General features: G+C 39.2%; 12 protein-coding genes and 1 long non-coding RNA gene across 19 annotated transcripts; 7 read left to right on the top strand and 6 right to left on the bottom strand.

Moving 5' to 3' along the window:
• Positions 1-2,571: 2,571 nt before the first annotated feature.
• LOC120423784 (uncharacterized) lies at positions 2,572-3,104 on the top strand. Its single transcript, XM_039587702.2, has one exon. The coding sequence runs from the start codon at positions 2,605-2,607 to the stop codon at positions 3,061-3,063; it is 459 nt and encodes a 152-aa protein (XP_039443636.1). The 5' UTR covers positions 2,572-2,604; the 3' UTR covers positions 3,064-3,104.
• Positions 3,105-31,962: 28,858 nt separating this feature from the next.
• On the top strand, positions 31,963-39,465 carry LOC120423763 (ventral anterior homeobox 2b). Its single transcript, XM_039587676.2, has 2 exons — positions 31,963-32,384; positions 38,458-39,465. The coding sequence occupies exons 1-2, from the start codon at positions 32,090-32,092 to the stop codon at positions 39,336-39,338; spliced, it is 1,176 nt and encodes a 391-aa protein (XP_039443610.2). The 5' UTR covers positions 31,963-32,089; the 3' UTR covers positions 39,339-39,465.
• A 4,717-nt stretch (positions 39,466-44,182) lies between these two features.
• LOC120423788 (uncharacterized) lies at positions 44,183-46,510 on the top strand. Of its 2 annotated transcripts, none has more exons than XM_039587706.2 (4): positions 44,183-44,350; positions 44,501-45,659; positions 45,716-45,925; positions 45,987-46,510. In XM_039587706.2, exons 2-4 carry the CDS (start codon positions 44,815-44,817, stop codon positions 46,429-46,431), a joined length of 1,500 nt encoding a protein of 499 aa, XP_039443640.1. In that variant the 5' UTR covers positions 44,183-44,350; positions 44,501-44,814; the 3' UTR covers positions 46,432-46,510. The 2 variants fall into 2 exon arrangements, with proteins under 2 accessions (XP_039443640.1, XP_052565788.1); XM_052709828.1 differs by having other exon boundaries at positions 44,197-44,258.
• A 2,610-nt stretch (positions 46,511-49,120) lies between these two features.
• LOC128093344 (uncharacterized protein K02A2.6-like) lies at positions 49,121-52,277 on the bottom strand. The gene is made up of 2 exons (XM_052709826.1): positions 51,989-52,277; positions 49,121-51,916 (listed from the first exon to the last, which is right to left on the bottom strand). The coding sequence occupies exons 1-2, from the start codon at positions 52,176-52,178 to the stop codon at positions 49,392-49,394; spliced, it is 2,715 nt and encodes a 904-aa protein (XP_052565786.1). The 5' UTR covers positions 52,179-52,277; the 3' UTR covers positions 49,121-49,391.
• Positions 52,278-52,648: 371 nt separating this feature from the next.
• Positions 52,649-54,131, bottom strand: LOC128093345 (uncharacterized). Its single transcript, XM_052709829.1, has one exon. It carries the CDS (start codon positions 53,798-53,800, stop codon positions 52,742-52,744), a length of 1,059 nt encoding a protein of 352 aa, XP_052565789.1. The 5' UTR covers positions 53,801-54,131; the 3' UTR covers positions 52,649-52,741.
• A 6,998-nt stretch (positions 54,132-61,129) lies between these two features.
• On the bottom strand, positions 61,130-63,054 carry LOC120423778 (transcription factor grauzone-like). Its single transcript, XM_039587697.2, has 4 exons — positions 62,789-63,054; positions 61,704-62,728; positions 61,439-61,637; positions 61,130-61,371 (listed from the first exon to the last, which is right to left on the bottom strand). Exons 1-4 carry the CDS (start codon positions 62,933-62,935, stop codon positions 61,183-61,185), a joined length of 1,560 nt encoding a protein of 519 aa, XP_039443631.1. The 5' UTR covers positions 62,936-63,054; the 3' UTR covers positions 61,130-61,182.
• Positions 63,055-67,791: 4,737 nt separating this feature from the next.
• Positions 67,792-74,979, top strand: LOC120423785 (alpha-1,3-mannosyl-glycoprotein 2-beta-N-acetylglucosaminyltransferase). Its single transcript, XM_039587703.2, has 5 exons — positions 67,792-69,014; positions 69,075-69,179; positions 69,242-69,332; positions 74,255-74,425; positions 74,484-74,979. Exons 1-5 carry the CDS (start codon positions 68,098-68,100, stop codon positions 74,595-74,597), a joined length of 1,398 nt encoding a protein of 465 aa, XP_039443637.1. The 5' UTR covers positions 67,792-68,097; the 3' UTR covers positions 74,598-74,979.
• A 2,966-nt stretch (positions 74,980-77,945) lies between these two features.
• LOC120423777 (nuclear pore complex protein Nup160 homolog) lies at positions 77,946-82,545 on the top strand. Its single transcript, XM_039587696.2, has 9 exons — positions 77,946-78,130; positions 78,192-78,789; positions 78,847-79,022; positions 79,079-79,485; positions 79,544-80,171; positions 80,229-80,703; positions 80,759-81,444; positions 81,506-82,353; positions 82,420-82,545. Exons 1-9 carry the CDS (start codon positions 78,037-78,039, stop codon positions 82,462-82,464), a joined length of 3,957 nt encoding a protein of 1,318 aa, XP_039443630.1. The 5' UTR covers positions 77,946-78,036; the 3' UTR covers positions 82,465-82,545.
• A 17,573-nt stretch (positions 82,546-100,118) lies between these two features.
• Positions 100,119-227,689, top strand: LOC120423769 (uncharacterized). 6 transcript variants are annotated; one of them, XM_039587688.2, is made up of 7 exons: positions 100,119-100,281; positions 103,012-103,177; positions 225,340-225,548; positions 225,608-225,765; positions 225,825-226,055; positions 226,120-226,403; positions 226,503-227,689. In XM_039587688.2, the coding sequence occupies exons 2-7, from the start codon at positions 103,105-103,107 to the stop codon at positions 226,820-226,822; spliced, it is 1,275 nt and encodes a 424-aa protein (XP_039443622.1). In that variant the 5' UTR covers positions 100,119-100,281; positions 103,012-103,104; the 3' UTR covers positions 226,823-227,689. The 6 variants fall into 6 exon arrangements, with proteins under 6 accessions (XP_039443622.1, XP_039443617.1, XP_039443620.1 ...); XM_039587683.2 differs by having other exon boundaries at positions 100,119-100,287; XM_039587686.2 differs by having other exon boundaries at positions 100,119-100,287; positions 102,775-103,177.
• LOC120423771 (protein sneaky) lies at positions 153,063-155,238 on the top strand. Its single transcript, XM_052709827.1, has 3 exons — positions 153,063-153,303; positions 153,367-154,087; positions 154,145-155,238. The coding sequence occupies exons 1-3, from the start codon at positions 153,078-153,080 to the stop codon at positions 155,208-155,210; spliced, it is 2,013 nt and encodes a 670-aa protein (XP_052565787.1). The 5' UTR covers positions 153,063-153,077; the 3' UTR covers positions 155,211-155,238.
• LOC128093346 (uncharacterized) lies at positions 169,498-170,423 on the bottom strand. Its single transcript, XR_008212431.1, has 2 exons — positions 169,948-170,423; positions 169,498-169,880 (listed from the first exon to the last, which is right to left on the bottom strand). It is a non-coding gene; the product is annotated as an uncharacterized LOC128093346 (long non-coding RNA).
• Positions 227,690-243,341: 15,652 nt separating the features above from the next.
• On the bottom strand, positions 243,342-252,173 carry LOC120423772 (uncharacterized). The gene is made up of 5 exons (XM_039587691.1): positions 252,013-252,173; positions 250,816-251,936; positions 250,692-250,751; positions 244,455-244,685; positions 243,342-244,390 (listed from the first exon to the last, which is right to left on the bottom strand). Exons 1-5 carry the CDS (start codon positions 252,027-252,029, stop codon positions 243,780-243,782), a joined length of 2,040 nt encoding a protein of 679 aa, XP_039443625.1. The 5' UTR covers positions 252,030-252,173; the 3' UTR covers positions 243,342-243,779.
• LOC120423773 (uncharacterized) lies at positions 244,656-245,513 on the bottom strand. Its single transcript, XM_039587692.2, has one exon. It carries the CDS (start codon positions 245,372-245,374, stop codon positions 244,934-244,936), a length of 441 nt encoding a protein of 146 aa, XP_039443626.1. The 5' UTR covers positions 245,375-245,513; the 3' UTR covers positions 244,656-244,933.
• Positions 252,174-252,500: the final 327 nt, after the last annotated feature.

The following is a 252,500-nucleotide window of genomic DNA, read 5'->3' as shown; positions in this document are numbered from 1 at the left end:
ATTTTTCATAGGGACGTTCACGTGGACTTTTTTTTATAGCACGAAGTTCATTCGCGAACCGCCCCAACGTTCGTTTATTGAACACTCTCCTACAGCGGCAGGGATGCCAGGTTGCCAGATAAATCTGGCATTGCTAGATTTTTTATGTGATTATAATAAGTGAAAATGCACCATTTATGAACACAATGTTGCTCTTTGAGAAAAGTGGCTTGCCAGATTTTTTCCAGATTTTTTGCCAGATTTTTTTTTCTGTTCAGACCTGGTAACCCTGTACAGCGGGCAAGGGAAATGTGATCTTGAAAATCGTTTGAAATTGGAGCATTAGCAAAAAAAGGCGGGGGGGCTTGTAGTGCGATGTAAGGGGCGTCGTCGGCGGTTGTGACTAAAATTATAGTCGAAGGTTTGTCCGCGGTTCGTGTACTGATGGTGACTGTCACCACAACCGAAGCGTTTGTGTTCGACGTGTTCATCAGCCGAGAGCAGTGGTGCGAGGGTGTGGATGTGAGGGATGAGCGGCCATTGACGTCATTAGTAGTGCGTGAATCGAGAAGGATAGTGCCCTTCAAGGGCCACGGAAGTTGAATGGGGCGTAATGTAGTGTTAGGACACGGCGTCTTTTTCAGGGGGGTAGTATTTTTTTAGAAATAGCAAGAAAACTGTCATATATATTTAAAAGTGTGGAACATCCCCGTTCAATTGCAGGGCGAACAAAAATCTTTGGTCGGGCAAAATCAAAGTTATCCTCATTTGAAGTTTTTGACCTTTTTTCCTATGGGGCAAATTTCGTCTATTTCAATTTAGTATTGTTATAAGTCTACATAGACATGATTTATGGTTCAGATCATATCATTTCTTATGGGAAATGATGCAAGGAACATTTTCCTGAAGCACGCAAAGTGATTGAAAATAAGGGAAAAAAGTTATAAAGGTTTTATTGAAAATTTGGGAGATTTTCTGATAAAATTGCACACCCCTTTCCCAAAAACCGCAATGTTTTTGATATTCAGATCATTATTTTGATGAATTCCTTTTTGAGAAATGTTTCTGGGCCAATTGAGTATACAAATCACTACAGAAAGTGTAATTGGTTGGGTTTATGCTCAACTGTAAATCACTTTTATGAATTTTGGATTTCAATCGAATCAACATATTTATGTGTGTTTTTATTATAAAATGTACCGTTTTCATTAGATTTTCACATTTGTATTAGTCTTATTAAAATTCACTTATTTTGAGGTCAGGTGATAATATTGTAAATAAAAAGATCAATTATTTGTGTGTTTTTTAGCAAAACAATTTAATTGTTGTATTGTTCGTTGTTTCAAATTTGGATGTCAGACTTGTTTAGTATGCTTAATTATTTGAGATTAAATTAATAGATTTACATACATTTGAACTTTTTAATGATTTTCACGCAATATTTATGTTATTACTAATAATTGCAAGTTCAACTCTGTAGTTTCAATACAATTAATATAGCCCAAATGGAAATACAAATTAACAAAAGGCATAGAAATAGAAACCCTGTGATTTTATTTAAACTGCATGTCACAATTAGATTAAAAAAAATATCATGTGGACCATGTACTCACCAAAAAAAAGTGAAAATTTAATGTAAACGGAACATTTTATAACCAAAACACACACAAATATGTTGATTCGGTTGAAATCCAAAATTCATAAATGTGACTTAAAGTTGAGCATAAACCCAACCAATTACACTTTTCTGTAGTGATTTATATACTCAATGGGCCTAGAAACATTTCTCAAAAAAGAATTCATCAAAATAATGATCTGAATATCAAATACATTGCGGTTTTTGGGAAAAGGGTGTGCAGTTTTATCAGAAAATCTCCCAAATTTTCAATAAAACCTTTATAACTTTTTTCCCTTATTTTCCATCACTTTGCGTGCTTCAGGAAAAATGTTCCTTGCATAATTTCCCATAAGAAATTATATGATCTGAACCATAAATCATGCCCATGTAGACTTATAACAATACTAAAGAAATAGACGAAATTTCGCCCCATAGGAAAAAAGTTCAAAAACTTCAAATGAGAATAACTTTGATTTTTCCCGACCAAAGATTTTCGTTCGCCCCGCAAATGAACGGGGATGTTCCACACTTTCATATGTATATGACAGTTTTCTTGCTATTTCTCAAAAAATACTACCCCCCTGAAAAAGACGCCGTGAGGAAATAGTAGAGTTATTAGGTGTTGATTTATTGTACTTATTATTTGTTAATGAAATGACTCCTTATTCGAATTCAGCAGCCAAAACTTTAAGGTGAGGTTATCCATAATTTTCAAATAAAGTTGATCACAACTCTGAAATTTACTTCAGTTTGAAATTTGGCACTTTATCCTCAATACAACTCAATTATTTCAAGTTCTGCATCTGCGTCTGCTGAAGTATCTTTGCTTTCCTCGACATTACCGCAAAATAAGAAACCATTTTAACGGAAAGGGTCATAATTTTGTGGAGTGCATCTACAAACCACGTGGGCCTGGTTTTTCTTGGCTTTTCCCAAAACAATTAAAATAATTTCTTCTTGAATCATAGCAGTCATCCAAAACCAATCTCAGCCTCGTTAAACCCAAAATGTCAACGCCGGGAAAAGTCCACCTTTCCAAGCCTCCGATCGACATCCTCGACGAGCAATTCGCCCAGTATCTGCAACTGGCCCAGCAGCTGCTATCTATGCTGCGGTCCCCCCAGGATCGTCAGATCGCGTCCAAGTATATCCGGCGATGCTGTCCGAAAAGTGGCGTCACGCGCTTCGTCCACTACAAGCGCAACCGGAACGAGTTTTTCCGGTACTTCCTGAAGGTGCTCCAAAGCGCGGTGGAAACGCAAGGTCACGTCGTGCAGGTCGACGATGAAGTTCCGGTCGGGGCGGACGGAGAGCGGACCAAGGAGTCGTGCAACTGGTCCGACGACCGCCGGACGTACGTCGCAACCAAGGTGATCCCGAATTATGCGACGCTGGTGTACATGGCCGTTTGCGATGATCCGGAGCTGGGTTGGGATAACGGCGGGTTTGGGGCGTACGAGTTTTGAGAGCCGCTGTTGGCAGATATTTATATATTTTGTATTGTTCAGTAAAAAAAAATATTCAAAATTAAAAAAGGTTTTTTCTCTAGATTATTACAAAGAACAGTTGTTTTGAAAATTTACGTGTAAATTTTTTTTTAATTAATAATTCATGCTTTTAAACAATTACTCTCAATATGTTACGAAATAATTCTGCTACATTTTTATGAAAGTAAAAGCCAACAACCTCTCCATGAGGAAGTTAAAGAAAGCTCACTGTCACATTTATGTCGCTACGGCTACATTTGAATGCCGAAATGTGCATAGTGCTTAAATGTATATGTGTGTGATTTTCAGTACAAACTATAGACTCAAACATGTGTCCAGTCCACGTCAACCAGATGTGTCATAAATCATGGTCACTTTTTTCTTTCTCTCTTTCCGCACGGAATAAACGCGCTCCAAAAGCTGCCTCGAGAGCAGACGGGCATAATAAAGATCGCAACCTTCATCACGTTTTTAGTAAAAAGTGCTTTTCTGAGCATAGTATATGAGAAGAATAAAACTCTTAAGATTTAGCCACTAACGAGCCCTGAAAGTCCTCATCGATCTGTGAAGTTCTGTCCGACCAACTCGATCCTCACATTCTTGAAAGCTTTTGGCGTGCGAAAGAACACTCGCCGCCGCCGCCGCTCGCTCTATTCTCATCTCTTTCGCACGGACACCAAAGTGTTTGCCATATTTGGCGACTCTGAACCCAACTAAGGTCAACCGGCTGAACTCCCCCCCGGGGGCAACTCCGCACAGCTTCAGTCCGCATACCCTTCCACACCAGCCAAAGAGTCACGAAAAGCCATCGAATCTCTTTCAATATGAACAACAACAGAGAACAGCACAGAAAAAAATAAGAATTCTCGTTAAATTCACAACAGAAAATGTTTAAATTTTATTTATTAAGCATAGTTCATTGCATTATTATTTATTTTGAATGTCCATAATATTTTTGGCGAAGTTATTGAATTACATTACAGAATTGATATTTGAAATAAACAAAATGTCCACACAGCAACAAACATTGAACAAATCATACGTACCTTAAAATCATGGTACTTTTTTCATATTGTTATACATGTTTACCTACATCTATTGGGGTTTCAAATGATCATGTTCAAAACTATTGATAGGTTTATCTGATCCTTAACATTAATGATGACAATGAGACAGGTCAGTTATGTGTAAATTTTGAAGGTGTAATTTTGGAAAGTTTAATATTAGGGGAAATATACCCATTTTAAGCCTAATAAGCGGTCTTGTTTGAATGATGCTGGATAATCTGGAGTGTTCCTTGAAATTCAGTAAAACCAAGTACACCAACGAGTAGAGCAACTTTTTGTGAACATTTCTGTTTATTTTCACTTTGATTAAAAGTTATGCTATTCCTTTTACAAGCATTTTAAAAAAATATTTCAAAAACGCATTCTAATCAGTCGCTTAGTTCTTTTTTTCTTCCAACGCTCATTTGGGTCTGCTTCGTGCTGCCAAAATTGATGAAATTTTGAGCGAACACTCACGAAAAGTAGCATTTATAGAGAAAGTTTCCTGGCAACACCACAAGCGCTGCTGGTGGTGGTGGTGGCCACCCTTTGTTCTTTATTTGCCATCGCTTCTCGCTCGGTTTAATTCAGCCTTCGATTGGAATGGATATTCAAAATTGAAACGTCAAACGACTTAGCGCGTTTGTTTTTTTATGGCACTTGCTAATTATTTACATGTTTCGGGATTATTTTTCAAGTGAGTGACTAACTAATGTGCAAAAGAACATGTTGCCGGTAATTGGAAGCAATTTTATATCTTAGGCGCTTTGAAAACGTTAGCGCATGTGAAAAGATATTGATGGCGACTTTCGTTAAGCATTCAACCTCTGATCTTGCGTGTGGATGTGTGTGCCACCAAAATGATGAGAAATGGTCTCGCAAAATAGAAATTATGATCAAAAGTGCATTAAATTTGATCTTTTTGGCCAGTAAATTGCATAAATTTGCGTGCTTACTTGAGGCGGTGCTGTTGCTGGTAAGTTCATAGCCTAAATAGTATTTTTGGAGCTTTAATCGAGCATCAAACTCTTCATATGACGAAGATATGTGTTTGATTTGAAAGGGTATATTTCCCCTACCTCTGTAATGACATTACATCAGAAAAATGGTAAAATTACACATTTTCAGAAGTTAAATTACATATTTTTCTGGGACAATTTTTTTTTTGATAGAATTCGTTTGTTTCTATGAGACAAATGTGAAATCACACAAACTTATGACAAATCGGGCGAGTTTTCCGGTGAAAATATTTTCGGGACTGAATAACCAAGTCTCAAATCGCCAAAAATGGCCAAAATCTCTGATTTTTAATCATTTTTATTTTTAAACCCGCCGTAACTTCATAAGGATTGGACATAGGACAACGGTCAGTAAGGAGACTTGTATGGTAAATTGTCTGGAGAATCGATTTCCACTATCTGGTTTGAAAATTTCAACGTTTCAAAATAATTGTTATGGTAAACGATTTTTGTATTTTTTTAGGAGAGGTTCACCATCCTAAATTTTGCGTGAGTCTTTTTGTAACATCTTAGGCTATTTTCACAAAAAAATTGAACGAAGAAAAATCGTGGGCTCAACTTCAAATTTGACATCTAAATCTTTAAAAAACAAAAAAAATCACATGGAAGTGGCTTGTTTTTTTTTGTTTTAATATATTTTTTTAGAAAGCCCGTCATATTTCCTACAAGTATACCTTTGGCCACTTTTTAATACGATGCACCGGCTTCGAGTTGCAGCAATATTTAAATTACGAAACACAAACATATTTAAGACACTTACGAAGTTACGAAGTTGACTTTTTAGCTGTCGGCCACCTTGCTAGTACCAACCACTAGTGTCTTCCTTTTATCTACAAGGACTTCGCCGCCCTGGGCTCCTAAGTGTATGAAAGTATGGCACGGAGCGACGGCACCGAATACCCATATTTACACAAAGAATTTTAGAGCGCCCGCCGTGGGATTCGAACCGGCGACCTCTGGATTCTTGAGTCCAGTGCGCGGTCCGATTGATCCACACGGGCGGGCAAATTACGCCCTTCTCAAATTACATTATCGATTGCAGCTGGCGCCATATACACTAAAATGCTGGCGCCTTATACACTAAAATGGCATATATAAGCGTAGTATAACATGTCTACATAGTTTCATTGAAATCGGAGAGGATTGGGTACAACCGATTCCCTATTTGACATGGAATTGCTTTGTAGATAAATTGTTGACACCAGCAAGAATGTAACTTTTTTGCAACTTTGTTTTTTCATCTAACAAAAACATATTTTTTGCCATTTTGAGTAAACTAATAATAAAATGATTGATAAATGAATTAACAAAAAGTTTTTAAACTGGCAAAGACTGTTTCTTTTGCAATGAGCATTTTCATGCAAGTTTTCCTTTGAATTGCATTCGTCATCTCACAGCAAAAAATCTGATGGTAAAATCGCATGCAAAAGTATGCACATCCCCTTCGTCAAAATAAACACTTAATATTACACACTGCATGTACAATTTTTGCAAACACAAAAAAAAAGTTGCAACCGACGGGATTCAATCCCAGCACCAATAGTAAGGACTGGCGCCTTAGCCCACTCGGCCATCAGACCGATGAAAAGCTGTAAGGATAAACGCATACATGAGCTTGACATTTCGGTCAAGTAGGTTTCCCATACTGATGGGCTACATATTTCAGGGTGTAAAATCACATAAAATTGCATAAAATAAAGCAATATTTATTTTACACTCAGGCCTTTTACATGCAGCTGGATTACTACTTTTTAGCTGTGTCAACATTCCCATTTTGGATCATTAGCATCAAGTATGGAAAATTATGCCAAAAACGTGTTTCACTTTTCCAGAGAACCGCACACAGTAGGAAAAAAAATCACAGACAATCATGTTTAGAGTGTACGAAAACGGCTTCAACCGCACGGGGCCAGTTGACATTTCAAGATCATTCCTTTTTCCAAGCAGCACCACCACGATCTTAAGCGACTCCCTTCCGCCACCTTCCGCTCCTTTGCTAACTCTCGTTCCGGTTTCGATCAGATCACGTGTTAAGAAGTTTCCGAACACAAAAAAAATCCCAAACAGTCATGCGGATCTAGTCTATTATATATTAATAAAAGTTACCTAACCTTCCAAAATACCCCTCAAGTGTCGAGATTCGATCGAGTTACAGTTCCGAGAACGAGCAACTCTCAAACTCAACGTTGCAAAGTGAGTTGTATACGGAATTATTGGCAGCGGCCCAGGCAAGTGCGTGCTTCCCTGTTGGAGCTGATAATATTTCGGTTCACCTTGGATTCGGAAGTGACCGTCAACAACCCCACAGCACAGGTCCCGTCGATTACGAAGAAGGTGGCATTCGCCGAACGGCAAGCGGCTTTGCCAATTCTGCGAGGCTAGTCACAGTGGGAGATAAGAGAGGAGGAACTCCGATTGAATTCGCAACGCACGACACGGTAGTGTGCGTTCGAATACACTCAAAAGTTATTCTAGGGTATGGTGTCCTGTTTTTGAAAGAAGTAAGAAGTAAGAAGTAAGAAGTAAGAAGTAAAAAGTTAGAAGTAAGAAGTAAGAAGTAAGAAGTAAGAAGTAAGAAGTAAGAAGTAAGAAGTAAGAAGTAAGAAGTAAGAAGTAAGAAGTAAGAAGTAAGAAGTAAGAAGTAAGAAGTAAGAAGTAAGAAGTAAGAAGTAAGAAGTAAGAAGTAAGAAGTAAGAAGTAAGAAGTAAGAAGTAAGAAGTAAGAAGTAAGAAGTAAGAAGTAAGAAGTAAGAAGTAAGAAGTAAGAAGTAAGAAGTAAGAAGTAAGAAGTAAGAAGTAAGAAGTAAGAAGTAAGAAGTAAGAAGTAAGAAGTAAGAAGTAAGAAGTAAGAAGTAAGAAGTAAGAAGTAAGAAGTAAGAAGTAAGAAGTAAGAAGTAAGAAGTAAGAAGTAAGAAGTAAGAAGTAAGAAGTAAGAAGTAAGAAGTAAGAAGTAAGAAGTAAGAAGTAAGAAGTAAGAAGTAAGAAGTAAGAAGTAAGAAGTAAGAAGTAAGAAAGTAAGAAGTAAGAAGTAAGAAGTAAGAAGTAAGAAGCAAGAAGTAAGAAGTAAGAAGTAAGAAGTTAGAAATAAGAAGTAAGAAGTAAGAAGTAAGAAGTAAGAAGTAAGAAGTAAGAAGTAAGAAGTAAGAAGTAAGAAGTAAGAAGTAAGAAGTAAGAAGTAAGAAGTAAGAAGTAAGAAGTAAGAAGTAAGAAGTAAGAAGTAAGAAGTAAGAAGTAAGAAGTAAGAAGTAAGAAGTAAGAAGTAAGAAGTAAGAAGTAAGAAGTAAGAAGTAAGAAGTAAGAAGTAAGAAGTAAGAAGTAAGAAGTAAGAAGTAAGAAGTAAGAAGTAAGAAGTAAGAAGTAAGAAGTAAGAAGTAAGAAGTAAGAAGTAAGAAGTAAGAAGTAAGAAGTAAGAAGTAAGAAGTAAGAAGTAAGAAGTAAGAAGTAAGAAGTAAGAAGTAAGAAGTAAGAAGTAAGAAGTAAGAAGTAAGAAGTAAGAAGTAAGAAGTAAGAAGTAAGAAGTAAGAAGTAAGAAGTAAGAAGTAATAAGTAAGAAGTAAGAAGTAAGAAGTAAGAAGTAATAAATTTAAAATCAATTTAAATTGCACATTACCCAACAGGACAAACATAGCTCCACTGATACTTAAACGCAAAAATTATTCAAACCTGCGCATGTGTTTGCGCGTCTGCGTAAAAAGTACTCATGCGCACCAGACCGAAGGTGACTAAACTTGACTTGGCTTGACTCTTTGCTGGCCCGTTGCTGCTGATCGGCCGACAAACACGTTTTCCGCGGCCCAGCACTTTCCCTTTCGTGCGAACCTCTGCGTCTCTGATCCCGCTCGACTGTGCTCGACAACATTACTTATCTGCTCCATACACGTTTACTGCTTGAGTGCACTCAACTACACACGCAAACGTAAATGAAGAAAGAAACTTTGGAAAACTCAGCAGCGCCTCTAGTTGTTCAATGGAGAACTTCTCGGAAAGCTTTAATATTTTGCAGGGAGCTTCCATTTAAAAAGCTACGAAAATTTGATTGTTTTAGTTTAGTGAAGAAACCTCTTTATTTAACAACAACTGTTCAAAATTCGTTTTCGCTATTCCGAGCCAACATTACATCAACTTTCCAATTGTAGCGTATTGCAAGGATGTGCCAAAAACGTGTAGGTTGCATAACCAGCGGGCGCATTCTAGGCTCAAATGATTTTTTCATATTTTTTTTTCATTATCACACCAACCTACGTTGCCGTTACACGTCACGTTGTCGCTTGAGCGCGAACAAAAAAACTGATTGGTTTGTTAAAAATTTCAAGCCAAACCTTCAAAACTTGTAAGCAAAAAATATCACAAAACGTGTTTTGCAATTATGAAGCTCTGGCCGACAAGCCAACATCTCAAAATTTGAATGAAAAATGTATTTTAAAATGCATCTTACATTAGTTCAGTTGTTTTGCAATCACTTGTTTTCAAAAAATGTAAGTTTTGATGAAAACAAAAATTTTAGCAAAAAAAAACTTTTTGCGGTGCTGTACATCGAAAATATTCAAACATTCAATAGATTTTTGAGCAAACAAAAACTTAAAATAAAATGTGTAGCAGCCTATGGTACTGTCTAAAACTGTTTTTAATGAGGAGGACAAACACTTTAAATAAAATTACAAATGTTCAGAGCTGTTTAAAAATGACTAAACATTGGCGGATAGCGTCTAAATTGATTTATTTTTTACGAGTACAGTGAAATCTCTTTTTACGCAGTGGCGTTACGCTTTTTATTTCGTCGATTTCTCTGAAACGACGCAACATATTTGCAATCTTTTTAATGCAATTTGTAGGTTTTGTTCAGCTCTACTAAATGCTTTTTGAAGCTTGCAAAAATATTGGGTAGTTGAAGAGCAATCTACGAAACAAAAAGCGTAACGCCACTGCGTAAAAAGAGGTTTCTCTGTATAGTATATGGGTAATTCTCTACCAACTCACACGAAATCGGGAAAAGTTGCCCCGACCCCTCTTCGATTTGCGTGAAACTTTGTCCTAAGGGGTAACTTTTGTCCCTGATCACGAATCCGAGGTCCGTTTTTTGATATTTGGTGACGGAGGGGCGGTACGACCCCTTCCATTTTTGAACATGCGAAAAAAGAGGTGTTTTTCAATAATTTGCAGCCTGAAACGGTGATGAGATAGAAATTTGGTGTCAAGGGGACTTTTATGTAAAATTAGACGCCCGATTTGATGGCGTTCTCAGAATTCCGAAAAAAACGTATTTTTCATCGAAAAAAAACACTAAAAAAGTTTTAAAAATTCTCCCATTTTCCGTTACTTGACTGTAAAATTTTTTGGAACATGTCAATTTATGGGAAATTTAATGTACTTTTCGAATCTACATTGACCCAGAAGGGTCATTTTTTCATTAAGAACAAAATTTTTCATTTTAAAATTTCGTGTTTTTTTCTAACTTTGCAGGGTTATTTTTTAGAGTGTAACAATGTTCTACAAAGTTGTAGAACAGACAATTACAAAAATTTTGATATATAGACATAAGGGGTTTGCTTATAAACATCACGAGTTATCGTGATTTTACGGAAAAAAGTTTTGGGAGGGACAAAAATTACCCCTTAGGACAAAGTTTCACGCAAATCGAAGAGGGGTCGGGGCAACTGCTGTGTGAGTTGGTAGAGAATTACCCATATTAATATTAATAACATTTTTAACAGGAAAAATATTTGACGAATATGTAACAAATTGTAACAATAGAATCAAAATTATCTTATTTATTCGAAAAAAAAAATTCCAAACCCTATGTTATACCTAGAGTCTTAACAATTAAAAACATCAAAAAATTTGGTTGTGAATCAGTAGTTTATCCTTAGAAAAATGCTGAAAATTAGCCAACTCTGATTCCACGTCACAAGAATATCTCTCGGGTGAGTTTTCAAAAAGCCGTTAGAGCCACCGTAACCTCCGGCACTAATTTTCGTTTTTCTTCAAATTGAAACAATATTTCATTTGTTTTGAGTTAATGGCATAGCAATCTCAAGCATTTTTGAAATTGTTTTTTCGTAAGTAGGTCGAGTACCGATGCAAAAAGGGCTTTGTTTACCTATGGCTCTTGCGTCCGTTTGAAAACTAATCCGAGATCTCGACTCCATAAACCCTGACAGATGTGGCTGATTCAAATATTGTTTGAAATCTATATCCCTGAACTCTTATCAAGGCCATGCCTTAGTGTGGTGCTAAATAATTAACCCTGTTTGATTGACCCCGCCATTTTTTAACGAATTTTGAACATTCAAAAAGCATTGCAAAACAGAACTCTTAAATTTTCAGCAATTTCCCACGAAAACAGCATGATTCTAAAAAAAGTTGTCCGATCGGGCTCAAAATTTTCCTGGGGGTTCATTGGTCGAAATAATAACACCCGTATTTTTTTGTTTGGCCATTAGGGTGACCTACCCCATGTTATGGTGGTCCGAAAAATTGTCATTTTAGTCGATTTTCGCAAAAATCACATTTTTCATAAAATCATAACTCCGCACCATTTCAACCGATTTTAGCAGTCTTGGACGCAAACGAAAGGAAAAATAGTTAAAAATTTCAAATATCTGGTCTAACATTTGAAAAGGTCGAGTGAACACTTAAAATGCTTTTTTGAAGGCCTCGGGACCAAAAATCCTATGCCTGAAAGTATTTTTATCAGATTCCTCGGAAAATTTTTCATAGCATATTAAAAAACTGGCGAAGTTATGTTTTCAATATTCCAAGATACGATTTTTGAAACTAAAGTGCTCCGTTTGGGCTCAAAATTGGATTGGGGGTTCCTTGTCAAATTAATCAGATCCTTTTTTTTTGTTTGTTTGGCCATTAGAGTAGTACAAAAAATTGCAATTTTTGATAATTTTAACAAAAACAATTTTCACACGACCTTTTTCAAATACCTAATTGTGGAAACTTTTCTGCTTTTCTGACTTTTCTGCTTTTAAAGTAAACAAATATCAATTTACTTTTGTATTCCGTAGAGCTAAATTTGGTTTAAACGGCGTGGAGTTATGATTTTAGGAAATGGTAGTAGCGAAAAATATAACATTTTCTAGAAATTTGCACTTGTTTGACGGACTAGAGGAATGTTTATTTAAAAATGTTAAGATCCAAATGGCTACTTTCGACATCTGGAATTCATGGATTTAGTATAAATAAAACATGCAAAATTACAAATAGCAAAAATCTGCATAAGTATAAATAAACAAAGCTGACAAATCACTTATCAGCAAATTTTAATCTTTCAAGTTAACAGACAATCTAAAAATACCGGCTTAAATTTGCTGATTCTCTCATCAGATTTCCATTAGACTCAAGCACAGTCCTCATTCTCGTTCTGTCTTCCCAGCTAACAACGTCCTGATGAAGTGGGCGTGGTCTTGTCACACCAAGCAGCAGCAACAGTCGGCGGCCTCTTCTTTCTTTGCGCATCCGAGCGCGCGCGCTGAGCCAAAATGTGTTAAATATCATTTGCCCGATTTGATGGGACAATTTTTCACTTTCACACTTTGCGCTCGCCCTCTTGCTTTTTCTCTGCCGTCGCGACGGTTCTCTCGTAGTCCTTTCGATCATCACCCACATGTGTTCCATTCCCAAAGCAGACCTTCGTTTTCCCGAAAAAAAAAGTTTGTTTTGCTCAACTGCCAACGAGAGCGATAAATTCAGCTCAAATTATACTCGCACTAAACTTAGTCGCTATATAACCGTGGCGTGGCGTTTGTGGCGGCAATTAAGCGTACCGGCGGTTGAGCAAGTTAATCCATCCAGACTTAGCCGTAAGGATCCCAATCCTTTTCTGCTCGCGTGCTTCATATGAGTTTTTTTTTTCAAGTTAATTTGATACTTGGGTTGCCCCTAAATGTGACAATATTTTGTAAATATGACGCCTTTTTATAACTGGTGCATTTGGTTCAGCGGTTGGATTTTAATTACTGTGGCAGTGAGATGGTGTTGAATTTACATTCTCTGCACTCATGTTGCAACTAATGAGGACGCATGTGGGAATCATATTTTGAATTTATTAAGACACTCCGAGTTATTTTAGTGTTTTTGACGATTTATTTTAACTCGGAAAATTTCGTGATTGAGTTTGAAAACTGTAGAATTCCTTAGTTCAGTTCAGCTACGATTTTTTTTTAATTTTCACGAAATCTCTGTCCAACTCGTTTTAGTTCGATATTCGTCCCGATTTCTACCTCACAAAAAAAACTTGGACAATTTCTGAATTCATTTTTTTTATTTAATTATTTTTAAGTATCGTTAGCGGAGATTAAAAAGGGGCTCCACGCATTTATTTGCGTCGAACATTCTACGTTCATTTGTTTCCCGAAATATTAAAAAGTACTGTGTTGCTTTTAATCTGAAATTATGCACAATCTTATTCGTTAGATCATTGATTTTTTGCGATTTAATCGGAAATTAGGCACAATCTTATTCGTTAGATAAGGTGACATTAAGCCTAAAAAAACTAAAACTATATGCCAATCAGCGATGAAATAATCTTCATCTAAAGAAAATCATTGGACGTTCATCAAGAGAAAAAATCCGAAGGGAGCGAAGAAAGATCGGTAAAAGGAATCTAAAAAAATCATCATCTTGATTGTTCGGCGGAACATCATATTCACTACTACACTTGCAAGTGTAACGTCACAGACGAAAAACGACCTGTCACCAGGGTTGTTAAAATATCAAAATATCAGCTCTCAGCAACTACAATTATCCCGCCTGAATATTCATGCCTCAAATACAACTGCTCATCTCTCTTCATTGAAACTCTCAGCGCCGAACATAGCCGAACACGTTTTCGTGTTTACCCACTCGCGATTGACATTTTCCTTTTCTCTCTCATTCCCGCTTCCACGATCATGCTACCGCAACAGCGTTTAACCACAAAAGCCGCCACAAAACCAATTTCGCAAACGCAGTTTAACGGGACGTCATGCGTGGTCGGCTCCTAATCGCCATCTCGCGTTTTCTCATTGCAGTTTTCGGAGAGATTGAGAGACTCAGCGGTGAGAGCGCATAGTCGAGGAAAAGGGGAGGAGTGATAGAGAGAGAATGACATCGCTGGGAATCACGAGACACAAGAAGAGATCTCACAAGCTATAGTGACGGCCGCTGTACTCTCGGATATTTTGGTGCAGAGATAATCTATTGATAGCTTTTCTATCACTCATTTGCAACACTGCCTGTCACATTTTGTAGATCAACAATGTGTGTAAATAATGTGTAATAAATATTTTTAAGTGGACTGACAAGGAAATTCACAGCAAAAAATCCGATGGTAAAATCGCATGCAAAAGCATGCACATCACCTTTGTGAGCAAAAGCATGTAATATTGTATGAGAATACGTGTACACAAAAAGCATGTACAAAAGAAAAATAAATAAATTTTGCACACTCCAAAAATAAGAGGTGAGAGTCATATCCAGATTACCAAGTCCACGCCCCAAACGTCTCGGCTATATCACCGTCTTGTAAAAACTGTGTTCAACGCCGATGTAGCAGTAGGTGTCCCGTACGTCGTATACTGAATTAACTGTATACGATGTATGGGAAACGTACAGCTACATCGGTGTTGATCCATCTTATTTCACAGCGGCGAGATAGCCGAGATGGTTGGGGTGCGGACTTGATAATCTGGATATGACTCTCACCAGATTGATGTTATTTTTGGGGTGGTCAAAATTAAATTATTTTTCTTTTGTACATGCTTTTTGTGTACACGTTTTCTCATACAATATTACATGCTTTTGCTCACAAAGGTGATGTGCATGCTTTTGCATGCGATTTTACACAGAAATTTTTTACTGTGTTCACAAAAAATCATCAGCAGATTTATTTTCTTGGAGAATTTCGGGACCAATATTCTGTTGCGTGATTTGCCTTCTCTCTCTCTTTCGCGGGTGAAGAAAATTCGCTAGCGAAATTTATTTTTTTGCGATTATTCCATCCCTGATCCCAATACAAAACTATGATCAAACACATTTACTTAAATTGTAAGGTGGAGTCATGTGACATGCTGTACTAACGTTCTTTTGGTTTATTCCATTGGCCAAATATATTTTTCCTAAATATGAACCAGTTTTATGCAGCATAACTACTGGAAAACTAAAACATGGCCCTTGTGATCATTTTAGCAAGATTGGTACAGATTCAGCGATTATTTATCCAAACAAAAATTATTATTTATTCAAACAAAAATCAAATCAACAAAGAACAAAAATTCTTAATCAATGCCAAAATGATAGAATGGAACTAGCACATTCTGTTGAGAAAAAAATGTAAAAACTTTCATCTCGGATAGGGTTTTCTTTCAATAGAGTTTTGCACTAATATCCTTTTTTCCTCTTATTGCAAAGAATAAGTCTTTTTATTAACGTAGATGTTATTCTAGAGTTCAACTAGTTGATTTAAATGTTGAAAGGGGTAATTTTCTAAAAAAAAAATCCATTTGACTTCGCATCCCGGATAAACGAAAACTATATAAATTCTAGTGAGGACCTTAAAACAACCTTATGAGTTATGGTCACCATTTGTAATAATGTTATTTGGCGGACCTTGATAACTATTTGTCAAATGGTCACCATAAGTAATAGAGTTATTTTAATGTTTGTAATGGTAAACAATTTTCTTGATGACTTTAAAAAACTATTTGCAGATGTTTACTCAAATGGTTACCCTAAATCATAAGGTGATTTTTAAGTTCAAATGGTTCATATTGATTCACGATTACCATATAGAAACATTAAATAGCCATTTGAAAAATAGTTCGAATTTGCAAAAAGCGTTTACCAAATTTGCCTAAATTTTGTTTTCAAATGAAAGAATCAAACTTTTTTTGTCTGTAGCTTCATGAGGGGTTGGGTTTGTGCTGGAGTCGGATTTGGGCAACTTCCGGAACAAGATTTTGTCTGACTAAGTTGCCGGAAAAGTGTACGATCTACTCAACGATGGTGGGGCTGATAAAAGCGAAGAATTACAACTTTGGCGGAGAGTTTGTGAACCATATGGTAAAGGCATTCACTATACGGTGAAGTGTTCGTCGTGCAGCTGCACCAGTAGTTTCAAGTTATGTGGACATCATTTGGCTTACTTGGCCCTGGATTTTACCCACATTTTAGCTGCCAAAGAAAGGCAATCCGAAGTTTACCAATTTTAATTGACAGAATCTAAACCAACAAAAAGAGAAAACAAACTGAGGAGCTCAAGAACAAAAAGGCTCGAAAATGTCGGTTCCTTTTGATGCGCTACAATTCCTTTGAGTTTCGTTGACGATTCAATTTTAAGCATATCATGTTTGTGATAATTGTTACTTTATTTCAATTGTATGAGCGAATCATTTTTCAACAGTTGATAATTTTGGATTTACGGCATATTTGCGAGAGCAGGTAACGAGCGTAGCGAGAGAAGAGAAACGAAAGAGCGCGCCAGGCAGAGTATTATTACTTTGCTTTGCGCGCTCTCTCGTTTCTCTTCTCTCGCTATGCTCGTTACCTGCACTCGTTGGGGTTTGTTCAAATATTACGTCCAGTGATTTTCGGGATTTTAGACCCCCCCCCCTCCCCCCTGTCACGCACTTTTCCTATACCTTTAACATGGGCTGTCACAAACCCCAGACCCCCCCCCCCTCCCCCTATTCATGGACGTAATTTTTGAACGAACCCTTGCAGGCTGGCGCAGGCAAAAACAGTCTGAAGTGAAACGTTTGTGCGGCTGGTTGTTGTCTACGTTTTGTGCGCAGGTATAATTTTCAAACAAATCATTTGATTTACCAGATACTTTGTTTACATTTTTCTTGTTGATCATTTCAGCGCCGTGGAGAACTTGAAACAACGGAACAGCTGGTGCTGGAGGATTTGGCGGCAGCCGACCGACAAAACAAAATCGAAGCGAACGCACGATTGGCATTAATCAAGAAAATCATTTGAATCATCAGATAAGTACACATATTTGAATGTTACATTCTACTCGATACTTTGTGATTTTTTTTTCTTTTTTTTCAGGTTTGGACGACTTTGGCAGTATGATCAACCGAACAGAATCGGCAATCAACTAGAATTAAAGCCAAAAAAGTTTTAATATTATTGTTGTGAACCATCCGTCAAAAAGTGAACAATTCTGTAAAAAATAGGTAGGTAAAAATTGCTAGAAAAACTATTAAATAACCATGTGAAAACTATTTCTAAAATAGTAGCGCTCGGTAAAAACAGCAAGAAAAACCCTAAAAAACCATTTACGAACCATTTGTAAAACAGTAGCAGCAAGGTTGAAAATTGTAAGAAAAACCTTAAAATACCATTTAAAAACCATTTCTGAAACAGTAAAAACCGGAGGAAAAAGGTCGCTTCCACGCGAAAATTAACTTTATTTTTACCATTACACAAATGGTAATCTGACGAAACGTTGTTCGGAGATTTTTAAGGTTACCGTTGCTAACCACCCTCATCTCAGATGGTCGAACTTTATGAAAAAGGGTTGGGTACCATTTCCGATATAGTATTTTTAAGGTTTTCCTACCATTTTCCAAATAGTGGTTACGATCTCTGAAATGGTGAGAAAACCATTTAACAAAAAGTTTTTTTAAGGTTCTCGTTTATGCGGGATACGCATTGAAATCATTCGTTTTGAGAAATGATTTATCAACAAATATATTTTGGGTTGTTTATCAAACGGTATACTCAAATATCATTTATATCCACAGCCCTGTTCGCATAAATGTTCCATATGGGGCGTCCAATTTTCCCGGGTTTTGAATTTCCCGGGAAACGGAAATTTTTTTTTGAAATCCCGGGAAAATTTTGAAAAGCGATAAAATCTATGTTTTCATTATATTTGAGAGGTTTTTCAAGCTTAAAATCATAGAATTAGTTCAATAGAATTAATAAGTGATAATCTACACTTGAATCTAAACAAAAACGACAGTTTTTAGGTAGCTAAAAAGCAATTGAAAATGTTTTTTTATTCTTTGTTGTGCATTGGATTTTCAACAAACCACTGTTTTTTAAGTCAAATGTGATTCCAATTAAAAACTAAATTATAAATATATTTCATGTATTTTTTTAAATATTACCTGACTAGAAAAGCTTGAAAAACTCATTTGAAGATGTCTTAAAAAACAAGAACAAATAAAATGATAAAATTTTAGATTTGTTTTGAAAAACATATTTTACAAATTATCTTGAAGTTACTACCGCCAACTGGGGAATTGGTCTGAACATCGGTCTACAGTCTGAATAGCTACAATAAATTTTAAAATCAGTGTAATAATTGTTTTGTTCTGTTCCTGTTTCATCCGAGGTCAATCAAAATATTATGCAAAAAAATGGCTTGAATAGCTGTCTTAATTCATTACATTTGTTCTGATTTGCCCCAGATGTAAGTGTTTAATGAACAATAATTTAATATTATATTTCCTTTTTTCAAATTTAGAATCACAAATATACGTAAAAATCATACCCAGTCTTTTAAAAATATATAAAATTAAATAGAAAATATTGAAAGCGATAGGCATTTCTAAATTTCCAGACAAAATTTGATATTTGTTTTCAATTTCGGGAATTCCCGGGACAAATTAAAAAAATCCAGGGATTTGGGAATTCACGGTTTTGGAAAAATCCCGGGAATTTTATCCCGGTTTTTCTTGGGATGGACGCACTAGTTCCTTATGAAAGCAAATGCAGTCTAATTCTAAAGTATGTGAACTATCAGAAAGAAAAAAAAAACAAAAAATTAGATTTAAATCATAATTTCCGGTGATAGCCAATTTTACAGCAAAACATGCTTCAAAATGTTGTTCTTATCCATAAACTTGTCCTTAAATATCTCTAAAACATTAAAGCTCAAATAAAATTAGGAATCTCCGTTTGGTCGAGTGACATCTAACATCCTTGGACACAAATCAGATTTACAAGACGAGTGAATTGAAGATTTTTTTGTGTGAAGATGATATGCCCTGCCTATTTTCACAATAAAAAAAAATAGTTCGAATCGTAAAACGCATTCGGATTTGTCTAAGACTATTCGGACACTTAAATGCTTGAAATTTAGAAAAGGATGCGCTATTTTTGTTTTTCTGTGTCTATCTAATCCGAAACTAACATAAAATATCCAAATATTGTGCAGTTACAAGGATAAAACTGTTGTTTCAATTCTTCCCATGAATCCTGTTTCGCCCAGATGACGGCACTAAGAATAGTCAAAAGTCAGTAGAACAAAAAAATAATAATTCTTGCTGCAAAGGAGCGGTCGTGGCTGAATGATTACGATGTTCGCTTTATAAGCGAATGGTCCTGGATTCGATTCCCATCTACTCCCAACGAGAAAGTTGAATTCATTGAATTTGAAATTAATGAAAAACATGAAGCTCATGGCGGGGTTCGACCTTTGGACCTGGCCTTTGAATTTGCAAGCAAAAATGCTCCACACTTGACCGTGGATATTTTAAAAAAGTGGAGCATCAACACTTCCCGTCTTCCAAATCCCTTTCCTTGTCCCTGGTGCGCGGTGGAAATGGGAGCGGCCGCAATGGATGGCTGTCATGGTGGTGAGAATCTGGTTCAGGTGGAATTGGTTCTATTTCCAATAATCGATCCCTAGGCAACTTGGGCTTAGACATCACATCACATGGTGAAATCCAGTCTGCAATCCGCTAAAATCACCATCTCCTAGCGAAGCGAAGCGAAAATTTTGATTCATGCTGAACGTAAGTTTTTGGGAGAGATTTAAAAAAAATGTAAATAAATCTATTACCGTCATCTGGGGCGAATCGGGACACATGAGGCGAATTGGGACAGCTGTTTCGCCTTGTTACTGCATGTTATTTGACTGTTTTAGAATGGTTTCGGATAGAACAGACACAGATCAACAAAAATAGGGAATTGATTTCCAAATTTCAAGCTTTTAAGTGTTCTAAAAATTGCTGTCCCTACCCAGACTGTAGTCCCGATTCGCCCCAGTTGACGATACTAGTTTGGAGCGCGAAATTGTAAATTTTATTTATGACTCTTGAACTCCTTAGCTCAAAAGTGACTTGCATGCTATCATTCAAATTGCTTAATAGATCTGAAAATCTTATGTGTAATTATAGTTAATTAATATTTTATCACCAATGACACGAAAATCGAACGCTGTCCCTCACCACCAAATAACCATCCACAGGGAATGCTGCATTCATCGAATAAATTAACATTTCACTCCCGTCTGACACGATCGGTCTGCGCTGGCAGCTCCAAGTAGGTTAGACATTCGACGAAGTACGTCCATCATCCTCGAATGGCGGTGGATGCAAGCAGTTCACATATTAACGTCCTGAAAACTCGCACGCCCCAGTTCTAATATTATACAGAAATCTTTCAACGCCTCACCATCCGCGCGAGCAATTATTCGAATTAAGTCCCATTTATTCGGAGGTAATTATCTCAATTTTAGTTTAATGAGCTTTTTGCACTGTCAAATGAGGATCTCTGGCATGCTTGGTAGAGGAAAATTTCTACATGAGCTGCTATAAATCAGACGACATAAATCACATGCAACTCATCGTGCGTATTTTCATCTTTTTCTTTGCAGTTACTTTGCAGCTTGGAAAATAAGCAGATTTTTTTATGTTATTTTACAGAAAACAGAAACTTAAGAAACTAGTTTTATACTGGTTAACTTAACCATACTAAAAAAAGCAAACTAAATTCTTCGAAGATTAAAATAAGTTAGTAAAAGTTAATCTCTGCTGAATTTTTCGTATAATTGGCAATAAAGAAACAAATCAGACTTGGCGCTGCAATCCCCTCCTCCCTCTAATAGCGTTAATTGTAGCATAATGAAGCCGTTCTAGCTGCTGATTTATCGCGCGATATAAATTTCTCTAAACCACATAAATTGTCACCCACTTTATCATACTCGAGTATCGTTAAAATATTTTCATAATTACGGTCGCGCAGTGGCAGCCCGCTCGAAAACAGACCTCAACCGTCACGGAGATGAAAAAAGCGTCACATTGCGCCTCAAAAAATATATTAAAAATATTTTAATTAATAAGATTTTTCGTCGCGTTTCTCGGAGAAAACCTCGAAGATACTGCGTTGTTTTGGTTTTTCTTCGGAGACATTTTTTTCTTAGAATCCTGAACGGTTCGTATAGTTTTGAGGAGGAGCAGCGTTGAAGCAAAAAGAGTTGAATTTCACGCGTGTTTGTTATTATATCTCTGCTAGTGCCCCTTAATTCAGGCACGAGGAAACAGATCCGTGAGTAGCATGTGATTTTTTGAAACGTTTTTTCTTATGATTTATAATTTATAATTTATGATTTTTTTTAAGAGATGCGTACAGCGTCGCTTTCCTTTTTTTGTATTTGTGCTTGTTTTGATTTTCATTTAGGATGTTTCAACTTATTTTACAAATTGCGTTTAAGACCTTATGAAAACTAAACCGAGATTTCTAGATTAAATTTTCAAAAGGTCCTATCTGCGTAGGAAACCCATAACTTATAGGTTATTTTAAAAACTTACTCTAGATGTGTTCTTTGTACACTTTGAAGAAAATTACATAATAGGATGTATCAAAAATTACTTTTTGGCGCGCATTCAAGGCATTGTTCCGGTTTGCGTACTGAGTCAAAATCCCCAGTACGTGACGTCGTAACAGGAGCTGGCGCTTTGCATTTAAATTTAAGAAGAACTTTAACCCGTAAAAAGATTTTTTTTTTCAAAAATTACAATTTTTGAGGCACTTTGGCCACCAATTCGTTTACTTTCAACCTCACAGAATGTGTATGCCAGATCTTTGTGCAAGTATTGTTATATAGTTTTGAGCACTCTGGAGTTAGGTACAGGTCTCCAAAGTTTGACATTGTTTCAAAAAATCGGCCAAATTTCAAAAAAATCACTTAAGTAGTCATAACTTGAGCCAGTGGTCCAGATCGCAAAATTAAGTGGAAAATGGATTTTCCGAAAAATGGTGAAGTTTTGGGGCTTTGGTGTCTTGAGAAGAAATGTTGCAAATGGAAAGAGGCAACTTTTGGTTTGGTTGAAAATTAGGGTGGTTCACTATTAGGGTGATTTTGAAAATCTAACTTTACAGAAATATTTTTGGGATTTTGAGTGTTAGAAAATGTGGTATTCGGGACACTCTTAGGGCTCTAAATAACATTTTTTTTTTGACAAGTCCATTTGGACTTAAGGGTCAAACGTTACAGCCATTTTGAGGTAAAAAAGATGAAAATTTAAAACAAATGTGTCTCTCAATAATTAAAAAAAATCAACTTTAAAATTTTGAAGTTTCAAGTCATTTTAGCGCAACATAATAACCTGGTAAAAATTGGTCAAAAATTGCCCAAAATCCACGCAGCAAATAAATTAGTAATCCAGCTACGTGTAAAAGAGTGGGTGTTAAATAAATTTTACATTATTTTATGAAATTCTGTGTAATATAACACCCTGAAATATGTAGCCCATCAGTATGGGAAACCTACTTGACCGAAATGTCAAGCTCACATATACGTTTATCCTTGCCATTTTTCTTCGGTCTGACAGCCGAGCGGGCTAAGGCGCCAGTCCTTACTGTTGGTGCTGGGTTTGAGTCCCGTCGGTTGCAACTTTTTTTTGTGTTTACAAAAATTTTACAGGCAGCGCGTAATATTAAGTGTCTTTTTTGACGAAGGTGATGTGCATGCTTTTCCATGCGATTTTACCATCAGATTTTTTGCTGTGCAGAGGAATTTGATAAATTACTGTAATATGTACCAAAAAATACCAAAATATGGTATCCGATCACCGACAAATGTTGCAATTTTTCAATATCAAAACAATAACCTTAAATTGCTATAGTACCAAATTATTACGCATTTACCCATGCTCGGGTGGGTACTACGTCTACACACATGCCGACACACTTTTTTCCTGTTTTTGATTCTGAGCCGATAAATATACATGAAAGTGGGTCTACAGGATTACAGCCTTACCTCAGTGAGGAAGGCAAACCCCAAAACTGAACTGGCGCCACTTGATTCCCAAAAGTATTCAATGAACCACGGAATATCACACATTCCGCACTGTCTGCAGTGCACTTTTGGCCTCAGAAGGAAACTCAACAGCGTGGCACTCAACACATGTGATAATTTGGCTTCCGAAAACAAAAACGCTAAACGGCCCTTTTTCATAATCCTAAAGGTTCTGAAGTAAACGTGCATTTTGCAGCATGTCAGTTTTTCGTTAATTACCGAATTCCTTCCGAGGCAGCGCCGGCGGTGGCAGACGACCGGATATTTCCCGACGCCAGTCTCTCTGGTTGTGGTGGCGTCGATGTCACAGCAAGAACCAGTTCATGACAGATTGGTTTCAATTATTGATTTAAGGATGTGGCGCCTGCGGGTGATTTAAACATTAAAGGACATTAGGTTGTAGTACAATCGTTGTACGGTTTTTGGGACAAATGTTTTCATTAGTAAGGAATTTGGAAATATGCTTCGGTAGTGTAGCGTAAAAAAGGAAGGAAGCAATAAAACACTTTTCTTTCATTACCCAATTTAGGTTAAACAGTACTGGAAAAGGAACAAAATAACTTTTCAGAACAAATTAATCCGAAAAACTCAACCACAGGTTTGCACTCGTTGACTCTGTCTACCGTTTTCCGGTGTCGTCTTAGAACAAGTTACGCCTTTTCTCGATTTCCCGTTAAAAATACAACCGATTCGGGCCTGCCCCCGTGCAAGGCAATTAATTATACTCTAATTACTCAACAATTATCGCTTCTGTGATGCGACGCTTCCCGTCTTTAATTTATTGCATGCTCCCCATGTGTTACCATCCTCCATTAGAAGAGCCGGTCCGCGATGCACCGTGTCTTGAAGACACGACGCTAAGAGTTGGTAGAATTTTGTTTGGAATTAAAAATAAATCACAGTCTCATTTATTTCTTTTTTGGAGACGTGTCGGCGAAATTGTCTTGAAAAAATAAATAAAAAGAAACCTTATTGAAAGACATTTTTGAACATTGTATTTTTTTCTGATATCGAAAAAACTGTTAATACTAACTAAGTATTAATTCAATACATTTCCAAAATCCACCTGAAACCCATTACACACCATCAATGTAGTCTCCAAGAAATGGAGCCATAAATTTTAAATTAAATACTCACTTAACGCATCTCGAGACCGTCGTCGCGTTCCGAGTCAAATAACTGTCAAAACATAACAAGTTAACTATAACACACAGCACCGACCAAATCGACTTGCAGAACGAAGCAAACGGCTTGTTTTGTGGTTTCTGAAATTGGAAACCTCGAACGCCGCCACGACATCTTCGGCGGCAACGATGTATTGCTTGCTGTAAGCAGAAGTTCGTGCGATCCTTACGTTACACGCGTTTTGGAGAACAGTTTAAGAACGCTGAATGAGAAATTTGAAAATATTAACATTATTAACAACATTATTTTAATAAACTACAAATTACAACTCATTTTCAAAATGATCAAATTGTTAAAAACATAATTTTTGGATAAAACCTTTCTTAGCCAAACAAGCGAGTGTGTACTGTTGCCAGTATCATTCATTACACACAAAAAAACGTCAGCCAAGTAGTTGGATCGCGTAAGTGACGTTCGCGCCTGTTGGAGTTTCTTCCTGCGAGCAGTTGGAAATGCCACACACGCGATACTGTTTGAGTGCAAGCTGCATTGGGTGCACTACACGCTCGCGCCTGGTGGGGACTAATTGATTTATTATTTTAGTTAATCTTGTGGATTTATGTACACGATGTAGCTACAACGACGCTGATGATCGTGACGATGTTGTTAATTTCATTCATTAAACTTTGTCGCACCTTTTGCCTTGCTTGGGATGGTTTTTCAATGAATTGGAAATAGATTATATTTAATTAAAACTTTCTTCATGATATTAAAATATGTTTAAATAATATTACCTAATGTGCAACAAACTTAAGTAAGTCGGAATTTGAGATGAAGATTGAATACAGGTTTTTAAAAATATGTAAGTGTTTAGATTAATTCAAGTTGACTACTAAGCATTCTGATCTGTCAAAAATTCCACAGCGTCTCGATCAATGAACAATAGGGTGCCCAGAAAAAATTACCCCCTGCTCCACAAGCGGAAAACGGTTTATTTGGTTATTTTAAGCATCTGTGCAAATTTTGAGCGATATTGGTTCAGATTAACCCATTGATACCCGAGCCTGAAGTTGATGAAAAAAATGTTTTTCATACAAAAATTATTTTTTTTTAAATCGCTAATAACTTTTCAGGATCAAGTTTTATAGCTGAGGTATGTTCTACAAAGTTGTAGAGCATTAAATTTCCAATGGGAATCTCACTTTTAGAAATATTTTGATGGAAGTAGCGCACCCTGCAGTCCAAACCATAAGAAAGTTGGGTTTTCCATAAATTTTCCGATTTCGATTTTTCCCATACAAACTTCACCTTCGAGTATCAATGGGTAAATGTTGACCGATTTTGCTCATATTTTGCCCAGAGTCCTAAAATAGCTCAAGGAACAATATTCAGCTTGTGGAGCGAGGTTTTGAGAAAAAGTCCCATATTCTGGACACCCTAATGAACAATGAAAAAATATCGTACAAATACAACTCGAAATTTTTGTTGACAGAATTGCATTTTAGTAAATTCCCGGTTATAAGTAAAATTGTAAATTTTTATATAAATGGTATAGAATCACCTTAAGCCATCAAGATTAGTTCTCTACGATTTTGCAAAGTAACTTATCTTTATTTTTTTATTTGGATAAAACTTTGTCCATGCATTCCTTATGTCCAAAGAAGTTATTTTGCATCATTAGTTTTTCCATACCAGGGGCTTTCCATACAAAGTTGGTATGTAAATGTATGAAATTCTGTATCTTAAGAAGGGAATTTCGAATCGATTTAGTTTTCTTGGGCAAAGTTGTAGGTTTTGAAAAAAATTAACGTTTTCAAGTTGAAGCTACTTTAACATTCCAACGCCCAAGGCTCCAAAAAAGTTGGAACGGTAACTTCAACTCAATGATTCTCGGGCATAACTGAACCAATCAAGATGATTCTTCTTTCCAGTGATTTGTTAGGATGCCTAGATGATTCTAGAGTTTTGCTGAACTTAATTTGATCAAATCTGTAATTTTAACGATCAAAAACATCGTTCCAACTTTTTTTTTCGCGTGCAAAAAAAAAATTCCGCGGAGGCAGTTGTTTAAAAAAAGGTGGAACGATGTTTTCAGTCGCAGAAATTACAGATTTGTTCAAATCAAGTTCTGCAAAATTTTAGGATCATCTAGACATTCTTACAAATCACTGGAAACAAGAATCGTCCCGATTAGTTGAGTTATGCCCGAGAACCAGCGAGTTGAAGTTACCGTTCCACCTTTTTTGGGAGGCTTGGGCGTCCGTGTAAGTTGGACATGCGTTGGGCGTTTTAGTGTTAAGGCGTAAATTTTCGATTTTTTAAATTTATTTTTTAGCTTATAAAAAAGTTCTTCTAAGAAATACACCTATCATAAAAATATTTTTTAAAGCTGTGAAAATTTCCTTTAATTTATTGTCTAGTTTTTGAGACCCAGCCTCACAAAGAATGCGAATTTTCAATGTTAAAAACGGATTTGCGAAATTTTCTGATCATTTTAAGGCCATTGCAAATATTTTTCAAAGTTTATGTCGCCCCCCCCCCCCTTCAAAATCGGTCCGAAAAATCAGAGGGCAAAATTTTTTTTTTCAAAAAACTTCAAAATTTCAAGGGAAATAGAAGTCTAACCAACTGAAAACAATTAGAAATGCATTTTCCTGCATTCAAAATCATATTTAGCATGTCTGGGATCGATAAAAATATTTTCAATTTTTATGAAAATCCAATGTACAGCACCGCAAAAAGTTTTTTTTTCGGCGAAAAAAAAATCTCTTCAATACTTTCATATTTTGAACACTAATGATTGCAAAACAACTGGGCAGGTGTAAAATGCATTTTAAAACACTTTTTTCATTCAAATGTTGAGACCATGGCTTGTAATTTCAATTTTTATTTTTTTTTTATTTTGTTGGCCTCGACCCCGACCAGATTCGAAGGACATAAACTTCAAAAAATATTTGCAACGGCCTAATTTTTTTTTTCAAAATAAAGCTTAACTTAAAACAAGTTTTTAAATAGATATTTTTGCTTACTACATTGTTTAGACCAAATTATAAAATTTAAGAAATATTTTTATTGATAGTTCCAATTTTCAATCGGACTAATAGTTTCCGAGACATCGTCAGTTGAAAATAACATGCTAAAAGCTAGGATTTCGGTTCGGGGGGGGGGGGGGGTGGGGGAGAGATCTGGCCGAACGAATTTTCTTCTTTTTCTTGATCTTCTTCCCAATCTACGACTTCCAGCCGGTAGGAGGGGGGAGGGGTGACATCAGCCCGGCAGCCACCCCTCTGGCTAAGGGTTTGAGTGACACTTAGAGAAATTAATTTTCATCGATTCGAATTCTTTGTGATTCTGTATGTCAGAAACTAATTGCCCAATTTTTAAAGTCTTAGAGAGAAAATTGTTGGAAATTTTCTACGATTTCAAAAATATTTTTTCAGATGTGTTTTTCTTTCAAAATATATATTAAAATGCAAAAAAAAAAACAAAAAATCGAAAATAAATTCGATTTCGCTTTAAGAATGATTTTTTGTTGTTTTAATCTCCAAATTTTCGATCTGTTACAAAAAAAAATCTTTTTTTTATTTTCGATCTCCTACAACAGATTTTGTACCATCACGAACTATCGCTTTTAACATTCTGCGGTTCTAGAGAGCGTCAGTCTGGCCACTGCGCAAAGTGCGGCGGTCTGTTCTGAGCTGTAGGTTGGCTGCGACTATAAAGCGCACTTTGATTTGCGCAACGCATTTTACAACCACGTGTCATTTCAGGATACCAAAACCCAGCATGGCATCCCGAGCATGCTCTGCTTATTTCAGATTTTTTGCAACCACGTGACTTATTCAGATATGAAATTAAGCATTAGGGTGGGTACGGATTTTGAAAAGTTCTCAGATCAAGTTCTGGTGTGGTTCCCCTTGTAGGGCATACCCATAGGGACTCTCACGCCAAATTTCAGCTCATTTGGTTGAAAACTGGCTTGTCTCAAACGAGTTCAAGTTTACATGGGATTTACTATGGGAAATTTTGAATTTTCTTTCATTCGCTCCTACAGGCTTGAAAAAAACATGTAGAAACTTCTAGGATGGCCAGAAATGAGCGGAATCGTCTGGAGAACAACTTTTCCTAAGAGACCAGGTCGATTCGTTCAACCCCCATCGAGCTCAACGGCAAAACATCGGGGGTTTTCGGAACAAACGGTTTTCCCCAGAAAAGCATCAAATTTTCCTTAGCATGCTATGAATGGTGGATGAACACCGCGACGCCACATGGCAAACAGCTACCACGTAATTATAAAATTTGCACCATAACAGTTTTTTTTCTTATTTGGAGGTTTAGAATACAGCTAAATAGTATCAAGATCACCATTACTGATAATTGTATAGTTCGAAAAGTAATAAAAAATATTTTTTTATAGGCGATGTTAGTCCACGTGGTAGCTGTTTGACATGTGGCGTCGCGGTGTTCATCAACCATTCATAGCATGCTAAGGAAAATTTGATGCTTTTCTGGGGAAAACCGTTTGTTCCGAAAACCCCCGATGTTTTGCCGTTGAGCTCGATGGGGGTTGAACGAATCGACCTGGTCTCTTAGGGAAAATTGTTCTCCAGATGATTCCGCTCATTTCTGGCCATCCTAGAAGTTTCTACATGTTCTCCCCAGGCCTGTAGGAGCGAATGAACGAAAATTCAAAATTTCCCATAGTAAATCCCATGTAAACTTGAACTCGCTTGAGACAAGCCAGTTTTCAACCAAATGAGCTGAAATTTGGCGTGAGAGTCCCTATGGGTATGCCCTACAAGGGGAACCACACCAGAACTTGATCTGAGAACTTTTCAAAATCCGTACCCACCCTATTAAGCATGTTGATCGAGCCTGCCAACAATTGAGCCTACTAAGGGACCTCTGCGATTTTCGCAACGGCGGGATACTCGGGATAATCGGAATTATTTTCTTTATTTTTCTCATTATACAGAATTTCATAAATTTACAAACTCATTTTGTATGACCAAATTTTGTATGATGCAAATAGACATTTTTTACATGAGAATGCATGGATAAAATTTCATCCAAAAAAATATATAAATTGAAAAAGCAAAAAAATGCGAAATCGAAGAGAACTACTCCCATGAGAATCCACTTTTTTCTGTGTGGTTTGCAAAATAAGGATTTCTTTAAGAGGGTGCGCATAATTTCTAAGGCTTCATCCATAAAGTACGTCACGCTAAAATCAACCAAAATTTACAACACCCTTCCCCCCTTAGTCACGCTCTTCCTATACCTACTTATAACATGCAAGGTCACGCTTGCTCATTTTTGTGCGTTAAAAGTAAAGCAGATTTAAAGGGAAAGGGTAAATTTTTTATGCCAGAAAAAATGTGTAATTTTACCTCTGAAAATGTGTAATTTTACCACTATTCATGTGTAATGTCACTTTTTCCGTCTAAATTGAGGTAAAATTACATCATGAAAGAGGTAATATTCAACCTTCTAAAATTACACCTTCCAAATTTACACAATTTTGTGCTGTGAAATTGGACTTATGAATGAAACTCAACTAAACGGTTATTCTAGAATCAGATCCAAATGACGTCGTTGTTTATTTGGTCGGAGTGTAGGGGAACAGCATCTAACTCCAGCGTGCCTCTAATGTTGCCAAATGAGCACTTTGACTTTCAATTACAGCTCATAAACAGCGTTTTCAACTGAAATCGAGTGATGAATAGCTCAATAGGAAGTGAACAAGCATGTTTCTATCAACAGTTTCGTATTTTGTTGTTAAACAGCGAAAATCAGCAAATTGGACGGAGTTAGGTGCGAGTGTTTAACCTGCAAAAGATACGATAATTTCCCCTACTCAATCATTGGCAGATCTGCTTCAAGTTGTATCTGATGTACGACAAGACTATTGACGGACGTGACAGAACTCCATTCTCTAATTCTCCATACAAACTTTGGTAAAAAACAATTTTTTTTTTTGAAAAATTCACGTGTTTCTGTTATTTTTCACGCAAATATTGATGGGGGAGAGAGAAGTTTATGTCGCAACTTTGTTAATTATTGACATCGTCCTCAATCGTTCCTACTGTGTGTTTTTCAAAGAATATAAAAAAAACATTTATTGAACCTAGTTTCAAAACAAAATTGATAACTTATGAGCGTCTAAAACCTGCTAAACCAGATTATTAAACATCAATTCGGTTACATTGAGCTATATAACCTGCAATCCAATCCATCCTCATTCAATTCACCAAGATTAAAATTTTCTTTGCGATCCCAATTAAAATCACTTGCGCCATTCCCGAGCGAGCCAGGGGCATGAGAAATGAGGTCCTAATTACAGTCACATAAATGACTATTCGTACAACGTGGATAGACTCATTACCGCGCACGGCTCAAGACCCTCCCAAAAGACGTTTAACTCTGCCCCAACTTGGCAGGGTGACATCAGCAACCGACCGTCCGCAGACGACCGTCGCCATCACCGCCGTTCTTCGGTCCAACACACGTCAGCTTTCTTAACGTCTCAATACTTGAAAGTATATATCGCGCCTATAAAGCAAACATATGGGATACTAACGACGAAATGAAGCGATGATAATTTCTTCAAGTAAGCATCCAAACGAGAGATCAAACGGGCAAACCTGGCATGCAAGCGCAGAAGTCAGAGGGACGGAAAATGTTGCGTTTTTGGCACCAACTAGAGGGAGCTAATTTGAAATATCCCCGGTGGGATGGATCCACCTAGCAGATTTCAAGTGGTGTGTTTAGTGGAAAACATAGTGTCAGATGACTTTTAAAATTGTTAAAATAATTATTTTCAAGAAGAATCTTGCCATCCGTAATACAACTCACAACAACACGATTCTGAGGCGAAAGGTATACATGAAGATGGGTCTACGAGCTATTTTTTTGAAAAAAAAAAAAAACAGTTCAATTCTAGGCTTCAGTTAGAAAGGTACCATCATAAGGACCCTTATTAAAATAGTTTTGAAATTATCAAATTATATTTAGCTTGTTTGATGGAATTAGAAATAATTGATTGCACCTCAAAATCTGTGAACCTTCACTTTGAACTTTATCTCTACACTGATCGGAAAAAACACATTTTAAAAGTCTTTTTTTATTTCCTTAAACCCTAAACTCTACTAACACGATGTTTTTAAATACCCATAAATACATCAATTATCGCAAAACAATTATCCCATTCATCAAATGAAACGAATCCTCGAACTGTCCCGACATCTCAATTTAGCAAACCCAAAGTGATGATCAACGGAGAAAATTAGTGCGACAGCAGCGACAGACCGTGGAAAGGCACAAATAACCAGGCAACAAGGAGGGCGCCCTCGCCCATCAACCCAACCAAACCCAAACGACAACGCATTCACAGAAGATCACTGGCATCGTCGGTAATTAGCATGATTTATCGCCTTGCCTCAGCTAAATGATGTGAATGATTTCCAACGGCCACGCCTTCGCGCTACGATCGTCACACCAGAAACGGAGAAAAAGGGGCGTTTTCTGTCGTTCTAACAGAACTAAACTCTGAAAAAAAAACACACGAGGAAAAGAGAAACCGAGAGTGTGAGTGTGTGAAAAACGAGAGATCATTCTGGGAAAACAGATCTGGCTTCAGCATCCGCGATCATGATCTCGGCTGGCAGTAGAGAGAACTGCTTTGCGTTGCGACAGATTTTCCGAGATTTAGATATAACTTACACGTTGGACGAGCAGCACGGAAAATCGGTCGGGAAAACGCGCGTTCCAAGGGTGCATTTTTACGTCATAATGGAAACTATCAACAAGGGAAACCAAACGAACATTAAAGTGAAAAACAACTTCAGTATCGAGCACCTGTTGGCGAAGCCTGATAATCAGAATCACGGTGTGCAAAGTCAACCGAGTTGTGATCCAAGAATCGTAAGATTTGGACACAACAGTGATATCAGTGATGGAGTTAATCAGCATGGGGATAAAGTGGGAAACGATCAGTTCATGGATGGTGCCACTTCACCGGATTCAAGTTGTAACGAAGAATTAACGGATAACTGCAGTGAAGCTGCGTCGGAAGAGAGTGGAACAGGTTAGATAAAGCTTCTCAATTATTTCAATTGCTTATTATATACATAACCCTGATTTCTTGCTCTTTGTTATTTTGAGTAAAGCATGTTTCAATGTTAGCCGAATTTTTTTTATTCATTGAAATTTTCTTTTTTTTCATGTTCAGAGGAACACATTGTTCTAAGTTGTACCATTCTTTTTTAGTTTTTTTACTTGTTTTACACATTTAAGCTAAATAACTTTAATTATGTTGTGAACAAATTCGTCAAAACATAGTTGACTTAAAACAAATTTGGTAAACTCCCATGCAGTTGCAACAAACTCATAATGTTAGTTTTTGAAAAAAATAGTTCTTCTTTTTAATGCTTTAATTTGGATGAAAAATTGATTTAGGGGAGAGTGGGGAGACTTGATCCCCTTTTTTTGTATCGCACATAGCTCGCTCAATTTATCACAAAACTATGATTTTTTTTGCATGAGTTGAAAGCTTAATCGTTCAACTATGTTTGGCTGATAAGGATACTTGATCAGATGAATTCTTCGAATAATGCCATGCGTTTTAAAAAAATATTTTAAACCGGCATTTTAAAAATGTTAGGGGCAACTTGATCCCCCTTTCAACATTTTGAAGAAATCTTAAGCTAAATGTTTCTTATTTAAACCTGTACGTTGATGTTCAAAATATAGCAAGTTTAGTATGTAAAATATTTAAAAACTTAAAATATTATTTTTTAGACCAAAATTTAGCATGTTTACAAAACATTTGAAAAATGGTTCAAACTGCAGTAAGTCGTCTACAACTATACTAAAGGAAACCATATACGAAAAACCAAACCAATTAATTTATCTTGAGGCTGGTTCCAGTGACTTAAAAATGCAGGGATCAATTCTCCCTAATTGCACTTTTTTAAACAATTGTTTGTAAAAATAGTATGACGATAAATTTAACGTCAAATGCATGAGGGATTTGCAGTTGATAAATTTATCAAACAATTCATGTATAAAACATATTTTTTGACTAAATTTTAAGTGTTTTATATACATATCAAAACAAAGAAAAAAGCTCCCTTGGAGGTTTTTACAGCACTTTTTAGAAAAATGTGTGTAACTCATTCCGAATATTTTTTTAAATTTATTCTTTGTTTTCCACAATCAGTTTGAGTAAATTTCGCACAACTTTCTAGATCAAAGCTATTTTTTACCCACACGCTAACGAGATACATACTAAGGATCAAGTGTTCCCGGGGATCAAGTCTCCCCACTCTCCTCTACGGAGATGAGCAGGATCCAGATCAAATGTGGTTTGGCTCATATTTGGCAAAAGAATTCTTAGGCCAAAATAATAAAACCCGTATTCTTTGTTTAGTGATTTGGGTGGTAATATCTGAATCAGGGGATTTTCGTTTTCGTTTTATGGAGCAAGGTGGGGGACGCGGCGTCAAGTCAATCCAAGTCCGGTTTCTTGTGGAAAGAAGGGTAGTGACCGAACTAGTATTGCATACAAAATGAACACCACCGGAAGATATAGGGGTTCGGGTGGCGGAAGGTTAAAGAAAATTAGTGTAGGTGTGAGTAGTAAGAACTTGGATGACTTGAGCAGATAAGTTAATCTAATTTTGAAACTGAATAAAGGAAATTTGAAATTATGACCCGTGGTGTAGGGGAAGCATGGTTGCCTCTAACCCAGTCGGCCTGGGTTCGATCCCAGAAGGTCCTGGTGGCATTTTTCGAGACGAGATTTGTCTGATCACGCCTTCCGTCGGATGGGGAAGTAAATGTTGGCCCCGGTCTTTCCTAGAGGTTAGGTCGATAGCTCAGTCCAGGTGTAAGAGTCGTCTCCCTGGGTCCTGTCTCGGTGGAGTCGCTGATAGGCAGTTGGACGAACAATCCAAAGGTCTTCAGTTCGAATCCCGGGGTGGATGGAAGCTAAGGTAAAAAAAGAGGTTTGCAATTGCCTCAACAATCAAGCCTTCGGACACCTAGTTTTCGAATAGGAATCTCGCAATTGAGAACGCCAAGGCAATGCTGTAGAGCGAATATTTTGATTTGATTTTTGAAATTATGATTCAAAGTAAAACGGCCCGAAAGAAATTTTATAAGTGGTTAATAACATTAGAAAATCGAACTTATCGGAGATTTATACAAAGGAAACTTATGATGTATTTCAAATTTAACCAAAATTTAAAAAAAAACGTTAAAAAAAACAAACTTGTCTAGGGAATATAAATCTTGAGGCCTTTTTTGTGGGCCCGTCCTGTCGCGTCCGTCAGTAATCTTGTCGTAGATTATAACTAGAAGCAGATCTGCCAATGAAATAGTAGGGGAAGGTGGGGCAAGACGACCATATGGGGCAAGAGGAACAATCGCTCGTACGGCCGTAATTTTTACAATTTTTATTATTTCCAGTATGAGGAATTGTTGCTAGCAATGCAATTAGCTGATTCTACTACCACATAACCGCCAAAACGACGTAAACGCCACGAGGCGTGAGATTTAATGAAGTTTTTTTCAAAACCTTTGTTTTCTTATAATATTTGGATAGTACAAAATAAGGCATAGGGTTCGTTTTAAGGCTCATTTTATCAAAATGCTATTTTTCCTAGATCAGTAGTGTCCTTACCAATGACTTGCACCTATTATAAAGTATGATTTAACTTTTGGTTATTTTTGTTGAGAGCGTTTAAAAAATCTTGTTCAGGAGGGGCAAGTGTACCATATCGATTTTTAGTATGGAAAAAAAAATACGAATTGCTGCAACAACATATTTTTTTGGGAAATAAATACATAAAAGTACTTACAAATTGATAAACAATTGTTAAAAAAAATTGTCCATGCAAAATATAATGATATTATGAAAATTTCCTTTTTTTCATTTAAGTAATATTTTTTTTTCGTAAAAACGATCAAATTTTTAGTAAAATATTATGATTGAATCTAAAAATTAAAGAAACGTTTCAAATACATTCTAATCTGATGTATCTAAGTGATAATAGTTCAATTGTTAGCAAATTAACATGTTGTTTCATGCATTGTTCCTCTTGCCCCAACGGGTTGTTCGTCTTGCCCCACTAGTTGAGAAGAACGTACGGAAAATGAAATTTTTTAAAATCAACTTTTTACATTGAAAAACAAGATTTTTTAAAAACTTGTTCTATCAAAGTCTTAGTTAAGACCTGGAATAACATGATTATAAAAAAATCCGACAGATTTTTTAACGTTTTTGATGGGTTATAACGAGCATTTCCTTAGCTTGTTACACTTGCCCCACTTTCCCCTACACTTCTCGGGTGAGTTTTCAAAAAGCAGTAAGTGCCACCGTGACCTCCGACACTAATTTTCATTTTTCTCCAAATTGAAAGAAATTTTCATTTATCTTTTATTTAGAGCACTTGAAGGACGTGTAGATGAACAATCTCAAGCATTTTAGAAATAGTTTTTTCGTAAGTAGGTCGAGTACCGTTGCAAAAAGGTCTTTGTTTACCAATGGCTCTTACGTCTTTTTGAAAACTAATCCGAGACTTAGACCAATTCAAGTTCATTTAAGTTAAATTATTCATTTACGGAAAACTAACTAACATGAATCAAAAACCTAACTAAACTGTCTGAAAGTAACTTGAATCTCATATCCAAGAAATTTTAATTACAAAGCAAAACATTCCTTTACCTTGTTTTAAACCTGTCTTGCCGCTTCCAAAACCAATAATCATAAATGAACCGTTCATATTATACAAGTTGAACAATCGTCGTTAAAACGACTATTTCGTGCCTTCCATTTCATTAGGGCACACACGCTTTGCAAACAAGAGTGTGTCCCTATTATACCTTATGTAAACTGTCATTTGAGTGAAAGAGACACACTCCTGTTCAGTGTTGCTTTGCTTTATGAATTTCTACTTAGGCTAACGATGTCCCATTATCAAAAAAAATTAAACCTTTTCCCACCAGATTTTACAAACAAGATTTTTGAGATGGAAATAAAAAATTCCAATATCTTGCAATTTTACATAACATAAAAGCTGTGATTTATATCAACATAGGAAACCATCTTGGAAAGGAGCCCTGAAACGACGGTAACGTGTGGCTCCATCCCCAGGGCATATCTGAATCAGGAGATTTTCGCTAAAAAAACATTATTCAAAAAATCATCATCATCATGATTAGAAATTTATCGAAATCCTGTACATTAATTGAACATAAAGCACCACGCGTCTCCAGCAAAAAAAAATCATATCTCAGAATCCTGTTAAAAGATATTAACCATTTGTAGATATTTTACGTAAAACATCCTGAAAAATCATTTAACAATATTATCAGCAAACAAAGTTTTCATTTTATCTGTAAGTGTATTAAGCTATGTATTTTTTTAATAAAAGCTCAACATATCACCTGTCTTTTGAAAAGTAGGCTTTATTTTTTCAAAATTATTTTTTGGCGAAAACCGTTGAACACTTTATTTTGGATAGAACCACCGTATCGCTAAACAAAAAAAAATGTGAGTCTAATTATTTTGGCCAAGGAACTCATGTCATGTTAAATATGAGCAAAATCGTAAGACTTTTTAAAGGCGGTATTTTTTAATGCTCCTTTTTTCTGATGTTAAAGAATTTAACGAATCGATCGAATTTTAAATTTTATTGAGCTTGATTAACGTTTATTTAATTTATATAAATTTTGTCAACGAAAATAATCGTTTTTTTGCCTTTGTGTTTTTCTCATATAAAATAAATTACCGTAATCTGGGGCGAATCGGGACTTCAGTCTGAATAGGGACAGCAGTTTTTAGATCACTTAAAGCTTTTAAATTTGGAAATGGATGTACACATTTTGTTGGCCTGAGTCTGTTCTAACCGAAACCAACCAGAAAAATCAAAATATTGTGCTCCAACATGGTTAAAACTGCTGTCCCAATTCGCCCCATGTGTCCCGATTGACCCCAGTTTACGGTAATTTCAAAGTATTACAAGAAAAGAAGTAATGATTTGGGATTTAAAACCTCGTAAAAAAATGCAAATTATTTTCTTCGATTTTCCTGATGGTACATTGAGTCACTTGGGCACTCTAATTGGCGTTATGTAAGAAATAACGCAAAAAAATACATTTCAAAAAACCATCGCTGACAAACGGCAACCACAAAAAACGTTGTTTGCTCTAATTTAGCACGACCCCACCCTCGTCCGACCCAGCGAGCATGTCAACTCACACTTGAGACGCTTTGGGTTGTCGTTTAGAAGTAATTAGAAAACGATTAAATGCCTCTTAAAAATGATGGATGACTTTTCGACAGGAAAACCGATGATGCGCGGATGAGCACAAATAAACGTGTTTGGAAAAATAGATTTTTTTTCATTTTTTTTTTTTTTGTTTCTTTTGGGCGCACCTAATTTGCTTCACGTCAACGACTAAAATAGTCTTTTCGAATGGTTCTTTTAGTTCAGTAGGTTAATTATTTATGGAAACGCTTACGAAACTTGATTAATAATAGAAATACTACCGTCACCTATGATGGATCGAGATTACAGCCTGAATATGGACATAGAGCAGTTAAAAGCTTCAAATTTAGGAAATGATGTACACATTTAGTAGCTTCGAATCTGGTCTAACAGAAATCAATCAAAAATATCAAAATTTTATCCCTATTCACATCAGATGACGGTATGAATACTTTGCAAATTTTACAACCGGTTTGACTACTTTTTTACGTTTGAGTGCTTTTAATTTCGACTGAGTTAAATTAAAAAAAAACGGATTTTAGAAATTCATCACGTAGAAACATATTTTGTACGATCAGCCTGTACGAAGTTTGATTCAACAAAACAATTTGTGGAATAAAATCAACAAAATTTATTTTAAGCATGACCTTTCTGAAGATTTAAGATTTCATTTGGTTTGCTATTTTTTGCAAAGGATAAAAAATCAATCACTTACAAAGCACAATGCTTCTCCATCAGTATCATTTTTTACAAATTTTAGTAAAAGTCTATAGTTTGGTTTTCAAATAAAAATAAGTCACAGCTTTAATTTTTTATTGTAACTGTTAACTGCAAACGTAACTTGCAAGCAAGACTCATAAATAAAGTTTATTCTTATATTTGCAGGAGCCAACGACGATCGCAAGAAACGCCCAAGGACAGCATTTTCCGCGGCCCAAATCAAAGCCCTCGAAACGGAATTCGAACGGGGCAAGTATCTGTCCGTAGCGAAGCGCACTGCCCTGGCCAAATCACTACACCTCACGGAAACCCAAATCAAGATCTGGTTCCAAAACCGACGGACCAAGTGGAAACGCAAGTACACATCGGACGTTGAGCAACTTGCCTCCCATTACTACTCCCAGCTTGGCATTGGAAACTTTGCTCGGCCCATGGTCGTCGGAGATCGGCTGTGGCTCTTTAGCCAAACTCCCGGCGGACCCGCGCCGGTTCAATCGCTCCTGTTGAACGCCCCTCCTCACATGACCCCAACCCATCCGAGTCTGCGGCAATTCCAGCCAATTTCACCAAACCAACCAACGCCGTCGGCATCCCAACCACAGCCGCCATTTGTCACCAGACCCAGCAATGGCTACTCCGTCAGCTACCTCCACAAACCGATGGGCCCGACCACGTTCCCAAATAGACTTCCGACCAGCTTCAAACCCATTTCCCTCGAAGATCCATCAGGCAGCTTCTACAAAGGACCACCAGAGCTCATGGACGGATATTATGGAACCATGAGGAAATTTGGCCCTACAGAACTCGTCAGCGGAGATCTTTCCCCAGTTAGCACTGGATCGGGAATTGCCGATTTGGAGCGGGCATTTGGGAATCCAAGCAGTTTGCTCAACGATCACCAGATGGGAAAGAGTCCCGAAGGCCATGCGGGACAAAATTTGGATGGCGATTCCGTCGCCATCGGACAACAAGCCGGGACACTGGTTGAGACGTATACCGATTCGTCCAGTGAGATAGACTGCGAAGAAGTGGACGATAAGGACTGAAGTAGCTAGGTTTAGGCTATTTCGATTGTTGCATGTTAAATACAAATAAAGACTTGTTAGATATTACTCTGGATTAAATAGTTGATAAATGGAATTCAATAAGTTGAGCAATAAACATTGAACCAAGGTTTTTTTTCTATTTTCTCGTAACTCGAAAGCCATGGAATGCTTATTATTTCAGGAACAAACAAAACATCAAAGCTGGGTGTGCTCTACCAACTCACACGAAATCGGGAAAAGTTGCCCCGACTCCTCTTCGATTTGCGTGAAACTTTGTCCTTAGGGGTAACTTTTTTCCCTGATCACGAATCCGAGGTCTGTTTTTTGATATCTCGTGACGGAGGGGCGGTACGACCCCTTCCATTTTTGAACATGCGAAAAAGAGGTGTTTTTCAATAATTTGCAGCCTGAAACGGTGATGAGATAGAAATTTGGTGTCAAAGGGACTTTTATGTAAAATTAGACGCCCGATTTGATGGCGTACTCAGAATTCCGAAAAAACGTATTTTTCATCGAAAAACACTAAAAAAGATTTAAAAATTCTCTCATTTTCCGTTAGGCCGTTGCCATTTTCAAAGTTTATGTCGCTCCCCCTTCTTCAAAGTCGGCCTGAAAAAAATATTTTTTCCGAAAACTTCAAAATTTTAATGAAAATGAAAGTTTAATCAACTGAAAACTAGTTAAAATACATTTTCTTGCGTTTATAATCATATTTAGCATATTTGAACTCCTTTGAAAACATTTTAAATTTTCATCATATACCAATGTACCAGAAAGATATTTTTTCGCGAAAAAAAAATCCGTCAATGCATCGATATTTTGAAAACTAATGATTTGAAAGCAATTGGACGCGTGTAAAATGCATTTTGAAACACTTTTTTCATCCAAATGTTGAAACCTAGGCTTGTTATTTCATTTTTTATATTTTTTTAATTTTTTTGCCCCCCCCTCCTCGACTTTGATCAGAGCCGTTTTTGACCCATTTTTCATTTAGAACAAAAAGTTTCATTTTAAAATTTCGTGTTTTTTCTAACTTTGCAGGGTTATTTTTTAGAGTGTAACAATGTTCTACAAAGTTGTAGAGCAGACATTTACAAACATTTTGATATATAGACATAAGGGGTTTGTTTGTAAACATCACGAGTTATCGCGATTTTACGAAAAAAAGTTTTGAAAAAGTAACTTTTTGCGTAAAGTACAATAAATTTCCCTTAAAATGACATGTTCCAATTTTTTTACAATCAAGTAACGGAAAATGGGAGAATTTTCAAAACTTTTTTAGTGTTTTTTTTCGATGAAAAATACGTTTTTTCGGAATTCTGAGTACGCCATCAAATCGGGCGTCTAATTTTACATAAAAGTCCCTTTGACACCAAATTTCTATCTCATCACCGTTTCAGGCTGCAAATTATTGAAAACACCTTTTTTCGCATGTTCAAAAATGAAGGGTCGTACCGCCCCTCCGTCACGAGATATCAAAAAACAGACCTCGGATTCGTGATCAGGGACAAAAGTTACCCCTAAGGACAAAGTTTCACGCAAATCGAAGAGGGGTCGGGGCAACTGCTGTGTGAGTTGGCGGAGAATTACCCAGCTAAGAAATAGTTAGACCGTTGTTGTTCACTAAGGCCATAACGCATGACACTTTTAATTTACGGATTACAGAAAGATTGTCCCCGCCTAAGGCCATATCGTGAAGCAAGGTTATTTTTTCTGGGCACCCTAGTATATATACACGATAATAAAAGTTATTCATATTTTAATCAGATTCTGTTCCAGCAATTAGAAACAGAGTATTTGATTTGATTTTTATTTGATAAAAATACCATAAATAGAGTGCTTTTTAATATATAAACCAAAAATATATGCAAAAATGTGAAAAAGCGTTGAAACTGTTGGCATTTTTTTTTTAAATTCCAACGCCCAAGGCTCCAAAAAAGTTGGAACGGTAACTTCAACTCAATGGTTCTACGGCATAACTCCACCAATCAAGATGATTCTTCTTTCCAGTGATTTGTTAGGATGTCTAGATGATTCTAGAACTTTGCAGAACTTAATTTGATCAAATCTGTAATTTTTGCGATCAAAACATCGTTCCAACTTTTTTTTTCCCGTGTAAAAAAAAATCGCCAAAAATTCCGCGGAGGCAGTCGTTTTAAAAAAGGTGGAACGATGTTTTCGGTCGCAGAAATTACAGATTTGTTCAAATCAAGTTCTGCAAAATTTTAAGATCATCTAGACATTCTTACAAATCACTGGAAACAAGAATCATCCCGATTGGTTGAGTTATGCCGAAGAACCAGCGAGTTAAAGTTACCGTTCCACCTTTTTTGGGAGGCTTGGGCGTCTGTGTAAGTTGGACATGCGTTGGGCGTTGCAGTGTTAAACAAATGGTAACGAAGCCACAGTGGAGCTTTCCAATCATTCAATTCATGAAAAATCAAAGGGGAAATAAAAAAAACGATTATTGGAATAGAAATCAATCACTTTTTCTTTAAAAAAAATAAAAGTTACCTAAATTCAGTAGGGGAGAGTGGGGAGACTTGATCCCCTTTTTTTGTATCGCACATAACTCTGTCAATTTCTCACAAAACTATGAACATTTTGCATAAATTGAAAGCTAAAACATTCAACTATGCTTGGCTGATAAGGGTATTTCATCAGATAAACTCTTCGAATCATGCCAAGCGTTTTAAAAAAAATATTTTAAACCGGCATTTTCGAAATGTTGGGGGTAATTTGATCCCCCTTTCAACATTTTGAAGAAATCTTAAGCAAAATGTTTCTTATTCATCCAAACTTTAATTTTTCTATAAGTTACAGCAATTTCACATTAAACCTAAACGTTTGTGTTCAAAATATAACAAGTTTAGCATGCAAAATATTGAAAAACTTAAAATTTTCTTTTTCAGGTCAAAATTGAGCATGTTTACAAAAGCTGGTAATTTTTGTTTTCAAAACTTTTGACAAATGGTTCAAACTGCAGTAAGTTATGTACAACTATACTAAAGGAAACTATGTATGAAAACCCAGCCCAATTAATTAATCTTGAGGCTGATTCCAGTGACTGTAAAAATGCAGGGATCAAGTCTCCCTAAACGCACTTTTTTAAACAATTAATTGTAAAAATAGTATGACGATAAATTTAACGTCAAATGCGTAAGGGTTTCGTAGTTTATAAGTTAATCAAACAATTCATGTATAAAACATATTTTTTTGAATAATTTTTGAGTGTTTTCTATACTTATCAAAACAAAGAAAAAAGATCTCTTGGAAGTTTTTTGCAGCACTTTTTAGAAAAATGTGTGTAACTCAATCTAAACATTTTTTAATTTTTTTCTTTGTTTTCTACAATGAGTTTTAGTTAATTTCGCACAACTTTCTAGAACAAAGCTAATTGTTTTACCCACATGCTGACGAGATACAGGCTTGGGATCAAGTGTCCCCGGGGATCAAGTCTCCCCACTCTCCCCTAATGGTAAAATGTTTTAAATCCCACAAAAAGTACTATTTTATGATGATTTATGTCAATTTAGGAAAAACATTTAACTTTTTTTTGTCATTTTGCTGACATGCTGCTGACATTTAACATATTTTTTTTATTATTTTGCTGAATTGCTGAAAAATCACTATTTTCATTTTTGTACATTTTTAAACAAAATAATGGCGTTCCAATGATGGGATTGAAAAACGCATTTTCTACAAAGGTAATTCATGAAATCATTTTTTTTTCATAGTCGAATTTACAAAACCTTTAACTTTTTTACGAATTGATCGATCAGATATACACTCAACCCCCGGTGGTTGGTCACTTTTTCGTTTGACACTTTTTTAGTTTGTACCTCGTTGGTTGGTCAAAGTCAAACTAAAAAGTGACGAACTATCATTTTTACACGGTGCTCACGCACACTATCAAAACAAACGTTTGGTAGTGTGTGTGAACGCCGTGTAAAAGGGTTGTCAAACTAAAAAGTGACCCCGTTAGTTTGGCAACAGTTAGTGTCTATCCATCGGGGATTTAGTGTATTAATTTTCAATTTTCCTTTTCGAATTTTAAAAACATAACGCTGTATTGAAAATTGAAAAAGTCAATTCTCGGTTAATGTGCAAATGAGAACCATCTGACATGCATTTTACCAAGTTTGGGGTCGTTATAAAATATTTTGATTTCTTTTTATAAAATTCAATGTACAGCACCGCAAAGGTTTTTTCTTGCATTTTTTTTCCGTCAATATTTCAAAATTTTAGAAACTGAACACGTGTATAATGCATTTTTTTGTTGAAGTTTATTGCAAATTCAATGCAATTCATTTTATTTATCGAATTAACAATTTTACAACGTGTGTGAATAACTGGTTCATAGAGATTTGGTGATCTTGCAACTATTTCCTTTTCAATAACTGCTTGGTAACTGAAGGTTCTTCAAATTCAATAAAACAAAAACTAGGGAAAATTTGGCCAAAAAACCTAGTGAATAATGCATTTTGATACACTTTTTCATTCAAATGGTGAGCATTTTAAGTCTATAAATATGCAAACCAAATTAAAACAATATTATTCTAACTAGCTCGAGGTTAAGTCATATCACTCGGAGCACTGATCTTAAAACCTGGGAATCGTGTAAGTACTCATTTTTTTCGGCTGAAAAAGAGTACGTATGGTAACACTAAACTGGCAAATTCCTTCCTTTCATTTTCACACAACACGTGTCTCACCAAATTTTTAAATCTTAATCAGCTCCTGCAAGTATACTACACCCGGCCACAACTTCGATGCAACTTGCATGCAAAGCCCGATCGCGTTGGTCCTCACGCTTTCGATCGTGAATCACTATAGCCAGTCAGCCAGCCACAGTCCATCTGGAACCATTCACGAGAACGCAACTGCAGTTTGCAGTTGTCCGCAGTTAGTTTGGAATTGGTAAGTTTGTTTATTTGTGAATTTACTTCCGGGCCTTCTCGGTGCAGTGTACAGGATTGCGGTTTGAAATAAGTGCATGGTTAATAGTTTTGGTGAGTTTTGGGGATCGTATTTTAATGGTGACGGTTTAATTTTTTTTTTTTTTAAATATTTAATTCTTGAATATTTTTTTAGCTCGAATGTTGCGTGAACCATTCTTGAAATGAACAAACTAATTAGGATTTTGAAATATTTGTTTCCAGCACAGATCAAAATATAACGAATATCCAAGCCACGAGCAGTTTTGAGTTGGTCTTCGAGAAAATCTTTGCTGTCGCAGCAGTTTTCTGTAACCCAAACAAAGCTGTTCCTTCTTTTGATTGGCTATTGCTGATAAAGTCGTAAACGCTCTTTTGCAAAATATGGTCAGTTCAGCTGGAGCGTTTAGTTGAGACGTGATATTGTCGCCGGATGCATATAGGGAGTGACTAATTGTTTGAAGAATCAGCAAAAGTGAAAGAGACCGCAAAAAAACGATAACAAACTAAAGAATCCCGGGTTTGTTCTAGATAGTGAAATGGCAAAACGAAAAAGTAACATGTCGGCGTTGTACTTTCCGGTGGAACTATCCCTGGCGGACACGGATTGTGTCGTTTGCCAGGATGACGCCAAAAATCCGGTTTTTTGTACGACCTGCAAGAAAATGCTATGCTTTGCGTGCATCATGCGCTGTGAAAGTTCGGCAGGATGTCCCACGTGTCGCGGTCAGATTCAGCGGAACGTGCTTAGGGACCAGTGCAAGTTGTATTCCTGTGAGGACCATGATCAACTACTGACCATGCTGTGTACGGACTGTGAGGTTTGCGTGTGCAAGCAGTGCCTGGCGAAAGATGCTGACCACGCGAAGCATTCCTTCGTCAGCATTGATAGTATTCGAGCAGATTTGGCACAGGCGATGGACAAACTGTACGAGTACATGGACTTGGTCGACGGATTCAACGGGCTTGGAACCGTGAAGAACATCAGCGGAGAGCTGGCGGAGAAATATTTTACCTTCAGTAATGTCCTGCAAGCCAACATCGATAAGATCAAATCAACTGTAGCGGAGATTGAGGGTCATAATTTGAAAAATCTGATCAAAAATCGAAAGGATATCAAAGCCTTGCTTCAAGCAACCGTCGACGAGTTGGACCAGATGAATGAACCTGAACCGCGCGAAATTTATGAACTGGAAGTCTTTCCAATGGAGGTGAATCCTAAACCTTCTGGAAACTTCCGTTATGTCTACACAAACAAGATTTTCGACAACTTTGGTAATCGGTGGAAGATCAACTTCTTCCCAAAATATCACAAGTTTCGTGGAGCCAGTAATCCTAACTTTTGTGCATTCAGTCTATCTCTGAAATCGGGAATCCCTGGAAGGTAATCTGAATATAAGCTACACAAATTACAACCAATTAACAAATCATGTTTTATAGATACGAGGTGAAAATTGACGCTGAAAAACCACACATCAAATTTCGAAAAGTCTTGGAAATTTTCAGCGTAGCTTCGACTTCTGCAACGCACATGCTAACGCTACATTCAGAAGTGGATCCGTTTCAAGCTCTGACTGTGAGCATCAGACCAACCAACTTCAAATATCACCTGCAGTGTTCAAAGTTGTATCAGGAGCTGATCAGCAAACCGTAATATTCTTTAATCTCACAATAACACAATAATTTTACCAACAAAATCAAATCTCTTCAGATCCGACAACACATTCGACGCGGTCTTTTTCCAAATCGAGCGTTTTTCCGAAGCCACGGAAGAATTCCCAAAGCAAAATGCTCCAACAAACCAAGTGGAGAAATTCTTCAAAGATAAAACCGGAACGCAGTGGCGCATCGGAATCGAACTCAAACGGCCCAACTCGATCCAGCTTCGCTTGGAGCACTTTGACGGTGCTGCCGGCAGATTCGAATTCTTCGCCGAGCTGATCAACCCCAACGACGAATCGCTGAACGTTAAATACACCGCGTGTCACCAGTTTGCCTTCGGGGCAACGTATTGCATTAGGAAGCTTAGCGCTCCCTTTTCCGGCGCTGTCCAGAGTATAAAAGTGGGAATAAGACCGGCGCCACAGCTTACCGGAACTAAGAGGATTCGAGCGGAGGTGCAAAGGATGCTGCGCAAGCTGGCTGGCAATGGATAACAATCAAAATCTTTATTAAATACATTTCTCAAAGAAATAAATGTTATATTAACCATTTTTATCCCGAATAATTTAGTTTGCGTCATGTCTATTCTTTTATTATTTAGTATCATTCGTCTCAATCCATGTAACAAATTTCTAGGGTTGATGACAATATATTGACAAAACTCCTCCTGCAAGTTGTTCAGAACAGTACCCTAGACACGTGTAGATACTTGTTAGTAACGATTTTCCTATTCCTTGAAATAGTTATGAAAACCATCATTAACCAGTCAGTCAGTCATTGTCAACCAGCTAGTCAATGACTGCATCACAAAATTGTAAAAATGTTGAGCTACAATCGATTTCGAACAAAAATTTCTTCAGCAGCTTCAAGAAGGATACAACCGGCATGTGCTGATTCATTCTGGGGATAAAATTCGTTAAATTGAATTCAATATAGAGCAATTTAGAGTGATGATCAATTTTATCAATTTTTTTTTGCGTTGTAATTTCGAGAAGAAAGCATTTTTTCCTTATTAATCCTTATTGGCTTGGCTACCAGCAGCAGAAGAATCAGTTCAATTTGTACGTGAGCAAATACGAGCTACGAAATCGGCCGATTTCTACCATTTTATTTTTTTGAATTTTTTGTTTTGGCTCAAATTTTGTGGGGGCCTTCCATATGACCAAAGAAGCTATTTTGTGTCATTGGTTCACCCGTACAAGTCTCCATACAATTTTGGCAGCTGTCCATACAAAAATGGTACGTAAATATTTAAACAGCTGTAACTTTTGAGTGAATTTTCTGATCAATTTTGTGTCTTCGGCAATGTTGTAGGACTATTGAGAAAAAATAGGTACAAGGAAAAAAAATCCGATTTTTTAATTAACTTATTTTTACAAAAACTCAGTTTCCCAAAATACGTATTTTTTTTATTTTCGAGATTTTTTTTATATGTTTTAGGAGACAAAAACCCGCAACTATTGTTTTTGTTTTTTTTTACTTTACAGTTTTTTTGATAAAGGGCTCCGTTTTCAAGATATAGCCACTGAAAGTTTGATTTTAGCGAAATATTTGTAGTTTTTCGTTTTTAAAAAATAGTGACCATAAGTGACCATTTCCAAAAATATTTTTTTTATTCAGAAAATTTTCTATAAAATTGTCTAAAAGACAACAAGAATAACATTTTAAAAGGGCCAAACATTCAATATTACGCCCTTTTGAAATGTTAGTCTTGATTTATTTTTTTTTTGAAAATATTGTTTTCAAAAAGATCGGAAAATTTCACGAATGTTTCATATTTTAACATTGAAAATCGGACCATTGGTTGCTGAGATATCGGAGATATCTATATTAGAAAATGGTGGGTTGTTTGGGTGAGGCTTAGAAACTTCAATTCTGGAGCAACATTTGAAAAGGGCGCATAAGCAATTGAACAGCGAGAACTATTTTGCAAATTCCGAGCCAACAAATAACTATTTAACAAAACCCGCAGTGTTAAAATGTAGCTGGGTAGGCCAGCTATTGATTTACATTCCGAGTTTTGTGAAAAAGTTACCTGTTGGCTCGGAATTTGCAAAATTGTTCCAGCTGTCAAAATGCTTTTCCGCCCTTTTCTCGTGTTGCTCCAGAATTTTCCTGTTTCTTTTTCTTTAAGTCGCTGTATCTCAACAACCAGAGGTCCAATCTTCAATGTCTCTCAGTCTCTTTTATAGAAAATTTTCTGAATTAACATTTTTTTTAGAAATGTCACTCCCCTAAAACATATAAAAAAATCTCCAAAATAAAAAAAAAACGTATTTTAGGAAATTAGTTTTTGTGGAAAAAAAGATAATTAAAAAATCGGTAATTTTGTTTCCGTCCGGCTATTTTTTCTTAACAGTCCTCATCCTCAACAATACCTACAACTTTGCCGAAACTCCAAATTGATCGGAAAATTAATTCAAAAGTTACAGCTGTTAAAATATTTACGTACCATTTTTGTATGAACAGCTGCCAAAATTGTATGGAGACTTGTATGGGTGAACCAATGACACAAAATAGCTTCTTTGGTCATAGGGAAGGCCCCCCCCCCCAAATTTGAGCCAAATAAAAAAAAAATCAAATAAAATCCATTTCCGGTTTTGGTAGAGAGTTGCTCACGTGAATTTGATCGTGTGCAGCGCAGCCACGAGGTTGCTTTGTATTTTAATTGTGATTTCAGGTATCCATCTTCAATTTAATTCGGTTTTGTAAAAGGTGGAGCGGCAGTAGAAATAAAAACCGCGTGTACGTTTGTCAAAGTTTAATTCGAGAGTGTTAACAGCAGAGTGAAATATCTGACAGGAGTTGAGCTACACGCTAAAGGGCGTTTACTCATTTCTTCTTGTTTACTAATCTACCACAGACAAGTGGACAGCTTAAATCTCCAACACACCTCCTTAAGCTGATCCGCTGATCCCCATCGCTGATCGGTTGCGCTCCAGCTTGATCCGTTCCAGAGACTTTGTCAGGCCGTCCGCCGTCTGTTCGTCCGTGCTGACGTAGGTCAGCTGCACGATCTTCTTGTCGAGGGCGTCACGGATATAATGGTGACTGTGCTTCCGGCTCGAGACGAGAAGCTCCCAGCGCGTGTGCTTACCTCGCGAGCACCGTCGTACGAAAGAGGCCGATTGCTTGCTCGCCCGACACACGTCGCGGTTGAGTGAGAGCCACCGTTTGCTGAGAGCCAAAGACTGGCTCTCACAGTGAGTGTCACTCAGTTGTGACATTAGGCAGTAGAGCTCGCTCCTGGCACACGACAGTAGAGCCCTCACAGTGATTGCTCAATATTATGCCCCACATCCCCCTTCGTCATTTAAAAATAAACTCACGGCTTGCTATTTATGTATTTATTAAAAAAAAATGAAGGAATTCTGTCGGTCAACCAGAGAAATGTAAGAAAAGTTCAATCAAAGTATAGTTTAATTCAAAGAGGATAGAAATTGGTGCGAAATAATTACTTCCCGTATTCCATTTCGATCAGGCGGACGTAATCCTGGAGATAAGCTGGAACTTTTGTGGCTCGTTTTGAGCGCGTCTGGACATCCGCCTGTTCTTCTAGCGTTTCAGAAGGCTGCAACTGTACGGTCGGTTCCTGTGGCATCGGTCCTGGCAACCTAGAACCAGACTTCGGATCCCGCCAGACCTTCACCTTCCGAGTGAGCGATACATGTCGCTTAAGGAGCTTACCTTTCTCGTCCGACAACACGAGGTTCCCGTTTGACTGCTTGTGGACAGTGTATCTGGTCGGATCGAACCGACTGTCGCCTTTGACACGGTTTTGCCTTTCGACGACCACGGTATCACCAGGCATTACGCGGCACTCCCTGGCACCCCTACGGTTGTCCTCACGGTGTTTCGCCATCTGCTTCGCTCTTTGATCGCGCTCCTCGATGAGCTCATCGTTGCGCGCAACGGTGCTGTCCAGCAATGGTAGTCCCCGGCGTATCTTGCGTCCATTCATAACCTCCTCTGGAGGAACCTTTGTCACGGCGTGCTGAGCGGAGTTGTGAGCTTTAATCGCGGCCTGCAACTCAACCATGTAGTTCGTTTGGTTCGCTACAGCGGAGGCCATGGCCTTATTCACGAGTTTCATATAGCATTCCACCATACCATTTTGCTGAGGGAACAGCGGTGTTGAGAAGATGGCATTGATTCCGTGGTCCGTGCAGTAACGTTTATAATCTTCGCCATTGAAGGGGGGGCCGTTGTCCGATTTGATGTTCTTTGGAAACCCCTCTCTGTCAAAAATCTCGTCGAGGACCTTTTTGGTGCAGTCGAAGCTGGTCGATTTAACACCTCGAGCGATCAAGTACCGCGATCTGTAATCGACTAGCAGAAGTATGTAGATACCTCCAAATTTCAGATACGGTCCATTGAAGTCGAGGGCAACTGTGTCCCACACGGCAGATGGAATAGCGATTCTCTCCATCGGTGTAGGTTTTTCTGGTCGTCCGTTGGTCACGCACGTTGCACATGACTCGGCCCAATCCTCAGCCTCCTTTGCCATCCCTGGCCACCAGACGCGAGCTCGCAAAATGCTTTTCAGCTTTGCTGATGATGGATGACCCTCGTGCGCCACTTCCAGAGTTTGATTCCGCAGTGACTCCGGCATGACGACGCATCCTGTCTTGATTAGCAAACCATTCTTCACGTGAAGGTCATCACCGACTGCTTGAAATCTGCGCAACTGTTTAGGCCAATCTCCGGTCTCGAGAGCACGCATCACCTTGGTCAACGTAGGATCCTGTGCGGTTGCGATCTTAATCGCATCTTCTGTCAGGAATCCGGCGTTGCTGGATTCGATTGCTGCGATTTCCCAGGGATTGGCGGACTCGTCAAAGGGATCGTCTAGGCCTTCGTATAGTCGAGATGACGGATCAGCGATGTTAAACTTACCCTCGACGTACTCGACCGTGATTCTGTATGGGCTGAGACGCAACGCCCAGCCGTCCGCACGCGTTAGTGCTCGCTTCGAGTCTTCCCTTGACCTGTTCAGTATGAAAGCGACACCTTTTGCGTCTGTACGCAAGGTGAAACTTCTTCCCAGCAGATAATACGAGAAGTATTCAACCGCCCAGACCGCGCCCAATGCTTCTCGTTGATTCTGGGCGTATCGTCTTTCTGCTGGCGTCAACGCTTTCGATGCAAAACTGATGATCCGTGGGGTTCGTTCCGAATTCTCCTGCACTAAAACCGCCCCAAGCGCTACCGGGGATGCGTCCGTGTAGAGAACGGTTCTGTCCGATTCGCAAAAGTAGCCCAGCGCTAGCGTACAGTCGGCGATGCGCGATTTCGTTGCCTCAAAAGCCGCAGATTGCTCCGCTTCCCACTTCCAGGTCTTCGTTGTCGCGACCTTCCACAGCGAGCTTGTCAATTCAGCGAAGTTTTGAATGTAAGGGCTAACAAACGAGGCTAGACCAAGGAAGCTTCGGAGCTCAGATGAGGTTTTTGGCTGACGGAACTGGTTGATGTGCTTGATCTTGGCCTCATCAATGTGAAAGCCATTCTCGTCCAACTCATGACCCAAGAACTTCACACGCACCTTATCAAATTCGCATTTGGCCTCGTTGAGAGTCAAGTTGTTCGCCCTTAGCACTCGAAGCACCTCCGAAACCGTCTTGTGCAGCTCCTCCAGACTCTCGCCGTAAATCAAAATATCGTCGATATAGATAATTACGTTGCAAATCTCTTTGAAAATCCGCATCATTTCACGCTGGAAAACCTCCGGGGCGCAGTTGACGCCAAACATCAAACGAGTGAATCTGTACATCCCACATTCCGACAGAAAAGTGGTTAGGTCCCTGGACTCCTTGGCCAACTCGAGATGATAAAAGGCGCTGGTCAGATCAAGCTTCGTGAAGACTTTAGCTCCGCTTAGTTTGGACTTCATTTCCTGGATCAGGGGAAGTCGGAAATACTCCCGCTTGATGGCCTTATTGGGGCCCTTCATGTTGACCACAAGACGGAAGTCATCCTTCCCTTTAAATAAAAGAAAAAAAGAAGAACGGTGTTGAAGGACGGGCCGCCCAATCCAAGAACTAGCTGTGTTACCTTTAGCAACGGCGGACATGCCGCTTATCCAGTTCGGCGCGGTGGTGACCTTTTCGATGATCCCACGGTTTTCCATCTCCTGCAGCCTTAATCTTGCCGCGTCGCGAAACGCTGCCGGAACGTTGTAGTATGCGTTCCTTTCCGGCGGTACCGACTCGTCCAAACTGAATCTGACTTTCACACCTGGCATTTTCGGGAAGATACCTTCCGAGTAAGCAGATTCACAAGCGTTCACAGTTGGCGCGATTCTTAACAAGGATAGGTCAGCTGCGGTGCTTCGCCCCACGAGCGAACGCTGTCCTCTTGGCACCACGACAAATTCGGCTTCCGCCTGGGTGTTATTATCACGGTCACAGGTAGAAATGGTCGCGCGGAACCGACATTCGACCTTCAGGGGGTTCTCTGCGGCGTACGCTCGCAAGCTTGTCCAGCCCGTCGTCTTCAACCCGTTGAACACAACCAGTCCCTTTTCCGAATCGCTCTGTAACTCAAGCCAGTCTTTGCCACCGATGATGTTTGCGTCGGCTCCCGTGTCTATTAGGAACTGGATTGGTCTGGATGAGCCGATCTGGCAATCAACCAACACATCTTCCATGGTCAGGGTGTTGACCATCTGTCAGAAAGGAAGGAAAACAAAATGCAATTCCAGAGTTCAACAAAACCAAAGGATAACTTTATCCATTTTATTAGAAATTAAGACAAAACAATAGTATGATAACAGTTCAACCGAATAAGAATGAATATTTTAAGAATTCATACCTCTTCTTTCTGTTCTTTGTTGGCGTCGACATCGTCATCGACGTTGCTGATTTCCTTCTCCCGGCAGACGACCGCGAAGTGATCCGGCTGTCCACATTTGATGCACTTGCGTCCAATTGCCGGGCACCCCAGACCGTTGTGATTACGACGGCCGCACCGGGAGCACTTCGGAATTGCTTCGAACTTCATGTTGCGATATCGCTTGGCCGGGGGCGGCCGACCTCGATCGTTCCCTCCACCGCGTTCGTACTTTCCACCACGATCGCCCTTTCCACCTCGATCGCCCTTTCCACTGCTAGATCTGTCCGAGCTTCGGTGTCCTGGACGCTTACTTCCTTTGACCTCCATAACAGCGTTAGATGGCCCAGCCGTCGGCGTGGCTGCGAAGGCTTCGCTCCTGGTAGCCGCTTGCAGTACAAGCTCTGTTGCGTAACCCAGCGTCCTGGCTTGACCAGCGAGTTCCTGGTTGGTCATTCCTTTAAGCAGCTGCACTCGAACGTAACGCTTCTCCTCGTCGGCAGAGTGACCACAAAGCCGGGCACGAGCCGTCACTCTTGAGAAAAACTGTATTGTAGACTCGCCTGGTCTTTGCTTCAGGGAACTGAATTCCAGCAGTTCAGCGGTAGGGTCAGTCATAGACTTAAAGTAAGCCTCGATTTCAGTCACGAACGTGTTGTAGCAATTCGGATCATCATAATTACTCGGGCGGAGACCCGCCGCCCTGATCACTTCTTGGGTTTGTGATCCCAGCGCCAGGTACAGCAGCTCAGTCTTCTTCCTTGGCTCCTCTACATTGTTCAGCGACAGCGCCATGTTGAACTGGTCGAGGTATGTGAAGAGTTCAGCCCACATTTTGCTGGCTGGCACGTTGTCCGGAAACTTTGGAATGTGTTCCAGACTGATAGGCGCTCCCTGCGGGGCCCTCGAAAGGCCTGCGTCAGCTGGCACGACTGGACTTGCCGGCGGTTGCAGTGGTGCGCCTGGGAGGACGCATTGCTCTGTTGGACGAGGGCTGTCTAACGCGGCTGCGATGGTCGCCAGCGTCTTTTCCATCTGGGTGATCCTGGACTCCAGGTCCGTTGGTGGATTGCGATGATTGCCTTGGTCATGTTCGGTGTCGCCAACCGCCTTCAAAGTTTCTCCTCCATTAGCATCAGAGTTGACCCCGGGCGAGTTTTGGTCACTTCCGCTTGCGCTTGCCACTCCTGGTGGCGCAATGATCTCCTCTTCGGCCCCACTTCTGTCACTCTCGGACGTTTCCTGATAGTCCTCGTCATCATCGAATTGGGAGAAGTAATCGTCAGTATCCGAGTCTGACGATCGGGACGAGACGGAAGCGTCGTCTTCATCGTCCACGGGGCGGACACGTACGTACCGGCCAGACATTTTCTGTGGCAAAGTAAGAAAGATTTGTTAAGACCCTTGAACAAACTCTTCCGTGGTAGATGTGCCTGCCCAGAGAATCATTGAAAATCAACGCACTTGTGCTTAAGGACATCCTTTCATATTCGCCTGGAAATTTCAGGATTCCACCAGTTTTCTACTTGTTGGCGTTCCTCCGAGGAACGCCACACAAGTAGGATCTGCCTCAAGCGTATCACTTGGGGTTTACGGGATTCCACCCGTTTTCTACTTGTTGGCGTTCCTCCGAGGAACGCCACACAAGCAGGATCTGCCCCAAGCGTCTCACTTGGGGTTAACGGGATTCCACCCGTTTTCTACTTGTTGGCGTTCCTCCGAGGAACGCCACACAAGCAGGATCTGCCCCAAGCGTCTCACTTGGGGTTAACGGTATTCCACCCGTTTTCTACTTGTTGGCGTTCCTCCGAGGAACGCCACACAAGCAGGATCTGCCCCAAGCGTCTCACTTGGGGTTTGCGGGATTCCACCCGTTTTCTACTTGTTGGCGTTCCTCCGAGGAACGCCACACAAGCAGGATCTGCCCCAAGCGTCTCACTTGGGGTTAACGGGATTCCACCCGTTTTCTACTTGTTGGCGTTCCTCCGAGGAACGCCACACAAGCAGGATCTGCCCCAAGCGTCTCACTTGGGGTTAACGGGATTCCACCCGTTTTCTACTTGTTGGCGTTCCTCCGAGGAACGCCACACAAGCAGGATCTGCCCCAAGCGTCTCACTTGGGGTTAACGGTATTCCACCCGTTTTCTACTTGTTGGCGTTCCTCCGAGGACCGCCACACAAGCAGGATCTGCCCCAAGCGTCTCACTTGGGGTTTGCGGGATTCCACCCGTTTTCTACTTGTTGGCGTTCCTCCGAGGAACGCCACACAAGCAGGATCTGCCCCAAGCGTCTCACTTGGGGTTTGCGGGATTCCACCCGTTTTCTACTTGTTGGCGTTCCTCCGAGGAACGCCACACAAGCAGGATCTGCCCCAAGCGTCTCACTTGGGGTTTGCGGGATTCCACCCGTTTTCTGCTTGTTGCACAAGCTAAACGTGCCCCAAGCGTTGGAGTTTGCGGAATTTTGCTCATCGTTTTGGTCAAGCTTGCGCAACACACTCGCGCCCACACACACTCTCTCATACACACACATGTTAAAAGTTGCAGAAATTGAATTTGTACTCGGCCGCAGCGTCCCTTGATCTCCTAACACGCACACACACACACACCCTCATACACACTCACACACACACATATTAAAAGTTACAAATTGAATTTGTACTCGGCCGCAGCGTCCCTAACACGCACACATACGCACGCACACACCCTTATACACACTCACACACACACATGTTTAAAATTGCAGAAATTGAATTTGTACTCGGCCGCAGCATCCTTTGATTTCCTGACACGCACACAGGCGCACACAAACCCTCGGAAGAGGTTGAAGAAAACGAATTAGCTGTCCCCCTTTTTCCAGGCACTTAATTTTCACTGCTCTCTCTGGGCACAACACTAAATCAACACGATTTTCTTTTAGGTGGGAGCTTCTCGTAAAGATACAATCTTTTACGCTGAATGGTCAACGAAAAAGAAAACACTGTCACGGTCGCCATTTGTGCTTCCGGCTCGAGACGAGAAGCTCCCAGCGCGTGTGCTTACCTCGCGAGCACCGTCGTACGAAAGAGGCCGATTGCTTGCTCGCCCGACACACGTCGCGGTTGAGTGAGAGCCACCGTTTGCTGAGAGCCAAAGACTGGCTCTCACAGTGAGTGTCACTCAGTTGTGACATTAGGCAGTAGAGCTCGCTCCTGGCACACGACAGTAGAGCCCTCACAGTGATTGCTCAATATTATGCCCCACAGTGACGAATGTCGATATGCTTGGTACGCGGCGTGTAACCTCCATTCTTGGCGATGCAGATGGCGCTTTGGTTATCGCAGCGTAGCTCGATCGGTTGCTTTCGTCCCAGTTGAGTCAACAATCCGTGCCACCACGAAGCTTCCTGAACAGTGGCAGCCAGAGCCATATACTCGGCTTCACAGGTTGACAGCGCGACAGTCGGGTGTCGTTTGCAGCTCCAAGCAACTGCACCTCCTTGCAGCATGAAGATGTAGCCACTTGTTGACTTCCGGTCGTCCAAATCCGATGCCCAGCTTGCGTCGGCGTACCCGACTAGCTTTGTGTTGCCGTGCTTCCTGTAACGCAGCTTCAACCCGCACGTGCCTCGTAGGTACCAGAACAGGTGTTTGACTGCTTCCCAGTGCTTCGGCCCAGGATTTGCGTTGAAACGACTCAGTTGGTTCACTGCGTGCATGATGTCCGGCCGGGTACAGGTGGCCAGGTACATCAGACTTCCTACGGCTTCGGGGTAGGGAACTCGTTTCATCTTCTCCGCCTCATCCGCCGGTCCCAAGTCCTTCATCCGGAATGTGCTGCTCAGCTTGGCCTTGATCTCGTTCTTTATCCCTTCGTCATTGGAAACGATCACGACGTCGTCAACGTAGATTGCGACGAACAGTATCTTTCCGTCGGCGATCCGGGTCGTACTTCGAGGAATGCAGACCAAAACGTTTCAGTGCGGCATCCAACTTTCCGTTCCACACTCGACTTGACTGCTTCAATCCGTAGAGCGCTTTGTTCAAGCGGCAGACCAGGTTGCGTCTGGTCGGGTCCTCGAAACAGGGTGGCTGCTCCATGAAAATTTCCTCTTCCAACTCGCTCTGCAGGAAGGCGGTTGTGGCGTCCATCTGGTCCATCGACAAGTCATATCTGGCGGAGAGCGCGAACAGATATCGCAGGGAACTGTGACGTACGACTGGCGAGTAAGTTTCGTCATAGTCTTCCCCCTTTCGCTGCGAAAATGCCTTTCTGCCCTTCGGTAGTTCCGTCAGCGTCCAGGTATCGTTCGCCATCAGCGCCTCGTACTCGTCGAACATGGCCTTCTTCCAGCTTGCAGAGTCCTCTCGAGACAGCGCATCCTTGTGGGACAAGGGATCGCCGTCGACTGCCAGACTCCTGGCTGTGGCCACCACGCAGCTCGTGTCGCGACTCGGCGGGACCGGGTCATCGGATTCCTCCGACGAGTTGTCCTCGCTGGCGTCGTCGTCGCTGGTATCGGTTGGTTCGACCTCCTGTAAGGGATTGGGACGCGGCAAACCTCTGAGCGAAACATGGAAATCATCGTACTTGCCTGGAAGTTTGTGCTCCCGACCGCTGCGCCTCAACTCCGGTGACAACGGAGGATTTGAAGATGATTGCGGTGGGAGCACGGAGGTCACGTCGGTCACTGAGCCAGCTGTTTCCTCGAACCCGAGAAACTCGTCCTCGCTGTTGTCGACATCCGGGACACGGTCCGTGTCGGGATTCTCCAGCTCGTTCTCGGCGGCGTCGTCGATTTCCACGAAGCGATTCGGCGAACCACTTGCTGTCGGCGGCACGTACGGTTCGATGTCCAGCCGCACCACTAGCTCTTGACGTCGATCCTCCTGCTTCTCCAGTAAGCCTTCATTGATGAAGCGGACCTCGCGGCTGCTGAAGACTTTCCGTGACTGCGGGTCGTAGAACCGATACCCTTTCACGTGTTCGTCGTAGCCGACAAAAATGCACTCGTGCGACTTCGGGTCCAGCTTCCGTCGCTTCTGTTTGGGGATTTGGACCATCGCTTTGGTGCCGAAGATTCTCAGGTGCGACAAATCCGGCTTCTTGCGTGTCCAAACCTCTTCCGGCGTCGATTCGTGACCTTGCGTGGGAGACCGGTTGAGAAGGTAAACAGCTGTGCCCACGGCCTCCGCCCAGAACTTCTTCTCCAGTCCAGCTCCGAACAGTAGACATCGAGCGCGCTCAACAATTGTGCGGTTTCCGCGCTCGAACATGCCGTTTTGTTCTGGGGTGTAGGTGTTCGTCGTCTGGTGCACGATGCCGTGCTGTTTCAGGTAGCTTCTCATACCGTTGTTCACGTACTCCTTCCCGTTGTCACTTCGCAGCACCTTCAGCTTGCGCTCGGATTGGCGTTCGACCATCAGGTGGAACTCCTTGAAGTTTCTCAAGACTTCCTCCTCCGACTTCGTCTTCAGGAAGAAAACCCACATCTTCCGCGAACGGTCGTCCACGAACAGGATGTAGTATCTGCTTCCAGCCATAGATGGTACTTCGAACGGTCCGCAGATGTCGGTGTGAACCACATCGAGCATGCCGTTAGCGCGCGAACCCTTCTTGTTGAACGGCTGTCGTGTGTGCTTCCCCATCGGGCACACCTTGCAGTCCTCCTTGTCGGCTCCGACGATCTTGATCCCGTTGGCGAGTCCACTGGCTAGCTTTCGAACGCTCGGCAAATTCAGGTGTCCCAGGCGCTGGTGCCAGACCTCGAGACCAACCGCAGACGAGCAAGCGAGTGCGCTCTTCGTTTCCTGCGATCGCAGATCGAGCTTGAACAGTTCCCGGTAACGAGTTCCAGTTGCCATGACGTCACCGTCCGAGTTCAGCACCTTCACTCCAGCGGAGTTGAAGATTACCGTGCAGCCTCGCTTCACGATCTGGTTGACTGACAGCAGGTTCGATGACAGCTCCGGGATGACTTGCACGTCATTTACGACGATCGGGGAATTCGGGCAACTTTTCGGGGTGAGCTGCATCCGTCCCTTCGCCACGACCTTCATCGCCCCTCTGTTGGCTGCAACCACGGTGCCTCCATACTGCTGAAGATCCTCCAGCATCGCGTCCGACTTCGAAAAATGGTTCGATGCGCCGGAGTCAAAGTACCAGTTGTCATCCTCCTCGTTGAGTGCCGACAACACGGTGCACCTAGCACTTCCGTCCTTCTTCGGCTCCTTCATCTTGCAATCACGAGCGATGTGACCGTAGTTGTGGCAGCGCCGACATTTCGGTCCTTTGGATGTGCTCGGGTGACTGCTGGGTGGATTGCTCTGGTGGCTTTTCGTCGACTTCTTGTGCGCCTTGTTGCTTGCGAACGACACCTCCTGCAGCAGCTTCGTCTTGATTAGATCCCCTGTGATTGCTTGGCCGCAATTTTCCAAGGCCATAATCATTGGACGATACGATGCTGGCAATCCGTTGAGCAGGAACGATCCGACCCACTCGTCCGTCACGTCAAAGCCGATTCCGCGCAACTGGTGTGCGGCATCCAGGATGTCGGACACAAACGCTTGCATCGACTCGCTGTTGTCCAGCCTCGTCGACGTCAGTTTGTTGATTAGCGCCATCCGTCGAGTCAATCCGGAATCCTCGAAGACATTTTCGAGCTTCGTCCAAGCTTCCTTCGCCGTTTGCACCCCCCTGAGGTGGTGGAAGTTCGATTTGTGGACCATGAGGATGATCCGCCCCTTGGCCAACTTGTCCATCACCGGGTCGACCACGGCGCCTTCTGCCGGTTCAACTGCGTCCCAAAGACCTTCAACCTCCAACATCGTCTGCACGGCGAACTTCCAATCCGGCCAGTTTTCACGGCCCATGAGAAGCTCCATCGGCGGCAGATTCGACAGGGTTTGCTTTGTGGCAGCGCGCCCGGAAGCATCAGCTCCGTTCCCGCCCGTGGACATTTCGATCGCGAAACTTCCGAAAACTCGCGGCGAAAACTTTTTTTAACTCGAACAAACGCGTTCGAACAGGCCCATAACCTGTAAAAGGTGGAGCGGCAGTAGAAATAAAAACCGCGTGTACGTTTGTCAAAGTTTAATTCGAGAGTGTTAACAGCAGAGTGAAAATATCTGACAGGAGTTGAGCTACACGCTAAAGGGCGTTTACTCATTTCTTCTTGTTTACTAATCTACCACAGACAAGTGGACAGCTTAAATCTCCAACAGGTTTTATTAGAGTATAATCATGTTACAATAAGTTCATTTGCAGTACTAACCTCTTTTTTCTAATTTGTCGATTTCTCTGGAACGACGCAACATTTTTGCAATGCTTTAAAAGCAATTTGTAGGTTTTGTTCAATCTACAAAACGGTTTTTGAAGCTTGCAAAAATATTGTATGGTACAAGAGAAATCTACGATCAAAAAGCGTAACGCCACCGCGTAAAAAGAGGTTTCTCTGTACATAAAAGAGTTTTGGAGTTCCTTTCAGCTGTGTTTCAAATCTGAATCCATTTTGGATCGATTATTGCCAAGACTTCGAAAAATTAGGAAAACTTACTAAATTTGCAAAGGAAAGGGGATAGAAATAGAAAAAGCCTAAACTAGATCATAGTTTTTTTTATCTATTGTATGTAGATGTGCTTAATCATTAGCTTTCCGAGGGCCAGAAATTGCTCCACCTTGTTACGGCAAGTCCGAAACCGCTTCATTATATCCCCCGCGAAAGCAAAAAAACTCCGGCAAGGTGAAGAGATCTTTCCCGGTGACTTCTTGCTGGACCGCATTACCGCTACCGGCAGCGTCCACGCTGGCACCACTTTTATCTCCCTTGGCGTTATTCCGGCACCCGAGTGGTGTCCCTTCAGGTCGGCGATTGGGCGGTCTTTGCAGCCCTGTAGAACTATCTTAACAGCGGTCTTCTCAACTGGATCAAATGTATAGAAGTTGAAGTTGTTACGCTTCAGTTCTTTCACCACCAGGTCGAAATTCTTACTGTTGAAAGTTGAAAGTAATCACTCGTACCTTCAATTTGTCAATTTTCAGACTTTGTTGGAGGTCTTCCAGCAACTCGTCAACATCGTCCGCCAACGTATCCAAAACAAAACAGTTTTACTCAAACTCGAGTTTTTTTAAGCAACTTTAGAAAATACCGGAATTAACAAAAAATCGATTTTTTCGCAAAACATATTTATGTTGCAGTCGAGAGATAGGACGAAAGCAATCAATCAGTAGAGTTCAATAATGGGTTTTAGTTGACAGGAAGTTCGGTAAGAACGAAAAAAAAAAGACATTTTCAGGACCTAACTTGAAATGTGACATATCGCCTTCCATCGGATGGGGAAGTAGAACGTCTGTCTCGGCCTCAGTTGATGTTATGGTCGTTAAGTTATTCCGGGTGTAGGAGTTGGTTTTTATTTCGCCACACAATTCATCCACCATCAATCAACTATCGCTCGCTTCCTGCAGTTCCACCTTTCCGAATAATGCAAGTTCGCTTCTCCGTTTGCTTTCTTGCCACTGGCGGTGATGATGTTTCTTCTTGTGCGCGTGCATGTTTGCCGACGAGTTGAACGTTTTCACGCAGTACGGGCAATGATAGAGCACTTCTCCGGTATGGGTGGCCATGTGTTCCTGTTTGTTTTAAGGACAATAATATGAGAATATCTATTTGCGAGGACTGAAGAATAATGCTACTAACCGCAAGCGTAAACTGTCGCTTGAACGCCTTCGGACAATGCTCGCACTGGAACAGCTTCTCCTTTTTGTGCACAAACGTGATGTGACTTTGCAGGGCGAGCATGTTGGGCGCCTTTTTGCCACAAATTCCACACTCGTGCGATTGGCCTTCGCCGTCGTGACGCTGCAGGTGCTTGCGCAGGCTGCTCGCGTTCTTTAACCTGTTGAAAATTTAAATTCGAATTCAAATATAGTGATCTTGTTAAATAATTTTAAGTTTAACTTACCATTTAGAGCAAATTTTACACTGCAGCCGTACCTTTTGGTAAGACTCGTCGTGTTCCTTGCAGTGTCGATCGAACTGGACCTTGCTTTTGAAGCTTTTGGCACATACATCGCACACGTGGATTTTCTGAGGTTGGTGGCGTAACTTTATATGTACGTTTAGCTTTGCCGCCGTTGCAAACGCCTTGTCGCACTGTGGACAGACACAGTTCCTGTCTTCTTCTGGAACGTGCTGCACTTGATGGGCATTTAGCTGGAATTTCTTCGCAAACGACTTGTCGCACTGTTCACACTTGAACAGCAGTTTTTCCGGTGCGGCATGAAGTGTCGTCATGTGGAGACTCAACCCGGTGCTGTTGCTGTAGGATTTGTTACAAATTGTGCAGTGGAACGCATCCGGATCGTTTACCTTCCTGACGTGTTCAACGAGTCTCAGGCGCTTCCGGAACGTCCGGTTGCAACATACGAGGTGGCCTTTAGTGTTGTGTACCTGCCGAAAGTGCCTTTTAAGTTCCACAAACGTGCCGAACGTCGTGTCACAGCTCTCGCAAGCCAGTTTACAGTGTCTGCTAATAGCGTCATCTTCTTCCTCGATTTCAGCAATCGGTTTGTGGTAAATTTTCTCCAGTTTCTCGGCTTCAGTTAGGCTCTCCTGTTTGACCGTCATTTCATTTTGTATATCCATCGTCAAGCCTTCCTCGGGTTCATCGTCCGAACTTGTTTCTTCGCATTCGGTCAGTGCAGAGTTCTGCTCCCAGTGCTCAACCTCAACGGCAATGGTTTCTTCGTCATCCTCCAGCTCCAAAAGTTCTTGCTGCTGCTGATCCTGTTCGTCAAACTCCTGATTGCATGGCTCCGATTGTTGCTCTTCAACGAATGCCTCCGATTTAATGGCCAGTTGTTCCCCTTCTACCGCAACACCCGCCACATCGGCGTGTGTCCTTTCGACGGAAACATAAAACTCGTGAAACTGTCGGACAACGGTCCAGCAATCGCGGCAAACGTACTTGAAGTGGAGGTCTTCTTCCTGTAAGTTTGTGGGTTGTAAAAATAATTGTTTTAAAAATTATAACTTAAATAATCTTACCCGAAACCATAAATGCTTTGCCAGGACTGGACCGTTCGGCAGCAAATCGGGCGCCGTTTCGGTGAATTCTACGGCGGTCATGTCGGGCTTTTCCTCCAGACAAACGATGCAGATGTTTAGATCCAGATATTCCACCTCGATTTCCATTATGATAATTCCTTCTAGCTTATAGGTTGAGCGGAACACTATTTTAAAACATTTTTATATCAATATGAATAAAAAACAAACTGACTAAACTGAATGTGGCTGAACTTAATTCAAACTGCGAATGTAAATAAATACAATTTTGTGTAAACAAGAAATATATGTCAAAAAATACTCTATTTTAGGGGTGTCCAAAATTATTTAACACTGAATGTTATGAATATTTGCTGCAAAGTCTGCAGACTTAATCCAAATCGAATCAAATTATAAATATTCGCTCTTCAGGCTCTACAGCATTGCCACTGAGGCGATTGCAAACCTTTTATTACACCTTAGCTTCCATCCACCCCGAGATTTGAACTGACGACTTTTGGATTGTTAATCCAACTGCCTACCAGCGACTTCCCCGAGACAGGACCCAGGTAGACGACTCATACACCTGGACTGAGCTAACGACCTAACCTCTAGGTTAGACCGGGGCCAACATTTACTTCCCCGTCCAACGGAAGGCGTGATCAGACAACAAATCTTGTCTCGAAAAATGCCACCGAGACCTTCTGGGATCGAACCCAGGCCGACTGGGTGAGAGGCAACCACACTTACCCCTACACCACGGGTCCCGGTCACTAAAAAAGTCGCCTTGAGTCAAGGGTTTCTAAAAAAACACCTAAGAAGCAAAAACTAAAAATTTTGTTTATTGGACCTTTTCAAAAAAAACTTCAGAAATGTTCTTAGAATTTCCATAGTCGAACTTTCAGTGTTGTTTGACGTTTGCTGAAGGAGCCGAATTGGGTCCTAAAATGAAGCTTAGATTGCTGACATTATTGTTTACAGCGATAAAGCTTATTTTTCTGAGTACAATGACCCTTTGAACGACCGCAAAGGATTTAAAACGGATTTTTAATTCAATTTTTAAAAAATAACTACACTGTCCTTCTTGACAGAAAAGGTCCTACTTGACAGCTCGTTCCAAGGGGACCATAGTTGATCCATCGAAAAAATGTTGTCTAGTCAAAAAAAAAAATTGCATTAAAATGAAAAAAAGTGATCAGAAATGGTTTTCAATCGTGTTTTTTACCGTTATACATAAAAATTTACATAGGACTTTAGTACCCAATTGAGCCGAATAGTTTGCAAGTGAAAATATTGTTTTGCCTTCCTCACTGAGGTAAGGCTATAATCCTGCTCTAAAATTGAACTTTTTATTAAAAGCTCGAAAACCCACCTTGATGTATACATATCGACTCAGAATCGAAAACTGAACAAATGTCTGTGTGTATGTGTGTGTGTATGTGTGTGTGTATGTGTGTGTGTATGTGTGTGGGTATGTGTGTGTGTATGTGTGTGTGTATGTGACCAATAATGTCACGCAGTTTTCTCAGCACTGGCTGAACCGATTTTGACCAAACCAGTCGCATTCGACTTGGTTTAGGGTCCCATACGGTGCTATTGAATTGTTTGAAGTTTCGATAAGTAGTTCAAAAGTTATGTATAAAAATGTGTTTTCGCATATTTTCGGAAGATGAATAAATGGCAGTAAACTGAACCAAACATCATCATGTTATACATCGTTATTTAGGTAATTGAAAGACCTTTCCAACGAGTCCACAACTTTGAAGATCTGGCAACCCTGTCTCGGGTTATAACCACTTAAGTGATATTTATGTACTTTTTTGAAGCCGGATCTCACTTAAATGTATGTAAACGATGTCCGGATCCATCATCCGACCCATCGTTGGTTAGGTAATTGAAAGACCTTTCCAACGAATTTACAACATTGAAGATCTGGCAACCCTGTCTCGAGTTATAACCACTTAAGTGATATTTATGTACTTTTTTTGTAGCCGGATCTCATTTAAATGTATGTAAACAATGTCCGGATCCATCATCCGACACATCGTTGGTTAGGTAATTGAAAGACCTTTCCAACGAATCTACAACATTGAAGATCTGGCAACCCTGTCTCGAGTTATAACCACTTAAGTGATATTTATGTACTTTTTTGTAGCCGTATCTCATTAAAATGTATGTAAACAATGTCCTGATCCATCATCCGACCCATCGTTGGTTAGGTAATTGAAAGACCTTTCCAACGAATCTACAACATTGAAGATCTGGCAACCCTGTCTCGAGTTATAACCACTTAAGTGATATTTATGTACTTTTTTTGTAGCCGGATCTCATTTAAATGTATGTAAACAATGTCCGGATCCATCATCCGACACATCGTTGGTTAGGTAATTGAAAGACCTTTCCAACGAATCTACAACATTGAAGATCTGGCAACCCTGTCTCGAGTTATAACCACTTAAGTGATATTTATGTACTTTTTTTGTAGCCGTATCTCATTAAAATGTATGTAAACAATGTCCGGATCCATCATCCGACACATCGTTGGTTAGGTAATTGAAAGACCTTTCCAACGAATCTACAACATTGAAGATCTGGCAACCCTGTCTCGAGTTATAACCACTTAAGTGATATTTATGTACTTTTTTGTAGCCGTATCTCATTAAAATGTATGTAAACAATGTCCTGATCCATCATCCGACCCATCGTTGGTTAGGTAATTGAAAGACCTTTCCAACGAATCTACAACATTGAAGATCTGGCAACCCTGTCTCGAGTTATAACCACTTAAGTGATATTTATGTACTTTTTTTGTAGCCGGATCTCATTTAAATGTATGTAAACAATGTCCGGATCCATCATCCGACACATCGTTGGTTAGGTAATTGAAAGACCTTTCCAACGAATCTACAACATTGAAGATCTGGCAACCCTGTCTCGAGTTATAACCACTTAAGTGATATTTATGTACTTTTTTGAAGCCGGATCTCACTTAAATGTATGTAAACGATGTCCGGATCCATCATCCGACCCATCGTTGGTTAGGTAATTGAAAGACCTTTCCAACGAATTTACAACATTGAAGATCTGGCAACCCTGTCTCGAGTTATAACCACTTAAGTGATATTTATGTACTTTTTTTGTAGCCGGATCTCATTTAAATGTATGTAAACAATGTCCGGATCCATCATCCGACACATCGTTGGTTAGGTAATTGAAAGACCTTTCCAACGAATCTACAACATTGAAGATCTGGCAACCCTGTCTCGAGTTATAACCACTTAAGTGATATTTATGTACTTTTTTTGTAGCCGTATCTCATTAAAATGTATGTAAACAATGTCCGGATCCATCATCCGACCCATCGTTGATTAGGTAATTGAAAGACCTTTCCAACGAATCTACAACATTGAAGATCTGGCAACCCTGTCTCGAGTTATAACCACTTAAGTGATATTTATGTACTTTTTTTGTAGCCGTATCTCATTAAAATGTATGTAAACAATGTCCGGATCCATCATCCGACACATCGTTGGTTAGGTAATTGAAAGACCTTTCCAACGAATCTACAACATTGAAGATCTGGCAACCCTGTCTCGAGTTATAACCACTTAAGTGATATTTATGTACTTTTTTGAAGCCGGATCTCACTTAAATGTATGTAAACGATGTCCGGATCCATCATCCGACCCATCGTTGGTTAGGTAATTGAAAGACCTTTCCAACGAATCTACAACATTGAAGATCTGGCAACCCTGTCTCGAGTTATAACCACTTAAGTGATATTTATGTACTTTTTTTGTAGCCGGATCTCATTTAAATGTATGTAAACAATGTCCGGATCCATCATCCGACACATCGTTGGTTAGGTAATTGAAAGACCTTTCCAACGAATCTACAACATTGAAGATCTGGCAACCCTGTCTCGAGTTATAACCACTTAAGTGATATTTATGTACTTTTTTTGTAGCCGGATCTCATTTAAATGTATGTAAACAATGTCCGGATCCATCATCCGACACATCGTTGGTTAGGTAATTGAAAGACCTTTCCAACGAATCTACAACATTGAAGATCTGGCAACCCTGTCTCGAGTTATAACCACTTAAGTGATATTTATGTACTTTTTTTGTAGCCGTATCTCATTAAAATGTATGTAAACAATGTCCGGATCCATCATCCGACCCATCGTTGGTTAGGTAATTGAAAGACCTTTCCAACGAATCTACAACATTGAAGATCTGGCAACCCTGTCTCGAGTTATAACCACTTAAGTGATATTTATGTACTTTTTTTGTAGCCGTATCTCATTAAAATGTATGTAAACAATGTCCGGATCCATCATCCGACACATCGTTGGTTAGGTAATTGAAAGACCTTTCCAACGAATCTACAACATTGAAGATCTGGCAACCCTGTCTCGAGTTATAACCACTTAAGTGATATTTATGTACTTTTTTGAAGCCGGATCTCACTTAAATGTATGTAAACAATGTCCGGATCCATTATCCGACCCATCGTTGGTTAGGTAATTGAAAGACCTTTCCAACGAGTCCAAAACATTAAGGATCTGGCAACCCTGTCTCGAGTTCTGACCACTTATAATGCCACTTATGAGCCCTTGAGTGATATGTGTGTTTTTTTGGATCAATTTTGTGTCCAAACCCATCATATTACATATCACCTATTGTTGGAAAAGAGTGAGGAAGGCACCAACCACATAGGTGGATTAAGTTAGTTTTTTATCATTTCTTGACTTTTTTTTGATAAGGTCCTATAAACAAATGTAAACATTGAGTGTATCCCTTTCACACCTTATGTCAAAGTCCATCGGAGTAAGCGGGATACACTCAATGTTTACATCTGTTTATAGGACCTTATCAAAAAAAAGTCAAGATTTAATTTTGTGGCAGACTTTGAAAATATTCAACGAATCTGCCGAAACTGGCAGCACTGGCTCACGCGCCATAAACTTTGACGTTTGCGCTGTCAGAACTGTTTTGCCATAAAACACGCAACCGCACAGACGAATCTTCTTCACTCTGCGTTGATAAACAAAACGCGATTTATTCCACGTAATCCGTAATTTTCGGGTCTGATTCTTGCTCAAATTTGGCCACTTTTCGGCGTAAAGTGATGTAAACGCGCGCGTTCGTTAAAATGGTGCGCTTCTGGTTCCGGTCGTAGCAAGTCTAGTGCGCTTTGTGGGTCCTAGACGAGAGGTTTGCACCAGTTAATTAGGGGGGAACATTGTCTACTTCGCACATTAGATTAGAGGAAATTTAGCCCCACGTTAGAATCTCGGGCGTTGAACGATGCGTCCGCGGAAAACGTTCCTCATTGCGGCAGTCCTGGTCGGATGGATTTTCACGACGTACTTAATTTTCCTGAAAAACTTCAAGGATTCCGACCCGAAGAAGGACCACGAAATGATGCAGAAGATTCGATTTTTGGAAAAGACCATCCAGTTGGAGGAGAACAGTCGGGACAAACTGTACCGTGAGATAATCAACATTCTGCAAAAGGAGGACAAGACGACCAGCACGGAGGCGGTGCCGTTGAAGGGCAACGGGGACGCGGAAGAGCAGCCGCCACAGATTCCGGTGGCGGAGTTTCCGCCGCGACCCGAGGCTGAGGTGATTCTCAGCAAGTTTGAGCATAAGTTCATCGACGGCGACGTGAACAACCCGGTCATTCCGGTGCTGGTGTTCGCCTGCAATCGGCTGTCGGTGAACAAGTGTCTGGACGATCTGATCCGGTACCGACCTCGGGCGGACCAGTTCCCGATCATCGTATCGCAGGACTGCGATGACGAGGCCACCCGCAGCATGATTCTTTCCTACAAGGAAAACGTGACGCTGATTCGCCAGCCGGACCAATCGGACGTGACGGTTCTACCGAAGGAGAAGAAGTATAAAGGCTACTACAAAATCTCCCGCCACTACGGGTGGGCGCTCAAAACGGTCTTCAAGCAGGGCTTCGAATCGATCATCATCGTCGAGGACGATCTGAGCATTGCGCCGGACTTTTACGAGTACTTCCTCGGCACGTATCCGATCCTGAAGAAGGACAGATCGTTGTGGTGCACATCGGCGTGGAACGACAACGGCAAGGAGGGCCTGATCGACAGCGCGGCCAGTGAGCTGCTGTACCGGTCGGACTTTTTCCCCGGGCTCGGCTGGATGATGACCAAGGAGCTGTGGAACGAGCTGGCGCCCAAGTGGCCGAGGGCGTAAGTTTGAGGATTGCGGAATCATGTTTATTTAATACATACAACTATGCTTTTCATTAGCTTCTGGGACGACTGGATTAGACAACCGGAACAGCGCAAAGAACGCGCCTGCATTCGCCCGGAGCTGCCGAGGACGCGAACTTTTGGCAAAGTTGGAGTTTCAAAGTTTGTTTTATGCCATTATAAATTAATGAATATTTGTTCAAATGCTCTTATTTTATTTTCAGCGGCCTGTTCTTCGATAAGCATTTAAAGTTCATCAAGCTGAGTGAAGATTTTGTCACTTTTACAAAGATGAACCTGACGTATTTACAAAAAGTATGTTCTCCAGTGTTTTGACAAAGAACTTTGTCCTAAGGGCTCTATTTCTGATGCGGTGTCAATCCATAAAAACGAAGAGTGTTGCACGTTACGTGACGATTCCCATTTAGATACTTGAGCCTTACTTGAAGTTCTCGTCCGTGTTATGAAATTTGTATGACCCAATCTCACCCCCCAGACCCAAAATGAGTTGTACGTCGAGAAGTAAACATCAACCTGAAACTGGGAGGTTCTTAAAAAACCTTAATAACCAATACCTTCTTTAAAAGATGGTTATAATATTCTATTAACTAATAGGGTGAAAGCTCAAAAACTTGCTCAGCAGTTTGGGAGTGCTCATAATTTCAATTCGCAATTTTCAATGTAAGAACGGGCCTTGACCGATCTTATGCACCAGGTTCCCGATGAACACGCAATGCCCTTACACCTACATCTCACCCTTGCTCTGAGTCAGTACGAGCAGCATGCTAAAACACGCTTTGAGTGTTCGTACCAGGCATTCGCATCTGTTCCGGTTACGCATTTGAACTCGTTCCGGAGGTGGTACGTTGCATAGGGTTTGATGTAAGTACAGGTTTGTTACGGACGGCGCGGATCGCTCGGATGGCGCGTTTCACGTGGATTTGGCGCGGATTTGCTGACTAATTTTCAGGCGCGGATTTCAAGCGGATGGCAATGTTTTTTTTTAACCTTATTTATTTTAAATTTTATAGTGGATGTATTCATCCCACTCGGAAAATAATCTGGTAAATTTGAGTGTCTGGCGCAGGCGGACGTTTGTCGTGCAGTTCAGACACACTTGGCACACTTATTCTAGCCAAGTTTTGCGTAACGCCAGACGAATCTGGCGAAAATCGGGCAAAATTTCAGCCAGCTGTCTGGCAGCAAAACCAACCGGTTCAATCGGTTGAACCGTGCACGACCGGTTTGTGTCATATTCGCCAGAAATCATGGCAGAAATCTGGGGCAAATCTGGGAGAATTTCTGCCAGATGGCTGGCGCAAGCCCCCAGACGAACGCCAGAAATGCGTCCGCCATTTCCGACCGGGATCAATATAGAAATTTTTTTCTAAATTTAAACATTTTTGGCGAAAAATAAAAAGATTAGAACATTCAAAAATTAATGCACCATCATTCAAAATTCAAATTTCAAAAATTCGAAACTTTTTTTATATTTTAATAGTTTTTTTTTTATCAAAATTTCTAAAATTCAGATTAATTTTTTTTCGAATTTCTAAAATCCTAATTTAAAAAATACATAATTTCTAAATTCAGAATTTCAAAAATCTTAAATTTAAAACTCCAAAAAACGAAAAAATCAAAAATTCAAATTTAAAGAAAAATTTCTAAATTAAAAAAAATCAATATTTGAAAACTAAAATATATTCTAATTAAAACATCACAAACAAAAAACGGAAATCACAAAAATCTCAAATAAAATTTTAATTCTTAGATTCTTAAATTCCTAAATTCCTAAATTCCTAATTTCCTAAATTCTTAAATTCTTAAACTCTTAAATTCTTAAATCCTTTAATTGTTAAATTCTTAAATTCTTGAATTCTTAAATTCTTAAATTCTTAAATTCTTATATTTTTAAATTCTTTATACTTTAATTCTTTAATTCTTTAATTCTTTAATTCTTTAATTCTTTAATTCTTTAATTCTTTAATTCTTTAATTCTTTAATTCTTTAATTCTTTAATTCTTTAATTCTTTAATTCTTTAATTCTTTAATTCTTTAATTCTTCAATTCTTTAATTCTTAAATTCTTAAATTCTTAAATTCTTAAATTCTTAAATTCTTAAATTCTTAAATTCTTAAATTCTTACAGTATGTAAAAAAAGTATTTACACCCCTTGGGCACTATGCACATTTTGTGATGAAACATGTAAACAATTTAATGTTGACATAAACCTAGTACTACGTTTTGTTCAGAAACTCATGCCGAACATTTTGCTGCAAAAAGCTCATGAAAAGATGTTTTCTATAAAAAGTTATATAACAAATACTATTACAAAAATAAAAAAGGTGCAAAAAAAGTTTGTACACCTTTCGAAAAATTAACATAAATAAAGTTATTTGTTGACAAATCACCATAAATCCAGTCTCCCAACTCCAAATAGGCATCCTTGACTGATTAAAAAAATAATTTGGATTGAATATAAAGTTTACTAATTACTTAGTGGGTGGGTCTCGTGGCGCAGGGGTAGCGGCTTCGGCTGCCGATCCCGATGATGCTATGAGACGCGGGTTCGATTCCCGCCTTATCCACTGAGCTTCTATCGGATGGTGAAGTAAAACGTCGGTCCCGGTTTCTCCTGTCTCGTCAGAGGCGCTGGAGCAGAAATCCCACGTTAGAGGAAGGCCATGCCCCGGGGGGCGTAGTGCCAATAGTTTCGTTTTTTAATTACTTAGTATAAAAGTTTATATAACTCTGGAAATTCTATATAAAACTTATCTAAACTTAATTTTGCAAACTTTCAATTTAACTAAATGTCAATATATTACCATAGAATTGCTAAATAAACATTTTGGAGTGGGTATAACACCGTTTTGGGGGTCTTTGTATCGCTAGAATAGATTTTTCGTTGGAATTTCGTACCAACCCGGAATTACGTCGTCGAAAAATCCGCCGGCATCCGAACCGGTCCACAATTCACAAGTTAACCTATGTGGCATCGGAAAGGGCATAAAATTTCCGATCTTTTGATACCCAGACATCTAGGTTTTCTATAAAACCCACGTTTTTAAATACCTGGGCAAAAAGTAAGTTTGATCCACGAGAACAAAAATTAGGAAATTCCATACATTTTTGGCAGATTGCTCAAACGAAACCATAACAACGTTTTTGCCTAGGTATTTAAAAACGTGGGTTTTATAGAAAACCTAGATGTCTGGGTATCAAAAGATCGGAAATTTTATGCCCTTTCCGATGCCACATAGGTTGACTTGTTAATTGTGGACCGGTTCGAATGCCGGTGGATTTTCCGACGACGTAATTCCGGGTTGGTACGAAATTCCAACGAAAAATCTATTCTAGCGATACAAAGACCCCCAAAACGGTGTTATACCCACTCCAAAATGTTTATTTAGCAATTCTATGGTAATATATTGACATTTAGTTAAATTGAAAGTTTGCAAAATTAAGTTTAGATAAGTTTTATATAGAATTTCCAGAGTTATATAAACTTTTATACTAAGTAATTAGCAAACTTTATATTCAATCCAAATTATTTTTTTAATCAGTCAAGGATGCCTATTTGGAGTTGGGAGACTGGATTTATGGTGATTTGTCAACAAATAACTTTATTTATGTTAATTTTTCGAAAGGTGTACAAACTTTTTTTGCACCTTTTTTATTTTTGTAATAGTATTTGTTATATAACTTTTTATAGAAAACATCTTTTCATGAGCTTTTTGCAGCAAAATGTTCGGCATGAGTTTCTGAACAAAACGTAGTACTAGGTTTATGTCAACATTAAATTGTTTACATGTTTCATCACAAAATGTGCATAGTGCCCAAGGGGTGTAAATACTTTTTTTACATACTGTATATTCTTATATTCTTATTTTCTTAAATTCTTAAATTCTTTAATTCTTTAATTCTTTAATTCTTAAATTCTTAAATTCTTAAATTCTTAAATACTTAAATACTTAAATACTTAAATTCTTAAATTCTTAAATTCTTAAATTCTTAAATTCTTAAATTCTTAAATTCTTAAATTCTTAAATTCTTATATTCTTATATTCTTATTTTCTTAAATTCTTAAATTCTTAAATTCTTAAATTCTTAAATTCTTATATTCTTATATTCTTATTTTCTTAAATTCTTAAATTCTTAAATTCTTAAATTCTTAAATTCTTAAATTCTTAAATTCTTAAATTCTTAAATTCTTAAATTCTTAAATTCTTAAATTCTTAAATTCTTAAATTCTTAAATTCTTAAATTCTTAAATTCTTAAATTCTTAAATTCTTAAATTCTTAAATTCTTAAATTCTTAAATTCTTAAATACTTAAATTCTTAAATTTTTAGAAGAAAATATTTCAAATATTGCAAATGCAATTTGTTAAATTCTTAAATTCTAGAGTTTTATTTGAAAAGGTCCTATAAACTATTGTCTTTCATATGTTTATAGGACCTATTGAAAAAAACTCTAGAATTCTTAAATTTTTAGAAGAAAATACTTGAGAAAATATTTCAAATATTGGAAATGCAATTTGTTTCAGAATGAAATTTTAGTGACAATCTGTATTAATATTCATAGATTTTGAATTTTTAGATTTCTAAATCTAAAATTTAATCATATTAAAATTTTAAATTTTGGTTTTTAGAGCTTATATTTTTAAAGTTAAATTTCATTTATAAGATTTTTAAATTTTGTTTATATTGGTTTATAATTTTCTATTTATAAATTATTGTTAAGTCCCTCTGATTAGCAAAAAGATTTTTTTTTGTGACACTTTTCTTGACGTCTCTTGAGGTATTTTTTAAAAGTATTTTTTGCTTTCATTCCTTCAAACATAAAACGAGTTTCATTTTTTTTTATCAAGTACTTTCTGTATTAGTTTTTTTCTTTGGAAATAACATTTCTTGAATGTTGGTCGCCATTTTTTTAATATAGTTGGCGCGGATTTCGCGTGGATTGGGGTTTCGGTCGGCGCGGATTTGGCGCGGATTTGGCGCGGATTTTTTTTTTCGACTTTCCCGTAACAACCCTGTAAGTGTAAGCGCCTAACAATGTATAGTGTGCCTATCAACTTTAATTCAATCAAAAAATATTTAGAGTTTGAATACAAAATATAATTTATCAGCATTTCAACAAGCTTCCTGCAAAGTTCTTTGTCATACTGGTCATTTGTAACAAAGCCACTCGCGACCTTTTAACCATCCGAATTAAACTTATCGGGTACCTTTCCAGTCCGTTTACGACGAAACGTTCCTTAACACGGTCTACCAGAGCGACGTGGTCACGCTGGACGAGCTGAAGCGGGGCCTGGTGAAGACGAAGAACCCCGTTCGGATTACGTACCTCACCAAAGAGCAGTACAAACGCGCCACCAAGAGTCTGGGCTTGATGGATGATTTTAAGGTAATTTCTCCAAAGACTTTAAACATCGAAAAACGACCAAAACTTCCCCCTTTTGCAGAGTGGAGTCCCCCGCACGGCGTACCTCGGCGTCGTTTCGTTCTTCTACAACGGGCAGCGGGTCTACCTGGCGCCAAACACCAACTGGAAGGGCTACGATCTCACCTGGAGTTAACAGCTTCGGCTGATGGCTCCCCCGCAGCAGCAGCGTGCAAGTTTTAGCGTACTTTTAAGCTATCTTTTGAAGCTACACTAAGTTACTGTGAGCCAGTTTGCACCTTCTGTGGCTACAACTCGAGAGACTGCCGATTGTGTTTGCTCCTGCTCTGTTTTTCTACTGGCTTCCAACAGGGGATTTCGAACGCAGACTTGGTTCGAACCACTCTCACCACCAAACTAATAGCATCACGATTGTTTTCCATTCCTTGATAGAATCTGTTAAATAGTTCACAATATATAAGTTTACACACGCACTGTCTAAACGAATTGAATGTGTGCGCTTTCTTTGTTAGTTATAATCTTGGTTGGGTACAACAAACACTACTTTTAAGTTTTCAGCTATGATGATATGATTTTATTAGTTTCCGCGGGCAGTAACACAAAACTGGCCAGTCGAAGGATCGCAGAGGCGTTTAATGCGATATTTTTATCTTTAATTTAATACTTTAATTTGATACTAGTCAAATACGTCGTAGACACAGGAACATTCTGTTTAACGTTGAACAGTCGTAATTCAAAAGGATAATTTGGATAATAATTGGCAGCACCATGATTGGTAAATCATGCAAAGAAGCAATACACAACCATTGATAAATGCTATTTTACAACGTCTAAGCCAATATTCAATGACAGTATAAACCTACAACTACCTTAAACATCATGAAGGACACGAGTGCTAAACTACGCTCATAATATAAATGTTCAACATAGAGGAAGAAAAAAAAACAAGTTTGTAAATAGAGCTCATTCAAACCGTGCAAAACATAACATACCTAGAGGGACTAAATAAAACAGTAGAAAAAAAACACACTTTGATGTCACGTTTTGTATTAGTGGGAAAAAAGATATTGGGCACGAATTTGTCGCAACACCTTTTTTTAATTTTAAAAATAATCTACCAGATAAGAATTTCAAGCAAAACAACAAACAAAAATGTACTGATGTAATTTCACCAAAAACAAAGCAAAAACAAAAACACGATTGTGTAAGGTTTTTTTGATACCGTAATTTTATTATGTTCCAAAAAGTTCCTTGAATGTTTAGCGTGCGTAATGTTACATGAAGAAAAGAAATACGAAAAAAATCTTAGAAAAAGCAAACACGGCACAGGTTCTGAACAGATAGCGGCAAGGTGAGTGGAACAGTAGATTCGACAACCGAAAAGAACACTTTACATTCAAAAATATATATATTAGATGGCCAGTTACTGGCTGTGATATAACAATTTGTTTTTTTTTTGTAATTGAAAGAATTCAAAATAAAATCACATTGATTAAATCTAAATATGCCGAGGAATGCAATATTTTTCACCCTAGTTCTTGTGTAAGATAAGTATTTACGGATCTTGGAAAAAACGCGGCATTTTTTCGAGAAACAAAACAAAAATTTAACCATTTAAAAAATTTAAAATGCTGAAATTAAAAAAATCAAATCAAAAATATTTAAATTTGGAAATAGAAAACTAAATAATCATAAATTAAAATATTTAAAAAAAATCTCAACCATTTAAAAAATGTATGATTCCTAAATTTGAAAATACTAACATTCTTTATTTTAAATTCACTGAATTTCAAAATTTAGATGTTTTAATATTCTTAAATTAAATTTTATAAAATTCAAAAAAATATGAATTCCAAAATTTCAAAATTCTAAACATAAACCTCATTACCTTTGAAAAATATTTGCAAAAACTCTATCGAGCTGTCAAATCTGCAACATGGAGTTAAACTTTCTGTGAAGTTTTCCATGGCACTTCGAAAAGTTTAACTCCATGTTGCACGAACACTCTCACTTTTAATTTCTCGATTACTTTTTTCCGTGGAACAGAAGTTTGAAATTTAAAATTTGTGATTTCAAAAAAAATATTAATCTCAAAGTTTAAATATTGAAGAATCCGAGAATTACAATTTAGACATTCAAGAAATCAAACATTTAATAAATGATAAAAAATCAAAAATTCTCAAATGAAAAATTTAAAATTTTAAAATTAAAAACAAATGTAGGAATCCAAAAATTCAAACATCTAGGGATTGCTTGAGGGATTATAAAAAAATCAAATACAGTTCGATTTCGTCCCGCCCGTGTGGATCAATCGGACTGCGCACTGGACTCACGGATAAACCACGCGGAAATATTTATTGAAATCTCAGATTCCTTGTGAATAATTGACCATAACAAATTTAATATTTTTGTATGAAGCGGGAACTGCCGCCAAATACTAGGTCAAATATTTTTTGTATTCTAGAATTTTAAAATTAAAAAAATTATTAACAATTGTATTCAAAAATACAAATACAAAATTCCAAAATTAACAAAACCTGATAATTTGAAAATTTTAAAATTCGTAAAGGGAAACCACGTGGACTCTTTCTTGGAAATCTCAAGTCAGTAAAAAATGGCAAAGCAAAACGTATAGGGGCGGGGCAGAATGGACCACCCTTGGTTTTGGGCTTTAGAATGGATTTAGACCAACTGTAAGGCAAGGGCCTTATAAAGGACGTCAAATAACGTCACCATACCGAAAACGAGGTTTGAATTCATTGTATTTTTCGAATTATGAACAAAAATCTAAATTTATTGACAAAAACAACGCAAATGTTGTTTATTTCGAGGTTAAGCTTTCTGAAAAGTTGGATTGTTTGAAAAAGTTTGCTCAATGCTTATAACGTTACTAGATGCTACTACCAAGGTATACAAACAACAACGGAACCTTAAAATCATTTGGAGGCTTGGTGGTGGTTTACTGTTTTTATAAAAGTGGTCAAACTTCATGGAAACTATGTTGGAAAAGTCCCTCAAGTCATTTCTTATCACCCTTCAACGTTGTATTAGAAAAAATGGCTTGTTTTCTAAGGTGGCCCATTCTGCCCCGCACCCTGGAAAGTTAGTCGAAAAACTTTTTTTTAAAGTGACTCAAAAATAGTTTGAATTAATAAAATTTCATCAACCGAGTATAATTCCAAAGCATAAGCCTACTACACTGGATTCATAAATTTGTATGTTTTTGTATTATTTTCGGTACTTTTTACTTAGGTGGACCATTTTGCCCCCTGCCCCTATGTAATATATCTCGATTTGGCTCTGATCGATTGAGTGCATGTCGACCGCTACAACCAGGATATGTCGGAACTGGTGTTGGACTCGGTGTTGGATCAACTTTCACACTGGGATATTTATAGCAAAAATCTTTTCTAATTTCTGGCAACACTGCCGTATAAACAGTTCTGCACCACACCTTCACAGCATCCTTCACAGTAAACACACCCAGCTGTCAAACCGTCGTCGTCCCGGCATCGAAAACCGCGCGTGTTTTCAACAGATCTCCGCTAGAAATTTTGCAATTTCTACGATTTCCAGCATTAAATAGTGACAAACGCTAGGAATTTCTGTTCGCAATGGCCAACTACGTGCCGGTGCAGTACCGGGAGGTGCCCATGCGGCAGCTTTCGTCCTCGGCCCGGGGCTGGCGCGAGATCAACGTGAGCACCGGTATGTTTAGGAATGTTTGGGTTTGGTTTTCGGATTTAACTGATGGGGTTGGCCCTTTCAGGTGGGATCCACAACATGCTGCAGGACGTCAAGACGTCGGAGCAGTGCGGTGGGTACTGCTTCGCGGAGCGGGAGGACTACCGTTCGAATCGGTTTTTGTACTGGCGAACCTGCCGGGATTCGATCTATCTTTGTGAGCTGAGCATGAACTTGAATCTGGGCAATAATCAGCTGCGGATAAGCTTCGACGAGAGTCCGATCCTGTCGGTTGAGGTCACCGGGAACCGGCTGCAGGTGTTTGTGCTGATTGCGACCGTCACGAGCATTCACCGGATCGTGCTGCGCCATCCGAAGGTGAACAGCGTCAATCCGGATGGAGGGCAGGAGTCGGTGCTGGGGTCCGTTACGAAGGAGCAGATTTGCGATCCGGGCTCGTTTTACGTGATCAGCAACGATATTGGGCAGTCACTGCCGGCGATTGCTGCGGCGTACCGGGTTGAGAACGAGGAGGGTGGCGACTCGGATGCGTATTATGCCGTTTCGACGGTGTCCAATTTGTACCTGTTCCAGCTGGGAAGTCACGGAGGGGTGAAGATTACCGAGCTGAAGCATAATCAGCTGATTTCGAGGTTCTTCTCTGGGCTGACGGACGGTTGGAGGTATGAAATTTTATGGTTAGAAAGATTAGTCGAGTTCAAATTTTGAATATCTTTCAGAAAGCGAAATGCAAACGCCCCGGACCAGATCGTATCGCTGCTGTTTGGGGAGCTGGAAGGCCAGTCCGTGTTGTATGCGTTCTACCGGAACAACATTACGCGCATTTGGGCCACCAACGGTTCCTGCGTCGGAGCGGAATGCTTTGTCAAGCACGCCGATCAGCGGGTGGAAGGATGTAAGTTGAAGGACTCAAAAGAATCAGTGCAAGTCTAATGTTTTCTGTATTTGCAGCTCAAACCATCATGGTGCGCAAGTCGCAGTCGCTGCTTGGCGTCTTTCTGGCCTACTCGGACTGCTCGGAGTTTATCATCCTGCGGCTGGAGCCGGACGAGTCGGGCAACGTGGCACTCGTCAGGGAGTCGATCATTTTGGCGCCCAACTACGACCTGATCGACTTCAAGCTGTCCGATCGCGGCATTTGGGCGCTGTGGTGCAACGCCGAAGGTGAAATGCAGGTCCTAACGTACGCGCTGAACAGCGAGTCGTCGCACAACTTCTGGCTGCCGATCCCGCTGGAGAGCATGGACGACAAGTACACGGCCAAGCTGGAGAAGGGCACCGACCTGAAGCACATCTACTGCAACCGCATCTTCCACTCGGGCAAATTCGACAACGACGTGATCGCGAAGACGCTTTCGGTGAGTCTAGTTGAGTCGTGTAATCTTGAATTCAGTAAGAAATATGATTCTTTTGCAGATGTTCAACCGCAGCTTCAGCTACTCGAGTACGAACATCTCGACGGCGGTGCTGAAGCGGCACGTGTGCGCCTACATCGACGGAGAGCTGCAGAACGAGCGCAAGCTGCAGAACATCACCGACGAGGAGTTTATCGAGCTGTCGTCGAACCTGTGGGAGAAGTTCTACCTGTGCTGTTCGCAGTACAACTTCGAGGCGTGTCAACCGATCGGAATGTTGATCCTGGAGCGGATGGACGTGTTTTGTTTGGTGCGCAAGAAGTTGATTTCGCTGTTTAGACCGTGCGACGAGCTGGAGTTGGCGTTCCTGTCGGAGAACTACCCGGGAAATGTGGCGCTCGGTGCGGGAGGTGACGGGAAGAGCCTCCAGCAGGACGTTTCGGTGCTGGTTCGAATGCTAAAGCAGATCGACAAGTACGTGCCCGAGGACGAAAAGGTCGAGATCGAGTCGTGTCTGTTTCAGTTGCGCTCGACCAAGGACGTGATGGAGACGGTGGCCGGCTCGCAGTGCTTCGTCAATCAGTGCAACCTCACGTCGGTCATCCAGTCGATCGAGGATCTGCCGAAGGCGATGGCGGTTCTGCTGCAGAAGCTGAAGCTGGACTACGAACCGTCCGTTGAGGCGAGCTGTAAGTATTTCTTAAGAGTCCCTTTCAACTTTATGCTCTAACAGTCCTTCTCTCCAGTCTACGCCAACCCAAAGAGCCTACCCTTCGGAGGTCTGCTCGGCATCCAACTACTAACAGAAACGGTCCGGCAGCAGATCCAACTGCGTTACATGGTCGTGCGCAACCTGATCATCCTGCAGCACCTGCTGCTGAACAACTTTGCGCTGAACTGCAACGCGATGGAAATCATCCGCTCCAAGTGCATCCCGGACAGCGAGGTGTTCCTGCAGTCGTACTACGTGATGAACTGGATCGCCGAGACGACGGTGGACTACGCGGCCGTCCGGAGCAAGTCGCTCGAAGGCGGCGAAGCGTCGCTGGTCATTGGCCACGAGGAGGCGTACGGGTTCGAGTACCTGTCGCTACTGCATCTGTTTGTGGCGACGCGCGGGCTGCGGACGTGCATGTCCACCGAGGAAGCGCACGGCATCGCCGAGTGCGAGCGCGTTTTCCCCGTCCTGCTGGACGTTTGCAACGGGTTGCTCCGGTTGATGTGAGTTGAAGTTGCACGACTGTTTTTAAGCACGAATGACGATTGTTTCTTTCAGCTGGCCCGTGGCCGGAGACTTCACCTTCGGCCAGTGGCTGATGCAGGGTGAGATGCACATCTTTATCGAGCAGTACGTACGCCTGCTCAACTCGTGGTGCGAGTGGAACAACTGCTCGCGTAACTTTATCCTCGCCAAGTCGTACCTCATGAATGGGGAAAACTCGAAGGCGCTCGACCTGTTCCCGCAGTCGGCCAAGGGCATCTTCAAGGAACCGTACCTCATCAACTACACCAAGCCGTCGGACGGGTCGTCGGTTCCACCGGACGAAATGTTGAGCATTTTCTACCTGAAAGTGATCCGGATGTTTGAGCACTACGGCGCGTACGACTGCATCAACGCGCTGGCCCAGATCGCCATCGGGACGTCCGTCCAGAGCAAGCAGCAGGCCATGTTCCAGAGCATCGACTTCAGCAGCCACATGGAGCTCGGCCATTACGAGGAGGCGTACCATTCGTTGGTTTACAACTGCGAGCAGACGCGCAAGAAGGATTGTCTTCGGCAGCTGGTGTGGCGTTTGTTCCAGTCGAAAAAGTTCAACATTCTGATCGATTTGCCGTACTACGGGCTGGAGATGGACTTCCAGAACATCATGGAGATGCACGCCCGGTCAGTGGAAATTTCCGAAAACAGTCACTACGATTTCCTCTACTCGTACTACGTTCTCAAGGGAAATATGCGCAAAGGTTTGTAATTCCATCAGAATCAATCGATTTCACTCACCTCACCTCCCCCTACTCATTCCAGCCGCCCTCATCTCTTACGAAAAGGCCATGCGCTGCCACCTGGAGTGCAACTCGCTAATCTACCTTAAAATGCGCTGCGAATCCCTCCTCAAATGCGTCAACGCCCTAAACCTCGTCGCCCCCGACTACGCCTGGATCGCCAAACCCACCATCTTCAAAGAAACCGCCCAAACCGCCGAAGACCAGCGCACCCAGATCGTCGTCATCTCGCTCGCGGACGTCCGCAAGGAGCTCATGATCACCGAAGCCGTGCTCGAAATCTCCAAACAGCTCGAAGACTACAAAGCCGTCCTCGACGTCGACCCCGACGAACTCATCTCGATCCTCGCCAACGGCAAACTGTACGCGACCGCCCTCAAACTCGCGCACGCCCTCGGCCGCAGCGTCACCCCCGTTTACGAAAGCCTCGCCACCGCCTGCGTCATGTGCAGCCTGCAGGACGCCGCCGACACCTGGGACTGGCTGCACAAAAACAGCCTGCCCGAGTCGGTCCTCGGCGCGGACAGCACCGACACGGCCTGGAAGTTCCTCAAGCACTGCCTGGCCGGCGAAACGAAGGACGTTGACGCGTGCCACGTGGCCGTCATAGGGCAGATCATCGCCAAGAACGCATTCCCGCCGCAGTGGCTCACCGATTGGTGCATGAACAAAACGCCCACGAAGCTGCTCCAGCTGTACATCAACTACGGCCGGCTGGAGGAAGCGTACGACATTGCGGTCAAGCTGATCCAGGCCCAGCTTATCGGCAAAAGTTCCATCACGGCGATGCACCTGAATCGGTTTCTGCTGCCGGTGTCGTTGATCGATCGGCTGCAGTACGAGCTGCGCAAGGAGGTTAAATTTCAAGAGGTAAGAGTTGCGCAAGTCTAGTGAATAGGTTGAACATTAACCAAAGTTTTGATTTCTCTCTTGCAGCAAACCAATCTACTGGGACAACTAATCGATTGCATAGCTAAGTAAAAAAAAATCGTTTCAAGTGATTACTTAATTCATACTGTATTTGTAGCTTGTTTGGAAATAAAATGATTCCTTAAAACTGAATTGCATATTTACAAAGCTAAGTTTTTCCGTGATGACACAGCTGAGCAACTCTCTACGTTTTCGTGCGGCTTTTCATTTTAGAGCACATTCCAGAGCATCCGAATATGAGTCCGGTTTTGATATGGCATGAAACGTGGATTTAATAAATATCATAATGCAAAAAAAAACATGTTTTTCCCAATCGCTTTGCGCAAAGTGAGGACTAAACCAATCGGTCCCAAACTTTGGGGAATTGTTTAGGGTCCCAAAATGAACTGAAAAAGTGCTGTGCTGGAAAATCGATTTTGATATTATGTACAACCTAATGCTACAATGTTTGAAGTAGAAATTTTCAAAAATTTGGGTACTATTCGAGCAATTTCAACGAAAATATTAAAATGTAGTTTTTTCGAGAGGTCATTTTTGACCAAAAACGTACTTTAGACAGCTGCTAAAATGACAGGGTTTGTTGTAGGGACGAGATTCTTTCAGCCAAGTCATCTTAAGATGTCCCCTACACAACCCTTATAAAATCCGTAAAAAATCACTTTGACCCAATCTCCTAATTTTAAAGATGGCCATGACTCTGTTTCATTTTGTCTGATTGATTGAATATTAAATATTAATATAATATTAAATTTTGAAAAAAGATTCCAACTTGAGTTTAGCATTGTTTTATTTTTGGTATATATTTTTGATTAAGCCGTTGCAAATATTTTCCAAAGTTTACGTCGCAATAAAATTCAATTGTTGCTCGTTCAGAATAAAAAAAAATTAGAAACTTTTTTAGTTTTGAAAGCATGAAAAAAATATTGAAATTGTTAAAAATAAATCTAATAAATTTTGAGTTATTGCAAAATTGTTTATTTCCATGGAAAAACATGGAATTGCAAATTGAATTTTTCATTGAAAAAAATATAAAACGTAAGATAAATATAAAAAAATATACGTTTGTCAATTTAAAAAAATAAACATGAGAATTTCAAGTATTGTTGAGATTTTGATCAATTTTCAAAGACTAATTGTTTATTTTTCTATTCTGAACCAAAATAATGAGCTTTCACTTTTGAAGTATATTTTTTAGGTTTCTGAATTCAAAAAAAATGGCAATGGTTCGATTTTTTTAATTCATTTAGATTTTTTCCCGATGGTTGATTATATCTTTTTTTAAGAGTTTTTAGTTTGAAATCATTCTTTAAGTAAGAATCATTTAAAATTATTCGCTCTACAGTATTGCCTAGGCGTTCTCGAATGCGAAATTCTTACTCGAAACTACCTAGGTGTTCAAAGGCTTGATTGTTGAGGCAATTGTAAACCTCTTTTTACACCTTAGCTTCCGTCTACCCCGGGATTCGAACTGACGACCTTTGGATTGTAAGTCCAACTGCCTACCAGCGACTCCACCGAGACAGGACCCAGGGAGACGACTCCTACACCTGGACTGAGCTAACGACCTTACCCTTTTTTTAGGTTAGTCCGGGACCAACATTTACCTCCCTATCCGACGGCAGGCGTGGTCAGACAAATCTCGTCTCGAAAAATGCCACCGTGACTGTCTGGGATTGAACCCAAGCCGACTGGGTGAGAGGCAATCACGCTTACCCTTACACCACGAGTCCCGGCCTTGAGGTGAGAAATGCCTATTATTTGAGCTTTCTGGAAAAGTCAGGAATTTTAAAATGGGATTTGATTGGTCACCCTGAATGTCTAGTTACGTTAGGGTGATCCCAAACACATTTCCCTTTAAAAACAAAAATTTGACGTCTCCGACAATTGCTACAAAAATCCCAAAGACATTCCTAAAATGTGGGTTTCCTGACACACCCTAATCGTGTTCCTAGTTGTCTTTACTTTTCTTCTGAAATTAGCCGAGCTTAAAAACATCACTATTTTCGGAAAATCAATTTTTCTGTTATTTTGCGATCTAGACCACTGTTCGATATGTACCTACAATAAAGGTTGGACATATAGAATCTAAAATATCTACAAATTTTAACTAAAATAAGTACAATTTATTCAAAAATTCAAACAAAAAATTAACTGATTGTGTATCCTAATCCATAATAAGCTAAAATATTTTTTTAAATTTTTGAATGAGAACCGCAATCCGTTATTATAACTATCATTTACTTTTTAAAACATTTGCACACACAAAGTATATTCACCTTCGTCATTATGCAAATAAGACTTTATTTAAATATCATCGCCGCACTTAATTTGTGATGCTTCGGTAGTCCCCATTAGCCTGATCGTTCTGGTGTAGCCTTCACATTCGCGCGTATGTAGCTATATCGCGTCATCTTCTTGCATCAACAGCAGGTTACCACTGCGGTTAAATGTTTGCAGAAAACACACACTTCACCCACTCACAACAGGAACAACGGGAACCCATACCCAAAGTTGTCTCCCAAGTCAAGTCCCGGCCGCGTCAGGTTCCCCGCAAGGAAATAAATTAATTCACACTCGTCGCCCCTCCCCCTCAGAACGTTGCGTTCCTTCCAGTTGCTCCACCAAGTCAACACAGGTCCACCAGCGGAAAAGAAGCAGGTCAATGTCTTGCAGCTGACTTATTGCCAAAAGTTAAGCCCCTTCGTTTGGAACCTGATTTTGCGAAAAAAAAATGTTCGCGGTATCAAGCCAGCCACCAACTAGAAACCATCCTGGCAGAAGTGTTAAGGTGGCATTTGAACAGTTTTTTTTCAACCAAAATGTTTTCATCGTGTTGCCAATTTAATTTTTGAATAACAAGCGTTATTTAATCCACCTTCAGGTGGTTGGTGCCTTCCTCACATTTATGAAGTATAGTCCATATATCCTCACTTTGCGCAAAGCGATTCAATTTTCAATATAAATTTGTATAAAGAAAACATTTTTTTTTTTGGATTTCGATATTTATCAAATCCACATTTCATGCTATATCAAAACTCATATTCATATGCTCTGGAATATACTCTACAACTTTCCTGAAGAAAGTATAGTGCTAAAGCCTGCCCCTAAAAAAATATCCAGCGTGTTCAAAACTCGTCTAAAACGTGTTTTTTGGTCGAAAATCACGTTTTAGACGAGTTTTGAGGACGCTATATCTTCTTTTAGGAGCAAGTTAGCACCATAATCTCTTCGGCAAAGTTGTAGAGCACGTTCCAGAGCATCCGAATATGAGTTTGATAAAGCATGAAACGTGGATTTGATAAATATCAAAATAAAAAAAATGTTTTCCACATACAAATTTATATCGGTCCCAATCTTTAGGGGGTTGTTTAGGGCCCCAAAAGGAACTGAAAAAGTTCTGTGCTGGAAAATCGATTTAAATGTTATACCTTAGTACTCCATATCTTTTCATAGGGTAATCAGATCTTCAAGATAAGTTAATTTTATGGGACCCTGAGACGGATCGAATAAGAACCAGGGTTGCGAATGAGCGAGCGAGCCAGAATCCGTGCTCGCTCATTCATGAGCATGAGGACTTAACAGGCAGCTCATGCTCAACGCATGCGCTCGCGCTCAATGAGCGCTCATGAACAAATCAGGTAGATTTTTAGTATTGTTTATGAATCTGGCACAGGCCAATTGGATTGCCACTTTTGAAGATAATTTCATCGCGAAAAAGGGACATGAACTCATCAAAGTTGCATTTTGGTTAACCGCGGTGAATTCATCAAATTATTCGTTGGCGGCGAACTGTCAAAAATTGATCGCGGTGGATTGCGGGGGATACTTTTCTACCCCAGTTTTTTGTGTGATCAATGTGGTAATGGTATTGCGCCTTGCAGCAATTCCTAGAGTTTTGTGTCAATCGTGCTAGGCCTAGATTTTTTCATCACACTGCTTTGCAGGACTGAGAACTGTCAACTTTGCGCACTTTGCACCTCTCTAGAGTGCTGCGGGATAATTTTCATCACAGTTGGCAAACTGATTTTCCATCACACCATCAACACTAAACAAGTGTAATGCATCGACTTTTGACCAAAATCTAGTCACCAAGCTGTGGTAGCCGAGGCAGTAAGTCAGTGAGGTGGTCTGTTAAAGGTTCCTGGCTCGATTCTCGAAGTTGGAACTTTTGAGTTTTTTTGACGGATTTTTTTTCTGATGAGCTCGAGGGCATAATTATATCGGCCACTTCGAGCTGTGTTCGCTGAATCCATAAACGGTACCATTATTCCCACGGTTTGAGACCATGATTTTGTCGGACGATTGCTGGTCAATTTCGGATAAAGATTTTGTAGATAAAATAAAATTGGCTTTAATTTCAACAATATTCTGGATAAAAAAAAACAATACATTGTGGACGAAACAAATCTATATATTTTTCAGTATGATCAGTCTTATTCTAAGTATCATCTGGTGCTAAAACCTAAAAGAACATTTTTTAAGAGATTTTAATAAAAAATATTACATGCCCTAAATGGCATTGGAAGACAAGCTGCAGGGTAGCGAAGGGTAACTCTTCAATGGCGAAACTCCGAGCACCCGTCCATCTCAGATTGATCTGCATGGGTAGTGTGAATCCGGTTCGTGATTCCCGTGCTTTCCGCCATGAGAGGACCACTCTCGGAAGCGCCGGATCCTTGGCCGGACCAGTGGATGTTGGGGATGCGCAACGCCCGATGGTTTTCAATCATCCCTCCAGCAAGAAGACGAAGAACCGCCGTATGCCAAGATCCCGGTACGAACAAAGCTTCATCCTGGCACCGAAGACCAGATTTCCACAACCGGAACAAGCAATCGTAATCGTCTTCTTTGAATCTTCCCAGTTCCGGGAATACCCGGACCGAATCACTTTCTTTGCACTGGAGGAGCCATTAGTTTAGAAACTTTCGCAAAATAAATAAAAACATAAACAGCCTGCCTTGGCAACGGGTATTTTCGTCATCAATGTGATGAAACGGCACTGTGATGAAAAAATACTGTGATGAAAATAATTGCGCAAGACTCTAGTAAAGTGCAAAATGCGCAATATATTTATGAAACTTTAATGTTGTCAGCCTATATGTTTTTTTTTTCAGAGTTTGATAATTTAGAAAACTAGTTTTGATTAATTTCCCGATAAATGAAAAATGACAGACACGCAAGTAAAGTGTCTTAATTTGCTAAGAATCCCTGAATTTTTAGGTCTTAAATAAGCTGTAAATAGGATGGTAATCGATTTTTTTTATATTAAAACGTGTTTTTACTTGTGAGCACGCTCATTTCTCATTTATTTATTTGGATCGACTCCAGCATATAAATAAGATAATTGATGTGAAAATTATCTAAGACACAGATTTGACATTTATTATGCAAAATAATTCACAAATAATTGACTAAACAAGATAAGGTGCCCAGGAATTAAAACATGACTAAACGTATTACCAAGATAACACATTTGTATTCCTTAAAAGATACTTTTCAGCTTTATTAAATAGTTCACTTTCACGTGTCACTCTATTACACTACTCGACAAAACAAAACTTGTGTCAACGGATTCACGATATCTCATCCGTTCCTGAGAGAAAAGGCATCCCCGAATCCGATGCAATCGACAGAATTTGATTTTATGTCCACGCGGACTGATGAAAAGTTGGTACATTTTTTAACATAAAAAATCGAACAATTTAAAAAAAACCATGCGTCTCCTCCCAATTATATGAGCCATCTACAAGAATATGGAAGCGCCTGGTGCATAGCCATTTCCTTTAAGCACAACGGAAACAACCAATACAAATGTATAAAAAAGTTGTCAAGTTCTCGGGGGGTCCACAGCTAGCATTTTTTGTACGATTATAAAAAATAAATATTAAAAGTTTAAAATTAATTTATTTAAAAAACATATTTTTTGATTTATTTGTTTACTAAAATTTTATGTATCTCAAAGATCTATGGGTACTTCGGGATGTCCATGGTCATCCAAGGACTGCCTGGAGTTAATATCTACGAGTCTACCGCCGTAACAAGCAAGAGGTCGTCGGTTTTTGACCCCGGATCATGTGCGTATAGCATCAGTGCATATGGTAGACTACTGTATGAATGTGTTGGGATGTTCATGGTCATCCAAGGACTCCCTGGAGTTAAGATCTACGAGTCTACCGCCGTAACAAGCAAGAGGTCGTTGGATTTTGACCTCGGATCATGTGCGTATAGCATCAGTGCATATAGTAGACTACTATATGAATGTGTTGGGATGTTCATGGGCATCCGAGGACTCCCTGGAGTTAAGATCTACGAGTCTACCGCCGTAACAAGCAAGAGGTCGTCGGATTTTGACCCCAGATCATGTGCGTATAGCTTCAGTGGATATGGTAGACTACTATATGAATGTAATGGGATGTCCATGGTCATCCGAGGACTCCCTGGAGTTAAGATCTACGAGTCTACCGCTGTAACAAGCAAGAGGTTGTCGGATTTTGACCCCGAATCATGTGCGTATAGCATTAGTGCATATGGTAGACTACTATATGAATGTGTTGGGATGTTCATGGGCATCCGAGGACTCCCTGGAGTTAAGATCTACGAGTCTACCGCCGTAACAAGCAAGAGGTCGTTGGAATTTGACCACGGATCATGTGCGTATAGCATCAGTGCATATGGTAGACTACTGTATGAATGTGTTGGGATGTTCATGGTCATCCAAGGACTCCCTGGAGTTAAGATCTACGAGTCTACCGCCGTAACAAGCAAGAGGTCGTCGGATTTTGACCCCAGATCATGTGCGTATAGCATCAGTGCATATGGTAGACTACTGTATGAATGTGTTGGGATGTTCATGGTCATCCAAGGACTCCCTGGAGTTAAGATCTACGAGTCTACCGCCGTAACAAGCAAGAGGTCGTTGGATTTTGACCACGGATCATGTGCGTATAGCATCAGTGCATATGGTAGACTACTGTATGAATGTGTTGGGATGTTCATGGTCATCCAAGGACTCCCTGGAGTTAAGATCTACGAGTCTACCGCCGTAACAAGCAAGAGGTCGTCGGATTTTGACCCCGAATCATGTGCGTATAGCATCAGTGCATATGGTATACTACTATATGAATGTGTTGGGATGTTCATGGTCATCCAAGGACTCCCTGGAGTTAAGATCTACGAGTCTACCGCCGTAACAAGCAAGAGGTCGTTGGATTTTGACCACGGATCATGTGCGTATAGCATCAGTGCATATGGTAGACTACTGTATGAATGTGTTGGGATGTTCATGGTCATCCAAGGACTCCCTGGAGTTAAGATCTACGAGTCTACCGCCGTAACAAGCAAGAGGTCGTCGGATTTTGACCCCAGATCATGTGCGTATAGCATCAGTGCATATGGTAGACTACTATATGAATGTGTTGGGATGTCCATGGTCATCCAAGGACTCCCTGGAGTTAAGATCTACGAGTCTACCGCCGTAACAAGCAAGAGGTCGTCGGATTTTGACCCCGAATCTTGTGTGTTTAGCATCAGTGCATATGGTAGACTACTATATGAATGTGTTGGGATGTCCATGGTCATCCAAGGACTCCCTGGAGTTAAGTTCTACGAGTCTACCGCCGTAACAAGCAAGAGGTCGTCGGATTTTGACCCCGGATCATGTGCGTATAGCATCAGTGCATATGGTAGACTACTATATGAATGTGTTGGGATGTCCATGGTCATCCAAGGACTCCCTGGAGTTAAGATCTACGAGTCTACCGCCGTAACAAGCAAGAGGTCGTCGGATTTTGACCCCGAATCTTGTGTGTTTAGCATCAGTGCATATGGTAGACTACTATATGAATGTGTTGGGATGTTCATGGTCATCCAAGGACTCCCTGGAGTTAAGATCTACGAGTCTACCGCCGTAACAAGCAAGAGGTCGTCGGATTTTGACCCCGAATCATGTGCGTATAGCATCAGTGCATATGGTAGACTACTATATGAATGTGTTGGGATGTTCATGGTCATCCGAGGACTCCCTGGAGTTAAGATCTACGAGTCTACCGCCGTAACAAGCAAGAGGTCGTCGGATTTTGACCCCGGATCATGTGCGTATAGCATCAGTGCATATGGTAGACTACTATATGAATGTGTTGGGATGTTCATGGTCATCCAAGGACTCCCTGGAGTTAAGATCTACGAGTCTACCGCCGTAACAAGCAAGAGGTCGTCGGATTTTGACCCCGAATCATGTGCGTATAGCATCAGTGCATATGGTAGACTACTGTATGAATGTGTTGGGATGTTCATGGTCATCCGAGGACTCCCTGGAGTTAAGATCTACGAGTCTACCGCCGTAACAAGCAAGAGGTCGTCGGATTTTGACCCCGGATCATGTGCGTATAGCATCAGTGCATATGGTAGACTACTATATGAATGTGTTGGGATGTTCATGGTCATCCAAGGACTCCCTGGAGTTAAGATCTACGAGTCTACCGCCGTAACAAGCAAGAGGTCGTCGGATTTTGACCCCGAATCTTGTGTGTATAGCATCAGTGCATATGGTAGACTACTATATGAATGTGTTGGGATGTCCATGGTCATCCAAGGAGTCCCTGGAGTCTACGAGTCTACCGCCGTAACAAACAATAGGTCGCCGTTTGGCTTAAGTGGTAAGCAAGGATTTTTGTTCATCGTTCACAATTGAATATTTCGATTACTTAACATCGATTGATTGATTGATCTCGTCAAGCCTTTCGTTTGTATTCAATACCACTATTTTTTAACACATTTACTCCAGACATAATCCGCCATCATATTTGCATCGTAATGCCCTTGATATTTTTTTTCAAAATCTTTCATGTCTTGATGAAAGCGTTCTCCTTGCTCTTCTGAATATTTACCCATATTGTCCTTGCTTGTTACGGCGGTAGACTCGTAGATCTTAACTCCAGGGAGTCCTTGGATGACCATGAACATCCCAACACATTCATATAGTAGTCTACCATATGCACTGATGCTATACGCACATGATCCGGGGTCAAAATGCGACGACCTCTTGCTTGTTACGGCGGTAGACTCGTAGATCTTAACTCCAGGGAGTCCTCGGATGACCATGAACATCCCAACACATTCATACAGTAGTCTACCATTTGCACTGATGCTATACACACAAGATTCGGGGTCAAAATCCGACAACCTCTTGCTTGTTACGGCGGTAGACTCGTAGATCTTAACTCCAGGGAGTCCTCGGATGACCATGAACATCCCATTACATTCATATAGTAGTCTACCATATCCACTGAAGCTATACGCACAAGATTCGGGGTCAAAATCCGACGACCTCTTGCTTGTTACGGCGGTAGACTCGTAGATCTTAACTCCAGGGAGTCCTTGGATGACCATGAACATCCCAACACATTCATACAGTAGTCTACCATATGCACTGATGCTATACGCACATGATCCGTGGTCAAAATCCAACGACCTCTTGCTTGTTACGGCGGTAGACTCGTAGATCTTAACTCCAGGGAGTCCTCGGATGCCCATGAACATCCCAACACATTCATATAGTAGTCTACCATATGCACTGATGCTAAACACACAAGATTCGGGGTCAAAATCCGACGACCTCTTGCTTGTTACGGCGGTAGACTCGTAGATCTTAACTCCAGGGAGTCCTTGGATGACCATGGACATCCCAACACATTCATATAGTAGTCTACCATATGCACTGATGCTATACGCACATGATCCGGGGTCAAAATCCAACGACCTCTTGCTTGTTACGGCGGTAGACTCGTAGATCTTAACTCCAGGGAGTCCTTGGATGACCATGAACATCCCAACACATTCATACAGTAGTCTACCATATGCACTGATGCTATACGCACATGATCCGTGGTCAAAATCCAACGACCTCTTGCTTGTTACGGCGGTAGACTCGTAGATCTTAACTCCAGGGAGTCCTTGGATGCCCATGAACATCCCAACACATTCATATAGTAGTCTACCATATGCACTGATGCTAAACACACAAGATTCGGGGTCAAAATCCGACGACCTCTTGCTTGTTACGGCGGTAGACTCGTAGATCTTAACTCCAGGGAGTCCTTGGATGACCATGGACATCCCAACACATTCATATAGTAGTCTACCATATGCACTGATGCTATACGCACATGATCCGGGGTCAACTCGTAGATCTTAACTCCAGGGAGTCCTCGGATGCCCATGAACATCCCATTACATTCATATAGTAGTCTACCATATTCACTGATGCTAAACACACAAGATTCGGGGTCAAAATCCGACGACCTCTTGCTTGTTACGGCGGTAGACTCGTAGATCTTAACTCCAGGGAGTCCTTGGATGACCATGGACATCCCAACACATTCATACAGTAGTCTACCATATGCACTGATGCTATACGCACATGATCCGGGGTCAAAAACCGACGACCTCTTGCTTGTTACGGCGGTAGACTCGTAGATATTAACTCCAGGCAGTCCTTGGATGACCATGGACATCCCGAAGTACCCATAGATCTTTGAGATACATAAAATTTTAGTAAACAAATAAATCAAAAAATATGTTTTTTAAATAAATTAATTTTAAACTTTTAATATTTATTTTTTATAATCGTACAAAAAATGCTAGCTGTGGACCCCCCGAGAACTTGACAACTTTTTTATACATTTGTATTGGTTGTTTCCGTTGTGCTTAAAGGAAATGGCTATGCACCAGGCGCTTCCATATTCTTGTAGATGGCTCATATAATTGGGAGGAGACGCATGGTTTTTTTTAAATTGTTCGATTTTTTATGTTAAAAAATGTACCAACTTTTCATCAGTCCGCGTGGACATAAAATCAAATTCTGTCGATTGCATCGGATTCGGGGATGCCTTTTCTCTCAGGAACGGATGAGATATCGTGAATCCGTTGACACAAGTTTTGTTTTGTCGAGTAGTGTTATCAACTTTTTTTATTAATCGAATTATTTCTACACAGTAAAAGTGTACATTTGGAAGTTGTAATTTTTTAAGGTTGAATATTATCTCTTGAATGTTATAATTTTACCTCGATTTAGACTGAAAAAGTTGCATTACACCAGAAAAGTGGCAAAATTACACATTTTCAGAAGTAAAATTAGGCATTTTTCTAACATAAAAGACGTACTTCCCAGATGTAATATTTCTATGTTTTTTTACTGTGTACAGATCTTAATGTAACACCTTAACCCCTTAACTCTGACTCCAAAACAAGTTTTAAAACAAAAAAAAAAGACAAATAACTTCATCCAATAGTATTAAGATTGGCCCATTCAAGCCTCCATTAAAAAAAAACAACCTCGAAGCTCTGCTGAAAAAAAGCTATTATCGTTTACCCGTTACAGGTAAAAAAATACCGCTCATTGTGCTCAATGAGCAAAAATGAGCGCGAGCGCGAGCAATGAGCATTTTCGCTCATAAAATAAATGAGCAAACACGAGCACGAGCAAACGTGAGCTAGCTCGCGTCGCGCTCCTCCTCACGAATGAGCGAAAAATGCTCGCTCATGAGCGGATGAGCGCTCAAAATCGCAACACTGATTAAGAACATAAGAAATCTATTTTTAAGAACGGTCAAATCTATTTTTTTTCTCTTCGGAATATTCTTTCGGTGAGGAATTCAATTATGGAGCACATAAAGGATCCCGGTTTTCTACGTTATGATAATTAACCTTCGGGAAGTCGCGTGTTTTGAAATTTCTTACAAGTAAGTAAATCTTTCCCAGTTCCTGAGGGGAACACCCTTGAAGAGTATCGGGGCCGGCATTTACAAAGCGGATTCAGTGGCAGTTTCATTCTCAACTTAATGTTAACATGTTAGGGTTAATGTTAACATTCCATAGGTCGCCTCCCTAAGGTGTCGTGATAAGGTCCAGTTTGTGACGATGCACTACCTTCACAGAAAAAAATAATGTAAATTTGGAAGCTTTAATTTTGGAAGGTTGAATATTACCTCTTTTATGATATAATTTTACCTCAATTTAGACTGAAAAAATGACATTACAACAGAAAAGTGGTAAAATTACACATTTCCAGATGTAAAATTACACCTTTTTTCTGACATAAAAGATGTACCCCTTCCCAGATGTAATATTACCATGATTTTTTTTCTGTGTTCCCTTTACTAAGCAATCGATTCCAGAAGGGAAAAGATCACCAGTTGTGTTGGTCCGAGCCGGGATTTGAACCCCGAACCCCGATCTAATTTCTTACAAGTGTCGTTACAAAGTGTGTACAAAATACACGTACGCGACTGCCGGTGGGTTAAGCTGGATTTCAAAATAATTCTAAACTGATTTTCATTGAAATTATGGACAGATTTGTTTATTGTTTTTGGCCAAGTTTTTCTTACTTTCAAAGCCGTATCTTGATTTGGATTTTTATCGGCATCGGTAAAGTAGTGACCATAGTTGAATTTAAACATTCAAATACGCTCGGCCTAATTCCGTACCTAAATTATGCAAGTTGACTGACCAGTTTTTCATCCTTTTTTCAGTCAATTCTTTTCCATAATTTTACGCAACGATACGTGACGTTGCTATGACGCACGCGCATGCAAAATTTGAAAGTCATTTGAAATGTAGAACAGATTCTGATAAGATCCAAAACACAAAAGTATTCTGTTTTAGATCAGATATTAAACAAAGAAAACTATCACGAATTTCCACAGCATATCACAGTGTTTTTTTGTGTCACTGGTAAAGTTTTTGGCTGGTGAACAGTTTTCGAAATGATCAACTTCCGGTGGTCCAGTCCAAACAAGTGTTTTCATCAAAATTCCCAACTCTGAAAGGTGCCGCGGTTCATAATTGTTCCTAATGATCAAAGGCCAGAAAGTGTTTTCCACTCAACTGTTGATGGAAACAAAACATTAACGCTTCTGGAAAATACGTGTCCACTTTGGAGAAACACGTGACGTTTTTGTGTTGTAGCCAGATGACTGCCTAAGTTTAAGGGAACAGATGGCAGTCCAAAATTTGATTGAGCCGTATTTAATGACAACATTCAACGATTTTTTAGTAGATTGGAAAATAATAGAAATGTAAGTTCAGTTCTGTGAACCATTGCTTAAAGCAAAATCAGCTGATGGGGAAACATTGTTTGGTTAAGCATATACCGTAAACCAGGGTCAATCGGGACACATGGGGCGAACTGGGACAGCAGTTTTAACCATGTTGGAGCACAATATTTTGATTTTTCTGGTTGGTTTCGGTTAGAACAGACTCAGGCCAACCGAATGTGTACATCCATTTCCAAATTTAAAAGCTTTAAGTGCTCTAAAAACAGCTGTCCCTATTCAGACTGTAGTCCCGATTCACCCCAGATTACGGTATTTGCATTGCATTTGCAATAAAATGTGAATGATTTATTCAAACAAATTTCTTTCTAAAGAAATATTTCTAAGTCGAATGGAATACATTTTTTTATGTGATCAATTTAGATTTTGAAATATCAAAGATCGATATAAATGTCAGTCCTGTATGATTCATACCAAAAACTACCAACTACCAATTTTTATTTTTAGCTGTTTCCTCAAATTCACATCGTCATTAAAACCTCCAAATTACTGGGCATCATCAAGATGCGACTGATAACCCATTCTAAAAGTCTTTCTTAAACGATCAACCCGGAGAGGTTCTCGTCGGCTTCTCTCTCAAAATTCCACACCCACCTTGGGCTGCACCTCATCAACGCCGGCCACCTCACACGTGACTCTCTGGTCGTCGTCATCGCCAACTCTCGCAAGATACCTACAACATCTCAATAGCTCTTGAGATTTCGTTGGCTTAATGCTCTGTTGCCATTGCTGGCATGAATGGTGTATTGCATTAAGTTTTTTTTAAATTTAATCAAAATATTTTTATCAAAAACATTTTTTAAACTCAATCGAAATAAAAACAATGTCACATTTCGACGTCGTCGTACTAAGTTGTCGTACCCGCCATTTCGACGTTCCGAGAAAAACGCGGTTTTAATGTTTGACCTTGAATAAACAAAAACTTAAGCACGCAATGTAAACAATAACAAACACGTTTTGTTTGGCTGACCATTCTGTGCATTGTTCCGAAGTTTGGTTGAAGTTGGTTGCTGGAGTCCCGAGTTTTAATTACAAATGTTTACGGTGCGTCAAACGCGTTCTGACCTGAAATCCCTTTGGGCAGTTGTCGCACTTACATCAATTATGAGGGAGTGACAAGATGGCACGACAAGATTGAAACTACTTTCATATAAAAAGTGACAAACAATTTCGGAGCTTTTTTGGTTTTCATTGAATATCTCAGGATTGATATCGAATTTTGTGGATCTGTGAAGGTCAAAAGATGAGGCATTGTGAGTTGCACAAAATGGCGTTCTTAACTTAATTTGGCCCAAAATGCACGTACGACAAGTTAGCACGACGGCGACGATTTTAGATTCAGTGCTTCACGGCACGTTCCAGTTGATAATTTTTTATTACTGAAATAATTGAAAAAAATAAAACATGAGGTGGATTGAAAATTTCCAGGTCAGGAAAGATTTTGTGTCTGATGCAATGTTTAATTTTACATCAGAAACTTTGGTAAGTGTAATCATTTTCTATGTTTTTTTTTTACTTTTTTACACTTTAGTTCAGGCAAAATTACAAAAGAAGTAAATTAACATCTAACATCTTTCAACTCGTCATTTTTTCAACTTCCTCATAAAAAATCCGTTGGAATCGATTAAAAAATATAATAGTTCTCTGCGCTGAAAAGCTGGACACATTTCCTCTCATTTTTGCTCGGGAACTTTGAAAATCGGGCAATAAGTTTCTAAGCTACAGGCTCACAAAGAATTCGCATCGATCGAATCAATTTCACTAAGTGTCACTAAGGTCAGCCTATAACTTTCAACCGACAAAATCTCGGAAACTATTGGTCTAAATTTCAATGTTGAAAATTGAAATTTTTGCGTAATTTTCTGATCATTCACTAACAGTATTTCAAAATTAATATAATTTGGTCTTAAATATGAAATTAAGAAAATTATCTATTTTCAGTTATGCTTTTGGAACTGTTTTAATTAAAAGATCAGAAAATTGCGTAAAAGTTTTAATTTTTAACATTGATAATCGGATCAATAGTTTCCGAGATATGGTCAGTTCAAAATTACAGGCTTGTTTGGTGAAATTTTTCATCGATTCGAATTATTTGTGAGGTTGTACCTCAGAAACTAATTGCACGATTTTCAATGTTCCAAAATTATAGGAAAGGTGTTTCTTTTTCAAGAAGTTAACCTCAAAAAAACTTCGAACAAAAAATTATGCATAAAAGTTGTAACTTGAAAACGGAAATTTTATCAAAAAAGTGTAAACTACTTTTTGATTGCAAATTTAATTTAGCTTTAAAAAAAAAGAGCATCACGTACTATGGCTCAAAAGATGTCTTTTTAACCATGGGATTTTTTTTCTTTATACCTATTGTTTCTGAAAAGTCATATTCATAGCCTATTTATAACCTATCATACCCATTTTGTATGACAAGCCCCCAAAAAAACATAGTTGACTTTATAGATGTCGGCCACCATTACTAGTACCAACCACTAGTGTCTTCCTTTTATCTACAAGGACTTCGCCGCCCTGGGCTCCTAAGTGTATGAAAGTATGGCACGGAGCGACGGCGCCGAATACCCATATTTACACAAAGAATTTTAGAGCGCCCGCCGCGGGATTCGAACCGGCAACCTCTGGATTGTGAGTCCAGTGCGCGGTCCGATTGATCCACACGGGCGGGACAGCCCAGCCCCCAAAATGGTATGGAAACTTGTTTGGAAAAACTAATGATGCAAAATTACTTCTTTTGACATAGGGAATGCGTGGACAAAGTTTCAACAAAATAAAATTAAACCCGAGCAGACGGAAATAACGTGGGAATAACATTTTTTGTTATTTGAAAATACTAGGCCAATAACATTTTATGCTATTTATAACAAGATTTGTTATTCGCCGTTATGATTTTTTTGTTATTGGATTGTTATTGTAATTACAGACTAATAACATTTTGCGTTATTCTTCGAACAAATCTTTGTTATTCTTTTTTGTTATTTTAACAACTAATCCGATCATCCCAATAACAGTTGGAGTTATTCTTCCATAACAAAAAATGTTATTCCAAAGTTGTTTTGACCATCAACCAATATCAAACCCATAACAAATTTGGTTATGATAACATAAACTGTTATTAGGCTCTTATGCAAAAATGGATTTTGCAAGAATATTCCATAACATTTTTTGTTATTTTAACAGTATTTGTTATTGAAATGACATGAATTTTGTTATTACCGTCTGCCCGGGAAATACAAAGAAAAGTCTATTTGCGAAGTCGTAGAGAACCACTCTATTTTGTTGTCTTGTCTTGTAACAGGCAATCCATAGTTCAAATTTGGTTAATTTGGGATCGCAGAACTTTGATCTTCAGACTAAAAAAAAAGTCTGAAGAAATAAAATTTGTGTATTTCAGAATATTTCGGGTTTAATTCCTTGCAATTTTTTTTAAACAAACTTTTGTTTGTACTATGCAGAGATATATTTTTTAAGGGTAATTCCATCTGAAGCGGAACAGCGTTTGAAAATTACCCTCTCTGATCCTGCTCAAATTTTGTAGGGCTGTTGATACTATTAAAACCTGAATTTCATCCAAATCGGACCAGCCCCTCCATTTTTGTACCACCCCAAAAAATCGACTTTTTGGCGATTTTTGAGCGAAACCCCTATTTTCAAACTGCGATAGCTCAGGAACCATAAATCTTAGAGGGTCGCTCTTCGACTCAATTTTGAAGAAAATTGGACGTAGAATCCATTTCCGAGATCAAAATTTTCATTAATGTATGTTTTCTACCTGCATTGCGCAATTGAAAACTTTAAATGGCCGTATCTCAAAACACCCCAACAATTTTTTTTGATTTGACCTCACCATCGAACTCCCCGGCCAATTTTACATAAGAATCATTTATTCATAGAAATAAATATGTTTCGTTTCAGAGATATCAAATTTTTATGTTTTGAGTATTTGAGATTACCTACATTAGCTTCATTCGCCGTATCTGCTAGAAGCACTCAGGCGCGCTGATCAATAATTAGGTACTACTTGGTGTTCTGGGAGACGATTATTGATCTATCTATTTTTCTTCAAGGGCCAATATGCACCTCTCAAGAACAGGGGTCAAGAAATGGCTTTGCGAACAGCAGAACAAAGGAGAGGGAACGATTTCTTGGGGCGAGTTTTTTTTTGGAGGTACAAACATGGAGGGGGTGGTCCGATTTGGATGAAATTTGGGATTCTTGCATGTTTTGAAAGTATCAACAGCCCTGCAAAATTTGAGAAAGATCGTGCACAGTTGAGATTTGATGACCCTTAATTGATCCCAATTTTTCGAAAAGTTATAAAAATTTTTACCGTGTTTTTAAAAGAAATAGTAAAGCTTTCGAATATATTGGAATTTTCCCGCTTTCATCAACAAAAAAAAGTAGTTTACCTTTTTTCAAAAAATCCAATTTCATCAAGTGAGCACAACCTCACCAAGATATGACGCATAACGATTGTGTCTTCAAGACACAGCCATTTTTAAGAGAAAGAGAAGCGAGTCGAATGCGATTCACTCTATAGGAGAGCCTCTTTCAGACTCTGCTGCTGCTGCTGCTGCTCTCCGCACGGCAGTCTGTTCTGAGTCGTTAACGCAGAAGGAGGTGCGCGCTCACCAACCCGTTTCGTTGTTTGTTGTTCAAGTCGTTCGCGCGCGTTCAAGTCACTCTCTCGCGTGACTTCCAAGTCGGAATCGTCGTCGAGGCGTACAATATCAGCTTGTGTGCGCGTGTTCGTGTGTGTGTGGGTTCTTCTCTTATTATCTGTGATTTTTTCGCTCTTTTTCCCAGTGTTGCCCGTAATTAGAAAGTTTAATTTAAAAACTATTTTTTCCTCACTTCTCCCGGTTTTGTGTTGTATGGATCTTGTTTTTTTTTTCATCCAGTACTTACCACTTGGCTGTATTTCACTTTTTTCGCGTTCAACTAGTTTGGTGTGATGTTTTGTTGTTGCTGCTGCTGCTTTTTTCTGTACTATTTCTTCGTTTGATTGCTGGAATCATTCGCGTGTAATAAATCTGTGCGGCGGGAGAAGGCTTTGGCTTAAATCAAAGTGCGTGCGTTATTATTATATCGCGCTCTGCGCTGCTTAGCCTCTTTCTGGCTCTTGGCCGCGGGGTTCCGTCCCCGGCGATGGTCCCCAAGACTCCCGCGATCGATCGATGTCGTGACTTGTAAAGAAGCTGGACTGTGCTTTTTTTTGCTCAATAAGTAGGGTATTGAGCCAGTAGTTGGAGGGTGGTTTTAATAACAATTACAAAAAAAAATCAAATACATGTCAATTAAATAATTATTGTTTTTATTCGAACTGTCTTGATTGGATGACTTTTGTATCGATGAAAGTAGTTATCTTTCAGTTAAGACATTATTCATAAATCTTTAGCTTACAGTTTCATTTTTAAAATGTAGTGCAAAAATTACTCAACTTAATTTACATTTCAACCAGTTAAGATTAATATCATATCTTTCACATTTTTTTTTTCAAAAGGTTCTATCCACCGAGAAAACCAATAGCACTTAGCTTTTAAAAAGATTGCACTTAATGATAAAGAAAAGAGAATGGACTTATTGAATGAAATAATATCAATATTGTACTACATTTTTGGTTTTAAATAAAATTAATTATCACAAATTATGGAGAACGTTAGTTGTAATCGAATGAACAAAAAAGGAAGCGTTATTTTATTACGTAACGCATTTAGGGGGGGAGGGGGTGTCGGTGTCTGTTACGAAATGCTACGTAACCCAAAATTTTCATACAAGAATTCATAAAAAATGCAAAAAGACCTTGAGTTACGCGTTACAGGGGGGGGGGATCGCCTATCTGTTACGAATGGGGGAAGGGGGGGGGGTCAAAAATCCCAAATTTTGCGTTACGTAATAAAAGAACGCTCCCTAAAACATAAATATGCTTTCGTTAAGTCCAATAATTCCATTAAGATTTTTTGTTGTAATGCATTCACAAGGTAAAAAATTATTCCGATGTAAATTTGAATGCCATACTTTAAAAGATGTTAAAGATTTTGCCAAAAGAATCCGCATCATAACATCACTCGTGATGAACTTCCTAATTAGGCTTCATATACATGGATAAAAATCTTTTAAGCAAATCCGGTAACGCTATGTTTTTGTTACCGGATTTGCTTACAAGTTTTCCAAATCGGCCACATTTTTATACGATTTTGACGATTATTCGACAACATTGTTTCCAAAATCGTAAAAAAATGATGATTGAAAACATTTCAATGTTTTGTTTTGTTCAACGTTACCAGACTTGCTTGCAGGATTTCTATCCGTGTGCACATTTTCCTTTATACATGGGTTCATAGTGTAATTTGATAAGAATTGCGGTCTATTAAGTCCTTTTTTGAAAATGATGAAGTCCTATTGACAATTTGGATTTGTTAACAAAAATTGTATTGCTCCAGAGTTAATGACCTTGCAATGCTGGAATTAGAATTTTTACAACTTTTCATTGATATGAAAATTTTGATAAAAATTATTTCTGCAAACTACAGTTCTTTACATCTGTACAAATTAATATGTTTATATCCTTTCTGTTAGATAATTAGTTTCATTATTTGGCAGCACTGGCCAGTGATATTGTTACTAAAGTAGAATTAATAGCACTTTTTAAAGATGGCTTTCAGCCACTGTTTTGAATATTTATTATTCAACAATCGGGTCCTAAAGTTAAGCTTAAATTTGTGACATTATGGTTCACGACGCATATTTTTCTGAGTACGATGATCTTTTGTACGACCAAAAAGGATTTAAAATAGATTTTTAATCCAATTCTTAAAAATAAACTTCGCAGCCCTTCTTGCGTAAAGCATCCGACTTGACAGTTTGTCCCAAGGGGATCATAGTTGATCCATCGTTAAATGTTGCCTTGTCAATTTATTTTTCTGCATTAAAATTTAAAAAAATGTGAGTGATTTGGCAACATTTTAAAATTTTAATATGTATGCCATTGTAAACGGCAAAATTTACTTACAGTTGGATAGTTATCCCGATACGATTCGATTAGTAACATTGTGAGTGTATTTAAAAGTAACTCTTTTTTGAAACTGTAAAAAAAACATCAGTTAAATCAATTGTTAATTCGAATACTTGCAGAACAGTGCGTAAAATTCAACAGCTTAAGAAGTAATGTGTCCTCAAATTGCTCAACCGACCAACTACCAACACAATACCCTAAAATAGCGTTTACTTCGATATCGACTGTTAGTCAGTGTGTGCCGCGCAGCAAGTTATGAAAAATTAGTGACCGTTCGAAGCACGACGGTGTGTGGACCCGCGGGAATCGTACCGAAATTGGCCCGCGCGCGAGGAAAAAGAAGCCTTTAACTGCAGTTACATAACCTTAAAAAACGGATAGAAGCAGCAAGCAAGCAATTACAGCAATTGGTGAAGTTGTTTCTAAAAGAAGTTTTTCGTGTGTGTGTTTTTTGTCTGCCTCATTCAGCACCTCATACTTTGTATTGTGGTCAAGAGAAGTGGCCACTTCTGGAAGCAACAAACATCCAACTTAGGCCGTTGAAGGAGAACCGCTCGAGAGATGGCGCTGATTCACGTCAGCCTGACCATACTGGTCGGCCTCTGCAGCGTTGTGCTGGTCTGCGATGCAAAAGGTAAGTGAGCTGAAGGTCATAGCTGGAAGGGGGACTGGATCGCCCACGCGCGCACACGGCTTATTTGGAGCTGGAGATCCGTAAGATCCGGATACGAGTGTGTTCGTCCACTGTTCGCGCGATACATTGACAATCGACAACACGACAGACGACAAGAACCGACCCGTTAGTTTATTGATTTAACAAAGAAATGAATGGATTTCAACACTGAGTGTGTCTTTTTTTCGTCACCGTTGTGCTATCTTGAGGGAAGTATGATTCTGACAAAAAGTTAGACATGTGGAAATTTAGATCAAATTATTATCTCAAACATGGAAAGAAATTTTGTGGGTCTCAAAAGGTCACCACAGTACAAACCAAAGTACGACAAAATATCACAAAGACGACGAACTTTGCTCGCGCAAACAGTGCAGACTGTCCGCGCGATTGCGGACTGAATGGCGGCGTTGCGTCCATTTATGGATAGTGGTTTAGTGGATTTTATTCATCTGTGTGTTGTAGTGGTGCTAGTGCTAGTGGCTACGACTACGGTCTCACTCTTCGACTGTTGCAATTTACTCCTCAGGCGTAAAACTAGTTTTTGTCTGCTTGACTATTTTTTTTTTTGTTCAAACTTCTACCTCTCGGGACGACTTGCAAGACAGTTGATTCGTGTGTGCGTTTATAATTCTGAAATGAAACGAGCTGTCGATGAATACATTTACGACTGCGATTCGTACTGGCAATTTTGAATGCTGTCCGCCGCCGCTGCGCACGTCAAATTCAGCCGGCAGTGGTAATAACCATTTCCTTTCTAAGGATGATGTCATGCTTGCAGGCGCGAGAAAGCGGTGCGACGTCTTTCTTTTTTTTATTTGAATCATTTTGCATGAATTATTCAAGTATGATGCAATGACTATGACGAATATTCAAAAATTTACTGTGAATTTAAAATTGACGGAATGGTGTCAATTCCAAAATGTGTACAAGAATCGCATGATTTGTTCAACTTATACTTAACAAAATCGTTTTGTTGATCCTATCAAAACAATCAAAGATCACAATTTTAATCAAAAACTATCCGATCCGATAATTGTGATTTTTTCTAAACCTGTGTGTGTGTGGTCCAATCCAATACCCACTAACCGGTAGCGAAATTATGGGAAAGTATAATTTGTATCAGACTGTGTACATGCCGAATGCTGATACAGCTTATCTCAGTCCCGGGTATTAGGTGGTGATAGCCCTCGCGCTGCTTCCAACGACCCGTTTCAGAATGACAGAGCTCCTTGCGGTCCAATTCCGAGGTCGCTGGGCATTGTTTGGCCCCGCCTAAACATAGAAGCAAGCATCTGAAGGAAACTCGATCTATATTTAGACTTCCAATCCCCTCAGGCAAATCAGGGATCAGCGCGTATTTAATAATATAAGAAAAAGAGATAACATGTTTCAACACTACGGATCAATTCACTGCAAGTTTGTAAACCTTCTGATGGCCGACTGCTTAGCGTCCCAGACCACCACCAATCCAAAGGTGTGAGTTCGAATCCCACCTGATTCATTTTAGTTTTTATTCATAGTCAGATTCCTGATTCAAATTTCAAAGGTACCGCCCGACCGGGATTTGATCCCTGAACCTTCTGCTTGGGAGACAGAAGCCGTAACCATTAAGCCACGGAGCCGGTTGAATGGGACGTGGTTCTCTGTATGGCTTTTTGCGAGATGAGAGCAGAGGACAACAATCATCTCAACGTTTCCACTTTACCCGGGCTAACGACCGGCAGTTCCAGTTCACGATGATTTCCCTTCATATGTTAAAAACCACTTATGATTTTGGCACATATTCCGTTTGTCAACGTTTCCTGTCATTACTGGCGGGAAAAATCTACGTGGAATCAGCTGTGCAGACCTCATGAGTGACAGGAATGCAGGTTGAGCGACTCCCACGGGCAATTGTGAATTTTTCTAAACCTGCATTTTTAAACTGTGATATCTCACAGTCACAAGTCTTTGATAGTCAGTCATTTGTAAACGGACGTAGAACAAGTTCAAAATAAAACTAAAATATTTTTAGGTAATTATTGAACTTTTAACCAATTTTCGATCATAGATCAGACTTCTGATTATGACTTAAGTCACAATTAGCCATCAATTCGACGCTGTCGTGCTATCTTGTCGAACGTAGCTTTTTGACGTTTCGAGAAAAATGCGTTTCAATGTTTGACCTTGAACAAACAAAAACGAGAACACGCAATGTAAACAATAACAAACACGTTTTGTTTGGTTGACCATTCTGTGCGCTGTCCTGATATTTGGTTGAACGTATGTACGTGTGTCAAACGCGTTCTTAGCTGAAATTCCTTTGGCCAGTTGTCACACTTATCGTTATGAACTATACTATCTCAAATTAAGAGTTTAATTTTAGGACCGAATTTGGCCCAAAATGCGTTCGACGTTCGACAGATTTTATATGCCATAGACATTGTTGCCAACGATTTTCTGTATTTTGGGTGCAATATAAAACATACCTGGTAATAATTCCAGGCGATTCGAAGAAGAAGATCAACAAAACGCGCAGTATGGGATTTGACAGCACGCATTTGCCGAAAGTGCGGCGCGTCGATTCGAAGCTGGTTTGCCGCGTGTCTTTCTGGGGAATACGCGCAATATTTACATTCTGTTTTCGGTAAAATTACACAAAATAATATTCAACCTTCAAATTTACAACCTTTCAAACTTTTTTTTACTATGTAGTTTGAAAATTAAGCTTCTTAAGACCAGTCAATTTCAAAATTTAAAAATCAGTTTTTTGATCATTTCTTGATAATTCTCGTCTTAACCCTCTACAACCAAATCCCGCCTCTAGACGGGCCTCGATGTAAAAATTCACAAAAAAAACATTTTTCAACCAATTTTCGATCTTAAAAAGCATTGAAAAAAGAGAGATTTAAAAAAATTTAGGGTTGGAAGTTTGACTTGTTTTACTTGACTTTGCCAATGCTTTTAAAAATGTCATTTTTTATGGGTCAACTTTAGTTGTGTTTTTACTAACATTTCCTATATTGTAGGTAAAAAGAAGTATTTTTTACAATTTAAATGATAATGGTGCCATTCTATAGCAAAAATTGTGAAAAACAAGCAAAAATGTCACGAAAAACATAAAACAAGAGAAGTAGTTTTAGAAGAAGTTTTTCGTTGAACAAAAGTTGCTCAAAATTACCTTCTGAACACGCGAAAAAAAAAATTCGAAAAAAATTGGCCTGTAGAGGGTCACAAGATTTTGTTTCAGCATAAACACGCAGATATTGTATACGCTACTCTGCTAGATATCATTTAAAATACCTCCGAGAGTTCCCACCTTAATTCCGCAAACTACCTCTAAAATTCCAACCGCAAAAAGCAGCAGCTCCACCTTGCCGGTAGGTGGCCAAGGTGAGCCGTAAAGTCACCATCACCACCTCCATTCGCAAACTGAACCTATTACTCAACCAAATTTTCTGAGCTTTTTAAGTCGCGTATCGCTTTTTTAGTTCGGTTCACGTTGAAGTTCTAAAAATACGTCTGGGTCTCCGATTTAAGTCAACGCGTGTATTTGGATCAAACCACCTCCGATTCGCCAAAAACCGGTTCACCGGCAGCGAAGCCAATTGTCATGCAGGCGGAAATCTGCCTCCAGCCGTTTGATCGAGTGCGCATTTCAGCAGCGCCCAAAGGAAGCTTCCCACCGAGGGTAGCCCCTCGATCGCGTCATTTTTATATTTAGCACCCTGCCGCGAGTTTGCTGGTCTGCAACAGAGCAGTTCTTTGGAGAGTCAGACATGAAGGTTGGGCAAATTAGGGGTCTTTCAATACATACATACAATTTACTTTTTATTTTTTTTAACTTTTCTTTAACTTTTCCAACAATCAAGAACATAAAATAATTATTGAGATTTTTGTTTGTATTAACAATACAATCAATAGTAAACTGTCAAGAAAATATTTTGTAAAGTTACATTTTACGTTTTCAAACAAATCGCACACTCTAAGCCATTAAAAAAATTTGATCCACAGAGCGGAAAAAGATGTTATATATTTCCATAAAACCATAATTTTTCTGCAAACTTATGGAAGAGCGTAACTGTAATCATGCCTTTATCACTTTGTGATAATTTTTCATGTATCAGAAAATCAGGATTGAAAATTTGAAGTTTGTTGTTGATCCTTCCAGGGTCGATGGACAAAAACTTTAAATACAAATTTAATTTTTTCCTACTCGGAAAATAAAATGTTAAGTGGCCCAATAATGCAAATATAAATATTTTCCAAAAATATAAGTTAAGTAAAATGATTCTTAATTTCGGCTCAAGCCTTAGTTTTGAAATTGAAAATGTCAGTTCTGGTTTTTACGGGAAGAAAATTAATAAACGTCTACTAAATTTTTCTCTTAAAATAAATATGTGTTTTGCATATTTCCATAGAACTTCTCAGCAGGCAGAGTGCGGGGGTTCATCGTCTGCCAGCGTGGCCAAGTCTTTCGCTGTGTTCAGGCGGGAGACTTCAACGCTCCAGCTGCGGTCGAGGTCAAGAACTTTTCCGAAAATTAAACGTTACCTCGGTGCCGCCGACGGAGCGTGGTTCGAAAGATACGGATAGATATCATTAGCTGGTATGCTTCGCGGGGAGGAAGCCTCGCAGGGTGCAAGGCAATTTTGAGATCTCCGAAGATTAGGGTTCTCCCCAACCAGCTTCCTGTAACCATACATGTAATTAGGTCTCACGTGGTGGATGGAAGTTGGAGTCTCTGTCGACACCTTAAGCCAGCTTCCTGAGCCAAGAAACCTCATATCTGGGCTGTGGAGATTACTCGGAAAAATTCCCAACATGTCGAGATTTCTCACCCATCGCGTGTGACGATGGTGGTCACACAACAGCAAGGTGAAATCATATGATCACCTCTCCTTCCATTTCGGAGAAAACTCTCGACTTCAGAAGCAATCACATACTTGTTCATCAACACGCGAGAAACCCGGTTGTTTGGAGATTTTATCGCGACGACGACGACGGAGGAAACAAAGCAGATTCATGTCATACCGCGGCTTTATGAGATAATTGCGCACTTCCAACTGAACTTTCCGGCATCCCGCGGCGGAACCAAGCCAAGGTTGGATGACCTTCACCGGTCCGAGGCGTTCCCACTTGGCGACTGAGTCGAGAACAACCCGCCCGAGATACTAGGAAATTTCGAGGAGGATCGAGAAGACGCAGCAGGTTGCATGTTAGTGCGAACTGTTCTTAAGCGAGCAAAAACACATTTTGTTTTGCACACATTCGCAGTGGGAGAGCTATGGAGTGCACTTGTTTTGTTATTTATTTGTTGTTGTTTTGCTAACATCTTATCATACTTGACTGCATTTTGCAAAGGCTATGTCGTCGATGCGATGATCTTAGAACACGGAACCTAACACAGCTTTGTTTTTCACATAACTCGCTGATATTCTATGGTGGTTCTCAAGTGTGGTAATTTTAAGTTGAATTATTTTTGAATGCCCCATGCTCCCCACGATAATTTAAGCAACTTCACTTTTATTGTTTTATTGTGTTCTTCTTTTATTTTAAAGTACCGTCAACTGGAGTGAATCGGGACTACAGTCTGCATTGGAACAGTATGTTTAAGAGCACTTAAAAGCTTCAAATTTGGAAATAAATGCACAAATTTTGTTGCTTTGAATCTGGTCTAATCGAAATCACTCAAAAATACCAAAAAATTAGGCTGGAACATTGCTAAAACTGATGTCCTAATTCGCCTTAAGTGTCCCGATTCGGCTCAGATGACGGTATTTCACATGCTTAAATTTTTTTCTGATTCTTGAGTCTATTTTGCTACAACTTTTTTGAGTTTAAATTTGTCTCTGTCATTTTTTTTTCTTTTGACGTCTTTTTCAATCGCTAATAACCGTTTTGCACTCTTCGACAAAGTTGTATAAGAGCAGTTCTCCCAGATTTCGGTCATTCATTTTTTTTTGTATTTTTTAATCCGACTGAAACTTTTCTGGTGCCTTTGGTATGCCCAAAGAAGCCATTTGGCATCATTAGTTTGTCCATATATTTTTCCATGCAAATTTGGCAGCTGTCCATGCAAAAATGTTGTATGAAAATTCAAAAATCTGTATCTTTGAAGGAATTTTTTGATCGATTTGGTGTCTTCGGCAAAGTTGTAGGTATGGATATGGAGTACACTGAAAAAAATGATACATGGTAAAAAAATTTTTGGTGATTTTTTATTTCACTTTTTGTCACTGAAACTTGATTGCAAAAAACACTTTTTTTTATTTTTTTTTATTTTTTGATATATTTTAGAGGACATCAAATGCCAACTTTTCAGATATTTCCAGGTTGAGCAAAATATCTTTGACCGAGTTATGAATTTTTTAATCAATACTGATTTTTAAAAAAAAATCGAAATATTGGTCGCAAAAATTTTTCATCTTCATTTTTCGATGTAAAATCAAATTTTCAATCAAAAAGTACTGCAGTGAAATTTTGAAAAAGTGCACCGTTTGAAAGTTAAATCCATTTATAGGTGACTTTTTTGAAAATAGTCGCAGTTCTTCATTTTTTTAAATTAGTGCACATGTTTGCCCACTTCTGAAAAAATATTTTTGAAAAGCTTAGAAAATTCTCTATATTTCGCTTTTTCGGACTTTGTTGATACGACCCTTAGTTGCTAAGATATTGCCAAGCAAAGGTTTAAAAACAGGAAAATTGATGTTTTCAACACACCATTTTCTAATGTATCTAATGTATGTAATATCTCAGCAACTATAGGTTTGATTTTCAATGTTTAAATATAAGACATTGTGAAATTTTCCGATCTTTTCGAAAAAAATATTTTCAATTTTTTAAACCAAGAATAACATTTCAAAAGGGCGTAATATTGAATTTTTGGCCCTTTTTAAATGTTAAAAAAAAACCTAACCATCCCCCGGGTCTTTTGTGGTCTCTGTTGCAAGTTTCTGCAAGGCTTGAATGGAGAGAGCACCCAAACCTCTTTCTACTCCAAGGAACCTTCCATCCCAGTGTTTGAACTGACGACCTTCGGATTGCGAGTCCAACCGCCGCCAGCGATTCCACCGGAGTAGGTTTGGTTTGGTGTGTTATTTGTACTTATGGCATGGAGACGACTCCTACACCTGGAATGACTTAACGACCTAACAACCAAGGCCGGGACCGACATTTTACTTCCTCATCCGATGGAAGGTTGCAGCAGATGAGAATCGAACCCAGAATCATCCGCTTACAAAGTGGACAGCGTAACCATTCGGCCACGCACTGCCATTGAAATGTTAGTCTTGGTTTAAAAAATTTGAAAATATTTTTTTTTCGAAAAGATCGGAAAATTTGATTTTACATCGAAAAATGAAATTGAAAAATTTTTGCGACCAATTTTTCGATTTTTTGAAAAAAATCAGTATTGATTCAAAAATTCATAACTCGCTCAAAGATTTTTTGCACAACCTGGAAATATCTGAAAAGTTAACATTTGATGTACTCTAAAACATATCAAAAAATAAAAAATAAAATAAAATAGTGTTTTTTGCCAATCAAGTTTTAGTGACAAAAAGTTAAATTAAAAATCGCTGCTGCAAGAAAAAATTTTCTTCTTCTTAACTTCTTCTTCCCTCTCCCCCATATGTCTTCAAATTTCGGGGAGGGGGGGGGGGCTTCAGCCCGAAGCCCACCCCCTTGGCTACGGGCCTGGCCCAAGTTGACGTTTGATAAATCCCATTTTTCAAAACTTATTTTTTTACAAATACATAATTTTAAAAAGGTTCCTACCACTGCTCAACAGAATATCAAAAACTAACTCAATCCACCTATGTGGTTGGAGCCTTCCTCACAACAATAGCTGTACACAAGTTTCATCTATTTTTTAAATCCGGCTTCAAAAAAGTATATCAATTTCACTTAAGTGGCCATAACTCGAGACAGGGTTGCCAGATCTTCAATGTTTTGGACTCGTTGGAAAGGTCTTTTGATAACCTAACCAACAATGGGTCGGATGGTGGATCCGGACATAGTTTACATACATTTAAGTGAGATCCGGCTTCAAAAAAGTACATCAATATCACTTAAGAGGCCATATCTCGAGACAGGGTTGCCAGATCTTCATTGTTGTGGACTCGTTGGAAAGGTCTTTTGATAACCTAACCAACAATGGGTCGGATGGTGGATCCGGACATAGTTTACATACATTTAAGTGAGTTCCGGCTTCAAAAAAGTATATCAATATCACTTAAGTGGCCATATCTCGAGACAGGTTTGCCAGATCTTCAATGTTTTGGACTCGTTAAAAAGGACTTTTGATAACCTAACCAGCGATAGGTCGGATGATGGACCCGGACATAGTTTACATACAGTTAAGTGAGATCCAAATATATGTGAAAACACATTTTTATACATAACTTTTGAACTACTTATCGAAACTTCAATCTGTATAAAACTCGATCTATGGGACCCTAAACCAAGTCGAATGCAACAAGTTCGGGTCAAATCGGTTCAGCCAGTGCCGAGAAACATGAGCTAGTTTGTTGGTCACATACATACATACACACACACATACACACACACATACACACACATACACACACACATACACACAGACATTTGTTCAGTTTTCGATTCTGAGTCGATATGTATACATGAAGGTGGGTCTACGACGTTTTTATACGAAGTTCATTTTTAGAGCAGGATTATAGCCTTACCTCAGTGAGGAAGGCAAAATTATTAAAACTTTGATATTTGGTGATTTCTTAGAATGAAACAGCCAGATTCTGGCCCAGCTATGTTGAATCAGAGGAGCAACAAACATAGAACTTTAGCTCTAATAGGATCATCATCATTTTTTATTTTTTTGCATTTTTGCTCCTTTTGGTTCTCGACAAGAATTGGGACTTAACGTCACAAATATTTTTAGAAAATTATGGTTACGTCTACATACAAATACTGTCAACTGAAAAATTGTAGTTCTGTACATTGAAATTTTCAGCAGCAGTCAAAATCTGTTTAAGCTAGTCCAACCATGCTTAAAAATGGTTTTCAATGTAGGTAAATATGCAATTGATTGAATTTCTATATATTTCTATATTAGAAAAAATATATGCTTTTTGGATTGACTTTGAATGGGGCGGTTGAGGGTGGAAAATATGTACAATCGCTTTATGATTTTTTAGTATAAATCAGTAGCCCATGTTTTTAAATGTAAAATTCAAATATTTGTCTTTAAAACTTCTGTACATTTCAAACCTAAAAATTAACCATTTATAAAAGAGGAACCCCTTCCCATTACATAACACATGGCAGATCGCCTAACGACGCGCTCGGAAGTTCTTGTTCTCGTGAGCTGCTGACACATCATTCGTCAAAAGGGCTCACACGACAACAACAGCTACAAAAACAACTTCAACAAACATAGTGTGTAATGTTCCGTCTAATGATATCTGATTGTGATTGTGGGATGAATAAGAAGATCTTTGTCCCGCTCGGAAACATCAATCCAGAATGTCGTTGAAAAGGGTTGCTTCACTTCAGGGTTGAAGTTAACAATTTCTAAAAGAGCGGACTTTTCAGCAGTTCGGTGGATAATTCCATGGAGGGACCCATTTGACCAAACGATAATGGGGTGGTGGATCCGGGGCAAAGAGTTTGATTGCGGTTCAACCCGTTGACGCCATATCAGTCGGGTGCTCGTCATTGTGCAGCAGAACACCAGCAGACACAGGAAGATCCTCAACAAGGTGCTCAAGACAGAGTTGGATTCGCTGCAAAGTGGAGAGCAATGTACACTCGAAACGCTTCAACCGTTTCCACATTATTATTTGTGTTCCTTCCGTTTGCCATTAGAAGTTTGTTGGCTGGCTGGCTGGTTTGGGCTTGGCCTGATGGGTGTTGTATAAATCTCAGCACTACATTCAGTGGCGAAGAAAAGATTTTCTAACAACTTGTTTCTAACTTCTGAAACATAAAGTGACATTTTAATCAAGGTGCTTAACGATTGAAATTTAGTCAGAGACAAAGTTACCTTAACGCAGATCGTCCTTAAAGACAAGTACGCAGCTCCAAAGGAACGGGGTCAAGAAACAGCTTAACGAAAAGCAGGACAAAGGAGAAGGAGTGATTACTTGAGACTTTTCTTCACCCTCCCTGGCTTGTTTTCGCTGCCGCTGGTGCCCATTTGAAATTTTCCTTCACCGATTCTTTACCAAGTGCGTACACTGCTTAAGGCTCTGAAAGGTATCACTCCCGGTCGGCCATTTGGCGGCCATGTTTGTTCTAGAAAAACGTTCAAATCTTGATTTAGAATGTATCAATCAAAATATTGTTTTCTTTGTGTTGTTTGTAGAAGCATTTTAAATATCGTGATTAATGTTTGATTTCAATTAACTGTTTTGGACCCTGAATTCAGAACCATCATTGACAGTCATTGCCCCAAGAGTGATGACACCATGCAACTACGACCCAAAGTGGGACTATGATCAATTTTATATTAAATATTTATTAAAATCGGTGATCTAAATAAAGCGATAGAAATCGTAACTGATAACGATTCACTCTTTCGTACGCTTTTTCATACGTGTGTCAAGATAGAACAACAGCGACGAAAAGCTTTAAATTTTAAACCTTTAGTGTTCTCAGAAGTAATTTTTATCTAAACATCGAGTATCAAAAATGCTTATGTTATGTTTTCTAATGTTCTCATCTGAAAATCAAAGAATCATGAATAAAATTATTGATTTTTCAAAAAAAAGGTAAATAATTGGTAACTGAGTGTACACTACACCATTTACGGAATCGCACACATAGTTGCACGTGGTTGTGCTGCTCAGATCGAAAGAATAATTCCCTGGAAATACATGGTTGTGTATAATTTCAGCAAACCACAACGATATGATGGGCAACTCCCGAGGTGGGCTGGGGCTGGGTGATGGAGAACGCAAACGCTTGCATTTTATATTTTGTATACGCAGAACCTGGGCGGGCCGCCCAGCCGGGAGAATAAAAAGCAATAAACATAACCGCCAAGGTGCGCATATTTAAGCATATGCTACAAAGTGATGGACCTCACCAGCACGACGACTGGGAAGGAAAAATTGTGTTGGAGCGGTCAGACAAAAATAATGTTCTGGAAGAGCTGATTGGAATTTATAAAATTGCTTGATGATCATAATTGATAAATTAGGAATGCTTTTGCTGTCTGGCTGGCTGGCGAGATTGAAGAACAAAGCAAAGAACAGTTTCGACGCATTTCAATATTCGCTATACAGGTTGGAAAGGTGCTTTTGGTGAGTCATTAGTAGGTAAATAATTTGAAGGAAATTATATAAACTATGCTGGATGGATTTTATTGTATTGGTCATTCCACCTGAAGTGTGCAAGAAAAAAGGCAAATTTAAAAAATACCTTCTTCTTACCTGCTAAAATATGGGTGAAGGATCCGGACAAAGTTTACATATAAATAAGTAAGGTCCGACTTCAAAAAAGTACATAAATATCACTGAAGTGGTCATAGCTTGAGACAGGGTTGCCAGATTTTCAATGTTTTGGACTCATTGGAAAGGTCTTTCAATTACCCATCCAACGATATATGTAATGGTGATACAATTTCAGGTCATTTATTCAACATCCGGATAACGAATTTTTGACGCTTCGAAAGCCGGACATCTCATCTTGTTTTATCAATTAATTATTTGAATATAAGTTCGCATTATGAATGTCAAAACTGTGTTATTTGATGAAATCTAACATCAACTTTCATTTAAAGTTTGTTTGAACGCTGTAGTTAATGCCAAAACAATTAAATAAAATAAAATTATAAGTTTACCAAAAATGTGAAACATTCCACTGAAATATTTCATTATGGTTTTGATTTCCTTAAATTTTAACATTTTTTCTATGAAAAATTGATTGTTTTGATGTTAACAGCTTATTTGAGACCTAAATCCAAAATCGAGTGTCCGGAATTCGAAGCAAAAGTGTCCGGGTTTCGAATCAGCTTTTATCAGTGTCCGGGATTCGAAGCACAACAAGTCATTTTAATTTTAAAATTCTGATGAAAAATTGTTAGAAAAGACATTAGAAAAGACATTAGAAAAGACATATTTTGCATGCATTCTCTTAAAACTGATTGTTTATGATATGCTACTAAGTGTTCGGATTTCGAATCATGACGTTATATGCGAAAACACATTTGTGTACATAACTTTTGAACAACTTTTCAAAACTTAATTTTTGTTGAAACTCAATCCAAGGGACCCTAAACTGAGTCAAATTCAACTGGTTTGGAATAAATCGGTGCAGCCAGCGCTGAGAAAACTGAGTGACAATTTTGGTAACGCACTGAAAGACAGACATTTGTTCAGTTTTCGATTCTGAGTCGATAGGTTTACATGAAGGTGGGTCTACGAGGTTTATGTGAAAAGTTCATTTTTAGAGCAGTATTATAGCCTTACCTCAGTAAGGTAGGCAAATATTCAGCAATTTGTTTTTTTTCTGTTTAAATAAAAGAACAAAAATTTTGAAAAATTGGCAATAGCCGTTTCTTTAATGATAAGTATTATTTGTGCGTTTAAACTAAAAGAACACAAAAACATTGAAATTAAAATCTTTATTAAGAAAACTTACCAACCTAGAGTCTTTTTTGTCTAAAAAGGATCATTGAAAAACAATTTAGAGATTTTCGAATACCTTAAAATAATTTTATATTATTTCCGTATACTGCTAAACACAAAAATTTCCAACATCGGTGACTTCACGGTAATTTTCAGCATTAGCTAGTTTATTACTTGCAAATAGCTTCATCTTAAAACCCAAGTAAAAACCCTACCCAAAACCGGCCACGCGCATCTCAAAGAAACCGCCCACCAAGATGTACCCGGACAATCAACGCGACTTGAAACAACAACGTCGGCGGCAACGCAACGCCGATTGTCAAGGTAATTAAACGGAAAGCCCCCCGCGCAGGATTCTGCAACTGCAGGCCGTTATAAAGACAACACACGATCCATTTCCCTCCGGTCGTGGGCATTTGAACGGGGTTCGTCGCCGCGGCAATCAAGTCTTTCGTCGTCGTCGTTTTCCTCGTGGGCAAAAAATTGCGCAATAAAATCTGAATATTTGCCACAACATCAATATCAACCCCGCCACACTTAGCAGCGGCGGCGGCAGTCGGTATCGGGCTGAAGGCTTGTTTGATTTAATTAGGTACTAGTTGAATAATTTATATTTATGCCTCATCCGTCTGGGAGAGCAATGCAATGCGCACAGAAGAGACACACGGGGCCGACAAATCCGACAATCCGGTGGTGGCGAATGTTTGCTGCTTCTTGCAATCAGCGTTGCCCACTGGAATAGGTTTGATTGCCTTGAAATCTGGACGTGATATCATTTTACTGATATTCTCATTTTTCCTTGTTTTTTCTACTTTTTTGTAAATCCATCAATTTTCCAATCAATATAGTAACTGAATGCGATGGCCGATGAGTTATGAGTGTTTGAAAAATAAATATTCTTATCAATTTCGTATCTCCTCCAAACCTATATTGTCCATATTCGCATAAATTTCCTATATGATTTTCATCATTTTTAAGTTAACGATGCTGTTTGACTTTAAATCGTTTGTTCTCTAACTAAATTTGAAAGCTCAGACAATTATTTCTCGACTTTTTTTACATCTTTGTCCAATGTCCAGCATTTCCACCGTCCAGACACTAATCCACAAACAGCCGGTCCGGAGGCGCGCCGTCCTCGTCCCAAAGGTCCCGGATTACTTGTTTTTTTTTAGCTGGCTCCCTCAGACGCAATTTATATGCCAGATGTGGCTTTTTACGCTCTTCTACCCCACATCCCCCGCCACTCCATCGTGTTCCGGTGATTGCAAAGCATGGGACCTGCTGCTGGCAATTGGCACTATATCTCTCCAACGACGACCACTCGTCCGCCAGAAGGCACTTCTCCAAAGGCAAGGGAGACATACGACAATGTCGTATCATGTCACACGCGACAGGGCCACGACTGTCGCCGACTGGTCTGAAACGGTGGAGGTGTGGGTTAAGTTGAGTGTGTCCTGAGAAGCGGCTTAGCTATATCAGGCAGTCTCGTTGGACCGGCGGACGTACATTAATATATATGTGTCTGCCATTGTGGACAAATATAAATAAGAATTAACTTAATCGCGCGACATTCTTGGTGATGGTCACTGCGAAGGGTGTTGGGTTTTCTGGGTGAGATTGCAAAAAACGGGACAGGGTAGTCTGGGGTGATCAAAGCATTTCTTTAACCTTGTAAAAACCCATGGTGTTTTGTTGAAAAAAAAAAAACATTAGTAAAATCTAAGGTGTTTGGTTAAGGAGTTACATACATGTAAATCGTCAAAAATGTCCGAGGTTGATGTGAGCACACATTTAAACTATTTTATACACTTTTAGCAGGGCATTTAAATGTACATTTTCGTCTATTAACAAATAAATATGAAGACATTTGGATTGGACCATTGCCGAGCTATAGCTATTTTAATTTAGCAGTTCCAAAAAAACTGGTGCCACGATATCTCAACACGTATCGTTTATATAAATTATTCTAAATTAATCAGTGACATGAAATACAGAATTAATCTCAACAATTTTCGAATGATGAGTTTATTAGAAAAAGTTTGGTTCATAAACACTTTTGTGTTATCAAAGATATGGTATTTATCACCAATCTTTCCACCAAAAAATCAGCACATTGTTACGATCAGGAAAATTATTGGAATGTTTTTATGGAAAAATAATATTTTTCGTGTTGATAAAAGACTACTTTATCTAGATGTGGATCAAGGAGGGTTGGGTTTAATCGACCCAGCATCAAAATGTAAAGCATTATTTATAAAAAAATATTTTAAAGGAGCACAATATATCTGCGACTGATGCTAGCGAAAAATATTTATTAGGTTTAAATTTTACATCAAAATTAACAAGAAATGGGAAGGAGTGGATTATGGTAGCTGCTGATTTAAACTGTAGTAGTCCGACTATAAATACAGCAAAACAAATTTATCGGAATTTCATTCATGAATATTCGTTTAAACCACGTGTTCAAGTTGAGCTTCCTCAAGTCAACTGGGGAGCTTTGGGGAAAATCATGGGCCAAACTTTTATTCTGGCCAAGGATAAAGCTAATTTGTACTTATTAATTAATGATTTAATGCCAAATAAACGGAAACTGAAGCAGTACAACATTGGAAGAATTGATAGTGAAATTTGTGATGAATGTAGACGAATAGATACAAACTCTCATCGGTTACGAACATGTACAGCAGGTTCTGAATTGCGTGAGTGGATGATAAAAGTTTTAAGAAAAAGATTCGGAATCCAACTTGGACAGATTGATGATATTTTGTTTTGGCAAATTGACGAAAATAATCACCTCCAAAAAGCAGCAATGTGGTTAGTAGTACATTATGTCGCCTTTTGCGTGGACAAAGTTCCCGGCCTTAGCTTATTTGTATTTCAGAAGAGTATCAGGGAATTTAGATGGAACTCGCGGACCTTTGTAAAACGATATTTTGATACTAACTTAAACATTTGTTAGTTATATAAAGGATGGATCTTGTAGGGCTTAGTAGGTCAAACTTGATTGATATGATTGATACTATGTACATCAGGGAATTTTAAGAATCCTCAAAAAGTTGCTTGCTGTTGGAATTGTAATCGAAATGGTAAACAGTTGCTAAATAAAGAAAAGTTTTTAGAAAAAAAACACTGCTTTGACCAAATCAGCTCAATATCTTGGTGGAGAAATTCCAGCTCAATTCAGGATTTTTCCTGGTACTTTTGTACCCGACCCTCTCCGATTTCAATGAAACTTTTTAGACATGTTATCCTAGGCATATATAAGCCATTTTTGTGTATATGGAGCCAGTTGCACTCGATTGTGACATTTGAGAAGGGCGTAAGTTATTTAAATATTTTTGTATTTCGTAATTTAAATATTGCTGTATCTCGAAGCCGTTGCATCGTATCAAAAAGTGGTCAAAGACAAACTTGGAAATTGGACGGGCTTTCTGTTAAAAATACACTGAAAGAAAACAACACGCCACTTCTATGAGAATTTTTTTTTTTGTTTTAATTTTTGAGGAAATAGCCAAAGATGTAACAAGAATGTAAAAGACTCACGAAAAATGCAGGATGGTATGTTTCTCCTAAAAAAATACAAAAACCATTTACTAAAAGGGTAATTCTCCGCCAACTCACACAGCAGTTGCCCCGACCCTCTTCGATTTGCGTGAAACTTTGTCCTAAAGGGTAACTTTTGTCCCTGATCACGAATCCGAGGTCCGTTTTTTGATATCTCGTGACGGAGGGGCGGTACGACCCCTTCCATTTTTGAACATGCGAAAAAAGAGGTGTTTTTCAATCATTTGCAGCCTGAAACGGTGATGAGATAGAAATTTGGTGTCAGAGGGACTTTTATGTAAAATTAGACGCCCGATTTGATGGCGTACTCAGAATTCCGAAAAAACGTATTTTTCATCGAAAAAAACACCAAAAAAGTTTTAAAAACTCTCCCATTTTCCGTTACTCGACAATAAAAAAATTTGGAACATGTCATTTTATGGGAAATTTAATGTACTTTTCGTATCTGCATTGACCCAGAAGGGTCATTTTTTCATTTAGAACAAAATTTTTCTTTTTAAAATTTCGTGTTTTTTCTAACTTTGCAGGGTTATTTTTTAGAGTGTAACAATGTTCTACAAAGTTGTAGAACAGACAATTACAAAAATTTTGATATATAGACACAAGGGGTTTGATTCTAAACATCACGAGTTATCGCGATTTTACGAAAAAAAAGTTTTGAACAAGTTGGTCGTCATCGATCATGGCCGTTCATGGTCACCCGCGACAGACACGGACGACGAAACAAAGAGAAACGCAAAAAGTAACTTTTTCAAAACTTTTTTTCGTAAAATCGCGATAACTCGTGATGTTTATAAGCAAACCCCTTATGTGTATATATCAAAATTTTTGTTATTGTCTGCTCTATAACTTTGTAGAACATTGTTACACTCTAAAAAATAACCCTGCAAAGTTAGAAAAAACACGAAATTTTAAAATGAAAAATTTTGTTCTAAATGAAAAAATGACCCTTCTGGGTCAATATAGATTCGAAAAGTATATTAAATTTCCCATAAAATGACATGTTCCAAAAATTTTTACAGTCAAGTAAGGGAAAATGGCAGAGTTTTTAAAACTTTTTTAGTGTTTTTTTCGATGAAAAATACGTTTTTTCGGAATTCTGAGTACGCCATCAAATCGGGCGTCTAATTTTACATAAAAGTCCCTTTGACACCAAATTTCTATCTCATCACCGTTTCAGGCTGCAAATTATTGAAAAACACCTCTTTTTTCGCATGTTCAAAAATGGAAGGGGTCGTACCGCCCCTCCGTCACGAGATATCAAAAAACGGACCTCGGATTCGTGATCAGGGACAAAAGTTACCCCTTAGGACAAAGTTTCACGCAAATCGAAGAGGGGTCGGAGCAACTTTTCCCGATTTCGTGTGAGTTGGTAGAGAATTACCCAAAACAGTTTTTTTTTTTTTTTGAAAGTGTTCTAAACGTCAACATTTTCAAAAACCGATAGTGGAATTCGGTTCCCCAGACAATTTTACATAAAAGCCTCCATATTGACAATTTTCCTATGTCCAATCCTTGTGAAGATACAGCGGTTTTAACCCGTATAGGCCTGGGTGAAATTGGAATCACTAAAATGGCCATAACTCAGCGAAAACTCATCCAATTTGCATACTTCTTTATTAGTTGGACTCGTTAGAATGTCTATTTTCCGAAAATGACCCGCAGAACCCGGAAATGTTCCGGTGGCCGGAGATATTCCGGTGGGTCACTGGGTCAAAAAGGGCCAAAAATGGCATTTTTTGGGTCCCGCACAATTTTGTTGCCAGAAACCTTGGAAAAAATACAATTTTTCATGTTATGATCATTGTTCTAGCCACAGACAGTGCTGGCCATAAATTTTGAACCACCAGGGATTTTCCGGATTGGGCGGGCAGGTCCCCTACCCCGGGGGAACCGGCCAAGGGACGGTCAGAAATAAAACTATTTCTACCATGGCAATATGGGTGTCAAAGTTCATCATTTTCAAATCAAGACCATCCATGATCCCCAAAACCACTTTTGGACCAATCTGGCCACTTTGGGACCGGTTCCCGGTACTCCGGTAAAACCCGAAATATGGCAAATTACGGGATTATTTGTGAATTATTTTTGACAGGGCAATATGGGTGTCAAAGTTCATCATTTTCAAAATCAAGATCATCCATGATCCCCAAAACCACTTTTGGACCGATCTGGCCACTTTGGGACCGGTTCCCGGTACTCCGGTGGAACCCGAAATATGGCAAATTACGGGATTATTTCTGAATAATTTTTGACAGGGCAATATGGATGTCAAAGTTCATCATTTTCAAAATCAAGCTCATCTATGATCCCCAAAACCACTTTTGGACCGATCTGGCCACTTTGGGACCGGTTCCCGGTACTCCGGTGGAACTCGGAATATAGCAAATTACGGGATTATTCCTGAATAATTTTTGACAGGGCAATATGGATGTCAAAGTTCATCATTTTCAAAATCAAGCTCATCCATGATCCCCAAAACCACTTTTGGACCGATCTGGCCACTTTGGGACCGGTTCCCGGTACTCCGGTGGAACCCGAAATATGGCAAATTACGGGATTATTTCTGAATAATTTTTGACAGGGCAATATGGATGTCAAAGTTCATCATTTTCAAAATCAAGCCCATCTATGATCCCCAAAACCACTTTTGGACCGATCTGGCCACTTTGGGACCGGTTCCCGGTACTCCGGTGGAACTCGGAATATGGCAAATTACGGGATTATTTGTGAATTATTTTTGACAGGGCAATATGGATGTCAAAGTTCATCATTTTCAAAATCAAGATCATCCATGATCCCCAAAACCACTTTTGGACCGATCTGGCCACTTTGGGACCGGTTCCCGGTACTCCGGTGGAACTCGGAATATGGCAAATTACGGGATTATTTGTGAATTATTTTTGACAGGGCAATATGGATGTCAAAGTTCATCATTTTCAAAATCAAGATCATCCATGATCCCCAAAACCACTTTTGGACCGATCTGGCCACTTTGGGACCGGTTCCCGGTACTCCGGTGGAACCCGAAATATGGCAAATTACGGGATTATTTCTGAATAATTTTTGACAGGGCAATATGGATGTCAAAGTTCATCATTTTCAAAATCAAGCTCATCTATGATCCCCAAAACCACTTTTGGACCGATCTGGCCACTTTGGGACCGGTTCCCGGTACTCCGGTGGAACTCGGAATATAGCAAATTACGGGATTATTCCTGAATAATTTTTGACAGGGCAATATGGATGTCAAAGTTCATCATTTTCAAAATCAAGCTCATCCATGATCCCCAAAACCACTTTTGGACCGATCTGGCCACTTTGGGACCGGTTCCCGGTACTCCGGTGGAACCCGAAATATGGCAAATTACGGGATTATTTCTGAATAATTTTTGACAGGGCAATATGGATGTCAAAGTTCATCATTTTCAAAATCAAGCCCATCTATGATCCCCAAAACCACTTTTGGACCGATCTGGCCACTTTGGGACCGGTTCCCGGTACTCCGGTGGAACTCGGAATATGGCAAATTACGGGATTATTTGTGAATTATTTTTGACAGGGCAATATGGATGTCAAAGTTCATCATTTTCAAAATCAAGATCATCCATGATCCCCAAAACCACTTTTGGACCGATCTGGCCACTTTGGGACCGGTTCCCGGTACTCCGGTGGAACCCGGAATATGGCAAATTACGGGATTATTTGTGAATTATTTTTGACAGGGCAATATGGGTGTCAAAGTTCATCATTTTCAAAATCAAGATCATCCATGATCCTCAAAACCACTTTTGGACCGATCTGGCCACTTTGGGACCGGTTCCCGGTATTCCGGTGGAACCCGAAATATGGCAAATTACGGGATTATTTCTGAATAATTTTTGACAGGGCAATATGGATGTCAATGTTCATCATTTTCGTAATTTAGTTCATCTATGATCCCCAAAACCACTTTTGGATCGATCTGGCCACTTTGGGACCGGTTCCCGGTACTCCGGTGGAACCCGAAATATGGCAATTTACGGGATTATTCCTGAATAATTTTTGTCAGGGCAATATGGATGTCAAAGTTCATCATTTTCAAAAACAAGCTCATCCATGATCCCCAAAACCACTTTTGGACCGATCTGGCCACATTGGGACCGGTTCCCGGTACTCAGGTAGAGCCCGGAATATGGCAAATTACGGGATTATTTCTGAATAATTGCCATATTCGAGTTCCACCGGAGTACCGGGAACCGGTCCCAAAGTGGCCAGATCGATCCAAAAGTGGTTTTGGGGATCATAGATGAACTAAATTATGAAAATGATGAACATTGACATCCATATTGCCCTGTCAAAAATTATTCAGGGATAATCCCGTAATTTTCCATATTTCGGGTTCCACCGGAGTACCGGGAACCGGTCCCAAAGTGGCCAGATCGGTCCAAAAGTGGTTTTCAGGATCATAGATGAGCTTCATTTTGAAAATGATGAACTTTGACATCCATATTGCCCTGACAAAAATTATTCAGAAATAATCCCGTAATTTGCCATATTCCGAGTTCCACCGGAGTAACGGGAAACGGGCCCAAAGTGGCCAGATCGGTCCAAAAGTGGTTTTGGGGATCATAGATGGGCTTGATTTTGAAAATGATGAACTTTGACATCCATATTGCCCTGACAAAAATTATTCAGAAATAATCCCGTAAATTGCCATATTCCGAGTTCCACCGGAGTACCGGGAACCGGTCCCAAAGTGGCCAGATCGGTCCAAAAGTGGTTTTGGGGATCATAGATGGGCTTGATTTTGAAAATGATGAACTTTGACATCCATATTGCCCTGTCAAAAATTATTCAGAAATAATCCCGTAATTTGCCATATTTCGGGTTCCACCGGAGTACCGGGAACCGGTCCCAAAGTGGCCAGATCGGTCCAAAAGTGGTTTTGGGGATCATGGATGATCTTGATTTTGAAAATGATGAACTTTGACACCCATATTGCCCTGTCAAAAATAATTCACAAATAATCCCGTAATTTGCCATATTCCGGGTTTTACCGGAGTACCGGGAACCGGTCCCAAAGTGGCCAGATTGGTCCAAAAGTAGTTTTGGGGATCATGGATGGTCTTGATTTTGAAAATGATGAACTTTGACACCCATATTGCCATGGTAGAAATAGTTTTATTTCTGACCGTCCCTTGGCCGGTTCCCCCGGGGTAGGGGACCTGCCCGCCCAATCCGGAACATCCCTGGTGGTTCAAAATTTATGGCCAGCACTGTCTGTGGCTAGAACAATGATCATAACATGAAAAATTGTATTTTTTCCAAGGTTTCTGGCAACAAAATTGTGCGGGACCCAAAAAATGCCATTTTTGGCCCTTTTTGACCCAGTGACCCACCGGAATATCTCCGGCCACCGGAACATTTCCGGGTTCTGCGGGTCATTTTCGGAAAATAGACATTCTAACGAGTCCAACCAATAAAGAAGTATGCAAATTGATTGAGTTTTCGCTGAGTTATGGCCATTTTAGTGATTTCAGTTTCACCCAGGCCTATACGGGTTAAAAAGAAAAATGATGAACAAATAGGTTTTTTGGTGGTTTTTGGCAATTTTTATATGACAGACTTATTTTTTCAGTCTCGAAAATATTTTTACCGGAAAGCTCGTCCAATTTCTCTTAAGTTTGCCTTTGACAGCATTTGAATTGGATGTATGGGCTTACAGATATAAGCTTAATTATTTTGCTCATAACTGAAAATAGTATATTTTTTTCAGTGAAGAGAAACATACAATCCTGCATTTTTCGTGAGTCTTTTTGTTACATCTTAGGCTATTTCCTCAAAAATTTTGAACGAAAAAAAAATCGTGACATCACCTTTAAATTTCACTTTTAAACAAAAAAAATCTCATAGAAGTAGCGTGTTGTTTTCTTTCAGTGTATTTTTAACAGAAAGCCCGTCCAATTTCCTTCAAGTTTGTCTTTGACCACTTTTTGATACGATGCAACGGCTTCTAGATACAGCAATATTTAAATTACGAAATACAAAAATATTTAAATAACTCACGCCCTTCTCAAATGTCATAATCGAGTGCAACTGGCTTCATATACACAAAAATGGCTTGTATATGCCTAGGATAACATGTCTAAAAAGTTTCATTGAAATCGGAGAGGGTCTACCCGACCCAAAAGTACCAGAAAATTTCCTGATTTGAGCTGGAATTGCTCGGCGAAAACTCGTTAAACCGGTCCTGTGTGCATGACGAAGGCCGATTTTCAAGAACTCAATTTAAAAAAAAGTTAAAAATATTTTTATGTTTTTCATATAAAAATTCGTCAGTTTTTGATTTTTTTTAAAGAAAAAAATCAAAATCGGGCTTCGTCGTGCACACGGGTATGTCTTGGGAGTCTTCACCCCAAATTTCAGCCAATTTGGTCCATCCCATCTCGAGATATCGTGGCACCCATAAATTAACTCGGTGTTTCGAGAAAAACGTTCACAAAGTTTGACAGTTCGCTTTGCGCATGGCAAAATTGTGAACTTAAATCGTCTCTAACTCAGTTCAGCATGAAATATCTTCGTGAAACTTTCAGGAGTGATTGAAAATCATCTTTTTAGTATTTTGTGAATTTTCTGTAATATGAAATTTTGTGATTTTCTACATGTATGTAACCCCTTAAGCATGCCTAAGGGAAGGGCAAAATTAATCAGGGGATGTCCATAAAAAACGGAATTTTGAAACGACTCACATTATTGCCCCACCATCTTCGGGGGTCTGTGAAAGCAAGTTCGTGTATTCGTGTATTGAAAAAAGGCCAGGACAACCTTTTCCAGTTTTGTGTGAGTTGACAGAGTTTGACTTGTTTTCAAATAAAATGATTGATTTGGTATCCACAGTGAATCAGAAAAATTGTTTTAACCAATGTTCATTGTGTAACATTTTTTTTTTTTTTTCAATTTATGACATTCGCTAACCGCCTGATTACACGTTACCTAACCTGAGTCCTCGGGATCTCGCGATATTGATTGCACTATCGTGAATAATTGCCACCCAGTGTAATACCTGCAAGTGCAAGCCACTTCCAGAAAGTGGTTGCCCTGCAGTGCAGAATAACTTTTCCTGGCAATGTTGAACTATCATTATCATCACCATTATTCTCGGCTGATCATAAAAAATCTTCCTGGCTGCTGAAAAAAGGTTTCCTCGACCGAATCACAACCACGCGCGATCACGATTTGTTTTTCGCTGCCGGGCTAAATTCGGACGTTGAACCGCGTAATCTGTTCTGGATTACATAAATTAAGCACCCAGGCAGTTCGGAGGAGGATCGTTGCCTGATCGCGTCAACGCCATTTTGTTTTTCGTTTGACGTGTCCACGCTTAGAATGGAATTCCGAGAAGTAGCCGGTCATAGAAGGAAAGTTGTACTTTACGGGATCGAAGCCGTGGCCAGCTGGCCTACGCAAAAATGGCACTGCAAACAACACCCGAGGAGTGGCACTGTCCACAGAAAGGTAAAACGGTCATCAGAGTAAAAAAACAGACCCACAAGCCGCCGCGCCAGACAATAATCAGCCTACGGCGACAATTTTGCACAAAGATATACCCGCAGCTGATGAGTAGTACCTCTAACTATACGGCTCAATCTTGTCTGCGGCAAAGAAGTGGGGATTACGGTCGCGGAGTCAACGCCGCGGAGGAATCGGACATAAATACTTGAAAGCATCAGCGTCCGTTGTCTCCCTTGGACGGTGATGCTGACCACAAATGGACCCTGACAGGCGAGAAAAAGAAAGATTAGTGTCGCCGGCGAAGGAAATCAACTGCCACTATTGTTTCGTTTGTTCGCGACGAGAGACCACGGTCAGTGCTGTTTGTAGAGTTTGTACCGGCCAGGCTTTGTGGCACAGCCGATAGGCATTTGAATATCTATTGACATTGACACTGGGTGCTTGACCAAATGGGTTAGTGAAATGGGGAAATAAGCGCGAAATTTACTTTTTCATTATTCGTCGACGTATGAAACTGAGTTTTCAAAAACTATGGAAACATAAATCTAGGACTAGGGCTAAATGCAAAAGATAGCTTGTATGTTAAAATTAAAATTTGCATTCAAATTCTATTGCCGAAACGTAATCCAGGTTTTTAAAATCATCAAAAATTGGCTAAGAAAAAAGCGTTAGAATATTAGAATATTTTTGCTAAACAATATTAAAATATCAGCTTGAAAAATATCTTTAAATTTTTAATAAAAGAGAAAATACAAAACAAAGAAAAATAGTCGTAATAGCCTATACGTTAGTTTAAATTTAACTAATGCGTTTTAAATTAAAATTAAAATAAGGCATAAGAGTGGTTCTGCATTCCTTTTTTTGGAAAATATCAAAAACCTGGACAAAAAAATACCAAATCATTTTTGCTTTTCTCACCTTACTTAGGAAAGGATATAAAATCACTCGAAAAATGAACTTTTAATTAGACCTCCTAGACCTGCCTTCATTTGTACATATCGACTCAGAATCAAATTCTGAACAAAAGTCTGTGTATTTGGCTGTATGTAGACATGTGTACCGAATCAATGTCACTGGAATATCTGGTCACTGGCTGAACCGATTTGGACCGTATTGGCCTCATTCGATTCGTCTTGGGGTCCCATGAGTCCCTATTGAAATTTATAAGATTTAGTAAAGCACATCAGAAGTTATGCTTAAAAAACTGCTGAATATAAATTTCACTATTTGCAAAAAAAGGTGGTTTTGCATGAAAATCTGCCATATTATATATTTTTAGAAAGGTTCTGAAATTACCTTTCTTGTGAATTGAGAATTTTCAAGGCAGTTAGTATCTAAAATTACAGGCAGTTTTAAAAATGGTCTGAATTTACATAACCTTAAATGGTCGGGTCTGATCGCCACGAAAAAAGCCGTGTAGAGTGATGCCATTTTCCTGAAAGGCGGTGCCTGTATAATCTTGACAAAAAGTCTATAGATAGTCTGTTTTTTAACTCATCACTTATTTTTATTAGGACCTCTTCGGTGCTGCGATCACGTTAGGGTAGATCCATAAACCATATGGACACTTTAGGGGGTTGGAATCCAGGGATCTGACACGCATGCAGTTTCCTGAAGTCCCCCCCAGAGGCGCTGTCAATATTGTTTACATATGGTTTTTGAAAAGGTCTTATGGAAGAAATAATTTTTTTTTTTCAAATTATTTTTTTGTTAGTTTTTACCTCGGTTTTAACTTTTTTTTGCATGTATATGCGAGATAATTAGATTAGATTGTGAGATAATTACAAGTGCTGCGTAAATTTTTCTACATTTAACATTTATTAGATCAATGAAACAAAGTTCTACTTGGTCATTCAAACAAAACAACACAACACACTGAACTGAACTAAAAAACTGACTAGCTTCACTTTACTTGAAACAAAATAAAATTTGTTTGATCCTTCCTGTCCGTTGTATTAAAATGAATTACGCTTTCAGAATGCTAACTCAATTTCTGTCGAAAATGCTTAAAGCCATAGCTGTAACTGAACAAAACTGAACAGTGCTGATATGCCTACATTAGGTTCTCGATGGAATTATATGCTAGGGGAACTAGTTCAAATTTGAGATTAAACATAAATCTTTCTAAAGAAAAAAAAACTGAAATAAGTTTTTATTTATTTAATTTATGTCAGATGCGCATACGACCTTTCCAAATGCTACGCGCTAAAAACTTGGTTCGATCTTGGTTCGATTTTGACTTCACTCGCTTTGTATGTGGATGACAGTCGTGTCGTAACCGTGTTGGAATCACTCTATAAATGAGAGGAAGGCACTAACCACCTAAAGGTGGATTAAGTAACGTTTTTTTATAGCAAAATGGAATTTGCAATCAAAAAGTACTTCACAATTTTTTTTTTGTTAAACTTTACCTTTTTCAAGTTATAGATACTTTTAGGTATACATTTCATCTTCGATTTGTTTTCGTTTTTTTGCATTATTTTAATAATTCTTGAAAAAACTCCACAAAAAAATATAAGACTGCTACATTTCTCAAATGTTTTATTTTTTAACATTAAAAATTAGACCAATAGTTTCCGAGATATCATCAGTTGAAAAATACAGGCCAATTAGATGAAACTCAAATCATTTTCATCGAGTTGATTTCTTTGTGAGGCTATATCTCAGAAGCTAATTGCCCGATTTTCAAAGTTCAAGTGAAAAAAAGTTGAAGAAATTTTATCAGCATTCAAAAATATTTTTCCTTGGGTGCTTTTTATTCAAGAAGTATTTTTAGAATGCAAAAAAAAATATAAGTCGAAATTGTTTACGTAAAGGTAGCTATAACTTGAAAACAGTAAATTTTATCACAATAAAAAAAACGTACTTTTAGTTTGCAAATTCGGTTCTGCTTCAAAAAATGATTTTAAATATATATTTTTCGACATTTTCCAAAAAGTCATAACTCTTAAACCATTTTGCGCACAATCCTGCACTATGGCTCAGAAGATGTATTTTTTAGTCTCTATAAAGTTGAATGAAAGAAACTCCATTTGAAACCATCGCGTTTCTAGCAAATCTCAAACCATTCAAAAGATCCATTTCAGCTCGACTAACAATGCAAACTGCAGTGTCATAAGACAGGCAGACTTCTTTTTTAGTCGAATGATATGTGCTAAAAACAACTCAAAGTCTAGCCTTATTGTCTTCCAGATGAGACGATACAGATAACATTTGAAAAACTCGAAAAAAAATACTCAGACACACAAAAAACGGAAAGTCATCACATCCAGAACACCATGTAGCATTTAATTGCGACGTTGGTTGCAATTTTAATTAGATGTTTATGCCGCTAATGCTCTCTTCCTCTGCTGGGGAAGTTGGGACGATGTGCTGTGTAAATTGAAAAACGAAAGCTTTTTTCCCGCTCAACTCTAAGAAGGCATAATCAATGGAGTGTCGGCCGCCATCGACGACGTCGTAAGGCATTTAAGAGCGGCAGGAACCTTAAGACAACAGTCAGTAGCGTGCTGATTACGATCAATAATAATCTCGAGCCACTCTTCGACCATCTGCCGACAGCATCGACAGGCAGCAGCGTCTTCTTCCATTACGGGGAGGTCGGGAAATTCTTCGAGTACCGCCGAGTACTTCCATTTCATGGGAAAAAAACAATGACCTGCACAGGCTGGATAGAATTTTGATTAAGTCTGGATCTACTGCCTCGCCGGAATGAAGCAATTCTGCACGTACCTTCTCTTTGAGCGGGAATGATTACTCGATGAATTCTGAGTTATCACTCTATAAAAGGTTCGTGCCCGTTGATAAACGTGAAGCGACTTTGACCGTAATCTTTTATCTGGCTTTTATTTTGATCAGATTTATATGCCAATAATCTCGACACTGCCATCTCACCAAACACAACAATGTAAACAACGTTGGACAAATTTTACGACCAATTCTGCCGGTAGCATCACGGATGAAGCTCATTAGCTAATCGCGCGCCCCCCCTCGTAGTCGCTTGTTCTTGCCAGATAATCTCTGTACCAGCTCGACTCTGCCTCGTGGCAAAGGCCTTTGAACTCGAACTCACGCCGGCGACTCTACAGCATCCACCACTAGCGTTGAACGAACAACGTGATGCGGCGCGCGGGGATCGAACTCGTGAAATCGATTTCGATCAGCTTTGTTTAATGAGCGATTATACCGGGCAGGTTTCGGGATGCCCACCGCAGAGACCGGTGTGGAAACCGAGAGGGAGAGACTGCTCAATTAGGCGGCCGATCTGTGCTGTGATTAGAAAGTTTGGCCGAGACGTTGACGCCCAGAATCGGGAACTTGGGGTTCTTGGAACTGTGCAGAACTGTTGTACCCGTATGGTTTGCCAACCGATGTGTTGGTGGTCGCGGAAATTTGCCAAAAGGGAACCGTTGTCAATTATCATTAAACTTGATATATGGCTGGTAAGCGCTCCACTCGGGTTTAATGTGCTTGGCTATTAGCTGTAGCTTATTTGTCTTATGTTGTGCAAAACCGTTATAATTAGGATCTTAAGATCATTATTGACATCGATAAGCTAGGCTGCCAAAAACAGTGGAACAAATTTTAGTTTTTGTGTGTTTTAAATTTAAAAAAATGGGGACACTTCGGTTGCTTAATTCTACAGCTCAGGGATGCACAATAGAATGTATTGTGTAATATGATAATTTAGAACCATTGTTCAATTGAAAAAAAAAATCAAATTGTTCGCTCAACTGCCGCAAACCTTGGCGTGGACTTGGTATCTCAAAAAACTTCGTAACTAACTTCGTATGGACTTAGAGCGTTCAATTTCCCGTCTTGGGAAAACAAATCCCGGGAATTGAGCATGAGCATGAGCATGAGAGACCACCCATGGTTGTCCTTCTCCGTTGCTGAACAGAACCGTGATATCCTTTCAGCACTACTGATCATAGGCTTCGACTATCAAGTGGTATTTCCCTTATCAACAGCATGTATGAATGCGCTGAAAAGATAAAACACCATGATTGCCAAAACAAGATCAGTTGCGAATAGGTAACAGTCATTGGTCACCAACGGCGCCCGCCATGTCAGTTTGTAGATCTCGATTTTAAGGGACGGGAATGTTAGTTAGCGCAGGTTGCTACTAGGCAGAGGCGACTCGTGCCCGAATGAAGCACCTGTTCAATGTTGAAAAATGTTTTTAAAGTTTGTTTATTCCTATGGCTTTTATTTTCACGTTTTAATATTTTTATATTATTATAATTTTCTGTATATGCAAATAATATTTTAAAATTATGATTAAGACTTTTTTGCTCTTTAAAATGTATTTATAAGACATAATCATTAGCGTGGGGAATGTGGAATAATTGGGCAATTGCTTCGCCTTCCTTATCGAAATTCAAGGGAATTTATTGAATATTGTACTGAATTTTAAAATATTCATCAGGATGTTCAGAAAAAAATACCACATACTTCAGAAAAGAAATGTGTTTGTTGGGCTTTTTTGAGCCCAACTAATTTTGAGTTAACTTGGTTACTTGAGGGCAAAGATATTTAAAAATTAAATTTGCATTCGGAAATGATTTGTTAATCTCATTTTACTTTTTACTTTCTAGAACCAGGTCGTATCGCTTTTGGTCCTATGTCAATTTATTAGAGAATTGAATTTACTCACTATCCTGCCAAAGAGAATTTCAACTGCCTGTAATGTCCTCATGTTTTCGGAATTCAATTTCCGAATAAAAAGAAGGGCTTTTGACGTAATATTGATCTGAATTCGAGATAATGAAAATATTTGTTTTTAGCATCAGTGAAAAAAAAAAAAGATTTCAGAGCAAATTCATGCTACAATATATATTCAACTAGAGTGAACCGGGACTACAGTCTGGATAAACACAGTCGTTTTTGAAGCATTTAATAGCATCAAATCATAAACGAATTTACACATTTTTCAGGACTGCATCCACTTTAAATAATAAAACCATAAAAAAGAACGATCAAAATCATGGTTGAATCTACAGCCATAATTCTTCACATGTGTCCCGATTCTCCCCAGATGACAGTGATGTTGGAAAAAGCATCCAACTTTTTTGTTTCAATTGTTTCAATTCAATCTATCAATCACACTATCTAAACTTAACATTACATCACTTTCCAGTAGAGCAGGAATCTACTAGTAACCAAGAAGAACGAAGACGTGCAACGCGCGCAGTTGAACATTCCAGTTTTAAAACGAGCCATCGCCAGTCTGCGCAAAACAGCCTGATGCCTAAAAGTGCGCCAAATATAGAGCAATATCTGTCGTGCTCTCGCGCTCTCTCATTTATTCACGCTCTCAACGTGCTGTCACCGCGCTGGCTTGTTTACCTTTTGCATGCAACTCCCTGCTGAGCTGAGTCAGCTGAGTCGGCAGGGGCCTGGGGGTGGCATTTCGCTCTCTCCCAAAAAATGCTGTCAGTTCACGCTCTCACGTTGAACCAGATTTACCAACACATCGATACCGCCGCTGCGTATGAATAGGAAGCTCTTTACATGTGTTGAAGTTTTTCTGTATGGAGATTTTATCCCCGACGTTCAGAGGGTCGGTGTTGAACGCGACGAGCATTTGCGCGTGGCCCGCAGGGCTGCTCGAATTTTTGGCTTTAGTATTGGTGGGTTGAAAAGAGTAAAGGGTGGCGGGCCAAAGCTTTTTCGGTGCATGTAGTGCTGCTGAACATAGGGCGTTGATTTTGTTAACGTGAGCTTATATTCAAACAAAAAGCTCCGCGATAATTAAATAAAAAATATCCGCTTGAATTCGGCTACCTGTTCAATGAACAGGTTGAACAGGTGGACGAATTGCCTCTGCTACTAGGGCAGCTGATTTACTCTGTGCTTACACCCCACGAGCGCCAGGAACCTGAAAACTGGTTAGAAGGATAGAGTGTTTGGTCAGGATTCATCATAGAAGATGATGATGCGACCCAAAATCATAGTGTTTGTTGAAAGGTAATATATTTTATTCTCAAGGTACACCCAAAGGAAAAATATATCTCAAAATCTGCAACAGTGGTTTTGCTGCAAAAAATGTCACATTTTATAACATTTTTTGCAGCAAGCCCGTAGATCATTTTTGCCCGCGTGTAAACATTTCTGCGATCTGCAGTTCTCACCAACACATATAATGCTGGCCCGTCCCTGAGCAACACTTCAGAGAGAAGATTATGTTGGTGCTCTTTCAATTTCATTTCATCAAGCGTCCATGGCACGGTGGTAGCGTGTCGGATCAATAACCAAGAAGTTGGTGGTTCAATCCTCGTTCTGTTAAGGTTTTTTTTGTGAAATACAATCAAAAAGCTGTCGGTAATGTCGATAATTGTCGGTAACGGGCAAAAATGTCATACCCCTATATCGCAAAAAATGCATGAGGACAGTTTTCATGCAGATTCTGATATACTTTCATGCCGCCATGTATCACAATCATGCGACCGCCGGTTGGGTGTAAACAATCCGATGCTGCGGATGAGACATTTCCCGTTTAACTGTTGTTAAATTTTAAATGAAATGGTTTAATCTTACACCCAAAGGAAAAATATATCTCAAAATCTGCAACAGTGGTTTTGCTGCAAAAAATGTCACATTTTATAACATTTTTTGCAGCAAGCCCGTAGATCATTTTTGCCCGCGTGTAAACATTTCTGCGATCTGCAGTTCTCACCAACACATATAATGCTGGCCCGTCCCTGAGCAACACTTCAGAGAGAAGATTATGTTGGTGCTCTTTCAATTTCATTTCATCAAGCGTCCATGGCACGGTGGTAGCGTGTCGGATCAATAACCAAGAAGTTGGTGGTTCAATCCTCGTTCTGTTAAGGTTTTTTTTGTGAAATACAATCAAAAAGCTGTCGGTAATGTCGATAATTGTCGGTAACGGGCAAAAATGTCATACCCCTATATCGCAAAAAATGCATGAGGACAGTTTTCATGCAGATTCTGATATACTTTCATGCCGCCATGTATCACAATCATGCGACCGCCGGTTGGGTGTAGACAGCCGGCTGTGGAAAGATAGAACCAAATAATATTTATTTATAAAATGAGGTGTTAAACGCAATGCTGCAATGATAGCGTAGTCTGATTTTCAATTATATAATCATTTGGTTCATGAATTTGTTACGGAATAGACGCGACGAACTCAACCATCAAGTGCTTTCCGATCTTCTTTCTGTTAACTAGATAAGGTATTGATTTTCGTTGCCTCTCGAGCTACGATGCTATGGAGAGGGCTTAACACACAAACAACCGACGTCGAGCCCTCCGAGCTATAGCTCCGGTCTTTTCAACACAAAAAAGACTCTCGCACCACACAACGTTCTTGATGAATCAAAATAATTTTGTTACGCGATAAACCTAACGAACTCAATCGTCAACTTGCCATCCAATCAGCGATGATGAAGAAAGGGCTTGAAGCACACAATAACTCACCGATTAATATCAATAATTTTCAAGATAAAAAAAAAACAAATCCCGGGAATTCCCGGGAAAATAATATTTCCCGTTTCCCGGGAAATTTGTAAATTTCCGGGAATTCCCGAAATTCATGCGGAAGTATACTTTATCCTTACATTTTAGAAAATTTACAAAAAAATAAAGAGAGAACCTTATTTGATTTTATTCATTTCAATCTACTATTCATATTGAACTTATCAGAAAAAAAATCAGATAATATTTATGTCTGAATCAATCACCATTGGGAATAGATCTTGCTTATTTGTTGGGCAACAAAAAGTTCTAAATTATGGAATGAAAATAAACTTTTTGCCTTCCTCACCTAACTGAGGAAAGGCTATAAAATCACTCGAAAAATGAACTTCTTAGTTCGACCTGCAAGACCTACCTTCACGAATACCTATCGACTCAGAATCAAATTCTGAGAAAATTAATGTGCGTATGTATTTCTGTCAGTCCGTGCAAAGAAAAATGTGTACCGTAAACTGGGGTGACTTTGATAGCCCGGGGTGACATTGATAGAAATTTGATTTGGCTACTAATTTTGATGCAACCAATGTAACGGTCGCATTTTTGCATATATGTTCGATAATAAGCTATCCCTTAATGCTTACATGCTCAAAATTCTCAAAAAAATTAGATATTAGTTTGACGGGCATTTGAAAAACCTATCAAAGTCTCCCCGGGCTATCAAAGTCACCCCAGATTACGGTACTCGATTATCTCCGGATTGGTAGAACCGATTTTGACCGTTTTGGGCTCATTCGGTCCCACAATATTATGAAGTTTAGAAAAGCTCTTCAAAAGCGACCTATCGTTGGATGCGTAATCGAAAGACCTATCGAATGAGTCCAAAAGATTAAAGATCTGACAACCATATCGAGTTATGAGCATATAAAGTTTTTTTTAGAAAGCATTTATAGGCTAGACTTTTTTATTTTACAAAACAAAACTATAATAATGTGAGGAAGGCATCAACCACCTTACGGTGGATTAAGTTTTTTTTAGCGAAAACTTTTGTTATATCATTTGAAGTTAAGTTATTAACACCCTCCGGCCAAGATCAAAATAAAAAAAATACAATTTAAATTGTTTTCAGCTGATTGCACTTAATTTCCCCCCTTTTTTTTTTTTGACTGTTTTTGAAAGGTGGAAGGACACAAACTTTGAAAAATATTTGCAGCAGCTCAAAAAATCTTTAAAAACAACTCCGTATCATAGGTGCCCAAAGAATGCAAACATATTTCAAAAATTCGCCTCAAATATTTGAAAACTTTGAGTTGTTTTTTCAAGTTAGATTTTTAAGATGAATTAAATGATTTTATTCATAAGCTGTAAGACTTGTTCTAGACATATTATTTGCCATTTCTAAATGTCCATTTTGGTATAAGACAAAGTATTCCGAATAAAAATACAAAAAACATACCTCATTTAGTTAACATGTTAATAAGTAATTCGTTTGACAAAATTGAGAACATTTTCATCCTATGAGCAAATAGTGTAGATATGGTGTTCCTTGTCTTTTATGACTTGAAATATGATCATTGCTACGGATACAGACATCTACACTTGCAATTCCATAATAAAAGAAAACGTATCGATAATGAGACCCTCTGATAGACACTAATGAAAACATAAAATTTACACTGCTGCTAGTTTGTGATAGCTGCCGCAGCCGTTGGGAAGCTTCTCCCGGTGTGGGAATGAAGCAAGTTCAATATAAATGCTGGGTTATCTCATTTCACCTTTCCAGTGTGCGTGTGTATACGGTCAAACTGGTTTACCTCTCTCATTCCGAGTGCTCGGCTCATCAATATCGCTTGTCAGTTCGGATCGCTGGGTGCAATAAAATATGCGGTTTAAATTGCATACCGATGCCACTTTCCGAAAACAGGATCCTTCGGGTGGCTCTGTGGAGCAGATGCATTCTGCTGGGAATCCGAGGGGTCGCTCAACTGTTTTGTGGAGCATGACAGTTCAATTTTTTAGTCAGACATCAATTATTGTCTGAACTCAACCTAATTACAATACAACAAATATATTTTTTTAAATTTTGGGTCCTGTATGTAATACCCCTCGAAATACTTTCGAAATTCGCTGCAGATGCTCCACCCAATGACCCAGAGGGTCCCTTGTCGATCGAAACGCAATTCACTTCCTGTTTTTGCTCGCACCTTTATCGCACGCACAGACAGAAAATCATTAACAGTAGGAATAAATTAATCCTAATATGGGTGGACGCATTACATAAAGTCCCCCAAGTGGCCTAACCGGCTTCTCATTTCCAGATTTGTGGTGCACCGTCAGAGCATCATCATGTTGCAAAGTTGGATAATGTTGTTACCTGGTTACTACTGCTACTACTATGTGGAGATTCTCCCGGGGGAGTTGCCCCCCTCGGAAGACTTGGTGTACGGGATTTGGAAGGAAAACGGGATTCCTCGGGACAGGTTCGTCGTGAGAAACTCTTGAAATGTTTGTTCGAGTATGTTAAAATGTAGGACACATCTAATCAGCTGTACTATTATAGTGTGCTTGCTGAATTTAATTTATATTTTATTTTATAAAGGACAAAAGTTATGTCAAGAGGAGCTGCAAAATTTGGTTTGGCATGGTTTTGTAAGAATGACTTAACATTACATACCAAAGCAGTTTCAGGTCAGTGAAACATCGGTCTAACAAAAGCATCTGATTTGAACAAACTATGATTTGGATGTCAGTGCCAGATGGAGATTTATCAACTTACAGAATATGGTAGTTGAATTTAAACAGGTGTGAACAATAAGTGGGAAATAGTAGGAACTACATGCCCACAAGGTGTATTCAAATATTTGAAAGGCCCATCGTAGTGCAAATCTTGCGCAGTCATTCTTTTTGAAAAGCTGTTCGTCATAAGCTGAATTCACCGTTCCAAAAAGCATGGGATCTGCTTTAAACCAAATTACAATTCGTTTAGGGTCACTGCATTACAAACCATTTGTTCTTCTTCAAACAGTTACTGCTCAAATGGGACGAACGGACTCAATATGTTTAAGTTTTTCATAATATCCTAAAGATAATTCCTCAACGTGATAAAAAGTTTGAACTAACAGGCTCTCGTTACAACAATTAGGCATCACCAACTGCTGCATGTATCTTTTGATTCTGAGTCAATATGTATGCTTGAAGATGGGTCTAGGAAGCATAATTAAAAGATCATTTTTCGAGTGGAAGAAATCTCAGAAATTTGGATTAAAGACAAAAAACTGATACAATTTAAAACTCTTAACATTTTTTAAATTTGTGATTTATTGTTTCTCGCTAATGACCTTCATAAGCATTGCTGCCCTCGTTACTAACCCGTCTTCTTCAATTATCTCGTTAATTTGCTACCTGTGCTCTCTTCCAGTGAGCATTTTCTTCCCCTCTTCGGTCACACCTCAACGACTAGTACTGACTAACCAGAAAAACGATGCATCAGCAAGCTCGTAAGATGATACCCCCAGCACGGAAGCCCGCCACGCCAGCATCTTCATCAGCCGCGATAAAAAGATTTTCCCAAGACCTTGACGACCCGCGCCACGCGGTAGGATCGAGGAAGCACCGAGATACCTTATCAAATTCTCGTGAACCTGAACCTCACCGCCGACCGCCGCCACCGTCGCATCCACGACAAGGTCCAGAATGTTAATTGAGCATGATGGGCCTCCGGCGAAGAGAAAAGGCCGTCGCGTCAAAAACTTCGAAATGACTTTTGCGCCAGCATCACACAGTCTCACTCTTTCGGCGTCAGTCAGTAGATTTATGCCCAGAGTTGAGAAACTGGGTAAAGGTGACTTGCTTCGTCGCGGGGCTGGACGACCTCGGACAAAATCTGAGTCGAGAGAAGTGAACGGCTATATTGGAGTCGTGCCCTCTATAAAAGTTGAGCACGATTAAGTCGCTCGAAAATGCTAGCTCAGTTAGTCAATGCTTGACTTTTTGCAAGCTCAATTGTAGACTTTTTCTCAATACTTTGAGATTTTCAAAAGGTCGTTTCACAAAGCATTTGGCGCCAGATTCCTGATCTAGCTAGACAAAAGAAACTTCTGAATAGGTCACACGCCCTGACTGTTCTCGAGGTTCAGTGAACGTTACACTTTTGTTGAGTGATTAATCTTTTTCAGATCGATAGTGGTGCGAGCTAGACAGGGTTACTTTACCAAGAAAGGAGAATGGGCGGATTTGGTCCAAGGATGTACACGAACGGGAGAAACTTTATTCGAAGATTTTGAAAATGGATCCTACCCAGACTGCTTCAGTTAGTATGGAAGGCATTGTTGTAACAACTCATTGAGATGTTCTGGGTCGTCCAAGAACTCCTTGGAGTTATGACCGGTGGATCTATCGCCATAACAAGCAAGAGGTTAGTGATTTTTGACCACTGATCATAACCGCATAGCTTCAGTGAGTATGGTAGACTACTTTGTTAATGTTTTGAAATGTCCAGGATCATCCTAGGACTCCCTGTAGTTAAGATCTGTGGGTTTACTACCGTAACTCGCAAGATGTCGACCGGTATTGCCCACTGATCATACCCGCATAGCTTCAGAGTAGGTTAGACTACTTTGAAAATGACTTGGGCTGTCTTGGATCACCTAACGACTCCCTGGAGTTATGATCTGTGGCTGTTAACTCCAGTGAGTCCTGTGATGACCCAAGGCTTCCCAACACATTAAAAAAAGCAGTCTACCATACTGACTGAAGCTATGCGGGTATGATAAAAAGTGAATAGAAATAGGATACTTATCTTGACATGACGTTCCTAAAACTTCGAACTGATTTCATATGCTAAACACTTCTTAATTGCCAGTTTACAAAAACAATCATTCATGTAAAATGCAACATTATAAAACCCTTAATGTCGTCAGTAGCTGCGAGCTTAAATGGCATAATTTTCCTAAAACGAATATAAAACTCCACTTATGCCCAATTTGTTTGCTTCTGAAGAAGCAATCAATATTATGGCCGGTCAGCTTTATGGGGCTCTGTCCCACCTATAGGATTTTGCGGAGGCATATTCATCTTACAGAAATGCCCGCGGGCTCCACACCGTCCGTTGCTGGTGGGAATCTTCGGCACAACCAGACCTCCCCGTAACCCAATCGGGCAAATGGGCACTCGCGGTTGACCATATTCAACCGGCATGAAAACAATAAAATAAATCATATGCGAGCAAACATACATATTTATTATCGTCGAGCTATTTTCATGGCCCCAATCCCGGACGGCGACGACGGCGATCTTGGAACCACCTCTGGTCGTCGTTTGCGATTTTCCCGACTGGGCCGCGCGATCGTGATGTTATCATTTCCCGCTCGCAGTTTGCAACGAATATGGCTCACTAGGGTGTAATATGGTTGTATGAAAAAAAAAAAAAAAATTGTCCAAATCTAATGAGCACAGCAACTTTTTAGTTCCTTTTGGGGTCCTAAACAACTCCCCAAAGTTTGGGACCGATTGGTCTAGTCCTCACTTTGCGCAAAGCGATTCAATTTTCTATGGGAATTTGTATGGGGAAAACCATTTTTTTGGATTTTGATATTTACAAATTCACGCATCACGCTGTACTTAAACCGGATTCATATTCGAATACTCTAAAAGATGCTCTACAACTTTCCCGAGGAGAGTATGGTGCTAACTTGCTCCTATAAAAAGATACAGCGTGTTCAATACTCGTCTAAAACGTGTTTTTTTTTCTCGAAAATCACGTTTTAGACGAGTTTTGAGGACGCTGTATCTTCTTTCAGGGGCAAGTTAGCACCATACTCTCTTCGAGAAAGTTGTAGAGCACCTTCCAAAGCATCCGAATATGAATCCGGTTTTGGTTCAGCGTGACACTTGGATTTTTTAAATATTCAAATTCAAAAAAATGATTTTTCTCATACAAATTTATATGGAAAATTGAATCGCTTTGCGCAAAGTGCGGACTAAACCAATCATTCCCAACTTTGGGGAGTTGTTTAGGACCCCAAAAGGAACTGAAAAAATGCTGGGCTGGAAAATCGATTTTGATATTACACCCTAATGGCTCACGGTTGTTTGATATACCACAAGGCGCTTCCCCACCGGGACAACTGGGACAGGGGCGGTGGTCAGGCAGACGCATGTGACCAATTAAGGGAAAAGGGCCACCGCCTTTGGTCAGTACGGAGGACCAAGGCTTCTATTGTGGGGCGCAGAATCGAACGTCACGAATTCATTAGCATTCAATTACTGGGGGAAATAAAGTTTGGAGAGCCGCGGAAGGGCTCGATCGTCCCCGTCTGCTAAACTCTATGAAGTTTTCTAAACGCAGATTTTACGATGCGTTACGTTGACCGGCATAAGTTAAGACATAAAATGTGGTACAGTGTACCAAAGCCCAGTACTATTTTAATCCTATTAGAAGAGTCGACAGTGTACAATAGTTTGTTGTAAGGATAATCAAATTTATTTTCATGAAAATGTCATGAATTAAAATTTGATTTTATGATTTAACCCAAATTTAACCCATATTGCAGAGCAGATCAAAGTATTGCGCACGGATCAAATGTGTCTGCGAACGAGGAAATCAAAACTTTTAAAATATAGTGCCAACAAATTGCTATAATGTATTGCCGGGACCAGTGGTGTAGGGGTAAGCGTGGTTGCCTCTCACCCAGTCGGCCTGGGTTCGATCCCAGAAGGTCCCGGTGGCATTTTTCGAGACGAGATTTGGCTGATCACGCCTTCCGTCGGACGGGGAAGTAAATATTGGCCCCGGTCTAACCTAGAGGTTAGGTCGTTAGCTCAGTCCAGGTGTAGGAGTCGTATCCCTGAGTCCTGCCTCGGTAGAGTCGCTGGGTAGGCAGTTGGACTCACAATCCAAAGATCGTCAGTTCGAATCCCGGGGTGGATGAAAGCTAAGGCGTAAAAAGAGGTTTGCAATTAAAAAAACGAAGTTGACTTTATAGCTGTCGGCCATCATTGCTAGTAGCAACCACTGGTGTCTTCCTTTTTATCTACAAGGCCGCCCTGGGCTCCTAAGTGTATGAAAGTAGGGCACGGAGCGACGGCGCCGAATACCCATATTTACACAAAGAATTTTAGAGCGCCCGCCGCGGGATTGCAATTGCCTCAACAATTAAGCCTTCGAACACCACAGTAGGAATCTCGCAATCGAGAATGCCAAGGCATTGCTGTAGAGCGAATAATTTGTTTTTGATTTATTCTAGATTTCGACGGGGGTCCAATTTTGTGATCTAAAAAAATTCCATTCGACTAATAGAAGTAAATAATTTTTTGTTACTTAAACATTAGTTTTCAGGCAATTTATACCGTAGACAAAACGATCTGACTGTAAGGATCCCATTCAAAGTTTCTTCAACCGCCTGTAACAGACTATCACATCTGCGCTCATGATTTATGTTGATTGCACATAAATAATGATTAATGCATTGGACTGAATATCTGGACAGCATCGGTATCGTATACTGAATTTTTACGATTGTCAATCGGGCAACCGCCCCCTCTCCCAAATTGGATGCTTCAATAGCAGCATTGGGAAGGAAGTGGGTCCAACTGGATTCACTCCACTTTGTTGCATAATTTCTGTAATTAGTTGACCTACAAAACGGTCAGCCCCAACGTCAATGAACGGCGAAGCAAAGAGCAAAAATGTAATGCACCATAAATAGCGCAAAATGCAGCAACTAAAAAAAAGAGAGGCAAAAAAAACCTAGTGCCTTAAATTTTATTCCGGTTATTACGATTAATGCACCACTCGAGTATTTAAGGCGCGCTCGCCAAGCCCAAGCCCGCGTGGTTTCCCTCCCCACGTTTCATCGCCGCCAAAGTGGAGTCATGGCCAAGGCACAAACGGCGGAGTGGATTGCGCACGCGATTTATGCTCGATGAGAAGCGGCACTTTTGCAAAGGCATAATTTTTATGGTTTGCGACTTTGCCGCTGCTGCTGCCGTCATTCGTGGAGACCTCCCACGCAGCGTCGGTGGTCAACGCCCGGCTCGGAGAGGTCCAGATTACGGCATAGCACGGAACATACTTGAAACTTAAACTTTGTGAAACTATCGTATCTTTAAAAAATGATTTTAAGGTTTATTTTTTATTTACTGTCAATCCGGTGACATTTGGTCTGGGATGAGATTAGGTCAAAGTGATTTTTTAAGGATTCTGAAATTTGTCAGGTTTTTCTCAATTAAACTTAATTCTGTTTATAGAATTTGCTGAAAAAATCTCGTTCCTAGAAACAAATCTCGTGACTTTGGTAGATGCCTTAAGTTAGACATCTACGGTAGAGTTCATCAAATTCGACCATATTTTGAGAAAATGTTGGTAAACAATCAAAGAACAATCGATTCGATATAATTTTAATTGTTTTTGTTATTTAGAAATTACGAGAAGTGCACAATTTTTTAACCCATAGACACCCCCACTGAGGGTAGGTGGATATAAAATTTCGAATCATATTTAATATCAATATTAATATAATTATTTCATCACACAAATCCAATTGAATTAAATATATCAATCAAAAAAATCAAATCAAATTGATCAAAAGTGCAGTGCTTCTTGGGACGCGCAGTCCTGTTTTTTCGTGATAATTTTCGTCTCTTTTGTGTCCCTCTTTGTGTGCATGGGGTGATTGGGCATAATAATTGAATAATGCCATCAAAAGTGCAGTGCTTCTGGGGACGCGCAGTCCTGTTTTTTCGTGATAATTTTCGTCTCTTTTGTGTCGCTCTTTGTGTGCATGGGGTGATTGGGCATAATAATTGAATAATGCCATCAAAAGTGCAGTGCTTCTGGGGACGCGCAGTCCTGTTTTTTCGTGATAATTTTCGTCTCTTTTGTGTCGCTCTTTGTGTGCATGGGGTGATTGGGCATAATAATTGAATAATGCCATCAAAAGTGCAGTGCTTCTTGGGACGCGCAGTCCTGTTTTTTCGTGATAATTTTCGTCTCTTTTGTGTCGCTATTTGTTTACATGGAGTGACTGATTTTATGTGATTAGGTTTTAGGTGATTGGGTTTTATTTTTTAATGTTATCTTCTTTCTCTTCATTTCCTCAGTTTGAATTGCGATGCCTTTCCGTCGGGTCGTGTTTTTTTTTCGCGTTCGTCGTCGGTGTGTTTTTCGTTTTTTTTTTTCGCGTGCGTGTTTGTGTGTAAAGATGCGGCTGGCTCTGGTTGTCATCGATGACAATTGAGCCAGTCTAATTTGCGATGCCTTTCGGTCGGGTCGCAGGGTTTTTTCGCGTTCGTCGTCGGCGTGCAATAACAACAAAACCTTATCATACCATTTCAGCTCGATAAACATCATAACTCGTCGTTCGCTTCGTTAATCAGTACCCCACTAAACATGAATCATGTAAAACTCGTAAAAACATTTCAATTAAAAAGTCAGACTGTTAAATCCTTCATCATGTAATTACCAACAACTTTGGTTCTATCTTTCCACAGCCGGCTGTCTAAGATTAAACCTTTTCAATTAAAAGTTAACAGCCGATAAACGGGAAATGTCTCATCCGCAGAATCCGATTGTTTGCCTTGAGAATAAAATATAATACCTTTCAACAAACACTATGATTTTGGGTCGCATCATCATCTTCTATGATGAATCCTGACCAAACACCCTATCCTACTAACAAATTTTCAGGTTCCTGGCGCTTGTGGGGTGTAAGCACAGAGTAAATCAGCTGCCCTAGTAGCAACCTGCGCTAACTAACATTCCCGTCCCTTAAAATCGAGGTCTACAAACTGACATGGCGGGCGCCGTTGGTGGCCAATGACTGTTACCTATTCGCAACTGATCTAGCTTTAGCAATCATGGTGTTTTATCTTTTCAGCGCATTCATACATGCTGTTGATAAGGGAAACACCACTAGATCGTCGAAGCATATAATCAGTAGTGCTGAAAGGATATTACGGTTCTGTTCAGCAACGGAGGGGCAACCATGGGTGATCTCTCATGCTCATGCTCATGCTCATGCTCAATCAAAAAAATCAAATCCAATTATTCGCTCTACAGCATTGCCTTGGCGTTCTCGATTACGAGATTCCTACTCGAAACTAGGTGTTCGAAGGCTTGATTGTTGAGGCAATTGCAAACCTCTTTTTACACCTTAGCTTCCATCCATCCCGGGATTCGAACTGACGACCTTTGGATTGTTAGTCCAACTGCACAGCAAAAAATCCGATGGTAAAATCGCATGCAAAAGCATGCACATCACCTTCGTCAAAAAAGACACTTAATATTACACGCTGCATGTACAATTTTGTAAAAACAAAAAAAAATTGCAACCGACGGGACTCAAACCCAGCACCTACAGTAAGGACTGGCGCCTTAGCCCGCTCGGCCATCAGACCGATGAAGAATTCAAAGGATAAACGCATATATAAGCTTGATATTTCGGTCAAGTAGGTTTCCCATACTGATGGGCTACATATTTCAGGGTGTAATATTACAAAGAATTTCATAAAATAATGCAAAATTTATTTTACACCCAGGCCTTTTACATGCAGCTGAATTACTACTTTATTTGCTGTGTGCCTACCAGCGACTCCACCGATACAGGACCCAGGAAGACGACTCCTACACCTGGACTGAGCTATCGACCTAACCTCTAAGTTAGACCGGGACCAACATTTACTTCCCTGTCCGACGGAAGGCGTGATCAGACAAATCTCGTCTCAAAATTTGCCACCGGGACCTTCTGGGATCGAACCCAGGCTTATAAAAAAAAACTAACTTAATCCACCTATGTGGTTGATGCCTTCCTCACTTTTTACCCACAATGGGTAATATGAGTGGTTTGGACACATACTTCAGCTATTTTTTTAGATCCAGAAAAATAAGTACACAGATATAACTTAAGTGGTCATAACTCGAGACAGGGTTGCCAGATCTTCAATGTTGTGGACTCGTTGGAAAGGTCTTTCAAATACCTAACCAACGATGGGTCGGATGATGGTTCCGGACATCGTTTACATACAATTAAGTGAGATCCGGCTTCAAAAAAGTACATAAATATCCCTTAAGTGGTCATAACTCGAGACAGGGTTGCCAGATTTTCAATGTTTTGGACTCGTTGGAAAGGTCTCTCGATTACCTAACCAACGATGGATCGAATGATGAGTTGAAAAATGCATTTCACACCAGTCCAGTTGTTTCGCTATCATCAGTTTCCAAAAAACTTTCAGTTTTGACGGAACATATTTTTCGCGACTTTTTTTTGCGGTGCTGTGCATCGGAATTTAATAAAAAATCAAAATATTTTTTAAAAACTCCAAAATATGCAAAAAAAAGGCAAAAATGCATTTCAGATTGTTTTTAGTTGATTAGACTACTTTCAATAAAATTTTGAAGTTTTTTGAAAATTTTTGGTTTTGCCCCCTTATTTTTCGGACCAATTTTAAAGGCGACATACACTTTGCAAAATATTTGCAACGGCCTTAATATAGAAACGTCAACTAACCGTAGATTTTGAATCATTCCGATTTTTACGTCAAGTTAGTAATTTACTTACTTTTCCATTGTAGAAGATCAGATTCCGTTGATTCAAATCCCTACGCTAAGTACAATTTTGTAAGATATGTGATTGTAGATAGGCAATTAGGGGGGTTGGGTTCAAATTCTAGAAAACAATTCTCACATGCTGATATATGGAGTACCTAATTTTATATATTTTTTATGATAAAACTGATGAACTGATGAACAGCTGTAATTCAGAAACCGACTTCGTAGACTTCCTAGTCGCATTGAATGTCAAAAATATCGTTTACATTTCATTTAAGGTGTCACTCCTTTCACAATATAAAGCGAACAGTTTCACGGAGAAGTTCACTTCAGTAGCTTTTCGTGCCGAGAAAGGAATTCAAATCCGTTGTTGCTTTGTATACAGTAGCACCTGTGAGCATCGATCATCCGCGATGGATCAATTTGGGCAAACATTATTCATCTCCAAACAAAAACCTTCCAGATCTTACAGTTAGTAACCGTGTATAGCAAATTAGGCCCGGAATATTTCCGCAAACAATCGGCTTGGACTAGATTTTGGGGGTCTCTCCGGGTCAGTTGGTCAAAGTCGGTCAGTGGCAAAGTTCGGAAGGGATCCCAAGGGGGGCTCTTTCACCTGTCCGATCGTCTTCCTCCGCCAGAAATGGGCATCATTATTGTCAATTAATTCACCCAGTTAGATGGGCCTACTTGCTGCATGAATCATGATGTTTTATGATGCGTTGCGTGAGTGAGCAAATGATTGAGAATGAATACGAGAAAAAAAGAATTGTTTCGAGCACTAGCAGAGCTACGAGCAGCATGAAAACATAAATCCAAGAAGAGAGGGGCTCCTGGAAGGGGCTCATTTGCGTCGATTATATAAGTTCAAACAGCACCCGTTGATGAAAGATGATGATGGTTAGCCGGTTAGTGTGTTTGAATAAGCACAAAATATAGGTGAACACGTGAGAAACGCCATGACTCCAGCAGCGTGGGTAAAAGAAGCGGTCCGCGGCGGTAGTTTAGCGTGAGTCGATTTTGATTGGCCTCTCAAGAAAACACTTCACGTACGAGAGGTACGTACACGGTGAATCGCGCAATATGGCCAAATCACTACTGGATCAAGTTGAACCCTGTGTGTGAAAAGAGGCTAAACCAAAGCGAACCGTTATTCGCAAAAGTACTGCCACACATGTGTTGGACCCAAGCCCGCAGGAACCTTCGGCCGGCCGTCATCGATTCCGAGATCCGTCCTCGTCGTGACTTGTTGTTTTGCCAAAGTATCAAGAATCTGACAGAATTTATTTACTGCGAGGACAAACTCGTAAAACCGAATGAATGCTGCTAGTGTAGAGGAGTTGTTTGTTTGGAGTCATCAGCGATAGCCGTGCATGACTTGAATTATAAATTTGTTCTTGTGGCCGGATTGGATTGCAGCCAGCAGCGTGCGACTACAGCTCGTTGTGGGAAGTTCAGGTTGGGAACTGTGTGCTTGTGATGTAATAAAGTCTATTTCATTGAACACATTGAATGTTATAGGGTTTTCTAGTAGGCTTTGCTTATTGTTTTGCTGGTTTTTTTTATATAAATGTGTTTAATTCAAATAAAATATAATCAATTCTTTGCAAATAACACAAATCAACAAATAGTCTTGTCCCAATACGCAGTAGATAGTAGATAGTGGATATTTTCTGGTGATTCGAATTCAGCGAAACACTTTTGAAACATTTTGTATTTGAAATTTTAGCTTACTCAATTTTCTTCTCCAATTTTTCTTTCTCACCTACTAGTTTTGTCCTGTCCACCTACTGCCTGGAACCTGCATCCGATCTATCGATGGATAGTGATTAAAATACCTTCAAATTGAGCCTAGAAACTTGAAGATCTAGCAACCCTGCCTCTAGTTATGACCACTTAAATGATATGTATTAATGTACTTCTGGGACATCAAATTTCCGCGAATACCCTGGACACTGTTTGCCATGATTATAGCGCCACAACTCGCTTCTACTTAATATTTAAAAAAACTTTCTGTATTCCAATCCAATGGAAATACCGGCAATTATCTTGCTGAACTTTTGATGATAAATATAATGTTCGCAAGATTTGTTGAAAAACTTCTTCAAAACATAAAAAAAAATTGATGTATCAATTTCAAGCAAACGAATCCCATGCTATATTTCTTTATAGAGGATGAATTTTATACAAGTGTTCATTACCTACAGCAAATAAAACATCTTCACACTCTCTTTAACTGGGCGGTGACTTAGTTCCTCTTTAACTCCCTATGTCGTGTTATCAACTACAGTAGGGGAGAGTGGGGAGACTTGATCCCCTTTTTTTGTATCGCACATAACTCTGTCAATTTATCACAAAACTATAAACTTTTTGCATGAATTGAAAGCTTAAACATTCATCTATGTTTGGCTTATAAGGGTATTTCATCAGATGATCTCTTCGAATCATGCCAAGCGTTTAAAAAAAATATTTTAAACCGGCATTTTAAAAATGTTAGGGGTAACTTGATCCCCCTTTCAACATTTTGAAGAAATCTTAAGCGAAATGTTTCTTATTCATCCAAACTTTTAATTTTCTGTAAGTTACAGCAATTTAACATAAAACCTGTACGTTTGTGTTCAAAATATATCAAGTTTAGTATGTAAAATATTTGAAAACTTAAAATATTACTTTTTAGACCAAAATTAAGCATGTTTACAAAAGCTGGAAATTTTTGTTTACAAAACTTATGAAAAAAGGTTCAAACTGCAGTTAGTTATGTACAACTATACTAAAGGAAACTATGTATGAAAACCCAGCCCAATTAATTAATCTTGAGGCTGATTCCAGTGACTGTAAAAATGCAGGGATCAAGTCTCCCTAAACGCACTTTTTTAAACAATTGATTGTAAAAATAGTATGACGATAAATTTAACATCAAATGCGTAAGGGTTTTGGAGTTGATAAGTTTATCAAACAATTCATGTATAAAAAATATTTTTTTGAATAATTTTTGAGTGTTTTCTATACATACTAAAACAAAGAAAAAAGATCTCTTGGAAGTTTTTGGCAGCTCGTTTTAGAAAAATGTGTGTAACTTAATCTAAACATTTTTTCAATTTTTTTCTTTGTTTTCTACAATGAGTTTTAGTTAATTTTGCACAACTCACTAGAACAAAGCTAATTGTTTTACCCACATGCTGATGAGATACAGGCTTGGGATCAAGTGTCCCCGGGGATCAAGTCTCCCCACTCTCCCCTACATGTTCGGTAACTGGATTGAGGACTTCAGCCAAGTTGTCTGTAGCTGATCGAAAATAACGGCTAGGGTGTATTTTTAAAGAATCTTGCAACAGCCCAGTCAAACCTCGCCCCTGTTAACGAGTATGTACTGTAAAAGTGCACACGGTGTCAGCCGACACCGTGAATGGTTTCCATTTTTCGCACTCCAATGCTTTTCGTTTTCATTATTTACAGTCGATAAAATCTAGTAATTAGAACCTCGCCTAGACACATTCTTCCAGCGACGACCGATCCTCAGACCAGACTCAAGTTCAGCACGCAGCATTGCCAATGGGTTGTTTCGCGGTTTTGCGCATAAAAGTCAGATTCCCCGCATGGTTGCTCGGCGAATCGCTACGATGCGTTCTGTGTCCCATGCGTCGATGTGCGTTTCCACGTAATTGTGCGGAGAAATCTCTGCAATTCGCTCTGGCTCCAGAGCATTGCTCGGTGCAGTCGAACGAGAAGCCATAATTGCCAGAGATGTTCTTGAACTTGTTATTATAAGTTTCTAATTACCATGCTCATATTTTCTTTTCGTTTTATTTCTCTGTTGTTTCAGGTAAGCGGACAACTTACGGTTGGATTGGACGACAAAATCTGGAGCAACACGAGAAAAGGGCGGATAAGCATATTGAAAGCTAGAACTATTTTGAAAATTCCGAGCCAACAGATAACTTTTCCACAAAACTCGATGTGTTAAATAATAGCTGGCCTTCCCAGCAACCTTCTAACGGTGCGGGTTTTGTTAAAAAGTTACCTGTTGGCTCGGAATTTGCAAAATAGTTCTAGCTGTCAAAATGCTTATGCGCCCTTTTCAAATGTTGCACCAGAAATTATGTGGAATGCTATTGATAGACCAACAAAATGAAAGGTTAGATGGACTTAAGTGTTTCTGGTTAAGTTATAATTTTTATTATTAAATGGTTAAGATTTTTCGAAGAATTGTAGTTTTATCATTAACATATTAAAAGAAATGACAAAAACAATAAGACAGCTGAGTGTTTCAAAATGCAGCTTAGCTTTTTTTTAAATAAAAATCAAGAGTTTTTTTTAATGTCCTATGAGCTATGGGATAGCGCTTTATACACCCACAGTCAAAAACCGAGTGGATAGTCCTTTGGAATTGAAACGAGAGGAAAGTATTATTTTGCTAGACCTCTCGAGCTTACAACAACAACAAGTTGTAATGGCCTATCTACAATCACTTAGCTTAGAAAATTTCACTTAGCTTAGGAATTTGAATCAATGGAAATGAAGCCGAGCTTCTACAATGGAAAAGTAATCAAATTAGAAACTGTCGTATGGTTTGAAAAATTTCAAAATCTACGGTAAGTTGACGTTTCAATATCAAAGGTAAACAAACAACTGCATAGCAACGTATATCAGCCCAGCAAAATTTCTAAGTTGATTGTGGATGACGGCCGTAAGTTGCGTACTTTCCTAAGTAACTACTTTACTTAGATGTTCTAAGCTAAGTGATTGTAGATAGCCCATAATGATCGTCACTAATTTAATTTAAGAGCGAGTCCACGAGCAAAGCATACCCATCTCGCATCGACCTCACCAATCTGCCTGAAATTTTCAGGGGTTGCTTGTACATATAAAACTAGCATCTGGCCAAAATATGAGCACTCTAGGTCAACGGGAAGTGGGGCAAATCGGGACACAAAGTTTGAAGGTTCAAAAACGTCAAAAATCTTTAAAATGCTTTAACTTAGGCAAAATTCAATTTAATTTCAAAACTCAAAATGCATCTGAAAGGGCTTAAAAAATGCTACAAAATGCAGGGAGAAGCATCCCAATTGGTTAAATCTGAAGGGAGTTATTGGCATTTTAGTGAAAAAATAGTATAATTTTCAAACTCAAATAAAAAAGTGTTCCATCCAGATATCAACTCGGTTCGACCTACAGCTTGTAGGGGACATCTGGGACTACCATCTGAGACTGAGAACGCTTTGGGTAAGGCAGTTTAACATACTAAATAGACACTTTTACTTTTAGTGAATATTTTGGTTGTCAATTTTTGCTCGGGAAACCCCTTAGATCCCATTTTCTGGTGATAATTTTATCATATTCGTGTTCCTGAGACAATTTCACAATAGAAACATGCATAAAAATGTAACCCTTTAAAAATGAAAGTTAAAAAAAATTAAGAAGCTGCTTTTTTTCTGGTGTCATCTAGTATCCTTGGAAACGAACCTGATTTTCAATAAATGAGAATCGAAGATTTTTTTTTAACTTTCATTTTTTAAAGGGTTAAAATGGATGAAAATAAACATTTTTATGCATGTTTCTATTGTGAAATTGTCTCAGGAACACGAATATGATAAAATTATCACCAGAAAATGGGATCTAAGGGGTTTCCCGAGCAAAAATTGACAACCAAAAAATTCACTAAAAGTAAAAGTGTCTATTTAATATGTTAAACTGCCTTACCCAAAGCGTTCTCAGTCTCAGATGGTAGTCCCAGATGTCCCCTACAAGCTGTAGGTCGAACCGAGTTGATATCTGGATGGAACACTTTTTTATTTGAGTTTGAAAATTATGCACTTTTTTCACTAAAATGCCAATAACTCCCTTCAGATTTAACCAATTGGGATGCTTCTCCCTGCATTTTGTAGCATTTTTTAAGCCCTTTCAGATGCATTTTGAGTTTTGAAATTAAATTGAATTTTGCCTAAGTTAAAGCATTTTAAAGATTTTTGACGTTTTTGAACCTTCAAACTTTGTGTCCCGATTTGCCCCACTTCCCGTTGACCTAGAGTGCTCATATTTTGGCCAGGTGCTAGTTTTATATGTACAAGCAACCCCTGAAAATTTCAGGCAGATTGGTGAGGTCCAAACGACGTCCCATACAAAGGGGTATGCCCTGTTCGTGGACTCGATCTTAATGTTCAAGATGTAAAACAATCCAGCAAGCTTTGAAAAGTTCCACAAATATGTTTGAAATTGTTGTGCAAATGTGTCAATGCGACTTTTCAAAGATCACTTAACAAAACTTGCAACTTGGTTTCGCACTAATTTCCCAAGCTGTTGCAACGATAACCAAGGCACAAATCCAGTAATTCAAGGAGTGCTGTTCTATTTAGTTGGATTACTGCTAGGCGCGCTTTTCTGGAAATATGTCCTGGACAACATTGGCCTGCCGCTCAGTATTCATTTCGTTCTTGGACTTGGCATATCATTACTTTTAGGTAATTGTTGTGATATTAAATCCGCTTGATTTTAAATTAACCCAAAAATCGCTCTTATCAAAGGCTTTGGATGTGCCCTATCGACGCAATTCCGCTGCTTCAGTTTGCTGTGTCTGGTAGCATTCCTGGGAAAAGCCGGCCGAGGTCTGTTGAAGGCTGTCGTGTTCAGCTGCGTGTTGACGGGACCAATCAACAATATTTGCCTGAACGCCGGTGAGGTCGTTCGACTGTTTACCTGTTCGGCCGTTTTGATATACAATTTGAATCTGGCGAGAGTCGATCTGATGACAAAACCGTTCCAAGTTGCGTTGAATATTAGTAAGGACCACTTTATTCGGGAAGAGTTTGAGGTTCTGACGAACATTACCGAACCGATCAAGCTTGAAGTGGAAGGTGTTGTCGATGGTCGAATGAAACGCGAGACAGCGGCCGATTACCGGGAAAGCTACAAACGAAAGCTGAATGCTCGTTGCAGAGCTCAGCTGGACCATGTTCTTAAACGGTGCAAAGAAGCACTGAAAGAGGTCTACGATGAATGTCATCGAGTACTACCGATATTGGTGAGGTCCATGCTATGCTGGCCGTTAAAGATTGACAATATTTGCAGTACAGAACAGCTGTTTGGAAAAAGGGAAAATGTATGCTCCTCGGATCGTGTTGTCTATTCGAGGTTTGGCGAAGACTACATGAATCTGAAACGATCTGAGCGGAGTTTCGTTGAAGATCTTATGCAGATACAGATCACTTTTGAGATCTTTGACAAAGAACATCACGAAGGATACCTGTGGGTAATTTTGGTGATCTGCTTGTTATTTGGAATGTTAACGTTTTCGCTTTCCAGACAAGCTCAAGAAACCAGCAGGGAGGTTGTCCTGCAGTTCGAGCAGGAAAAGGAGAAAATTGATCTCACCGTTTATGTTCTGGAGAAGATGTTGGCGTTCGTGTTTATAAGGGTCATTGTGAGAGCCATGGTGTACCACCAGAACTACCTGAAAAAGATTGACTTCCAGAATCATTACATTGGCAAACACTTTTTGCGGATTGATTCACGCAGGAAACAAGCAGGAAAATTGGGAGTACTTCCTCTGCGTTACCTGGAGAGTCCTCACTACGTGGATTTGGACCTGGTGGAATGTTCTCGTACAGAGTTGAAAAGTATTCTGAGCTACTCGATATCTTTGATATTCATGATTATTGCCGTTACATTTTTCTTGTTGGTGGATAACGTATTTTACAAAACCTTGAACATTGTAGCGAAGAACGCCCAAGTGGAGTTCGAACAGCAGGGCTATCACGACGTCAACATTACCGTTATCGGATCGGGATTGATTGCCAAGATGTTGCGCCTATCGCTGGAAGGTTTTGAAACTCAGGCAAGGTTAAACACAACATCATCCATTGATCAGTGCCTTCCAAATCCTTCCAAACTATCATCGTGGATTATCGTGAAAATCTACCTACTCTTTCTGGCTATAGTGATACTAACCTGTTACGAAGCGATCATCAACCGATTGCGCAGGTTCATCTGTGCCAGGTTCTACCCAAAGCGTGAGAAACAACGAGTGCTGTATCTGTACAATCAACTCCTGAGAAGAAGGAAAGGATACTTCAAGTTTTTGCTGGACCGAATGCTGCAGACCCTTCGTCGGCGGAAGTACAGTGCGAGGCTGGACTTTTTGAACCGTTTGGTCTTCTACTACCCCACGTGCTTCCTTTGGATCAAATTGCTCCACCGGAAGTCCTGCAGTATATGTGAAGTCAAAAAGCCAAAACGGTTCCACGATTGTATCAGCTACAAGTGCTTCCTGACCTATTGTGATGAGTGCTGGCATGATTTGGACGAAACGTGCCCGATCTGCGCCGAAGATTCCAACCTTGCCCATGAAAACTGTGCTGCAGATCATTAGCTGTAAAAAAAATCAATCCAACATCCAACTCGAGCATCCGCATAAATTTCCCGACTCTACAATATCCACACGAGAGTTACCTCACTTCAATCAGCGCGCCGGAGAGCGCCACAAGATCCGACACTCCACTTAGCGCCTTCACTTTACTAGCCCATTAGAACAATTATGCTTAAAGCGATCCATCATATCTGGCGGACGGCCGCGACGCGGACTGCTCCGCTGAAGACGAGGTACCTAGTACACCTCTCCAAACCTCTTCCACAACCCCTTTTTCTAGCCCGATGAAGAGCTGCATCAGCGCCGCGGCAGTCGTCTGGTGGTCAATTTGCTTTTCCTTTTCGTGGGGGGCTTTTGTGTGAGGCCGCTGCGGAACCTGCAGGATGATGACCCTACAATCTCGCGTTGAAGGTCTCGGACAAGTATTGTGCGCCAACAGCAGGCAAGATTCTCTTCTCGCCGAGTTCCGCCGCGCATGGACGAGCGTACGTGAAGTGTAAATATATTTATGAGACTGTTTGTGTAAATTTCCGTTTTTTTTTTTCTTGTACGCGAACCTGCTGGGTTGTGGGGATCTTCTTGGCCGTTCAACGGGTTGTTAGTGAGATGTGGAGTTTTGTAAAGCTGACCAGACATTTTCACGGGTCCCCCACAGACCGTTATTATAAATAAAAAATTTCCACCCAAACCAATGATTGGACATGGTTCCTGGGACCATTCTGCACCTCTGGGCCGAGTTTCAAAATATTTGCCGGCAGAAATTTCGAATACGGTCAGTTTTAGTGTTTCGAGTAGAAATTAAGGGGAAATCACATGTAAAATGCGTAGGAAAAGATCAAAGTTTCAATGTTTTAACTCCAAAACATTACTGGTCATGGTTTTATATTGTATTAACATGTAGCAGAATGATATAAAAACGATTTACAGCACTGACTTGGCCGGATTAAGCCTAAGTTAAGTGACTTAAGTATATTTTTTTAACAAGTTTACACCTTAATATTTAAAAAAACTCCTACATCAAGGAATTTAAAGTCAAGGAAAACTAGATAGCACAAAAATACATTAAAATGGGGTGACTTTGAGCCAAGGGGTGACATTGTACCAATAAACGCATAAAGATTGCTTTGATAAGCTTGAATTTTATGTTAATTTATTTATTTGTAGACGGATTAATTTGGTCTATTTATGTTCCCACAAAGCAATTTGTTGATATTGCTACGCAAATCTGCTTATTCTGTTTGAATAAAGCCTGTTGATTTAAAATTTAATTAATTAAAATAAATTTAAAATCTCCTGGAATCCTCCAAATTTGAAAATTATGCTCACGTTTTTCAGTTCTGAATCAATTCCTTCTGAAATCAAATAAAACAATCAAAATATTAGGGAATCAAATTTTGTGACGTGGCAAGTTTGTGACATAGCAATTAGAATAAAATTGTTCTTTTTTGTTTTAAATCGTTTACAAATTTCAAACTTACGAATGAAATCCGGAGGTACTCTCCAGCTATCATTTAGCTCATATATTTTTGTTGTCCTGAGTAATGATTATACTTAGCAAAAGTTTAATGGCACAACTTCCCACAGGATTAATATTTCAAACCTGCCAATTATTTTTCAACATTGCAGTTATCATCATAAAATAAAAAAAGAATTACTTTTCATAATTGGATAACATAATGTTGATACACTCATAGTTAGGATTCAATAAAACATATTATTGATCATCAAGCACGTTCACTAATGATGTATTCATCAAAACAAATCCTACTTCTGCCCAATGTGAAAACACAATCAATCTTTTAACAAGCTTGGCATATCTTATGAAAACATGAAAACAGTACAGTTAAATATAAAATCAAATCAAATTGTTCGCTCTACAACATTACCAACCAAACTGGGGTGAGAGGCAACCACGTTTAACACTCTAACACTGAACCCGATATAGTCAAGTATGTACAGGCGATGTAAGTTTTCAATGTGACTTGTGTCCTAAAACTCTTGTCGGGGTCAAACGGTAAGACTTATGAAACTAAAGCTTTATCTATTTTATCTATTTTTTAAGTGTTTCGTACTTATTGAACTTTTTATGGCAGAGGACATAATCTAAGAACAATATTTGCAACGATTATTCTTTGCAATTCAAGCTTATCGAGCATGGTGTTAAGCTATCTGGCTATTATAAAATCGTAAAATTTGGCACAATGTCACCCCTTGGCTCAAAGTCACCCCATTTTAATGTATATTTGTGCTATCTAGTTTTCCTTGACTTTAAATTCCTTGATGTAGGAGTTTTTTTTTTAATATTAAGGTGTAAACTTGTAAAAAAATATACTTAAGTCACTTAACTTAGGCTTAATCCGGCCAAGTCAGTGCTGTAAATCGTTTTTATATCATTCTGCTACATGTTAATACAATATAAAACCATGACCAGTAATGTTTTGGAGTTAAAACATTGAAACTTTGACCTTTTCCTACGCATTTTACATGTGATTTCCCCTTAATTTCTACTCGAAACACTAAAACTGACCGTATTCGAAATTTCTGCCGGCAAATATTTTGAAACTCGGCCCAGAGGTGCAGAATGGTCCCAGGAACCATGTCCAATCATTGGTTTGGGTGGAAATTTTTTATTTATAATAACGGTCTGTGGGGGACCCGTGATTTTGGCATACTTAAGGTTGATAAAAATTAGCTAAACTGTTAGAACATTTGCTGTATATTTTTCCAACTTTTTGGACAACCCCACAATATCGTTTACAACAATCGGTTATGACTTTTAACCATCCTGGGGGAAAATGCCGGGACAAGAGAACAGTACAGCATGTTGTACAAATTAGCGTGACATTGACGAAATCTCTGGAGTACGCGTCTCTGGCCAAGGTGGATCCACACTCGCGGTAATGAAGTGCTTTATTGTTGTGTGAAAGAGCACGCTTTCCCTTGCCGGCTAAGTACTCGATTGGCTTCGGGCAGGCAGCGTTCCCACGCAATTTAGAGGTTGGCTAGGTTAGGTTTATTGTTGTTCATGTGTTAGCCCATGTTGGCCGAGGCATTTAAAAGCCGACAGGTGAGATTTTGGTAGAGTTTTCACCTGTTGGGAACATAAAAAAGTGAGTTTCTCCTCAAGATCATTCGATTGTCAAAATACAGATTAGAATCCAATTACGTATGTTTTGGTATTGGCCATAAACCCTAGTAAAGAAAATCGCTTGAGTGACCCCTTACATCTTGAACACAGGGTCATCAACCGCGGAGGCAGACATGCGGTCTTGTTATAGTGCAAATCAGGACGCCAAGAAGATATGCTCTTGTGGCTTCCGGTCCAACTTGAGGTACGCATCGCCGTACCGCTGATTACTTACGGTTCTCTCCAGAAGTGGTACCACCACCGCGCAGCAGAGGGTAAAGTTCCGACCTGCTCGCCCATTCATATCTGGGTGGTGTGATCAGTATCTGTTTTTAAATGTAAATTAAGATACAGGCGTTACTGTTCTCCGTACGGAAACAAATGGCCAGAGTGGAAGAAGACGCATCAACCACTACTTGTTTTCCATTGCCCGGTCCCGGATTGTTCCAGGGAAGTACCACACAGTGGTCCGGTGGTTTGTCTTTGACTGCTTCACAAGTACACGCTCGCGCACGAGAATCAACCGCTGAAGCACATAACACTTCCTAGAACGAGCCGAACACACGATGGACATAAATATGGAAGCCTCGGTAGAAGAGCCAGACATAAATCAGTCTGTGCGAGCTGGGACCCGAGCAGATGGAAATACTGGAAATGTTCAAATTGTATTTTTGTCAGAAGAAGTTTTGTTATTGGAGAACTCTTTTTAGATATTATAACAACAATATAAGTTGCAAGAAATTCCAATTGCAGAGAAAAACTAAATTAATTAAGGGTTGTGCAAAATGTATTGGCAACACAGAAAAAAATTAATCTTGTTATGCTGAGATCTGTTTCGCTGTAGGTATTAAATAATTGTGTTATTATATAATATTGACATATAATCATTTCACCTGATTTGTGAATCATCTGAATGTTTGAATAAACATGTATGCAACAAACTTGATAAAATAAGTCAGGATTCTACAAGCAATTAACAATTAAAAATTACTTTCAAATAATTTTTTTTTGCTTGTTTTAAGTCTCAGTTTTATACTAAAACAACAAAAAAAAACTCTACATTTTTAAAGTTGATGTCAGTAAACGATTCAGTTTCGTCAACGTATGATAGATTTGGGCTCTCTGAACACGCTTCAATCGACAGAATGTTAGTGAATAATAAATAAAAACTAACTTAATCCACCTATGTGGTTGATACCATCCTCACTTTTTACCAAAAATGGGTAATATGAGTGGTTTCAGCTTTTTTTTAGATCCAGAAAAAAAGAACACAATATATAACTTATGTGGTAATAACTCGATACAGGGTTGTCAGTTCTTCAATGTGGACTCATTGGTCAGTTGGTCAGTTCTTCTTTGGACTCATTGGAAAGTCCTTTCAATTACCTAACCAACGATTGGTCGGATGATGGATCCGGACATAGTTTACATACATTTAAGTGAGATCCGGGTATTTGTGAAATCACATTTTTATACATAACTTTTGAACTACTTATCGAAACTTCAAACAATTCAATAGCGATGTATGGGACCCTAAACCAAGTCGAATGCAACTGGTTCGATCAAAATCGGTTCAGCCAGTGCTGAGAAAACTCAGTGAGAATTTTGGTCACATACATACATACACACACACATACACACACATACACACACATACACACACATACACACACATACACACACACATACACACACACATACACACACACACATACATTTGGACGGCGCTGGGGACGAAGCGAAATCGAGCGCTGCTCGACAGAACGCAGAGACTGATGGCCATGCGGGTTGCAAGCGCGTACAGGACCATTTCGTCGGAAGCGGTTGGCGTTATAGCCGGAATGATCCCCATCGGCATCACACTGGAGGAGGACACCGTGCGCTACACCCGGAGAGGCACGAGAGGTATCCGGGAAGCTGCGAAAGCCGAATCGCTGGCAAGGTGGCAACGTGAGTGGGACACCACGGAGAAAGGCAGATGGACGCATCGGCTTATCCCGTCCGTATCCACGTGGGTGAGCAGAAGGCATGGAGAGGTCACCTTCCACCTCACACAGTTCCTGTCGGGCCATGGCTGCTTCAGGAAGTACCTGCACAGGTTCGGACATGCAGAGTCTCCGCTCTGTCCGGACTGCGTCGATTGCGAGGAAACACCGGAGCACGTGGTGTTCAGCTGCCCTCGCTTCGAGGCAGCGCGAAGCGAAATGCTGGCCATTATCGGAGCAGACACCAGCCCGGATAATGTGGTGCGAAGAATGTGCAGCGACATCGCCAAGTGGAATGCGGTCGTCGGAGCGGTGACGCAGATCACTTCGGCTCTCCAACGGAAATGGAGAGACGACCAGAGGAGGAACGACTAGAAGCCTAGTCGAAAACCCACGAGTGTGGCTGTGAAGGAGAGCACGTTATGACGGTTGGCTCTACCAAATCGGTACACGTCTCGATGGTCCAAGGAGAGGGCTGCATATGACTAACCGATCAAAAGCAACGCGATTCTTGGGCGCGGTTAAACCCTCGCATGGACTCATATGTATGTAGAACAGGAAATGGTTCTAGCACCCGGCATGGATCCTGTAAGTAGACTAGTGCAGAAAATGCAACGCCTCCCCCCGAAGTTATACCGAAAGGTGGTCCCGGGGGGAAAAGGGCACGGCGTTCAAGGACTGGTTTAGTGGGTCGGGAAAACTCTTTTGGTTTTCCCAACCCCACACTACCTGAGAAATGAATTCTCAGGTGTCTGATAGCAGATTCCGACCTTGTAAAAAAAAAAAAAAAAAAAAAAAAAAAAAAAAAAAAAAAAAAAAAAAAAAAAAAAAAACACACACACATACATTTGTTCAGTTTTCGATTCTGAGTCGATATGTATACATGAAGGTGGGTCTAGGACAGGGGTGCTCAAAGTTTTTGGAGGCCGGGCCAAATTTGAAGCTCAAATGAGCTTGCGGGCCAAATTTACAAAAAAAAGTTTATTAAAAAAATTAAATTACGTTATTTTAATTTAAAAGATTTAATTTCTGTTATTTAAAAAAAAATCAATTAAAAATGATACAAACTACAAAATAACGGTTTTCTATCGGTATTGTTGATTTTATTGCTTCAGGTATTTGAAAAAAAAGTTTTTAGATGAATGTACTTGTGTTTTCCAAAAAAAAAATAAAGTTTTGTTTTTATATTTCGAAAATGGTGACATTACATGTTGAACAATTCATCTAAAGGCGTAATTTTATCTATAAGTTAAGTGTGGCTAATGAAAAATCGTTGAGAGCCAGAATTTCAACATTTCAATGAAAAAAAATGTAAGAAAATGTTTTAATCTTCCGTATAGTTAAACTGCAATCATTATTTCTACAAAAAAAAAGATTCGACAGAAAAAAAACATTTTAGCGAGAAAAAAACTATTTATTTCAACGAAAATTCACTAAAATTCAAATTATTTTTAATAAACCCAAACATGCTCAAATGATTCTAAATGCAAAGGGATGCATATTTAATTTATTTCAGCTGATTGCACTTATATTTCATTTTTTCTTTGTAGTTTCTTGAAAATATATTTTTGCTCCTTGTTTTTCGAGCCATTTTTTTTATAATGGTGGAGGGGTGGGTTGATCAACGAAAGCTTTGTAAAATATTTTCAACAAACTTGATCTTCCGATCAGGGTTGCCAGATAAATCTGGGAATGCCAGATTTTTCAAGTGTCACCCTGACTGAAAAGTCCGTCAGACGTCCGTCGTTTGTCGTCCGTGCAATCGTACGACGTCGCACGACAATGTCGTGAGCAATTCTCTACCAAAACCGGAAATGGATTTTATTTGTATTTTTTTATTTGGCTCAAACTTTGTGGGGGCCTTCCCTATGACCAAAGAAGCCATTTTGCATCATTAGTTTGTCCATATCAATTTCCATACAAATTTGGCAGCTGTTCATACAAAAATGGTACGTAAATATTCGAAAATCTGTAACTTTTGAAGGAATTTTTTGATCAATTTGGTGTCTTCGGCAAAGTTGTAGGTATTGTTAAGGACTATTTAGAAAAAAATAGGTACACGGAAAAAAAAATTTCCCGATTTTTTTATTAACTTTTTTTTCACAAAAACTCAAATTCCCAAAATACGTATTTTTTGATTTTCGAGATTTTTTTATATGTTTTAGGGGACAAAAATCCGCAACTTTTGAGCTATAGAGAAACATGGTCAAAAAATCTGCCGCCGAGTTATGATTTTTTGAAAAACTGGTGATTTTTGGAAAAAATTGAAATTTCATACATAAAATTTTTTTGACCTCATTTTTTTATGCAAAATTGAATTTGCCATCGAAAATTACTTTACAGATTTTTTGATAAAGGGCCCCGTTTTCAAGATATAGCCACCGAAAGTTTGATTTCAGCGAAATATTTGCAGTTTTTCGATTTTTAAAAATAGTGACCATGAGTGACCATTTCTAAAAATATTTTTTTTGAAAAGTTCAGAAAATTTGCTATAAAATTGTCTAAGTGACATCGAAGATTGGACCTCTGGTTGTTGAGATACAGCGGCTTAAAGAAAAAGAAACACGAAAATTGAAGTTTTCTACGTCTCACCCAAACAGCCCACGATTTTCTAATGACGATATCTCAGCAATTAATGGTTCAATTTTCAATGTTAATACATGAAACATTCGTGAAATTTTCCGATCTTTTCGAAAAAAATATTTTGAAAATTTTTAAATCAAGACTAACATTTCAAATGGGCATAATATTCAATGTTTGGCCCTTTTAAAATGTTAGTCTTGATTTAATTTTTTTCAAAATATTTTTTTCGAAAAGATCGGAAATTTTCACGAATGTTTCATGTATTAACACTGAAAATTGAACCATTAGTTGCTGAGATATCGTCATTAGAAAATCGTGGGCTGTTTGGGTGAGACTTAGAAAACTTCAATTTTCGTGTTTCTTTTTCTTTAAGCCGCTGTATCTCAACAACCAGAGGTCCAATCTTCGATGTCTCTTAGACAATTTTATAGCAAATTTTCTGAACTTTTCAAAAAAAATATTTTTAGAAATGGTCACTCATGGTCACTATTTTTAAAAATCGAAAAACTGCAAATATTTCGCTGAAATGAAACTTTCGGTGGCTATATCTTGAAAACGGGGCCCTTTATCAAAAAATCTGTAAAGTAATTTTCGATTGCAAATTCAATTTTGCATAAAAAAATGAGGTCAAAAAAATTTTATGTATGAAATTTCGATTTTTTCCAAAAATCACCAGTTTTTCAAAAAATCATAACTCGGCGGCAGATTTTTTGACCATGTTTCTCTATAGCTCAAAAGTTGCGGATTTTTGTCCCCTAAAACATATCAAAAAATCTCGAAAATCAAAAAATACGTATTTTGGGAATTTGAGTTTTTGTAAAAAAAAAGTTAATAAAAAAATCGGGAAATTTTTTTTTCCGTGTACCTATTTTTTTCTAAATAGTCCTTAACAATACCTACAACTTTGCCGAAGACACCAAATTGATCAAAAAATTTCTTCAAAAGTTACAGATTTTCGAATATTTACGTACCATTTTTGTATGAACAGCTGCCAAATTTGTATGGAAATTTATAAGGACAAACTAATGATGCAAAATGGCTTCTTTGGTCATAGGGAAGGCCCCCACAAAGTTTGAGCCAAATCAAAAAATACAAAAAATAAAAATGGTCGAAATCGGCCGGTTTTGTAGAGAATTGCTCTCGTGCGACTTTCACGCGAATGTCATACGTTTTTGCACCAAAATGTCGTAATTGTAGCCAGAATAAAAATTCACTCTTCTTTGTGCCAGTTATTGACAGATTTTGCCAGATTTTTCACTTTGTACCCATTTCGCCCATTTTTTGATTAAAATGAACAAATTTAACTGAAAATCAAAAAAAGTTAGAATATCATTTTCTTAAATAAATGGTAAATCCAACATTTTTGAAAAAATATAATCAGTTAAATCATCTAAATTCTACAAACTTTTGAATGAATCCATATCCTCCCGCCCCTGCACTATCTAGAATTGCTAGATTTTCGTCTGCCAGATTTTTCAAATTTTAACCTGGTAACCCTGCCTCCGATTTCCACAATTTGTCTGCCTGAATCAGTTGGTAGTCAATCAGATTCATTATCTAACTGTAATGAGTTCGAATCCCAAAGGAAGTGCACTGTAAGGATCATTATGACTTGCAAATTAATAGAGAAAACTTATATTTTTGCAACTATTACAGAATTCAACCTGAGTCAAACATGAACGTTTTTTTTAATATTTCTAAAAATGTTTGATGAAAGTTTTGACGATATTTACTAGTTTCACTCACATTGAAACGTGTGAAATTGTTTTAATTATAAAATATTTTGAACAAATTATTTGTATCCTAAAGTGGGGATCAAAATATTGATAAATCATAAGTTTTTTTTAATAACAAAAACTTAAAAAGATTAGCATATAAAAGTTTAAAATAAACCTTAATTTTGAAAAAGTAAAAAATCACTTTACAAGTGGTCAACGGGCCATTTTACATGATCATTCAAAATGGGTCCGCGGGCCACAAAATATCACCTCGCGGGCCACGTTTGGCCCGCGGGCCATACTTTGGTCACCCCTGGTCTAGGAGCTTTTAATATAAAGTTCTTTTTCAGAGCAGGATTATAGCCTTACCTCAGTGAGGAAGGCAAAATGCAGTGACAGTATATTACTTAACTAGTATTAATATGTTATCACCTAACGTTCCGCAACTAAAAACTGCAAATTTGGTTAATTTAAAAAAAACTTCAAAATAGCTATTTTGTATACTTGCGACAATTTCGTACTGCTCGGGCAGCTGTTGCTCATACCACATAAATTATTAGGCGGCTATTGCGTTCAACTTGGGTAAACACACACTATACTTCTTCGTAACGATGGTAAAATCATTCATAACAGCACATTTACGAGCTGGTAGCCCAGCACAGCTTAACAAACCGACAATGAAGAACGCATTCGCACCTAGCTCATAGCTAATACGCGCCCGGACACATGGCTAACTCGAGAATTCTGACTACATTCGCAGAACCACCACAATACGCAGTTTCCCAACATTTTCCCAGAACTCACATCGCTCTTCCTGGAGGCAATCTGATCATCCCACGTCAGGCAGGGAGGAAGGGGGAGGTTCTTCCTCCAGCGGCGGTTATTAAGCCATTAGACGACAACAATGGTCGTATCATTCCGTAAGACCTTGACGCGCGCGATGTACTCACATTTGCAATGGGTTTGAACCATTAATCACTAGTCTCTGCTGAAGTTCTTCCCGTCCTAGGGTCGTTTGGGAAAGATCATTCTGTAGACTGGCAGTCCCCGGTTGTCATTTCTCATTTTCATCGCGCAAAAGATCAGCAAAATGGCAACCGCCCCGTGCGCGTGCAGATAATGATTTAATTATGCCGAGACTTCAAACGACATGACGGATGAAGTGAGGGTTCGCGGCTTGGAGCGTAAAAGATCTGGCGCTCTGTCGGAAGAAACGAAAATGGAAAGTGTGTGTGTGTTTGTGTGTTTTCTCTGTTCAGCCTAGAATTCCAGGCTGGCACAGAAGAAACCGTGACTACCAGCCAAGGGGCTAGTGAAGATCATGAGTTTTTTTGCTACTGGATTGAGATGTCAAGAATTTGAAGAGCTGCCTGAGGTTGTATTTAAACCATCTACACCAGATGGGTTCTCAGGTAAAGTGAGTTTGGCTTAATTATTGACATGTCGATGATGAACCACTATAACTGGAGGCATTCCGCACATCAAACATTTTTATTAGCTCTACAGCTCAATGGGTTCACTTTTTGTACGTTAAATCAAGTTGCATTCGATCCGGTTTGGTGCCCCATACTGCGCTATTGAATTGTTTGAAGATCCGATAAATAGTTCAAAAGTTACGTATAAAAAAGTGGCAGAGTTGCGAATCGGGTGCTGGAATTTTGATGCCGGTTCTCACTTAAATGTATGTAAACTATTTCCGGATCCATCATCCAACCCATCGTTGGTTAGGTAATGAGTAGGGCTAGTGATTTTTCGCGATTTCACGGAAGCTTTGCCCCAGGCCGTGAAATTTGGTAAATACCGCGGAATGCTGCGAAATTTGAAATACTAAATTTTTAAAATTCAGTGCATATCAGTTTTGATTTATTCCATTCAGACATTTCACATTTTTTTCAACAAGCATTCTGGAAGCAGTTTCCAAATAAAAAGAGTTGCGTGCCAAATTTGAAACTATTTTTTGAATATATTGTTCATTACAATATTTTATGAAATGCCTTACGAATGCAGTTAATTGATTGTACATTTCCAGCAAAATTTCTTTAGTCCAAAAAATCCAAAAGGAATGTAAAAGAATGTTATTCAAAACATCAACAAGGGAAAGCGCAAAGCAGATTTTTATTTAAAAATCCTCCCAAAAAAATCAGATTTATTAAGCATTTTGCAATCTATTCTAATTTTCTGGAAAATTTATCAATAAAAGTAAAAAAAAACAGCTTTTAATGAATTTTCGCGAAACCTTTTTGAAATGGGTAATTCTCCGCCAACTCACACAGCAGTTGCCCCGACCCCTCATCGATTTGCGTGAAACTTTGTCCTAAGGGGTAACTTTTGTCCCTGATCACGAATCCGAGGTCCGTTTTTTGATATCTCGTAACGGAGGGGCGGTACGACCCCTTCCATTTTTGAACATGCGAAAAAAGAGGTGTTTTTCAATAATTTGCAGCCTGAAACGGTGATGAGATAGAAATTTGGTGTCAAAGGGACTTTTATGTAAAATTAGACGCCCGATTTGATGGCGTACTCAGAATTCCGAAAAAACGTATTTTTCATCGAAAAAAACACTAAAAAAGTTTTAAAAATTCTCCCATTTTCCGTTACTCGACTGTAAAAATTTTTGGAACATGTCATTTTATGGGAAATTTAATGTACTTTTCGAATCTACATTGTCCCAGAAGGGTCATTTTTTCATTTAGAAGAAAAATTTTCATTTTAAAATTTCGTGTTTTTTCTAACTTTGCAGGGTTATTTTTTAGAGTGTAACAATGTTCTACAAAGTTGTAGAGCAGACAATAACAAAAATTTTGATATATAGACATAAGGGGTTTGCTTATAAACATCACGAGTTATCGCGATTTTACGAAAAAAAGTTTTGAAAAAGTTGGTCGTCATCGATCATGGCCGTTCATGGTCACCCGCGACAGACACGGACGACGAAACAAAGAGAAACGCAAAAAGTAACATTTTCAAAACTTTTTTTCGTAAAATCGCGATAACTTGTGATGTATATAAGCAAACCCCTTATGTCTATATATCAAAATTTTTGTAATTGTCTGCTCTACAACTTTGTAGAACATTGTTACACTCTAAAAAATAACCCTGCAAAGTTAGAAAAAACACGAAATTTTAAAATGAAAAAATTTCTTCTAAATGAAAAAATGACCCTTCTGGGACAATGTAGATTCGAAAAGTACATTAAATTTCCCATAAAATAACATGTTCCAAAATTTTTTACAGTCGAGTAACGGAAAATGGGAGAATTTTTAAAACTTTTTTAGTGTTTTTTTCGATGAAAAATACGTTTTTTCGGAATTCTGAGTATGCCATCAAATCGGGCGTCTAATTTTACATAAAAGTCCCTTTGACACCAAATTTCTATCTCATCACCGTTTCAGGCTGCAAATTATTGAAAAACAACTCTTTTTTCGCATGTTCAAAAATGGAAGGGGTCGTACCGCCCCTCCGTCACGAGATATCAAAAAACGGACCTCGGATTCGTGATCAGGGACAAAAGTTACCCCTTAGGACAAAGTTTCACGCAAATCGAAGAGGGGTCGGGGCAACTTTTCCCGATTTCGTGTGAGTTGGTAGAGAATTACCCAAATACATTAATTTCTTTTATGCTGAAATTTACAAAAACACACAAAATTTTACTAAACCTTTTTGATATATTTTAAATTAAATTTCTTAAATCTAAGTAGATTTAAAATCTCAGAATTATTTAATTGGAAACTTTTTTTGTTCTATAAATAATTTGCGTCATGAGGTTTTACTTTTTATCTTAATCTACTGCTGACTTTTATGACCCTTTTCTGTGCATTTTTATGTAAAAAACACATTTTTGCGATTATTTTAAGCAAATTTTAGAATACCGTGAAATTGTCGTGAAATTCCTCACTTTTAAAATTGGCATGCCGCGAAATTTGGATTTATAGGCCGTGAAAAATCACTAGCCCTAGTAATGAGTCTTTCCAATGAGTCCAAAACATTGAAGATCTGGCAACGCTTAGTCTCAAGTTATGACCGCTTAAGTGACATTTATGTATTTTTTTTATTGAGAAATAGATGGAATTTGATTTGAAAAAATGAGGAAGGCATCAACCTCATAGGTGGATTAAGTTAGTTTTTATGAAAAAATCAGTTCAGGTGTTCTACAATTGTGGGAGGCACAATAATATCCCCCAATCATGGAACAGGCAATTTGGAGGCAGTGTTTTGCTACTGAGGATAAAATAGTCTTGAAATGAAGGTTTTTGTTCAAAAAAGGCTACTTTTACTAGTGAAATAGCAAGAGAATGTCCAAATAAAGGTCCTAAAAATAGTAGGGTCGACAGAAAAGATTCATTTGGCATGCTATCGACAAATTATCACAAAATTGTTCCGAATTTGTGGGTGTTCCGAATATGTGGGATGACTGTACTTGGTCCATCACTTCTAAAGAAATCGTGGAAACCGTAAATTAACTTTGTGTTTCTTCCATCTTAAATAAAACATCTCTCGACTTTTTTTATAAAGTCACACCTTATGTCGATGTCCATCGGGGTACACTCAATTTTTACATTTGTGTATACACTCAAAATAGTTTTCACCACAAAGCTGCATGAACATATAGGTGATTTTTTTCCATATTGGTAATCATGCAACATTGACGTGAATTCCCGGTGGAAGCAAAATCTTCAGCATGCCGACCCATGATAGCTGTTCACTATCGCATCAGGTGGAATTAGCATGAACTTCACGTGAGATATGCATGACCTTTCATGCGTTATCCACATGATCGTCACGTGAAGACTGCATGACTTTTATTGCGGCTTTTTGCTGCTTATTTTTCTTTTATGAAATTATTTCTTATTCTTCTTATTTAATAATACGCCCTTGGATATTTTAAATAATTTTATTTTAAAAACGTTTTGAACTTTGAACACAACGTTTAAAACACTTATCACACTAAGTAAATCACTAAAACACTATAAAATCCATCAATTTACAACAACTGCAGTAACTTCTTGAGGACGGCATTGTGCAAATGGTCGACGTATTTTTCACCAAGTCGCGATGAATGGCGCGGAGCTTTGAGTTGTAGAAAAGGCTTCAGTTCTTTTTGGTTGATTTTCCCGTTGCAGCAGAGCAGCAGCCAACGGGAGACACTTTTAGTGGTGTTTGTCCTGATCTAGGTCCTGATTATTTGGTGCCACCTTCCGATGTCAACTGTATTGACTACCATAAAGTTCCAACATTGTGATGTCCGGTCGGATTACGTCTTCTGGAAAGAAAAAAATTAAAGCTCAAATTAGCGTTAAATTTATTTAAAAACAATGCAAAATACTGACCATCCGGTACGGAATATTAATACAGGCAAACGACTCTCGAACTTTTTTAATGCACCTTTCAAAAAAACTCAAGCTTATCGGCTTCTTGCCAAGTCTAGCGCCGAGAATGAACTGATGATTGAAATCTTCGAGGTTGTCGATCGGCAACCGAGCCGAAATTTTCAGACAGGAAATTCATGCAACCTTCCACCTTCCACCTCTCACTCAAACAACTTTTCACCACAATGTTGCATGAAAAGGTGTATGACTTTTTTCCATACCAATTTCCATGCGAAGGTTGCATTATAATCATGCAAACCCAAACTCAGCTGACTGCAAGCCACGCCTCCAAATTTTCAGACATGAATTTCACGTGGCATATAGTTGTGTGTGTGCATGCTGCGTGAAAATCAAGAAGAGTTGACATGAATGCATGGTGATTGTTGCATGACTCATGTAAAACATTGATTTGGGCTAAAAATTGGCTGCCACTGGAATTTTCATGCAACTCTGTGGTGAAAGGTTTTTTGAGTGTAGGACCTTGTCTAAAAAAAATCGAGAATCTTGAGAAAGAGTTACCAGATCTTCGATTTTCATGCCTCATGTGACTGTTCAGAAATAATAATTGAAATGGTTTTTATTTATATGACTTATCCAACGATGTTATATCTTGATGTTTGATTCTCTGTTAAGTTACACGAGTATCATTTTTCCCCCACAATAAATATAATCTGTCACAATAAAATCAATTCGTGTCAAACATACATGTTTTGTCAACGTTGTGTGGTGAATCAACATTTATCATCAGACAAACGTTGAAGATGGGTAACCGACTGGATTCAAATGCTATTTTATCTTTCTCTGTGGGAGCTGATAGGATTCGAACCCAGAACCATCCACTTACAAACCTAACATCGTAACCACACAAATACTCAACAGCACTGCTGCCCTCTACGAATTGTACCGCGACCAGTCTACAGTTTCAAAGACAAATATCTTCTACGCGACCCATTTCAGAGACAAATAAGATCAAATACCAAATTCCAAGACTTGAAAAAACCACACATAACCGCGTGAGAATCAACTCGATTAGCCGTATGTTACGACTCCTTCCTCGGAAAGCTCAAATCTAAGCTCAAATTCCAGCACACATATTCACCCTAGGTGCATCTCACTGCTGCGGGTAATTGATTTTCATTACGCGCAAATCAATTACGCTTGAAACTGGAGCACCTGCATTTCTGGTTCGGGAAGAGGTCTCTCCTAAGCTCTGCACCAAGACTCTCGATCAATGGGGAAACCCGCTGACGGTGACTGCCCCTGCGGTTACGTTTAGTCTCAAGTTGGTCTCAGGCCCAGTCCCCTGAACTGTTCATCGCCACGGGTAATCTTTCATTGGGCTGTCATCACCCAAACCTGCAGCGTCCCCACTGGAATGTAAAACTTGCATAATTTTGATTGCGGTTAATTGGCGTTCGTTAAACCTATACGTTGGATAGGGGAGGCTGGATCATCTGAATGAATTGATGATTCTACATTGAAGTCGGCTCCAGCAATTACAAACCTCCTTTTACGTTGTTTTACGAGTTTCCCGGCCAACCTAGCTTTACTCGCATGTGCTGAAATCGATCATTTATTAAATGGAAATTTATTGATTTTCCTTCATTACCTGCTGCACCACGGCGGCGGCGGTATTTCACTAGTAAGCCCGAGGCGGCGGCTTCAGGAATGGAGTGAAAAATGTTGAAAATTGATAGCAATACGACCTCGACCGTATGTGAATTTTGCGGCTGACCCAGTTCTGGCGGCGCAATCGCCAGGAAAATTGACCATTTCCGTCGGTGTGGCCGCGGGTACCGAGGAGCGCGGTACTTTGTTCTATTATTAGGAGTTTCTTGTGGAGGCCAAGCCGGATCATTCATGTGTGTGTGTGTGCGTAAAGTTCAAATAGCAGGAACGCCTTGCCAGCTTTTTTGAGCTATCTCTCGAGGGGTTCTGAGCCTTTACCGCCGGGCTTGAATGGGCGATGGGCGATCATTAACTGGATTTGAAGAAGCTCTTCGCCAATCAACGCCCCTCTGTTGAACGCGGCGTCCGGGATAACAAGCGAGATCATAATTAACTTATTTGACCCTCGCGAGCGCGAATGAGCTGCTCTTACGGTTAAGAGCCCTTAACGAGAAGATTGTTGAGCTCTGAAATAGATCCATTCAGGGACGATGCATGCTTTTTAATACGTTTTGCAGAGCTAAAGGTGTAAACTTGAAGATGACAGCAGCACGTGTGATGATTGATGGGGTCATACCGTGGACGTATTGATCCTTTGTTCCTAGAAGAATGTCTGCTCATTGATGCAATACTCAACTTTACATGGTGATTTACAGAGGTTTGTCCTGACCTCGTAAGCTTATCAGATTTATTTTACCATGATTTTTTTTAGATCTTAAAATAATCTTTAACGCAAAAACAAGTTTGTTCATTGTACACTAGGGTGCCCAGAATGTGGAACTTTTTCTCAAACCATCGCTCCACAAGCTGAATATTGTTCCTTGAGCTATTATAGGACTCTGGGTCAAATATGAGCAAACTCGGTCAACATTTACCCATTGATATTCAAAGGTGTTTGGGAAAATTCGAAAAAATGTATGGAAAACACAATTTTCTTACGGTTTGGTGCGCTACTGCCATCCAAATATTCCCGAAAGTGAGATTCTCATTGATTTGGATTTGGTTTGTAAAACATACCAAAGCTGTAAAACTCCATCATGAAAAGTTAGCAATTTAAAAAGTCATTTTTGCATGAAAAACATTTTTTTCATCAACTTTAGGCTCAGGTATCAATGGGTTAATCTCAACCAATTTCGCTCAAAATTTGCACAGATGCTTTAAAAACCCCCAACAAACCGTTTCCGCTGAAAAAAAATCGTACTAGGCTTGCTCAATAAGGTTAAAATTTTCATAGCAGAATATGTATGGAGTCACGGTGTATTTTTTCGAGACCTCAAAGATAAAAAATTCGGTATGTCTGATATTTGGCACCGTGGAAGAAGGGCTCTTTCCCGACATTTTGCGGGGTCCAGTGAAATATTTCGTGGGGGGGGGTCTAGAGCAGCTTTTTTTTTGAAGATTATTTTTGGATTTTATGGGACATTTGTTCAAAAAAGTCACAGAAAATCGGTGCATTCGTGTTGATATCACTCAAACTTCTTATGAATATGCCTTAGGGACTCTAACCAACCATATTTGACCCATATTTGACCTCCACCAAAAAATTCGAACCAAATTTACCAGATTTCTAGCATTCTTTGAAATTACTCCAAAATCCATGCTGGAAACCCCGATACGACCGAAAATGAATCTTTTCTTTGTACAATTTGTCATGAAAATACAGCAACACATTGCCCGGATACGAATTTGAGCATTAAACAATGCCAAAAATTGTTTATTTAATAAATAAGCTGTTTATTACCCAATAAGTTCCGATAATTATTTTTTCAATCCTCTGCCACATTACACCATAACATTTTGAAACATTTTAGAATCAATCACATTGTAGAAAACTGTTTTCTGAACAAGTTTCATTTAAAAAAAATTATCAGTTTTGGTTCTATATAAGCAGAGATATGCCCAATTTCCGTAAATAAATAGTGCCTTTCTCGAAAATTTCTTAATTTAATTACCTTTCACATGATGGGCATTGGGAGCCCTTCTACACGCAACCGAGCTCGGCTGAAAATCGTGCAAAATCCCTCTCAAATCGAACGGGAATTACTTCCGTGCACGGACAGGCGAGAAAACCCTCACGAATTTCTTGCGGCAAACCCGCAAGAATTATTTCAGGCTTGAATAAGCGGGAATAAACACACACATGCGTGCTTTTGAACATGTATTGGTGATACAGTCATGCCTCGGTTTTGCACGCCTCGGTTTTGCACTGCCCCCGTTTTGCACCGTTCAGCTGCCTCGGTTAAGCACGGCCCAGTGCTTAACTGAAGCACAGAGCTTATGGGTTTTTGGCTATATGGGAGACATTGGCTTTAATCGTATGAAAAATCATGCAAACATCAAAAAATTATAGTGTTTTGGAATCGGGATGATGTCAGTTATCCATTAAAATTATTATTTCATGAAAATTTTCACAAAAATACGTATTTTTCCTGTATTTTGAAAATGCATTTTTTTTCTCTAAAGAATCCAAAAATATATTGTTATTGGAATATGGGTATCAAATGATCAGGTTTTTTCATACATTTCGGATAATTTTCACAAAACTACGTTTTTTCGAAAAAAATACTCAAAATTTCAATTTTTACAATATGGGTATCAAACGATCGGGATTTTTTCATACACTTCGAATGTAATAACAAAATTTTTAAGAAAATACTCAAAATTTTCACAAAACTACGTATTTTCGAATAAAATACTCAAAATTTCAATTTTTACAATATGGGTATTAAACGATCGGGATTTTTTCATACATTTCGAATGTAATAACAACATTTTTAGAAAATACTCTAATTTTTCACAAAACTACGTATTTTCGAATAAAATACTCAAAATTTCCGTTTTTACAATGTGGGTATCAAACGATCGGGATTTTTTCATACATTTCGAATGTAATAACAATATTTTTTTGAAAATACTCAAAATTTTCACAAAACTACGTATTTTTGTAAAACTTTTCAAAATTTCAGTTTTTACAATATGGGTATCAAATAATCAAATCAATTTTTTTCAAAAATACGTAGTTTTGTGAAAATTTTGAGTATTTTCATTTTTTTAATAACTTTCGAAATGTATGAAAAAATCCCGATCGTTTGATACCCACATTGTAAAAACGGAAATTTTTAGTATTTTTTTTCGAAAATACGTAGTTTTGTGAAAATTTTGAGTATTTTCAAAAAATATTGTTATTACATTCGAAATATATGAAAAAATCCCGATCGTTCGACACCCACATCGTAAAAACGGAAATTTTGAGTATTTTTTTTAGAAAATACGTAGTTTTGTGAAAATTTAGAGTATTTTCCAAAAATGTTGTTATTACATCCGAAATGTATGAAAAAATCCCGATCGTTCGATACCCACATTGTAAAAACGGAAATTTTGAGTATTTTATTCAAAAATATGTAGTTTTGTGAAAATTTTGAGTATTTTCTAAAAATGTTGTTATGACATCCAAAATGTATGAAAAAAACCTGATCATTCGATACCCATATTGCAATAACAATATATTTTTGGATTCTTTAGAGAAAAAAAGTGCATTTTCAAAATACAGGAAAAATACGTATTTTTGTGAAAATTTTCATGAAATAATAATTTTAATGGATAGCTGACATCATCCCAATTTCAAAACACTATAATTTTTTGATGTTTACATGATTTTTCGTACGATTAAAGCCAATGTCTCCCATATAGCCAAAATCCCATAAGCTCTGTGCCTCGGTTATGCACGCCTCGGTTTTGCATCCCCCATTTGCGGTGCAAAACCGAGGCATGACTGTATTTTCGGATCACATCCGTTGTGAGTGTGTTAGTGAGGGTTTTAGTGGGTTTATTGGTATTGGTATGCTTCGTCGGTAAAAATGGCTGCCCTCCCTTTTGCATCAAATAAAAAATACCACAAAATAGGTTTAAAACGCTTTATTCACAAAAACACTTATAACACTTCAGCATTTTTATCGTTTAACACTTTTCACTAAATTTGTCACATTTTTTGCCATCGGGGAGCGAATCGCGCCCGAAGCCGGGAGGGGATCAGCACCCCATGAAGCGACGTTGCCAGAATCTGCTTCCTGTATAGGCCCCCAAAACCAAAGCTAAAAACTCGATTCGCCACCTACATTCGAGTAGGAGAACTTTGGTGCAAGGTTACGTTTACGTTTTTGCGCGATAAGTGCAAAGGGAAGTGAAAATTATTTTAAGGTTTTTTAAAGGAAAATTGATCTTTTGGAATAAAATAAAGTTAACAGGAGGTAAGAAATAAAAAGTTCTATCGACTGACTTTTTGATTTTTTTGCTAAGTTGCCTTTTTCATTGAAAATTCTGTGATCCGGATTGAAAACGCGAGAATGAGGTTAGATTGCTAATTTTGAAAATCATTCCAATTACCATTTTTCAAGCAGAGCTTTGCTTTTATGGTAGAAGTGACTTTAAAAAATATTTGTCCACTTGAATAATCTACATTCTCAATTGATTAGTTAGGTTTTGGTTGATTAAAACATTCCCTTATTTTGAATCAGATAATGAACAGGTTAAATCGGCCATCACAAAAATATTTTCGTTTATATCAATTTAGCTACTTATTTCTTACCTGAAAATGGTATAATTTGCTATTAATGTCGATTTTATGATGAAATAAAGCAATTTCAAATTTCAAACCAACTTACTCGCTGTAGGTTATAATGAAAACATCACCCCAAGTTTCAGCGCCCTCTAGTGGGGGGTAATTATGACGTTTGACTGCCTATTCATGGCCATGTCTTGTTCGCAACCTGGCCAACGCCTCTGCCACGGCTTGTCCAAAGATTGTCCGGAACTTGGACCCAACGCACCAGCACTCCGATGAACCTGAGCACGGAAATAAGAGGACGAATTTAACCTCACGCTGATATCGATTTATTCTTTAAAATCTCACCTTTTGATCCGCATAATTTGTAACACGTTCCGATGATGTTGATTCTTAATTTTTCAAACGATTTCGGATGAAATATCTTGGAAATTTGCTTCCGATTTGCAAAAAACAACCACCGCGTGCAACATCGGCATCACTCAACTGTCAACTGTCAGGCAAAAAAACAGCAGGTGCTGTTCAAGAAAATCGGGTACTATAAGGTGTGACGAATTTTTTAGCTTTAAGAAAGTTTTTAGAAAATGGGAACATGGGAGGCAAATGTTTAGTGAGGATATTTTTAGGAAAATAATTATATAATTGTTTTATGATTCTAGTTAAATATTGTACAAAAATGTAATATATTTCTAGTCAAATGATAATCCACACAAAACCATATCTTGACTTTTTTTTGATAAGGTCCTATAAACAAAAGTAAACATTGAGTGTATCCCGCTTACTCCGATGGACTTTGACATAAGGTGTGAAAGGGATACACTCAATGTTTACATTTGTTTATAGGACCTTATCAAAAAAAAGTCAAGATATATTAGCAGGAAAATATTCCATCATACCTTCTAATATTCAAGCTGAAAGGTGAGCGTTCCTTTAGTTACTGTTCTTAAATTGCCGTAGGAAAAGTATTGTCATTTTGAGAAAAAAGAATATAAATAAATAAATCATAATGAAATGCAATCTCGAATGCAATACATTTTCTATCTCATATTTTTTAAAGTTCAAATCAAATATCAAACCTTCCTTATAATAAATTTTAAAAATCAATAAACTTTGTAAACTTGTATAATTGTAAAATTGTAAAATTGTAAAATTGTAAAATTGTAAAATTGTAAAATTGTAAAATTGTAAAATTGTAAAATTGTAAAATTGTGAAATTGTAAAATTGTAAAATTGTAAAATTGTAAAATTGTAAAATTGTAAAATTGTAAAATTGTAAAATTGTAAAATTGTAAAATTGTAAAATTGTAAAATTGTAAAATTGTAAAATTGTAAAATTGTAAAATTGTAAAATTGTAAAATTGTAAAATTGTAAAATTGTAAAATTGTAAAATTGTAAAATTGTAAAATTGTAAAATTGTAAAATTGTAAAATTGTAAAATTGTAAAATTGTAAAATTGTAAAATTGTAAAATTGTAAAATTGTAAAATTGTAAAATTGTAAAATTGTATTGTCGCTCAGCATCTGGAACTCGTTCCTGATGGGGATGTTGGCGGATGTTGATGTGCCGCTGGTCGTGGCACCGGAAGTACCGGAACGGGTTCGCACTGGTGATCTCGGAACATATCCGGGATGTAGTAACTTTTTGTCGATTCCTTCTGCGCTCACTCTCCCCTGCGCGATGGCGGTCGACACGGCGTTGGTTTGTTTACCTTTTTGCACACGGCCGGTAGACGAACTTCGCGGGTTTTTCGAGGCCGCACTCGAACTGCCACGGCCACGGCCGGCCCTTGGCATGCTGGTGGAGCAAACTCGCGGCTAATCACGGTAAACTACGGCGAAAAAAATCGAAAAAAACGATGGAGCACTGAGCACTTGACTGCTGCTTGCTCTCGTGCGTACACGGAGGAGTGTTTACGTTCTTGGTCAATGAAATTGAAACATTTCGACATTTTCCTGTGATAGTGTGCGTGAATTTTCGAGACCGTTCAAGTCGAGAGGGATTTCCGCGCGATTTCAGCGTTGTCCAACACAACTCAAATTGGGAGGGCCGCCCTCACGGATTTCTCGTTTGCGTGTAGTCGTAGTCTGCAGATTCTCACTTATTTTGTATGGGAGTTGTTGTTATAGTCCGGTTGAGTCTTTTTGGAAAGCTAAAGTCGGAATACAAAATATCTAGAAGCTGTAGTTAGAATCACTGTAGAGTTGGAGTTACAGTCGCTCAACCCTCAAAAGCACTCCGACCTCGGCCCTTAAATAGTCTTCCACAACTCTGCATTCTACTAATTAACTTGAAGCTATATAATTCATTCAATTTACTTGCAATTTATATTGATAAGTGATAGAACCGCCAGCTCTACCTCTAAACACAAGGTATAAATTACCGACGATAAAACGAAACATAACATCTCATCTACTTAATGAAGAAGCACCATTTTGTCTCACTTTCCCCACCCCATCCCAACTCTCATCTTCCTTTCCATTCAGAAAAAAAGTTTGTTTAACTTGCCAGTGCTAATAAATTCAATCCAATCTCGCCGCCGCTGCCGTCATTCCGCGCGTTCTGGAGCCACGATGAGAGGCAATAAATCGTAAAAGTGTGGAGAAATAAAAGTTGAAGGTCTTCCCGGTCCATCATCGCTCCCTCCAGCAGCCTCAAGCAGGTTGAGGTGGTCTTAAAAGTTCTATTAGCAACCCGCAGTGGATCTCGCGGACCCCGGCAACACTTGCGCTCTCGTCTTTCAATTACAGTTAAAATTTATGGCTTCCTCGTTTGAGCTGAACCAGAACCCACCCATCGTCGCGGCTAGACACAGCTGAAGATGCCGTTCTGGTTCTCCGACTCCGCGGATGAGTAACCTGGTCCAGGAAGATACTGAAAGGGAAAATGAGGCAATCACTGCCGATGTTCTGGTGAGAAGCCAGCGCTATTTTCTGCTCACTTTCATGAATTATAATTATTATTTGATTTGATTCAGACTAGAAGGCCAAAGTACCGATCTTGGACTACGCAATGTTGAAGGTTCGCCATAATCCAGCATGTCGGCAATTTTTCCCTTGCAGAGTAAATTGTGCCCCTGGAACGTGGCCTCCCGGCAGGTTCGTACGGCGGACCCTATGTTCCACTTCTAACAGTGTAGCGAACTGGCAGCAATCTTCATTAGCTAATAAACGTATTAGGGAGCAGAGCAATTTTCTGCAATTTCAGAATAGAACAAATTGTCTAAACTTTGTGTTCTCATTACACATCATTGCTGTGCCGTCCCGATGCCAACGCAGGAGATCATTCCCAGACCTCCAGATGGAAACGTGTCGATAATCTGGCCTGTTGCCTCTCTCCGGCTACGGTAGATTGGCAATTTGAATTGTCGGTAACACAACGGCAATGATGGAAACCGTTGTAAGAGCCGGCATGACTGCTGTATAATGAGTAAAGAACATGTTTTAATTTGTTGTTTGTGCTGATTGGAGAATGTTGCCCGACACATATTACACCAGGTAGAAGTCCACCGATTAGAGAACATCTGCTCCGCTGCAAGGGAAAGTAGGACATTCATCTTTCCGACGGCGCTCATGTCCACCCAACCAAACCAACTGGACGGACATTCTGGGCCCATTCATCAAAGGAGCAGCAACATTTTATCCAGACACTGCACCGAAAACCCGTTTCACCCGCGGCGCTGGCGTGAACGTGAACTCTCCAGGACACCAAAACCGCGACGATGTCCCGGCGTGTCTCGTGCGTCGTCCGTCGCTAACTTGTATACGAATGCTGCGACTCTGCGAGCAGAATTATCATTTCTCCTTCATCATTGGTTGATTTATTTATCGACACAGACCACATAGTACCCCATAACTCTTCGTCGGGCGCGCGACGACCGTTAGTCCACCCATGCCTGGCTCTGGTCACGGGAAAACACACGGCTGGCCAACTCAGATAGCCTAGGATCATATGGGCTGGACATTAAAACATTAAATGGTCACGGTCATTCGCGGTGAAATGTAACTCGAAGAAGGGTTCTTGCAATTTCACGGGGCAAGATTTTCCATTACGATCACAGCTTCGCTTCGATAAAGTGAAGGGAAGTGTGAAGAAAATATATAAACACACCTTATCAGCAAAATTGTAATGTTAAATTGGACTCAATGAAACCTCATTATATCTACGTAAATCTACGTACCTTGTCCAATAAGATATCACCTTCAAATGCACTTGTATTTGACAAAGCAGTCAAGACCAGGTTAAAATATGCAAGACCTTAAATCGCTATACCTGATTCACCAGAGAAAGTAGTTTCGAGTGGTATGCTGCTGATAGGAAACTACCAAAATCCATATATTTTGTCTGCTTCCAGTTTGTTAAAGGTTCAACAACGAAAGGGAAGCAATTTTCTTGGATAAGAAAGGTGAATTCTTAAAATTAGTCAGGTCATACTTAAGCTCGACTGTTCAAAATAAGACAAAAAAAAAAAAAGTTTTTTGTGATTCGAATATCCGAAGATTCAATTATCCGAACTAATTTTTTTTCCGAGGCCTTCGAATAATCGAGTCTGGACTGTAATCGAGATGACCCATGGGAGATTTACGTAGAAAGATGTGTATCACCTTCCTTCGCTTCGCTAGGAGACGGTGATTCTAACGATTGCAGACTGGATTTTCGCCATGTGATGTGATGATTGTCTAAGCCCAAGTTGCCTAGGAATCGATCATTGGGAATAGAACCAATTCCACATGAACCAGATTCTCAGCACCACCATGGTAGTCCATTGCCGGCCGCTCCCATCTCCACCGCGCACCAGGAACAAGGAACGGGATGTGGAAGACGGGAAGTGTTGATGCTCCACTTTTTTCAGAGTATTAAGGGAAACTCTCCACCAGTGCTGTTAAACGTTAATTAACGTTAACGCGTCCGTTAATCGTTAAAATTAACGTGAACGCGAACGGAGCCTACGCTGATCTTAACTTTAACGTGAACGGATTAACGTCGTTAATTAACGCGTTGATTAACGCGTTAATCCCCAACTTTCGGGGCCTGTATCTTCCAAACGGTAACATCTAGCGGGTTACTTGCAGTTGCATTTTACGGGCATTAACTGTGACTATGAGTTCCCGGTGAGGTAATTTGTCCAAAGTGGCCACCGGTTCCGGTAACCTGGAACATCCGTCAAGCATGTTTTTTTTAAGGCTTTTGTCATTCAATTGACATTTGAGCCAATGTTATGAAACGTTGTTTGTAGTACATAGGTATACTGACTACATTGGGTCAGTTCAGGGTATCTGTGGCCACTCCGGAACCGATTCCATGGTACCACGCAAATGGTTCCGATGATTGTGATATTCAAAAGTCGACCTGTTGCTTGTCAAACTTCGTAAAATAAAAATCATTAATCATCTATTGTCATGCCGGTGTTCTTTGATCCGATCGGACCACTCCGGAACCGGTTACCGGTGGCACCGGAGGAAGTGTACTGAGTATAGAAAAAGTCCTTTTATGAGGCATATCAAAATTCATGAAATTGAAAGGCCAAACTGAGATCATCAGGATTGATCCTTCCGGAATCGGTCACAGCCTGTGACTCACAGGAGGTCAAAGTGCTTCCCCCTTGTATTCTTATCGGATTCTTGGATTCAACTATATCAGTCTAAGTCCTCATCAAGCTACCAATGCTCTACGGTCAAGTGGAAAGCATTTTTGCTTGCCTATCCAAAGGACAGGGGATCGAACCCCACCGTGAGTTCATTAATTCCAGAACTTTCTCGTTGGGAGCAGATGGGAATCAAACCCAGGACCATTCGCTTATAAAGCGAACTTCGTAACTATTCAGCCACGACCACTACCCTAGAAAGTTGTGTATCACCATCCTGATTAAAAATATGTACGATTCGATTCCCATATAAAGTACCATGAGAGGAGGCGCATGGTGGCTCAACAAAAGTTCAATTGTTTGTAAATAAGCCTTATTAAATTCCGTTTTGCCTTCCTCACTGAGGTAAGGCTATAATCCTGCTCTAAAAATGAACTTTGTATAAAAACGTCGTAGACCCACCTTCATGTATACATATCGACTCAGAATCGAAAACTGAACAAATGTCTGTGTGTATGTGTGTGTGTATGTGTGTGTGTATGTATGTATGTGACCAACAAACTAGCTCATGTTTCTCGGCACTGGCTGAACCGATTTGACCCGAACTTGTTGCATTCGACTTGGTTTAGGGTCCCATAGATCGAGTTTTATACAGATTGAAGTTTCGATAAGTAGTTCAAAAGTTATGTATAAAAATATGTTTTCACATATATCCGGATCTCACTTAAATGTATGTAAACTATGTCCGGATCCACCATCCGACCCATCGTTGGTTAGTTTATCAAAAAACCTTTCCATCGAGTCCAAAAAATAGAAGATCTGGCAACCCTGTCTCGAGATATGGCCACTTAAGTCATATTGATGTACTTTTTGGAAGCCGGATCTCACTTAAATGTATGTAAACTATGTCCGGGTCCATCATCCGACCTATCGTTGGTGAGGTTATCAAAAGACCTTTCCAACGAGTCCAAAACATTGAGGATCTGGCAACCCTGTCTCGAGATATGGCCACTTAAGTGATATTGATGTACTTTTTGGAAGCCGGATCTCACTTAAATGTATGTAAACTATGGCCGGATCCACCATCCGACCCATCGTTGGTTAGGTTATCAAAAGACCTTTCCATCGAGTCCAAAACATAGAACATCTGGCAACCCTGTCTCGAGATATGGCCACTTAAGTGATGTTGATGTACTTTTTGGAAGCTGGATCTCACTTAAATATATGTAAACTATGTCCGGATCCACCATCCGACCCATCGTTGGTTAGGTTATCAAAAGACCTTTCCATCGAGTCCAAAACATAGAACATCTGGCAACCCTGTCTCGAGATATGGCCACTTAAGTCATATTGATGTACTTTTTGGAAGCTGGATCTCACTTAAATATATGTAAACTATGTCCGGATCCACTATCCGACCCATCATTGGTTAGGTTATCAAAAGACCTTTCCAACGAGTCCACAACATTGTAGATCTGGCAACCCTGTCTCGAGATATGGGCACTTAAGTGATATTTATGTTCTTTTTTAATCCAGTTCTAAAAAATAGATGAAATTTGTGTACAGCCATTGATGGTAATGAGTGAGGAAGGCTCCAACCACATAGGTTGATTAAGTTAGTTTTTCAAAATGATTTGCAACTCATTTGTAACAAAAGTGCAGTTCCTGAATATTGAAGAAATGATCTTTGCTTTACTCCAGTGAAAGTCCTAGGTCTTCTTCAGGCAATCATGGCACCCGTCAACATCTCAATTTCATTGTATCACTTTTTAGTTAAGGTCACGACAATCGCGCCACTGACCTAGCTTCCCATCATTTCGCCGCATATTTTCCCATTTATCACGGGGTGAATTTAATAATTCCAATCAATTTAATTACCTCCCTTGTGCGCAAATCTTCCACCACTCAAAGCACGTACCCAGATACTGTGTGCGTTTGATGGATGTAATGCCACCACAAGATCCGTACATACCAACAAGTATCACTTCATCAACACAATGTACTCAAACTCACCGTGGCCGTCAATGGCCTCGGAGTTGCACTCGAAAGTGGCTCCCCGCCACGGGGAGAGGAAAATTAATTTTGAATGTAATTAATTATCACTCTCGCTCGATCTCGCCTCACCTGCTCGTACGTAGCTCGGTTTCATTCACTAGTTTAAATGATGTTTTCACCGTCGACTTCGTCAAGGTTAGGACTCAACAAGTGCCAGTCCGGCCTCCAGCTTTTTTCCTCTGTATTTCTCTCTCTCACCGCGATGCGATTGAAGTTTGTGGCAGTAGCGACGACTCCGTATAAAGAATCTCTCCCCTTGGTTATTATGTAAATTATGCTAGTTCAGCCCACTCGGAAGATCCCATCATTAGCATATCACATATATGAGTGTAATCACTTGCGCGGCGAAAAGCTTATCATCACTACGTTCGTTGGTGGCATGCCGAGGGAGTTCGTTATCGCTTTGAGACAGATTTGTAGGCGGTTGGGCGGTCGGGGAGAGCTTAATTTGAGAAGAGATGGCAAATTGGCTTAACAAACAGGGCAGGGTTAAGTATTACATTTAGTTTGATTGTATGCTTAGATTGTGTCTAAATTTGATTGGCATATTAGTGTAATGAAGGCGTCGCTGTGATGAAAACTCGTGAGTTAATTAAAGCTTGCCAACAGAGTTTCTTACTTAGTTTCAATTAAAAACCTTTTGTTTATTTTCCTGGCTTTTCAGCCAGGCTAATTAGTAAATACTATCCAAAATTATGAATAAGATTCAAGATACCATCGAGGGAAAGATTATTCAGGCAAGAGGGGAAATTGAGGTAGCAGTTTAAAGGGACGGAATAATTCATCAATAGATGAGAGTTGCCATGGAGAATTTGAACGGTGCGCGTCGCGGTCATCTCGCAGGATTTTCGATGCCGTTTCCGTCTTTGTTGTCCCCCCGATTGTGTGTGTATTTCGGTCCGGGCGATTTCGTGAAGTTTGACAGTTGCCTTGGAGAATTTGAACGGTGCGCGTAGCGGTCATCTCGCAGGATTTTCGATGCCGTTTCCGCCTTTGTTGTTCCCCCGATTGTGTGTGTTTTTCGGTCCGGGCGATTTCGTGAAGTTTGACAGTTGCTTTGGAGAATTTGAACGGTGTGCGTCGCGGTCATCTCGCAGGATTTTCGATGCCGTTTCCGTCTTTGTTGTCCCCCCGATTGTGTGTGTATTTCGGTCCGGGCGATTTCGTGAAGTTTGACAGTTGCCTTGGAGAATTTGAACGGTGCGCGTCGCGGTCATCTCGCAGGATTTTCGATGCCGTTTCCGTCTTTGTTGTCCCCCCGATTGTGTGTGTATTTCGGTCCGGGCGATTTCGCGAAGTTTGACAGTTGCCTTGGAGAATTTGAACGGTGCGCGTCGCGGTCATCTCGCAGGATTTTCGATGCCGTTTCCGTCTTTGTTGTTCCCCCGATTGTGTGTGTTTTCCGGTCCGGGCGATTTCGTGAAGTTTGACAGTTGCTTTGGAGAATTTGAACGGTGCGCGTCGCGGTCATCTCGCAGGATTTTCGATGCCGTTTCCGTCTTTGTTGTCCCCCCGATTGTGTGTGTATTTCGGTCCGGGCGATTTCGTGAAGTTTGACAGTTGCCTTGGAGAATTTGAACGGTGCGCGTCGCGGTCATCTCGCAGGATTGTGTGTGTTTTTCGGTCCGGGCGGTTTCGCGTTTTCGCATTTTAGTTGGTTTTATCTTTCCACAGCCGGCTGTCTAAGATTGAATCATTTATGCTAAACTCAACACCAAATAACCGGGAATAGTCTCATCCGCATACTCCGACTGTTTGCCTTGAGAATGCATAATACATCACACCATTAAACAAAATTTATTGATTATTGGGTCGCATCATCATCCTCTATGTTGAATCCTGGCCATTACCCTTACCCACTAACAAAATCCCAAGTAGAAGTAGTTTTCCGGTACACGTGGGGGTGTGGATATCGTATAGAACCCACCCTTTGTAGCAACCTGTGCTAACTAACATTCCCGTCCCAATCCCCCGAGATCTACAAACTGACATGGCGGGCGCCGTTGGTGGCCAACGACTGTTACCTATTTGCTCCAGATCTAGTTTTAATGATCTTGATGTTTTATCTTTTCAGCGCATTCATACATGCTGTTGATAAGGGAAACACCATTAGATCGTTCAAGCGTATGGTCGGTTGTATTGATAGGATATTACGGTCCTGTTCAGCAACGGAGAAGGACAACCATGGGTGGTCTCTCATGCTCATGCTCATGCTCTAAATACTATCCAAAATAATGTTTATGGAAACTACCCAACGTTCCAATCCAGAAACCCTTGACCTATCCATGTAATGCATTTACTGTATCGGCCAATGACTCACAAAATAAGTTGTGTAAAATTTTTCTTGGGATTTTTTCTCTTCTCAAAAGTTATAGAGCATGCCAATTCAAGCATCATTTCTGGAGCAACACGAGAGCGGATAAGCATTGCGCAAATCCTGAGATAATCGGTAATTTTTTCACATAAATCTAAGTGAAAAACAATAGCTAACCTACCTTTTCCCAGCTAACTTTTGACACTGCGAGTTTTGTTAAATAGTTACCTGTTGCTCCGGAATTTGCAAATTAGTGCTTGTGCGCCTTTTTTAAATACTGCTCCAGATTTTTAAATTAGTAGTTTATGTAACAAGTTGCAAAAAGATGATAACAACATTAGAGTTTTGCAACGAGTTGCATACAACCTGTTTGCACTTTGGAATAATGTTGTTCGGTAAATCGTTCGGTAAATCACGTTGTGAAAATTCTTACTTTTTCTGTCATTCTTGAAAAAACGGCCTACTTTTCTCTACTAAAAATAACAGAATCGATATAACAATGTGAAACATTTCAGTGCTGAAAAGTAGATCTTTTAAGCCTTTGAATTGAAAAGTTTTACATTTTAAATCGATTCTGTTAGTTTTTGTAGAGAAAAGCAGGCCGTTTCGTCAGTCAAGATTGTCAGGAATAACGTCATGATTCGAATTCCCGGACGCTTCGAAACCCAGACACTTCATTTTGTTTTATCAATTATTTGAATATAAGTTCGCATTATGTATGCCAAAACTGTGTTATTTGATGAACTCCAACATCAACTTTCATTTAAAGTTTGTTTGAACGCTGTAGTTAATGCCAAAACAATTAAATACAATAAAATTATAAGTTTACCAAAAATGCGAAACATTTCACTTGAAATATTTCATAGGCGTTCGAAGCACCGGGAAGGCAAAGCAAAAATTTATGGTTACGATTTCCTTAAATTCTAGCAAATGTTTACATAAACTATCGATTGTTTTGATGTTAACAGCTTGTTTGAGACCTAAAGAATGCCATTCACTAACATTTCAGTCCAAATTTGTGCGATTCATAAGTAAAATCGAGTGTCCGGAATTCGAAGCAAAAGTGTCCGGATTTCGAATCAGCTTTTATCAGTGTCCGGGATTCGAAGCACAACAAGTCATCTTAATTTTGAAATTCTGATGAAAAATTGTTTGAAAAGACATATTTTGCATGCATTTTCTTGAAACTGACTGTTTATACTAAATCCTGATGATATTTCTACATTTCCAACTTATTTCATGATTTTTTGCCAGCTATAACAAAAATGATATGCTACTAAGTGTCCGGATTTCGAATCATGACGTTAGTAAGAATTTTCACAACGGGATCACTTTTTTTTGCGCCAGCCAACCAAGTCGTATATTTATCCAAAGAGGTTCACTGCCCATGATCGCATAAATGTCCCATATGCAAAAACAGCAAGCTGAGAAAAACGCATTTAAAGTTTGTCCCACACATAAGGCTACGTGTTAAGTTTTCACGAAAAAACTGGATTTCCTCCTGATTTCTAGAACAAAGTACTGGATGTTATAGGCTCTTTAGAAAGAGCACACGATTTTGAACCAAACTGCATCATTAACTCAAAAGTGATGAAAATGCATATGGGACATTTATGCGATCAGGGGCAGTTCACCGAGTGGGATAAAAAAAATGCGATGATTCTGAGTCCAAGTTGCCTAGGAATTAATGATTGGGAGTATTGAGAGTATTTCCAAATTCCACTTGGACCAACACCATGACAGCCGGCCAATGCGGCCGCTCCCAACTCCACCGCACACCAAGGGACAAGGATAGGGGATTTGAAAGACGGATTGATTGTTGATGCTCCACTTTTTCAACAAGATAAGGGAAAATCTCCACGGTATCCTCAAGTAAGTTTCGCTTGGAGTTGGATGAGTTTTGGGAAGGTGAATGGTCTGAGGAGCAACCCTCTAAAAACCCGCATGTCGCATGTCCAAAAATAGATCACGAGATTACACCTTAAGACAAAGTTTCATGCAAATCGAAGAGGGTTGAGGCAACTGCTGTGTGAGTTGGCACCCATAAAAATATGAAATTCAACTTGCATTCAAACTTTTATTCTCTTCCGATTCTTAGATTCAACTATATCAGTCTCAGTCCTTCTTAAACTCACTAAGATACACGGTCAAGTGGATAGCAGTTTTGCTTACAAATCCAAAGGACGAAGGATCGAAGCCCGCCTTGAGGTACGACTCTCTAAAAAATTGTATTCAACTCGTTGCAAAACTCGGTAAACCTCGTTGGATAAATGTACGACTCGTGCTGAAAAAATCTTCTTTTTGCGACTTGTTGCATGGGTTTCTCTTTATGATTGTTTTACAAATGCAGATTTTTCTCCAGGAAAAAAAGCGCTTCCTGGGTTCCAAAGCTTCCAGCTCGAGACCCTATCTCCATGCTCCAGGAAACCTCGTCGATCATCGCATAGACCAGCATCTAGTTATGCAAATGTTATCTCATCGCTCAATCGTAGCCGTCGGTCATCGGCAAATCCATAATCCCGTGGGTAAGCAGAATTATCCACGGCGCGTCGTGATCCATTTTGTGCGATCATCATTTGCCTACTCCCCCTCTCTGCACCATTTTCAATCAGCCCCCAATCAATGACCCTAGCTCGGGATCGATCTGGCTATGGCTTCATTTCGTCTCGCGCGGAAATCAGATCGTGGCAAACTTGGCGCGGGATAATCGCGCGCCTAGTCAAGAATACAGTTAGAAAGTGTTGCTTAGAACGATATCTGCTACTTATTACAAGCCGGAGCTTTCACCGTCGGCAAGCGCCAATGATATCAATTTCATCTAATGTGTATTATTGGTGCTGTGGAGTCTGCTGTTAGCCGTTCTCACCATCCATTAGGCCCAAACCGCGTATTAGAAGAAAGTGCTCGACCGTTTTTATGGCCGATTGCTAGAAGTTAGAACAGTCTCTCAGAGGAGTGCATCATCAGCAACTTTCAAGCTTGGAATCTAAATTGGCAGTTTACTTTACACATTTTACCGCTGCACACAACTGTTACGTCACTTTGAAACCCAACGCAAAAGAAGCAAGTGAAGTGATGAAATAAAACAATAAATATTGAATCAGCAAAAAATACTGTACTCTTACTGCCTGTTCTCATCAAGCTCAATCCAATCAATCGTTGCCGTGAGGGAAGAATCGGGCTTGGCTGAAGACTTCCTTGCTTTACGTTATCTATGTTGGTAAACAAAAATGTACCGTTGCAGGGGAATTGAGCTTGTTGAGCAATTATTTTGAACAACAAACCAGAATTTGTTGAAGCTCGAGCATTGAAAAAGTATATGTTTTGCAGGTTTAAATAACCAAAAAAAGTTTTTTATAGATTTTTAACAAGTTTTCTTTCTTTCTTTTTTTACAGGTTAGATAAATTTGAAACTACAGGATACATCATTTGAATTATAAGGTAAATTTTCAACGCTTTCAACGATCAAGTTTGGTTGGCTGTAAGAAAACTTAAACTGAAAATATCTGAAACTATAGGCAATTTGCTTGCACAATAGCTCATTTTCTCTACACATTATTGTCAATTTCGAATAGGAATGCCTCCCACGTTGTTAGTTTCAAGTACAAATACGTAATTTATTAATGACCGTTAATTTAAGCGTCCCTGCCAATTAATTGTTAATTTATGACCTTCGTGGGTGGAGTATAAATTATGAAGTAATGAGATTACATTGGAATTGTATCAATCAAATCATAAATCTCAACATATTATTCTGTTTGGGAATCAGCTAATATAATTCTTTGTTTGCGCCATATTTGAACATTCTATTGGCATTAAGTAACCTCAAAATATTTTCTATAAAAGTCTGATTAACGACATTTTTTACCACAACGTGGTGGTAAGGTAGAGTAGTCATCAATGAGACACGGGGAACAATGATAAAATGGCTCTCACAAGTCAATCAATCATCAATCAATCAATCACAATCAATCAGGCTCATATTTGGGGAAAGGTGTGTCTACTAGATACACATCTGCCATAATAGTGGCTTTGGTTATGGACGCTCCTTTGAAAAGTTATTCATAAATGTTTGATTCTGGGGTGTAAAAGTAAATTTTTGACAAAAAATACTTTTTCGCTCGTAGGCTGCCATTTCCACCAAAACTAATATTTCTTCAAATTTCTTTCGACGTTCCATAGGGATTAAGTTGGGCTACAATATCCTTTCATTAGGTTTGGCCTAAATTTAGAATATACCCAGCATCCAGGGCTGTCTCATTGTTCCCCACTCATTTCAGCCCATGGGTAACAATGAGACACTTCGATTTTTCTTCATTAAACTTTTCAAAATCTATGGAAATCTTTCATAACATGAATTGAAAGTGATATTTGGCATATTTATAGAGATTTAACCTCATTTAACCAAAAATACAAAGTTATTTGGTATAAATATATGGATGTTACAAAATTTAAATACTTTTCAGTATAACTTTTGTTAATTAAACTTTCATGTTGGCAAAATTGCTCTAAAATGTTCAAGGCAAGTCACGTGCTATGGAACAATACAACAACATGATGTTTTACTAGAAAAGTATTGATTTTCATAGAGTGTCTCATTGTTCCCCAGCTGTCTCATTGTTCCTGCCAAGTGCGTCTACAATAAGACAGTTGAATAACTCTGGCTGTAGATGTCGGATCGATCTCATATTTTGGTCAATGTTAGAACACATTAAAAGAAAATGTAACAAAAAGCTCATTAAAACATGCTGATGGAAAAATTAGAAAAATCGTTGAAAGTTGAAAACCAAAAGTGTCTCATTGATGACTACCCTACACTACTCAATTAGGTTGACAACATGTTATTATTTGAAAATTTGATTTTGGCGAAAACCCTCAATAACCCTGAACTGACAACAAGCATTGTTACAGTTGCATTGTTTTCTTGAAAACCAATGTTCAAACACCTCTTATCTACACTGCTACGACAGTCAACGCAGAAAATCGCCTTTCAATAAACCATTATATCGAAAATCACCATATCAACCGAAGATCGTCACGGTCGCGTTCGGCTCCATTTTCCCACATTGAAGTCTCAATATCGCAGCCAAATTACAACAGCTCAGCTAAAAAGTGGAAGAAATGTGATGTTCACGCCACCTCCGGCCACGGTTGTCACAACGTATGCCTAGAGCTCCCACAAAATACAACCGATGGAGACTTCACCAGAAAGGCGAGGAAGCCGGGAGCGCGCGCGCTCTCGAAAAGCAAACAAAGTCTGCATAATCCGGTGTGAGAAAAGCGGAAAACGAGGGACCGATCGATGGCGGCGGAAAACCGAAAGTGTGATCTAATCAATTGGTTCGGTTGTCCGTCAGGTAACCACCCGCTGAAGGTGGGAAAGTATGCTGAATTGCTTGTCTTTTTTTAAAGATGCTGACACAAGGGGAAAACCACTCTCATCAAAGAGCCCTGGGCACCATCGGGAACGTTCTCAGGCACCTTCAGGCACTTTCAGGCACATACTCGGGCACCTTTCATTCTGACTTTGACAATTGGAATATCAAAGTAATCAGAGTTCTATCCCAAACATTTTAAGTTGTCAGAGAACTGTTTCTGGTTGCAAGTGCATTTTTTTTCAATTTAAATAATTTGTTAGCTAAACAATTGTAATTTGTCGTAAAATCCTTTGGAAAGTAATTTTCAAATAAGTACTTCATGAAAATTAAACCCGTTTTTCTTTTCTACATGCACGAAAAAACGTTCCTTAGGATAAATCAATTGAAGATGAATTTCAAGATTTTCAAATTCGGCTTAGAAGAGAGAAATTTATAATTTGATAATTCTTTGTAATGTTTTCAATTATACAGAAATAAAAGCAGTGTTTTACGAGTTGCTATATGCTTCTGGTGTACTTTTTTTTGGAAAACAGAACAACAGAACGAGGTTTATGGTCTAGAAATTAGTTTTGTCGCTGTAAATCGTTTCAATATTTAGCGTTTGGGCACGTGTCGAATTAAATGTTCAAACTTGGATAACATCGATTTTCGAAAGCTTTGAATGTGAATGTGATTGTTGAAATATATCTAATCCTGTTGATTGCACCGGGTTCTTTATCAGATTAGTGAAAATTATAGAATTCAACATCGGGTTTTACAAAATTGTTTCCAGTAAAATCTTTTTGTCTTGTCACGGGTTCTTTATTGCATTTAAAAAAATATATATAAATACATTTTGTTTTGTATAAAAATAAAACTGGCTTGATGAATATGTCTTGAAAGTACAAATTGTGCTGCATTTGACGTACCGCAACCTGCGTAGAGGCCGGGACTGTCTCGAACTGAGTGGTGGCGGTGAAAAACTTCCTCCAGGTCCTGACAGCCGTGTTGAACTTCCCGAGGCAAACATCTGGGCCTGTCCGGGTAGTATTGGAACTTAAGCCGGATACAACGTGCGCCCATGATGCCAATGTGCTGATCGCGAAACTTAAACTGGAAGACCAGCCGGCTTTGGCTTTTCGGAAAACCTGCTGCTCCAGCACCGACACGTAGTTGTCATGCCTTAAAATTAAGCAAAAGTCATTGAAATAATTGAATTCATTTAAATTTAATTTTTGATTACATTCGTGCTGCTGTTACAACATCACCAGCGCTCCATTGGGGTCGGCACCGCCGACAGGCTTTAACGCGCGTGATTCCTAATGTGGGAATGCTTGCGACGATCTCAGGATCGCGGGTGGATACGATGCCACGACTTATAGCGCTTTCGGTGGTCCCTTCTTTCGCTTGGAGTGGTGGCGCTTCCAAAAGGTATGATTCCTCGCGCGGATGTAGACCTCCGGAAAAATTTCATAACACAAACCGAAAGCTCTCCAAAAAAGTTAAAACAAAGTAACAGGGTTGCTTAGCATCGTACAAAATTATTTGTTTTGCTTCAGGGCACATTCGGGCAAGTTCGGGCACCCTGTGGGCACCCTTTGGGCAACTTCAGGGCACAGCCTGCTCAGGGCAATGATCAGAGTGGTTTTCCCCTTGTGCTGACAGCTTCAATTGTGACTTTATATACGTGTACGTCTATACAACACGACCAAGTACACTAACGTAGTACTGATCTACGGGTATAGTCTGCTTCTGAACCTAGTGTAGCTGGTTGTACTTGTTACGCAACTCATCGAAGGTGAAGTATCCCACGATCATTATTACTTTTTTTCTGAAGGCGTTGTGGCGATCTAACGAAGCAGTTGTTTTCCGCCTTTTGTCACATGTGAAGGCTATTGCATGATTAGAATTTCCCGGTGCATAGAGAATTCAGTTGAGCAATTCTTCCTGGAATCTGCCGATTTCATGAAATTGAAATAGAACGTTAGTTTTCCATATACCTACTCAAAAAACTTTTCAAAGTAATATAAATCTTTTAAGACATTAGATGGATTCAATTGCAAATTCTGCACAATAAACTTTGACATCAAGCTAGATACAGTCATCATTTACTTGCCGTAACTATAACCTCCAAATAGAGAACGGTACTCGTGAGCATCTTACCCGCAAGAAAAGCCCATACGCTCGAAACTGGTGCACTTGGCTATGCTGCACACTGCACTATTAATCTAATACGACGACGGGGCATCGAAAGCGAAAGCCATTTCGTGGTTTATTGCCGTGACTATTAAACCGCCGTTTGTTTTCGTGACGCCCGGGGCGGCAGCTACCGTCGAATCAATTACACCCGGGGACACCGTTATAGAACTTCTGAAAGGTCATCAAGAAGTGCACTTGAACCGGGGCGTGCCTGCCTGGCTGCCGGGGGTTATGCAGCGCAGGCAATCACGTTCACCGTACGAAGACGGAGGGCCAAACAACAGTTCAGCAATAAAAGGTTGCACTCCGGGAGTCAGTCACTCCCGGGTTCGTCGCTTGTTCCGTGACGGGGTCTTTCGTTTCTAGGCAGGTTCTCATATAGGCATGTAGAAATAGGCCAATGGAAATTCTTTGTTCTGCGGCTCCGCGGTAGATTGCGGTTATGATACAACCAGGTCCAGAATCAAGTCGTGTGAAATTACTGGGTAACTGGGTGGTGTCTATTCTATACAGCTCTGGTCTTTGTTGGCAACTTGCCCTGCTGACGAGGCCATTACCGCCGCTGCTGGTTCCATCCACAGGTTGATGTCGGGTGATGATGATCGATACTAAAAATCCCGCAAACAAACAAGCAAGCATAAACACAATCGTGGAGGCCGCATCCATCAGGCCAACCCAGCAGGAAAGGGTGAGAAAATTAATTTAAGTACCATTTAATGAACGATCCCGATGGTCGCGATGGGTTGCCCACCGGAACCGGTTCACGCGCCACAATCTGCAGAAGACGAACAGCAGTCAGTCACACACTAATTGCCCTCGGTCCGCGATGACCATCAAGATATGCAATAATTTAAGTAATTTTTGTCGTGGTCATTCGCCGTGGCTCGTTCCCTTCACATCACCTGTCGTCACGCATCTGGTTTTGTTGGCTTAGCTAAGTAGTTACACTCAGGTGAATAAACTATTTTACTCTATTATGCCTGAATTAATGTGTAGTTACTTGGGCAACCAATATTCTATTACAAACATTTTGCTCTATGAAGGGTGTGGCAATCACGGCCACATGCTAAGATCATATTGAGAAGAGGCGAAAGAGAGATGAAAAAGGAACGATGAGGTCCTTATTTGAGTCTCGTTTTTATTACTCTCGTCCTCTTTCGTCTTGTCTTAGCAATAAACAGTGCGTGGGTTCGAAGCAGGTAAAGAACCAACGCGCTTGGAATAGTTTTAGTAAAATAAAAGCAGTTAGTTCTGAGCATCGACAGAGTTCACATCATTCAATATCACCACCCTCATCAAGGGCTGGCCAGTATGGCTGGCCATAAATTCCCACAATGGTGGCAGCAACGGAAAAAACCCACACCGAGGTTTTTTTTAAAGTAATTTTGAAAGTGTTCCTGAGTTCCTGAGAAGTATTTCGCCGGCGACGGAAGTTGATATCAGCGTGGTGGAGCCAGAAGGACCAAATAAAGCCGAAGATCGAGTCTGCAACTTCATCACGGAGCCGTGGACATTTCTCAACGGAACAGCATTTCAACAACGTTGGCGTCAGTCATCAAAGACAGGCAACAATTTAAGATCTATTTAAGGTATGAGAGTGTTTAGTTTAAAATTTCTGATTGGGCTTTCAAAGTGAATTAACTTTTTTTGTTTGTAAATTCAGCAAATTTAATAATTCAATCATCAACGAAGCTATTGATTCTTTTACAATTTTGGAAATCAATTTTTCATTAATAAAAGGCAAGGCAGCAAATCATGGACGGGTAAATTCCGGCTAAAGGCAGTCAAACTCTAAAAATGAGTCAATGATCTTCCATGTTAAAATTGCGTAAGACTAAAGTCCTTAAACTTAAACTGAACGTCAATGTACGACAGTCGTTACGGCAGGCAGGTTTGTGAACAAGTAGTTGCTTGGCTAAATGCAGACACACCCGTAGAGGTTAGTGTGCTTTCACAAATGATGTCCTGACCATCTAGAAATAGAGTTGGAGTGTATGCTGATGTTTTGCTGAGGTAAAATTTTCAGATACATTTTTGTTGTTTTGTTATAAAACAAAAAGCTCTTTAAATCAATTGATTTCAACATTGTTAAAGATGACATAAAACTACGAATATTTTTTTTCGGTTTTTTATTGGATTTCAGAAATGAGTTCTTCAATCTTAATTATGGGGGAAGGGATGTCAGAGCAATGTTGCAAACAAGGATTGCTCTGAGTCTTCTTCTCATTTCAATTTGAAAGCAATTCAGAACAGGTTAGGTTAACATTCAACAAACTGTTGATCGAAAGGAAACAAATTAATTGATTAAAATAAACACTCATTGGAAATTATAATAAAATATAATATAATAAAATACATTCAATAATAGGGAATTAGTAAAAAAAAGTTTAACAACTTTTTTTTTTAGTATAGGGGTGAGTGATGTGGCAATCACGGCCACATGCTAAGATCATATTGAGAAGAGGCGAAAGAGAGATGAAAAAGGAACGATGAGGTCCTTATTTGAGTCTCGTTTTTATTACTCTCGTCCTCTTTCGTCTTGTCTTAGCAATAAACAGTGCGTGGGTTCGAAGCAGGTAAAGAACCAACGCGCTTGGAATAGTTTTAGTAAAATAAAAGCAGTTAGTTCTGAGCATCGACAGAGTTCACATCATTCAATATCACCACCCTCATCAAGGGCTGGCCAGTATGGCTGGCCCTAAATTCCCACAAGGGTAAATGGTAAAGTTTTTGTCAGTCATTTTTTTTGCGTGACAATCCACGAAAATTTCACTAAGAATTGATCATAAGACCTTTTTTAAGAAACTGAGTGTGCTTTCTTTACAAATATGAAACATGCTGTTAGTGAACAAATATTAGCAACCTTAATGACAGTTATAAAAATTGTTCCAAGACTAGAGTACGCGGTAAAAAATATTCCTGATGAGTCATTAGCTATATGAGCTGATTTTGTATGTATGTATGTATGTATGATCCCCATACCCGCAGGCAACTTGGTCCCGAAACACATGTGAGCGCTAGGTGAACAATTCGATCATCTTTTACTCCGTAATCTGTACACCCACGTGCATAAGTTTTTTTGCACGAATTTTAGTGCTACAAATACCGGCGCAAAGAATAAAAAGAAATCCCTTTCCCCTCCCCAAGCACAGGAGATTTGTAGCGGGTGTAGGGACACTTTGTATAGACGCCCTTGCTCCCATCACGTCACTGAGGGTATGGAGCGACGAGAAATTAATAAGCATGCCCCCCTAGTCGAACCTTCATTAGAGAAGCAAGCAATCCACAACTCACAGCGAACGACCAAAGGAACACCCTACCGCGTATATAGTAATATTGGCGTGGTTTGTCTTTACTGAAGTGTATGGATGTCAGAGTTGATGAAAGTGTCAATTGAAAATAAAAATGGAAAGCTCTCACCAAATACAAAAAATCTTGGAAACAGCTCAATTCCGATCGCCTCGCAACATGATACTTGAAACTTCACAAATCTTGAATTCCTACCTTAATCAGCAGAATCTCCGGCAGCAGTCCTGGTACCGCACGAATGACTGCAAGCGACCCACAACTTTAAAGTGGCTGGATGATGAACGCCATCCACATCTGCTTCGACAATTCTTGAAAGACGTGGAACCACAGGAACCTTAAGCTGGTGGCCACTTCGTGAGGTTGACAAGCTCCTGTCTTTCTTGTTGCTGCTGACATCTCTTCCGAGTCGTGGAAGACGTATTTAAAAAAAATCACAAAAATTTCTGCTTGGCCCTTCCATCGCTTTAACTACAAATGTCTTGAAGCGGAAATAGGAACGAGATCTCCGGATTTTGCGAAACTTTTCACTTTTGAAGACAATTAAAAAGGTTAAAAAATGACAGCAATCAAAAACGCGTCCGACCACGGGCACAGATTGCTTCGATCCCTGTCAGCTATATGAGCTGATTTTGTTTGCACAAAGTCTAAACTTAGGACTGCTAACTCCCATTCAATGGTGGCCCTTTTTATATGCATTTTAAAATTAATATTAACAAATCGATCGCGACGCAAAACTGCTATGACCGATTCCAACCCTTTGTCGCTTCCACACCAATCACTACTGAATACTCTCTCTTTTGAATCGGTTAGTACAGCGAATGGCTCAGAGATGCTGATTGCGCTATCTCGCTCAAAGCTGAATCAAAATGGTCTGCGGTCGGCTTTGTTTTGATAATTTATTGAACTGCTTAAAATCAATGTTATCAAACATATTTCGCAATTTTGTTGATAACACAACATCCGATGGCAGCGCAGGCCAAAAGAGCATCATGCTGGTATTTTGTGAGATTCTCTCTTCTCTGAACTAATGGCTGCGCGCTTCAATCGGCAAAGATTTATTCGGAAATGAGTGTGTGATTTCTGATCTTTGAACCGAAGCTCAGGACGCTTATGGAATTCCAAACATTAAGTCCTTTATAAATGTTATTGGTAAAATCTAGACTTTTTGAATATTTAATTCAGGTTTTTCAATAATTTCACAAAGGTCAATGCAATTTTTATTAAAGGTTTTTCTCATTGACAACCCCTTCAGATTTTTTAAATAATTGAGGGGCAAAAAAATAATGATAACAAAAAATGTTGAAAAAACCTGGCATTTAAAAAAATAAGATATGGCATCAAAACATATTGACATTGATTTTTTTTGTAAGACGAACAAAAATTTGATCACAGTAATTTCGAGTTTTTGACCCAGAAGGAGGGTAACCGTATAAATTAGAGCAACACATGTCTCATGGTGAGAAACATTGGAAAGTGATAAACATTGAATGAAAAAGATAATTAGCGAAAAAACTGTGCACTGCACTACAATACAATTTTCAAAAATTTATCATTATTTATTGCGCCTTGCAGCAATTTCTAGAGTTTTGTGTCAATCGTGCTAGGCCTAGATTTTTTCATTACACTGCTTTGCAGGACTGAGAACTGTCAACTTTGCGCACTTTGCACCTCAGTAGAGTGCTGCGGGAAAATTTTCATCACAGTTGGCAAACTGATTTTCCATCACACCATCAAACAAAAAAAGTGTAATTCATCGACTACTGACCACAATCTAGTCACCAAGCTGTGGTAGCCGAGGCAGTAAGTCATTGAGATAGTCTGTTTAAGGTTCCTGGCTCGATTCTCGTAGTTGGAACTTTTGAGTTTTTTTTACAGATTTTTTTTTTAATGAGCTCGAGGGCATAATTCGATCGGCCACCTCGAGATGTGTTAGTTGAGTCCGCAAACGGTACCATAATTTATAACCAATTAAATTCAACAGAGTTCTGGCTAAAACCAATACTTCATAGACGAAAGAAGCCTTTACATTTTTCAGTAAAAACAGTTATTACGCTATTGGTGCCAGAACTGAAAGAACATATTTTTTTTAAAGACTTTATTAGAAAAGATTACATGTATTAAATGGCATTGGTCCATCGGATAAGCTTCAGGGTAGCGAAGGGTAACAAATCACCCCTTGAATCACCCTCTCCATCGGCGAAACTCCGAGCACTCGTCCATCTCGTATTGATCGTAATGATCGGTAGCGTGAATCCCGGGCAGCTTCCCTCCGCTACTGTATGTCGCCTCCCCATATGAGGACCGTAGAGGATGATAACCCATCGGGTACTGAAGACGCCTGTCCGCAACGTAGCCAGCAACGCACGCTGGTTGTCCACCACCGGCAAAAAGTCAAAGATCCATCGTAAGTCACCGGAGACCAAGATTCCGAAACAAACCTTCGTCCCTTGAATCACTTTGCCGGTCCGTAAAACTTTCTCTGGGCTGGACGAGCCAGTAGTTCTGAATTTCCAAAAATAAATTAATAAACATAAACAGCCTGCCATAGCAACGCATATCTTCGTCATCACTGTGAAGAAAAATCACTGTGATGAAAATAATTGCGCAACACTCTAGTAAAGTGCAAAATGCGCAATATCTATTATTTATATATTTTTCCTAATTCCTCGTTTCTTCCCACCTTATCATTTTTTTTATTTATTTTTTTTAAGCGAGAACAAATGTAGAGCTGGCTGTAGTAGATGAAATAATTCTCATGGGTTCTAGAGCTTTTGCTATATGCGGTAGCGAAATAGTGGCATTCAGCAAAAACCCCAAAATTTGCCTTACGGTTTGAAAGATCATATTAAACCGTTTTCTTATATTGTGAGCCAGTTTCATCTGAATAAGTGATGTTTTTTTCAATTCTGGTACATTTAATTTCAAAAACAAAACCATATACTTCTGATACATGTGGACAGCAGCTGTATCGTCTTCCAAGACTTCGAAATGATTGACAAACAAAAAAAGATTATTGTTCGGACGGTGCCGAAATCAACAGAACTGAATTTGATCTTCATCAGGTAATAAATCAGATTAATCTTTGTGATTTTCTTACATTTATAAGTATTATACTTTCCAGAAATCCTCCTACTTAATCATGCTTCACGAGAGTTTTATTCATGTTAATTCATAATTTTTAACACAATAATGTAACGTGCACTTTTTCTTAAGTGTTACTTACAAGATCAATTGCAATTTCCTGCTAGCTTTCCGGAAATCCATTATGCCCTGTATTGCGTGTCGTTCTTGCTCTGTCCTGTGAGCTAATTTGCTAATGATTATTTGGGATGAAACCTTATTTCAAGAAATAACCAGGCAGCAGTTATTGATCAGCGCGCCCGAGTGCTTCTAGCAGATGCGGCGAATAAAGCTAATTTAGGTAATCTCAAATACTCAAAACTTTAAAATTCGATATCTCTTGAACGAAACATATTCCTTTCTGTCGATAAGTGATTCTTATGTAAAATTAGCAGGGGAATACGATGGTGAGGTCAATTTAAAAAAAAAATAGGGGTGTTTTGAGATACGGCCATTTAAAGTTTTCAATTGCGCAATACAGGTAGAAAACATATTTTAATCTAAATTTTGATCGCGGAAATCGATTCTACGTCCAATTTCCTTCAAAATTGAATCTAAGAGCTATGTATCATGGTGTTAGTTTAGTATGTTTTGAAGATATTTTTAAGACAGTTTTTTGCAGTTCGTCAAAATTGGTCAAAATGAACAGTACAAATTAAATACGTACGGAATGGTTTGGAACCATACTGACCATGGTAGAGAAGTACTCAAAGTACCTCAAGAAGAACATTTCATAACATTTTGAAAGGTTTAAAAAGTTAGTTAACAATTATTAAGAAAATGTCGATGAAAGGCATTATTTCAAACTTCTCAAAGTGTCATGATTTTCTCAATGAACATGATTTTGAATCGGAAAATGGAATACATTTCCGGATTCTTTGGACAATTTTCCACTAGGAGAAGGTAAACTAATTTTGTAAATATTAAATAATATGTGTTTTTGAAACATAATTAAAAAAAATCTCCAAATGGATAGGCAATTTCAGTTGAACAAATTTCATATGAAATGTGAAAACTTGTGATTCGTGCTTCGAATTCAGTTTAAAATGTAAAATAAATCGATAATTTTATGAACAATACTAGATTTAACGAATTTCAGGCAATATTCCGACTTTTTAACAACTTTACCTAACATTTATAAGTATTTTGGTAAACTTAGTTAACTTAATATAAACATTGATTTTTTTTCTTGAAAACTATATCATCAACCTTAGTGATGGTACATTTTACGTAAAAATGAAGTTTGAACACCTTTAATTTGATTTTAACAAGAAAAACTATGACTATCAAAGTCACCCCGGAGTTAAAAATGAGAATTTTTAACGTAACTATTTTCTGAACATTATAGAAAAATAACTTTTTCCAAAAATAGTGCATGAACTTTGTGTGGCCTACCCCAGTACATGTTTTAAAAATAATAATCTTGAGAAAATCCTTTCCAGTTGGAAAATATTCCAAAAATAAATTGAAATCCTATCAAAGTCACCCCGGTTTACGGTACTAAATTTACCTTAATTTCATACCTTATATCTTAAAAACGAAACAGTTTAAAATATCCAACCCTGTGTCAAAAGCATCGTTAGAAGTCCCTCTTAAATACGCACAATCGAAAAAGTTCTTAAATTTTGTTAGAATCAGTCTTTTAGAGGAAAATGCCATTTGGGTTATCATCTTGAGTGATTCGGTCTAAATAAATTAATAACTTAAAACCTATGACAATGGCTCTAAAGAGTGCCCAATGGCTCTATACTGTTAAAAGTCATATCAGGGCAATTGTTAGAGTCAATTACCATCATTTGTTGAATTATTTTTTCCCCTTGAATCATTGCAGGCTCCAAAAACTCCTAAAAATTGAAGAATTTTCAGAATCGGGATATTTTTAAAAAGTTCACTTTTTTAGTAAAACTGGTTAATAGAATTCGTAAAATTCGATGAAATTAATTGGCACACGTCTCAAAAACAGTAACCTGAAGGCTGTTAACTTTATAATCCATACAAAAATTCACATTTGGCTCTTCAGATCGACCAACATAGAAAAGTCATTTTTCCTTTATATGGCCTGGGCTTGGAGCAAATTGGAGAATTTTAAGTTTAAATGTGCTGTGACATTTTTTAAAGCTAGATAAAAGGTTTTCAATGCATTATTCGTTTGTTTGGATCCTATTTAACATGTACACATGCTACATACATCGTAAATAGTGAAAACAGTCCCGATTTTCACCAAATAACAATGTCGCATTTTTTTTATGGGCCATACTGTACATTTTTGATTGTAACTCAGGAATCCGGCAACCAAATTCCACCAAATTTTGGGACAATGCACAGAACAGTCAGCCAAACAAAACATGTTTGTTATTGTTTACATTACGTGCTCTTATTTTTGTTTGTTCAAGGTCAAACATTGAAGCACGTTTTTCACAGAACGTCAAACACTTAAGGTCGGCATGACAGCACGATCACGTCGATTTCCTGAAAAAATTGTAACATTTCAATTTGCTTCCATCTTGTCAGTGTGAAAGCACATTCCCAAGTCACTTTGCCTCATTTTTGTAGCAATTTACATCTCGAATTGAAATTTGCATGAACAATGGACACTTTCGTTCGCGATGGCATCCGCCCTATCAAGGGAATGTAATCTTTCCCAGATGTAGACGTTCATCTTTTTGTAACTACTGATTAATGGCTTCATTCAGACACGCTTTGTACGGACTGAAGGTCTTTGAATGACTCATGACGCAAACCCCTGCCCGCGGCCAGATAATAGTAGAACAACTTTGTGTACAGATATTCTTCCCAAGGCGATTTTTTTTTATTTTGCAAATTTTGGTACCTGGGTACCTAGGCGCCCTCTGAGGGTACCTAGGGCGTTTTTTTCAATGGAAATTTTTGACTTACCCCCCTAGCGCCTTCCTGGGGGCGGCATAGCACTGTCATTGAGGCGCAGCACAAATAAGCAACTTGGCAAATTTGCAAAGTGCTATTCTCGGACTCAGCGCCCTCCTGAGGGCGGTATAGTTTTTTACGAGGGCGCAGTACATTTTTTAAAAATATTTTTTTTATATTAAATATTTTTTTAATTTTTTTAAAAAACTAGGTAGTCGGTGACTACCCTTGACTAACCTAGAAATCAGCCCTGACAGATTTACCCGTGAAAGTTTGCACGCCTTCAGCGTGAAAAAGACGTATAATTCAATTTACGGCGCTCGCGTCCTATTTGGGACATTTTGCGCTTTTATGACCGTGGCCGTGCCCCGTCACTACCCTCCCCTTGGATATCCTCACAAAACGGTGGCTGGCGACCTAAAAACCGGCGACCCAATGTCCACCCTCTGTCGTCGCGGGTTCAGGTGATAATTAAATTTCGCACCCGCCAGCAGAATCCGGGAACACTTGCTCTCACTTGGGCTTGGCTTGGAAAAAAGCTTCGTTGACATGGTAAGATGCCAATTTAGTTTTGCTTGATAGTGGTGGAGAAACGAATTTCTGAAAGTATTTGAATTTCATTGCTGTAGGCTAAAATAAAATAAATTGCTTTTCGACACTGGTGGTAGATTAATGGAATTTTACTTTAGGGCGGCTTCAACTAGTGTAAGATTGCAAACTTGAATTTAAAAGTAGTGATTCAGAAGAACTCCATCTTTTCTTTTTAAACGCATATAAAATATATTTATTTCTTTACAATTCTTTGGATATGGTTAATGTATTTACGTCCTTCAGATGAATTAAATGATCAATATATGGTTTTAAACTAAACTTGTTTTTTTTCACTTGTGATACTTAAACTGGGCTACTTTTTCTAGTCTTCCATAAAATGCACCTTTTAGTACCAAAATGCATGTCCAAACCCGAAAGACTCGTTCCCAGCCAATAACAACCTGCCACCCATTCGGTAGCATTTTTTGGGCTGAATTATTACCTCCAAATAAGTGACCTTTATCGTGCTGCCTCAGCTTATTATGTGGACAATTATAAGAACACAACCCGTTCGACACAGAAAAGCAACGAAAAAAAACCAGATGGCCAACGCAGTGTCCAAAAACAGAACTCGAAACAAAACTAGCTAATTGAAAATTTTAAACGGTCCAAAAGAAGACGGATCGTGATAAGATTTAGGCCACTGTGTCTCTGGGCTACCAGCAAACCCGCTGACTGGTTGGCCGCCGATGGTCTCACGTCAAGTTGGTCGTCAAAAGATGCTGGCTGTGCGTGTCCGGGGCCAATCTGTCCACGGTGGTGGCCGAGAGATACAAACAGCCCCGAGGCATTACGGCAGGGTGAGGTCGTACCGAAAAGGAGAAACGTGCCGTTCCCCGTTGATGCGTATCGGTTGAGATGGGCAAGATCGGGGAATTTAACTCGGTTTGATGGTGTCACACCCTAAGGTTTGATGTTCATGTTCGTTGTTGCTTAAGTTCAGTTTGTTAGTGATGAATTAGCCATTTTAGAACGAATACTCAGAATTATCAGATGTCAGATTTTTTTATTCTAGTGTTCAAAAAAAAAACATATTTTTGCAATTCCACTGTGAAACTGCCAACTTTTCCTGCCCTTCTGGTGAAACGAAACGGCCTACTTTTCCCTACCAAAAATAACAGAATGGAAAATTAATACCTTTCAATAACAGTGCTGAAAAGTTCTACTTTTCAGCACTGAAATGGGTGCTGAAAAGTTGAACTTTTCAGCACTAGTATCGAAAAGTAACATTTTTCAATATTGTTTTGTTTTGAACGATGAATTAACTAAACACATGAATGACTTAAAATTCCATTAAATAAGCGTTTTTCGGAATTGCAAAAAATGTTGTAAGCAACTCGTTGCAAAACTTGATTTTTTCAGCACTCGTCGTATTTATCCAACTCGGTAAACCTCGTTGGATAAATGTACAACTCGTGCTGAAAAAATCTTCTTTTTGCAACTTGTTGCATAAACTACTATTGTACTACTTTCTTTGTTTGTTAAAATAAGATATGATTAATTTGAAAAAAAAAATATTTAAAGTTTTTGTCTCCCCAGATGACAATTTTTCGCACGTTGGAAGTGCGACGTGCGAAAAATTGTCATCTGGGGAGACAAAAACTTTAAATATTTTTTTATTTTTAAATTTTTCTTAAATTTTAAGAGTTCTTCTTTCCAATGCTTTTTAAAGCCCGAAAATTTAAATTTGTTAAAAAAGTGATTTTTGACGAATTTTTAGATCGAAGCTTGCCTATAGACGGGGTAGAGGTTTAAACGGAAAAAAAAATAATAATACATTTTTCATTAATTAACCTTTCCAACATATAGCGGAAATAAAAGAAAAAACTCGTCTTTTGTAACCACAATAATGCATTCTGCTTTAACGCTTATCCAAACAACAATTTCCAAAATATTTTGAGCAAAATAATTCAAATTCGCATTTTTCCGTCAATACCGGAAATTTATTATTTTTTTTTTTATTGGCTCAAACTTTTTAGAGCCCTTCCCTATGACGAAAGAAGCCATTTTGTGTAATTTTTTGATAGTTTTTCGATACTTTTTAATAATGCTCATGATTGTCCATTTCTGAATATAATTGTTTCGAAAAGTTGGGACATATTTCAATAAAATTGCCTAAGAGACATTGAAGATTGAACCTCCGGTACTGCTAATAGAAAAAAAAAACAAGAAAATTTGAGTTTTTTTAAGTATCATCTAAACAGCTTTTAATTTTCTTGTACCAATATCTCAGAAACTTTTGTACCTGTTTTAAGTATAAAAAAAATCATCGAAATATTTAAAATCAGATTTTTTTTTCGTGTTCTATTTTTTCTGAATAGTCCTAATCAAACCTACAACTACAACGATCAGAGATTCCTTCAAAAGATACAGATTTTCGAAAATTTACGTACAATTTTTTAGGGCAAGCTGTGAAAATTATATGAATTGTATGTATAAAACAATGACACAAAATGGCTTCTTTGGTCATAGGGAAGGCCCCCCCAAATGATTTGAGTTGAATAAAAATAATACAAAAAATAAAAACACACGATATCTACCGATTTTGTAGAGGATTGATCAAATGCAATATTTTCTATGTCCAAGACAAAATTGTTATACGCTATGCGAGTTGTTGCATGTTAAAAGCGGTTTGATTTGTTATGGAACTGGTGTTTGTTCTAATCCCCACTGAGAATTTTGGCTCGAGTCTCGACTCGATTCAGGCTCGATCTCGAGCCAGATCGACTCGAGGCTCGAGCCGAAATTCTCAGTAGGTCGTGGTTCTAATATACTTTCAAAGCAAACCAATATATGTACCGGATTTATGTTTTTGCGATAAATTTACAATTTGGGCAAATTTTTCATATTTGATCCTTTCAAATTTAAGATTTTTGGAAGATCGCTCGATTTCTCAAGGCAATAACGAAAATTGTGTTTATTGGACCCTTTTAACGAAAATCCAGATTTACATTTAGTTCAATTCATTTTCAGATATTTTGTAGGCAGAAGTAAAATTGATACCTAAGTGCACTGAAAGAAATCCTGTCAGCGGATCCGTTAACATTGTAAACGATTTGTTCTAAAATCCGTTTACCAATGTTATCGATCCATCGACCGTTCACATTTGCAACAAATTCATTTACAATTGTAAACGGATTTGCTAACATAACGCCCTTCTTAATTTGGTAACGTGCTGCATACTTTCAGGTGTTTCTGGCGGTTCAGCTACAAAACCCCTGAAAGTATGCAGCACGTAGTGCCACTTTTCACTTTTCAAGTCTCATCCAAACAGCTTCAATCAAATTCACAAATCAAATCAACTGTGACTTTTTGCGTTTATCTATGACCAGTCAACCAGACCAGGAAAATCACTCAAATCGATTGGACAACATTCTCGCTCACAGTTTCACCTCTCCTCTTCCTAAACAATGTCTCCCGCGGGATCATGACGGCAGCTATCAAACTTTCACTGCCAGCCTGCCCACCCCTATAGAAAGCATAGATTAGCCTCTCGCACGCCAATCAATCCCCCAGCAGATACGGATCAAACATTTCTCAAATCTAAGCAGGCACCCCCACCCAAAAGGGGTGACCGCGCCCCTGTCATCGTCCGACCAACCGAGGCAAGTCAAGTTTCGCTCAAATTAAACTGCTCACTCATCCAGATTCACACCCCCCTTTCGGGGTTCCGAAATTGGCAGCCGTGGCCCACCTCGCGGCATGTGGTACGGTTGATGTACCTTGGCCCAGAAATTGCCAGGGAGGGGGCAAGAGAGGGGTCGAAACATGTGTTTTGTTTGCTCAAATCACATGTTGTGGGGAAAATACACGATGACGACGACGCGCGGCACGGCCCCAAACAACATGACTTGACTATGCTCTCTTTCCGTCCGTCCGCGGAGCCGAAAGGCAAGCCGCGTGCGCGTGCAGGCCAAGTCGCGACCGTCAGTTGTACAACGTACACTTTGTTGATGATTTCTACCGCCTTGTTGGGAGTCATCCCAGCGCCGTCGCTGGAGGTTGGGATGCGGAATGGATGGAACCTGCCTCGAAGGTTGTACAGGAAACTTGCGTGTACCCATCCAGATGCGTAGTCAGGTCGTTGTTTACAACAGTTTACCGCGATGCATGCAAATTTGTTACATTTTAATTTGTTCTGTATAGTACTTAACGACTTAACTCTCTACAACTCAACCTGAACCCATTTCAAATCCTACAACTCGAACATATGTGAAATTTCTCGAGAATTATGAATAAGTTTAAATTGAGACATGTTTGACCACATGACTCAAAGTTACCTGTTTTAAAGTTCGTTACAGAAAAATCGTTAAATTGGAGAAAATATTGTTTTCAGTAATTTGCAAATCGTCGAGCTAGTGCTATTTTGTCGCACGTGCATCTTGGGCCAAATTGAGTTAAGGACGCAATTTTGGGCAGCTTTCAATGCCTCACCTTTTGACCTTTTGACAGATCCCCAAAATTCTATTTCAATCCTGACATATTCAACAAAAACCGGAAAAACTCCGTGCATAGTTGTCACTCTTCATATGAAAGAAATTTAGATCTGATTGTGCTATCGTGACACACCCTGAAAATTGATGCAAGTGAGAAAACTGGCCAAAAGGAATTAAGCCAGAGGACGTTTTGTCACATTTAACATTTTGCCTTCCTCACTTCCTGCTTTAAAAATGAACTTTTCACAGAAAACTGCACACAGGTATGTGTGTGTATGTGACCGAAATTCACACTGAGTTTTCTCAGTACTGGCTGAACCGATTTTGGTCAAACCAGTTGCATTCGATTTGGTTTGAGGTCCCATACATACCTATTGATGGGATAAATCTCGGGTGAGTTTTCAAAAAGCCGTAAGAGCCACCGTGACCTCTGACACTAATTTTCGTTTTTCTCCAAAATTAAACAAAATTTCATTAATTTTTTAGTTTGGGGCACTTGAAGGACGTGTAGATGAACAATCTCAAGCATTTTTGATATTGGTTTTTCGTAAGTAGGTCGAATACCGAGGCAAAAAGGACTTTGTTTACCAATGGCTCTTACGGCTTTTTGAAAACTAATCCGAGAAATAGTTCAAAAGTTATGTATAAAAATATATATTTTTGCATTCATCCGGATGATAGATAAGTGACCGGAAATCTACTCAAATACCATCATGTTACATCGTTGGTAGGATAATCAAAAAATCATTTCAACGAGTACAAAACATTTAAGATCTAGCAACCCTGCCTCAAGATATAACTACTTAAGTGATATTTACTTACTTTTTTGAAGCTGGATCTCACTTAAATGTATTTAAGCTATGTCCATATCCATTATCCGACCCACCGTTAGTTAGGTGATCAAAAAACCTTTCCAACGAGTCCAAAACATTGAAGATCTGGCAACCCTGTCTCGAATTATGACCACTTAAGTGATATTTTAGTACTTTTTTTATTGTGGATTTTAAGAAAAACTTGATGAAATTTGTGTCCAAACCCATCGAATCACCAATTGTTGGTAAAGAGTGAGGAAGGCACCAACCACGTAGGTGGATTAAGTTAGTTTTTGATTATAACTCGGGACTTCGGCAACCAAATTCAACAAAACTTCGGGACAATGCAGATAATGGTCAGCCAATTGTGTTTTTATTGTTTGCATTCGCATTCGCATTCGCATTCGCATGGAGATGGTGATCTTAGCGGGTTGCAGACTGGATTTCTTCATGTATATGTGATGATTGTCCAGCCCAGGTTGCTTAGAAAATGATTAAAGGGAATTAAAACCAATTCTACCCGAACAGGACAGGCAGCACCATGAAAGCCATCCATTGCCGGCCGCTCCCATCTCCACCATTCACCGGGAGAGGAAAAAGGATTCGGAGCACGGGAAATGTTGATGCTTGACTTACTTAGAAAAAGGTAGCGAAACCGCAGGCTCTTTTTCCCAACCCTATTGTGGAACTCGACCAAATTGACCGTTTGACCAAATTTGATCGAATTTAAACAACAGGGCTGCGTAAGCGTCGCGTGGAGTTGGTATTTGTGTAGGGTAAAGGTCTGGGAGTCGCTCTAAGCAAGCGATACGACCAGTGGCATAAATGAGATTATTGGATAAAATATTATTCTCAAGGCAAGCAATCGGATGCTGCTGTTGAGACAATTCCCGTTTAGTGAATGTGTGGAATTATTATGTTTTAACGATTTGAAATTTATTCTCAAGGTATGCAACTAGATGTTGAGACAGTTTTTATTTAGTTGAGTTTTTTTTTAATTTTATCCCGACGCGAAATTTATTTTTAATGATCCACTATTAGACAGCCGGCTGTGGAAATATAGGATCATATTAAACCTTTTTGACGAAGACTACATACTTTTTCAAAATCCGACGTATATTGAATAAATCTTCCGGCACAGTTGTCAAACGAAAGTAGAAAAATAATCAAGAACGCGTTGCAAATCGAACCGAATTTGCTAAATCAGAACAAAACATTATGCCTTAGTAGATATTGAACAGTGAACTATATAACCGACGATTATTTGCCAAATTATATTTTAATTCTCGACCGATTTGTTTAGATTTAACGCGGCTTTAAATAATTCATTGAGCTAAATATGAAAATAAAGTACAAATAAACTCAGCCACACTCTCATACACACATAAACCAATACACACATTTTTTTCATATTTCCAGTAATATTAGAAAATTTATAATTCCGGACAAGCGTGCTCATTGTCAAAATTCCCCAATCAGTGGGTGGCACTCACATTTTTAAACTGTGGTCACCCTCAAGTGGCTCTCACTCATGATTCATTCCTCCTCATACACACCCACACATACTTGAGAAGCTAACAAGAAACGCGCTCACCAAAGCTGCTAAAAACTCCGGAGACCGCTTGCCGCTCCTGTGACCGGCTTCCCGGTTTGTTGATGTCCGCGTGTCCAACATCCGGCCTCCGGTCAGCCGCCCCCTCTCATGCTGCTGCTTCACCTACACACCCAACCAGTGTATGTCTGAAAGCACAGACCTTTCTTCCACGACACTGACACACCGATAGAAATGAACACAACGAGAGATGCTGTCAAACTTTTTCTCAGCTCTCTTTCTCCGATCCGACAAAATTCACTTCCGCACACAAACACACACACACGCCCGCATCAAAATCAAAATAAGAGAACGCCTGGCCGAAGTAAAAATTGCCCAAAAACAGACTAAAACCGAAAATTCGCGTAAAATTTCACTATCTCTCAATGGACTTCCAATTTATCTATGATATTTGACACTTTCCAATATTAAAAACAATCAAAATCACTGCAAAACGAACGATTTATTTGCGGCAACAAAAAAACGCGACCGATGCCAAAATGGCTGCCTCTCGATCCCAATTGTGTTTTTATTGTTTGCAATGCGTGAACTAGTTTTGGTTTATTCAAGATCAAACTTAATGTTTTGCGTTTTTCTCGAAATGCCAAAAAGCTACTTACGATAGAATAGCACGATCACGTGGATATGAGGTTTTTTGGTTGTCACTAAATGTATACTAAACTTTAAATCTAGCGGGGGCTCGAACTTTAAATGTGGAGTCGCTGGTAGGCAGTTGGACTAACAATCCAAAGGTCGTCAGTTTGAATCCCGGGGTGGATGGAAGCTAAGGTGTAAAAAGAGGTTTGTAATAACAATCAAACCTTCGGACACTTAGCTTCGAATAGGAATCTCGGAATCGAGAACGCCAAAGCTGTAGACTAGGGTGGTCCAAATCCGGGTTTTTTTGGGGCTACCCCCTGAAATCATAGATTGACCCATCACTAGGCTAAATTTCAAATTTGAGCTCATACTGACCACGGGAACCCATCCCTCCAATCGTTTGAAGTTTGTATGGGGAAAATCGTCAAAATGTATGGAGAAAAGCAACTGTTTCAGTTTTTTACCTGTGGAGGGCGCCATAGTCGTTCAATCTTTATCAATTCTCAGATGTAGGACCTTCATTAAATTTTGAACAACTGCCCGAAGACATCATATTTTTAGGATTTTTTTTTGCTGAAAAGTTATTAGCTTTCAAAAAGGACCGTTTTTGCGCGAAATGCTCAAAGGGGCAACACACAGCTAAAAAAGTAGTAATCCAGCTGCGTGTAATAGGCCTGGGTGTAAAATAAATATTGCATTATTTTATGCAATTTTATGTGATTTTACATCCTGAAATATGTAGCCCGTCAGTATGGGAAACCTACTTGACCGAAATGTCAAGCTCATATATGCGAGCCACGTAGCCCAGTGGTAACGCTTCCGCCTCGTAAGCGGTAGATCGGGGTTCAAATCCCGGCTCGGACCAACACAACTGGTGATCTTTTCCCTTCTGGAATCGATTGCTTAGTAAAGGGAAGGTAGTGTATCGTCACAAACTGGACCTTATCACGACACCTTAGGAAGGCGACCTATGGAATGGTAACATTAACCTTCACATGTTAACATTAAGTTGAGAATGAAACTGCCACTGAATCCGCTTTGTAAATGCCTGCCCCGATACTCTTCAAGGGTGTTCCCCTCAGGAACTGGGAAAGATTTACTTTTACTTATATATGCGTTTATCCTTTCCGTCCTTCATCGGTCTGATGGCCGAGCGGGCTAAGGCGCCAGTCCTCACTGATGGTGCTGGGTTTGAATCCCGTCGGTTGCAACTTTTTTTTGTGTTTGCAAAAATTGTACATGCAGTGTGTAATATTAAGTGTTTATTTTGACGAAGGTGATGTGCATGCTTTTGCATGCGATTTTACCATCGGGTTTTTTGCTGTGAATAATAGGCGCACTGCCAGGCAGGCAGGCAGGCAAGCGCGCACGCACGTGCTTTTAACAATAATTGTTTCTAGGTAGCCCATTAGAGCCGTCTGCGCAAAAAGCGTCCTTTTCGGAAGCTAATAACTTTTCATCAAAAAATACTAAAAATATGGTGTCTTCGGGAAAGTTGTTCAAAATTTAATGAAGGTCCTACATCTGAGAATTGATAAAGATTGGACGACTATTGCGCCCTCCACAGGTAAAAAACTGAAACAGTTGCTTTTCTCCATACATTTTGACGATTTTTCCCATACAAACTTCAAGCGATTAGAGGGAGGGGTTCCCGTGGTCAGAATGAGCTCAAATTTGGAATATAGCCTAGTGATGGGTCAATCTATGATTTCAGGGGGTAACCCCGAAAAAGCCCGGATTTGGACCACCCTACTATAGAGCGAATAATTTGATTTTGATTGAGTTGTTTTAGGGAATCCCATACACAGAAAAAAAATCATGGTAATATTAAATCTGGAAAGGAGTACATCTTTTATGTCAGAAAAAAATGTGTAATTATATCTCTGAAAATGTGTAATTTTACCACTATTCTGGTGTAATGTCGCTTTTTCAGCCTAAATTGAGGTAAAATAACACCACAAAACAGGTAATATTCAACCTTCTAAAATTTCACCTTCCAAATTAACACAATTTTTTGCTGTGTAGCTTATAAGGCTTTATAAAAACCTAGAAATATCTTAATAACTATTGATCCAATTTTCAATGTCAAAAAGTAAAACATTCGTGAAATTTTCAAAATTGTTCGATAAAAGAACTACAGTGCAATCCAGTTTTTGGCGACACGAATTTTTAAAACTTTTTTGATTGCAAAAAATCAAATCAAATTTTAAATGATTCATTGTTTGTATTGTTTTAGATCTGTTTTCGATCAACAATTCGGAAGAAAAAAAAAAGTAAGTCTCATTCATCTGACATTTTTGACGAGAGGAATTGGGTCGAACAGTTGGCACTGTATCAGAATATTTAATTCAAGACTAACTTTTGAAAAACTTTTGATTTTTTTTGAAAAGGTTCAATTTTGCGGGCATTTCAGGTTATGATCCCCTAGATGTACTAAGCCCGAATTCCAAATATGAGCTTGATCGGTTGTGACAGCACCTGGCGCTTTCACTTTGAAGTTTTTAAGTTTTCCCCGTTTTTACGCGCGGCGCGCCGAAAAACCTAGTTTTAGTATTTTTTTAAATTATGTCTCGGAATCCTGTTAATAAACTCCTCACATTTTTAAGTATGTTACATAAAATTGGCCGAGAACTATAAATAGGCTCTTTGGTCCAGACACGGTCAAAACGAAATTTTAAAATTTCAAACGCCCTTTTCAAATGTTAGGCTGGAATTTTCAGTCTTCAAACCATTTTTCCTTGAAAGACAAAATGACCATCTTTTATTTGCGTCCAAGATAACTAAAATCTGTTGTATTATCGCGGGGTTATGTTTTTTTTTTTTAATGTGGTTTTTGCGAAAATTTACAAAAATGGCCCGTTTTTTGGACCACCCTAACACGGAAAAACAAAAAAATAAGGCCAGGGATCCCCCAGTCCAAAGCCCGATCCGAGCACTTTAGTTTTTTTTCATACTGTTTTCGTTAGGAATTGCTGTATAATAGTAGAATTTTGTTATTTAAAAAACACAATATTTTATAACTCAAGAACAGATAACTGTTCTCAAACTTCCTCGAACGCCACTGACACGCCAATACCCAAAGATTAGTGTGTGGGGTCTTGCATCGACTGCTTTGGACCATCATTTGGGTGTTCTCCCGGCGCACACTCGCGTTCACTGGGGTGAGGGCAATCTGTAATTAAATTTCTGGGTGGATGCATATTTAGACAAATATTTTCGTTAGCCGATGTGAAAGTATAGCTATTACAACTTTAAATTAGCCATCAGACCTTCGGGACATTGGGCGCTCCAGGCTGTTTCCAAAACGATTTTCGAAAGGTGTTGAACTTGGCCCACGGAGAAGTGTTCCGAACCGAAACGCAAATGAATTAAGCGAAAGACAAAAGCCAAAATGAGATGTTATTAACACTTTCTACATTTAATGCGTTTCCCGTTTGGCGGCGTGCTCGAATAATTGTTTTATCTGGAAGTAGTCATCGCCTTTGGCTTAGAATGAAAGTCGTCGTGGAACCTGTACCCTTTTATGTGTGATCTGAAATCCGGTGAAGCCGACAGTAGGTCAGTGGTGGAAGCTCGTTAACCGAAGGAGGAGACGTATAGAAGTAAAAGTAGAACTTGGACTATTTGAGGGGTAAAATGAAAATCCAGTTTCGAGCCCATCATAACTGTTGCGCAATGGGAATTGAGCTGAGGGCCTCGATCATCGACAGTCGACGATGACGACGATGGCGCGAGTCCAAACTGGATCCAGACAGGATGCGTCCCGTAATTAGACGCCGCGCCGGAGAACGTAGATTTGATTTACGATCACCGGTCTTCTGGTCTGGTCTGCCACACAGCTGTTACTACATCAATCTTTTTTATTAATTTGCGCGCCCGGATAAGTGCGTGAAGATGGGCCAAAAGGAAACAGGTTGTAGAGTTGGAGCTCCTCCGAAAAGTCGGTCATCCGTGAACGCGCCAAACACGAATGACGAATTGCATTAAGACGACGGGCATTAGATAATGGGTTAGTTGGTCTTTAATTAGAAAAAAGTAACACAACAACACGTGCTCTTGCGCGCGCGTGAACAGGTGCCTGTTGAATATTTAAGGCAATTGTGGAACAAACAAACGATAAAAAGAAAGGAAAACATTGATGTTGCTTGTTATGATCTTGTTGGCAATAGTTATTGTTATTAGATCATTAGGGTAGATAAATGGAAGTCGCATAATTTAAACTCCAATACCAGAGTGTACTTTGCAAAAAGGCCTCTATATGTAGAGAGGGAAACTCTTTCAACAGTACAATTAAATCCCACTTGCCTCTAGAATGCAACGTCAACAAATTATCGACAATAAAATTAATCATCGTCAGTAGGAGTCTCCTTTTGGCCGTTTATCTTCCGAACTTACTGACAGTGACATAACAAATGTTGCAATTATGCATTTTAAATTGACGACAATTCACAAGTGCACGTCAATTATCGATTTAAGCGAAATTCTCCCCTAACGGTTATGCCCATAAATATAGATCGAGTCAATCAAAAATGTTGCCCGCGTGATCTGGCCCACATGCGGTTGGCGGATCAAGTTCATACTCCCGCAAGTCTGCGGTCAAGTCTGTTCCATAAAAAAGTTCGCGACAGCGGTAGCATCAGTAGCAGCAACTGTATCAACATTGATTAGCTTCGACACATGTGTGTTACAGCATCTGAACTGTGGTCTGTGGAGCAAATATTTCCCGATGGCCATCACAGCCACTTATCTTTGCACTAGATTCTTCTGGTTTGGATGTGCGATCCTGACTGATGCTGCCCTGGTGCACAGTGACAACCGCCCCCGGGAATGATCCGTTCGGACGGAATTGGTCCACGTGCTAGCTGGAAGGCTTTTTCGTACAGTGCACTGAGTACCACTTGGAGCATTTGAACAGAACAAACATCAAACCCTGAAACGGTTGTTATCGGGTTGGTTTATTGAGAATTTCTTCCGCGTTGCTGCACGTCTCCGTCGGTTGATGGTGTGGTTTCGTGGCTATCCCCGGTGGCAAACTCTAAAAGATAGTGGGACTGTTGATGATGATGAGGCCAGCCAAAGTCTATATCGGTTGATCAAGTCGTGCTGATGCAATTTGTACCAACGACCACGGAGAGTAGGTTCCATTCAGTCGGGGATGAAAGAAAAAACCAAAACCACTGGAAAAACTAACGCAGAGCAAAAAGGTAACGATCAAATGGTAACAGTACCACTTCTTCAACCGGCCTGTCCTTTTGCGACCTCGCGAGATCGATCTCGAGTTACGACGCGTCGCGGTTACGGGGTGACCGTTCGAACTAGCTACAATTAGGTGACCGGACCGTGTGGAATCGATTTGATGGACGTTGGCCTTGTTGTGTGGTTGCCTTTTTAAGAGGTGTCGTAATGAAGAATAACGCGTACAATTTTTTTTCTCGGAAATTGTTCAGCCACCGAGTGGTCATTCCGGTGTACTCTTTTTTTATTTTTATTTTTATTTTTTGGGTGATTTTATAGCCTTTCCTCAATGAGGTGATTAAGGCCTAAACCAAAACATCTTTGGAGATAACCACCCTTAGGACAGAATAAAATATGCTTTATAAATTCTTTGAGTTCATCAAATCAATACAAAAAATAATTAAAAAAAATAGGACTAGGAGGGTCTCGTGTCGCGGTGATTAGCGGCTTCGGTTGCCGATCCCTAAGTCCCCTATGGGGCACGGTTCGATTCCCGCCTTATCCTCCTGGGGCTTTTCGTTCAATGTTTGTCCCATGGGTAATTCTCCGCTAACTCACACAGCAGTTGCACCGACCCCTTTTCGATTTCCGTGAAACTTTGTCCTAAGGGGTAACTTTTGTCCCTGATCACGAATCCGAGGTCCGTTTTTTGATATCTCGTGACGGAGGGACGGTACGACCCCTTCCATTTTTGAACATGCGAAAAAAGGCGTGTTTTTCAATAATTTGCAGCCTGAAACGGTGATGAGATAGAAATTTGGTATCCAAGGGACTTTTATGTAAAATTAGACGCCCGATTTGATAGCGTACTCAGAATTTCGAAAAAAAAAAAACGTATTTTTCATCGAAAAAAACACAAAAAAAGTTTTAAAAACTCTGCCATTTTCCGTTACTTGACAGTAACAAATTTTGGAACATGTCATTTTAAGGGAAATTTAATGTACTTTTCGAATCTAAATTGACCCAGATGGGTAATTTTTTCATTTAGGACAAAATTTTTCATTTTAAAATTTCGTGTTTTTTCTAACTTTGCAGGCTTATATTTTAGAGTATAACAATGTTCTACAAAGTTGTAGAGCAAACAATTTTGAAAATTTTGATATATAAACATAAGAGGGTTTGCTTATAAACATCACGAGTTATCGCGATTTTACGAAAAAAAAGTTTTGAAAAAGTTAGTCGTCGTTGATCATGGCCGTTCATCGGCGACAGACACGGACGACGAAACAAAGAGAAACGTAAAAAGTAACTTTTTCAAAACTTTTTTTTCGAGAAATCGCGATAACTCGTGATATTTATACGCAAACCCCTTATGTATATATATATCAAAATTTTTGTGATTGTCTGCTCTACAACTTTGTAGAACGTTGTTATACTCTAAAAAATAACCCTGCAAAGTTAGAAAAAAACACGAAATTTTAAAATGAAAATTTTTGTTCAAAATGAAAAAATGACATGTTCCAAAAAATTTTACAGTCGAGTAACGGAAAATGGCAGAGTTTTTTAAACTTTTTTTGTGTTTTTTTCGATGAAAAATGCGTTTTTTCGGAATTCTGAGTACGCCATCAAATCGGGCGTCTAATTTTACATAAAAGTCCCTTGGACACCAAATTTCTATCTCATCACCGTTTCAGGCTGCAAATTATTGAAAAACACGTATTTTTCGCATGTTCAAAAATGGAAGGGGTCGTACCGCCCCTCCGTCACGAGATATCAAAAAACGGACCTCAGTTTCGTGATCAGGGACAAAAGTTACCCCTTAGTACAAAGTTTCACGCAAATCGAAGAGGGGTCGGGGCAACTTTTCCCGATATCGTGTGAGTTGGTAGAGAATTACCCCCATTTAATATTAGTATTCAGTCTGCAAAGACGATGTGATTGTCTTTTTTTATAATAATTTAAATAATTTTTGAAAATTTATATGTTTTTTGCAATATTATTTGCGCCCCCATTTTTTTTTTACTTTTATCCGCTATATCTCTGCAACCAGAGGTCCAATCTTCAACGTTTATTAGTATTTAGTTTACTAAACATTCATGAATGAACAAAATATTTTCACTGCTTTGCGAAATTGACTGTGAAGACTGCGTTAAGAAAAATCGCACTTTCATTTCTAAACGCAAAGATCAATCCATAAACTCTGTGTGTCACTAAGATTCCAGTCCAATAAGGATCATCAATTCAAATTCCAAATTCCCATTCCAGAAATAAGACAGACTGAATTTTTCAATAATGCATTCCACAGTATGTGCCCTAGATCGAAGATTCAATGGCTTTTTAGTGCACATTTGCAAATCAATCGATAGTCAAATGAGCGCAATTGATTGAGTGAAATTGTTTCACCTCGATTGGCATATCTCTCCGATCACGACTAAAAATCCGCTGGGGGTTGCGACCGGCACCGGTAGGAGCTTTTCCAACGTCAATATTTGCATATCACCTTGCCGGCGGCTAGTCTAAGAGCGAAAAAACACTCCGCTGCGATCTGTGCTCCAAGTCCCAAATCATTGTGTTATGATGAGAGGAGGAAATTCCGCTTGGCCGCCCGGCCGCACCGATGAAAGCTGGATAAAGTGGAAGTTGAGTCGAGTCGATATTACAACCTGCATTTACGCGGTTGAAATCGAAACAAACTGCACGCCCCGGTTGCTCACCTGTGCCGGCGTGATATGGCCTGGCCAAGTGGCCACGATGGGCACTTGGGCAGGAAGGAAGGAAATGGACTGTGGAAAAAAAAACTAAAAGCAAAAACCAAAGAGTTGAAGATCTGGCGCATGCTCAAGTGGGCTTTAATTCGTGTTTTTCACCCGTGGCGCATTAAATTTGATTTTCTGAACCCACCCCGAACTCAGCGTGTTCAGGTGATCAGGTGGAAAGCCAAACCATAAAAAGTAGGCAAATTGATTTCTGCTGTTTCACCCCTCACACACGTTGTGATGGTGGCGGCTGTGGAATTGCTGACATAATTTGTCGTGGACTTTTCAACTGAAACCGAAATCGATTCGGCTGCTGTGTTTTTTTTACCGCCGGATTAATTTTCGCCGTAATTTTCAAATTTATCAATCAACTGAAAGAGAAAACAAATATGTAACTTTTCGTGCATTTTCTCGCGTAAGTGGCCCTGTTGAAAGTGAGATAATTTTTATTGGATGATTGGAAAGCACCGATGTTGAGGATATATAACAGAAAGTGAAATTAAATTCAGCTAAGAGTTCATAGATCAAATGTGTGGCACAAACAAGCGCACAATTAGGCTTTATTTATACTTGTCAGCATGCTATTCTTAAATATCCGCAGAACTCTGACGAGTTGATTTCTGATTGTGTATACGGCTGGAATATTCAATGGCAAACCTTCTTTTAACTAGAAAATGATCATTTTGAGCAATCCTGATATTATTTAGTCGAATTCAAAATCTTTGCATAGCAAATTTGTATTTTTTTGCAAATATTTCAACCACGTGGTAGCTGCCTAGAGTATGGCGTCGCAGTTTTCATCAAGCTTTCATAGCATGCTAAGGAAAATTTGATGCTTTTTCAGGGAAAACCGTTGATTCCGGAGACATCGGATTGTTTGCCGATGCGCCAGCTCTAGGTACAACGAATCCGTGTGCTCTCTTCGGGAAAAATGTTCTCCAGACCATTCCCCTTAGGCCTGACCATACCAGAAGTTGGCGCGAGATTTCCCCAGACCTGTAGGAGCGTTTGAACAAAAAGTTCCAATTTCCCATAGTAATTCCCATGTAAACTTTAACCCTGATGCGCGCAGCCAGTTTACAACCAAATGAGCTGATATTTGGCTTGAAAGTCCCTATGGGCGTGCCCTACAAGGGAACCATACCATACTTGATCCGAGAACTTTTTGAAAAACGTACCCACCATAATAAATAACATGTGTTTTTGAAACACAATAAAAAAAATCTTCAAATTTATAGGCAAATTTCACTTGAACAAATTTCATGTGAAATGTGAAAACTTGTGATTCGTGCTTCGAGTTCAGTATAAAATGCAATACAAATCGATAATTTTATAAACAAAACTAGTTTTAACAAATTTTAGGCAAAATTCCGACCTTTTAACAATTTTACCTTAAATTTATATGTATTTTGTTAAAAAGCTTATAAATTTAGTTAACTAAATATAAACAATGATTTTTTCCTTAAAAACTACATCAGCTACTTTAGTGATGGTACATTTAACGTACAAATAAAGTTTGAACATCTTAAATATGAGTTTAACAAGAAAAACCATGACTATCAAAGTCACCCCGGAATTTAAACTAAGAATTTTTAACGTAACTATTTTTCTAAACCTTATTGAAAAAACTTTTTTGCCAAAATAGTGCATGGACTTTGTGTGGCCCCAGTACATGTTTTAAAAATAATAGTCTTGAGAAAAACCTTACCTGTTTGAAAATATTTCAAAAACAAATTGAAATTTTGAACATGCGAGAAATGAGGTGTTTTTCAAAAAAATGCAGCCTAAAACGGTGAAGAGATAGAAATTTGGTGTCAAAGGGACTTTTATGTAAAATTAGACGCCCGATTTGATGGCGTACTCAGAATTCAGAAAAAACGTATTTTTCATCGAAAAAAAAACACTAAAAATGTTTAAAAAATTCTCCCATTTTCCGTTACTCGACTGTAAATTTTTTTGGAACATGTCATTTTATGGGAAATTTAATGTTCTTTTCGAATCTACATTGACCCAGAAGGGTCATTTTTTCATTTAGAACAAAAATTTTCATTTTGAAATTTCGTGTTTTTTCTAACTTTGCAGGATTATTTTTTAGAGTGTAACAATGTTCTACAAAGTTGTAGAGCAGACAATTACAAAAATTTTGATATGTAGACATAAGGGGTTTGCTTATGAACATCACGAGTTATCGCGATTTTACGAAAAAAAGTTTTGAAAATGTTGGTCGTCGTTGATCATTCTTTCATACAAAAATGTATGGAAATTTAAGTACGCACCTTTGCCCCGCAAATTTCATTTCAGGAAAAATTATGGTAAAAATTAGGAGGGAGAGGAATTTCAAAAATTCTTTAAGGATTGGTAGGGGAGATAGGGGTAAGACGGCCACCCTAAGGGAGAAGTCTAATAAAATTTACACAACAGATTATTTTGATCTCAAATTACATACATATTGTTCTACTACTAGTCCATTATAGAAATGACATAAATTAGTTGGTCTAAAAACCAATTTTCAATACTTTTCAGCAATTTTAAAAAAATAATTGAAATCGTATATATATTAAATACGCGGGGTAAGACGGCCACCCATGTGGGGTAAGACGGTTAGTGCTATAAATTAACTTAAGAGGCAGTATTTGTAAATATTGCTCGGTTTGTTCTAGAGGTCGTATCGAGGTCCGATTTGGATGAAACTTTCAGCGTTTGTTTGTCTATAGGGGAGAGTGGGGAGACTTGATCCCCGGGGACACTTGATCCCAAGCCTGTATCTCGTCAGCATGTGGGTAAAAAAATTAGCTTTGTTCTAGAAAGTTGTGCGAAATTGACTAAAACTCACTGTAGAAAACAAAGAAAAAAAATTAAAAAATGTTTAGATTGAGTTACACACATTTTTCTAAAAAGTGCTCCAAAAAACATCCAAGAGATCTTTTTTCTTTGTTTTGATAAGTATAGAAAACACTCAAAAATTATTCAAAAAAATATTTTTTATACATGAATTGTTTGATAAACTTATCAACTCCAAAACCCTTACGTATTTGACGTTAAATTTATCGTCATACTATTTTTACAATCAATTGTTTAAAAAAGTGCGTTTAGGGAGACTTGATCCCTGCATTTTTAAAGTCACTGGAATCAGCCTCAAGATTAAATAATTGGGCTGGGTTTTCATACATAGTTTCCTTTAGTATAGTTGTACATAACTTACTGCAGTTTGAACCATTTTTCAAAAGTTTTGTAAACAAAAATTACCAGCTTTTGTAAACATGCTCATTTTTGGTCAAAAAAAGAAATTTTTTAGTTTTTAAATATTTTGCATGCTAAACTTGTTATATTTTGAACACAAACGTACAGGTTTAATGTGAAATTGCTGTAACTTATAGAAAATTAAAAGTTTAGATGAATAAAAAACATTTTCCTTAAGATTTCTTCAAAATGTTGAAAGGGGGATCAAATTACCCCCAACATTTTGAAAATGCCGATTTAAAATATTTTTTTAAAACGCTTGGCATGATTCGAAGAGTTTATCTGATGAAATACCCTTATCAGCCAAACATAGTTGAATGTTTAAGCTTTCAATTCATGCAAAAAGATCATAGTTTTGTGAGAAATTGACAGAGTTATGTGCGATACAAAAAAAGGGGATCAAGTCTCCCCACTCTCCCCTACATGAGATGAACTCATGCCAAATATGAATCCTCTACGACAAAGGGAAGTGGGTTAAAACGGGCTTTGAAGTTTGAGGTCCAAAAAACCTAAAAAATCTTAAAATTGCTCGCATTTCCGTAAAACTTCATCAATTCCAACTCTCTTAGATGCATTTGAAAGGTCTTTTGAAGCACTTCAAAATGTGCCATAGACATCCAGGATTGATTCGACTTTTTCTCTTAGCTTTTGCAAATTACTGTCAAAAATGTTTTTTTTTAAACCTTAATATCTTTTTGCAACAGCCTCCAACACCCATACTCCCATAGGTCAAAAGATAGGTAATTACATGGACTATAAGCCTATGGTATTAACTTTTTGGCCAATCGCAGTTTTTCTCATAGTTTTTCGCTTTTTCTAGAACAAACATTTTACAACGTTAGTTTTTGCCCTGTAGGCCGCCATAGCGGCACTTTTTGGTCTCGATTTTGTCATATTCGGAATCCTCGGACAATTTCACGTAATTTAGTAGCATTGGAGTTGTAAATTTGATTTAAAAAATAATTAAATAAAACATTTTTGAAAAAAGAAATAGATCTTATTTACCATATGATCAATACGTCAAATGCTGTATCAAGTAGGCGAAAACCTGTTTTACCCCTAATCCAACAAATTGTTAAAAAATATTTTAATTCATTCTAAATGGCAATTTTTCCAATCAATTTTACAACTCCAATACTTCTAACTTACGTGAAATTGTCCGAGGATTCCGAATATGACAAAATTGAGACCAAAAAGTGCCGCTATGGCGGCCTACAGGACAAAAACTAACGTTGTAAAATGTTTGTTCTAGAAAAATCGAAAAACTATGAGAAAAACTGCAATTGGCCAAAAAGTTAACACCATAGGCTTATAGTCCATAAAATTACCTATCTTTTGACCTATGGGAGTATGGGTGGTGGAGGCTGTTGCAAAAAGATATTAAGGTTTTAAAAAAATCCATTTTTGACAGTAATTTGCAAAAGCTAAGAGAAAAAGTCGAACCAATCCTGGATGTCTATGGCACATTTTGAAGTGCTTCAAAAGACCTTTCAAATGCATCTAAGAGAGTTGGAATTGATGAAGTTTTACGGAAATGCGAGCAATTTTAAGATTTTTTAGGTTTTTTGGACCTCAAACTTCAAAGCCCGTTTTACCCCACTTCCCTTTGTCGAAGAGGGCTCATATTTGGCATGAGTTCATCTCATGTATAGACAAACAAACGCTGAAAGTTACATCCAAATCGGAACACCTCGATACGACCTGTTTCACATTGGTGAAAAACTCGCTCTTAATAACTTTGCTAAATCCACCCAAATACCTACATGGTTGGTTGAACAGACTTCTCTGAACATCATAATTATTTTGGTTGAAAAAAATCAAATTTCAAATGTGAAGAAAAATGCTGTTTAAAAAATTTCATATTTTGGCTCAGTGAATTTCATATTATTGTGACCATATTTAATGAAAAACTGTGAATTTTTACTACAAAACAAACACAATTTGATGCAAAATAATTAGTTTGTGTATTTTGATTATGAAAAGTTTGATAGGATTTCATACTATTCAATGAGTTTTGCTATATCACAGTAAAGAATGTTGTCAAAACGGTAGTTAACAGAATTTTGATTAAAAAATTATAGTTTTATTGAAAATGCTTTTCCTCATCTACAAGTATGTCTTAACAGTCAAAAATCGTCAAAAATATATCCTATATCAAATAAAATTTACAAATTACGGGTGGCCGTCATACCCCCGGAGGAGGTGGCCGTCTTGCCCCCAAATAAATTATTTTTTTAAACATTTTTTGTAAATAGCTCATCGCATTTTTTAAACTATTCCGAGGGACATAATCTAAGGAAAACTTCAATTTAACATGAAAAAATATTTGAAGACAGGAAAACATATTGTTATCTAACAAAAATGCCTAAGTTCAAGTTCAAGTTCAAAAATTATTTGTTTATTTTGAGCTATTTTATACTATTTCAAACAATATTTTTGACAAAGGCGACTCCATATGCATTATTTAGCATGAGGAACAGTATTGCTAAACATTTTAGTAATATTCATTAGCATTCTTATTAAAACAATGGGGTGGCCGTCTTACCCCGCCTGGCCGTCTTACCCCCAGCTCCCCTAATTGGCTAGGCAAAACACTAGTGAAATGGTTTCAAAGATTTCGTGAACCTGAAGTTTTGTTTTTTTTTTTCGTTATATAATTTTTGTTTTTCTCAAATTTACATTTTTTGAAAACTAATGATTGCAGAACAACTGAACTAGTATAAAATGCACTTTGAAACACTTTTTTATTCCAATGTTGAGATTATGGCTCTTTATTTCAATTTTTGTTTTTATATTTTATTTTTTGCTCCCCCCTCGACCCCGGTTAGAGCCGAGGGACAAAAACTTTCAATAATATTTGCATCGGCCTAAACATAAAACGTGAAAATTAATTTTATTCGTAGAACAAAAGTTGCTCAAATGACCTCCTGACAAAGTTAAAAGAAACAATATATCGAAAAAATGGGCACTAAAACGATAATTAATTTTTGAAATATTGATTGAACGCTTTGAAAATTAATCGCTATTTTTTGTTAAAAATTTCAAGAAAAATCAGTTCATCATTTTAACAAAACAATATGTATCTCTTTGTTCTCCCCCAACAGCATCCCACAAGGTGTTCTGCTCGGAGGACCAGATGCGCGTGAACGTGGCGCTTCCGTCGAACGACACCACCGCCGTGTACCTGGAGGGCATGAAGGGCTATCCGGATCCCAAGTGCAAACCCACGATCAAGGACACCCTGGCCGAGTTCCAGCTCTCGCTGGTGAACATTTACGAGTGCGGTGTCACCCGGGTCGTCAACAAGATCACCGTGAGTTTTGAACGTGGTTGGATGGTTTAGAAGGAAATGATTGGCATTCTTGGTTTCAGGGTAAGAAAGTATTCTACCATCGGGTCATCATCGAAGGTGATGAGGAGTTTGGCAAGGAGGTCATCAGCGTCAAATGTATTACAAACGGTCCACTGTACAACGTGACCCACGGAATTGTCAAACGGGACGTCCTTCCAGCTGGATTTCAGGAGCCAGAGTGAGTAACATTTTCGTATAGGGAGCTGTTTGAATCATTTAACGGCCTTACAATTACAGGGACCTGGAGATTACATCCAACATTACCGGGAGTGCCCCGGAACCGTCTCTCACGATTGCGGTCCGCCAGGGTGAAAATTTGGTGTCCGGAGACTTGAACGTCAGCCCAGGCACGAACCTGCAAATGGAGATATTCCTGGACAAAAACTCTGCCCCAATTTATGGGTTGGGTGTGAACTACATGCAGGTTACCGACACTCTGACCCAGGAGGAAACCATCATCTTCAACGGGTATGGTTAAAATCGGCTCGAACTTAATTTTATTTACTAAACTCCTTATTAAAACCCCTCCCAGCTGCTCCGTGGACCCGTACCTCTTCGAGAACTTCAACACCGTCGACGGCGACCTGCTGACGGCCAAGTTCCGTGCCTTCAAGTTTCCCGAGTCGACGTTCGTGCAGTTCCGCGGTACCGTGAATGTTTGCGTGGACCGCTGCAAGGGTGTCTTCTGCCAGGGCCAGATCGCGTACGGTCGCAAGCGGCGCGAAATTTCTCCGAGCGCGGCCGATCCGAACAAAATCTACGAGGTGACCATGACCACCTTCATCAAGGTCGATTACGATGCGATGGCCGATAAGAGTAAGTGTTATATTGAACCTTAGTATGTTGCAAATGTACATCTTTTTTGTGTAATTTTGCCATAGCTCAAAAGATGCTAATCAATCATTTCTGTTCCAGGCACCGCCTCCGAGATCGACCAAAAGTTCCGCCAGTTGAAGCTGGCGAACCAGAAGCTGGCCCGAAACAGCCGCGCCGGCAACGTCTTCGAGAGCATCCACGAGTCGTCCTCGAAGAGCGTGCCCCAATCGAGCCCAAGCAGCAGCAGCGAGGCAGCCGCAACGGTCGAGGAGACCATCCTGTTCACCCGGGAGGTCATCAGCCAACCGGAACAATCGATGGGCAGAAGCGACGGCAGCAGCAGCCTTAGCCGGCGGCCCTTGCTTGCCTCTATTGCGGCCACTTTAGTGCTGGTGCTCGGCGTCGCGACACGCCTCTAAACAAACGATTTCGTCCACTCAGATCTCAGCGAGAAAAGTAACATAACAATACTGGACCACAATGACCCCCCTTTTTCAACGAATTGGCGTGCAACTTCTTGTAAATATCACGATTTGCTAGTTCGCAGGGCGAAGCTACTTACCACACAAAACGCAAACGCAACAAACACGGACTAAAACGTTTTAACAGCCGGACAAATTTTAAGCCAGCTAATTTTAATGCAAAGTTTTAACGCGCAATATTTTTTACAAGACAAAACAAAAAAAAATGTGTGATTGAACAAAATTTTGTACATTTAAATTCGAGTTTCATTCGATTCGATTGGAGAAAGACTGTGTGCGGGAAAACTGAAGAGCAAATAAATAACTTAGGAAAAACAAAATCAAACGACCCCCAGAGCAGTTCGATAGACGATAAGCAATGTAAGTTATACTAGTCTAATAACGTTAATTAAAGAAAAAGTAAAACAAATCGATCGATTGGCGCGAGTAACCTGTTGTAAAATGAAAGTGTGCAGAAATTCAAAATCTTATTGATAGCGAAAACTAACTGATAAGCGACGACACCGGAATCGACAAGCGGGCCACGAGTGCGGAGAGAAAGAGAGAAAGCTATGCGATACAGAAATTTCAGTAATTTAAAGGGAAAACTAACCGTTCAAACCAAGGGGCCCAGGAATAACTAAACTCACTCATCGTTCTACGCTATAGGTAACTAAACAATTCGTACTCTGAACGCAAAGTTCTACTTTGTGGAGGTGTAGGTCACATGTGGCCCGCTTATTGAACGGCATTATGAATAGGTACTTAAAAACTAATGTAAAATAACTAAGCTTACGAAACAATAAAAGACTAACGAAAAACATGGCTTGATACGTTTTATTATTTTGAAGAAATACCTAACGACTTGTTCAGCTTTATACCTTATAGGCTACCAACTCAACTGTGAAGAATCCATACCATACCCCAATCGTACACAAAACATGTCTAATAGGTATATATGGAAAACAACTTTTTGCCTTTTTTACAAAAGAAAGGTTAAAGGTTTGCTTTTGGAAAAACGCTTTTCGCAGAAATCTCAAAAAAAAATCGTGCACGGCGAGGAATCGTCCCATTAAAAAATCCTATTACTAAATTGAAGGTGTAGATGCGCTTGTTCGATTGAATTTTGGCCCGAAACCCGGAACTAAAAGTCTGATTTTTGAGAGCTCTTTTTCTGAAATACTTGAGCGATGCAGAGCCGTACCTTGGGTCTACGGCGCCCTTGGCAAAACATCAATTTGGCGCCCCTCCCAAATTTACAAGCATTTGGATAAATTGATATTAATTTTCAATGATTGCTTCAATATGAGTTTTGATTTTATAATTGCAATTGGAGACCTAAATATGGTCAAATTCATAAACACAGTTATTTTATGTTTTATTTTTCAGATAATATAAAATAGGTTAAATTGAAATTTTATTATAGGAGTTAAGTTGGCTGAATATTTTCTCAGATTTCCTAAAATCGATAATGATAGCAGGTTTTTGTTTTTTTTATTTATTTTTCCGATAAATGCACAGAATTAAATGCTCAATAATGATAAATTTTGCTATAACTTGTCAGCTAAATTTATATATCTAAGCCTGCATAATTTGATCTGATCTAGTATTTGATTGTATAAGTAAAGAACTTTCCCGGATTCGTAAAATAATAAGCTGATTTAGCTTTGGATTTTATTTTGTTAATTGCAACGAAAAAAGAAAAAAATCCTTCTTCAAAATTGAAAAAAAAATAATAACTTGATGCCCGTGAGCTATCTTGTTCTGCCTAGATAGGAATCCCAGCAAGCTTAGTTCATCGAAGTATAAAATTTCGTCAAAATCAATTTAGGTCTTTGCCAATATTTTTTGAAATTTATGTACCTCAACTCTGACCAAGAAAATAAAAAAGTAAAAAAAAATAAATTACAAGCTACGGTTCCAACATTTGAATTAAAAAAGGTGTTTTAAAATGCGTGGCAGTGCGTGGCCGAATGGTTACGCTATCCGTTTTGTAAGCGGATGATTCTGGGTTCGATTCCCATCTGCTCCAACCTTCCATCGGATGAGGAAGTAAAATGTCGGTCCCGGCCTTGGTTGTTAGGCCGTTAAGTCATTCCAGGTGTAGGAGTCGTCTCCATGCCATAAGTACAAACAACACACCAAACCAAGCCTACTCCGGTGGAATTGCTGGCGGCGGTTGGACTCGCAATCCAAAGGTCGTCAGTTCAAACACTGGGGTGGAAGGTTCCTTGGAGTAAAAAGAGGTTTGGGTGCTCTCCCCATTCAAGCCTTCGGACTCCTAGGTTCGAGCAGAAACTTGCAATAGAGACCACAAAAGACCCGGGGGTTGTTAATGTGGATGGTTTGATTGATTTTGTTTTAAAATGCATTATGCACCTGTCCAGATGTTTTGTAATAAGAAGTTTCCAAAATTTCTAAGGAGTGACGAGTAATTTGTCCGTATTTCATAATTTTATTTTTTTAATTATGTTTTGCATTGATCTTATTTTCATCAGTATTCATTGATTAATTTTTAATTCGTAAAATTAAATTTTATATTTCAGAAAAATATGTTTTGCGCAAAACTATACAAATGTTTTTAAACCTCGATAAAATATTATTTTTTTGTTTTTACATTTGCCGTGGTTAAAGCGCCACAACTCGCTCTGAACAAATAATGTTGGTCTTATCGGTGAAAATTTACAGCAGTTTTCCACATTAAAAACTCTAGCATTTTGAAAAAGAGTATGTAAATTTCTATGCACGAAGTTTATTAAAAAAGGGGAAATCGAGCTGAAAATATTTCAAAGGCAATTTTTTTACTCGAGAACAAGGGTCCTGATTTTCAGTTCAATGAACAAAAAACACTCACTCATCGCCTATCCATTCGTCGCCTATTCTAACCCGCTAGCATTCATGAGCGAATGATACTCGCAAGCAGCCAGCGAGTGGCCCGAACTGTTCACTCAGCGAACAAATACATCGTGAAAATTTTTGCCTACTCCGTCGCTCGACGACACTCACACACTACCATGCTCAGCGAAGAGCCATTCTCACAAAATGCCAGCTCGGCAGTCTTTTTGTCTTCACGCCCTCAGTTTGCCATCAATTTGATTTTTTCTTGGTGGAAGTTTCTTTGAAAGGTGTCTATAATGTTATGAAATCAAAATAAATGCACAATTTAACTGATAACATTGATTTTAGGCAACCCAAATCAATGAGTATAACGCAGCTCATCAGAGAAAAAATGTTTTCAGTTCAGAGTGATCGGTGACGTTCGGCCTGCCTGAGCCGTTCGGAGACTGAGCCGATCAGAGAGAGAAGGAGAGTAGAAGAGAGAGTGTTCGGGAGCGAATGGTGTGAAAGTGACAAACAGTAGGAATTCATCAGGGCAGTATCGCGTCGCCTGCTATTTGTGCTCGCGAATGGAGTGGTTGATTTTGAGCAATCAGGACCCTTGCTCGAGAACGTAAAAATTTCAAAAGAAAGGTATATATTTTAATGTTAAAATAATTCCTATTTAAAAGAAGCTCAAAATATGACCTTATTTTTTCTCAATTTGGCTGATTGTGATTCACAGCCAAATTAACGTGAAAATAACGTATAGTTGGACATTTTTTTAGTCTGGAAGGTATGACTTAAACTGCATTATACAACGGTCCAAACTTAAACGTGTATTTATTTTGAGAAGCTCTAGGTACTAGAACTTCTTTAACTTTCTGCCACTTGAGCGCCCCTTCTTTGATGAAAAAATAAATATAGGTATGAATTTTCAAAAAACATTTCGATAGAAATATTCATACAATTGATTTTGGCGCCCCTAAATATTTTTTTTAAATATTTTAAACCAAATTATCTAGTTATTTGTAATTCTATTTCATAATTCGGCGCCCTTTCTGTTTCAAATATCTAATGAGGATGTTATAGTTGACATGAAAATTTTGTACAATCATCGATTTCGGCGCCCCCCAAGGGCTGGCGCCCTTGGCGGTCGCCAACCCCTAGGTACGGTGTTGGCGATGTCTGTATCCGCTCTTAAAAATTTGTGTCTTCTTCAATTTTTATATTTCAGATTTGTAGCCGGAGACGAACATTTTATTTTTCGATTCACAATTTTCGTAAACTGCCGTTCTACGCATAATTGTCCCACGTTCAAAAAAGTGCAACAGAGAAAAACGCGATTGAAATTTTTCGACCGATTTCTGTGTTTCTACGCATAATTGTACCGTGGGTTCCTATTCGCCCTATGTGTCCCTAATCGCCCCAGTTAACAGTTTATCACCCTTATTTGTGATTCTCTTGCTGTACAACAGGTAAACAAGACATAATGTTTAGTAAAACTAATGATTCCGTGTATGAATTGGGACAATTATGCGCAGAAGTTTAACGATGGGACAAACAGACTTGGAGCAATTCTCTGGGATTTCGGTCATTCGATTTTTTTGCATTTTTTTATCCGACTGAAACTTTTTTGGTGCCTTCGGTATGCCCAAAGAAGCCATTTGGCATCATTAGTTCGTTCATATAATTTTCCATACAAATTTGGCAGCTGTCCATACAAAAAGGATATGTGAAAATTCAAAAATCTGTATCTTTTGAAGGAATGTTTGGATCGATTTGGTGTCTTGGGCAAAGTTGTAGGTATGAAAATGGACCACACTGAAAAAAAAGATACACGGTAAATTTTTTTTTGGTGATTTATAATTTCACTTTTTGTCACTAAAACTTGATTTGCAAAAAAACACAATTTTAATTTTTTTGACAAAGGACTTTGTCTTAAAGCTCTATCTGCGGTGTCAATGCAAAATTTTTCGAAAATGTAGCGTTACCGTCGCATGCCCTCGGCGTGACATTCTGTTTCTGTTGCGTGGATGCCGTGAAAACTATTTAAGCTAAAAGTTAGCCCTCTGGAGGATTTAGTGTCCATCAGACTTTCATCAAAGAAGGACCTTACGTTGGGAATTTTAATGCTCACACACACACGCACACGTTGAAAGAAACAGGTGGTGCATAAACTTGAGGGAGGTCCAAGAAGATATTGACGGTTGCCAGAACGGTCACCGGAATACCGAAATGATTTTGAACAAATTGGTAGGATATCGGCCACACCCGGAGTGGCCAGTGCCCTGGGGAAGGTTCTACCGGGAGGACATTTACGGAACCATGCAAATTGGGGCAATATGGGTATTAAAATTCATGGTTTTTGATACTGGTGATTAAAATGGCCATTTTGACACGATTGGCCACACCCGGAGTGGCCATGGCCCTGAGGGAAGGTTCTACCGGGGGGACATTTATCGAACCATACGACTTGGGACAATATGGGTATCAAAATTCATGGTTTTTGATACTGGTGATTAAAATGGCCATTTTGACAGGATTGGCCACACTCGGAGTGGCCATGGCCCTGAGGGAAGGTTCTACCGGGAGGACATTTATCGAACCATACGACTTGGGGCAATATGGGTATCAAAATTCATGGTTTTTGATACTGGTGATGAAAATGGCCATTTTGACAGGATTGGCTACACCCGGAGTGGCCATGGCCCTGAGGGAAGGATCTACCGGGGGGACATTTATCGAACCATACGACTTGGGACAATATGGGTATCAAAATTCATGGTTTTTGATACTGGTGATTAAAATGGCCATTTTGACAGGATTGGCCACACCCGGAGTGGCCATGGCCCTGAGGGAAGGTTCTACCGGGGGACATTTATCGAACCATACGACTTGGGACAATATGGGTATTAAAATTCATGGTTTTTGATACTGGTGATTAAAATGGCCATTTTGACAGGATTGGCCACACTCGGAGTGGCCATGGCCCTGAGGGAAGGTTCTACCGGGGGGACATTTATCGTACCATACGACTTTAGGCAATATGGGTATCAAAATTCATGGTTTTTGATACTGGTGATGAAAATGGCCATTTTGACAGGATTGGCCACACCCGGAGTGGCCATGGCCCTGAGGGAAGGTTCTACCGGGGGGACATTTATCGAACCATACGACTTTAGGCAATATGGGTATCAAAATTCATGGTTTTTGATACTGGTGATGAAAATGGCCATTTTGACAGGATTGGCCACATCCGGAGTGGCCATGGCCCTGAGGGAAGGTTCTACCGGGGGGACATTTATCGAACCATACGACTTGGGACAATATGGGTATCAAAATTCATGGTTTTTGATACTGGTGATGAAAATGGCCATTATGACAGGATTGGCCACACCCGGAGTGGCCATGGCCCTGAGGGAAGGTTCTACCGGGGGACATTTATCGAACCATACGACTTGGGACAATATGGGTAGTAAAATTCATGGTTTTTGATACTGGTGATGAAAATGGCCATTTTGACAGGATTGGCCACACCCGGAGTGGCCATGGCCCTGAGGGAAGGTTCTACCGGGGGGACATTTATCGAACCATACGACTTGGGACAATATGGGTATCAAAATTCATGGTTTTTGATACTGGTGATGAAAATGACCATTTTGACAGGATTGGCCACACCCGGAGTGGCCATGGCCCTGAGGGAAGGTTCTACCGGGGGGACATTTATCGAACCATACGACTTGGGACAATATGGGTATCAAAATTCATGGTTTTTGATACTGGTGATTAAAATGGCCATTTTGACAGGATTGGCCACACTCGGAGTGGCCATGGCCCTGAGGGAAGGTTCTACCGGGGGGACATTTATCGAACCATACGACTTTAGGCAATATGGGTATCAAAATTCATGGTTTTTGATACTGGTGATGAAAATGGCCATTTTGACAGGATTGGCCACACCCGGAGTGGCCATGGCCCTGAGGGAAGGTTCTACCGGGGGACATTTATCGAACCATACGACTTTAGGCAATATGGGTATCAAAATTCATGGTTTTTGATACTGGTGATGAAAATGGCCATTTTGACAGGATTGGCCACATCCGGAGTGGCCATGGCCCTGAGGGAAGGTTCTACCGGGGGGACATTTATCGAACCATACGACTTGGGACAATATGGGTATCAAAATTCATGGTTTTTGATACTGGTGATGAAAATGGCCATTATGACAGGATTGGCCACACCCGGAGTGGCCATGGCCCTGAGGGAAGGTTCTACCGGGGGACATTTATCGAACCATACGACTTGGGACAATATGGGTAGTAAAATTCATGGTTTTTGATACTGGTGATGAAAATGGCCATTTTGACAGGATTGGCCACACCCGGAGTGGCCATGGCCCTGAGGGAAGGTTCTACCGGGGGGACATTTATCGAACCATACGACTTGGGACAATATGGGTATCAAAATTCATGGTTTTTGATACTGGTGATGAAAATGGCCATTTTGACAGGATTGGCCACACCCGGAGTGGCCATGGCCCTGAGGGAAGGTTCTACCGGGGGGACATTTATCGAACCATACGACTTGGGACAATATGGGTATCAAAATTCATGGTTTTTGATACTGGTGATGAAAATGGCCATTTTGACAGGATTGGCCACACCCGGAGTGGCCATGGCCCTGAGGGAAGGTTCTACCGGGGGGACATTTATCGAACCATACGACTTGGGACAATATGGGTATCAAAATTCATGGTTTTTGATACTGGTGATGAAAATGGCCATTTTGACAGGATTGGCCACACTCGGAGTGGCCATGGCCCTGAGGGAAGGTTCTACCGGGGGGACATTTATCGAACCATACGACTTGGGACAATATGGGTATCAAAATTCATGGTTTTTGATACTGGTGATGAAAATGGCCATTTTGACAGGATTGGCCACACCCGGAGTGGCCATGGCCCTGAGGGAAGGATCTACCGGGGGGACATTTATCGAACCATACGACTTGGGACAATATGGGTATCAAAATTCATGGTTTTTGATACTGGTGATGAAAATGGCCATTTTGACAGGATTGGCCACACTCGGAGTGGCCATGGCCCTGAGGGAAGGTTCTACCGGGGGGACATTTATCGAACCATACGACTTGGGACAATATGGGTATCAAAATTCATGGTTTTTGATACTGGTGATGAAAATGGCCATTTTGACAGGATTGGCCACACCCGGAGTGGCCATGGCCCTGAGGGAAGGTTCTACCGGGGGGACATTTATCGAACCATTCGACTTGGGACAATATGGGTAGTAAAATTCATGGTTTTTGATACTGGTGATGAAAATGGCCATTTTGACAGGATTGGCCACACCCGGAGTGGTCATGGCCCTGAGGGAAGGTTCTACCGGGGGGACATTTATCGAACCATACGACTTGAGACAATATGGGTAGTAAAATTCATGGTTTTTGATACTGGTGATGAAAATGGCCATTTTGACAGGATTGGCCACACCCGGAGTGGCCATGGCCCTGAGGGAAGGTTCTACCGGGGGGACATTTATCGAACCATACGAATGGGAAAATATGGGTATCAAAATTCATGGTAGAATGGCCATTTTGACAGGTTTGGCCACACTCGGAATGGCCATGGCCCTGAGGGAAGGTTCTACCGGGGGGGACATTTATCGAACCATAAGACTTGGGGCAATATGGGTATCAAAATTCATGGTTTTTGGTACCGTCCCAAGTCGTATGGTTCGATAAATGTCCCCGGTAGAACCTTCCCCAGGGCCATAGTCACTTCGGTTGAGGCCAATCCTGCCAAAATGTCCATTTTCATTACCAGTATCAATATGGTTCGATAAATATCCCCCCGGTAAAACCTTCCCTCAGGGCAATTGAATAAATTGATTACTCCTTTATTTGACCTCTTAGCCAAATGGTGTCTTCGGAAGAGTTGTTGTACTTGATAAGGGCTATCTTTTGAAGATATTGACATACAGGGTGACGACCTTCCAGGGTGTCAACCAAAAACTAACTCTGTTGGATGACGTTGTAGGGCTTTGGTGTATTGCGCAAAATTGTAGAGGAGAAAATTTCATGAAAGTTTGTCAAAGGCGCCAAATTTGTAGCTCTTAATCTACTACGTCATTTTTGCAAAAATGGTAAAAAAGCACTTTTTTGTGATAACTTAAAATGTTAGCAATTTAGCGGCCTACTATGTTCTGAAGAGTTGTTTTTGACATAAAATTACACATCTTTGCCCAAGACAGCAAAATGTTTTGAGCCTTTATTGAGGAGTTATAACCATTTGTAAGTGATTTTGAGCATATTTTCAAGTTGCAATGTTTTCGAAATGGCGAATTTTGGCGCAAAACCGAACAATGCACATGAAAGTACACACTTTCAACTACATTTTCTGAAAATATCTCCGTGTCTATCGGTGTCGATTTAGAGATACAGTGGACTCTCTCGTTGTCGATCTTCTCGATATCAATATTACTCCAGCTGTTAATAAATTGTTCAGTCCCTCCAAATAGATTGCTTTGATTTTTTGTTCTATAATTTCATAACTCCTGCTCTCGACGGTCCCTTCAATATCGACAACGAGAGAGTCCACTGTATCTCAATTTGAATTTAACGGTTTTTATTAATCAATATATTTATAATTTTTAAGCGGAATCTTATTGAAACGTGGTAATAATCAGTAAATTGAAAGGGTAAATTGATCGATTTTAATATTGCTTATTGCGAGATAAAATCACGTTTCTCCTTCGCTGTGATTGACTGAAGATTATTGCCGCCTTATAAAAATCAGCAAGTTGAACTGAAATTCTGGTTGATTTGGCTGTCAACTTGGTTTGTTTTGAATATTTTCCAAAAAGTCAGCTCAAAACTCAAGGCAACCTTTGACAACAGCCAAAAATTTGTTCTGCGGTTGTCTTGCGGCTGTCATGCTACCATTATCTTGCGGTCGTATCACCGCGCGTGAACTCTAATTATTGACGCCCTCAGTAAAACATTGTTTATGCTTAAAACTATGATACACATTTTAAAATTATGAATAAATACATGTTTTTCCCAAAAATAATGTAAGTGAAAATTTTAAATAATTGTTCGTATTTAAAATTAAGTATTTCCTTTCATATGTGGTCACTCTGGAAAGGTTGTCGTATTTTTTCATAGACAATGTAATTTCCATAAAAATCGATCAATTTACCCTTCAATTTACCGATTTTCACCTTGTATTCATTATGATTTCGAATAACATTTATAAATAAATTGATTAAAAATCGGCAAATTCAAATTGAGATATCTAAAAATATATACACGGAGATATTTTCAGGAAATGTAGTTGAAAGTGTGTACTTTCAGGTGCATTGTTCGGTTTTGCGCCAAAATGCGCCATTTTGAAAACATTGCAACTTGAAAATAGGCTCAAAATCACTTACAAATGGTTATAACTCCTCAATAAAGGCTCAAAACATTTTGCTGTTTTCGGCAAAGATATGAAATTTTATGTCATAAACAACTCTTCAGAACATAGTAGGCCGCTAAAACGCTAACATTTTAAGTTATCACAAAAAAGTGCTTTTTGGACCATTTTTGCAAAACTGGCGTATATCTCGAGTAGATTAAGAGCTACAAATTTGACGCCTTGGACCAACCTTCGTGAATTTTTCTCCTCTACAACTTTGCCCAAGACACCAAAGCCATACAACGTCATCCAACATAGTTAATTATGGTTGACACCCTGGAAGGTCGTCACCCTGTATGTCAATATCTTCAAAAGATAGCCCTTATCAAGTACAACAACTCTTCCGAAGACACCATTTGGCTAGGACGTCAAATAAAAGAGTTATCAATTTATTCCACTTAATTTTGCCATTCCGAACACTGTGCAATGGCCACTCCGGGTGTGGCCAATCCTGTCAAAATGGTCATTTTCATCACCAGTATCAAAAACCATGAATTTTGATACCCATATTGCCCCAAGTCGTATGGTTCGATAAATGTCCCCCCGGTAGAACCTTCCCTCAGGGCCATGGCCACTCCGAGTGTGGCCAATCCTGTCAAAATGGCCATTTTAATCACCAGTATCAAAAACCATGAATTTTGATACCCATATTGTCCCAAGTCGTATGGTTCGATAAATGTCCCCCCGGTAGAACCTTCCCTCAGGGCCATGGCCACCCCGGTAGAACCTTCCCTCAGGGCCATGGCCACTCTGGGTGTGGCCAATCCTGTCAAAATAGCCATTTTCATTACCAGTATCAAAAACCATGAATTTTGATACCCATATTGCCTTAAGTCGTATGGTTCAATAAATGTCCCCCCCCTAGAACCTTCCCTCAGGGCCATGGCCACTACGGTTGTGGCCAATATCCTACCAGTTTGGTCCCAACCCCATTGCCTTGAATCATTCTGGTTTCCGAGTGACCGTTCTAACAATGTTCTTTAGAACAGAATTCCTCCCAAGTTGGTGCACAACCTTTGTCTTTCAATGTGTGTATGTGTGTGTGAGCAATAAAATTACCACCGTCGATCCGTCTCTGACGGATTTTCAGTCAGAACTAAATTGTTCAGAGGCTATCTGTTAGCTTATATAGTCCGCATGAAATGTGGCAACAATGGTGCAACATTCTCGCGTGACAGTTCCAAGAAAGCAGGAGACGAGGCAAAATTTGCACCATGTTGCCACATTTCATGCGGACTATATAAGCTAACAGATAGCCTCTGAACAATTTAGTTTTGACTGAAAATCCGTCAGAGACGGATCGACGGTGGTAATTTTATTGCTCACACACACATACACACATTGAAAGACACAGGTTGTGCACCAACTTGGGAGGAATTCTGTTCTAAAGAACATTGTTAGAACGGTCACTCGGAAACCAGAATGATTCAAGGCAATGGGGTTGGGACCAAACTGGTAGGATATTGGCCACACCCGGAGTGACCATGGCCCGTAGGGAAGGTTCTACCGGGGGGACATTTATCGAACCATACGACTTGGGGCAATATGGGTATAAAAATTCATGGTTTTTGATACTGGTGATTAAAATGGCCATTTTGACAGGATTGGCCACACCCGGAGTGGCCATGGCCCTGAGGGAAGGTTCTACCGGGGGGACATTTATCGAACCATACGACTTGGGACAATATGGGTATCAAAATTCATGGTTTTTGATACTGGTGATGAAAATGGCCATTTTGACAGGATTGGCCACACCCGAAGTGGCCATGGCCCTGAGGGAAGGTTCTACCGGGGGGACATTTATCGAACCATACGACTTGGGGCAATATGGGTATAAAAATTCATGGTTTTTGATACTGGTGATTAAAATGGCCATTTTGACAGGATTGGCCACACCCGGAGTGGCCATGGCCTGTAGGAAAGGTTCTACCGGGGGGACATTTATCGAACCATACGACTTGGGGCAATATGGGTATCAAAATTCATGGTTTTTGATACTGGTGATTAAAATGGCTATTTTGACAGGACTGGCCACACCCGGAGTGGCCATGGCCCTGAGGGAAGGTTCTACCGGGGGAGATTTATCGAACCATACGACTTGGGACAATATGGGTATCAAAATTCATGGTTTTTGATACTTGTGATGAAAATGGCCATTTTGACAGGATTGGCCACACCCGGAGTGGCCATGGCCCGTAGGGAAGGTTCTACCGGGGGGACATTTATCGAACCATACGACTTGGGGCAATATGTGTATCAAAATTCATGGTTTTTGATACTGGTGATTAAAATGGCCATTATGACAGGATTGGCCACACCCGGAGTGGCCATGGCTCTGAGGGAAGGTTCTACCGGGGGAGATTTATCGAACCATACGACTTGGGACAATATGGGTATCAAAATTCATGGTTTTTGATACTTGTGATGAAAATGGCCATTTTGACAGGATTGGCCACACCCGGAGTGGCCATGGCCCGTAGGGAAGGTTCTACCGGGGGGACATTTATCGAACCATACGACTTGGGGCAATATGGGTATCAAAATTCATGGTTTTTGATACTGGTGATTAAAATGCCCATTTTGACAGGATTGGCCACACCCGGAGTGGCCATGGCCCTGAGGGAAGGTTCTACCGGGGGAGATTTATCGAACCATACGACTTGGGACAATATGGGTATCAAAATTCATGGTTTTTGATACTTGTGATGAAAATGGCCATTTTGACAGGATTGGCCACACCCGGAGTGGCCATGACCCTGAGAGAAGGTTTTACCGGTGCCATTGATTGAATAAATTTAATTAGAATTAATTATTCAGGATTACATAAATAGGCAAAGAATTAAAAAATATAAATAAAAATAGCATGATTTTTTGAGTTTTGTACAAAGTTCTTTGTCATATTGGTCATGTAGAACATAACCACCTGCACCTTTTTTTCTGATATGTTTTAGAGGACATCAAATGCCAACTTTTCAGAAATTTCCAGAATGGGCAAAAAATCTATGACCGAGTTATGATTTTTTGAAACAATACAGATTTTTTCAAAAAATCGGAATATTGGTCGCAAACATTTTTCAACCTCATTATTCGATGTAAATTCGAATTTGCAATTAAAAAGTACTTTAGTAAAATTTTGATAAAGTGCACCGTTATCAAGTTAGGTTTGGTTTTTAGGTAACTATTTTCAAAATAATCGTAGTTATTCATTTTTTTAAATTAGTTCCCATTTATGTTTTCTACGCACCAAATATTTTTTGCTGAAATTCAGTAAAATTTTACTGAATTTTCATCTACTGAAATTTCAGTAACCGATTCAGTAATTTATATTTAAATGAATTCTCAGTTAACTGATATTTGTCACTTTGACAGATGATTTACAGAAATTTCAGTAAAATGGTTGTCAAAACAACTGAAATTTCAGCCAAAGAAACATCAAATTATTTTGTTTAAGGGGTTACATACATGTAGAAAATCACAAAATTTTATATTACAGAATATTTGTTAAATCCACTAAAAAGATGATTATTAATCACTCCTGAAAGTTTCATGAAAATATTTCATGATTAAACTGAGTAAGAGACGATTTAAGCTCAAAATTTTGCCATGCGCAAATCGGGCTGTCAAACTTTGTTGGCGTGATGGGATGGACCAAATTGGCTGAAATTTGAGGTGAAGACTCTCAAGATGTATTCCGTGTGCATGACGAAGCCTTATTTTTTAAATTGGCTTTTTAAAAAAATACAAAAATCAAATACTAACGGTTTTTTATATGAAAAACACAAAAATATTTTTATCTTTTTTTAAAATAAACTTTTTGAAAATCGGGCTTCGTCATCCACACGGAATCGGTTTACCCAGTCTACACCAAAATTTTGAGCTAGTGCGTCCATCCCGGGAATTCCCGGGACAAAAATCCCGGGATTTTTCCAAAACCGGGAATTCCCGAATCCCGGGAATTTTCATAATTTGTCCCGGGAATTCCCGAAATTGAAAAAAAAATCAAATTTTGGTCTGGAAATTCAGATTTGGTTGTAGAAATAGTTGAATAGTTGAAAACGTAGTATTCGATACGAATTTAATTGCATTAAAATTTGTATTCGGTTTATATCAGCTTTAATTTTTCTTATCAGAAAAATGGTTTAGATTTTAGTTCACAGATCCGCAAAATGCCTGGCGCTTTAAGTATTTTCTATTTAATTTTATGTATCGTAAAACGGGGTGACTTTGATAGGTTTGCTATTTTTCCGCAAAATGAAGAGTACAATTAAAATACGTACGGAATTGTTTAGAATCATACTGATCGTGGTAAAGAAGTGTTCAAAGTACCTCAAAAAGATTTTTTTTTTTTTTAATTCAAAAGTTTAAAAAGTTAGTTAACTATATTTAAGTAAATGTTGATGAAAGTCATTATTTTAAACTTCTCAAAGTGTCATAAATGTCTCAATGAAGATGATTTTTAATCGGAAAACGGAATTCATTTTCGGATTCTTTGGACAATTTTCCACTAGGAGAAGGGTAAATGAGTTTTAAATAATAAATAATATGTGTTTTTGAAACACAATTTAAAAGAATCTCGAAATTTATGGGCAATTTCAGTTGAACAAGTTTCATGTAAAATGTGAAAACTTTTGGTTCGTGCTTCGAATTCAGTATAAAATACAATATAAATCAATAATGTTGTAAACAACACCAGTTTTAACAAATATCACGCCAAATTCCGTCTTTTTAACAAGTTTACCTAAATTTTATATGTATTTTTTTTAAAAGTTTATGAACATAGTTAACTAAATATAAACATTGATTTTTTTTTTCTTAGAAACTATATCAGCTACTTTAGTGATGGTACATTTAACGTACAAATAAAGTTTGAACATCTTTAATATGATTTTAACATGAAAAACTATGACTATCAAAGTCACCCCGGAATTTAAGCTAAGAATTTTTAACGTAACTGTTTTTCTAAACAATATTGAAAAAACTTTTTTTTCCAAAATAGTACATGAACTTTGTGTGGCCTACCCCATTACATGTTTAAAAAATAATAATCTTGAGAAAAACCTTACCTGTTGGAAAATATTCCAAAAACAAATTGAAATCCTATCAAAGTCACCCCGGTTTACGGTATTTAAAAAAAAATGGGTATTATATTTATGATTAGTATTTTAAGTTTGATAGAAAAAAAAACATAATATAAAATAATGTTTTATCAAACATCGGAATCTGGGGCAAATCACGATAAAAGTAACAAATTAAGACAGCTATTTCAAGTCAATTTTTTGCATCGCGTTTTGATTAACTTTGGTTAAAACAGGAATAAAACAAAACAATTAGTACTCCGATTTCCAAATTTATTGCTCTGAAATCTCCTGTACCTTTTCAGCCTCTAGTCCTGATTTGCCCCAGTTGGCGGTAGTAACTTAAAGATAATCAGTGAAATATTTTTTATATAAAATAAGACATTCAAAACTTATCTAAAATTTTGCATTGACTGGTATCATTTTATTTTCAGATTTTTTAAAGGTCCTATAAACATATGAAAGACAATAGCTTGTAGGACCATATTTAAAAAAAAACTCTGTTTTTGTTGTCGCTTCTCGTTTTTGTAGAAATTTTTAAAGAAATTTTTCAAGCTTTTCTAGTTATATCATATAATTTTTTTTAAAGAAATAACACTTATTTTATATAAATCACAATAAAATTTAAATTTGTATTTTTTTTTAATCCAAAAAAAACATTTTTATTTTTTTTAAGTGAATTAAAAACTGTCCTCCTAGTTTAGATTGAAGTGTAGATTGTCACCAGTTATTATTTTTGAGCTGATTCTATGATTTTAAGCTTGAAAACATATTAAATATTATGAAAACATAGATTTTATGACCGATTCAAAAATTTCCCGGGATCCCGGGAATTCCCGGGATTTCAAAAATATTTTTCCCGTTTCCCGGGAAATTCAAAACCCGGGAAAATTGGACGCCCTATTTTGAGCCGATTTGGTCAAGACAGTGTTGAGATATCGTGGCACCCGTTTTTTGAAACTGCTAACTTGAAATTGCTATATCTCGGCAATGATGCAACCAAATATCTTCAAATTGAGCACAATCATTTTTGTATGGATCGTGGACAACAGACAGACAGGCTTAAACGAATGTATTTCTTTCGAAAGACAGAAAAAATACGACGCTATTTATTTGGGAAAATCCACTTTATTCAGCTTCATTGGTGTTAATGAAAGAAAGGTACACATAATTCAAGCGAGGCCTAGTGGAGACGGTTACAAACTAAGTTTATTTTTTTTTTTCAGATTACAAAACTCAATCGTAATTATGTTGTCAATCAAGCTTGAACGCATGTACAAAGAGGAAACAAGAAAATACCTTCCCAAAGAGTTGGTTGACCCTCCTGGTTGTAACTTATCTCTACGCGTAAAAAATCAATTTTAATAAGTTGATGCTTAAAGAATTAAGATTAAACACCATCTGCTTCGCCGAATAGAGGGGAGTTGTTGTGGGTGTTCGGGAAGTACTACTACACATTACGATAAAAGCATGTTTGGGGATTGTTCTACTGTTTGGATACTTCTGGCTATCCAGTAAGATTACGTCGCACCTCCTCCTCCTCCTCTCAGTATCGGTAGCTGGACCCGTTGCTGCCGTTTTTGGCGTTCGAACGGAACCTTCCCTCACGGCTGCGGCTTCGGCTTCGGCTCCGGCTGCGACTATGGCTGCTGCGGCTGCCGCGCCGGTACTTGCGCACACTCGACGATCGGCTCCGTCCGTTGCGCTTCCGGTCGGCGGCGCCCCCAGCTGGCGATCCACTTCTGGCGGTCCGTGCCGCCGCCGGTGATTGCCGGTCGGCTCCTCGTCCGCCCCTATCGTCGCCGCGTCCACTGCGTTCGTCCCGCGTGGACCGTTCATCGCGCCGTGGCGGCGGAGATCGGCTGGCGGAACGGCTGCTCGCTTTGCGGCTTGGACGAGCCAGTGCCGGGCGACGTGCCGGACTGCGACGTGCCGGGCTGCGACTTCGGCTACGTCGACTGTCACGGGACTTGCTGCGGCGGACCGGGCGGTAGATGTCCCGCTTGGAGAAGCGCGGCGACGCGGAACGAGTGCGCGACCGGGGCGAGCGCGAGCGGGAGCGGGAGCGGGTGTACGACCGACGGCGGTACACTCCGCGGCGATCGTTGGAACGCGAGCGACGTTCGCGCGGGTAGCGCGAGTTGACGTGCTGGTTGTCTGGTGGGTGGGGGAGAGGGTGGTTAAAGGAAAACTCTTCATGGGACAGAAAGAATCGACATACCTCTGCCCCGGAATCGTCCGGTGGTCATTTCGAGCAGTTTCGGGTTGATGACCTGCTTGGCCTCGCGCAGCACATCGACGAGTTCGCGGGCGCGGGCCGCGTTCTGTGGCGTGAAGAAGGTGTACGCCGTGCCGGTGTTGTTGGAGCGGCCCGTGCGCCCGATGCGATGAATGTAATCCTCCGAGGTGGTCGGATAGTCAAAGTTGATGACAAACTTCACGTCGTCCACGTCTGGAATTAGGGGGGAAATCGGAAGAACCACGGAGGAGAGGTAAAAGGTTAATATCGGGGGGTTTTCAAGTCTTTTTATTTCCTTTATCAGGTTTTGCAAGAAATTGCATTTTGGAATATAAATTCAACACTTTTTTGTTTTTTGCTTATCCTGTTGGAGTGTGGTTTGGAGTCCCCGCGGCCTATACCTGAACGCCGGGAAGCCCAGAGCCCAGCGAGGCACGCAGATCCACGCAGGAGGAGGTGGGTCAGGTGGGTGTGTGAGTACGTGTCAAATGGTCACCGCGGCCATCGGACACGGGGATCGACGGCATTTCCGCCGCCACCACCACCACCGTCTTCGCCATCGCCGCATGGTGAAGCCGGAAAAGCAGAAACGTCCGAACCATCCAGAACACCCCCGGATGAGTGTCGCGGCGTTCTCCGAGCCTCTCCGGCCCAGCCCAGGCCAGCAAACACCGCGTCACCACCAACCACCAAACGGAGAGCGACCGCAGGCGGGGCCGCCGCCAGGAGACGACCAAGGACGAGAAGGACACACGTGATTGTGGAGTAGTGGCCGCAGTGGTGGCGGGAGGTGAGCGGTGCTGTTGTGTGTAGTAGATTCCGGTCTGATCCGCGCCGTTCCCCTCGGACGGCAGACCAGGAGGCAGCGCGCACGCACAGACATGCACACGACCACAGACCATGGCTTTCCCACACCAGGCAAAGCCGGCGCGCGCGGTCACGCACCGCACCAGCAGGGGAGTGAGAGAGAGAACGACCTGTTTGCATTCGATTGCTCGCGCTCTCTCGCTTAGACACTTTTTATCTCAAGGCAGACGTTTTATTGTGTGCCTCTGGAAGAATAGAATAGATGCCTAGTTTTATTCAAAGAGTAGCAACAATAGCTAAATAGAGAGAGATTCAGTTTCTCGATGTGTGCTGCTGGTATGAAATCGTTCAAAGTTTAAAGAAATGTTGTTTTTTTTCGATAAGATGTGATAAAGTAAAAGCAAACGAGATAAATTGTTGGTCCTCGGAAATTCCGTCGGAGAGTGCCTGCAGAACGGTTCATTTATAATTATTTACCACCAAAGTTGTTAATCGATAAAATTATCGTCCATAATATTTGCTTCTAACGCTCAAGACAATTGTTATCGTTATCGTCGAGATGATAATTCTATCGGTGATAATCTTATCGGCGATAACGGACCGTAACTCAATTTTAAAATCGTTCTAAAATTGACATAATCCAACCATATTATGTTAAATTTGCAATTCTTTCACAAAGTATATATTTTTTGATAATACAAAATACCATATTTTTCGAAGTACTGAAATTTTCATAATAGTGTTCTGAAGTCCTATGTAAATATTTATGTACAACGTACATACAAATCTAGAGTTTTTTTTTAAAGGACCAATAAACATATTAAACACAATAGCTTATAGGACCTTTTCAAAAAAAAAACTCTAGAAATAGACATGGGGCTTGAGGACCCTATTGACAAGACAACATTTGGATCAACTACACTGTAACTGGAAATCGCACTTTTTCATACGATTTTTTCAGTTCGACTGCAATTATACAAAAAAAATCGTGAAAAAACGTATGAAAAAGTGCGAAAACGAACTCAGCAAAGTGCGATTTTCAGTTACAGTGTATAACAACGATAGATCAACTATGGTCCTCTTGGAACGAGCTGTCAAGTAGGATGCTTTCTGTCAAAAAGGACTGCGAAGTTATTTTTTTTTTAATTGAATTAAAAATCCATTTTCAATCCTTTGCGGTCGTAAAAAAGGTCGTTGTGTGTACTCAGAAAAATAATCCTTTATAAAGATTCTTTATCGTTGTGCATCTTTAGATTATGTATCACCAATTTAATCTCAATTTTTGGACCCAATTTGCAATATGGGTATCAAACCCAATTTGCAATATGAGTATCGAACGAAGCGAAATTTTGTAATCTTTTACAGTTTTATTTTATTTTTATTTTTTTTTTTTTGTAAAATACTCAAATTTTCACAAATTACCGTATTTTTGAATAAACTAAAAATTTCATATCTTGCAATTTAATTTATTTGCACCTTACTAAAGCTGTTTTTTTCACAAAATACAATGTTTTATTGTAAATAATACAATTTTGACAAAATACGGTATTTTTCATTTTATTGAAATTTTCATTATATTTGCAACAAAGTGAATTTTTTTATGCATTTTTACATGTTTTTTTTTGGAAAACTCAATTTTTTCCAAAACATCGTATTTTTTTTTGTAAAATCCTCGAAATTTCATAATGGGCAATGTGGGTATCAAACAAAGCAAAATTGTGCATGCATTTTCGCCCTATTAAATATTTTTTTTGCAAAATTCTTAAATTTTTATAATTCGCAATATGAATATCAAACGAAGCGAAATTATGGATGTATTTTCACATTATTAGTGCTATTTTTTGTAAAATACTAAAATTTAATAAAATATCGTATTTTTGGGAAAAATATATAAATTTTTATAATTTGCAATATGGATATCAAAGAAAGCGAAATTTTGCATGCACATATTTCCATTTATTTACATTTATTTATTTGATAACATTTAATAACATATTTTTGAAATTCTGTATTTTTATAAGAAATTTTAATTTTTTTTTTAATACGTTAAATTTTTTTTTTAATAATTTAAATTTTGTGAAAATTTTATTATTTCACAAACCAAAATCTAATGATATAAAAATTCATACAAAATTTCGCTTCGTTTCAAACCCATATTGAGAATTATGAAAATTCAAGTACGTTCGAAAAAAAAAATTGTATTATGTGAGAATTTGGCCATGGAATAATTTCACTTCGGATAATCGAGACATAATGGTTTTTGATTGTAAACCTTTGGAATGACCCTTGAACTGCCGCCTCAATCAAGTCCGTCCCATATGTAATTTCGTCAATTTTAAGTTAATGATGCAGTTTGGTTCAAGATCATATGAGCTATCAAAAAAACCGATAAAATTTAGTAGTATATTTCAAAAAACCGTAGCAAATTTCGCCTTTTGTCAAGAAATTCTAACACGTAGCCTTTTAAGGGCGGGACTCGGCTTGCTGTTTTTTCAAATGAGCAATTCTCGACGAAATCGGTCTTTTTTTTTTATTTGAATTTTTGTATTTTTTAATCCGGCTGAAACTTTTTCGGTGCTTTTGGTATGCCCAAATAAGCAATTTTGCATCATTAGTTTGTCCATATAATTTTCCATACAAATCTGGCAGCTGTCCATACAAAAATGATATATGAAAATTCAAAAATCTGTATTTTTTAAGCAATTTTTTTATCGATTTGGTGTCTTTGATGCAGGCCAAGGATTGATACCTAAGAGCATGCAATGGCACTGACCTTGTTGCGTGCTCTTCGGTTGACGTCCACGTAAGGAACATCCTGGAAGGAGCGTAACTAACTACATCCGTAGTTCTGTTAGATCGTCCGAATTATCTTGATCAGAACAGTATAGCTCTGGTTCCTTGCGAGTGTCCTATTTTCTTACCTCCACGTTGGCTTGGTTTTCATGATGACCTAGCTGGTGGCCTGTGGAAACGGATCGTAAACCTTTGACCACCGCGGGTCAGAGTCGAGACGGCTAAAAGAAAGGGGCGCGACAATGTGGGAAAGGGAAGTAATTTGTGATTGTAGACGGTATTGTTTTGATTCGCAGTATGTTGAGTCAACTGCTGTGGATGTACCTGAAACATCGCACAACGGGGTTTCTTTTCTCATCTTTCTCAGCTACCATCTATTTCCTATTTTTATTTTGCTCTACTGATTCGTACTTCACCACTAATTCTTCTGTTTACCATTTGGTTTTGATTTTATTAACTCTTGATTCTCGTATCTCTTAATGCTTGTCACTCTTTTTTTTTCCAAATAATGCTGCTTTAACAAACTGTGTGTTTTCTTTAAAATAAACCTTCCCCTAATGTACTAGTGATACCTAGTCTAATTATTATTTGCCTATTCTTTGTTGATTTACTTCTTTATTTATTAATTTGAATAATTTTTTATCTTGCCCATCATAACAATAATCTAAGCTTGTTTGTTATCTCTATTTATTAACTATTGCCTATTTCTACATCTACTACATCAAGCTTATTCTTTTTATTTTTTAACACACAATTATGATTCTCTTACTATTGCTTCTTTATAAAGTATATTCTCCTTTACTGTCTATTGTTTTCTAACAAGTGAGGTTCGAGCCCTTACTCAATTTATGGAATGATTGAAGGAATAACACAAATACTACTATTGTACATTTGCTAATTTTTTATAAAATGCTTAGGTCCAGAAAATTGTAACAAAACACCGTGACATAAGAAATATCAACAGATAAACACGACTTAACATTAGGGAATATTTCAGGAGAAAACAATACACAGTAAAATAACCATTAGTTTTTGAATTCAAGCTAAAATAAAACAGTTTTTGCTTTAATGAAAATTGATAGGCACACTATAAATGATTAGGCGCTTATACTTACATCAAACCCTACGTAATGTACCACCCCCGGCCGAGTTAAAATGCGTAACCGGAAAAGAAGGTGTGCATGCCTGGCACGAACACTCAAAGCGTGTTCTAGCGTGTTGCTCGTACTGACTCAGAGCAAGGGTGAGATGTAGGTGTAAGGGCAGTGCGTGTTCGTCGGGAACCTGGTGCATAAGATCGGTCGAGGCCCGTTCTTACACTGAAAATTGCGAATTGCGAATTGCGAATTGCGGATTTGGTGTCTTTGATTTGTAGTGATTTTTAATTTCATTTTTTGTCACTAAAACATTTGCAAAAAAAACAATATTTTTTCGATATGTTTTAGGGGCCAAATGCCAACTTTTCAGAAATTTCCCGGCTGTGCAAAAAATCTTTGACTGAGTTATGAATTTTTGAATGAAAACTGATTAAAAAAAAACGAAATAGTAATCGCAATTATTCAACTTCATTTTTTTGATGTAAAATATAATTTGCAATGAAAAAGAACATTAGTGAAATTTTGATAAAGTGCACCGTTTTCAAGTTATAGCCATTTTAGGTGACTTTTTTGAAAAAAGTCGAAGCTATTCATTTTTTTTAATAATTGCCCATGTTTGCACACTTTTGAAAAAAAAAATATATTTTAAGGGCTGAGAAAATTCTCTATATTTTGCTTTTTTTACCTTTGTTGTCAAAACAGTTACATAAAAATGGCTATAATTTTTAAACGGTGCACTTTATCAAGATTTCACTAAAGTACTTTTTGATTTTAACATCTAATTTGATGTTAAAAGTAAGAAAATAAAGAAATACGAGCAACAAATTGATTCGTGTATCCAAAGTCCCATACAAACCTCCGGATAATCGAACTTCGGATAATAAAATCTCGGATAATCGAGCCTTTGGATAATCGAGTACATTCCAGACTTTTTTACAAAAAAAAACTCTAAAAAAGTGAAAATGAAAACAAAATTTAAAAAAAAAACAAGATGCCTTGTAAATCTTTTAAAAACTTACAAAAATTAAATAAAATTAAATTTTGCTGTAAAGAAATTTATATTATTACTTATTAATGAACGTTTGAAAATTTAACATTATTTGGTTGGACTCAACTTCAGAAATATATTTAAAATGAGTTATCATTCGTTACGCCGTTAAGATTATCGCCGATCGAATGATCGAAATAACGATAGAACTATCTTTATCGTTATCGAAAGTCGATAATTTTATCGTTAACAACAGTGTTTACCACGCTTACGTCCTGCAAACACTCTCCTGCACAAACTCAAAAAATCAAAACCAATTTCAAGGCGGCCCTCTTTTTTTTTTTTTTTGCGGTTGGTACTCAAAGCCTGGTTCGACGTTTTGCGAGTTTTGTGAATTCAAACATGAGCGATCGAAATCTGTCGGGATTGCGCGCGTGTTGCGTTTTATGCCATCGCTCTCGGAAACGTAAAAAGGAACGTAAAACGATAAGCGACCAAACTGCGAGAGGTGGTGACTTTAAGGTGACGACTTACCTAGTCCGCGAGCCGCAACGTCGGTGGCAATCAGAATCGGTGTCTTGCCGGAACGGAACGCTGCAGAAAAAATGGGAAAATCTTGTTAGTTGAAAGAAGACGCTGAGAATCGACAGAAACGTACACTTTAGTGTGTTATCGCGATCGCGCTGCGTTTTGTCGCCGTGGATGCACATCGCTGGCCAGCCGTCCCGCGTCACCTTCCGGGTGATGTCGTCAACGCGTTTCTTCGTCTCGATAAAGATGATCGTCTTGCACTCCTTCTCGGCCATGATTTCGCGCAGCAGAATGCTCAGCTTGGCCTCCTTCTCGAACTCCTGGCACACGTCAATGATCTGCAGAATGTTGTGGTTGGCCGCCAGCTTCAGCGAGCCCACGTTGATCTGGATATAATCCTTGAGATAGTCCTTAACGAGCCGGGCGACCGCATCCGGCCACGTCGCCGACCACATCAGCGTCTGATGATCCGGACGGATTTGTCCAATAATCGCACGAATCTGCGGCTCGAAACCCATGTCCAGCATCCGATCGGCTTCATCTAGCACTAAGTACGAGCACCGTTTTAAGTTGGTGTGATTCGAGGACAAGAAATCGTTCAACCTGCCAGGAGTGGCAATCACAATCTCAACGCCATACTCCAAGTCCTGACTCTGCTGCCTCTTGGCACCACCCCCAAACAGGCAAGTGTTCTTAATCTTAACCGGCCGGCCAAACTCATCCGCGACCTGCTTAATCTGCTGGGCCAGTTCCCTAGTCGGAGCCAAAATCAACGCTATCGGACCATCCCCGCGGCGGATCCTCGACTGCTGCTCGATGTGCAACATCGCCGGCAGCAAATACGACAGCGTCTTCCCCGAACCGGTCTTCGCAATGCCAACCATGTCCCGACCGGACAACGCAATCGGCCAACCCTGACTCTGAATCGGCGTCGGCGCCGTAAACCCGGCGTAACGCATTTCATCGACAATTTCCGCCGGGAAGCCCGAATCCTCAAACGTAAAGATCGGATCCGGACAGTCCCGCCCCTTAATAGTAATCTCCTTGCTTTTGCGCCAATCGCTCAGCTCCCGTTCCGAACGGCGATGCCCGACCGCACGATACGTGGACCGCACCACCGGTTCCAGCTTCACATCCCGCCAATTCACCGCCTTCAGCAGCATCTCCTTCCCGTACTCGCTCCGCTTGGCCCGCTGGTAGCCTCCCCCTCCACCGCGGCGCGGACTTCGGCTGCGACTACGACGGAATCTGCCCAACGAAAAAAAAATCAAAAATCCGCCATTACAAGAAAAAGATGCCCCGAAAAATTCAACCCCAAACTTACCCTCCTCGTCGACGCATGATTCCCTCGATTAATATCACAAAACGGTTCCCGCGGGTGACGCCTCCGATGGCAGCTGGAATCGAACCGGACTTTCACCGCCGAGCGAGACAAATTTCGGGAATTTTCAGGTGCGCTCAAGACGCTTGGCTAGCCGAAAATTTTCACTTTTTGATTGGCCTCGAAAGCTCGCGCGAGCTGTCATCGAAATAACGGTGCACTCCGGAGGACTCGGGGGGGTAGGAATGTTGTGGGGTGGTCGAGAAATTACGTAACGAAGGAGGTAAGCATTAGCGAGTGCACTGATATAAAATTAACTACAGAGCGGATTCGCGACGGACACGGGCGGGACCGAAATTAAATAAACCAGAGTAAAAAAAAACCTACAAATATCAATTGGGTACTAAAGCCCTATGTCAATTTTTATGTACAACGGTAATGTTGGGATGAGTACAAACTCCTTGAAGCAGCGGTTTGTCTGACGCAGCTCA

Source organism: Culex pipiens, chromosome 3 (genome assembly GCF_016801865.2).
Source record: "Culex pipiens pallens isolate TS chromosome 3, TS_CPP_V2, whole genome shotgun sequence".
Taxonomy (NCBI): Eukaryota; Metazoa; Arthropoda; class Insecta; order Diptera; family Culicidae; genus Culex; species Culex pipiens.
The sequence above is the reverse complement of the archived record's forward strand: the minus strand, read 5'-3'. Positions and strand labels throughout refer to the sequence as shown.

What these genes read in the sequence shown, in the direction of transcription:
- LOC120423784 (XM_039587702.2), top strand. Translation starts at nt 2,605, where the DNA reads ATGTCAACGCCGGGAAAAGTCCACCTTTCCAAGCCTCCGATCGACATC.
- LOC120423763 (XM_039587676.2), top strand. Translation starts at nt 32,090, where the DNA reads ATGGAAACTATCAACAAGGGAAACCAAACGAACATTAAAGTGAAAAAC. An exon ending in GTCGGAAGAGAGTGGAACAG is followed by an intron (nt 32,385 to 38,457) that starts GTTAGATAAAGC and finishes TTATATTTGCAG; the next exon opens with GAGCCAACGACGATCGCAAG.
- LOC120423788 (XM_039587706.2), top strand. Translation starts at nt 44,815, where the DNA reads ATGGCAAAACGAAAAAGTAACATGTCGGCGTTGTACTTTCCGGTGGAA. An exon ending in AAATCGGGAATCCCTGGAAG is followed by an intron (nt 45,660 to 45,715) that starts GTAATCTGAATA and finishes CATGTTTTATAG; the next exon opens with ATACGAGGTGAAAATTGACG. An exon ending in CAGGAGCTGATCAGCAAACC is followed by an intron (nt 45,926 to 45,986) that starts GTAATATTCTTT and finishes AAATCTCTTCAG; the next exon opens with ATCCGACAACACATTCGACG.
- LOC128093344 (XM_052709826.1), bottom strand. Translation starts at nt 52,178, where the DNA reads ATGCCAGGTGTGAAAGTCAGATTCAGTTTGGACGAGTCGGTACCGCCG. An exon ending in CATGTCCGCCGTTGCTAAAG is followed by an intron (nt 51,917 to 51,988) that starts GTAACACAGCTA and finishes TTTTATTTAAAG; the next exon opens with GGAAGGATGACTTCCGTCTT.
- LOC128093345 (XM_052709829.1), bottom strand. Translation starts at nt 53,800, where the DNA reads ATGGAAAAGACGCTGGCGACCATCGCAGCCGCGTTAGACAGCCCTCGT.
- LOC120423778 (XM_039587697.2), bottom strand. Translation starts at nt 62,935, where the DNA reads ATGGAAATCGAGGTGGAATATCTGGATCTAAACATCTGCATCGTTTGT. An exon ending in TGTAAAATTTGCTCTAAATG is followed by an intron (nt 61,638 to 61,703) that starts GTAAGTTAAACT and finishes AATTTTCAACAG; the next exon opens with GTTAAAGAACGCGAGCAGCC. An exon ending in AGCGACAGTTTACGCTTGCG is followed by an intron (nt 61,372 to 61,438) that starts GTTAGTAGCATT and finishes TAAAACAAACAG; the next exon opens with GAACACATGGCCACCCATAC.
- LOC120423785 (XM_039587703.2), top strand. Translation starts at nt 68,098, where the DNA reads ATGCGTCCGCGGAAAACGTTCCTCATTGCGGCAGTCCTGGTCGGATGG. An exon ending in ACCTGACGTATTTACAAAAA is followed by an intron (nt 69,333 to 74,254) that starts GTATGTTCTCCA and finishes GTACCTTTCCAG; the next exon opens with TCCGTTTACGACGAAACGTT. An exon ending in GCTTGATGGATGATTTTAAG is followed by an intron (nt 74,426 to 74,483) that starts GTAATTTCTCCA and finishes CCCCTTTTGCAG; the next exon opens with AGTGGAGTCCCCCGCACGGC.
- LOC120423777 (XM_039587696.2), top strand. Translation starts at nt 78,037, where the DNA reads ATGGCCAACTACGTGCCGGTGCAGTACCGGGAGGTGCCCATGCGGCAG. An exon ending in GGGCTGACGGACGGTTGGAG is followed by an intron (nt 78,790 to 78,846) that starts GTATGAAATTTT and finishes AATATCTTTCAG; the next exon opens with AAAGCGAAATGCAAACGCCC. An exon ending in TGATCGCGAAGACGCTTTCG is followed by an intron (nt 79,486 to 79,543) that starts GTGAGTCTAGTT and finishes ATTCTTTTGCAG; the next exon opens with ATGTTCAACCGCAGCTTCAG.
- LOC120423769 (XM_039587688.2), top strand. Translation starts at nt 103,105, where the DNA reads ATGGCGCTGATTCACGTCAGCCTGACCATACTGGTCGGCCTCTGCAGC. An exon ending in GCTGGTCTGCGATGCAAAAG is followed by an intron (nt 103,178 to 225,339) that starts GTAAGTGAGCTG and finishes CTCCCCCAACAG; the next exon opens with CATCCCACAAGGTGTTCTGC. An exon ending in CGATGCGATGGCCGATAAGA is followed by an intron (nt 226,404 to 226,502) that starts GTAAGTGTTATA and finishes TTTCTGTTCCAG; the next exon opens with GCACCGCCTCCGAGATCGAC.
- LOC120423771 (XM_052709827.1), top strand. Translation starts at nt 153,078, where the DNA reads ATGCGACTTTTCAAAGATCACTTAACAAAACTTGCAACTTGGTTTCGC. An exon ending in TGGCATATCATTACTTTTAG is followed by an intron (nt 153,304 to 153,366) that starts GTAATTGTTGTG and finishes CTCTTATCAAAG; the next exon opens with GCTTTGGATGTGCCCTATCG. An exon ending in GAACATCACGAAGGATACCT is followed by an intron (nt 154,088 to 154,144) that starts GTGGGTAATTTT and finishes TTCGCTTTCCAG; the next exon opens with ACAAGCTCAAGAAACCAGCA.
- LOC120423773 (XM_039587692.2), bottom strand. Translation starts at nt 245,374, where the DNA reads ATGGTCTGTGGTCGTGTGCATGTCTGTGCGTGCGCGCTGCCTCCTGGT.
- LOC120423772 (XM_039587691.1), bottom strand. An exon ending in TCGCGATAACACACTAAAGT is followed by an intron (nt 250,752 to 250,815) that starts GTACGTTTCTGT and finishes TTTTTTCTGCAG; the next exon opens with CGTTCCGTTCCGGCAAGACA. An exon ending in CGTTGCGGCTCGCGGACTAG is followed by an intron (nt 244,686 to 250,691) that starts GTAAGTCGTCAC and finishes CCCTAATTCCAG; the next exon opens with ACGTGGACGACGTGAAGTTT.